At 43.0% G+C, this 271,513-nt stretch overlaps 1 protein-coding gene and 2 pseudogenes across 7 annotated transcripts; 1 reads left to right on the forward strand and 2 right to left on the reverse strand.

Moving 5' to 3' along the window:
• Positions 1 to 63,880: 63,880 nt before the first annotated feature.
• LOC147420408 (uncharacterized) lies at positions 63,881 to 65,185 on the forward strand (annotated as a pseudogene).
• A 61,749-nt stretch (positions 65,186 to 126,934) lies between these two features.
• Positions 126,935 to 233,849, reverse strand: LOC147420409 (phosphate transporter PHO1-like). 7 transcript variants are annotated; one of them, XM_086504171.1, is made up of 17 exons: positions 233,698 to 233,836; positions 233,507 to 233,590; positions 231,997 to 232,332; positions 195,177 to 195,459; positions 194,370 to 194,724; positions 191,977 to 192,025; positions 191,789 to 191,860; positions 191,469 to 191,598; positions 191,098 to 191,233; positions 190,628 to 190,877; positions 188,320 to 188,424; positions 188,069 to 188,113; positions 187,834 to 187,989; positions 128,756 to 129,034; positions 128,487 to 128,623; positions 127,345 to 127,665; positions 126,935 to 127,222 (listed from the first exon to the last, which is right to left on the reverse strand). In XM_086504171.1, the coding sequence occupies exons 3-16, from the start codon at positions 232,243 to 232,245 to the stop codon at positions 127,575 to 127,577; spliced, it is 2,337 nt and encodes a 778-aa protein (XP_086360297.1). In that variant the 5' UTR covers positions 232,246 to 232,332; positions 233,507 to 233,590; positions 233,698 to 233,836; the 3' UTR covers positions 126,935 to 127,222; positions 127,345 to 127,574. The 7 variants fall into 7 exon arrangements, with proteins under 7 accessions (XP_086360297.1, XP_086360294.1, XP_086360295.1 ...); XM_086504168.1 differs by having other exon boundaries at positions 233,414 to 233,590; XM_086504169.1 differs by having other exon boundaries at positions 233,507 to 233,847.
• LOC147420410 (uncharacterized) lies at positions 166,541 to 167,814 on the reverse strand (annotated as a pseudogene).
• Positions 233,850 to 271,513: the final 37,664 nt, after the last annotated feature.

Consider the following 271,513-nt stretch of genomic DNA (forward strand, 5'->3'; position numbering starts at 1 on the left):
ATGGATGATGACGGCAAGAAGGTGATCTCGCGCATGCGTGGTCTTTGCTCTCACCTGTTTAGACACTACATACTAAACAAATGGAGTGAAGTACCAAGTGATTTAAAAAACAGAGTCATCAGCATACTTCATGATGAGTTTCCCGTTCCAACACGGGATCAACGCTTCAATGAAGACCTGATGAAGATTTGAATGCGCGAATACTGCAAACACAAGCGTTCCGAAGTGCAAAAAGCAATCAAGAATGGGTGGAACAGGCCAGATTGGCTAGCCAAAGAAGATTGGAAGAATGCGAAGAAAGCAGCGCGCGAGAATCCCGACAAGTGGAAGCAACAAAAGGATGCAGCCAGAGCGCGAGTAGAGGCAGGGAGCTCGCACCACTTGGGGAGCGGTGGATGGGCATCATTTGAGGCCGATTTTGTAAGTGTTTTCACATTGCTCTTTATGTTCGATAGTTTAGGGTTTATGAGTTTTTTAATTCTAACATAATGAAATCTTTGTATGTTTTGATAGTGGTCGATGACAAGACGTGATCCCACACCGTACGAGCGCGAGTACGCAGGCAGGAAGGGCTTAAACGCCCTGATGGACATTCTCAGTTCTCGCGGCGGCATGGTTTGTATTAGGGTTTACTTTTTTTTATTTTTTGTATTGTTTTATAAATGTCGTTATATGTTTATACTTACTGAAAGCTGTCTTATTGTCTTTTTTTGCAGAATCCGACAGATACGCCGCTTGGACGCGATGAGACGTCTGACTAGACGACGTCAGTTTAGCCGTAGCTAGATAGCATTAGTTTAGGGTTTCTCATAGCTTATGTATCATGAGACGGATTTTATACGTCTTTTTGAACCATGTATATTATTACATTTGTCACCGCAGTTCCTTTTGCCAATCAATTCTTTATGCCTATGATGTTGTACAATTGTCATTATTACATTTGCAAATCAATTCATTTTGCCTATGATGTGTACAATTGTCAATTTTGCAAACAATGCGTCTTGTGGGTGACTATTTTGGGTCTATTATCTACCCTTGCACTTTTTTTAAAAAGTGAATCAAGTACAATATGGTTGATGGGTGGCAGGGCATTCAATGCCCTGCCACCAAAAAAAAATCTCTCTCGGGCGTCGCTATAACCGTCGCTATTTATGGCTCTGTAGCGTCGCTATGAGCGTCGCTATAGTCTTCAGTGTAAATGTCGCTATAACCGTCGCTATGACCATCTCTATAAGCGTCACTATATAGCGACGCTGATAGCGACGCTTATAGCGACACTCTCGTAGTGACACTCGTAGCGACGGTTTTAGCGACGTCGGGGGTTATAAAAACCCAGTGTATTTTCGTCGCTAACAGCGCCACAAGAGCACACAACCTCTTGTAGTGAGCATCCTACCACAACTCCATCATTCTCCTTAATTTGTAGTTGCATCCCTTGTGTCTTTGAGGTTTCCCCTTCAACCTGTGGACGAGAAACTTTAGCAAGGGTTTGCCTCTTCCTCTTGATGATGTCAATGATCTCCTCATGGAATTCACGCTTTGCAATGCCAAGAACTTCTCCCAGGGTAAACTCAGTCTTGCTATTCAAGATCCTTTTCTCCAAGACTTTCTTTAAATTTGTAGCAACCTCTATATCAGATTGTAGTTTATAAGTTGGGCCTTTTGTCTTACCTTTCGTTGGCTCTTTCTTCTTTGCTGTTGTAGACTCCTCCATGAGTACTTCAGGTGGAGATGCTCCTTGTGTGGAGGGTGTTTGAAAAGGCATTGAGTCGCTTCTTCCCCCACTTCTAGAAGCTCTTTTTGATGGTCCTTCATCAACATTCTCACGTCTGCGCTTCTCTTCTACAATTACCTCATTTTGTTGGCATTTTGTAATGTAGGCATGCACTGACAATGAGTCCACTGGATCATTCCAGCCTGTTTCTAGACGTATGCAGTCACCTGCTTCATGTAGAATCTCTTTTCTAAGCTTTCCCTTTTTAGCTAATTGCATGACATTTGGCCAAATTTGACCATGATGGTCACTCACCTCTTCATCACAAAAATGTTCAATTTTTACTCCAAAAGTAGTTGCCTCAACTGAAGAGGTGGCATGCTTAGTTGCCATATCTTCAACTAAGGTTTGTATTCCTCCCTTCCCAAAGTTAGTTCTCAAGGGTAGACCTGTCTCTCTTAAGTGGATTTTACCATCCTTAAAAAAGAAAAAATCTTTTGACAAAGCATCACTAAAATCATCACAATCCCTTCTTACATGGTCTGTACTATCACACCAAATACATCTATTAACAAACCCTTCTTTGGGCTGTTGTCTTTGCCTAGGAAGTGGCCCTGATGGTTGGCCTTTTTCTTCAAGCTTTGCAAACTTCACCTTCAAGTCACGCATTCCCTTCACAAGCTCATCTAGCATGGACTCATCAAACTTAGGAGCGATAAAAGTAGGCTTTACCATTTTGTCAGAAGTTGAGGTGGAAGGACTTGTAGTGTTTACTACCATCTTGTTCCTTCTTCTTTGTCGTTTGGCAAGCAGTGAGACAGTACCTTCAACCTCATTCCAGTCGGTCTTTAGTCCTTGCTCAGCATCTTTATCTTCAAGAAGAAGCTCCAAATTTTCTTGAAACTCTTTACCTGCAGCTTGTAAGAAAAGATCTGTCTTCTCTGCATCTAGTGTGGCCCTTTTTGTCCTGGTGAGTTGTGCATAGCGCCGCTCAAATTCCCAAAGTAGCTCTGTTATTGATAGTGCTTGCTTTGGCTTGACTACCCATTCTAAGAATGTCCTTTTGGTCACTCTCTCAGAGTCCTCCATGAAATATTCCTCCTTTAAAGCTACTTTGAGTTCTTTCGAATTTCTCCCATGCCCATCTTTAATTACCCTAACATGCTCTCTAATTTCGGGAGCAACAACTAGCTCAAAGCTTTGAATCATCTCATCTTCTGACACGCGATGCAGCTCCATCTCCTTCACATACTCGCGTAAGTACTTGGTTACATCTTTGCCATTGAACTGATCCATTCTATTGACGACAGCTTGTATGGCCTTCGTTGCTGCAATCTCCCTTTTTTCAATGGCATGTTGTTGTTGCATGAACATTGCAAATGCTTGAAACATTTGTATTGTTGCTGGGTCAAAATGCATACCCTGTTGCTCAACATGATCACCCATGGTTATCCACAAAATCTCACCCTTGCAATTTCGCGTCGGGTTCACCAAAAATATGTCGAGAAATTTGTGGTCTTGCCAGGAAAGCACCAGGCTTATGGCAGTGAGAGTTTGTGAGAGAACTCAACAAAAACTATATGAAGGAGTTAAACCATAGATGCCATGAAGACTAGGGTTTGGAAAGAAGTGCAATCAAATAAGACTCACTCTTTCTCTCTTGCACTCACACACACAAAGAAAGAACACAAAAGAGAATGTCAAAACAATACGAAAATGAAAACATCAAGGCTATGGTCATATCGTATCATGGGTAATATGAAAGGGTTAATAGATGAGTTAATGGCATTCAATCTTGGTTGACCAAATAGGCTACGAATTGTTCTTTTGAATTGTAGTTTTGTGCTTACCATAATATATATATTTTGTCTAGTGATTGGGATTAATTGTGTGTACAAATCCTCTTGGTTCATAGCAAGATAACTACGCTTACGTCAAAAGAAAAGTTATAGTCTATGAGAGGTAGTATGATGGGATCCGGTGATAGAAGTATTTCATTAAGCCTTTCTGGGCCAAAGAGAAACACTATACGTTGTTGAAAGTGTATTTTACGGCTAATCCATACGTTAATTCTAATAGATCGTACAGAGTGAAAGCGATAGAAATGATCATCATGTGGGTTATTCATCTAGGATAGTATGTGAGAAATGTAGATATGAGAGAAGTGAAGAGATGAGAATTTTCCCTCCCAAGCCCTATTCTTGCCCGTAGGCAATAAGGATACTGCGGGGAGAGATGTACCTGTAGAAAAGAGAACCTAGAATTTGCAGAGAGGATGAATTACTAAGAATGAGAGAGATAGGTTTGCTTAAGGAGATGAGATTAGATACATATATATATGTTGGATTAGAGATGAAAAAGAAAACAACAAGAAATCAAGAAAACATCAATGTAGAACACATCTTACTTGACAAACCCTTCGGCACCATTATTGATGGAGAGAGAAGGAGAGTGGATAATTCCACTTTGATTGATACACCAAGTGCAAGACCTTCTTTGATTAGAGTTGATCTTCCAAGGTTATCTTGTTGCAAGAATGGCTAGTCTCCCTCTAGGAGAAAGTGTAGGCTTGGGCTTATGTTAATGGCTAAGTACAATTAGGCATTACTACTCACTCCCTCAATAATTCCTCTCATCAATTGCTTGAATGCTTGAGTTCCTTTTCAAGGAAGAAGAGGTCCCCTTTTATAGGTGAAGGGAACCCCCAAAGGTTTACACAAGAAGAGAGGAGCCAGTGTGAATAGGAATTGGAAAAGTTGGAAATGAGCTGTCCCTACATGATGTGGGCAGACTAGGGTCCAGTATTTTGATCATATCTCCTTAACCGTAGCTCCAAATAAAAAAGTAAAAATATGGGCAGAAACTTCAGCTCATTAGCTACGATTTTTATTTTAAAATCATTTTCCAATTCAGATTGGAACCTTGTGTAAAAAAATCATCAAAATAGGGTCCATTTCTGGCAGCAAAAGTCTTCCCGTGGTCCCCTTAGCCTAGACTTTCATTTAATTCCAAAGGACACCTCATGCCATATGAAAGCATGACATTGCTCCTTGACAAAGTTTTGTAATCATGCTTGCAATAATGCATTAAAATAAGTGTATGTTTGAAATCATGCCACCTAGTGTCCCACTAGGATTTGATTTCCTGCTATATAGTAGCTATTTAAAAAGAAATATAAGAAAAGTATAAAAAATACATAGAATATATATATATTGGAGTTTACCCTAAATATAGGATCTAGCTAGGGTGTGAGATGATAATGAGATAGTAGAAATAAAGAATCAATGCTTTTTGCCCCAAGTTAAAGAGGCGGAGCTATTGAGCTTTTCCCATAGTATTTTCTGATGGTAAAGTAAGGATAGGTTACCCTTGAGAAAAATAATAGGATGAGATAGAAGGCTTATTATTATACTTAAACATGCATATGTACATTATAGGAAAGATAATTATGTATCTAAAAAGTTACAAGATAGATCTTGTAGCATGCGTTCGCACTATGTACGTGTCACAGCACGACAACGCAGAGAGAGAGAGAGAGAGAGAGAGAGAGAGAGAGAGAGAGAGAGAGAGAGAGAGAGAGAGAGAGAGAGAGAGAGAGAGAGAGAGAGAGAGAGAGAGAGAGAGCCTATTCGATTCCTCTATCTCCTGCTATTCTTGATTCAGGCTATCTCTCCCCGCATTGGCGCCTCCAAGTCTGCAGCATGGCAATAAAAATGCCAATTTCATGTGCAAAAGTCTCCAGCTCATGTACCCTCGAGCTTCCCTTCCGAGTACATAAGTCGGATACCCTAGACTATGCAAGCAGTGCTCACACATTCAAATTCAGACAGTGACATCAAGAGGCTCACCCAGACTGTTCCACAGCTTGATGGAGTGGCATTTCCCTAACATTGGTCTCTCTCTCTCTCTCTCTCTCTCTCTCTCTCTCTCTCTCTCTCTCTCTCTCTCTCTCTCTCTCTACCTTCGTGATCACATCGACATATGTCGCTTCTTCTCTCCCCCCCCTGCACGTGCCATCGTCCCCCTTTTTTCCCTTAAAGCCATAAAAGAATCCATGAGATTCTTTTTAATGAGCACCTCCAAAAAGATTGGCACAACTTACTAGTACATACTCCCTTGATGAATTCCATCAACCATAAAGTAGGCTGTTATCATTCTACGATATTTCCCACATCCCGTACGGGAATTGCTGCGAACCCGGACAAGATGCAAACACATTGAAGATATGCTTCATACACGTATCTCTAATCAATTCGGAGTGAGGGCCACTCCCCAGGCAATGGCCTTGTGTTCAAATTGCTACAAATTGGAAGAAGCATCTCGTACTATAGGTAAATCGTGATTGCAATGTTCCAAATCGCATGCGATGTGTTATTGACATTGTAGAAATTTTTTATACGATGCTTTTGATCTAGCTGTTATGTATAATCTAGCTTTTACGTGGAAAAAAAAAGCGTAAAATAGGGTGGTGGATTGACCGTGTGTAAGTGCCTCTTTTCAAGCTTTACAAACAAACATCATATGCACTCCAAATGAAGCAAGATTGGCATGGGGTCTCTTCAACACTCATATAACTAGCTTGCGCGACCCTTCACACAAATTAAATCAATGACACACATGGTATTCATAGTTGTGCTTATATGATGTTATTTAGTTTTTTTCATGGCCAACACACACACACACACACACACACACACACACACAAGAGCACAACATGGTTTTCATTGCAAATAAGAGCCAATAGTTTTGTTACAAAAAAGAGGCTTCTTGATAAGAGAGTAATCATCAGAAACATAAGGAATCCCAACCTCAAAAAGAGATCACCATCAAACCAAACCCATTGTAGAAGGCATCATTTAGGTTTGAAGTGAAGCTTGCGATAGACATGGGTTTGCACCCGTAACACCCAGGGCCCAATGTATTGCACATTTCGTCCAAGCTGCCTTGGAGTATCAGCAACAACATACATTCTCACTTTCCAATTCTCTGCTTCAAATCCAAAGGAAGGTAGTGCATTTATGGGCCGTTGATACTCTATCTCTCTAAGAGAGACATGACCCAGTCATGCTGCCTCGTCTAGCTCTAAGGCAACATGATATATAGTATCCTATGAGTCCTAAATAGCACGTGGACTCATATAGACCTACCAATAGATGGGTTGTATAATAGTGTTTTCTACAAAACAGAAAGAGTATGTTAAGAAAAATCCAAACCTATTGCAAGACATAAATAATAATAAATCAAAAGCCATACCTTATGACATCAAAGTCTTCTAAGATATGGACAACATCATTTGCAGGTATGGGTCCCCTCCAAAAAAGTAGATCTATGCTTCATACAACATGATCGCTGAGCCCTAGCCCGTGCTATTTCTTGCCTAGCTTTTTGAGAAATGTTGCAGAATCTAGCTCGGTGCGTGTGTCGTGGGGACAAAACCCGTGGTTTGGACACCATCTCTGTTAAATAATTTTTTTACAAGAGTAATCACTAAGGGTGACCGGTTTAACACCAACCAAAAGGTTGTCAATAAATTTGAGTCTTCTAAATAGGACAATTTGCCTCTATCTAATATGAGCTACCAATCTACTTGTCACTGACCATTTGTGTCACATAAGTTTGGCATGAATTACTTTTCATTCCATATCTCATTTCCTCCCCCTTTAGCTACCTCTCCGTTTGTCTTTCTACCCCTCCATATATCTTTTTATGTTTTCCTTTTTGTTTATTCCCTACCCCTAAAACACACACACACACACACACACACACCCACACACACACACACACACACACAACTTTTCATGCATGTGTTTATGGGGGAGAGAGAGAGAGAGAGAGAGAGAGAGAGAGAGAGAGAGAGAGAGAGAGACTACAATGATAAATTGAAGTATTGCTACATCACACACACACACACACACACACACACATAAAGCATTTCATGCATGTGTTCATTGGGGGGGGGGGGGGGGGGGAGAGAGAGAGAGAGAGAGAGAGAGAGAGAGAGAGAGAGATACTACAATGATAATTTGATGTTTTGCAACATCATTGGTTCAAAAACATTACATTTTAGGATAGGATGTAGTAACACTCCCTTGTGAGGTAGGCGTGACAATGATAATTTGAAGTTTTTCTACATCATTAGTTAAAAAAACATTACATTTTAGGATAGGATGTAGTAACACCCCCTTGTGCGTTAGGCATGACAACACGAATAAGTCTCCTATCGATGTCATTCAAGCAATTAATTGAAATTTTTTATGTCTTCATCTTAGAACCTAAATCTGCTACATGCGCTTTTAGAGCTTCAACTTGCTCCTTGTGTTCTTTAAAGGTCCTAATCTCAAACCCCAAACCTAGTACATGTGCTTTCAAGGCTTCAACTTGGTCCTTGTGTTCTTTGAAGCACAAAGACAATTGTTGCACAACCTCATTCTGGAAATTTTCCATGAATGTATAGAGTTCATGTTGATCGATTTCCAAACGTGCAGTTTCATCCTTGATACCGTGCAATGCCAAAATCACCTCCTCTCAAAAGCTAATGTGGTCTTCTTCACCTTGAACTTGTTTGCAAACCTTATGTAAATAGTTTTTGCACTCTTGTTGGACAACTTCGTTGCATTGACAAAGTCTATGAATGATTTGTAAACGCTTTGAAGGACCCTCGCAATTCAATTGCCCCCCTGATCTGGCCAATTGCTTTGCGGCTCGCACGCTGGTGCGCTATGGAGGTGTAGGCATGATGAATTCATTTAGATCATGATCTCCTCGAGAAACGTTCCCAGAGTCAGAAGAAGGGCTATCCATCACTGCAAGAGAATAGATGCATCAATTAATTGTAAGTGATCTTGAAAATGTATGTTGGTAACATGTATGGTTAAGCAAAAACAAATTATGATGAAGTGGAACAACTTAGGTCTAAAAAGCGAGAGACACTTGTCATTGCTTAGTCATGGAGATGCGTATAGCATGAATATATATACAGAGGGAGATAGATAGATAGACAGCTCAGCTATGCTCTCTGGCAACAGTTGCACCTAAAAGAGCTGTGGGAAAGCCCACTATATGGAAAATTATAATTAATTATAAACCTAGTCATGAGATTCATATAACATGGATATATATAGAGAGGGAGATAGAAAGATAGATTGGGGGGGGGGGGGGGGGGGAAGACCACATTCGGCATACATATCGACCAAGGCAGTGCCAAGCAGCACGCTTTCATCTAGAGAGACGTCCTCACTTCACATCCACTAAAAATAGGCCACATCTTTGTGGCCCTAGCCCTATCTATTGTTGGAAATGTGCTTCATTTGCCATGGTTCCACTAAAAAATGACCAAGTTTTTCATATCAATGCATACTCAACCTGATTACGATAATTGTTGGTGAAGGCTTTGACAAACATAACATGTAATTAATGGCTAAGCCTTGCATACTCACCCCTCATCGTTGATTACAATAACCATTGGTAAAGGCTTTGACAAAGATTACATGTAAATGGCCATGAAGTTAGTGTTGCACCTCTTTTCCAGTGTCTTGAAAAAATGTGTGTCAGCTTAATATTGTGGCATTTTTGACAAAAAAAAGTCTGCTGAGGACAAGCACAATGGAAGAAATTCCGCCCCAACATAGAGAAGAATACTGTTATAATTTTAAAAAATAACATAATTTTCACAAATTTCCTCTTGTCAAATTCAAGAAAAGAATTTTTGTATGTTTGAATAAATGGTCCCCAACAATGCTCAATGCATACAATTTTGGCGTGAAAAGCCTCAAAAAAGTAAAACCCTACAAAGTTACTATATATAATATATATATATATATTGTTGAGTGTATAATGCGATTGGAGCAGCCTCTTTTGTTGCTGCCCTTGCTCTCCGTCTCCTGCAGGCAGCAGCTGCCGCACGACAGTTTAGTTGGCAGCTCACGCAGCATCTCAGCTTAATATTGTGGCGTTTTCGATTTTGGCAATGTGCTTCACTTGCCATGGTCCCACTCAATGCATACTCAACCCAATTACAATAACCGTTGGTAACTGCTTCGACAAAGATTACATGTAATTAATGGCTAAGCCTTGCATATTCAATCCCTCATCGTGATTACAATAACCATTGGTTGAGGCTTTGACAAAGATATGCAATTGTCCATGAAGTCAGTGTTGCACCTCTTTTCTAGTGTCTGCAACACTCTTTTCTAGTGTCTGGGAAAAACGTGTCTCAGCTTAATATCATGCCATTTTGCATTTCAAAAATGTCGATTGAGGGCAAGCGCAAGAGAAGAAATTCCGCCCAACATAGAGAAGAATAGTTTTAATTTTTTTTTAAAAATAACATAATTTTCATAAATGCAAGAAAAAAAATTTGTATGTCTGAAAAAATGGGTTTTCCCCAACAATGCTCGGTGCATACAATGTTGGCGTGAATAGTCTCAAAAAAGTAAATCCCTAGAAAAAGTAAAAACCTACTTAAAAAAAAATAAATACTGCTGAGTGCATAATGCGGCTGGCGCAGTGACGCAGCCTCTAATGTTGCTGCCTCGCTCGCCATCTTGCAGGGCACTCGGTACTGGAGGTCACTGGCCAGCGTAGCGACTGCTCAGTTTCTACACAGCCTCACATAGAAGCTCACCATCAGCTCGCCCTCAATTGCTCCAAGCTGGCGTAGCATGACCTTGGGAGAATGTATGATCCGATGGTAGGTCACACATCAGCCAATTGTTGGTGACCCGTTCTCCGATGGCAGCTTACACCTCGGCTATTGTCCACCTAATCTCCTCGACAGTTGTTGCTGCTCTCACCCAGGTTGTTGCTCACTTGCTGCGGACAACTCGGCTGCTATAATCCGTCGACAACTACGGACAGCTCCGCTGCTATCCATCGACACCCGCGACTGCTCACAGCCCGACAAATGTACGACAACCTCTGTTCTTTCCCTTGCTTTGAATGAAGCTTGGCCCTGGTAGCCTAGAGCGCGCAGGCACACTCTCACTCGCTTTTTGTGCGGCCGCAATCTTTCCTCCCCAGCCATGCTTTCCTCCCGCGCATGCGCACAAAGCAGGTAGAGGCAGCCCAGTTGCAGAGACAATTATCGTGTGTGTGTGTGTGTGTGTGTGTGTGTGTGTGTGTGAGTGAGTGAGAGAGAGAGAGAGAGAGAGAGAGAGAGAGAGAGAGAGAGAGTCATCATAGATGAAGTGCAGAGGCAGCTCTGTTGGTAGCCAAGCCGAAAACATAAGCGCAAAGGTTGTGTGTGTGTGAGAGAGAGAGAGAGGGAGAGAGAGAGAGAGTCACCAGATGTGAGCTTGTTAAATCATGGCGAGCAACTGCACTCATGGACACACACCATGGTGAGCAGGGCATGCTGCGCACACCATAGGCCTGGCAGGGCCGGTAGCCTTAGTTGAAAGGTCAGGCAGCAGGAGATGCTGCATGGTTAGCAGCATGCGAATCAAGGACATGAAGCGGCATTAGAATCGCAGAGGCATCATTGGCGCTGTGTGTGTGTATGAGAGAGAGAGAGAGAGAGAGAGAGAGAGAGAGAGAGACCTTCGATGAATGCCAGCCAGCAGCAGCGCAAGTTTTTCTAGGAGCACTTTTAAGGTAGTGAGGTGAAGCGACGTTGATGCCGTTAAAGTGGGGTAAATAAAAATCATTAAATTCTCGGAATAAGCAAGGCCGGACATGGCCATGTGTCAAGTCTTGTCACCGGAATTGCACTCTCGTTCATAGAGAGTATAGATAGACATATAAGGTTATTTTTTATTTGTGCTACTCCGTTGATGAATGCCATCAATCATAAAGTAGGCAGTTGTTATTTTGCGATATTTTTTGCATCCTGCACCGGAATTGCTGTTGCGAACCCGGACAAGATGCAAACAGATTGAAGATCTACTTTATACACGTAATCTACATGGCATAAGGATGTTTACCATCTAACCACTGTGCACAAATCACTATGCACATATGAATTGGTGAAATTACCTTCTTATATAATATTTCAACTCTACAATGCAATCATAAAAGCAACATATTAAAAATTTTAATTGTACAAGCATGTACATCTTTTTTATTTGAATAAAGATTAAGCATTGTAGAGTGAAAGCTCTTTGCATGCATTACATCAGTTGCATATACATGTTACAAGCTAGCTAATTACTATCACAAAATATCTCTCAAGATCCATACCAAAACATTCTTGAAAAACTTACAAAAATATGGAAAAAAACTACACCTTTCAAAGGATAGTTAATGGAGTCTGAACAATTGGGTCGTTTGCTAAGCTTCCAAAAACAAAAGAGAAATCTTCTACAAGAAAACTACATTTCTGGGATACATCTAGGAGATAGCTTGTTTTGCTCTTAGAACTACTCCACATTGGAGATATGTAAGGCTGGATTGGTGGATGAACATGTTATGATTCACATCCATCCCACAAACACGTAAATATATGAGATACATATGCTTGCAAGGAATGAAGGCTTTGCCGTCCCCCACTCGTATCTGAAAGTCCTTGCATGTGCAACCGGGATTCTTAGCTATTGTCACTTTGTACTTTTTGTTGTTGATGTCTGAGTTCTTTGTTGCTATGAAAAACACCTTGTGCTTTTGTTTTTTTATTTCTTCTATCTCATGTATGGTTACATCCATTCTCAATGCCTTCTCTACCGCGCTGCTGCTTGCTTTGAGACCCCTGTTCTGTAGCGTCCAGGTCGCGTACTTCCACTATCTTCGACCAATGTCATTTCTAAGTGAAATCCTAAACTTCTCAAAGCATTGATTTCGTCTCTTGTAAGATTTGTTCCCCTTGCTATGAGCCATTCTAGTGGAGGCCTTGGTGGTCTTGCAATGACTTGGTTGTCTATGTTGTATGTATGCAAAGGAGCTGAATTGCAACACCACACCCCACATCTTCTTTGTCCCTTGCCTATGTCCTTACCCTCCAGATATGCTTGCCTCTTAGATTGTTGTAAAAGATTGTTACCAAGGTCAGATATAGTGGCATCGTAGAGCCCTATTTTTGACTTAAATCCCTCTCCTGCTAACCAACTTGCATGTTTCATCTCTGCCATGTTGGTTTGAGGTGTAAAGGCATTTGTCATCCAAACTTTGCATATCACAGATTACACTTAATGATTTTTACTTGAAACATAATCTAAACAATTATACATTCACTATTACTTACCCCGACAATATGTCGTCTCTAATGAGGATAGCTAACATGCCACCAACTAAGCCAACAATCCATAGCTGGTATATTAGCATCTGCCACCTTTCCACTTGCCCACCATGCCCTGATATAGTAGTACTTTTCTAGTGCTTCCTCCTCGGAGTCTGCACATCTCCATGAGCGACATATGAGTTTATGCTCATCCTTGAAATTATCATATACATACTTTTATGTATGCATTACTAAGCTTTGTTCCCAATTAAATAAGCAAGTCTTTTCCCTTTCGCCCATTTTGTTATGGGGTCCCCCATTATAAACTATTCGGACCGCGCACCAATTTGCTCCAGCCTCATCTGCCACGAATCCAAAAAAATCTGGAAGCTCAAAACCATGTCCCGTAACAACTTCATTTATACTATTCCAAAATATACATTGAGCTTCAGCATCCTCCTTCTTCATTTCGCATGTTGCAATTGTCATAAGGTCTTGTACAGTGCAATGATCCGTCACAAAAGTTGTAACACATATAGTAAGCTTTAGTGAGCTGTCTTGACTACTCTTTGCTATAATGACTACACTTACCTTGGATCATAGACATGAGCAGCCGTTGTAGTCCATTCTCACACTCTTTTAACGTGGACAAAGCAAACCCATGCTCGTCTTGCAAGTCTCCATCCCCACTGTGTCTCATGCGGTTTCCTAGGTCTAAGCTTGATGCTCCCACTGATGGTGGACCTTTTGTGGACATCTTGATCTGATAGAGATAATGATTGACCCGGGAAATGTGAACCATGAATAAACTTGTACGCCAATTGCCGTTTCATGTCAATAATTTGAGATTCATCACCTCTTCCTCTCCCTTCATTCTTTAGTTCTCGTATGATTTTTTTTTTTTTTTTTGGGCAAAACGAGTCACAATTGTGAGTGAATTATATTGATCATCTCAAAAAATTACAAGAACTTGCCATGCTTGTGCCGAGCCATGACACCATCCAGAGACCAAACTTACATCAGCTATCTGAGGAGCCACCCCTAACGACCTGCCCCCATGCACCAGATTCATTATCATGTTCTTCACTAATCTTCTGGTTTCATGATTTTCCCCTTACCTAAGCATTCCGCTGACAACAAGGCACAAGTAACCCTAGACCAATCATCCGAGTTTTGCTTGCACCCAAGCGTCCATATTAGCACTTTGCTTTCTTGTATAATTTTTGCGAAGCTTACCACCTCAGGAACTCCTTCGAACAGACGGCGGTTCCTTGTTTGCCATACATTATGTAAAAAGAGAAAATTGGTAAGAACTTGGGTAGCCCTTCCATCCTCATATCAGTTCTCGTACGATTCTTCTAAAACTAAAACATTTACAAAACATATTGGTGAAGATTGTTTTATCTCTTATAATGTAATTTAAAGTATGTAATACTTACGTTTCACCTTGGATTAGGGGGTACTAGTATGTGACCCGCGCGTTGCCACGGCTACATTTGCGTCAATTGAAGCAACCATTGTTCTCCTTCCCTTCAAAGAGAGGGCAAATGCCCATGATTCTCAAGTGAGATTTTATAGCTCTTTAACACTAGAACGATAACATGACACTTTTATGTCCTTGGACACTTTTGTGTCTTGTTAAGTGACCATTTTGCTTGAATTATTTGAAGAATATGAAAATGAATTTCTAGGTGCTATATATCCAAAAATTTGCCCTATGAGCTGAAAAAAACTTAGCAATTTTTTTGGAGTATCAATCTCACCATTAACCTTACTCTTGCACAACATTTTGAACCTAAACTGTGTGAAAAAACGGGTCCTGTTTTTAGCTTTTTTTTTTTCAATTTTTGGCAACTATACCACTCTAAACTTCATGTTTGTGAGGTTTAGATGGCTAGAGGTTAGGCCTTCATAGTTCTCAACATGTTTTGATGCTTGTAGGGAGAGCTAAGTGTTAAAATTGAAAGTTATGACCAATTTACAACAATTGCATAATCCTGTTCCTGGCCAAAATTAGCACTTTTATGATTTTTTTGGTGGCTTTCTTGATATCCAAATTCAATTTTGATTGTGTAAGTGTAATGTATAACATAAAGATAATCTTACTTGAGTTTTGGGGGACCTAATATGCTATATAGCATAGTATATGACGATGGTTGAGTTTTTTGATTGCTGAAGAATATGATACATTTTAGAGTAGCAAGTATAACTTTCTCAATATTGCTAGTTTCTTAGGCCAATTGTGTGTATTTTGTAGGTAGTAACCATATCTAATCATAGACTATAAACTTGGCTAGATATCGAGTAGTTTCTATGGGTTTCTAGAGGTTATAATGCTAAACCCAGTTTTTTCATGTTTGCTGTATTTAGCACTTTATCATTGTCCCCAAATTTCCAATTGTAAGAGATCCATTGTCCTTCTGACATGCTCCATGGCTCCTTTTGAATCCAAAGTCCCAAAGGGAACTAAGAAAACATGTATATAGTATCTGTATTGAGCGTGACTATAGAAACTTTGATGATAGGTCCTCAGAATGGCAAAAATGCAACTTTTTTGTACCTATTTTTTTGCCCAAAAAAAATTGGTGAGGTAAAAGCAACCATATGTTTTGGTCACCAACCCACTGAAGTTAACGGAGCATTTTATCTCATGTCCTACAAAAATCCCCACTCTTATTTATATGCAATCAACCGTAAGAAATTGCTGTTTTGGGCAAAATGCACCTGTCCATCAACTTTGGAGGCTTGTAGTGACCAAGGGATGAGAAACATTACCAGTTTCTCATTTTTTCCATATGTAGTAGTTATTGAACTATAAGCTCATGAAAGGATTTTTCAAAATGAGCGGATCTACTATGGTTTTGGATTTTTTTCCCAAAACCCGGAAAGGACACTTTTATGTCCTGTTAGGTTACCATTCTAGTGTTAATACACTTGTGCATCAAAAACCACTATAAATACTTCTAGATGACAATGTATGATGACACACAAGGTCTAAGTGCCCTCCACATTCACATCAACCAAGCACAAATCTATCTTTTGGATCAACACTATGTCTACCTTTTCGAGTGTAAGATCGAACAACTAATGAAGTGTGGTTATTCTCTACATTCTTGTGGATTGACCAAGGACAAATCTCCTTCTAGTTGGTCATGCCAAGCTCCAACATACTCCTCCTAATCATGGCAAGTTTGCCCCCCCCCCCTTTCTATATGTGTGTGTGTGTGTTGAGTTCAAGAATTATCAGGTCAATTTGAGGTCTCTTGGGAATGAATTAAGTAATGGGCTCCCTTCGCATGATGTCTTGTCTTAACATCCTATGTTTCTCTCTAAGGAGGCGACGAATTTGCGATTAGGCTAGAGACGTCCCCCTCACACAATTGATATGGGACCCTGATGAGTGGTAGTGGCCCTCTAAATAGACTAATAGAGAGTTGGTATCCTTCTTTGGATATAGTGTTTGCATTGAACGATGAATTCTTTAGATGCATTATTATCCCCTCTTACCATCCTTACCAATCAAGGCAATGGTCATGATAGCAACTCTCCCATGCTTCTCTCCTGTAGTTTTGGTCTTGCATTTAGGGCATCACAGTAAACTAAGTCATCAACTGCTATTTGTTGGCACTTAGGATGCATGTACCAGCCATGACCTAACATGCCAACATTACACCACATAGTAGTAGAAGAAACTTGCCATTAGTATGCACAACTGATTTAGTGAGTAGTGTGTCGTTTGCTTCTCAAAGGCACTATTCCAACTTTGTCTCTATATGTGGGTAATTTGGAATCAATTTTACTTCTCCAAGATTGATTGTGTTATTGGGATTCATAAGTGGAAGATGTGACTCGTATGATTTCTGCCAGTAATGCTCAAGCACCTCAACTGAAGTGTAACCAACCAAATCCCCAACCTACTCCATTCACGCCTTGTGTTTACTCCACAAATGAGGCTAGACCACCGTGTGGGTATTGTTTTGGATGTGGAGAATATGGCCATTATCAGCGAGATTGTCCCAAACTTGTCCAAGCCACATCACCGCCTTCCTTTGTTGTTTTCATGCTTTCATTTGGCATCTGCTGGGAGCCCTCATCCACCCCTTCACTGCTTGCATCCAGCTCAACACCCTTCTCTGTCGAAGGGTTCTCACCCGTATCCAGCTCATCACTCTACTCGATCGAAAGGTCCTCCATTACAACCTTTCCCTTGCCCTTCGAGTCATGCACACTGCCCACATCACGAAGGGACTTCCCCATACTTGCAACAAACAACGTGGATTAAGACTCATATAAGCATGTCATGTATGCTAGAAAATGTTTGATATGCTGTGACTATGTGTGCGGCCTGGCATACATTGGAATCCATTATGCTGACAAGCCCAATATGTTATTTCAAATTGCTGAGTATGCTAACTAGCATATCCAATATGCTAGTTTGCATCTAGAGATGGTAGCTTACTTACTAGATTTGCCATTATGACAAACTTACTCTAGTATGTACACTGAGCACAAGTATGCTAATTAGCATACAAGATATGCTAATTAGCATACTAGATATGCTAATTAGCATACTGGGTATGCTAATGAGCATACTGGATATGCTAATTAGCATACTGGGACTACTAGTAGCTAGCATACAAGGACTGTCTTCAGTATGCTAATTAGCATATCCAGTATGCTAATTAGCATACCTAGTATGCTATTTAGTATTCCCAGTATGCGATTTAGCATATCCAATATGCTAATAAGCATATCCAGTATGCTAATCAACATACTCAGTACATGAATCAGCATACCCAGTATGCTAATGAGAATTCCCACTATGCTAATTAGCATACCCAGTATGCTATTTAGCATATCCAATATGCTAATTAGCATATCCAATATGCTAATAAGCATATCCAGTATGCTAATCAACATACCTAGTACGCTAATCAGCATATCCAGTATGCTAATCAGCATATACAGTTTTCTAGTTAGCATTTGGATATGGTAGTTAACTTACTAGATATGCTAATATGCCAAAATTACTCTAATCTGTACACTGAGCACAGGGTATGCTAGTTAGCATACTGGATATGCTAATTAGCATATCCAGTTAACACACTCAATATTCTCACTGGGTATGCTAATTAGCATATCTTGTGCTCTAATTAGCATATCAAGTATGCTAATTAGCATATCCAGTATGCTAATTAGCATAAGCATATCCAGTATGCTAACTAGCATATCCAGTATGCTAATTAGCATATTTAGTTAACACACTAAATATTCTAATTAACACACTGGGTATGCTAATTAGCACACCCTGTACAATCTTACCAGATGTTGGTGTGATTGGATGTCTTTGCCCTGTGGGTTTCCAACACCATTCTTGTGGTATCCTTTGCTGGTAGGTCACAGCTCTACATTTTGTCGACAAGGAGCATGCAGCTGCAAAGCAGAGAAAGTGGTAGCTATGCCCACAGGGCATCTTGACCGTGGTGGATATTCCCTTTACTTCAAGTGGAAAACTGCATCCATTGCACGGGTTGATCATCGTCCCATCGCATACCCCTTCTATACTTTCTATAAAAGTGCCCATAGCCATATTACACAGGGTAGTGGGAATGGAGGAGCCTTGTAGCATCTTGTTCATGTGCATTAGGAGCTGCAGTTGACCTTCACATGCATTCACTTTTGCTTCCATAACCTCCACATTAATCTGCACACCAAAAAAAAGAGGAGCATGGTAAGTACATAGGTTTGTTGTGCACATATTCCAATCATACGGTAGAAGCATAAAAGTCACGCACTTACACGACGCTGACAAGTTGAGTCAGCAGCAGCAAGAGTGTCCTCACTATCAGGAAATGCCAAACCTTCCAATGTCTCTTTAAATGTCTCTATTTCTACTTTACACTCTATTTCCCTCTTTGCATCCACGTTGTCGCTCTGTAGTAACCTCTGTAATTCATTTTCAGCGTCGTGAAGCTTTTGTCTCATAGCAAGCACAATTGGGGTGACCCTAGCATTGCTTGCTTGGACAACCCTTGCAGCTTCAAAGTCTGATTTTGTAGTTAGAAGATGTTCTTTAACATCTTGTAGTTGTTTGCTGAGAATTTCAAAGGCAGCCTTTATGTGCTGCAAATTCTCAACGCCAAAAAATGACAGGCTTTCAGCCTGCTGGTGAGTGCTGTGGCGAGAGATGGGTGTCTCCTTGGTATCCTCCTTCATTTCAGCTTGCGCCTCCCTGATGTTTTGACATACATTGTGCATCCTCCACTTTTCGACATGGGCCTCGTAGTACCCTTTCTCTTGGAGGTCCTGCAAATGCTGGACAACGAATTTAGGCCAATTGAATTGCATGGCTGAGCTACTTGCAATTGCGGCCGGGCTGAATTCTTTTACAAACCCCTTGGCAAATGCAGAGTTGATCTCCATGTTTGTTGGGGGCTTCTGGTACACCTTGTAATGCAGCTGTATCACCTGGTCGAACATATCAATACGCAAACAACTGCATTTAATGCGATAGCGACCACGATTCTTTGACTCTCTGAAAACACTGAACCACTCCACATCACTGATGTGATCCCACCTCACTAGTTTGGGGTTGGCACCAGCCAGGGAGAGGCCATGAACATCATTGAACTCTTCTGCTGTACTACAGAACTTGCTCTGTATTGGGACTGTAAACTTTGGAGCTTTCCATCGGCCTGCACACCCCCAATGTCACAAGATTAGCAGTAGGAAAGTACAGTATTGATCACTTCCTTCCAATTTCAAGGTTCAAATCAAACACTGGTTTGTGCTTCTTGAGCCAGACTTTGACTTGAGAGATTGTATTTCAAGTGACTATTCACAAGATGTCCTACTGCTAAAGCCAGCATCAAGGGACAACTCTCCAGCCAAGACAACACCAACAACTATCCTCGCAAATCATAATGAGGTAGAGAGAGAGAGAGAGAGAGAGAGAGAGAGAGAGAGAGAGAGAGAGAGAGAGAGAGAGAGAGAGAGAGAGAGAGAGAGAGAGAGAGAGAGAGAGAGAGAGAGAGAGAGAGAGAGAGAGTATGCAAGATCTTTGCCATTGGGGATGTTGGGGAATCAGAGAGCTTCACCCTTTTTCGGGGCGGAGAAGAAGCAGCAGAAAGTTCAGCCCTCGACTTTGTTTTTGGTTCTCTCTTACCTATGGCCCCTGCGGCCCTCTTACCTCTGGCCCCTACGTCCTGCTTCTCTCCATGCATGTTGACTGCCCCACTCCGCTTCTCTCCAAGCATTTTGACTGCCCCACTCCCCTCAGAGTAACACTGCGTAAATGGTCAAGAAAGTGGATTCAGGGTGGTCTCCCTATTTTGAAATATTTGATGGATTCCCACACGTTTGAAAAGTTACACTCTCATTATGCTTACAAGATATGCTTGCTGCCACATGATAACTAGCACAAAAAGCATGACAAGTTAACATGCTTACACCCATAATGGTTACTATCACATAAAGGTAGTACTAGAGAACAAAGCTTAAAAGACCTTAATCTTTGATTGGGGGGCGTTCATGTACCTGGCTATGCCATTCAGTTTATGTAACACTAGAGCCATGTTTCAAAGGTGTATGATGGAGATATTCACAAAATTTCTAAGTTTGACTATTAAGCGTAGAAAAATGGCGGCCGAGGCATGAAGAGGCTTCATACGTATATCACAGGCAGGCCACTGCGCTAGTTAACACAAGAGAGAGAGAGAGAGAGAGAGAGAGAGAGAGAGAGAGAGAGAGAGAGAGAGAGAGAGAGAGAGAGAGAGAGAGAGACGACCTGATATAGGGAATTGTGGACCATGAGGCTTTGTTGTGCAATGGTGGGGAGCTGTAGCAGCCATGCATATGATGCCAAATTCTTCTATCTATACACAGAGCTGCAAGCCGACATTGGTGGTAACCATATGCATGGCTGCTACGGCTCCCAACCATTGCACAACAAAGCCTCATGGTCCACAATTCCCTATATCAGGCGTCTCTCTCTCTCTCTCTCTCTCTCTCTCTCTCTCTCTCTCTCTCTCTCTCTCTCTCTCGTCCTAATATCCCCTCATTGCAAAAAAACCACTCATGCTCGTCATCCCCTTCTATGAAATCGTCTCTCTCTCTCTCTCTCTCTCTCTCTCTCTCTCTAACTCTAATATCCCCTCATTGCACAAAAACTACTCATGCTTGTCATCCCCTTCTATGGAATCGTCTCTCTCTCTCTCTCTCTCTCTCTCTCTCTCTCATGAAAGCCATAAAATAAAAGTCCTAAAAAGTTTTGGCATGGTTGAAAGTACGTCCTTGGATGAAATTTTTTAGGTGCACTGAAGGCAGTAGCTAAGGCAAGCTGTGTCCTTAGGCAATGCAATAGTTGACACTTAGATCACGGGTTGTGGGTGCGAGATCATTAATCCAATGAGCATAGCAAAATTTAAAGCATGAGCAGGTGATGAATGGCTACCAACCAATGCCAATAATAGAAAGAAAATTCTTTTTCATTTTTTCTTTAAAGTATCACTTAGAGGATGTTCTTGCAAACCTCACACCCATAGGGATTCAATTATTGGTTTTTGCAAAACAAGTAAAAACTCCATCAAACCTTTACCAAATTGATTTTCAATTCCAATGACTCTATGAAAACATAAACAGTGGAAACACATCCTTGCCAATACTCCCTCATTTGATGATCGCTACTAGGCAATGCAAAAGATAATTGACAAGAATTAAGCCCATTGTTGGCGACTTTATGCACATGGTTTTTCATGCTCTCATTTGATTTGCTTCAATCACCTACTTATTTGGACACATGCTTCTAATTTGTATCTATGTACACACAACAACTCAAGTTTCAAGTCAAAATTGATGCAAAACGCTAGTCATTTAAGTGCATATGTTCTCTCATTGCTCAATTTGAGTCTAATTAGCAATCATTGCAAAATTAATTGCTAATATCCAATGGCACTAATCAGTCAAATTCAATTGGATTTTTCATTTAGGTTTGCAAAACTACTTACAAGTGAATTTGAAAACAATTATGGGCACAAATGAATGCAGCATTTCCATGTCCATCACATTGACCAATCATTAGCATGGTAACACACAAAAAATCTTCACAAATTGAAAATTAATTGAGCGATCCTTCTTAATATTTGAGCCAATCTTGTGACACACACATCATCTATTTGGCCAATTCATCATCGTAATTGGTAAAAAATACCAATTATTCGTCCACACAGTGCATTGCTCATGCCATTGATTGACATACACACCTAGATTTACGCCGAAATTATATGCAAAAAATTACATCAATTCTACATTGCAATGCTCGAATTTCACACTTGATCAATCGTAAACAAATGCATGCATGATCAACTTCTCAAAAATTCATCCTAATTAGACCTAATGAAGCAATGCACACACTTGAAAATCAGGTACACAAATTCATTTTTGGCTTAGTTAGTAATGAAATTTTCTTGTTCTTCATGCTTGTATGCACATTATTTTTGCACAATTTCTTTGAAAATATTCACACTCAAGATTAGGTGTAGTACACACTTCAATTTTATGGCAGTTTTTTCCCTTTTTGGTGCATTACACACGCATTAATCTTTATGCACACACATAAATTCTTGACGAGTATTAAGAATTGTCTTGTTACAGTACACAAGGTTCATTAGTCAAAATTGACCATCAATTTCATTCCAAGTGAATCAAATGAAGGAGTACGAGCGGAACTGCGACGCGAGAGAGAGTGCGAGAAGAAGAGCACGACGATATGGTGAACTTGCTCTACTGTAATGTGTAGAGCATAGTGAGTTCTTATCAGGTTTTTACAAAAGAATATGTGTACATACCTGGTGGCCCGCCCACTACCTGGGCGACCACATTGGGCTTTATACCCCAACAACCTCCCACTTAAAGTCCAATGTGGTACTTTAAGTGTGAGAGAAGCTACTATACAAGCTAATATACAAGAGATGTAGAGAAGTGATGTACTACCCTACACCTAACTGCTTGCAAAAATGCGCAAAGCTCTCTAAGGGAAGTCCTTTTGTAAGTAGATCAACAGGATTTTCTGTGGTGTGAACTTTGACAAGCTGAAGTTGCTTATCCTCGAGCATTTCCCTGATGAAATGATACTTCACATCCACATGCTTTGTCTTTGAGTGATAAACTGGATTGCCAGCCAATTGTATAGCACTTTGACTATCACAATATAACACAGGCATCTCTTCTTTGATTCCCAAATCTGTAACTAGTTGATTAAGACAAATTGATTCTTTGCATGCCTCTGATGCTGCAACATATTCAGCCTCTGTAGTAGACTGAGTAACACAATCTTGTAATCTAGAACGCCATGATACTGCTCCACCAGCCAATGTAAAGACATACCCTGACGTAGACCTTCGGTTGTCTAAGTCACCTGCATAATCTGAGTCTGTAAAACCCTTTATACTTAGCTCCTGACTCCCATAGCATATACGCATACTCGTTGTAGCTTTCAAGTATCTCAATATTCCTTTCACTGCCTCCCAATGTTTCTCGCCTGGGTTTGACATGTATCGACTTACTACTCCCACTGCAAATGAAATGTCTGGGCGAGTTGCAATCATTGCATACATCAAACTACCCACTGCAGATGCATATGGAATCTTATCCATTTCAGCCTGTTCTTTTTCAGACACAGGACAATCTTGTTTGCTAAGTTTCACATATGGTGACAATGGAACACTCAATGCCTTTCCCTTCTCCATATTGAAACGTTGCAAAACCTTGTCAATATACTCTGTTTGAGATAACCAAATCAACTTCTTTGATCTGTCTCTCTCAATGCGCATACCAAGTATATGACTTGCCTCACCCATGTCTTTCATGTCAAATGATTTTGCCATCTTTGACTTCAAAGCTGAAATTTCTTCCAAGTGCTTGCCAGCAATCAACATGTCATCCACATACAAAATAAGGATCATCCAACTGCCATCCTTAGCCTTCTTTGTATATAGACAGTGATCGAACTCACTACGTTTGTAGCCTTGAGAAAGCATAAACTTGTGGAATTTATGGTACCATGCCCTCGGTGATTGTTTTAAGCCATAAAGACTCTTTAACAACTGGCATACCCAATCTTCCTTGCCTTTCTCAACAAACCCTTCTAGCTGCTGCATGAAAATTTCCACATCTAAATCACCATGCAAGAACGTTGTCGAGAAATTTGCGGTCTTGCCAGGAAAGCACCGGGCTTATGGCTGTGAGAGTTTGTGAGAGAACTCAACAAAAACTATATGAAGGAGTTAAACCATAGATGCCATGAAGACTAGGTTTTGGAAAGAAGTGCAATCAAAGAAGACTCATTCTTTCTCTCTTGCATTAACACACACAAAGAAAGAACGCAAAAGAGAATGTCAAAACAATACGAAGATGAAAACATCAAGGCTATGGTCCTATTGTATCATGGGTAATATGAAAGGGTTAATGGATGATTTAATGGCATTCAATCTTGGCTTACCAAATAGGCTACGAATTGTTCTTTTGAATTGTAGTTTTGTGCTTACCATAATATATATATTTTGTCTAGTGATTGGGATTAATTGTGTGTACAAATCCTCTTGGTTCATAGCAAGATAACTACGCTTACATCAAAAGAAAAATTATAGTCTATGAGAGGTAGTATGATGGGATCCGGTGATAGAAGTATTTCATTGAGCCTTTCAGGGCCGAAGAGAAACACTATACGTTGTTGAAAGTGTATTTTACGGCTAATCCATACGTTAATTCTAATAGATCGTACAGAGTGAAAGCGATAGAAATGATCATCATGTGGGTTATTCATCTAGGATAGTATGTGAGAAATGTAGATATGAGAGAAGTGAAGAGATGAGAAGTTTCCCTCCCAAGCCCTATTCTTGCGCGTAGGCAATAAGGATACTGCGGGGAGAGATGTACCTGTAGCAAGAGAACCTAGAGAGGATGAATTACTAAGAATGAGAGAGATAGGTTTGGTTAAGGAGATGAGATTAGATACATACATATATATATATATATATATATATATATATATATATATATATATAATATTATTGATGGGAGAGAGAAGAAGAGTGGATATATATATATATATATATATATATATATATATATGTTGGATTAGAGATGAAAATGAAAACAACAAGAAATCAAGAAAAAATCAATGTAGAACACATCTTACTTGAAACCCTTCGGCACCATTATTGATGGGAGAGAGAAGAAGAGTGGATAATTCCACTTTGATTGATACACCAAGTGCAAGACCTTCTTTGATTAGAGTTGATCTTCCAAGGTTAGCTTGTTGCAAGAATGGCTAGTCTCCCTCGAGGAGAAAGTGTAGGCTTGGGCTTATGTTAATGGCTAAGTACAATTAGGCATTACTACTCACTCCCTCAAGAATTCCTCTCATCAATGGCTTGAATGCTTGAGTTTTTTCCAAGGAAGAAGAGGTCCCCTTTTATAGGTGAAGGGAACCCACAAGGGTTTACACAAGAAGAGAGGAGCCAGTGTGAACAGGAATTGGAAAAGTTGAAAATGAGCTGTCCCTGCATGATGTGGGCAGACTGGGGTCCAGTATTTTGATCATATCTCCTCAACCGTGGCTTCAAATAAAAAAGTAAAAATATGGGCAAAAACTTCAGCTCATTAGCTACGATTTTGATTTTAAAATTGTTTTCCAATTCAGATTGGAACCTTGTGTAAAAAATTCATCAAAATAGGGTCCATCTATGGCAGCAAAAGTCTTCATGTGGTCTCCTTAGCCTAAACTTTCATTTAATTCCAAAGGACACCTCATGCCATATGAAAGCATGACATTGCTCCTTGACAAAGTTTTGTAATCATGCTTGCAATAATGCATTAAAATAAGTGTATCTTGAAATCATGCCACCTAGTGTCCCACTAGGATTTGATTCCCTCCTAGTAGCTATTTAAAAATAAATATAAGAAAAATACATAGAATATATATATATCGGAGTTTACCTTAGATATAGGATCTATCTAGGGTGTGAGATGATAATGAAATAGTAGAAATAAAGAATCAATGTTTTTTGCCCCAAGTTAAAGAGGCGGAGCTATTGATGCTTTTCCCATAGTATTTTCTGATGGTAAAGTAAGGATAGGTTACCCTTGAGAAAAATAATAGGATGAGATAGAAGGCTTATTATTATACTTAAATATGCATATGTATATTATAGGAAAGATAATTATGTATCTAAAAAGTTACAAGATAGATCTTGTAGCATGATTTCCCACTATGTACGTGTCACAGCACGACATCCACCCCCTGTAAAGCTGCACATCCTCCGGTATGTGCCACATTATTTCTTTGTAAGATCAGCCCTCTTGTACATCTTCCTTTCTTCTTCAGTAGATGATTCCAAAGCTTCATCTTCACTTTGATCTTCACCTGTGTTTTTCTCTTTTTCAACACATCCTATCTCATGTGGCTCAAATGCAAAAGCCTTACCATGCTTTGAAAGCATTTCTTTGAAGCACTTTGTCTCCTCCTGTGTTAGAAACTCCTCGCAACCAATCTGCAACTCTTGAAAAGACTCCTTTGTGAAGGTATGCCCGATCTTTTTAGGATTCCGCAAACTTGGTTGTAAAGAAGCCTGTTCAATCTTTTCCCTGTTGTTGGGTGGTAAGGGTGAATCTACTGGTTTCACCTTCTTTGCTACACTCTTGTATTTAGTTTCAACATGGACTTCTGGGCCAACTGTTTGGCTTTCTTTAAAGGCTTCTATTACTTGATACATTTCCATAGAGCAAACTTCCACAACTTCATTTTCAAGATGCAAACTAGACCTCATTATAGCATCAAGCTCACCCATAGTATCTACAAAAGAAACTTGCTCACACAAACCCAAAACATTTTCAGTAGGCTTTACTGATCCATTCTTTGTTACCAAGGAGCTCATTAAGAAAGTTTCACCTATTTTTGGATCAGGCGAGACCCTTTTTCTTTCTGTACCACTACAATCCCGCTTTACAATGGTACTTGGCAAAAACCCATCATTTCTCTATGATCATGAAACTCTTTGCTTACCTTTGGTAGAGGATGTTCTCTGAGGTTGTCACGATTTCTTTCATGGTTTACACAAACTGTGAGAAATTGGACAACACGTTTACCATCTTTGCTACGTATCCTAGCATATGCTAAACCATCGTCCATTACTTTTGTTTCCATTCAAACTCCCACAATGTAGGGTTGTCCAAGGATGAGATGATATGAAGATGTATCCTGAACAAAGAAGTTTTGGTCAATCTTTACATCACCTATTGTCACCTTCACACCTGGACATGCTGCATACAATTCACCGGATGAATTGTTTGCCACTTTTACCATCCAACCATGATCTGTGTCCATTGGCCATTTGCACTTGTTGTAGAGACTCTTTGACATTATGTTTATTTCTGAACCATGGTCAATCAAGGCAACAAATGGCTCTTCAAGATCACCTACCTTGACCAAAGTTTCTGTAGTAGCCCTTGCCCAATGACTTCGTGAATAGTAACTCCTAGGAATATCTTCAACTTCTTCATCGTCATTTGAGAAATGCACTTGCTTCACTCTCCCACTAGATTGGTAGCATCCTACCATAGCTCCATCATTCTCCTTATTTTGTAGTTGCATCCCTTGTGTCTTCGAGGTTTCCCCTTCAACGTGGGGACGAGAAACTTCAGCAAGGGTTTGCCTCTTCCTCTTGATAATGTCAATGATCTCCTCGTGGAATTCATGCTTTGCAATGCCAAGAACTTCTCCCAGAGTGAACTCAATCTTGCTATTCAAGATCCTTTCCTCCAAGACTTTCTTTAAATCTGTAGCAACCTCAATATCATATTGTAGTTTATAAGATGGGCCTTTTGTCTTACCTTTTGTTGGCTCTTTCTTCTTTCCTGTTGTAGACTCCTCCATGAGTACTTCAGGTGGAGATGCTCCTTTTGTTGAGGGTGTTTGAGAAGGAATTGAGTCACTTCTTCCCCCAGTTCTAGAAGCTCTTTTTGATGGTCCTTCATCAGCATTCTCACTTGCCTCATTTTGTTGGCATTTTGTAATGTAGGCATGCACTGACAATGAGTCCACTGGATCATTCCATCCTGTTTCTAGACGTATGCAATCACCTGCTTCATGTAGAATCTCTTTTGTAAGCTTTCCCTTTTTAGCTAATTGCATGACATTTGGCCAAATTTGACCATGATGGTCACTCACCTCTTCATCACAAAAATGCTCAATTTTTATACCATAATTAGCTGCCTCAACTGAAGAGCTGGCACGGTTAGTTGCCATATCTTCAACTAAGGTTTGCATTCCCCCCTTCCCAAAGTTAGTTATCAAGGGTAGACCTATCTCTCTTAAGTGGATTTTACCATCCTTAAAAAAGACAACATCTTTTGACAAAGCATCACTAAAATCATCACAATCCCTTCTTACATGGTTTGTACTATCACACCAAATACATCTATTAACAAACCCTTCTTTGGGCTGTTGTCTTTGCCTAGGAAGTGGCCCTGATGGTTGGCCTTTTTCTTCAAGCTTTTCAAACTTCACCTTCAAGTCACGCATTCCCTTCACAAGCTCATCTAGCATGGACTCATCAAACTTAGGAGCGATAAAAGTAGGCTTTACCATTTTGTCAGAAGTTGAGGTGGAAGGACTTGTAGTGTTTACTACCATCTTGTCCCTTCTTCTTTGTCGTTTGGCAAGCAATGAGACATCACCTTCAACCTCATTCAGTCGGTCTTTAGTCCTTGCTCAACATTTTTATCTTCAAGAAGAAGCTCCAAATTTTCTTGAAACTCTTAACCTGCAGCTTGTAAGAAAAGATCTGTCTTCTCTGCATCTGGTGTGGCCCTTTCTGTCCTAGTGAGTTGTGCATAGCGCCGCTCAAATTCCCTAAGTAGCTCTGTTATTGATAGTCCTTGCTTTGGCTTGACTACCCATTCTAAGAATGTCCTTTTGGTCACTCTCTCCGAGTCCTCCATGAAATATTCCTCCTTTAAAGCTACTTTGAGTTCTTCCCAATTTCTCCCATGCCCATCTTTAATTGCCCTAACATGTTCCCTAATTTCTGGAGCAACAACTAGCTCAAAGCTTTCAATCATCTCACCTTCTAACACGCGATGCAGCTCCATCTCCTTCACATACTCGCGTAAGTACTTGGTTACATCTTTGCTATTGAACTGATCCATTCTGTTGACGACCGGTTGTATGGCCTTCGTTGCTGAAATCTCCCTTCTTTCAGTAGCATGTTGTTGTTGCATGAACATTGCGCGGTCTTTAAGATATCCTCATCCACTATCCTTATTTGATGATAGCCACTCTTAAGGTCAATCCTACTGAAGTAGGTAGAGCCTTGTAGCTTATCAAACAGATCTTCTACCCGAGGTACGGGAAATCTGTTTTTGATAGTGATATGGTTTAGTGCTCGATAGTCCACACACATACGGTACGTACCATCTTTCTTTTGCACTAAAAGGACTGGAGAACAAAAGGGAGAGGAACTAGGCCTCACCATCCCTTTGTCTACCAGCTCTTGTACTTGCCTCATGATCTCCTCTTGTTGAGCTTGTGAGACTCGATAAGGAGGTTTGTTAGGCGGTGAGCTTCCTGGAAGGAGCTCAATACGATGGTCATCATCCCCTCGTTTTGGAGGTAGGTCCATAGGGATATCATCGATGAACACATCTTGGAATCCTTTTAGAAAAGTAGACAAGTCTAGCTCTTCTTGATTCCTATCATTTTCATTTGATGAAACATTATTAGCTTTTAGAGACTCTTTGACATAAATCATGTACGCCGAAACTGACCTCTTCATTGATTTATCAAAAGAAAGAGGATTTACAAGTGGAATAGTGCGACCACGCTCACTAGCATCTATATACATGTTCTTTCCCCTGTAGGTGAAGTAAATTCTCCTTTCAGGGAACTTCATGTTGGCAGCCATGCGATCAAACCATGGTGCCCCTAGGATAACATCCTGATGTTGGAGGGGAGAGATGAAGAAGTCTTCTTTGTCGACATAGCTTTGGACATGAAGCCTCAACTTCCCAATCAAGGGAGTAACGGAGGCTTGTTGTCCCTTGAAAGCTGCATCAGCTGTTACTATATCTCCCATCTCAAAAGCTTGAATGCCCAACTTGGTGGCCAACTCTATTGATATGAAGTTGAGAGTAGAGCCAGGGTCAAACAAGATGAAGGCATCATGCTCTCTTACCTTTCCCCAAGCATAGGAGAGTGATGATCCTTTGCAATGAGCATCCTCTTTTGGAGCTTCGATGGTGGAAGCCCTAGGAGTCTCATTGCGAGTATTCTTCTTGGGGCAAGAACGATAGCCATGTCCTTGCTCCCCACACTTGAAACACTTATGGTCCTTGCGAAAAGCTTTAAGCTCTTCAGGAGAGAGTTTGTTTTTACCTTTGTAAACTCCCTTCTCCTTGGACCGATCGTTGTTGTTGTTGTTGGAAGTGCCTTGGGAATTATTTTGAGCATTGGATTTCCCCTTTGCATCATTTTTATCTTTGTTTTCCATGGGCTTGACATTACGTCTAGCCCCTTGATGGAAATTGATGCGTGAAGCAACCATGGTGTGGTGGATTACTTCGGTAATAGTACCGGGCCGTTGAGAGTTGATATATTCGGCCATCTCTTCAGGTAATCCCGCACAGAATTGCTGTCTTTGCTCGGCAAAGTCTATCTTTTGAAAGACAGTAGCTTTGAGATGTAAATCCCAAAACTTATCTACATACTTGTTGATAGACTCATGAGATAGGAGCTTCAAGCCGCGCCATTCGATAAGAACTTTATCTTTAGTATCGCTTGGAAGAAATTGCTTCATGATGGAAACTCGTAGAGTTTTCCATGTCTTTGGGGCTTCTCCATTGCCACGAAGGCTAGCCCACCATTGACGAGCTGATTTTTGGAAGTGCATAGCTACATGGCGTAGCTTGGAGGACTCTGTGAAGCCCTCGTCCCCAAAGGCCGCATCAAATTGCTGGATGAAGTACAAAAAGCGCATGCGGAGCCGTGCTCTCTCCAAGTCCATGCACCAAAGTTTCTGTGGTGGCTTTCTCCACACAGATCTCTCTCTCTCTCTCTCTCTCTCTCTCTCTCTCTCTCTCTCTCTCTCTCTCTCTCTCTCTTTGCTCGTCATGCCATTAAAAAATCAAGTCTTGCCTTGCCACCTCGCTCACCGAGAAAAACCACCTTCTTCTTCCTTTTTTTCTTTTTCTTGTTCCTCTCCCTTTCCCTTTCTTTTCCTTCCTTCTATTCTTCTTCTTCCTTTCTTCTCCTTCTTTTTCTTTCTCTCCTCTCCTTGACACAGCGCCTCTCTCTCTCTTCTCTTTACCTTTTCATTAGCCTCTTTTAGAAACTTTTTTTCTCTCTTCTTTACACTCAATGGGCAGTGACGGCGCCATCATTGTTCCCTTTTGTTTCTCTTTTATTTTTTCCTTAAAAGGATTAGGTGGAGGGTCCCACACTCCCTCAACTAATGCACCTCATGGGCCGGCTATCATGCCAACATCTTGCTCGCCTCAATGGCACCGCCCAAAATGAACCCCTGGCAGAGTGTTTTTGCCGCACATGTCATCGACTCTTTGAAACTCAATGATCGGCATATGAATTCCGAAGGGGAAACCCACCGTGACGGTCTCAAACTCCCAGCATCTCGTCCACACTTTGACTATTCCAAGCCCACAAACTTAAATCTGATTGTTGCACCGTCACTTTCGGCTAGCTCCACATAGTGCACACTCGCTCCCAGAACCCTAGCAAGGATAAGAAACCTCTAGATAGTGCACCCGGTGGGACGGTCCAACTATGCCAAAACAGGTCCCCGACAATATCTTTATCGGCCCATAACTTGCAGATCCGGATTTTGATTCACGACCTGTCACTTTCCATCAAATCCACATGCAATGTACCACCCCTAGGAACCTTGGCAAGGCTCCGAAACTTCTAGATGGCACGTTCTTGAATACGACCAAGTGGGCACATAATTGCCCCACTGCAAAACTTCATTGGCTCATAACTTGCCGATGTGAGCTCCGAATGGCAATCCAAAAAGTCTACCATGCTCCACAACTTGAGCTCTTTAATCCTATTTGCCGACATCAATCGTGGCCATCTTTCTTCATCTGCACTACCCACCTAAGATTTTCAAAGCCTTCTAACTTTAAACTGACCTATCTTGCACATCGTGGCTCCGTTTGACAATCTTCTAGAGCATCTCAAGGACTACATTCTAGGGAACATTCCCAGCACTTTGAACACTTTGAGCTTCCATTCCAATTGGCTCTCTCTGGAGTCCGTTTCGCCTACAAAACCACATTAGGCATACATTTATGCCATGACCTACTTGCGCAAGACCTTTAAACCTACTTTATCCCTTCACCATGCATGCACCATCATTGCCCACCCCGTAGTTGAACATTTATGCTCAACCAACACATGTTTATTGCACCTAAAAAAACTGCAACACCAAACTAGAAACCAAAAACACTCCAAAACCACAACCATATGTACAAAATCTATCTTTTTTCACCCTTCTCCTGCTCAAGCGGGTTACCCAACCCCCTGCATTACAATATGGTTACTAGTTGGGTCGAATGCTTGGCTTTGGTGTCACCCATCCATCTGCAACAAACACTCATAAAACTGCATACTAGTGCACAACCAGTCATCCAAATAATTTTTCCTTGTCGTACTTCCATTGCTTCAAGCATCCTACCCACTTCAAACAAAGCATCACCAAACACATCACGATTCCAATTAGACATACCATCACTCAGACTGAACATACCATGCCCTTCCTCCCAACCATGTAAAGCAAGATCTTCTTCAAGCAAATCTTGCACCTGGTCAACAACCCACTTCACAATTGCACTTATCAGCATCCCTTTAAACCATCACACACAAACCTCCTTAAAAAGCTTGGCCCTAACCTGGGAATCTCCACCGCCCGTCGTAGAGCACACTTGTAACACTGGAAGATCTACCTTTGGCTCCCTACACTTATCAACATCCCTTTCAATCACCGCACACAAGCCTCCTTTAAAAATTTGGCCCCAACCTAGGAATCTCCACCGCCTATCATAGAGCACACTTGTAACACTAGAAGATCTACCTTTGGCTCACTGTTCTCCTCTTTACTTGCCATGCACTCAATTTTGACATCCTCAAGCACTTTCGTATCATCTAGTTCATAGGGTTCTACCACCACCTCTTGCAGATCAACCACCTGTACCTGCTTTTCAAACTTTTCCTCATCTAGTGGCAGATAAAGCACAAAGCCACCTTTAACCCGTATTGTGGCCAAAGTCTTCTCAAGAAGCATCTGTGATTCTTTATCCATTTCACCCACCGGCTCATCAAACCCCCAATCAAACCCATCATTTATGAATTCCTACTCAAAAGAACCCTTATCCAAGGCATATCTTATGCAATCCATAGGTAACGAAAATTGTTCTTCCCTTTGATGAGCATCCAATGCCTCTTGCCTGCCATCTTCTTCAACTTGCTCTTCTTCCTTAGCCGCAATAGCTCTCTCCATTTCACCCACCGGCTCATCAAACCCCCAATCAAACCCATCATTTATGAATTCCTACTCAAAAGAACCCTTATCCAAGGCATATCTTATGCAATCCATAGGTAACTACAATTGTTCTTCCCTTTGATGAGCATCCAATGCCTCTTTCCTGCCATCTTCTTCAACCTGCTCTTCTTCCTTAGCCACAATAGCTCTCTTCTTCTTGGGAAACCGTTGTACCTGTTGTACAATCAAAGCACCTTCCACCGCTGCCCGCTCTTCATTCAGAGTTGCAACCAACGCATCTTCATGCATATAACAAGGTAACTTTACCTTTACCAACATGGGCTCCTCAAAATCCGTCTCCTCGCCATAGACTGAGAACCCATCATCGAGGCTACCCTCTTTACTTGTCTCCGAGAAGCTGGAAATTGTACTCTCACCATCATCACCATAGGTGGACTCGGTATCAGCATCATCATCCTCTAGCTGCTCCACAAAGGCTAGACCATCACCGTGGCCAATTTCATCATCCAACCCCAAGCTCTCCGCACCTACAACTTGGACATGATTTGTTACCCTTTCGTACAAGAACTCCACAAGAACGAGCTCCACCTCTTTAAGATGCACTAGGCACTTAGCATCTGCTATTTCCTTTGCATACAAATCTTCTTTAACAAAAGACTCATCTTTGCTGATGAGCTTCTCCACAATCGGCATGGACACCTCACAAATAGGCAATTCCAAAGTAACATAACCAATCAAAGGCCTTACCCTAGCAAGCTCTACACTTTGTATACTTGGCATCATCCACGATTGGTCCATAGAAAATTCTATTGCCGCCATAGACATATAACCTATAGGCTTTAACAAGCCTATAGCTCTAGCTTTCTCTTCACTTTCTTGCTTTTCCTCCTGCCAACACTGCCCTCCTCGATATAGCTTCTCGGCTCCTTATAACCGACCTTCTCTCAAACATACGGGTGCAAGCAAGCTAGGAACTTCTCCCGCTTGAAGAATTTTGCATTGGCCTCTTGGGTGACAACCACTAGAAATCTCCAGCATGCTTCAAATTTATCCATGAAAACGTCAAAATTTTCACCTATATCCTGTCACAGGCCTTTAATTTTCACATCTACTTCACTAGGGGATACCACTTTGTGAAACCTATGTAAAAACTATCCTCAAAAACCAATCCAATACTGCCTATCTACAACTTTTGAACCATCAAACTAGGCTTTCGCTTTACCTTGCAGCACCAATGAAACTGTCTCTAGCTTTTCTTTCTCACTCCACATTCGCAATGACAACATAAATAACTCAAAATCTATCAGCCACTTGTCCACATCTTCATCACCATTGAAAACTGAATCCGAACTCTGTCACATCTTTGATGACAAACTCAACACCATGGATCAATCAGTGTGCTCCTTAGTGGGGGCACTAGAAGATGGAGAGGGGGAACAGGGAACATGCCCAACACACACGCAGAGATGCCTCCTATAGATCAGGGCATACACAACACCCCTGCCCACTTGAAAACCACCTCCAAACAACACATTCACCAAGACCACATGCACACACGCACTCACACAGACTCATCCAAGCCCACACATAGCATAACACAACCCACACCCATAGAAAATACACCACATTTTCCACCCTTCCCACACAACACACCACACTTTCTCTCCCTCTTCTTTGCACACACACTGTCAGAGGGCAACACTGCGTAAACACACCGGAACCCACTTGCAATAGAGTAGAGAAGAAGGGGGAAGGAAAACCTGACACAAAATGACCGTATGCTTCAAAATGGGGGGAATTTCGTCATTCAACAACAAAAGACAAACACAATCATGGTCGTAGGCCGAAGCATACAAAAAACGCATGCGGGGGCGTGCTCTCTCGAGCTCCTCGCACCAAACTTTCCATGGCGGCTTTCTCCACACAAAGTTCTGTAAGATCCCCAAAATTTGGGTCTCTTTTGAAAATAAGAAAAAGAGATTCTAATGTCCTTTTTGTCAAATTTTGATTTAAAATGCTTGATTGACAATATTGTAAGGATCTAAAGTAAAAAGAAATATCATTTCCATGTTCCAATAGGTCAGACGTATGTTTGGTTTAGTTTTGAGAAAATCCACTATTTTTAGCTTTTTCATGCTTTTATGTGCTTTTTCTAAAAAAGCAGGGTCGGATCCTTAACCTACGTGTTCCAGGGAAGCCATGGTTCAATTTTGTGAAAACCTACTTTTCGAGTGCTTTTTACTCTATTTTTAGCTTTTCATGACTTTTAGTGCTTTTAGTGAAAAGGGAGTCCTCCCCTTTTGGCTAGAGGCATTCATGCTTCTAGCTCTGAATCTGATTCTTCTTCCGCTTAGCTATAAGAGCCGATATCGAGTTGCCTTCTGAACTAGCCATTCCATTTGGCCATTGGTGAGATTTTTGGGATATTCATGAATCTGTAATAGGTCCGGGTGATAGCTTGTTCATTGGAATAGTGTCGGTTGATTAAAGGGGAAGCCCATGGCTTCCAGAACTTTGTGCCAGTGTCCTCCTGGATCCCCAGTGAAAAATAGGATCATTGTCTACAGTGTCCGAACAATAAAATTTGCAAGCCAAATTGGACCAAATTTGTAACCACCAGTAGCGAGAGGGGAAATGAGCATCTTGGCTCCTGCAAAGACAGAACTGAAAATTATGATTCCCAAGAGTGTACCAAGAATCCACCATATATGGCCGCCTTGTTGGTGTGGTGAGCTCAAGTTTTCTTCAGAATCCTGCTTACTACCATGACTAGAAAAAACTGCAAGTATATCATGCTTCTTTTGGGTGTGCTCAAACATGTCAGCTTCCTTTACAGATGCTAATAGCAAGCCACCTACCTTGCAGCTCAAATACAAGCGTAATCCACTTACCTTTCTCCAAAGAGAGGATGCACTATTTGTAAAAAATTGTACCACATTGCGAATGAGGTCTTCATTCTTGCATTTTATCACACTTTTGTCTATCCATGGCTCCTTTGCTCTTATCTCCATGCTGATCTTCTCTCTATATGTTAGAGCAGCTAGCCATAGCCATAGGTCTGATGCATCCCATGCAAACACAATGCTATGTTGTGGAGGAGTTTGGAACATCCTTAAAAGGTTGGCAACATATTGATCATCAAACTTACTATGAACACCCTCACATAAACTGGAGGCATTACCCATATCCAAGTTTATAACACCCTTCAGTAGACTAGAGGCATTACCCATCTCCAAGTCTATAACACTACACAATAAAGTCTTGCTCGGCTGCCAAGCCTCTGGAGCAATAGCCAACTCCAAACCTTCAGTCATACTTACCTCTTCGTTATGGTCCTCAAGTGAAACTGCCTTGATGCAAGATTCCTTTAGCTTGCTACACTGTCCTGGGTCCATGCTGGTGCACAGGCTTTCGTTTTCAAAGCCCTCCCCTTTGATTGATATGTTGTCCATCTTCTGCAAAGCCTTGCTAACAGGCTGGTTTTCCTCTTCTCTTGTATCTTTCATGACCTTTGCATTCCTCTTACTCAGACGAGGCCTAATCAACACTTTACACCTTCTTACCCTTACTGCCCAATGTTGTCGATTGATCGCTTTGGTGCCTATTTCATTCAAGGTTAAAGATGTAATCACATTTGTAACACAATTTTCTTGACTTACCTCCCCCACCTGGGTAGCATCTTTTGATTCTTGAACCTCTTGTTCCACTGCTTGAGTTCTTTGAATAGTCTTCTTACTTGATCCTTCTTTTGTTACACTCATCTTGACCTCTTCTGCAAGACCAATGATACTTGGTGTGTGGGTACCAATTGCTGGCGGGCGTAGGATGATTGTAAGTGGTGATTGTGGCGGTGGTTGCATTGGTGACTGGCGTTGAACTGGTGTGGCTAGCTGTGGTTTCACCGCTGGTGGTGGGATTTGAACAGGTGGGATTGGTTGCCTGAGTGGTGGTGGTCTTGCTCTTGGTGGAGAGATCTGATTCTGTCTCCCCCCTCTATTGAAATTCTGCCTCCTTGGGTGTGGGCAGTAGTACATTTCATGGCCATCTTCCTCGTAGTTGTAACAGTGGTACTCTGGGTTCTGCCTTCGTTGTCCTCTTCCTTGTTCTGGGTTCCTACCAGGTGCATGCCCTTGCTACACCAGATGCACGGATAAACTCTCTAGTTGGGTGGTGATGCGACTCAGCAGGTCTTGCTCTTCTGATGCCTCCTGCGGTTGGACTCTATGATTGGCTGTTACAGTCACTGGGGTTGGTCGGGCCGAGCTTGTTTCCTCTGACTCGTTTACTCTTGCTTGCATGCGTAGCTTCTTGTCTTTAAGGCGGGGTACTTCGACTGCCAACTCATATGTTGCAGGAAACCTTCCCTTCACTTTCTCTCTAAGCGGCGACCATAGACCAACAATGAAACGGTCCTTCTTTAGGAAATTAGGCGCTCCTTCACCTTCCTCCAGTGAGGCAACCCATCTCTCCCATAAGTCCACAAATTTGGACTCGTAGGTGGCATACTCCAGCAGGCCTCCCTGGTTTAATTCTGTCAGTAACTGCCATAGCCTCTCCGAGGTTGTGTCTCCACCAAACCTCTTTACAAAAGCAGCCATTAACACATCCCATGCATTCTTGGTGGCTTGGGGCAATGCAATATACCAGGACTTGGCCTCTACTTTCATCAGTAGAGGAAAAATTCTAAGTCGTGAAGCGTCATCATCTTTGTTGGAGACGACACAAGCAATGTCGAAATCATCCAAAAAGTTGGTGGTGAGATCCTCTCCCTTCTTTCCACTGAACGTGGGGAAAGAAACACTTGCCATGGTAGTGACTCAGGAAATTACAAACCTTTTTTTTTCTTTTTTTTTTTACATTACATTAACAATAGTGGCTCATAGTGGCTTTTTACAGGGGTGGGTGGATAGGTTAAAACAAGATAAAGATAGAAACATTAAAGGAATGATGGTAATCTAATATGGGGAGAATGATAGGGTTCGGGGAATTGAGGATTTCTCCTAGTCCCGCCGCACCGAATAGGTGTAAGATCTTCTGTTGGTAGAAGACTTTCCTATCTACATAGATATTCACATGCATATGCTGCAAGAATTCGAATGGGAATTCCGTTGGCCCGTTTTTCATCATGCACAGAGGATGGAATACTTACTTATACTCTTACCGTGCCAGTGTTGATGAGTCGGCACATCCACAAGAGGTCGTCGCCTTTCATGGGCTCTACCTTTCCTTCGTTGCTCAGCATGTACGGGGTGATGGTGACGCGTCTGACCACTCCCAGCCTCTTGGCTAACAGCAATTGCAGGTAATTTCCGTAGTTGGCGTGTTGCATGAATTCTACTCCATTCAGTTGCAACTCATCCCCAGCCCACTGGGTTTCTCCCGTGGTAGAGAGCTTATTTAGGATAAGTTGTACAGGGAGAGGAGGAAGATCCTCCACTCGCTTTCCAAAACAACGAGAGCAGTACACGAACCACTCTTCTCTAGGACATGGGAATCTTCTTACCACTTCTTCTTCCGGATTGTCGAAGTGGATTGGTAGCACTCGCATGCGTCGTGCAAATCGGTAGGCGACCTTTCGCCGCTTAGCTTCGGATGACTTCCTCTTTGGCAAACTGGGTACAACCCGGATTTCTGAGCTTGAAGAACTTTCTTGGCCAGATGCTTCTCCCTTCAGGGTCATGTGTTTCCAGACTGGCTTATCTTCTCCTTGCCTTTGGCTCGAGCAGCCCGTTTAGGCCACTTTGGAGTTATAACTTTGACTGCAGTTTCTTTAGGGAAAAGAGGTCTCACCGTTTGCTTCCCTTCCTTGATGTGAATGACTTCTTTGCGATGAATGTCGATGTAGATGACTTCAGCCCTTTCACTGCCTTCGTTGCTGGCACTCATTGACAGTGTGCCTTGGTTGACAACAGTGATGGCACTTCACCGACCTCCCACCTGATGCTCTCAATTTATAATTAAAACGAGCGACACGATATGGAGAATTTACCTCTTGAATGCTGACGACACTGCAGTCTGGCAGTAGCACCTCAATGAAGGCGGCTAGTGCCTCCGTCTCCTCTTCTTCCGTCCTCCAGTTAGAAAATTCCTTCAGCCATTCGTCCATGATTGATAGTGGGCGTCACTTTCAACATTGTAAACTGAAGAGTTTCATGAAAAGATCCTCAGTGGGGGCACCAAATGACGGGAGCAAAGCGAACCCCGAACCCCCGACGGCCTCTAAAACACCGGCGATCGAATGGCGCCCCTCGAGCCTGTCACAGTAAAGCAAACAGGAGGCACCACCTAGCTTGAGCGGCTAGGACGCAAACAACACACCACCATAACAAAGTTTTCATCCAAGAGAGATGGATGCTTGGGAGTAATGATGAAGAGGAAGGGGAATGAGATCAAGTGAGAGAGAGAGAGAGAGAGAGAGAGAGAGAGAGAGAGAGAGAGAGAGAGTATAGCGGCTTAGTACTTAGGCACCACAGAAGAATGGCGAATCCGCACGACCTTCACATATACACAATCTCACTCCAAACACAAGACTAGCTGGCGATTCCACACACCTCACATGAGAAAAACATTGCAAGAAACATACTCACAAAACCTCAAGCTTTATTCAGAGAATAAGGTGATAAAATGGGAAGCATAGGGTAGGGGAAAGAGAAGGGAGAGAGTAGTAGAGCACATGGCGGATCGATGGGAGCTGATGGCGAAGACTCGTACGAGGGTTATGGCCATCATCCTTCATTTAGTTGCCCTTCATCTTCCATAGCCCAAGGGTGTAGAGGTCATGCTCAAGACGAGCATGGTGATTGCGGTGATGGTGATGGTGTGGGTGTGTGTGTGTGCACTAGGCGCACACAATGCATAGTGTACTCTTTGGTGATATTGTGTGTGTCTAGTGTGATGGTGAACCCTCTTTATATAGGGGAGGAGGTGGGAGAAATTATAGAATTTAGAAATGAAGAAATCATTATCTACACAGGCCATGTGACTGTGGGCCCCACTTGTCTGGCTGTGTGTATATGTGCCAGAACAGCAGTCTCATGAGAGAGACTAAGAGAGAGAGATGGGTGAATGGAAAAAAGGAGAGGTGACATGGAGAATAAAGTAATTAAAAGAGGGGAGAGAGGGGAGTGTGTTCAGAGGTGAATCTGTGTGCAGATGTGTGTGAACACAAGAACAATCAGGTAACCACCTGGTGGGGATGGGTCTGTGGGCACCTTCTTTCAGTGAAACTGAGTGTGTGTGAGTGTGGGGGAGGTTATCTGCCTATAGGACAAGAGACATGGCGCCCTTTAGAGAGAGAGGGGGATATTTGGGTCATGGGATATGATAGGAGAGAGAAAAGGGGGGTGGGGTATGCTGTTTTGGAAGATAGGAGAGGTGGCATGTGAATTAGGGTGCATTATTAGTAAGGAGAGGGGGTGGGGTAGCTTGAGGGGAGAGAAAAAGGAGAAAGGACAAGGGGAAGAGAGAGGGGGTTGACCTTTTGAGTGGAGGAGAGGAAAAGGGACACACGGTGGGGCAACAATGAAGAAAAAGGAGGCAGGGTGGGGATGGGCTGTCTCGCAGGCTCAGGGTGGCCCATTTTACCTTTCTCATATATTTACATAATCATACTTTATTTTTTTTCTTACTTTTCCAATTCATTTTATCACTCCCTCCCTAAGAGGAGGTTTTCATGGGGTGGGGACGAGAGAAGAGGGGTATGGGAGCCTAGCTTGTGAAAAGCCCCCATCAACACACACAAAGAAGAACACAAAAGAGAATGTCAAAACAACACAAAGATAAAAACATCAAGGCTATGGCATTCAATCTTGGCTGACCAAATAGGCTACGAATTGTTCTTTGGAATTGTAGTTTTGTGCTTACCATAATATATATATTTGTCTAGTAATTGGGATTAATTGTGTGTACAAATCCTCTTGGTTCATAGCAAGATAACTACGCTTACATCAAAAGAAAAATTTTAGTCTATGAGAGGTAGTATGATGGGATCTAGTGATAAAAGTATTTCATTGAGCTTTTCTGGGCGAAAGAGAAACACTATACGTTGTTGAAAGTGTATTTTGCGGCTAATCCATACGTTAATTCTAATAGATCGTACAGAGTGAAAGCGATAGAAATTATCATCATGTGGATTATTCATCTAGGATAGTATGTGGGAAATGTAGATATGAGAGAAGTGAAGAGATGAGAAGTTTCCCTCCCAAGCCCTATTCTTGCCCGTAGGCAATAAAGATACTGCGGGGAGAGATGTACCTGTAGCAAAGAGAACCTAGAATTTGTAGAAAGGATGAATTACAAAGAGTGAAAGAGATAGATTTGGTTAAGGATATGAGATTGGATATATATATATGTTGGATTAGAGATGAAAAAGAAAACAACAAGAAATCAAGAAAACATTAATGTAGAACACATCTTACTTGATAAACCCTTCAACACCATTATTGATGGAGAGAGAAGAAGAGGGGAGAATTCAACGTTGATTGATACGCCAAGTCCAAGACCTTTTTCGATTAGATTTGATCTTCCAAGGATAGCGTACAAGAATGGCTAGTCTTCCTCTAGGAGAAAGTGTAGGCTTGGGCTTATGTTGATGGCTAAGTACAATTACGCATTACTACTCACTCCCTCAAGAATTCCTCTTATCAATGGATTGAATGATTGAGTGGTTTTCAAGGAAGAAAAGGTTCCCTTTTATAGGTGAAGCGAACCCCCAAGGGTTTACACAAGAAGAGAGGAGCCAATGTGAACAGGAATTGGAAAAGTTGGAAATGAGCTGTCCCTGCATGATGTGGGCAGACTGAGTCCAGTATTTTGATCATATCTCCTCAACCGTGGCTCTCAATAAAAAAATAAAAATATGAGCAGAAAATTCAGCTCATTAGCTACGATTTTCATTTTAAAATCGTTTTCCAATTCGGATTGGAACCTTGTGTAAAAAATTCATCAAAATAGGGTCCATTTTTGGCAGCAAAAGTCTTCCTGTGGTCCCCTAAGCCTAAACTTTCATTTGATTCCAAAGGACACCTTATGCCATATGAAAGAATGACATTGCTCCTTGACAAAGTTTTGTAATCATGCTTGCAATAAAGCATTAAAATAAGTGTATCTTTGAAATCATGCCACCTAGTGTCCCACTAGGATTTGATTCCCTGCTAATAGCTATTTAAAAAGAAAAATAAGAAAAATATGAAAAATACATAGAATATATATATATTGGAGTTTACCTTAGATATAGGATCTAATTAGGGTATGAGATGATAATGAGATAGTAGAAATAAAGAATCAATGCTTTTTGCCCCAAGTTAAAGAGGCGGAGCTATTGATGCTTTTCCCATAGTATTTTCTGATGGTGGTAAAGTAAGAATAGGTTACCCTTGAGAAAAATAATAGGATGAGATAGAAGGCTTATTATTATACTTAAATATGCATATGTACATTATAGGAAAGATAATTATGTATCTAAAAAATTACAAGATAGATCTTGTAGCATGCGTTCCCACTATGTACGTGTCACAGCATGACATCCACCCCCTCTAAATCTGCACATCCTCCGATATGTGGCACATTATTTCTTTGTAAGATCAGCCCTCTTGTACATCTTCCTTGCTTTCTTTTTCACTGGATGATTCTAAAGCTTCCTCTTCACTTTGATCGTTACCTATGGTTTGCTCTTCTTCCTCATCAACATCTTCTGGATCATTGTCTCCTCTTCTCTTAAACATTTTGATCGTTTTTCCTGCAATGGGAATCTTTACTTCTGTACCATCTAGTTCAGACAAGCTGTAAGTAGCATTTTCATGCACATGCTTTCCAACATACGGTTCAAACGATCTTTTTGAAAACTTATGCATGATTGTCTGCTGGTTATCAAGGCTACTATCTGTTAACCCTCATGGCACACGGACACCCATCACCTACGATGGACGCGTATTATGTATGATTTAGAGTCAGGTACCGGGCTTGTCGGACCAATAGGGAAAGGTAGAGTGATCGTCGATGAGAGGCGCACTTTAACTTGGACATTCAAGGGGTTAGTTGGCTAAGCATGGGCGCCCAAGTGTGAATGGGGTGAGCTCCTATAAAAGCCAACTAAACCTAATTTTTACTCATTCTCTCATTTGTGCAATTGAAGAGTGCTCTTGCTCCATCTCCATCTTCTTCTTCTTCTTCACCTCCTTGTGTGTGTGTGTGTGAGAGAGAGAGAGAGGGAGAGTGTGTGTGCGATCGAGCATTACGAAGGCACGACGGCGGCGAAGCGGTTGAGCGCGGCACGACTGCAGCTTCTTCTTCATCGCGGCGAGGAATCCACCACGAAGGCGAGCGTAGAGCGGTGAGTGACACACCCTTTGTTTTCTTGAGCTTGCTAGTTTAGACTTGTTGTGTGCTTGGAGCCGTTTGTGGCTCGCATACGGTGTATTGGCAAGTCTCTTGCTTCGACAGTGCGGCAAGGAGCGCACATTTTTGGCGCCGTTGCCGGGGATATGCCCTACACTAAGCTCGGTTAGCACTTTACGCTTCCTTGTGGTGCAATCTCTATCATAGGAAAGGCAGGGAAGGAGTGTGTGGAAGGTTTCTGTTTTTTGCGTTTTCTGCAATTGCTGTCAAGTTTCAATTCCTGCTATTGTCTGTGTTTTTTCAATTTCTGCAATTTCTGCATTTTCAAGTTCGGCGTTTTCAATTTCTGCAATTTTCTGCAATTTTTGCGTTTTTGCTGCATTTTCTGCAATTTCTGCGTTTTTTTTGCATTTTCTGTCAATTTCTGCAGTTTTCTGCATTTCTGGAAAAAAAATCGGAAATTAAAAACGCGAGCGAGCGGGCGGCGAAATTTTTTCGAAAATAAAAAACGTGTCTCTTAAAACGGACGGGTTGGTTTGTATAAAAGATAGATCGGGATCGGGATCATTTGCCCAGGCCCAGGCCCAGGCCCAGGCCCAGGCCCAGGCCCAGTCCTCAGTCCTCAGTCTTATGATATATACTAGACTCACTCTTATATATATACCCTACTCCCTCAAGAGAGAATGAGGGCATGTGGGACAAGTCCTCCACTCTCCTCCTTTCTCTTCCCACTTGCACCCTTAGACTTTCTAGTTTGGGCCTAGTTCCCTACTGGAAATTGACAGTTTTAGGGATTCCGAGGGCATAGAGTGACCAAACGGAGGGCTGTAAAGCACGGCACGACCCTCTGACCGATACGCTCGTTTTGAGCTATCACACGGCCCATTCCACGACACGCTCTAAAAAATCTAGCAAAAAAACAAACAAAAAACACGTTAAAAACTAGTCACAAGGCCTCCTAGAGCAGCTTTTTGACACCTTAGGGTATCAAAAGCACATGCACTTACGCTCTGGGCGGGTGCTAGAACACGAGCATATTGAGGGTGCCTCTGTTCATACGGACACCCATTACCCATCCACGATAAGCTCTAGACCCTCAGCGGGGACACAACGTAGCACCACCCAAGACCCTAAAATAGCCGCTAGTGATTCCTCCTCCGACTCAGAAATCATGGAAGCATACCCTAACCAAAACACTGAGAGAGAAGGCCATGCACCTCCCGAAGCTCCACAGCCTAGTACTAGTATGTTTAGCCGTTTCATGGAAACATTAGGTAGAGCTACTCGCTCGGAACCTGAGGCAAATGAAGCACACGAAGGGGGTGGGGAAGTGGACTCTCCTTTCACATCGCACGTGGACCCCACACCCCCAAAGAGTGTCCATGTGGATATCCTACCAACTTCTTACCAAGAAGGCTCTGTTGAGCTGCCTCCTTCAGAAGTTCCCTCTAGAGTACCGTTGGTGACAAGTAAAACCACGGGGAGCAACATTGCTTCTACCTCACAAGAAACCGCTAACACGTCGACTCTAGAAGGATTGTTCATTAATGATCATTGGACATACGACCTCCACACTGAGGTGTTGACGGATCTACACTCTGGCCACGCCTACCATGTAGGATGGATAGAGATTGTACAATCCACCTCTAGTGCCACGAGCATCGAAGATCAACAGAAAATGATCTGTAATGTTATCCATGGCATTATTCAATCAGAAAGGCAAAACCGAGGGGTAAATATACTCTCAACTGGCCCCATGAGATTTCTGGATACGAGCAAGGCTCAACAGCCTACTCTATCACAAATGGAGACTCCTCTAATGAGCCCCATGGACCCATCTTACGTCATTTCACCTGGGGTCTCTATGCAATCTGAGCCTCCGAGCGACAACTTTAGCTTCCCTAACTTGGCTCAACCCTCTATCAAGGAAAACACAGTGCTCACTCCAGGGATAAGCCTAACAGAGAATGTACCGATGACATCTACGGTTAGCGCAGTGCCACTACCTAGTGTCATAGTACCTAATATGGGGCCTCGACCATATGTGCCTCTAGCCCCTTATGCACACATGGCCCCCACACCTCCAATTGTACCACTTGCTTATGCTCCTCGAGTGCCGCTCCCTAGCTCTTATCCGAGTGGACCTATGCCCGGTTATGTTCCATATCCTGCATCATCCACACATATGCCAAGACCGGTACCCGTCCCTCTCCCACATATGATTCCAAGAGTACCTCCACCGGCCCTGCCTCCTCACATAGGTGACTTGGCAGCGTTTGCTCAAACCATAGGTCGATCTATCGCGGAAAATATGCGTCATGCATCTGATAGAGAGCCTAGAAGTAAGGCAGTACAAATTGCCAAACTCACGCAAAAATTCAATGGGGACGAAGATGCTAGGAAACACATTGAAGTGTTTGAACAAGTATGTGATTCCTTAGGGGAACGCAACGAACTACATAAGTGCAATGCCTTAAGCTTGACATTAAGTGGGAAGGCTGGAGATTGGTATAGGACCCTAAGGGTGGATGAGAAAACAATCTACCCTACCCTTCGAAGGTTGTTTCTAAAGGAGTACATACGAGAAGGTGTGCTTTGGGGTGTAGCATCTCAGCTACAGAAGGCCGAACGTAAGGAAGGAGAGTCAGTAAGGGACTTCATTAGTCGTCTAAAGCACTTAAACTCTCGCTGCCCTGTAAATGAGCGCTTCAACAATAACCAACTGCTTGATCGATTCATTCGAGGGTTGAGGAATGAAGGAATCTATAATGGACTAGTGATTAGAGGTATCACAACCTGGGAAGATGTCACTGCCAATGCAATCCAATTAGAGGACAACTTGATGATAGCAGGCATGAGGGTGTCTACTGACACGAGATCCACTAGCTCACAAGCCATTGAGTATGAACCCATGACTGCAAAGCCCATTGCCAATGAGCCAAAGGTATTTGAGACATTCTTGACAGACCTCACCAAGGCAATCCAAGAGTCTCTTAAGGATAATCGACCCCCTCAAAATAGTCACATGTATCCAAGAAGGGAGCAACAATGGTGTTCCATTTGCTTAGGCCCACATAGCACTAGTGAGTGCCCTACGTTTAGAGTAAAATTTAATGGAACTTGCAACGCATGTGGTAGGTATGGTCACCAAGCTAAGGATTGTTTAATGATCAAACGTATGATGGCAAATAGACCACCTGTAGCCTGGACGGATGCACCTCGAGCTCCTGTATTGATGCCTACTCCACCTGTTGAGCAACTACCGCAACACATGGTCCCTAGATCTCAAAATGTTGTACAAGCTACACCGTTACCACCTCCTGTGCTAGGACCGTAGCCCCCGCATCCAAGAGTCGCCCCTATGAACCAAGTGGGTTGCGAGCCATCAAACGCTTATGCAGATGGTTGTGAGGAGGAAATAGACACTAGTATTGCCTACGGACTTGATACATTGGAAGAATGTCCTATATACTACATGGAAGATTGTTGGGGACAAGTCAAGCCGGTTTATCAAGCTGCTGCTCTCGCACCCAGAGGTCAAAATATCAACACCCAGGCTAGGAGGCCACCTCTTCAATGCTACGAGTGTGGTGGACCACATCGAGTAGCGGAGTACCCTATTAGGCTGCAAAAGAATGCTGCACAGATGCAAATGAATCAAGGGAGCACGTCTGCAATGCCAATACTCACATGTAATCGTTGTGGCATAGATCACTTGATTGCCCAATGCCCCTATAACCCAAATGCGCCTAAAATCACACCCCTGAATTTGGTCGAAATTGCTAGTGTGACATCGCCAATACCACCCGTCGCACCCGCTTATGTGATTACACGGTCCATGCTTCAAGGGCCAGGACATATCCTCGAAGAGAGAGATACCGCGTCAATTATCCAAGCAAAGAAAAAGAAGACACGAAGGAAGAAGTCGCAGAATACGGAAAATTCAAAGCCAAGTTCCAAAACAAACATAGGAACAGGAGATGACCCCGTGTATATGAATGACCTCGAGGATGATTCAGATTCAGTCGAGACAATGGAGACTAGAACAAATACCACAAAGGGAAAGACCGACAAAGAAAACCGTAACATGGAACCAAATGAAAACCGAATGAGAGAAAACCATAAAGAGCCTCTGAAAACACCACAAGTGTTTCCAAATCCAATCCAAGACCCCCAAGATAAACCGCAGGGGCAAAAAGGAAAAAATCGTAAAAAGAAGATTGGGACGTATCCAAACCCAGTAGACGAGATTGAGCAGGTGAAACATCTAAGAGGTTTAGTGGAGGAGACTCAAAGGAAACTAGAACCAGAACCCATGCATATCAAAATTCATGACACGGTGTTTCCCACGCAAGTTCATCCACCCCACATGAACCATAGACCGTTAGCCATATCTAGTATCATCCAAGAAGGGAGTGAGGACAGGACATCAGAAAGTGAGCATACACCCTTCTTGTTGGAAAGGATGTTTAACGAAGGAATACCTGATCCCATTGAGGAATATGAGATTCCATCCTCACCAGTTCCTAGTCAGGGACCTACACCCTGCAAAACGCCAATGAATGTTGCCAAACTAGTGGACTTCATGTCTTCTGAGGTCCGAACCACGATCATAGCAAAGCTGTATGGAGATCCTGAATTATTCCTTGCACTTCGAGCATTCCTTAACGGAGAGCTACGAACGGGATTACCGCAGTTTGCTCAACCAAATAGGCCTGACTCGATTATGATTGATGAGGAAAATCATGTGCAATCACTTGACTTAGATGGACACGAGTCTGTGATCGAGGTACCCATTAACGAATTAGGGCAGTATTTTGAAGGCGACGAGTCTAATGCGACCCTACCCATCACTACCAAGGGATTAACTATAAAGGGAATTCTTGATGGTGGTGCGGGAGTTAGCATCGTTACAAAAGATTGTTGGGAATCCATGGGAAAACCCCGCCTCAGTGTTACTAACATTGTGGTAAAGATGGCAAATGGTACCATAGCCAAACCTATGGGGATGCTCAAGGATCTTAAGATCAAAGTTCTAGGACACAAGGTACGACATACGTTCATTGTAATGGATTTCTCTAAACACCTTATGTCATATGAAATGATTTTAGGACGACCATTCATGAGGGAAGCACAAATGGTTCACGATTGGTCTAAAAATCATGTCTATTTGCAATTCCAAGACTCTGTCCTTAGAGTGGATTTGGTGACTGGTAAGGTACACCCCTTAGGGAGTAAAACCATTATTGATCATCGCTCTGACACCACAGTTCACTCGGCCCCACTACAATATTGTTACACTTGTAAGAAGGATACAGACATTGGCCAAGATTCTCCTTACATGGATGTGTTACCGGGTATGACGGAATCAGACAATGTGGATTGGGTCCACCTAGCATCAACCATAGACACTTGGGGAAATAGGGGGACGACCTGGGTAACACCTGAGGGGGATGAAATGCCTATACCCTTAAATATGCTACAAGCAATGCATATCGCTTTCGACAAGACTCATCCTAATGTCACGAAAAAAACATACAAGTGGGTCCCTAAAGCTTCTTTAGTGACCATAGCTAGTGCTAAAAAACGGAAACCTAGTAAGAACCGTACCACTCACTCCAAGAAAAGTAAGAAAATGTTGCGATGGATCCCTAAACGACTATTGGAAGCCCAAGGCTACTATCAAGGAAATGATCAAATCTGGGTGCCAAAACGTAGATTGTGCTCTTACCTATCACCTGACCCAAGTGAGCCCAATCCCGTAGCTCCAAAACGAATCAATGATCGTGGAAAGAAAAAAATCACAGAATGCTACACACCCGCTCCCGAGCTAGTTTGGGTACCAAAGAAAGAACGATTTGTTCCACCTAGCTCAGGAAGGGGGGAGTCCCATGAAGATTCTAGCTCATCATGTAATACATCCATAGAGGTAAAAGCTTCTACACAGTCTCCATCTATAGTAGTGGACCTCAATGAAGCTACAAAAGAATCCACACCTCCCAGTGTTCAAGAATCACCTGATGAACCACTTCAAGTTCGATCCTGGGAGAGTACCTTACCACCGTTGCAACTCGACAAGGCACCTAGGGTAATAACAAACTACTGGCAAAAATCCTCACCTATTACCAACTGGAACAATTGGTTTCAAAGGGTGACAAGCTCATTTCAAACGGTATGATCTACCCAAGGAAGGGGGGAGTGTTTGCTGACAGTCATCATTCATTTGTTTCCCTCTCAACCTTTTTCCCTGACCTCTCAATTCCAATCTTAGGGAATGTACATATAAAGCTTTATACTCACAAAAAAAAAATAAAGAGCAAGAGCAATTAGAAAACGAGTATGCACATTAAAGTCAAAACATTGACTCAGACCTACACATGTCACATCTGGTACAATGAAACAGAAACCTATGCCATAAAACACCTTTGATCCTCATCACTTGAGTGATGGAGGGTAGGTAAGATTAGTATGATAGGAGTGTTTTTGTTTTAGAGTTGAGTGATTAACAAAGTTCTCTTTTCCCACTGATGTGCCTCCTAGAGGTATTGTTTGTGTTTCATAGTGTGTACAGGAGCGTGTTGCTATTGATAGGATTTGGACCTTCATGGAACCTTCAAATCAAGCGCGACCATCAACACAAACAGGTGTTTCTTATCCATTAGCATTGCCCTTATCTTTTTTGCATCCATGTTTGTCTGCTTTGATTGTGATTGGTAGCATAATATTCAGCGCATTGGTTAGTATCAAACATTTAATTCAATGTAGTGTTTTGTCATAATCACTTGTCTAGGTTTAAAAATCAAGCAGTCCGACTAAGCTAGTTTGACCAAGCTAGGTATTAGAAATCTTCTCTTAATACCATGGGGAATGCCTTCCTAATAAGCAATGGTTACTTAGGTTCTTAATCCGATTTAGGCAGCATTGTATGAAATGTACTAGGGCTTTCTAGTGGGCTTAACCCTATTGACCTTTAGCTTAAGTATTATAAAGGGAGTTTACTAATGTGATGAGCCTGGGGAGGGTAACAGTGTTATATGACCCCCCAAAGTTACAAAATTTAAATGCTGAAAATGAACAAGCAAAAAATCAAAGTGCCACAATGTAAAATTTTAAGCTGGAAGAGAAATCTCAGCTTGAATTGGTACTTCACTCACATGTATTGCCTATGGTACTAGAGCCCTAGAGGTTCCCAGTGTGGGCGCTTTTCCTTGAAAAGCAAAAAACCCAAGGCATACAAAATAAGCACACACATCATAATTGAATCACTGTGAAAAGACCTTGGGGGGTCAAAGAAAAAGTAATCAGTCAGGCGATGATTTCATGAGAAATTCCTTTTATGGTAGCTTAACTACAAGGTTTTCTAGATATAGCCTCTAGTCAGCCCTTGAACATGAATACTTGGCTCTCGCGATTAAACAACTTAATTGACCACAGAAAATTAAGAAGCTTACCCATGGTATTAATATTCGATCTCTAGTGCTTTTCGACCGTCAAATTAGCGACCCCAGACTTGTTTAATTTTTTGCCTTTACATCTGTTTATGCATTTGATTACATTGCAATTTAATGTTCATTGCTAACAAATTGTTTGAAATTCTTTTACCAATCAATTTTTCTATCTAAAACTACATATGCTTTTTAAGAGAATGCAATTACTGTGCCAATGTTGTTTGATTTTGCAGTGACTGAAGAAGGCTAAGGACATTCATCTCAAATGCTCTTCCACCTCGACGAACCAGCTTCAACTCAATAGCTTCCGAGGACGGAATCTACATCAGGAAGGGGGGCATGTTAACCCTCATGGCACACGGACACCCATCACCTACGATGGACGCGTATTATGTATGATTTAGAGTCAGGTACCGGGCTTGTCGGACCAATAGGGAAAGGTAGAGTGATCGTCGATGAGAGGCGCACTTTAACTTGGACATTCAAGGGGTTAGTTGGCTAAGCATGGGCGCCCAAGTGTGAATGGGGTGAGCTCCTATAAAAGCCAACTAAACCTAATATTTACTCATTCTCTCATTTGTGCAATTGAAGAGTGCTCTTGCTCCATCTCCATCTTCTTCTTCTTCTTCACCTCCTTGTGTGTGTGTGTGTGAGAGAGAGAGAGAGAGAGAGGGAGAGTGTGTGTGCGATCGAGCATTACGAAGGCACGACGGCGGCGAAGCGGTTGAGCGCGGCACGACTGCAGCTTCTTCTTCATCGCGGCGAGGAATCCACCACGAAGGCGAGCGTAGAGCGGTGAGTGACACACCCTTTGTTTTCTTGAGCTTGCTAGTTTAGACTTGTTGTGTGCTTGGAGCCGTTTGTGGCTCGCATACGGTGTATTGGCAAGTCCCTTGCTTTGACAGTGCGGCAAGGAGCGCACACTATCATACACCAAAACCCAGTCACCTTTGTCAATTGCTTTGCTCCTGAGTCGATGTCGCTTATCAAAGTAGTCCTTGTTTTTCAACGTTGCATTTTTGAGTCGTTCTTTTGCAGCTTCAATGTCTCCAAGTCTTCTCTCTAGCTGCCTTATACGCAGTGCAAGGAGATCTTCCCTACTAAGCCCCTCTTGCCAAGGTAGTGCATTCCATGTGGGAATTGTATCTTCAATCGGCATCACTCGCTCTTGACCATACATTAGCTCCGCAGGCATGTAGCCAGTTACTGAGCTATGTGTTGTACGATCAACCCATAAAGCATATGGTAACAGTTTTGGCCACTCACCAACTCTTCCTTCACAAGCCTTGGCCAAAGCTTTGATGATAGGAGGATGCCCTCTTTCACTCTTTCCATTTCCTTGAAGGTTGTAAGTAGTAGTAAGAGAAAGCTTGATTCCTAATCTAGAAAAGAACTCCCTTGCTTCTTCGGCATCTAGTTCACCTCTATCTGCAGTGATTTTTCCCACACAACCATATCGGCAAATCACCTCATCAAGAAGGAATTTGCACACAGCTTCTATGTTTTAGCTCTTAATGCTCTTCCTTCAACCTGATTAGTTAGGTCTTCTCATGCAAGAACCAAGTATCTCATCTGCCAGAGTCCTAAAGGCATTGTGACTAGATCCACAACCCATTTATAGTGCATGGCTAGTGGATATGTAGGGTGCAATCCATCACAATGTCGAACATTTGAATACATTTGACAAGTTACACATGTCTCTACAAACTGAGATACATCTTTATACATACCCTTCCACCAATATTTTTCTTTTAACTTGGAGAAGGTTGCCCACGCACCCCTGTGCCCAGCCCATAGACTCTCATGAAACTCTTGCATGAGCTTTACTTGAGTCTCTTTTTTACATATAACCCGTTGTGGTGTAGCACCCTTTTGTTTAGGATGCTTCCACTAGTAACCATCCCTCAAAAAGTACCCATATGCTTTCCTGCGTATCCTCTTGAATTCTTGTTTAGACCAATCATCCTGTTTTGTTAGAGTACTCAAGTAGCTTCCAATAAGATGCCAATCACCTTCATACAGCTCTTTCAAAAATGATTCAAATAGATTAGTCATGCAGACATTGTTACCTTTGACAAGAGAGATAGAATAGAACTTTGTGCCTACATCATCTCCCTTGTCAATCATTTGTGACTCATCTTCATACCTTGCCCTTGATAGCATATCTGCCACTGTATTGTCTTTACCTGCAATGTGCTTAAACTCAGGATTTAAGGACTTAATGTAGGCATTCCATCGCAACATAGCAATGTATGTTGTTGAGCAGCTTGTAATCATCCCAAAAAGTGGTAGACAATCTGTTTCTGCAACCACACATGCACCAATTAGGTACTCTTTCCCACTTTTCAAGGCTGTAACCATACCCCATAACTCTCTCTTTATCTGTGGATAGTTTCTGTGGCGAGCACTTAGCACCTTTGCTCCAAATCTTACCACATACCTGTGTCCTTCTTTGTCATCTTGCCCTATTGCCCATCCAGTCCCTGTAGGACTGGTGTCTACTGTCACAATTACTGGCCTTTGACACTCATAGTCTACCTTTCTCAAAGTTGTTGCTGACTGGAGCAACTCCTTTACCTTTTTCATAATTTTTACATGTGCTTCTGTCCATTTAAACTTCTGATTCTTTCTAAGCAGCTGATAAAGAGGATCACCTACATGTGCATAATGTGGAATCCAAATAACATAGAAGACACATGCTCCTAGAAACCTTCTAACCTCAGTGATGCTAGTGCATGTTTCTTTCATTCTTTGGATGGCATCTACCTTTGATGGAGAAGGTTTACTACCATATGGCCCGCACATGTGCCCCACAATAAGCACTTCATTGACACCAAACATAGACTTTTTTCCTGACAATGTAAGATTCACTTCTTCCAACCTAGAAATGTTTTTATCACAATCATTTATGTGATTTATCACAATCCTGCTACATCCCTTGAGATCCAAAGCTTCATCTTTGTCACTTTCTTCACATCCTTTGATAGGCAAATCATCAATGAAAGGCATTGTGATTTGAGGAATAAAGTCACGTAAGACCTTATTCATCCCATTCATCATATGTGCAACCGAGTTGGTTGGTCCCTGTGGCAAGGTACACATCCTTACCAAACCCAAAGGTGTCCTCATGGTTGTCAAGTCTCTGCTTTCGATTGCAAGCTGAAATTGATCATACCCTGAGTAGAGATCCCCCATTGAGTAGATTGCCCTCCTTGCAAATGCCTCTACAAACTCATCCACAATTGGACCTGTACTTACATTTCTAATTATCACCTTGTTCACTGGTTGCATATCTTGGATCAAGCGTAGAGAAGCATTCTTGTTCGGAACTGTGAACCACCTGTTTGAGTATGGAGCACAAGAAGGCTCCAAGATTTCCATTCTGATTTTCTCATTCAGTAGCTCTACTAACCTTGGCAAATGAGCCTTTGGAACCGGAATAGGCCGCAGATTCCAAGGCACATGAGGTATTGTGAAAATTACCATAGGAGCTACAATAGAAGAATCAACACATCCTATCTCATGTGGCTCAAATGCAAAAGCCTTACCATGCTTCGAAAGCATTTCTTTGAAGCACTTTGTCTCCTCTTGTGTTAGAAACTTCTCGCGACCAATCTGCAACTCTTGGAAAGACTCCTTTGTGAAGGTATGCCCAATCTTTTTAGGATTCCTCAAACTTGGTTGTAAATAAGCCTGCTCAATCTTTTTCCTATTGTGAGGTGGTAAGGGTGAAGCTACTGGTTTCACCTTCTTTGCTACACTCTTGTATTTAGTTTCAACATGGACTTCTGGTCCAACTGTTTGGTTTTCTTTAAAGGCTTCTATTACTTGATACATTTCCATAGAGCAAACTTCCACAACTTCATTTTCAAGATGCAAACTAGACCCCATTATAGCATCAAGCTCACCCATAGTATCTACAAAAGAAACTTGTTCACACAAACCCAAAACATTTTCAGTGGGCTCTAGCAACCCACTCATTTTCATGCCTATTTGTACATTATGCACATATTTCCTCTCACATCTCTTCAAATCTTAAAGTTTTGTAAAACATACTGATCCATTCTTTGTTACCAAGGAGCTCGTTGAAAAAGCTTCACCTATTTTTGGATGAGGCGAGACCCTTTTTCTTTATGTACCACTGAAATCCCGCTTTACAATGGTACTTGGCCAAAACCCATCATTTCTCTATGATCATGAAACTCTTTGCTCACCTTTGGTAGAGGATGTTCTCTGAAGTTGTCACGATTTCTTTCATGGTTTAGACAAACTATGAGAAATTGAACAGCTCGTTTACCATATTCGCTACGTATCCTAGCATATGCTGAACCATCATCCATTACCTTTGTTTCCATTCGAACTCCCACAATGTAGGGTTTTCCAAGGATGAGATGATATATAGATGTATCCTGTACAAAGAAGATTTGGTCAATCTTTACATCACCTATTGTTCCCTTCACACCTGGACATGCTGCATACAATTCACCGGATGAATTGTTTGCCACTTTTACCATCCAGCCATGATCTGTGTCCATCGGCCATTTTCACTTGTTGTAGAGACTCTTTGACATTATGTTTATTTCTGAACCATGGTCAATCAAGGCAACAAATGGCTCTTCAAGATCACCTACCTTGACCAAAGTTTCTGTAGTAGCCCTTGCCCAATGACTTCGTGAATAGTAACTCCTAGGAATATCTTCAACTTCTTCATCATCATTTGAGAAATGCACTTGCTTCACTCTCCCACTAGATTGGTAGCATCCTACCATAGCTCCATCATTCTCCTTATTTTGCAGTTGCATCCCTTGTGTCTTCGAGGTTTCCCCTTCAACGTGGGGACGAGAAACTTCAGCAAGGGTTTGCCTCTTCCTCTTGATAATGTCAAAGATCTGCTCGTGGAATTCATCCTTTGCAATGCCAAGAACTTCTCCCAGAGTGAACTCAATCTTGCTATTCAAGATCCTTTCCTCCAAGACTTTCTTTAAATTTGTAGCAACCTCAATATCAGATTGTAGTTTATAAGTTGGGCCTTTTGTCTTACCTTTTTTTGGCTCTTTCTTCTTTCCTATTGTAGACTCCTCCATGAGTACTTCAGGTGGAGATGCTCCTTTTGTTGAGGGTGTTTGAGAAGGAATTGAGTCACTTCTTTCCCCAGTTCTAGAAGCTCTTTTTGATGGTCCTTCATCAGCATTGTCACGTCCGCGCTTCTCTTCTACAATTGCCTCATTTTGTTGGCATTTTGTAATGTAGGCATGCACTGACAATGAGTCCACCGGATCATTCCATCCTGTTTCTAGACGTATGCAATCACCTGCTTCATGTAGAATCTTTTTTATAAGCTTTCCCTTTTTAGCTAATTGCATGACATTTGGCCAAATTTGACTATGATGGTCACTCACCTCTTCATAAAAAAAAGTACAATTTTTACTCCATAAGTAGCTGCCTCAACTGAAGAGGTGGCATGCTTAGTTGCCATATCTTCAACTAAGGTTTGCATTCCTCCCTTCCCAGAGTTAGTTCTCAAGGGTAGACCTGTCTCTCTTAAGTGGATTTTACCATCCTTAAAAAAGACTTTTGACAAAGCATGACTATAATCATCACAATCACTTCTAACATGGTCTGTACTATCACACCAAATACATCTATTAACAAACCCTTCTTTGGGCTGTTGTCTTTGCCTAGGAAGTGGCCCTGATGGTTGGCCTTTTTCTTCATGATTTGGAAGCTTCACCTTCAACTCACGCATTCCCTTCACAAGCTCATTTAGCATGGACTCATCAAACTTAGGAGCGATAAAATTAGGCTTTACCATTTTGTCAGAAGTTGAGGTGGAAGGACTTGTAGTGTTTACTACCATCTTGTCCCTTCTTCTTTGTCGTTTGGCAAGCAGTGAGACAGCACCTTCAACCTCATTCCAGTCGGTCTTTAGTCCCTGCTCAGCATCTTTATCTTCAAGAAGAAGCTCCAAATTTTCTTGAAATTCTTTACCTGCAGCTTGTAAGAAAAGATCTGTCTTCTCTGCATCTATTGTGGCCCTTTCTATCCTTGTGAGTTGTGTATAGCGCCGCTCAAATTCCCTAAGTAGCTCTGTTATTGATAGTCCGTGCCCATTCTAAGAATGTCATTTTGGTCACTCTCTCCGAGTCCTCCATGAAATATTCCTCCTTTAAACCTACTTTGAGTTCTTCCCAATTTCTCCCATGCCCATCTTTAATTGCCCTAACATGCTCCCTAATTTCTGGAGCAACAACTAGCTCAAAGCTTTGAATCATCTCACCTTCTGACACGCGATGTAGCTCCATCTCGTTCACATACTCGTGTAAGTACTTGGTTACATCTTTGCCATTGAATTGATCCACTCTATTGATGACCGCTTGTATGGCTTTTGTTGCTGAAATCTCCCTTCTTTCAGTGGCATGTTGTTGTTGCATGAACATTGCAAATGCTTGAAACATTTGCATTGTTGATGGGTCAAAATGCATACCCTGTTGCTCAACATGATCACCCATGGTTACCTACAAATTCTCACCCTGGCAGTTTCACGTCGGGTTCACCAAAAATATGTTGAGAAATTTGCGGTCTTGCCAGGAAAGCACCGGGCTTATGGCTGTGAGAGTTTGTGAGAGAACTCAACAAAAACTATATGAAGGAGTTAAACCATAGATGCCATGAAGACTAGGGTTTGGAAAAAAGTGCAATCAAAGAAGACCCACTCTTTCTCTCTTGCACTCACACACACAAAAAAAGAACACAAAAGAGAATGTCAAAACAACACAAAGATAAAAACATCAAGACTATGGTCATATCGTATCATGGGTAGTATGAAAGGGTTAATAGATGAGTTAATGGCATTCAATCTTGGCTGACCAAATAGGCTACGAATTGTTCTTTGGAATTGTAGTTTTGTGCTTACCATAATATATATATTTTGTCTAGTGATTGGGATTAATTGTGTGTACAAATCCTCTTGGTTCATAGCAAGATAACTACGCTTACATCAAAATAAAAATTATAGTCCATGATAGGTAGTATGATGGGATCCCGTGATAGAATTATTTCATTCAGCCTTTCTGAACCAAAGAGAAACACTATACGTTGTTGAAAGTGTATTTTACGGCTAATCCATACGTTAATTCTAATAGATCGTACAGAGTGAAAGCGATAGAAATTATCATCATGTGGATTATTCATCTAGGATAGTATGTGGGAAATGTAGATATGAGAGAAGTGAAGAGATGAGAAGTTTCCCTCCCAAGCCCTATTCTTGCCCGTAGGCAATAAGGATACTGCGGGGAGAGATGTACCTCTGGCAAAGAGAACCTAGAATTTGTAGAAAGGATGAATTACTAAAAGTGAAAAAGATAGATTTGGTTAAGGATATGAGATTATATATATATATATATATATGTTGGATTAGAGATGAAAAAGAAAACAACAAAAAATCAAGAAAACATCAATGTGGAACACATCTTACTTGATAAACCCTTCAACACCATTATTGATGGAGAGAGAAGAAGAGGGGAGAATTCAACGTTGATTGATACGCCAAGTCCAAGACCTTCTTTGATTAGAGTTGATCTTCCAAGGATAGCGTACGAGAATGGCTAGTCTCCCTCAAGAATTCCTCTCATCAATGGCTCGAATGCTTGAGTGGTTTTCAAGGAAGAAAAGGTCCCTTTTTATAGGTGAAGGGAACCCCCAAGGGTTTACACAAGAAGAGAGACGCCAATGTGAATAGGAATTGGAAAAGTTGGAAATGAGCTGTCCTTGCATGATGTGGGCAGACTGGGGTCCAATATTTTGATCATATGTCCTTAACCGTGGCTCCCAATAAAAAAGTAAAAATATGGACAAAAAATTCAGCTCATTACCTACGATTTTCATTTTAAAATCGTTTTCCAATTCGGATTGGAACCTTGTGTAAAAAATTCATCAAAATAGGGTCCATTTTTGGCAGCAAAAGTCTTCCTGTGGTCCCCTAAGCCTAAACTTTCATTTGATTCCAAAGGACACCTTATGCCATATGAAAGAATGACATTGCTCCTTGACAAAGTTTTGTAATCATGCTTGCAATAAAGCATTAAAATAAGTGTATCTTTGAAATCATGCCACCTAGTGTCCCACTAGGATTTGATTCCCTGCTAATAGCTATTTAAAAAGAAATATAAGAAAAATATGAAAAATACATAGAATATATATATATTGGAGTTTACCTTAGATATAGGATCTAACTAGGGTGTGAGATGATAATGAGATAGTAGAAATAAAAAATCAATTTTTTGCCCCAAGTTAAAGAGGTGGAGCTATTGATGCTTTTCTCATAGTATTTTCTGATGGTGGTAAAGTAAGAATAGGTTACCCTTGAGAAAAATAATAGGATGAGATAGAAGGCTTACTATTATACTTAAATATGCATATGTACATTATAGGAAAGATAATTATGTATCTAAAAAATTACAAGATAGATCTTGTACCATGCATTCCCACTATGTACGTGTCACAGCTAGACAACGTGCGCTAAATGGAGAGGCACATGAAGTAGCTCAAAGCATGATTTGGGAGCTATTTGTGTTGAGGACCAATTTACCTCTTTATCATGGCCGGGAAAGTTTGGCTGAAGAAGAGGAGTTTTTGCTAATAGGAATCATTCCGAAGGACATTCAGAAGTCTAAGAAGTATGGTTTTGTGCGTAGAGCATACATGTACAAATTGATTGGTGAAGTCTTGTACATGAAAGGGGCTGATCTTGTGTTGAGACGTGTACCTTGGCAGGAGGAGCTTTACAGAGTGTTGGAAGAGAATCATGAAGGCGCATGTGGCGGCCATTTTTCTCTAAAGATCACCTTACATAAGATCTTGCAAGAGGGATATGTATGGCCTAGTTTGCACAAGGATGTTCACCATTGGTGTAGGTCTTGCAATAGGTGTCAAGCATTTGGGAAGAGAGCGTTGAAGCCAGAGCTACAAAAAACCAATTCGGCGTTTGATGTGTTTGAAAAGTGGGGGATTGATGCAATAGGCCCGTTACCTATCACAAGTAGGGGCAAAAGCTATATTTTGACTGCAGTGGACTATCTCTCTAGATGGGCAGAGGCTATAGCGGTAAAACAAATCACTGCAAAGAATGTGGAAAAATTTGTGTATGATGAAATATATTGCAATTTTGGGGTGCCACTGGAGCTACTTTCAGATAAGGGGTCAGGATTCAGAGCTAAACTGCTAGATTTTTTATGTGCAAAGATGAAGATTAGGCCCCAGCATACCACTCCTTATTACCCGCGGTGTAATGGCTTAAATGAAAGATTCAATGGTGAGTTGGTACAAATTCTTTCAAAAGTGGCAGAGCACCAAGGAAAGAATTGGGATTTGGAATTGCCTAATGCATTATGGGCTTACCGTACTTCGGTGAAGACAGGTACAGGGTTTACTCCATTTCATTTGGTATATGGAAAGGAAGCACTATTGCCTGTGGAGGTAGAGTTGTCTACAGTAAAGATGTTAGAGAAGTTGCTTGGACAACCTAGTGATGCATTCAAAGAGAGGCTCTTCCAGTTACAAGAGGTTCAATTTGATAGGATGAGTGCATTAGAACATTATGGGCAGATGCAGGATAAGGCTTTGGCAAAGATAAATAAAAAGGTCAAAAGTAAGGGTATCAAGAAGCATGACTTAGTTTTGCGCTACAATAGTAAACTGGACAATACCTTCCAAAAGAAGTTTCAAATTAAGTGGGAAGGCCCTTTTAAGGTGGTCGAGTGTTTTCCAAATGGTACATATGAGCTGGCTAACCTGGATGGGATTCTACATAAGTCAAGGGTAAATGGGTGGCGTCTTAAATTGTATCATGCTAGATTGATGATGGTGGAGCAAGATGAGGTGTCTGTGGATCAAGCAGTGTTGGGTGAAGGATGAGGAGACTTGTGATGCGGCGAGTCTCATATCTCTTTTTGCTGCTGTGCTGATCATGAATGACTAGGGGATGGGCAAATTATGTCAGGAGTTTTTTGGAGCAAAAGATTGCACATATGTATATACACATGTATGGTGCATCAAATAAAGGATTGCCCATTTTCCAGAGCCAGGTGGTTACGTGGGACCCACATGTGTACAGGTAGGACATGGTGTACATAGTACATCGATTTTTATCGTTACCAGTACCAGTGTGTTTTTTCTATAATAATGAGGAGTTGGTAGCGCGTAAAACTTATCAAGGAAGCTATCCATGGGCCGACAACATGAGGTAAGTAGGTGCGTTAGATGGCATCTAGTGGCGTGAGGATGTCGAATGGGGTCAATACTTGCACGTGGATAAGTACAAACACAACGTGGCTGTTTTCTTGTGAAAATTATGCAAAAAGATCATCATGAGGACTATATTTGGGGGCCACTTCACGTGGTGGCGGTATGCATTATTGGAAAATAGCTGAGTGCCAGGTGTGCGGATGATGCAAAAAGGTGACAACTATGCACTGTGAGATCAGTTTTTGGCTTGTTTGGGGTCCGTTTGAGGTCAACTAAAATGCCAAGGGTGCCCAAGTAATACAGCTAAGTGTGGGAACTGAAAAAGCAGAGAGAAGACCAGAAAAACATGGAGAGAAGAGGAGGAACAGCCGCAACTGTGTTTTTGCCCATTTTGGAGCCTGTTTTGGCCGTAAACTGCTCATCCGAGGTCGGATTTGAGCACTTTGACATTGTAGACTGGGGTTTCGGGCCGTTCCGAATGAGATGGCGCTGTCCATTTTTCCAAATTACTCACTGTTTTTTTGTTGTTTTGGCTGTGTAAGTTTCTCATATGAGCGAATCTTCTGCTCCAATTTGTGATTGTATCTGGTATATTTTACCCATATTGTGTAAGCTATTTTCCCCATTGGTGTTGGCCCAAGCTCATTTGTATCTAAACATCAGAATTTCTCCTCTTTTGATCTGAGTTTTTTGGGTGTATGTGTCTCTGTGTGGAGTGGGTAAGTGGATAGTCTCTCTCCTCTCACTCCGTCGGTGTGTTCCCTGTCTCGGCCAGGTGGGTTGTTTAACTGAGTGGTGCCCCATAGTGTATGTGTGTATTATCCCAAGAGTGTGTGTCGGGTTATGATAGAGGCATTGTGTGTGTTTCCATCCCGCCCACAACATGAAAAGGACAAGTGAAGTTGAGCAAGTTGAGAGGAGCTAGGCTCCGCAGCGGCGCCATCACCAAGAAAAAAGAACAACGTGCTGGGTATACAGGGGGGGTCGCATAGCAAAGGGTGGTGCTAAAGCACAAAAGGGAGCAGCCATAGGTTGGTGGCGGCCATATCTCTTGAAGGCTGTGGTGGCACAAGAAGGGGCCGTTGCAGGTGCCAAAGACAAAGTAAGAGGAGATAGAGCTATCAAAGGGTTAGTGTGTAGGGCCAAAATGAGTAGGAAGCCGCAACAAGGATTATGCAAAGAAAGGGCCGCCAGAGGTTTGGCGGTAAGTAGAGCAAAGAAAGCTCGCCAAAATCAATCGCGGACTCACAGAAGATTACACCAAGGCCATTTTTGAAAAATTCCATCATTGTATACTCTCAAAATTAGTCAAAGTGTTGTGAGACTCTTTATTTCCACTGTCTATGAAAATTTCATCTCATCCTTCTCTCTTTCATGCCTATATGTATATGTCGTGTATGCATGAACTTTGAGTACAAGTATGTGAGTGTTCCCTATGCTCATAGGGGTGTGTGCCAATCGAAAAGCTCTAAGGAAAGTGGGAGCATGCAAGGGACTTGATAGAGTTTTGTGTATTGTTTGTTATGGAACTGCCTATAAGTGGGTATATAGTGCTCTAGAGGAATCTATCATGACGTGATTTGCAACTGGTTTGGTGAGTATGGGTTGGTCGGAACCAGGCTTGGACAATAATCGTTGCTAGATTGTGAGTCTAGGTGTGTGTTTATTAGGGGATAGGGGTGTTGTGAGATCACTGGGTTATAAAGAGGCATTCACTGAGTGTGCTTGTGGTTTTGTCGTTTCCCCCTTTCCATCTTGTGGTGCCCCCACTGAGGATCCACTGATTGCTTCCTAACAAAGTGTTCGTCAGTCGAGCTGAAGCAGGAATTTTGTCCGGTGTTCAAAGGAGATGAAGATGCAGACGACTGGATAACTGATTTTGATCTATTTATGCTAACAGTATTGCAGATGCCAGATGATGAAGCAAAGCTCTAGATTCTACCTTTGGTGATGCGAGGTAAAGCGAAAGCTTGGTTCGATGGTTAGGAAGATGTGCACATGCAGAATTGGATCAAATTTCGAGAGCAATTTCTACAAAGGTATCAAAAGGTGGTGTCAGCCTTGGAAGCAGATGCAAAGATCAAAGGCTTGCAGCACGACGTAAGTGCAAATTTTGATGCTTTTGTTGATAAATTTGAAGCTTACTGGGGGGATTTTGTGGCTGCTACCCAAGCAACCAATGTAGGATACTTTAAGCTGGAAAGGTTTCTATCTTGCTTGCATCCCTATTTTTGTGAAGAGTGAATTATGAAGATCCAAGGACCTTTGATGAATCTGTCCAAGTTGCCAGAGCAAAGAGTCAAAAGATGAAGAAGAAGATGGAGGCAGGATTGCTACAGTTTATACTTGCGACAGCTAGTGGACCTAGGCCCAAACAGATTGATGAGCATCAAGAGGTAAAAGCTCCTTTTTTTTTATTGATATGCATGTAATCAAAGCACATGAAGGTGATGCCATGATAGAAGAAGTAGAACAAGTGCCAACCATGTCTCAAAAGATACAAAGAGGTATATTCAGGATGCCACCTAGCTTGCTTGCTCAAGAGGAAAAAGTGATAAAAGACTTCAAAGGAGAAGTGTTGGTTCCAGAACCAGCAACGAGGAAGGTAGCAGTGGTACGAGAATTGGCAAGCTCAAAAGAGGAGTCCGACATCTCTCATAGCTCTAGCAGTGCTTTGGACACAAATAGCATTTGGGAGACGGAGTCCGTGTCTTCTAGGTATGAAAGTTATGATGTTTTTCATGTAGATGAAGTGGAGCAAGATGTATACGAGTTGCCTGCCAGTCATTTGAAGGTAAAAGAGGAGCATAGTGCAAGTGTGGAGATGCCTTGTGTGAACAGGCCAATCGAGCAACCCTATCTTGTGTCTCGTGATGGTGAGTCCCTATTGGAGGAAGAGGTATGGTTTGATTGTGCACCTGACCTAATTGAAGAGTAGGTTTTCGAGGATGACTTGTAGGAGCTAGAAGCAGAAGCGGAGGTATGTCGAGTTGATTTGTCTATGCAGGGGGTGGGGCAACCTTGCCTTGATGGGCATGTCAAGGTGCACTTTGAAGTTTTGGAGTTGGTTTGTGGTCGTGGAGAGTTAGCTCCAGCAGATGACTCTATGGAAGCTGATACAGGTGCAACCTATGAGAGTGAGGCTCCATGCAAAGAGGAAGGTGCCACCAACCTTGCAGGTGATGAGGTATTTGAAGAACAAGTTAAAGCTTTAGCAGGTCATACTCTTAAGTCTGAAGAGTTGGTTTTGATGCCAATTTTAGAAGATTTGGATACAGGTTTGCAAAGGGATCAGGTTTGCTTGGCTAGGCAGCAAGTGGAGGCAAATGGCAGGGTTTTTCTACTTTATGTGATGCTATGGATACATGTGTTATTGGAGGTTGCTTTATAGGTATCTTTGTATCAGTGGCGAGGCTTTTTTGAAGTGGACTATACCATGGAGGATTCTGTAGCAGATGGCAGGATAACTGCTTATGATTCAAGTTTCTCAAGTGATGGCAAGTGTGCTTATAGCGGACACGAAGAATTATGGATGCAGGGTGATAAAGCTCCATGCTATGAAGAGCAGGCAGGGTGGCCTGTCTATTGGCCTACAAGTGCAAAGGAAGGCTTGGATATACATGCTTTACACGTGGATGGCCACAGCCAATGCTTTATATTTGATCCAAGTGGACTCTATGCCATGCTTGTGGGAGCTTCGAGCTTTCCATTTGACCCTGGAGGGTGATGCAATAGTAGATGCTTTTCTCTCTATCTCTATCCTATTTCTATAGCCACTATCATTTTTCTTCTGCAATCTATGTAGCTATTTTATATCATTCTCTCTCTATAGTCTTAATTTACCTAACTAATGCTATGGTTGAGCATGAATGCTCAACGAGGGGGTGGGCAATGATGGTACACCCAGAATGTGTCGGCTCATGGAATTGTTAACAACAGGCATATAGCAGTTTGCAGGTTGGTAGGAGAGCGATGGTGCATTTGCTAGGTGTAGCCTGGAACAAGTGCGACCATGAATCAATGCTCCAGTTTAATGAGCTCATGCATTTTATATAATTGAAGGCACATATCCAATTGAGAGTCGTGGTAGCAGAGGCTGCTCAACAGTCGTATCAGTCTTCACCTCTTTGGGCAAAGATCTCGTCACCCGGGAACCATTTTTGTGGAGCGGGCCTTGAAGCTTTGTTTTGATGTTGCTAAGGCAAGCTAGTTGAATTTTCTTGGCATTGGTGATCAAAGATATGCATGTAAGACAGTAGACAGTCGGAAGCATGGAGTGCGTGTGATGCGAGGCCAAGATCGAATCTTTTTAAAAATAGGAAGCTGAAATTGAAGACTAAAAAATTAAAAACAATGTTTTTTTGTGGCGGCGCTATGATCTGCAGCAAGGAAAGCAGTAAGGGAAAGGAGAGGAAGGGCCGCCGCATGCAAGACCGGGGAGTGCATGAGAGGAGGCTGCAGTGGGCTGAGAGTGGCACCACAAAGGAAGGCCAGAGCAAGGAAGTATGGCGGGGTGCCATATCCAGTAGCAGGCAGGTGGGAGCGGATAACGGGGCCGGCTGCATAGGGGAGCCCGCCAGATGGTTGCAGAGGGCTGATAGGAGGGAAGGGGCTGTAGATGCTGAGTACGAAAGAGAAGCACAATTTCCATAGCTTTGGGTGTCACCAATGCAAGCAAAGGAGGATGGAGTTTGGTAGCGCAAGGGGATGAACCCGTAAGCAGAAAGAGCCAGATCTTGTCGGGCTTGGTAGCACATGGGCCACGAGCTGCACAGAAGGGAGGGGCCAGCGCTGCAAAGGAGGGGGCTCGCAAATTGCAAGATCGTGGAGGGCTGAAAATGGAACTTAAGGGCTTATTTAAGAGGAGAAGTTGAAAGCGCATGGCGTGAAAAGGCCAGGTGAAGTTGAGCAAGTTGAGAGGAGTCGGGCTCTGCATGCAGAAGGCGGCACCATCACCAGGAAAAAAAACAACGCGTTGGGTATACAGGGGGGGTGGCCATAGCAAAGGGTGGTGCTAAAGCAGAAATGGGAGCAGCCATAGATTGGTTGCGGCCAGATCTCTTGAAGGCTGTGGTGGCACAAGAAGGGGCCGTTGCAGTGCCAAAGACAAAGTAAGAGGAGATAGAGCTATCAAAGGGCTAGTGTGTAGGGCCAAAATGAGTAGGAAGCCGCAACAAGGATTATGCAAAGAGAAGGGCCGCCAGAGGTTTGGTGGTAAGCAGAACAAAGAGAGCTTGCCAAAATCAATCGCGGACTCACAGAAGATTACACCAAGGCCATTTTGAAAAATTCCATCATTGTATACTCTCAAAATTAGTCAAAGTGTTGTGAGCCTCTTTATTTCCACTGCCTGTGAAAATTTCATCTCATCCTTCTCTCTTTCATGCCTATATGTATATGTCGTGTATGCATGAACTTTGAGTACAAGTATGTGAGTGTTTCCTATGCTCGAAAGCTTGAAGGAAAGTGGGAGCATGCAAGGTACTTGATAGAATTTCTTGTATTGTTTGTTATGGAATTGCCTATAAGTGGGTATATAGTGCTCTAGAGGAAGCTATCATGACGTGATTTGCAACTGGTTTGGTATAGTATGGGTTGGTCGGAACCGAGCTTGGACAATAATCGTTGCTAGATTGTGAGTTTAGGTGTGTGTTTATTAGGGGATAGGGGTGCTGTGAGATCACTGGGCTACAGAGAGGCATTCACTGAGTGTGCTGGTGGTTTTCTCGTTTCCCCCTTTCTAGCGTGTCAAAACAACCAACCCAATCTGAGTCCAAAAAAGTATGTAAGTCTGGTGGCAATGATCCCCCCTTGGGATAAAACAAGCCAAGATGCAAAGTGCCACTAAGGTAGCGGAAAATCCTCTTGACAGCCTGCCAATGCTTAGACCCTGGGCTATGGATAAATCTGCTGGCCTGTGAGACTGCAAACTGAATATCTAGCCTCGTGTTGCATACATAAATGAGGCAGTCAATAGCAGTTTGGTAAAGAGTGATATCAGCAGGATCGCCAGTATCATGTAGACTCAACTTCAAACTTGTTTCCATGGGAGTGGCAATAGGATTGCAATCCTCAAGTCCAAACTTACATAGCAATGTCTCTATGTAACTTTTCTGACACAAGGCAATATCACCATCACACTGCTTAAACTGTTTACCCAAGTAATGATGCAACAACCCCAAATCTTTCATCTTGAAAGTAGCATTCAAATCAGCCTTAAATTCAGCAATATGTCTCTCATTTGGTCCAGTGATCAACAAATCATTGACATAAAGAACCACAATGAGAAGTATATCACCCTCACGCTTTACATACAAAGTGATCAGCAAATCATTGACATAAAGAACCACAATGAGAAGTATATCACCCTCACGCTTTACATACAATGTGCTTTCTATTGGACTTTAGAAAGCCTCGGTTAACCAAATGAGTGTCAACTTTCTCAAACCAAGCACGAGGAGATTGCTTCAACCCATACAAAGCCTTCTTACATCTGCACACTTTGTCCTCTTATCCTTTTATGACAAAACAACGAGGCTACGTTACATAAACTTCCTCAAATATGTCACCATTCAAGAAAGCAGTAACAATGTCTGATTGATGTACATCCCAACCAAAATGAGCTGCCAATGCACATAGAAAATGCATAGTAGTCATACGACAAGTGGGAGCAAAAGTCTCTTCATAATCTATGCCTTTTTGCTGTGCATAACCCTTTGCAACAAGGCGAGCCTTATGGCGATTGATTTCACCATCCGGCTTGCATTTCAACTTGTAAACCCACTTCGTACCAATGGCCTTTTTGCCAAGAGGCAAATCACATAAAGTCGTACGAAGTGGCCTTTTTTTCAGGAGGCAAATCACATAAAGTCCATGTGTCATTTTCTATAAGTGCATCATATTCTGATTGCATGGCAGCCATCCAATTTTATGAATTCTGTGCTTCATCAAAAGACAGAGGCTCCTCCACATCATGTAAGCTAGACACATCCAAAGCATAACAATCTGATGCATAAGATCCATGGTGAGAGCTTGAACGAGTACGACTAGACAAAGGTGCATCCAATTTACTGTCACGAAAAGTGTGCATCATCCATTTTGGCATACCTCTAGCATGCTCATTTGCAGCCCTTTCCTCATCAAGTACATCATGTACATCTGCATCAGTCATAGGTTGATCTATAACATTTTTAAAAACCCCCATAGGCTATACATTTGCCTCATTGGAACTTACATTCGTATTTTCACCGTTGAAAAGAGGCAACAAAGTGTCATAAATATTCTGTGAGCTTACATTATTGTCTCTAGTACATGACAGCAAGGGCTGAACAAAATCTTCTACAAACACTATATCCCGTGAAACCATAATATGCTTTGTTTGTGGATGATATAACTTGTAACCTTTGCTTTCAGCACTATAACCAACAAAAATACATTTGACAGCCTTATCATCCAATTTTCTGTGTTGTGTTTGTGGCACCAAAGCATATGCCAAACAGCCAAAAACACGCATGTGCTCAGTAGAAGGCTCTCTATCATGCCATGCTTCATATGGAGTAATAGACTGCAAAGCTTTTGTAGGACACCTGTTAAGTACATAAGTGGCACACATGATGGCCTCAAGCCAAAAAGAATGTGGCAAAGCTTGACTTTTGACCATACATCGTGCCATTTCCGTAAGTGACTTGTTTTTCCTCTCAGCAACACCATTTTGTTGAGGTGTATAAGGCACTGTACACTGGTGTTTTATCCCACGACTAGCAAAAAATGCATTGAACTTATGAGACATATACTCTTTCCCTCGATCGGAACGGAGGGTGCTCATAGTACATTTTCAGACATTTTCAGCCATAGCCAGAAATTGTTTGAAGCACATAAAGACTTCGGACTTTGCTTTAAGCGGAAATACCTATGTATGCCTAGAGTAGTCATCAATGAAAGTCACAAAGTACAGGTAAATGCCCAAGGACGGAGTTTGCATGGGTCCACAAACATCACTATGCACAAGTTGCAACCTGCATGTGGCCCAAACTGAACCATCCTTTGGAAACTTAGAACATTGCATCTTACCTAAAATACAGCCTTCACAAACATGTTTGACAGGTGCTTCAAGAGGCAACAAAGAAGCAACCATATCAGATTTCTGCAAACGCAGCAAGCTGAAAAAATTCAGATGACCAAAACGTGCATGCCAAAGTTTTGCATCTGAAATAGCCCTTGACTCTGCAACAGCATTTACAAAATTTCGTCCACACTTGTCATACAAAGTGAGCTTCTACAGCCCACGACACAAAAGGCCAGATGCAACAATTTCATCACCAAAATCGAGATCATGAACTGTACATCTGTCATCCACAAATTTGACTACAAGTAAAATTCTAGCAAGTGCGGATACAGACAAGAGATTCTTCTTGATCCCAGGTACATAAAGTGCATCAACAAGTGTGAAGGAACTGCCATTTACAGTAGTAAGCACAATCTTTCAACTCCCTGAACTGGATAAGAGGTATTGTTGGCACAAGTGACTGAATTCCCATGAGAGACATACTCGAGAGAGGTAAACAATTCACGATGTGGGGTAATGTGCTTTGTAGCACCACTGTCAAAATACCACACATGTGAATCTGCAACAATTGACAAGCATGCATCATGGACAATAGGATTGTAAGTGCTAAAAGCCCATTCTGCATCAACATCAGCAAGACAGTCTCCTTTCACAGAAGACTCAATAATGGCTGCATTTGTAGTGGAACCAACATTTGCGGCGGAACCACCCTCTTTGTTCTTAGCCTCTTTGGCCTTCAACTTAGGACATGACTTGATCAAGTGATCATTAGCTTTACAATAATGGCAACGCATCTTCTTTTTGCCCTTATCACCAAAATTTCCAGACGAATTGCTGCCAGCGGAAGCATTAAGAACAGAATTTTTGCCACTCGCAACAGAACGATAAGAAGTGGCTGCATTGCTGTTACCACCCTTTATTTGAGAAGCAATAAAAACCTATTCAACTGCATGCTACCTAGTCCTGTTTTTTTTTTTTTAAGTGACTCTTGCAACAGCAATGTGCATAATGCATCAAACTTTACAACTTCAGGATTTCCTTGGGTCATAAGTCTCCAAGTACTAGCAAAATTTTGGTAAGAATCTGGTAAGACATCAATAAAAGCCTTTTCAACTGCACGCTGCCTAGTCCTCTTTTTTTTTGAAAGTGACTCTTGCAACAGCAAGCATCAAACTTTACAACTTCAGGATTTCCTTGGGTCATAAGTGTCCAAGTACTAGCAAAAGTTTGGTAAGAATCTGGTAAGGCATCAAGATTAGTCTGCACAAGGGAACTGTCTTAAATGACTGCACCTGCAGAAATAAGTTGCTCATTGATATCCTTGACACCAGCAAGAAGAGCGTCCATATCATCTTCCTCATGCATAATCTTCGACTCCACCTCTTTACGCTGTCGAGAAATTTGCGGTCTTGTCAGGAAATCACCGGGCTTATGGCTGTGAGAGTTTGTGAGAGAACTCAAAAAAAACTATATGAAGGAGTTAAACCATAGATGCCATAAAGACTAGGGTTTGGAAGGAAGTGCAATCAAAAAAGCCCCACTCTTTCTCTCTTGCACTCACACACACAAAGAAATAACACAAAAGAGAGTGTCAAAACAACACAAAGATGAAAACATCAAGGCTATGGTCATATCATATCATGGGTAGTATGAAAGGGTTAATAGATGAGTTAATGGCATTCAATCTTGGTTGACCAAATACACTACGAATTGTTCTTTGGAATTGTAGTTTTGTGCTTACCATAATATATATATTTTGTCTAATGATTGGGATTAATTATGTGTACAAATCCTCTTGGTTCATAGCAAGATAACTACGCTTACGTCAAAAGTTATAGTCTATGAGAGGTAGTATGATGGGATCCGATGATAGAAGTATTTCATAGAGCCTTTCTTGGTCAAAGAGAAACACTATACGTTGTTGAAAGTGTATTTTACGGCTAATACATACGTTAATTCTTATAGATCATACAGAGTGAAAGCGATAGAAATTATCATCATGTGGATTATTCATCTAGGATAGTATGTGATAAATGTAGATATGAGAGAAGTGAAGAGATGAGAATTTTCCCTCCCAAGCCCTATTCTTTCCCGTAAGCAAGAGAACCTAGAATTTGTAGAGAGGATGAATTACTAAGAGAGAGAGAGATAGGTTTGGTTACGGAGACGAGATTAGATATATATATATATATATATATATATATATATATATATGTTGGATTAGAGATGAAAAAGAAAACAACAAAAAATCAAGAAAACATCAATGTAGAACACATCTTACTTGACAAACCCTTTGGCACCATTATTGATGGAGAGAGAAGAAGAGGGGAGAATTCAACTTTGATTGATATGCCAAGTCCAAGACCTTCTTTGATTAGAGTTGATCTTCCAAGGATAGCATGCAAGAATGGCTAGTCTTCTTCTAGGAGAAAGTGTAGGCTTAGGCTTCTGTTAATGGCTATGGCATTACTACTCACTCCCTCATGAAATCCTCTCATCAATGGCTTGAATGCTTGAGTGGCTTTCAAGGAAGAAGAGGTCCCCTTTTATAGGTGAAGAGAACCCCCAAGGGTTTACACAAGAAGAGAGGAGCCAGTGTGAACAGAAATTGGAAAAGTTGGAAATGAGTTGTCCCTGCATGATGTGGCAGACTGGGGTCCAGTATTTTGATCATATCTCCTTAATCGTGGCTCCAAATAAAAAAGTAAAAATATGGGCAGAAACTTCAGCTCATTACCGACAACTTACGTTTTATATGCATTTTCCAATTCGGATTTGAACCTTGTGTAAAAAAATCATCAAAATAGGGTACAGTTTTGGCAGCAAAAGTCTTCTTGTGGTCCCCTTAGCCTATACGTTTATTTGATTCCAATGGACACCTCATTCCATATGAAAGCATGACATTGCTCTGTGACAAAGTTTTGTAATGATGCTTGCAATAATGCATTAAAATAAGTGTATCTTTGAAATCATGCCACCTAGTGTCCCACTAGGATTTGATTCCCTTCTAGTAGCTATTTAAATAAAAATATAAGAAAAATACATAGAATATATATAGATTAAAAATTACCCTAGATATAGGATCTAGATAGGGTGTGAGATAATAATGAGATTTTAGAAAGAAAGAATCAATTCTTTTGGCCCCAGGTTAAAGAGGCAGAGTTATTGACGCTTTTTCCATAGTACTTTTCTATGGTAAAGTAAGAATACGTTACCCTTTGAGATAAATAATAGGATGAAATAGAAAGCTTATTGTTATACTTACATATGTATATGTACATTATAGGAAATATAATTATGTATCTAAAAAGTTACAAGATAGATCTTGTAGCATGTGTTCCCACTATGTACGTGTCACAACACAACATCCACCCCGTATAAACGTGCACATCCTCTAGTATGTGCCACATTTTCTCTTTGTTGTAAGATCAGTCCTTTTGTACATCTTCCTTGCTTTCTTCTTCATTGGATGATTCCAAAGATTCATCTTCACATGTGTTTTGCTCTTCCTCCTCGTCAACATTTTCTGGATCATTGTCACCTCTTCTCTTAACCATTTTGATCCTTTTTCCTGCAATGGGAATTTTTACTTCTGTACCATCTAGTTTAGACCAGCTATAAGTAGTATTTTCATGCGCATGCTTTACAACATACGGTCCAAACCATCTTTTTGAGAACTTACGCATGACTGTGTGTTGGTTATCAAGGCTACTATCATACACTAAAACCCAGTCACCTTTGTCAATTGCTTTGCTCTAGAGTCGATGTCGCTTATTAAAGTAGTCCTTGTTTGTCAACCTTGCATTTTTGAGTCGTTCTTTTGCAGCTTCAATGTCTCCAGGTGATCTTCTCTCTAGCTGCCTTGTACGCGGTGCAAGGAGATCTTCCCTGCTAAGCCCCTCTTGCCAAGGTAGTACATTCCACGTGGGAATTGTATCTTCAATCGGCATCATTGGCTTTTGACCATACATTAGCTCCGCAGGCATGTAGCCAGTTACTGAGCTATGTGTTGTACGATCAGCCCATAAAGCATCTGGTAACAATTTTGGCCACTCACCAACTCTTCCTTCGCAAGCCTTGGACAAAGCTTTAATGATAGGAGGATGCCCTCTTTCACTCTTTCCATTGCCTTCAGGGTTGTAAGCTGTAGTAAGAGAAAGCTTGATTCCTAATCTAGAAAAGAACTCCCTTGCTTCTTCGGCATCCAGTTCACCTCTATCTGCAGTGATTTTTCCCACACAACCATAACTGAAAATCACCTCATCAAGAAGGAATTTGCACACATCTTCTGTGGTTTTAGCTCTTAATTCTCTTCCTTCAACCTGATTAGTTAGGTCTTCTCATGCAAGAACCAATTATCTCATCTGCCAGAGTCCTAAAGGCATTGTGACTAGATCCACAACCCATTTATAGTGCATGGCTAGTAGATATGTAGGGTGCAATCCATCACGATGTCGGACATTTGAATACATTTGACAAGTTACACATGACTCTACAAATTGAGATACATCTTTATACATACCCTTCCACCAATATTTTTCTTTCAACTTGGAGAAGGTTGCCCACACACCCCTGTGTCCAGCCCATAGACTCTCATGAAACTCTTGCATGAGCTTTACTTGAGTCTCTTTTTTACATATAACCCGTTGTGGTGTAGCACCCTTTTGTTTAGGATGCTTCCACTAGTAACCATCCCTCAAAAAGTACCCATATGCTTTCCTGCGTATCCTCTTGAATTCTTGTTTAGACCAATCATCCTGTTTTGTTAGAGTACTCAAGTAGCTTCCAATAAGATGCCAATCACCTTCATACAGCTCTTTCAAAAATGATTCAAATAGATTAGTCATGCAGACATTGTTACCTTTGACAAGAGAGATAGAATAGAACTTTGTGCCTACATCATCTCCCTCGTCAATCATTTGTGACTCATCTTCATACCTTGCCCTTGATAGCATATCTTCCACTGTATTGTCTTTACCTGCAATGTGCTTAAACTCGGGATTTAAGGACTTAATGTAGGAAATCCACTACAACATAGCAATGTCTAGAGTTGAGCAGCTTGTAATCATCCCAAGAAGTGGTAGACAATGTGTTTCTACAACCACACATGCATCAATTAGGTACTCTTTCCCATTTTTCAAGGCTGTAACCATACCCCATAGCTCTCTCTTTATTTGTGGATAGTTTCTTTGGCGAGCACTTAGTACCTTTGCTCCAAATCTTACCACATACTTGCGTCCTTCTTCGTCATCTTGCCCTATGATAGCGGGAAAAAGAGCAGTGCAATCGGGTGGCCTCTGTACTCGTGCACACTCCACAAACCACGCCTCATGCAAACAAGCAAAGAACAAAAACAAAGGGGGCACCACCCTAAATTAAGAGGTTTAGGGACCTCACACATAGTGCACATAGGCAAGTGAGACTTCTGGCATTATGATGGCATCAAAACATATGGCAAAACACATAGAAACGAAGCTCAGGGACCTTATGTAGCATATATATACACAAGACATCAGCTTAACAATACAACGGCATCTGATCATACATAACAAGGATATAGAGAAGCAAGCCAAGGATGGCATAACCCCTTGTCAAAAACAATCAACCCAGCAAGTAGGTATGATCCTACTAGCAACACATCAATACCTTAGAGAATGATGGCGAGGATGGTGGCCATGGAGCATGAGAGAAGACTCCTTATTTAGGTTTTAGGGCTAGTAATGTAGCATACTAGAGGGAGAGAGAGAGAGGGAGAGAGAGTAGAGCTCCATCCATAGCTCCTCGTTGTGAGCAATGTCGTCATAGCTTCATTGCTTAGTGAAGTGGGTGAAGTGTTGTTTTTGAGTGAGAGAAGGCCTCCTTATATAGGTTTCTGAGAGGGTTTAGGATTAGGGATAAACATGCTTAAATCCGTTGATTGGGGTTACTTTTTGCTTAGGGTGGTCAACAGATTGAGGTCACCTGATATGTCACCATCAAGATATTCTCTAGAGTGATGTGAGAGGGGAGGGTAAATGCTGATTTTTCTGATTGTGACACATGGGGATAAGGCCTTGACCAGCATTTAAGAGCAGGTAAGGTGGTTGTTGAAACTGGAGGTTCTGCACATGTCAGGGGGGGACCTGCGGGGGGGAGGTGGCAGCTGGGTCCTCCTGAATATCAAATTCTCAAAAAATCCTCAACCATGGCTTCTTTTGACATGTGTTCTTTGAAAAAATCAGCATGTCTCTTTTCAACACAAAAGTCTTTATCCCTGTTGACTCACCTTTACCATAAGATTTTCCCCTTTTCTCCTCCTGTAACTGCATTGTTGATGCCCAATCACTGCTTCTAGTGACAGTGAACTGTTACCTACCAAATACTTATGGTGCAGTAAAAAATATTTACCATGGGTAAAAAAAGTTACTGTAGGTAAAAAGTGATTTGTATTTACCATGTAGGTGAAAAATATTTACTGTGGTAAAAAATATTTACTGTCGGTAAAAAAGTGAAAACGGAGTATACTGTGCTGTGAGTCCACACGAACATCCTCGTGTAAATTTCACTAGAAATTCACACCTAGAATGGGCTATTCTGTAAGATATAGGTTGTAGGCATGCATAAGAGCTCGTTCCCACGTATCTTCTGTCCATGGCACTTTTTACTCTATGGTGCTTGTGAAGTAGATTTTTCTTCTCTTTCGAGATCCCTTGGACTAGAGTATCCTCATCTCCCCAACAACTGATTGTGCCTTTATTGCATCTTCAGAAGGGGTCCTAAAAACCATGCATCACCCTATAGGCCGTCCAATCCCTATAAGACTGGTGTCTACTGTCACAATTACTGGCCTTTGACACTCATAGTCTACCTTTCTCAAAGTTGGTGCTAACTGGAGAATCTCCTTTAGTTTTTTCATGGCTTTAACATGTGCTTCTGTCCATTTAAACTTTTGATTCTTTCTAAGCAACTAATAAAGAGGATCAGCTACATGTGCATAATGTGGAATCCAAAAAACATAAAAGATACATGCTCCCAGAAACCTTCTAGCCTCAGTGATGCTAGTGCATGTTTCTTTCATTCTTTGGATGGCATCTACCTTTGCTGGACAAGGTTTCCTACCATATGGCCCGCACATGTGCCCCACAATGAGAACTTCATTGACACCAAACATAGACGTTTTCCTTGACAAAGTAAGATTCACTTCCTCCAACCTAGACAAAATTTTATCACAATCATTTATGTGATTTACCACAAACCTGCAACATCCCCTTAGATCCAAAGCTTCATCTTTGTGACTTTCTTCACATCCTTTGATAGGCAAATCATCAATGAAAGGCCTTGTGATTTGAGAAATAAAGTCACGTAAGACCTTATTCATCCCATTCATCATATGTGCAACCGAGTTGGTTGGTCCCTGTGACAAGGTACACATCCTTACCAAACCCAAAGGTGTCCTCATGGTTGTCAAGTCTCTGCTTTCGATTGCAAGTTGAAATTGATCATACCCTGAGTAGAGATCCCCCATTGAGTAGATTGCCCTCCCTGCAAGCGCCTCTACAAACTCATCCACAATTGGACCTGTACCTACATTTCTAAGTGTCACCTTGTTCACTGGTTGCATATCTTGGATGAAGCGTAGAGAACCATTCTTCTTTGGAACTGTGAACCACCTGTTTGATTATGGAGCACAAGAAGGCTCCAAAATTCCCATTTTGATCTTCTCATTCAGTAGCTCTACTAACTTAGCCTTTGGAACCGGAATAGGCCAGAGATTCCAAGGCACATGAGGTATTGTGAAAATTACCATAGGAGCTACAATAGAAGTATCAACACATCCTATCTCATGTGGCTCAAATGCAAAAGCCTTACCATGCTTTGAAAGCATTTCTTTGAAGCACTTTGTCTCTTCCTTTGTTAGAAACTCCTCGCAACCAATCTGCAACTCTTGAAAATACTCCTTTCTGAAGGTATACCCGATCTTTTTAGGATTCCTTAAACTTGGTTGCAAAGAGGCTTGCTCAATCTTTTCCCTGTTGTTGGGTGGTAAGGGTGAAGCTACTCGTATCACCTTCTTCGCTACACTCTTGTATTTGGTTTCAACATGGACTTCTGGGCCAACTATTTGGCTTTCTTTAAAGGCTTCTATTACTTGATACATTTCCATAGAGAAAACTTCCACAACTTCATTTTCAAGATGCAAACTAGACCACATTATAGCATCAAGCTCACCCATAGTATCTACAAAAGAAAATTGTTCACACAAACCCAAAACATTTTCAGTAGGCTCTAGCAACCCACTCTTTTTCATGCCTATTTGTAAATTATGCACATATTGCCTCTCACATCTCTTCAAATCTTCAAGTTTTGTAAAACATACTGATCCATTCCTTGTTACCAAGGAGATCGTTGAGAAAGTTTCACCTATTTTTGGATCAGGCGAGACTCCTTTTCTTTCTGTACCACTACAATCCCGCTTTGCAATGGTACTTGGCCAAAATCCATCATTTCTCTATGATCATGAAACTCTTTGCTCACCTTTGCTAGAGGATGTTCTCTGAGGTTGTCACGATTTCTTTCATGGTTTACACAAACTGTGAGAAATTGGACAGCTCGTTTACCATCTTTGCTACGTATTCTAGCATATGCTGAACCATCATCCATTACCTTTGTTTCCATTCAAACTCCCACAATGTAGGGTTGTCCAAGGATGAGATGATATGAAGATGTATCCTATACAAAGAAGTTTTGGTCAATCTTTACATCACCTATTGTCACTTTCACACCTAGACATGCTGCATACAATTCACCGGATGAACTGTTTGCCACTTTTACCATCCAGCCATGATCTGTATCCATCGGCCATTTGCACTTGTTGTAGAGACTCTTTGACATTATGTTTATTTCTGAACCATGGTCAATCAAGGCAACAAATGGCTCTTCAAGATCACCTATCTTGACCAAAGTTTTTGTAGTAGCCCTTGCCCAATGACTTCTTGAATAGTAACTCTTAGGAATATCTTCAACTTCTTCATCATCATTTGAGAAATGCACTTGCTTCACTCTCCCACTAGATTGGTAGCATCCTACCACAGCTCCATCATTCTCCTTACTTTGTAGTTGCATCCCTTGTGTCTTCGAGGTTTCCCTTTCAACCTGTGGACGAGAAACTTCAGCAAGGGTTTGCCTCTTCCTCTTGATGATGTCAATGATCTCCTCATGGAATTCACGCTTTCCAATGCCAAGAACTTCTCCCAGAGTAAACTCAATCTTGCTATTCAAGATCCTTTCCTCCAAGACTTTCTTCAAATCTGTAGCAATCTCAATATCAGATTGTAGTTTATAAGTTGGGCCTTTTGTCTTACCTTTTGTTGGCTCTTGCTTCTTTCCTGTTGTAGACTCCTCCATGAGTACTTCAGGTGGAGACGCTCCTTGTGTCAAGGTTGTTTGGGAAGGCATTGAGTCGCTTCTTCCCCCACTTTTAGAAGGTCTTTTTGATGGTCCTTCATCAACATTCTCACGTCTGCGCTTCTCTTCTACAATTGCCTCATTTTGTTGGCATTTTGTAATGTAGGCATGCACTGACAATGAGTCCACTGGATCATTCCATCCTGTTTCTAGACGTATGCAATCACCTGCTTCATGTAGAATCTCTTTTGTAACCTTTCCCTTTTTAGCTAATTGCATGACATTTGGCCAAATTTGACCATGATGGTCACTCACCTCTTCATCATTAAGGTGCTCAATTTTTACTCCATAATTAGCTGCCTCAACTGAAGAGCTGGCACGGTTAGTTGCCATATCTTCAACTAAGGTTTGCATTCCCCCCTTCCCAAAGTTAGTTCTCAAGGGTAGACCTGTCTCTGTTAAGTGGATTTTACCATACTTAAAATAAAAATCATCTTTTGACAAAGCATCACTAAAATCATCACAATCCCTTCTTACAGGGTCTGTACTATCACACCAAATACATCTATTAACAAACCCTTCTTTGGGAGGTTCTCTTTGCCTAGGAAGTGGCCTTATGGTTGGCCTTTTTCTTCAAGCTTTGCAAGCTTCACCTTCAAGTCACGCATTCCCTTCACAAGCTCATCTAGCATGGACTCATCAAACTTAGGAGCGATAAAGGTAGGCTTTATCATTTTGTCAGAAGTTCAGGTGGAAGGACTTGTACTGTTTACTACCATCTTGTCCCTTCTTCTTTGTCGTTTGGAAAGCAGTGAGACAACACCTTCAACCTCATTCCAGTCGGTCTTTAGTCCTTACTCAGCATCTTTATCTTCAAGAAGAATCTCCAAATTTTCTTGAAACTCTTTACCTGCAGCTTGTAAGAAAAGATCTATCTTCTCTGCATCTAGTGTGGCCCTTTCTGTCCTTGTGAGTTGTGCATAGCGTCGCTCAAATTACCTAAGTAGCTCTGTTATTGATAGTCCTTGCTTTGGCTTAACTACCCATTCTAAGAATGTCCTTTTGGTCACTCTCTCTGAGTCCTCCATGAAATATTCCTCCTTTAAAGCTACTTTGAGTTCTTCCCGATTTCTCTCATGCCCATCTTTAATTGCCCTAACATGTTCTCTAATTTCTGGAGCAACAACTAGCTCAAAGCTTTGAATCATCTCACCTTCTAACACGCGATGCAGCTCCATCTCCTTCACATACTCGCGTAGGTACTTGGTTACATCTTTGCCATTGAATTGATCCATTCTATTGATGACTGCTTGTATGGCCTTCGTTGCTGAAATTTCCTTCTTTCAATGGCATGTTGTTGTTGCATGAACATTGCAAATGCTTGAAACATTTGCATTGTTACTGGGTCAAAATGCATACCTTGTTGCTCAACATGATCACCCATGGTTACCCACAAATTCTCACCCTACCAGTTTCACGTCGGGTTCACCAAAAATATATCGAGAAATTTGCGATCTTGCCAGGAAAGCACCGGGCTTATGGCTGTGAGAGTTTGTTAGAGAACTAAAAAGAAACTATATGAAGGAGTTAAACCATAGATGCCATGGAGACTAGGGTTTGGAAGGAAGTGCAATGAAAGAAGTCCCAGTCTTTCTCTATTGCACTCACACACACAAAGAAAGAACACAAAAGAGAGTGCCAAAACAACACAAAGATGAAAACATCAAGGCTATGGTCGTGTATCATGGGTAAAATGAAAGGGTTAATAGATGAGTTAATGGCATTCGATCTTGGCTGACCAAATAGGCTACGAATTGTTCTTTGGAATTGTAGTTTTGTGCTTACCATATATATATATTTTGTCTAGTGATTGGGATTAATTGTGTGTACAAATCCTCTTGGTTCATAGCAAGATAACTACGCTTACGTCAAAAGAAAATTTATAGTCTATGAGAGGTAGTATGATGGGATCCGGTGATAGAAGTATTTCATTGAGCCTTTCTAGGCCAAAGAGAAACACTATACGTTGTTGAAAGTTTATTTTACGGCTAATCCATACGTTAATTCTAATAGATCGTACAGAGTGAAAGCGATAGAAATTATCATCATGTGGATTATTCATCTAGGATAGTATGTGAGAAATGTAGATATGAGAGAAGTGCAGAGATGAGAAGTTTCCCTCCCAAGCCCTATTCTTGCCCGTAAGCAATAAGGATACTGCAGGGAGAGATGTACCTGTAGCAAAGAGAACCTAGAATTTGTAGAGAGGATGAATTACTAAGAGAGAGAGAGAGAGAGAGAGAGATAGATTTGGTTAAGGAGATGATATTAGATATATATATATATATATGTTGGATTAGAGATGAAAAAGAAAACAACAAAAAATCAAGAAAACATCAATGTAGAACACATCGTACTTGACAAACCCTTTGGCACCATTATTGATGGAAAGAGAAAAAGAGGGGAGAATTCAACTTTGATTGATACGCCAAGTCCAAGACCTTCTTTGATTAGAGTTGATCTTCCAAGGATAGTATGCAAGAATGGCTAGTCTTCCTCTAGGAGAAAGTGTAGGCTTAAGCTTCTGTTAATGGCTATGGCATTACTACTCACTTCCTCACGAATTCCTCTCATCAATGGCTTGAATGCTTGAGTGGTTTTCAAGGAAGAAGAGGTCCCCTTTTATAGGTGAAGGGAACCCCCAAGGGTTTACACAAGAAGAGAGGATCCAGTGTGAACAGAAATTGGAAAAGTTGGAAATGAGCTATCTCTGCATGATGTGGGCAGACTGGGGTCGAGTATTTTGATCATATCTCCTCAACCGCGGCTCTAAATAAAAAAGTAAAAATATGGACAGAAACTTCAGCTCATTAGCAACGACTTAATTGTTATATGCATTTTCCAATTCGGATTGAAACCTTGTGTAAAAAAATCATCAAAATAGGGTACAATTTTGGCAGCAAAAGTCTTCTTGTGGTCCCCTTAGCCTAGACTTTTATTTGATTCCAATGGACACCTCATGCCATATGAAATCATGACAGTTCTCCTTGACAAAGTTTTGTACTGATGCTTGCAATAATGCATTAAAATAACTGTATCTTTGAAATCATGCCACCTAGTGTCCCACTAGGATTTGATTCCCTCCTAGTAGCTATTTAAAAACAAATATAAGAAAAATACATAGAATATATATAGATTGAAAATTACCCTAGATATAGGATCTAGATAGGGTGTGAGATAATAATGAGATGGTAGAAGAAAGAATCAATGCTTTTGGCCCAAGGTTAAAGAGGCGGAGCTATTGACGCTTTTCCCATAGTACTTTTTTATGGTAAAGTAAGAATACGTTACCCTTGAGATAAATAATAGGATGAGATAGAAAGCTTATTGTTATACTTACATATGTATATGTACATTATAGGAAATATAATTATGTATCTAAAAAGTTACAAGATAGATCTTGTAGCATGTGTTCCCACTATGTACGTGTCACAGCACGACAACGCAGCAAAGCAATTTTAGCCTCATTGCGGATTGCATAAAGACCTGCTAGAATATCCCAAGCCTGTTTTGTAAATTTTGTTGAGCGAATGTGAGGAACAGTGGCGCGCTTCATAGACAACACAATCAATGCATGAGCCTGCACATCCTTTACATCCCAACGAGCTTGTTCTGCCATAGGGAAAACAACTCTAATAGCAGCAACTTGCAGCAAGACCTGCAACATCGCCTACATCCTTAGAACCAGGACGTACATCAATGCCCTGCACAAGGTCACAAACGCCCTTTGACACAAGAACGTGATGCATCATATAAGCCCAGATAGGGTAATTATCCCCATCCAACCTGTCCTCAGCATCAAACATCTTGAACACATCTGTGTTGTTGTTGTCAGCCATGGTAAATGCTACACCTGATGTGAAAACTGCCCGAAAATAGGAGAAATAGAGTGGGAACAACACGTGCTATATAGCACAAACCGTAGAAGACTATGAGGCACCTGTTATGCAAAAAACGACACTAACAGAAATTCTGCACAAAATGATGAAAGAGCTAGTGTAGTACTGCCTGTAGTGGAAACGGAGGCCAAAATGAGCTCAAAATATTTGTCAACCTGCGAACACTCGCCAAAGCTCACTGAAATCAGAGAAAGTGAGCAGACGTGTGCTGGAGCAGCTGGCGACTAAGTGCGGGAGGACGCAACCTCCTCTGATACCAATTGTTGGAATTAGGGTTGCAGAGAAACACACACGGCTTGGGGGAGACGAAGGAAGCTCAAGGCACACAATAGAGAGTGTTTTACTTAGTGTGCAATTGAAACATAGATAGCCCTAGAGTGATGGACGTATATACGATGCTCGGGGGGAAAAACCTCCTAAAGAGGGAAAAAATGCCTCGGCTGTCCTAGTGTGGTCACACACATCACTACCACATGTATATGGTAACACAGATGGGATAGCGGATTAAGGTGTCCGAAGTGCCAAGTCAGTGCTCTGTAATGTAGTGTTCAGTGTGATCTAGAAGCTGGTCCAGAAAGCTGGTCCAGATAGCAACGTCGCTATCGCTTAGGGGAGGGGTTCCGCAGTGAGAGAGAGGCAACTTGAAAGCTTTCCAAAAAGGCCAGTCCTGCAGGCAGTAAGAGAGAGAGAGAGAGAGAGAGAGAGAGAGAGAGAGAGAGAGAGAGAGAGAGAGAGAGAGAGAGAGAGAGAGAGAGAGAGAGAGAGAGAGAGAGAGAGCCCAAGGGCCACCATGTGTACAAGGCAAGGGCAAGGACCATTCCAAGGCCGGCCGAGCAAGGGCCAGGCGAGGTGAAGGCAAGGCCGAGCCAGGGCAAGTGCAAAGCAAAGGGCCCATTTTAAAGCAAGACCAAACAGAGGTAAAGGCAAGGTGGGAGCCGGATAGAGGTGTTCAAGGGTGAGACCAAAGGGGCAGTGTAAGGTTTGGGTAGCCCAAAGGGGTAAAAAATAAAGGAGAAAATAAAAAATAAAAAATCATAAAAAATGCCTAGGAGGCAATAGGGACATCACTAATGCCTCTCCAAGTGCAAAAGAGAGTAGATAAAAAATGAAGCAGCTACCACCTTCGAAGATGCCAAATGAGAATGCCACATAGGCCAATAAGAGGGCGATTTCCAAAATTGAAGGCCCCCCCCTATAAAAGTCAAATTTTAATCAAACTAAGGGCTTTTTTTGTGCAGTTTGAAGCTTGGAAAGTGGAGTGCAGTGCAAGCCTTTGTACATGCCTTTTGAAGTGAAATCAAGCCGTTGTTGCCCCATCTTGTTGTTGTTTCCCCTTCCCCCCTTCTCTTTCTCCTGCTTTCATGTTTCCCCTTGGTGTCGGCAGTGCGAATGTGCGTGTCCCGCCTGATCGACGATGTTTTGTGTGAGAGAGTGAGATTGAGTGGTTGTGTGCATGTGTAAGGGTGGAGACAAACAGTGGCAGTAGGTGTGATTTGTGTGGTGGATTTATGGAGTGTGTGAGCAATGGAAATTGAGCAGGCGGTGGTCTGCTAGTGTAAAGTGTGTTTTCGAAGGTGTTTTTTGAGAGGATAGGGGTGGTGTGGATACCCTAAGCTATAGAGAGGCCCTTGTGTTTGTGCCGGGTGTGTTCCCCATTCCCCCTCTCCATCTTATGGTGCCCCCACGGAGGAGCACATTGATTGCTCCGAGTAGATCGAAGAGAAGCAGTTTTTCATATTGGAAGTCATAACGGCAAGAAGCTATGGATCAATTTTCACAGGCGAGGAGAGCCCTGATGAGTGGATGTCGGGTTTCGAGCTGTATATGCTATCATTGTGTATGCAGAACAAGGATAGCAAGATGCAGATGTTTCCTTTGGTGATGCGTGGAAAAGCCAAATTATGGTATGAAGTGTTGGAAGGCGAGCCGAGGTAAGCATGGCCGGCTCTACGGGCGAGGTTTCTTCATGACTTTTGCAAGTAGGTGTCCCCAGTCGAGATGGATGAGAAGCTGAAGGCGCTTAAGCAAGATGTAAGTCAAGAGTTCAATCTATTATTGGGTCATTTTGAAGAATGTTGGGCCAAATTAGCGACAACCATGCAACTGGCTAATGGAGAATACTTCAAGTTAGATAAGTTCATGGCGTGTTTGCACCCCAAAGTGAGAGAAAAGGTCAATTTCAAGAGTCCAGAGAATTACAATGGTGAGGTAGCCAATGCAGGATCGAAGAGCAGAAAGATAAAGAAGAAGACAGAGTAAGGTGTGTTGGGCTACGAAACGATGGCCCCTACTCAATCGCAAAGTTCGAGAGAACCTATACACGAAGAAAATCATGGGAATCGAGGTGTAGCTGTTGTGCCGCAAAATTGGGTATGCACAATGCAAGATTTGTCCGAGCAAATGTAGGAGTTGCGGCTAAGCGTAATGGATAGAGGGAAGCCAAGAGGAGGAAGAGGCAGGGCAAGGCCAGTGCCAGGTAGGTGTTACAATTGCGGAGAAGAGGGGCACTATTCACCCAATTGTCCTGAACCACACAGAGAGAGAGGAGGCATATACCCCCTTTTTGGTAGAGGTCAAGGTCAAGGGCAGTTCAATGGTCCAAGAGAGAAAGCGGTGGAGAATCTTGTGCAGCCAGCTCCACCAAACAGAGGCAAAGTCCCAAGAGTGAATATCATCGGGGTGGATAAGTAGGATGTCAAAGTTTTGGCCAATAAGACAGCAAGAGTTGAGAGAGAGACAGAGACAGAGCAGGAAACTAGAGCTCGCAAGGGTAAAGAGAAGGTGTACAAAGTTTAGAGAGCAACCGGAGCCCAGCAAAAGAAGGGGACACCGCAAAATCAAGTAAGTGGATTTCCAATTGGGGCGAGGCTATCCCGAGTACAATCTGGTAAATGATGTTCAAAATCAAAAAGCAAACATTACTTTTGGTCAATTGTTAGATTTAAATCCAAAATTAAGGAGGCAGTGGTCCACAAGTGTTAACACGAGGCTACCAAGAGCTAAGGGAAATGTGCAAGCAGTGTAGAACATGGATTTGAGGGTAGGTAACCCCAGTGACGTTCTTCCACTGGTGGATGCTATTATAGAAAAGAGGATGCAGGTCCAAGCCTATATAGATGGTGGAGCGTAGGTTTGAGTCATGACAGAAGTAGCCATGAAAGAGACGAGAGTCAAGGCAGAGTCAAGTCGAATGTGCGTATGAGGATGACTAACCATACCGAGGCCAGATGTCTGGGTGCAGCTCGGAATGTGAAGGTCAAGGTGATGGGCATAGAGTGCCTGATAGACTTTTTTGTGATGAAAGCAGGGGATAATGCTTATCCAATCATTTTGGGTAGGCCATGGCTTTTGGCGATAGGTGCTAAGCAAGATTGGGAGAGAAAAGTCCTTGCTTGACAAAGAGAAGGGAAGCTGACAAATTGTGCTAGATTTGAAGACCAAGGAGAGCAGCTCTCATCCTATGGTGGCAGTTAAAGATGAAGGCGACATGACGAGATACACATACAAAACAGAGACGGGCTATGAGGAAGGCTACACTAGGACACACAGAGGAAGAGGAGAGCGAGGAGGAAATGCTGAAGATAGATGTAGACTTGTTTGGAGTCACCATAGACAACTCTCCACTTAAAGAAGAAGGTATGCAACCTCAAGCTCATGGTTTAAGCATAGAGGAGGTTTTGAGCATGTTGAGTGAAGATTTGACCAAGGGTGAAAAGGAGGGTTATGCTCAACTGTGTGAGTCTCATCCAAACCTATTTGTGACAGAGTACAAGCATTTTTGTGGTGCAAAAGGGATAGAGCACAAGGTTTTTCTCAAGGAGGGACATACTCCTAAAGCACAGAAGCTAAGAAGACTAGGGGAAATCCAAAAGGAGGCCCTTTGGCAGTAGATCAATAAGTTTCTGGATGTAGGCATTATGTACCCTGTGAAAGAGTCAGAGTAGGTCTCGCTAGTGGTCTTAACCCCTAAGAAGAAGGGGAAATGGAATGTGTGTGTCGATTACAAGCCATTGAATGCCACAACCAAGAGAAACACTATCCATTGCCGTTTCAAGATGAAATCCTAAACCAAGTGGCTGGGCACGAGAGATACTCAATTATGGATGGCTTTTTGGGGTAATTTCAGATAGGGATTGCCGATTTATCAGGGACTTTATGGATGATATAGGCTACTACAGTTGAAGATTAGAGCACCTATCAAAGTTGCAGTTATGCTTTCGGAGGCTTGATGAGGAAGGAGGTCAGCTAAACCCCAAGAAGCTAGCACAAAATCGAGCGCAGCTGTTGGATCATGTGGTGTCGCAAAATGGTATAGAGGCTGATCCCGAGAAGGTGAAGACGTTGGTGTTGATGGAGCCACCATCAGATGCTCAAGGTTTGGCTTCGTTTGTTCATAAGCTGAAGTATCTATCACGTTTCTTTTGGATATTGTCGCAATATGTGCATCCTCTTAAAAACAGAGCTCAACAGGTGCATGGTTATGAGTGGGATGAGGAAGCTCAGGAGGCTTTTGATAGAGTCAAGGAAAATTTGTGTCAGTTACCAATGGTGTGTCCTCCCAATTGAGAGGACGACTTCTATGTGTCTATGACAGTGGGCACAATTGCTATTGGAGCGGTTCTACTACAAAAGGTAGGGAGAAGCTATAAGCCGATATACTTTGAGAGTAGGGTGATTATCCCAAGAGAGGCTACCTACACCACGGCAAAGAAATGGGTGATGGCTATAGTATTCGCTTGTAGGAAAAGGTGCATTTAATTGTGTGCAAGTTTTTCGTGTTAATAGCTAACAATCTATTGCCAGAGGTGGTGCTACATTTGAAGCCAAGAAGGAGGATTATGAAGTCGTGGGTGTTGGAGCTACAATTGAGTTCAAGTTCAAGGTAGCTCACACGAGTGGGTCTCACTTGGCGGACATTATTGTCAGCAATTGAGTCGATTTTCCAGCCTATCCAAGAATGGTGCAAGATGAAGCTAAGGAGGAGCATGATTTGGAGGATTCTTTTACAATGTGGTTCGATGGAGCGTATTGAAGGGTAGTACAGAAAGAAGGAGGAGGTGTGGTGATACATGACCCACAATGCAAAGCTATATTTTTGAAGGCGTACGATCTGGAGGATGTCCACACCAATAACAATGCGGAGTACCTCACTCTACATTTGGGTTTGAAGTAGTATATAGAGTTTGGCATTTCAAGGGTAATGGTGAAGGGAGATATGTTGCTAGTTATCAAGCAACTGCTAGGCCAAATGACAGGTAAAGCGAAATTCTTTGAAGCATTGGTTCTTTCCATCAACAAAATGCTAAAGTATTTTGAAGAAGTCCAATTCAATCATGTGAGAAGAGAGTAGAACCAAGATGCAGATCAGTTACAATAGCTACAGACTCATCCTCTCATAGGACGATTAGTCCTGCACAACCCTGATTATACCACATTACCATATATGGCTCCTATTACAGTTTATAAGCCAGTTGCCTCTGACCCAGCGACAGTCAATGATGGATGCCCAAAACTTATCCAGTCATCCTGGAACACAATTGTCAATGCTTTCGGACAAATGTTCGATGCCGCAGCGTCTAATGATGAAGTGACCAAGTTAAAAGCTGAACTGAGGGACAGTGAGCAGCCGTTAGGAAAATTTTGAACTCATTTTTGGGCCTTTTAAGAGTGCCACATCATCAAAGTTGTACAAAAGAAAGCAACCCGGTAAACCCCTCTAAATATTGCTTAGAACCCCATGATATGACCTATCGTTGGAAAGTTCTTGAAAATAGATTCTAAAGAGCCAAGGTCCGAAAAGTTTGGATGACTTCTATGAAAGTTATGCCATTTTTTTTCAATCAGCCAGGTTTTGTTACCGTTACGGTAATCTAAAATCACCTTTTTCTAGATCTACATGAAGGCAATGTCCGATACATGCATGCTATATATCAATAGATAGCATTTGAAGAGTAGATTCTAAATATCCAACCTCCGACAAGTTTGGATCTTATTTGCAAAAAAATTACCGATATCCACTTTTTGAAAGCTATGCCACATCAACAATTCTTACAAGGCCCATTTTTTAGTCCAAACTTTTCCTAATGAAGCTGAGAAGTTGAAGCAGGATATAGGGGCACTATCCTTGCGGCATAGTATTCTTGAAAATTAGTCAGCCAGGACAATTTAGACATTGGAAAATAAGTTTTCAAAGCTTGAGTTTGAGATGAGACAGTTAAATGAAGAGAAGGAAGAGGCTGAGAGAGCTGCTGAAAGATTTGAAACTATACTGTGAATGAAGAGAGTTGATTTCAACTCATTGCTAACCAGCCACACTGCATTGAAAGCCTCTTTAACTAAAAGATACATATACAATAACTTGGCTGATATTATGAATCCAGAAGACAACGTCGTCTTCAATATGGATAATATGGGGGAGCTCATGGAAATAATGCAAAGTGATTTGCAGGATAAACTTTCTGAATATAACAGTGATTTGGCAAATCAAGATATTCTAGACTATATTGACAAGCATAATAACCTCGATGAGGATTCTAACGAGGCAAAAGAGAAGGAGGAAGAGAGGGAGGATGAACCAATAGATAACATGATGATGATAATGACTCTCCTCCATCTTCGCCTTCAAGATTTGGTGGATCAAGTGCCACAGGGGGCAGTCATCCCAACACAGACCAGCCAGACCAGTATAGGGATCAACAGTTGGGAGATCAATAGGCTGGTGATCAACAACCAGAAAACACTGAAGATTCACCAGTACATCAGTCACAACACAGTTCAGTTGTGAAAGGAAAAGGCAAAGCTGTGACTGAGATTTTGAAAGGCGATGAGCAACACTCATTACAGCTCATCACAGTGAACAAGAGGCTAAGACATTAGCAAGCTCTTATAACTAGGATGTATCTGGAGGATGATGTTCTTATTTCTGATCTGGAACGATTTCAATGACTATATGTCGGCACCAAAGAAATGATCCAGCATTAGAAATCAGCCGCTTTCCATGATCAGGATTTGTGCCAACTACCTGATCATCCTAGCAAAATTCAATTTCTAGAGAGAGTACCTGAACGGGCACTAACCCCTAATGATAAGCTGGTTAATACACACTGGCAGCGGCAGTCTATCGCAGAGACTGTCATTCCCTAGCCATTGAATTAGACCTTTTTGCTTTGGAACGGGCCTACATATAAATGTATGAATGAGGTCAAAATTTAATTGAAAGAAGTCCTAATGCAAATACAATTGTTAGGGGAGTTCTAGGCTAGAGGGTACAAGATATTATTGAAGATCAGACTTCTAGTAGTAAGGGACCACAAACTCAAATGACAGTAGGGGAGCAGGCAACTGCTCTCCGAAGACTTTTTCAACTGGTTCAAGTCACCAAGAAGATGATGCAGCAGGAGAAGCAGGCTGATCTCAAATTTTTAGAGTTTATACGTGATTCCCCAGTTCTCCTCTATGCATTTCCTACAAGAGAGAATGAGCTGTCTAGGTTTTTCCCAGTGCTGTATCCTCAACATCCAGAACCAGTGGATAGGCTCACATACTATAACATTACTAATGATCTTCAGGATTGGTATGAGCGATCCACTGTAGAATGGAAAACCTGGCTAAAACTGATCAATGATGCTCTACAACTAGATGATGTATTGGAATTGCAAGGAGAAATGTAGAGAATCAAGTTATGTATGGGCCAGTGTAAAATCTAGCTTAAAGGTCTCACCAAGATCACAAACAGTTGCTTCAACTTACTGCGGAGTCCTTTAAGATCCCTGAAAAGGATATTACGGCTAAACCTGGTTTGGGGCCATAGTACAGAGAAATGGTTGAGATACTCTTTGAAGCTAGGATTAAAACAAATCAGTCTCTCTCTGAATGATGGATCCACATGGCTTTGCATTGTCATAAATTGGCCGGATGCCGTTTGACAAAGGATAGACGGACGCCGTATGATCTCGACACCAAAACATATAATCCTCTCACGCATTATGAATTGGAGATGTCCACTGCAAGGCGGGATCAGCTTGAGAAGGAGGCCATTTATTGACTTATCGAGAAGGAAAATGCTGGCATTGGAACTTCTGAAGCACCACACAGAATAAGGGCAAGAGAAAGCGGGTTCAGTGGAGGGATACTAGGTAGTTCCATCTCAGAATTAGACAGTGGATTTTCCCAGTAAGACGCTAGAATTTCTTTGGCTTGACACCCTTGGAATTACAATTATAGGGGTGTCAAGCACTCAACAAGCATCAATATGGCATAAAGGTAGCAATATCATGAGAGCTAGCAACTCTAGAGGAGTACTATCATGAGGAACATTGGCCAACTTAGGAGAAACATAGGCCAACTCAGGAGGAACATCGGCCAAATCAACAAACAGACATATGGGTTTAGGGTTTAGGGTTTAGGGTCTGGACCTCAACCACAAATCTAGATGGGTTCCTCAACACCAATTGAGAATCAAGCGGTAGATTTTTCAGAAATTTTGGAGTTATACCAAAATTCAAGAAAGGAGGGAAGGATATAGAAGGTGAAGACAGTTCAGCAGGCGAGAACTGTCTTTTGGAAAGCCGAAAAGTGGATCGGTCAGTAATTACCATGGGAGTTATTACAGTAACTTCTAGAAGGCTATAAATAGGAGCCATTACATTGTAATCGGGCTTCTTGCTTCTTGCTTTGGAGTTCTTTTGGCTTAACTTTTTAGTATTTTCCGAGCTACAATCTCTTCACCTGTAACTTTGTAATCATTTTAAGCTTCAAGCCGTTATACCTTGTACTAATTGTTCTTGAATATGAATCTGAAACTACAAACACTTTTTCAGTTCTCTAGTCTATCTCTCATTTCGGTATACTATTTTAGTTCAGATACTATTACAGTCCAGTCTCTGGTCTCTATCCCAGCTTCACTGACTGAATTGATGACTTACCAATAGCTCTAAATTCTAACACTGGAATCATCTATCTAAAGAGATCATCTCCAATTCCACATACTTGTAACTTGTCCTCTTTTCATACCCATAGTAGCTTTCTCCTTCTTGGGAAACCTCTGTACTAGTTGTATAACCAAAGCATATTCCACAGCTACCTTGATGAGCATTGTCATCAACAGGGTGTCGCATAGCACTCTCACCTGCATATTTTCATTCCCAAACATTGACAGTTTTACCTGCTCTTCATTTGTGGCAGCCACCACCATATCTTTATGCATATAACTAGGTAACCTTACCTTTACCACCACAGCCTCCTCAAAATCCATCTCCTCGCCATAGAATGTGCATCCATCATCAAAGGTACTCTCTTCACTCGTCACCCAAAAGCTGGATTTGGTGCTCTCACCATCATCACCATAAGTGGACTCGATATCAACATCTCTGCCATTTCTTTGCTCTATAAGAGTTGGACCATCATCTGCCGACTTTCATCATCCAATTCCAAGATTTTGGTACCCACAACTTGGCCACAATCTACCACTCTTTCGTACAAGCACTCCACAAGAATGGGTCCTATGTCTTCAAGCTACTTTGGGCATTTAGCATCTGCCAATTCCTTTTCACATAGGTTCTCCTTGACAAAAGGCTCATCTTCATTGGGGAGCTCCTCCACAATCGACACGGGCATCTCACAAACAATGAACTCCCAAGGAGTATAATCGATTAAAGTCCTTACCTCAACAGGCTCCACCCTCTGCATATTTGGTACCATCGTTGGTCGGTCCACCAAACACCTGGCCATCGCCACAAGTACATAATCTGTAGGCTTCAACAAGCCTAACTCCAGTTTTCTCTTCACTTTTTGCTCTTTACCTTGGCAGTTCTCACAGTCTTGGCAAGGCTTCCTGATTCTTTATCATCAATCGTGGGGGGCCTTCAACTTTGCAAACTGCCCTCTTATTGACCCATCTGGCATCCCAAATTGGAAACTTAGGAAGGGGGGAGCCGCTTCATTTCATTTGCTTCCTTTCGTTCTCTTTGGCTTGTTCTTGAGGGGGAGGTGCACTGGCGACATTGCTAGTGCCCCATGGTATCATTTTTTATTTTTCCTTTTTCTTTATTTTTTTACCCTTTGGGTAGGCTTAGGTTGCACTGCCCCTTTGACCTCTCCTTTGACCATCTTTGTCTAGCCGCTTGCTTTATCCACCCTCCACTAGCCTTCTCTCTCTTTCTCTCTCCTCATTCTCCTTTTTGGTCCTAGCCTGCTTTGTGTGGTCTTTCGCACAACCACTGGACTTGCCTTTAAACCCTCTCTCTCTCTCTCTCTCTCTCTCTCTCTCTCTCTCTCTCTCTCTCTCTCTCTCTCTCTCTCTCTCTCTCTCTCTCTCTCTCTCTCTCTCTCTCTCTCTCTCTCTCTCTCTCTCTCTCTCTCTCTCTCTCTCTCTCTCTCTCTCTCTCTCTCTCTCTCTCTCTCTCTCTCTCTCTCTCTCTCTCTCTCTCTCTCTCTCGTTTTCACTTTATGGGACCTTCCTTTGCATTCGACCCGCCTGGACGGCCACACTCTCCCTCTCTCTCTCTCACTTCAACCCCATGGGACTGCCCTCTATCTATGCACAAGACCACTAGTGATATCGCTAGTGGTGCGGAGCCCTTTCCTTCAAAAAGCCTGGTGGCATGTGAACCGGCCCACAACGGGCATTGCCACATCATCAATCGTGAACGGACAATGGCCATCCACAGTGAATCTCCACCTTCCATCGTCAGTGCACCACTATCGGCGCCGTCACCTCCCCTAGCCAAAACGCTTTAGGTTCTACCCAGCGCGGCTACAAGAAAAACCAACGCAGCGATCGCGCATATTCGCCATCACTCAGGCTAAGCTACACATGGAGAGGCCTTTCTCCCTTGCTTCACACTTCATAAGGGCCACGCCCACCATAACTCTGAAAATTTGTAAAAGTGATGGTCAAAGCTGAACCAAACTTAACAAAACCTAGAAAAAGGGGACATACAATCTTGCAGGAGACAAACTGAGTAGTTTTTTCCCAGTTTTCTTGCCCAACATGGATCGCGATCCATGTACCTTTTAGGCCAAATGACTAGAAATTGTCTCCATTGTTTAGAACTGACTCAAAGTCACTAGAATCCTATGTTTGGTCAAAAATAGGGTGCTAAAGAGCATCCAAATCAAGGAATTGGGCTAAGCTGAACAAAACCGTGAAAGTTAAGAAAATTTGGGGAACCTAAACTTTTATTTGTCCAAATTCAAAAAGGGGTGAGAATTGGGTTCAACTAAAGGCAAGGAACCAGAAGGAGAAAAAATCATGAAAAGATGTTACCAAACATGGATCGCGATCCATGTATCAGGTTGACAATTGTATAGGATAATTGACCAGTACACTCCTGATAACTAAGGGAACAACTTTTCCAAAAGGGTCCACGACAAAAAAGTGTAAAAACCGGATCAAAACACCAAAACACAGTTGTTTGCAAAAGACCGCAAGTAGACACAAAATCTTGCTTTCGGCTTGGAAAGTGGGTCAAATCCAAAAAAATTGGGAAAAGTGTCACCATAACCACTATTACAAACTTACCAAATCCCATCCAAAATGATGCGAAACATGGATAGCGATCCATGTTCCTTATGGGGATTTTGAGCTGATAAGTGATAGGTGGACAAGTGATAAAATTTGAAGTACATTTCCCTAAACAACTATTGCAAAAAAAGTTCAAAAAGTCGGTCAAAAGAACATAAACGGCTCAAGGTGAAAACCACTGGAACAGACTAGAGGATTGACTTTTGGTTGACCTAAAAAAGTCCAAATTCTACAAAAAACAAAAGGTTGACATCAGAAAGCCAAGAGGAAGCTGTGTGCTAAGTTTTAGCTCAATCTCCCAACTAGATACATGGATCGCGATCCATGTTCCTCTAACACAGATTGATACAAAATTTGCACCATACCTAGGAAACCTCCAGGGACTCTAGTTATCATTTCAAAACTAAATTGGGATATACAAAATCAAGCCAAAAGCCCAAAACTATCAAGCATTCTGAGCAACTGCCAGAATTGACCTAATTCTAAATCCAGAAATCCATTTTCTAAAATTCTAGTGCCAAAGGACCTACTAATCATGCTGATTTTGTTGGTACCAAGAAAAGTTAGTTTGGCCTCGAGACATGGATCGCGATCCATGTTCCTCTGAGTCAGAATAAGAGCAGGATTTGACCAAAGAGAGAGATAGTCCCCAGGATCCTTGTGGCTTTTTAAAATTTTAAATTAGACCTAAATTGTTGATGTTGTGAGCAAAATTGTGGAGTATTGAAGTATCTGATTAAATTTTGTCGATTGAAAGCTTGAACTAACAAGAGTGACTGTAAACTCATAGCCATCAAGCATTTTTGACAGGCTACAAGTGCTAGAGAGTACGACCCAGCAAGTAAGACCAAATCGGGGAATTCAAGTTAGCCAATGATTTACAAGCTTTGGATTTTGTAAGATCAATTCTTCATGTATTTTCAAGAAAGAAGATTGTGCCAGAATAGGAATCCTGGTGTCATAGACCAAGTGAGCTTAAGAAGTTAAATAAAAGAAATTGGGTGTTGAATTTTATTTTTAATGAGATGGGTGGGAGTGCCGACCTAGGATAGAGAGACCGCCATATGCAGACATTGCTACGGGGTATCGATTGAAGGAGAAAGAAGGGAGCATTTTTGCAAGCCATAGAGGGAGACACCGTCTCATCTCCATGCCAAGAGAGGAGAACTCAGAGGTTAAGGGGGCCACCAAGTAGACAAGCCATGTGTGTGTGAGCAGGAGCTTGAAGGGGATTTTCTTAAATGGAAAATGTGTGTTTTAAGATTTTTTTTTACGAGCCATGGAAGGGTGGCGGGACAGAAGAGCACCCCATGTGTCGATTGGGACAGAGGGCCACTTGCAAGAAAGAGGGGAGCCCCACCGGTTGCAAATAAGGAGGTTGAGAGAGAGCATGGGAGGTATGAAGGAGAAGAGGCTCTTTGTATGTTCTAGAGAGCGAGGAAGGGGGACAGAGCACCCTTTGCAAGCCGAGAAACAGAGAGAGAGAGAGAGAGAGAGAGAGAGAGAGAGAGAGAGAGAGAGAGAGAGAGAGAGAGAGAGAGAGAGAGAGAGAGAGAGAGAGGCGAGGTTAGTGCTTAACACTAGTCTAGTAACCTAACAGGACATAAAAGTGTCCTCACATCTCTAACCATAGTTCATTTTTGGTGGGCTTGGGTTGGGGGTTTGAGTATTATCCTTGCTTGGTTTTTCTTGTATGGGTCTGCTTCATGGCCCAGGCCTAGAAAAATATCCATTAGTGGCACGTTTTGTGGGACCCAACTTCTAGCGTTTTCTCTTGAGTGAAGTACTTGCAATTCTCAGAGATGGAGCTAGTTTTTCCCTTTTGCTTGTATTTGACTATTAGGCTGGTTTCTTTCCTCATGCCCATTTGGGATGCCTCTATATCTAGGCAAGAGGATTCCAAAAAGATGGTCATTTTAACATGTGTTGCCACCTTGACCTTGAGCGTTGATGATGATGTTGGTGAGCCTTTAGGTTTTAAAAGAATTTGGGATGAATTTTTAGCCCATTTGAGCGATGAAGTGGATGAAGACGAGGGCATTTCCCTTCAGGTTATTTCTTGGAGCAAAGTGATGAGAGAGAATACAACTCTTGATGTCTGCATTTGGGATGGAGTTTTAGCCAATTTAGTAGAGGATTCCACTTCTCGCCAATTTATTCTTGAAGAGGAAAATGTTGACCTACCTCTTGTTCTTTCCCAGCCACCCACCCTTGTTCAGGAGGTGTAGTCTAGAGTGGGCTTTACCACTTCTTTTGACCATATTGAATATGAGATGCGGCCTTTAGAAAGGGTGGCATTTGTGCCAACAATTAAGCCATTTGTTGGAGTCACACCTTTTGAAGAAGATCTTGTTCTTATTGAGGATGTGCTTGAGTCTTCTAGTTTTAGCTCTCTTGATGTTTCTAATGATGATATGGCTACCATTGAGAATGTGATTTTTAAAAAAGAACATATTGATTCTCCACCTATTGTTCCCCAAGCTAGGGAGAGACCTATTGATCAATGGATTGTCCAATTGACACCCTATGATGGACTCGGAGCTGATGCAACTTATTCTCATTTATTGAAATTTGTGCAAGCTTGCTGGATTGAGGGTTATGACAAGTGTGGAGACCTAATGCGGTTCTTTCTTTCCTTTTTGATTGGTGTAGCTAGGCAATGGTATCATAGTATGCTATGACATTATCCACATTTGATGCAAAACTTGGTATGGAGTGGATAGAGTGTTTGCTACTAGATTTTCCCCTATTTTACCTTCTAATCTAGCCTTTTGAACCTGTTTGACTTCTTTAAGGGGAGAGTGAGTCCATTGCTGAGTATTTTCATCATTTTCAAACTTTCAAGATGAAGCATGGTGATCCCTATTGTTTTGATGAAAGGGTTGTGTTGGAATGTTTTCTTAAGGGTATCTTAAGGGATATTCAACTCCATGTGAGGTTGTCAGATCCAAAGACACTCTTATGGAGGGTAATCTTGGAAGCTGAACGATACCAAGGAGAGGCTTCTTTGAATTCTATGGCGAGTGCTCCCCTGGTTCCTATTCCACCATCCCTCACCTGAACACCTTTGCCAGCTAATGAGTCACCTTCTTCTGGAGTTACCAATTTACCTACTCCACATTGGGTACCACATGTGCCAAAGAGTGAGTTTGTTTCCCATCCAACACGATTATGGCAAGATAAAGGGAAGAGAGAAATTAATAGAAAAAGGGTGAGATTTAAATGGAAGGAGAAAGACAAACCCAATGGATAAGGCACCGTTCTAACCGGAAATTTTGGGTTCACACTAGCAAGCTAATTTTCCCCGTAGGACGCCACTGTTGGAGTTTTTTTTGGCCCCGAGGAGAGATAGAGAAAGGGTGTTTAACCCCTTCTTTACAAGGCTACCATGTAGAGAGAGAGTGACAAGAGGCATTGCATTGGGTGGGTGTATCGATTGGAGGGACGGCTGTGTGTGAGAGAGAAGAGAGGCACCACTGCTTGTGAGAGTTGGAGAAGGCCATGAAAGGAGAAGCCACTGTTAGCAAAGGGGAGAGGGAGCCTAGGAGGGCTACTCTCCATGTGACTATGTGTGTGTGTGCTCCCATGAGGAGTCTCACACGCCAAGCCTCCTCTGCAGTTAATGGTTGCTCTCCTTCCTCCTGTGTCTGTAGTTGTTCTTCTAGGTGTTGTAGATATTTTGCACCTTCAGAAACCTCCAAGGGATCATCTCTTGTGTTAATCCCAAGGCTATTGGGCCCTCATTCTGTTTCATGTGTCCTTGCTCCACCTATTTCCTTTTGTAGTTGTTTTATCTGTTGTTGAGCAAGTCTATCTTTTTTTGTAGCTTCTTCTGCTTGATACCAACAGCTCTTGCAAAGTAGCTAATTGTAGTTGGACCTCTTCATGTTCTTTGTGAACTTCTTGGTGTTGAGCCTTCATTCTTTCCTCTGTGGCTAGGGACCCTTATGCCATATGCATTCTTTGTCTTTGTTCTAGCCGTAATTCCTTTTGTAGCTAGGGAAGTGATTTGTGCTTCAAAATCTTGTATAGCTTGGCTATCTACTCCTGCAATTGCCTATGTAGCTCTTGAGGTTGCTCTGAGTCTCTTGATTGTCATGTTTTGAAGCTCTAATTTGGCTTGCAGCTCCAACACTTCATCTTTTGCTGCTTCCAGCTCATCCTCCACTCTTTGCTTTTGTTCCTAGAGATTCTTTACTTCACACGTAACCTCTGCCATTTGTAGTGTCAGATTGTCTCTTTCGCTTTTGGCCTCTCTCAGTGTTGTAGTGAGAGTCTCAAGCTCTCTTTCTACTTTCTGAGCTTTTTGGTTTGTAATGTGGATCATTCTTGAGAGGTAATCATTTTCTATGTGCATATTGTCTTCCCTGGTATGCACCATTTTGTTCTCTTCCGCCATTGTTTTGATTCTATCAAGTACTTGATATGCGGCTCTCACATCCTCTTCATTTGTTGCAACCAGGCTTCTTGTTGATGGTTTGGGGATCAGACCAAAATAGGGAACTTGGTGTCCCATACTCAACATTACTCCTGTTGACGGTGCTCTCCACGGGCTGGCCAACGGTCTCCATTGTGGTGCATGTGGGATTTGGACCAACCATGGTACTCCAGGCTGTAAGGATTGCCTTTCTTGTTCTCTTCTTTCCATTTCTTGGTATAGCTTTGGTCCTTTTAATCTATCATCTCTCATTTGTTTCTTAGGAATCTCCTTTCTCTCTTGCTCTTGTCTGCGGTGGGGTTCAAGTGCCATAGACCACCATAGAAGCCTCTACTGATGTGTATCCTACTTGAAGGAGGTCTTCATAAGTGTTCCTTATTTATCTTTCCTTGTGTATTGGTGAAGGTACTACCTTTTCTAGATTTTCTAATGAGTATTGTGGCTGGAATGTAGAGGATATTGGATTTGGAGGAGCAGTAGAGGAGCCTGGTGGTGAAGGTGGTGGGGTTGCATTTTTTGTCTGGTCACCTTCTTGGCCTTTCTCGACTGGATCCTCTGGCATTTCTTCCACCTTTCTCTTGATATCTTGTACCTCCTCCATTGTGAAGGGCTCTAAATTCCGCTGTTTGATCACCTTTTTAGTTTCTTCATAGGCTGAGATGTAATTATCAAATTGATCCTCTAGAGGTTTTGAGGAGTTTCCTCCGATTCTTGCTGAGTCTAGTACCCAATACTCCTCAATAGTCTCCTTTGAGTGCCCGTTCTGCCCTAAACTACTCAATTAACCTCTTGATTCGAGCGTCTTTTTGGCTGTGTGTCTCTTTAGACCTTGATTCTTTTGTCGACATCATCTTACCCTTCTTCTTTGGGGGCTCCTCAAACTCTTCCTGTGGTACAGTCTCTAGCCTTCTCCAAAGCCGTGTGGTGACTGGTGGTGCTACTGTTATCGGCAGTTCATCTTTTGTATCTTTCTTTAACTTGATCCACTCATTGTGGGTTGGCGGACGAGGCCATTGTCCTCTTGCACCAATAGCTTCATATGCAAGCTTTGTCAGTGTTTCTCCACCTCCAATGTACTTGGGCTTTTCTATACCCATGCCAACCACTTGCTCATGCAGATACTAGGTGTAATTCACCTCTTTGGGCATGCTGCTTTTCAATGCCCAAGTTATTGTAGTAGCCACTGCATGGGGAGGTGCTGTATACTTTTGTGGCCGCTTGCTGCAAACATGGAAATATTGGTGGTAAAGCTTGTAGATCTTTGCAGCTCTCGGGTCTACCAGGTCTTTGAATGTTAGATTGGGTTTCTTTTGAGAGTAGACCTTTATTTCATATCTGATTTCTCTAATGGAGCTACCCTTACTATGGAACCCGATTTCATCTGCTATTGTTTGAGGTGTAAGCACCATCTATGTCTTCTGTCCTTCCAAAGCAGTAATCACTACCTTGCCATCTTTGTGGATTGAGCTAAATAGCTCGTAGACTCTTTGCACATCTACACCCGCTGGTGGTGCTGTGAAGAAGTTGTACAAATCTGCTCTTTCCAGCTAGGTGAGTCTTTCTTCTTTATTTTCATATTCCAACATTTCGTGTGGATTCATTGGGATATTCATTGTATTTCCTTGTGGGTCTCTGAATGTACCTTGGTACAATGCCAATCCTCCCTTTCCAATGTGGCTCCATCTACCCAAGCCTTGGCTAGGTTCAGTGTCTCTTCAGGTATTGTGTATGGTTGAGTGGCTGCAATGATATCCTTCAAGGTCAGCCTCTTCTTCTTAGCTAATGATTTGCTGGCTTCCATTGATCCTATGGGCATTCCAAGTACAAAAGTTAGCGTTCTTTACAAAATCTGGCATTTTCTCAATAGCTAGCTATCCAAGTGACTTGAAATTTGAAACACAAGTTAATTAGGACCTAAGGGTGTTATGCATGTGGTCAAAAATGCATTTTGGGTGCATTCATGCTATGAGACATCATACGCGTATGATGTCTAGGTGCTCAAAACTAAGTGATGTCTCATATGTGCATAGCTCATAGCATATAGATCATGGATATGTGCTTGGATTTCAATTGGGATGTCATTTGGACAAGCTGTGACCATTAAAACTCCTTTTAGGAATTGAAGTTGGATTCTAGCTTAGTTTTGAGCAAATGAGGTTCAAATGGGGTGAAACTTGGTAGATGCTCTCATAATCATGTGGTAAAGGCTTAGAAGGGGTCCATCATACGTGTATGATGTCTACTTTGTTTAAAGTGGTTCAAACTTGTACTATAGCTAGAGATTAGCATGGTATATTCTCTTGTGATGTGAGACTTTGATTTGGGTTTCTATGGTAAAAAAATATGGTATCATTGATGACCATAGCTCAAGTGGATTCGCAAATACCACTTCGTATTACAACTGGATTAATTGAGTAATTGTTATATATCAATTACTAGTTGGAAGGCTATACAAAAGAAATCAAGATGGAATATTTCTTTTGTGTATTGATCGAGAAGAGAAACCCAATATCTAAGTCAAGCACATATCACCATAGTGGGACTTCACTTTACGGAAGACCAAACTATGCAACGGATCTTGAGACTTGGAGTATTTTGGCCAACCATGAGGAGAGACGTTCACTTATTTGTAAAAAATTGTCCTCAATGCTAGAAACAAGCACACATACCTCATGTGACATTGTTCCAAATATCACTCGTTCCTAAGTGGAGTAACTATCTAGTTACTTATCAAGCCAAACATTTTCTCAGGATATGAGTAAACGCCGCCAAAGAGCAATTGAAACTGAAGCAAGAGACTATGCTCTTACTGGAAAACAATTGTATCGAAGAGAGAAGGACAACATATGCACCTTTGTGCAAATGAAGACGAATGTATGCACGTGCTGGATTAGTTAGAGGTCACTTTTCTAGTGAAACCATCGCAAGAGCAATCTTGATGGCAGTCATATGGTGGCCAACAATTTTGCAGATGCCAAAGAATACATTCAAAGGTGTGATGCATGTCAACGAGAAAAAATGCCAACCCGTGTAGATAGCATGCTTTTAAGACCAATGATGGAGGCTAGAGCTTTTACAAAATGAAGCATGGATTTTGTCGGGCCAATACAACTACCGGCTTATAGAACTCAAGCTCAATGTATCATTACAGCTATGGACTATTTAACCAAGTGGGCAGAGGCTAAGGCAACCCAAAAGAATGATGCCAGAACCATAGCCGCATTCTTGTATGAGAATGTGTTCACAAGATATGGACTGTCAATGGAAATTGTCAGTGATAGGGGAACTCATTTCTTCAATGAGGTAATTGAGTATCTACCTAATGAAATTATGGTCATCCATAACAAATTGGCTCCCTATCATTCACAAGCAAATGGACAAGTTGAGCACACAAATAAAATTCTTAGCTCAGTATTGACTAAAGTGGTTAGTTCAGGATGAACTCATTGGGAAATGAATCTCCGTGCCGCTCTACGGGCTTATAGAGTTTCCTAGGACTCCCAAAACCCCCAAAAATGTTTTGTGAAGGAAACTTTTGTAAATAGCAAAGCACTACATATTCTACTTGACATACTCTCTACATGAGAATGTAATCTCTATTTGAGAACGTTACATACTTTTTAGTTGAGGGAGTTTTGTAAAGAGAAAACCTTGCATACTCATATTTTTTTAATAGAGAACATTACAAATTCTCTCCTTGAGAGTATGATGTAAATTTTACAACTTTCACTAGCTCCATCTCGCGTGTAGCTCCCAATACAGTCTTTCAATTTTTGTTGCAATTGTGGCAACCCTTGCATTTGTCTTTGCATGTTTTTCATAGTCCAAGTGTGTTCACAGCAACATGTCAAGGCCCAATCCATAATCCATGCCATCCTCCAACCCTACCCTAGAAGGTCCTAGGAAATCTACCAACCATGGTGGGAGTTCTTTCAAGTAAGTGGAGATAGTGAAAACTATCTCAAGGTCTTCCACATCTTCCTTCTCCTATTCATGGGATTTTCTCCCTTTTCTCTTTTCCTTCTTGGTCATAGGAAATGAGCAAGAGGATCCAGAATCCGTACCCATATCTCTTCACCTATTTCTCACAGAATGAGGAAGAGGAGAAAGGGTGAAAACCCTAAATTAGCTTGGCCTATTTATCGTGTTTTGAAGGCATACAATATCGATGACATTGACATCAAACCAGATAAGACATCTAAAAAATTCAAAGCAAATAATAAAACAAGACATCTGAACAATAAATCAAACAAGACAAGACATCTGAATCAAACCATCATTGATGTGGAAATGTACAAATTGTCAGTCTACAGACAATCATCATTTGTTCAAAATGCTAGTTTGATACAATTTGCATAGGCTTTAGTAGGCTTTAGCTTGGAAGAAGATGTACTATTCCTTTTGGCACTTTTGGCATAAGACTTTCTTCTCAATCCTCCTTGGGACCTGCAATCCATCTTGAAAAGTAGGAAAAGTAAGAATAGGTCACCAAAAATGTCTCCATCAGAAAAGAAACTATTATCTACATACCTCATTTCCAGCTATTTGAAAAGCAGAAGTTGAAGGTAAATCTATCTCCTTATTGTGTCAGTCGTACCTCACTTGGTACAATGAGCACTTGGTTCTTATCTTCAATGCTACCAAGTTCATTGTACATCCATACATCAATGTTCTGAATGGGGTTCTCATTGAAATCATCCATGTTTTGATCTAAAGAAACCAAGTAAACCCCCCCACACACACACACACGATGCCATCAACTATAAAAAAATGAAATAATGCAGTTTTGTGTATGGATCATGTATTTACAAGTAATGGAGCCAGATTTCACTTCGCAAAGGACCCCAATCACTATTTTTTTACTCCAACCCTCATCCATAAGTTCTAACACATTCTCATTGTCTAAGCACTTAACTGGCATCAATGTTCTAGAAACTTTCACATCAAGCTTTGCAAAGAGATCCACAAAGACAATGATGGGCATAAACATTGAAACTTTGCTCAACTTGCTTGCAATGTTGGCCTTTAGACATTTCTAGATCTCATAAAAGATCTTGCACCTATAGCTTTCACTTGTTATTGAGCTTGGCAATGACCACTCTCTACTTCTGAAACTAGGTAGTGCAACCTTGGTGACAGTGTCACAATCCTTCATAGGTTTTGGTGGGACATAGACATGATCATAAAAGATTATCCCTTTATTTTCCAGAGAGCTACGTGTTCCTCCTTTGTAAATATCTTCACCAATGGATGCATCCCAGACATCGAAAATATCTATAATACACTCCACCGATTTCCATTCCTCTATGCTTGAGGGATACAAGTCTATAATGAGCATAGTAGAGAACCCCAAACCAAAATTATAAAAATCATGTAGAGAATCACAAACATAGTAGATAACCACAAACCAAAATTATAACACTCAAGTACAGAAGATAATCTATTGTGTACATTTGAACAACAAATAAGAAGAGAACCATCCACAAGCAAGAAGAGAAGTGTGAAACACTTATACTTAGCTCTATGTAGAGGAAGATTTGAGCTTTCAGATTGTAGGTGAAGCTCCTTGTGCATGTAAACATGCTGCACCAAAACCTCTTCCACTGTCTTCTTGTCTCCAACAAGTTGGAGTTCTCTCACTCTTCCGCTCTATTCTTGGATAAGGCTTTTCTTCTTTTTCTCTATTGCATTATAATCCAACTACCCTTGGTTATAGATATTGGGATCCATTGATTGTACTCAACAAATGTGGCATAAGTGGTGATGGATTCAATGGATGTGCTAGGGCATTTTCATCGGGTGGATTCCATTACTTAAGGAGAATAGGATGCAAAGCAGATGAGGGTGAAGAGAGGACAGCATAGAGGAGGAAAGAGGAGAGAAGGGGATGTGAGACAAAGAGGGGTGGGAAAAGTAGGAAAAAGAAGGCCGTGAGAAGATTCAAAAAACCTTTGGGTCGATGAAAGAGACCTTTTTGAGGTAAAAGGAACATGTACTTGAAAATTACCTCAGATTGTGGCTCAAAGAAAATTCATTTTAGAAAATCAAATGCAATTTCCAAAAAGAAGATTCCATAACGAAAGCCATTATAAAATTTCAGAGGTTATTTGGAGGGCCTTCTAAGAAATTCTATTTCTCTCTCTACAAAATCTTCTTAAAGTGCCTTTGCACTTATTGAGTACATCCAAAAGGACAACTAGGTATTCTAAAAAGTAAACCTAACTTTCTAGCGTTTTTCAAAAACGATCACCTTTTCACTAAATGTGATTGTCTTTTTCATGAGGTCGGCGACTCTCATTCAATACGGCTTTCGACATCACTAATTTTTATTTTTATTTTTTAAATTTGTCAACTACTGTCAGAAATTGATGATTTTGACACCGCCAATGCGTCTGGAAGTAGACATTTGATTTTTAAGTTTTTGGACGTTTCGAACGCTTTGGCAGTGTCAAAAAACATCAATTTGTGACACTCGTTATCAATTTCTGACACTGCAGGTTTGTGATTTTTTTAGAATGTCAATGATGTCAAAAACCGTATTGAATGAGCGGCGCCAACCTCAGGAAAAAGACAATTTCATTTAATGAAAAGGTGATCGTTTTTGAAGATCGTTGTCTCATTGAATGAGTAGGTGATACCTTTTTCATATTTTTGTTAGTATCAACCATTTTTTCTAGGTAACGTTGGTACAGCCAAATGCTGTCGATGGTAGAAATGGGCCCAAGCGGGGCTATGTGATCGAGAAGGTGTGCAGGCTCAAGTGATAATGCAATTCTGAAGAGCGGCTACAGCTAGGTGGAAGTGGAGATGTATGCTTGATGCGGTTTTTTAGGCCAACGGTATGCTGCAGATGGCCAAACAGGGAGATGGCCCTATATACCCAAAGTGGTGGTTTAGTGTACCAAAATGTGGTGCTCGGTGTGCTTTTCGAGCAGGTCCAGACGGCTCGTCAAACGAAGCCCTAGAAAGCAAGTTATGGGGTTTTTTGTGCAAGAGTGGCTTCCAGATCCTCGGCGGATGGGCCAAGAGTAGGTGGTTGGAAAAGGGTGAGGTGAATGCATACACATGTAGTGCTCACAATATAGAGCATGCCGGTCTTCTCGGATCATCCATTGGAGGCTAAAGTTATGGCCAGTTGAAAGTTTCACGGGGGCCAGTTCTGGAAGGTTTTGGCCGCGTCGGCCGGCGGGCCATCTGGAATTTTCTAGAGCTCTCCAAAGCTTGCAAGTGCAAAGTACAATATGGGAAGCTATCCGGAAGTGACGGCGCTCCAATGGGAGCTTCGAGCACCAAGATAGAGCAGTTTGAGGCCGGATGTTCGATCCGACCACGATGGCTTCGAAGTTTTTTTTTTCCGTTTTGGCGGCTCCCGCACAAGGCCATTGAAGACCCGGAATGTGGATCAAGTTGGTTGTGTTGAAGCTTGAGATACGAAGCTTTGGCCGGGCTTGAGACAGTGATCATCTGATCATCGAGTAGAGAGTAGCATCAAAGCCAAGCCAAGGGGAAAAAATGTGTTCCAATTGAGTCTTTTTTGGAGAACTTTTGAAGCTCCGAGGTGGTCACTCTATGTGGAGCCGCCACGTGGCAGGCAGGGATATCCCACATGCGGGCACGCGCCTGTTAGGAGCGGGGTATGTGGAGCAGGGCGTGAGCCCTTTTGTGATGTGTGAAGGGACTGGGAGCTCCTAGCTCGTTGACTATGGCAACGGGTGGCGGCTGCCCTTACGGGCTCTGTGTGGCGTTCGGCGGCACTGCGCGCGGCACACGGGAGCAATCCACGGCGATTTTGACCAAGGCTGGCAACGCTGGCATCCCATCAGATGATGACATGGCAGTGCTAGGCATTCCCGCCGTTGTCTTCGGGGCCTAACACTTTTGAGGAGCACTTTCCCCCTAGGAGCAACGGCGGCGCCGTCATTGCTCCCTAGGGGCTCATATGAGATAGAGAGGGTCTTCGGATAGTCAAAGTGGGGGACTTCGAAATGCCAAGTGTCGATGAGAAGAGAAAAATGCTAAAATCAAGAGGAGGCCCTCACAAAAACGTTTTGCAAGCCAAAAGAGGCCTTTTTTGAGCTTTTTGTCTGCTCGCTCGTTTGGAGCCATGGAGAGCTCATGAGGAGCAGGAAAACTATGGAAATTTTCACGTCGGTTGCGACAATGAGGATTGTACAGTTTTTTTGGTGTGCCTATGAAAGAGAAATCCCCCATTGCAGTGATTTTTGTGCGTCGTCTCGCCCCCCTTTCCCCCTTCTCTTCTGCTCTCGTGTGTGTGTGTGCGTGCGTGCGGGCGTGTCGGCAAGTGTGTGCCACTCCGACGAATTGTTGCAGAGAGAGAGAGAGAGAGAGTGTGTGTGTGTGTGTGTGTGTGTGTGTGTGCGATGATTTAAGCATATGGGAGAGCGCAAAGTGGCTGCAGTGAAGTGTCTATGTCGTGTGGTGCTCCGCGCGGGTGTGCGCGCGTTGTAGCGGTGTGATTTTGGATCGGTTGGTCGACGGTGTGTCGATCGAAGTTGGGTTTTCAATGGATTGGGGTGCAGTGTGTGCCCTGGGCTATAGGAGGCAACCGTGTTGGCGCACTGGGCGTGCTCCCCATTCCCCCTCTCCAATGTTGGCCCTACTCTCATTGGAGGAACTCTTTTTTTTCTCTCTACTAAAAGGCCCTTCAAAAGACCTTGAAAATTTTCTAATGCCTCCCCTCATTGGCTTAGAGAACTCTCTCTCTAAACGTTAAAAGGAAACAAAGAGACCTCAAACTTCCCCTGATGCTCAACAGGCTGCTTAGGTGGAGAATAGCTTGCACACCAGACATCCACCTCCAATGACTCTCTTGACATTCCGCCAGAAGGAATGCGAGGGCCAAAGCTTCTACTGCTTCTCCTCCACCCCGTAAAAGGGTGAAGTTGTTTGATTCCCAAGGATCCCCAATACCAAAGAACATGCATGCAAGGAAAGGTAAGCATGACTCATGTAATTGCTCTCTCTCTCTCTCTCTCTCTCTCTCTCTCTCTCTCTCTCTCTCTCTCTCTCTCTCTCTCTCTCTCTCTCTCTCTCTCTCTCTCTCTCTGTGTGTGTGTGTGTGTGTGTGTGTGTGTGTGTGTGTGTGTGTGTGTGTGTGTGTGTGTGTGTGTGTGTGTGTGTGTGTGTGTGTGTGTGTGTGTGTGTGCGTGCGTGCGTGCACGCGTGCGCACGTGCCACCACATGACACTGACTACTTCTCACATTACACCATGCCTTTGTGTGAGGTCTGTGTGGGTGTGGGTGTGGGTGTGTGTCAATTGAGCAGTTTCACAACTTGTGTTGCAAATATGATTCAAGCATGTGCACAAATTACTTGAGAGTTATTTTCTAGCGGGGATGCTTAAAGAAGTTTTGATTGTTTCTATGTGTTTCAGTATCTCCTATGTGCATGAAATGTGAGATACATACCATTTTCCAATAAATAGAAAATTTACCCTTTGCATGGATAGCCTTGCATCATATTATGTTGTGAAATTGGGAGTGTGCATCCCAATGGAAATCTCCCAAGCTCAACATCCCAATGCAAAAAGAAAAAATAGATATTATAGTCAATGTTGTCCATGGCCTCTCCATGGATGGTTCCGACCCTAAACTGGTGGTGAAATGGGATGAGATCAGATGTGGAATGGTTCAGTGTATTTAAAGAGTCGAAGGGTCGCAAACAATATTGCATTAAATGTAATTTCAGACATAGCAATATGTATAACCAGGTGATGCAACTGCACTACACGTTGTACCAAAAGGCCCCAACCAACATGGATATCAACTCTGTATTTGCAAAGGGGTTTGTAGAAGAATTCAGTCCAACGACAATTGCAAGCGATTCAGCCATGCCATGCAGTTGAATTGGGATGAGTTCATTGTCTAGCATTTGCAAGACCTTTGAAGAGAAAAAATACTATGAGGCCCATGTCAAAAAGTGGAGGATTCATAATTCCCATCATTTAAGGAGAGGTATGTTGAAATGAGGAAAGACTACTTGGGCTGCGTAGTTAGGAATATTTCCAAAGCTAGCAAGGCAAGACCCTCTCTCATCAAAGCACTCACTAGGCACCAGAAATCCTATCATATTTTGACCTTGAGGATTTGTAGCACATAAAGGTTGTTGGTGACATCTCAAAAAACAACTTTAGGATGCTAAACAACATCTTGTGAATGCAAGATAGGAGTTCAAAGATGCAAGGGTTTTGGAAGCAAGAAATAATACGGTTAGCCCAATTGTAGTTGCTATGAGATAAAAGATTCATGATGCTGAAAATGAATTGCAGAGTTTAGTATAGAGCCACAATGTGTATGTAAAGAGGGAAATAGAGTCTTCTCTCTTTCTCGTAGATATGGTATGGTGTGTACACATATATTCACCCTCCACCTGGTCATTTTTGGAGTACTATTTCACTCATACACATTCAAGGGTAGCACTAGTCACAAGTACCTCTAGGTGTAGTCTGACTCATGACTTAAACTCCATGCTAAGTTAGGTTCAAGAATTCCCTCCCCTTGTTGTTGCTTATGTACTCTAATGTAAATATAAATTGTTATATTGATGGAAAATGTAAATTGTATATTTCTTGCATAGAACTCTTGGGAGGGGATCTCTTACCACTTCAAACTTGCATGCAGTTTCAGTTCGGTATGGTGTGCACATTGTGACAGCTAGTATTTCTATTTAATTTTTGATATCTAAAATGGGTAAGAAGAAAAAGAAGAAGTGGTCTATTTTCTTGGAGAATGACCATAGCACAAGGAAATGTCTATATCTTTGTGATGATGGCTGCACAGGGGATAAATGAAAGTGTTATTGCATGCTTGATTTATGCAAGAGGTTGCATAAAGTTATCAAAAATTTACATAAAGAAGCACCATATGGAGAGATGAAGAAAGCTTGAGAAAAGTTAGATCATTTGAGGAGTTCCTTGAAGAAACATATATGTGGCATGATGATTGTAAGGGGAGAAGCGTTCCTCGTGTTCCAAGAAGAAGGGAGAAAGAATGTTGTTGAGATTTTTTAAGAGGCTATATAGAAAGTACGAAAGAATTTTTTAACATGACTTAAGGGATGATGAATGGAGTGTGCCTACTTGGATGCTAACAATTGAGGTTAAGGAGGTTAGAGAGGTGGAGAGTCAAAATCCATCCTTGAGTGCCCCTAATCCAGCATTAAGTCTCCTGTGGGATCACAAAATTTAACAAAAAGGTGAAGAAAACCTAACAAATCAGGAAAACCTAAAAAGTTAAGAAAAGCTAACAGTAGACAAGTTCAAAGAATCTCAAATTGAAGGAAGATGTGTCTTTCTAAAGAATTTGATGATGTGATTGATGAATTTTTTCTTCATCTTAATTATGAGGACTATATTTACACAAAGGGGACTGCCGATGATTCCAAAAAAGGGACTAGAAATATGGCATGCATTTTTTAGTCATCTAGATTCTACTAGTTTATTGCAATTATTGGCTGCTTTGTCCAGACGTTGTTAGGCAAAAGAAAAATTGGGACACCTCTATAGCTATATGTTCCAAGAGCGCTCAAACTCCAACCTCAGCACCAAAAATTATACCCCAACCACTCTTAGTAAACCCTAATCAAAAGGACTATGCTTCCTTGGGAATTTACCAACACACACCCACCCAAAGGACCACATCACATTGTCAAAGCACAAGGGCTTCATCTTTCACAATTGAACATCAAAGACCCAAAATTTCAACATCAACTCCACAATTCATAGATACATACCCTCCCAATCTATCTGCACACAATTTGCTACTAGGTTGCCATAATCGTAACCCTGTAGAGAACTAGTTGTAACCTGAAGAGCACAAATCCAATTGGGGCACTTTAAAGCTTGAGATAAATCTTGAAAAATAACTAGCAAGAAATCTGAAGATGACCAAAATTGAATCTACACGCCGCTACATGCAAAATTGACACAAACAAAGAGCTGTCCCGACATGATTACATGTAGAGCAGGCAAGGCGAGGCAAAAAATTGCATCGAAAACCATCAAGGAGGCACAAGATGCTAAAACCTAAAATTTTCTAGAGTTTGACTGAACGTTTTTAAGTTTGTACATGAGTTTTAGTTATATACAAGTCTCACTTAACCAAATTTACTCACGGATACTTACAATAGCTCGACAACTCTATACTAGTATCTTCCCCTGCATGTATATGTGCTTGCTAAAGCAAGCAAAAAAACCCACGAAAAGAAAGCCCGCACACCCTTTTGACATGAGGCATCATGTCCATATGTACAAATTTACAAAAAACAGGGTGTCAAAAATGCGCCCAACATAGTTTGCCCCACCCCAGCCTGCTAGATCATTCATGATCAGCAGCACAAAAGAAATCATGTAAACCACATGAGGGATTCTTAATTTCGTCTTCATCCTTAGCCACATGAACAAAAAATTCTTCAAAAGAAGGCTCATCCTCAATTACAGTCATCAACCTTGCAATATACTTCTTCAACATGTACCCATTCACACGTGCTTTATGTGGGATACCATCCAAGTCAACAAGCTGATATGTGCCACTTGGAAACCTTTTCAAGACCAAGAAAGGACCTTCCACTTGATTTGAAACTTCTTTTGAAAAGTGATATCAAGATTACTATTGTAATGAAGCACCATGTCACCCTTGTTAATGCCTTTGTTCTTCACCTTTTCATTCGATTTTTCTTGATTGTCCTTCAAGACCTACTCATAATGCTCAAAATCCATCAAGCTATCCAATTGTACACATTGCAAATATATAAGCCTCTTTTTGAGTGCATCATTGGGCTCTTCTTCAAGCTTTAGCATCAGCTTCAAAGCTGGTATCACGTAAAGTCTCTTTGCCAAAAACTAGGTGGAAGGGAGAGAAACCAGTACCTGATTTGATAGCAGTCTTGTAAGCCCATAGAGCACAAGGTAGCTCTAAATCCCAATTCTTCACATTGTTTCTTGTCATTTTTGTAAGTGTCTTTATGAGATCACCATTAAATCTCTCATTCATGCCATTGCATTAGGGATAATATGGAGTAGTAAACTTGTGATGCACATGATGCTTCCCACATAGATAATTCACTAGGTCTCCCCTAAAACCTAGACCCTTGTCAGAAAGTAGCTCCAATGGCATGCCAAATTTGCAGAAAATATCTTCATATAAAAATTGGGAAACATCTTTGCTCATGATTTTCTTAATCGCTTTGGCTTTGGCCCTTGGCTTTGGCCCACCTAGATAGATAGTCAACAGCAGTAAGTATGTAACACTTGCCTCCAGCTGTCATAGGTAGAGGACCTTTTGCATCAATACCCCACTGCTCAAACAGATCATAAGCCACAATGGTGCCTCTAATTTTTTATTTGAGAACCGTATTTACCATGCTTTGACACTCTTTACAAGACCTGCACCAATGATGAACATCACGTTGAATGCTTGGCCACACATACCCCTCCTGCAAGACTTTATGCAAAGTGGTCTTTGAAGCAAAGTGACCACCACAAAAATCCTCATGATTTTCCTCCAAAATTTTGTAAATTTACTCTTTACAAGGAACTTTTCTCATCACAAGATCAACCCCTTTCATATACAAGGCATCACCAAGCAACACATACATTTTGGCACAACGAAGGAAGGCATACTTCTTTGATTTCTCCAACTTTGATGGAAGCACACCTGTTTATAGAAACTCTTCCTCCCTCTCCAATGATTCCCTTCGCAAATAAAGAGGATAATCAGCCCTTATCACATACAACTGTCCAATTGAAACTTATGCTACACCATATGCTTCTTCATTTTGTGACCTATCCACATGCCTTAAACTCCAAGCTTCAAAATGCATGTTCTTCACTTGAAAACACATATTTTTCAGCCTTGGGTTCTTACTTTGCTACACCCCAAGTACTTGCTTAACCACCAAAAGAGCATCACCTCTTACCGTCACACAATGGATGCCAAGCTCAAGGCAAATGTTGAGCCCTTTCTCTAAAGTAGCATACTCGGCTTCATTGTTGCTTTGTGCCATAAACTTCAAACTCCTTTTAGTTACCAAATCACCTTGAGGATCATAAATTACAACACCTCTTGAAGCTTCACCATGCAATTTCCTCTAAGACCCATAAAAAAAACAATAGATAGGCATTTTCTATGTCAAGAGCTTCCATGTGTTGCTTCTTCACCTCGTCCTCCTTAAGAAGAAGAGGGATTTCCTTATAAGTAAGAAAATCATCCAATGTAGCCCTTGTACTCTCCTTATCAAGAAAAGAGAATTGAAATTCTTATAGCTCCACAATCCACTTCATGAGCCTCTTTGACAAAGTAGGGCTATTCACCAATTGAGGTAGAAGAGTGTAGCTAGTGAGAAATGTGAAGGGTTTGGGAAGAACGTAGTGCATAAACCTTCTACATGCATAAATCACACTCACCATGATGAGCTCCACCTCAGTATAGCCTCTTTCTACCTCTAGCTTCACCCTGCTAGCACAATAGATAGGCTTCATGTAGTGGAAGTTGTTACCTCTTTGAAGAAGCATAGCTCCAATAACATCATCACCTATTGATGGATTCACATAAAACTCCTTATCCCAATTAGGACCTTGTATAGCAGGAAGAGAACCAAGAACCTCTTTAATACCTTGAAAAACCTCTTCACATTCATTTGTCCAGTGTAGAGGATCCAACCTTGCTATTTGTTGTAGAGGATAAAGAAGTTGAGAGGGCAAAGGAATGAACCTTGACATGTACTTCACCTTTTGAATAAAAGTAGCAAGTTGCTTTGTATCCTTAGGTGATGGGAGGAGCACCAAAGCCTTCACTTTGTCAGGATCCACTTCAATCCCATTCTCTGAGATCATATGCCCCAAAAACTTCACTCTTGGTTGAGCAAGATGACACTTCTTTGGGTTGAGTTGACCTCCACTTTCATCATATTGCTTCAATTCCATCCCAAGCTTTTCACAATGATCCTTTTTAGAACTATAAACACAAAAGTCATCAATAAGATACTTCACAAACTTGCCAAGAAAGGGAGAGAATACCTTATTGACGCTCTTTTGGTACCACGCACAGCCATTCATAAGACCAAAAGGAAGCACACAATAAAAAATGTATCCCCATGATGTGATAAATGTGGTCTTATTTTGATCTTCCAAAGCCAAGGTGAGTTGAAAATATCCAGAGAATCCATCACATACATTATATCTCTCATGCCCTACAATTGAAGCAAGTATGTCATCTGTGAAAGGAAGAGGGTATGGATCTCTCTTCATGGATGCATTTAGAGGCTTAAAATCAAATCATATCCTCCACTTTCCATCCTTCTTGGGTGTGACAACAATAGGACTCACCCATTCTGCAGTACTCATAGGACATATGAAACCTGCTTTGAGAAGCTTGTCTACCCCTTCCTTTAAAGCATTAAGTTGTACATGTCCCATTCTCATTAGCTTTTGGCGTACAAGCTGAGCTCCTTCCTTGATTGGAATGTGGATTTCCTCTCCTTTAAATACTCTAATTTTCTCATAAGCAGTGATGAATAAAGTGGAAAATTGTTATATTATATGTAGATATTCACCCTTCTCATGACTAGTCAAGTTGGGAGATACCATGCCTTGTATCAGCTCCTGTTTAACGTTAGGTTGAACTTTGGGTTGCATTAGCTCTTCAATTTTCTCATAAGGACCAGAGATATCCTCATTCTCCATAAGGCCAAGAATCTTTGTTTCTCATCATGCTCTTCTTCAAGAAATAAGGAGGAAAATATCTAGATCACTATTGTTGTTATCTTCCACCTCAGTGCCCATCATCCCCATTGTCATCTTCTTCACTTGAGTACTCTTCTTCATCACTTTTTTCATCAAAATAAATGTCCAAATATTGATTTCTAGCCATGTCAAACCTCTTCTTATCACCCCTTCTTTTGTAGAGAGTGATGGTACCATGCCCCCAATCTTGTATAGCATCAATACCCGTGGGCATAACTGGAAGTTGACCAGCACTTTAACATCAAATACATCCACCTCCAAGTCCTTTATAACTCCCAAGCACTTCACCCTTGATTGGTTGGCAAGCTTTATGGAAAAACGTGAATTCTTCACCATGTTGAGTACCAACTTTGATACACAAGCTTGAGTAATAACACAAACCTTTGCACCGCCATCAATATACGCTTCTCCAATGGACTTCCTCTTATTCTGTGCATCCATATTAGGGTATATATTAGGTAGCTCATGCAAAAACAGGACTCTCACTGATCCCCTTGCAGGCTCCTTCTTCATGGGGTTGACCACATACTTCCATTGCCTCTTTAACTTAGGACACATCTCCATGAGTTGCCCAAAAGTGACATCAGTCTTTCTACTCACCAAATCAGCCCTTAGACTATAATTTGGTTGCCCTTCTCCCAAAGTAATTTCCAATGCATTGTAATGTTGCTTGGGTTTTCTCTTCTTCTTCTTTTTTCTTGTACATGTTTCAACATGTTTCCCTCTTTTATCGTTGGGACTTGCATCACTCATGTCATGATCTCTTGTAACCCTTTTACCTACAGGCATGACCATAGCTCCCAAATCGTCCTCTTTATTCTCCAAACGGATAATGCTTACCACCTTTGTTTTGCCCTTCTCTTCAGTTGTCAAACCGCTTGGCCCTATTTCTCCTTTAATCTCAATACCATAATCTTGGGCTCGAGAAGGAATTTGTGAAGGAAGAGGAAACATATCACCACCCATTCTCCTTGGCTTGTCACATTGAGGGCTTTTATAAGCCCATTGACCACAATTATAACATTGAAACATATCTCGTCTTCCAGCCATGCCTCTTCTTCTACCACCTGTAAACCCCTCATTTCTCCATAGCCACGTCCATATCCATAGCTTTGACCTCTTCCACCTACCATAATATGCACACTAAGATTATTCATAAGAACTACAACCTCTTGCATCTCCTTCCAAAAAGCATTCACACCATGAAAAGCTTGTTGATCATAGCCTTGCTCCCTGATGAGGACCCTTGGTTTCTCTACAGCTTTCACTTCAACCTTTGACTCGACATTGATTCCAAGTTGATGAAGATGCTCCACTTTCCACACTTTATTCTTTGCAATTTCAACAGCCTCCTCAAAGATCCTTGGTTGCTTAAGCTCCACCTTCAAGTGTAGACTACTCCTCAAGCTTGCAAGAAACCTATCCTTCTTCAACATGGATGGAGGAATTTCAGCCCCCAAATATGTACACCACTTTGTTCATAACTCATTGAATGCCTTCACAAAATCTTCTATGGTTTGGCCTTCACCCTGTATCAAGCCTTGAATAGACTTCCATACCTTTTGGGGGTCTTCCACCTGGAAAGTGTGTAAGAAAATCATGTATTACCATTTTATAAGTCATAACTTGAGGAGGTTTGGGTGATTGTAGCTACTTTTCATAGCCTTCCAACTCTTCCCTATCATCTCCCCTCAAACAAAAGTAGAAGATTCGAAGCACCAACATTGGGTCTTGCTTGTCAACAAGAAGGCAAGCAAACTCCATTCGCTCAATGAGACCTTTGGCACTTTCATTTTATTTCCCACTAAGTTCCAGAAAACTAAGCGCCATGTCTTTCAAAACCTGCAAATTGAAGGTAACTTGAAGCGATTCCTCGGTGGTGGGCACCAAAACACTGTTAGGAAAAAGAAAAAGCGGGACACCTCTATAGCTTTATGACCCAAGAGCTCTCAAGCTCTAACCTCAACACCAAAAATTATACCCCAACAACTCTTAGTAAACCCCAATCAAAAGGCCTATGCTCCCTTGGGAATTTACCAGCACATGCCCACCGAAAGGACCACAACACCTAGGAGAAAAACTGAAAAACCATGTCAAAGCACGGATTTTTAGCACACGTCGACCAATTTATATGAATACAAGGGCTTCCCCTTTCACAATTGAACATCACAAACCCACAATTTAACATCAACTTCACAATTCATAGATACATGCCCTCCCAATCTATATGCACACAATTTGCCACTAGGCTGCCATAGCCATAACCCTGCAGAGAACTAGTCGTAACCTGAAGAGCACAACTCCAATTGCAGAACTTTAAAGCTTGCGATAAATCTTGAAAAATGAATATCAAGAAAGTTGAAGATGACTAAAATTGAATCTACACGCCGCTACATGCAAAATTAATGTGAGAGCTATTCTGACACGACTACACATAGAGCAGGCAAGGTGAGGCAAAAAACTCCATCAGAAACCATCAAGGAGGCACAACGAGCTAAAGCCTGTAAATTTTTTGAGTTTGGCTGAACTTTTTTAAGTTTGTACATGAGTTTTAGTTATATACAAGTCTCACTTAACAAAACTCACTCACAGGCACTTACAGTAGCCCGACAACTGGCTCTATACTAGTGACTTGTCCTACATGTACATGTGTTTACCAAAGCAAGCTAAAAAACCCACAAAAAAAAATCCCACACATCCTTTTGACATTAGGATTCATGTCCATATTTACAAATCTACAAAAAACAGGATGTCAAAAATGCGCCCAACAACGTATATGTGAAGGATATATATTTGGGAAGAATGCAGCATTCTAAGTTTCCAAAGAAAGGTTATATATATGGCTACTTGCAAATTGAACATTGTGTATATTGAAATTTGTAGTCTAATGCATAGTACCTCTTTGGTAACCATTTGAAAACTTTGACTTCGTTGATGATTATGCAAGGCATGCAGCACATCTTCTTAAGGCAAAGTCCAAATTATTTATGTGCGTTAAGAAATTTCTATTTATAGCTAGAAATGTGTTGTGCTAACATGGGCACCCTCAATCTTGATTGAGGATGTGAGTATATATGTCAAACAATTTTTAACGCATTTTTGGCTAGTTGTCAAATAAAACACCCATGTACAATGACATGTGCCCTTTGACAAAATAGTAATGATAAGTGCAAAGATAGGCAAATAATGGATATGTCACAATGCATGGTCAAAAAGTCAAGATTTTTTATATGTGATGTAGAGTTAGAGGCTATCATGCATGCCGCATGTAATTAATAAAGGTCCCAAAAATGTCTTGTTGTCTATCACCTCGTATCGAGTTGGGCATACAAAGCATCTTTTGGTCACTTGTGTGTTTTTGGTAGCTTGACCTATGCTTTAGTGTCTAAGAAATAATGAAAATATCGGATGATAAGGCTATGGAATGCATTTTTGTCGAGTATAAATTAAGAAGCAAGGGCTACATATAGTATCATCCATAGTGAAAGCATAAGTTGACTAATCAAGATTCTGTTTTTGTGGAAGATGTTATGCATTCTTGATTGTCATGTACTAAAGGGGAAGATGATCACTCACACAATGTATATGCTTTATTGTGCCCTTTTGTTACTGATGATGAAACCGGGCATGTTCACCTATCAACAATATCTATAGCATGTGAAATTATATAGTCCCTTTATGCACACTTCACCATGAATGACACAACCCCTTCTATTTCATAAGCTTATAGCTTTTGTTTCGAATTTTCATTTTTTAATCCTGTTGTAAATGTAATTTTGTAACCCTCCGGATGAACTTAGGTGCTACTCTTACATATTTTGAGGTGGAACCCCAGGTGATGGAAATTCACATGCAAAGCATTATGACACACAAAATCAGCCAATTACTGAAGCAAACGCATAGAATATATTGAACGATTTTACAAATCGCGCTATTACTAATGCAGATGTATGAAATGTAGTTGATGACAAAAGAGTTGAGAATGAGTTGAGAATGAGCATCCTAAAAGTATGCCCAATTGGCTACTGTAGGCTTCATGTGCTAGTAACTTGGATGCATCGGTGTCTCTTTGTGAATGTTTAAGTTATGAGCATGTCCCTAATGCATCAAAATACTTTTCTTTGACTACTTAAAATATATGTGAGAGGAGGAACATTGTTTCAATCCATGATGCATAAAATTCAAAAAACCTATTGATAACCTAGTGGAATTATCACTTCTACACTTATTGCCTTAGCCCATGAATTGACAATTCTTCAACACCACTTTTATGAATAATTTTAGAAGTTCTTAGCAAGTTGAGTCTAGTCATGGATACAAAGTCTAATTTTGAACCCTAAACATTCTCAAGTACATGGATTCGACATAGTTTGATCAACACTACAAATTGTTAGTTCAATAAGGTAGAGAGCTAGTTTTTATAGGTTATAGTTTTGTGGTCTCAAGAAAACACAAACTCTTGGGTTGATTAAGGTGTTTGCAAGTCAAGCAACAATAATCACAAGGACTAGTTTGAAAAACACAACAATGACTACAATGTCTCCGTACTGTACCTTTGCACACAAGTAAGACAATATGCATAAACTGAGACAATTTACTCCTTTGACATCATTCCTTTTCCTACCGCTATCTATTCTTAGTTCTAAGTGGGTAGAATCACCTTTGCACACAAGCAACACAATATGCTTAAAATTAGTTAATTTTGTAATGGAGTTGATATTTTACTATTTATTGCAGTAGTTGACAGTGAAAAAAGAATTAGCAGCTAATGGACTATGTGAAAAGATATGGCATTTTATTACTCAAGTGCTCTTTATGAGCTTTGGCCATTTATGACCGACCGATCAGTTTGTACTCATTTTCAACATTCAAGAAATCTATAAATAAATACGTGCAAAAGAAAAATACTCACTCTTGCACGGGGGAGATTGCACCCAGTGTCTGCGTTATTCTTCTCCCCTCTCCCCTCTTCTCTCTCATCGTGCCGGCGTAGCACTCCGCTCTAGGAGGTGCGCATGTACATGCTCTCTCGCTCTATCTCGTTCTTTGTCTCTCTCTGTTTGAGTACATAGGCGATTATGTGCTACGGGATTTGCGAGGTATGCATATTTATCGATTTTATGATTTGGAACACATTCCTTTTGGTATTTTGCATGGCCACCGCGTTCCCGTTTGTAGCAGTGGTATCAAAGCCACGTTATGCTCTTGGGATTACAATGATCATGTCTATGGAGGTTTTCACTATTAGAGATGAGTTGTGCTTTCCTTGAGCTTGATTTTGTTATTTATAATTGCAAGTAGACGATTAATACTAATTTCATGAGGATCATAAGAGTAATTGTATTGTCTAAGACTTGTGAAATCATTATTTAGTGAATATAATTGATCACATGATAAGTTTAATTAGAAACCTAACTGCAATGCACTTGATTGCAATGATCAATTGGGTCAAATACACACACTGTACCTTATACGTCATGGCTAGTAATATATGTATATGTGAGACATATACGCATATGTGTGTAGAAAGAAGCACTAGATAAAGCATCTTAGAAGAATAAGAAGAAGAAAGAGAAGAGACATTTTTACTCCCTTAAGCTAGAACTACCCCCCGACATGTTGTCATTAATTACCAAGAGTTTTTAAATTTCGGACATTGGATTTCGAGGGAAGCTGTATATGATGAAGAAGAAGAATAAAATAAAACTTTCATGTAGTAGAGACTTTGGTTATTTTGCATGGACAAAGAAAAAAAAGGGGAGGCTTGCAAAAGAAGGGGACGATGCCCCGACCCAAAATTTAGCATGGGATCTAATGCGTCCTTCGCCAAGCTTGGTGACTTAGTCACTCGCGGCAGAAACTCAAACATCATCAACTGCGACACATTAGATCCATTGGTGCCCATGGCCTTGACTGCAAGTAGCGGATCCATGGTAGCCGCGCTTTCAAGCTACAATTATAGCCAGCATGCTCACCACAAGATCTGCATGCCTCCACGGCATGATTAGCAGCTCCCAACACGGTTGCGTTGGAGTTCTTTTTCTCCCAACCACTCACCATCCTTGCATGCACGCAGAGGCCAGTGTCACCCTTTCTCTTGACTGCTACCTTTCTCTCTCTGATCTTAATCACACAGTGCTTTTCGCACTCTATCAGCCAATTGAAGGCTCTTTCTCTCACTCTCAAGTCACCTACTCGGCCAGCCACCATGCAGACTTGTGGGCGCCGCTTGTCTATGCGTCTCCTCACATTTTAGGCGTTTGCAACCAGCAGATTTCTTTTATTTTTTTGAACAAGACCAAGCCATCCGATTATTTCTCTCTTTTTCCATATCTCTCTCTCTCTCTCGACCAACCACCCATGCAGTGGTTTTCCCAATATCGCTCTCTCTTTCTCTCGTAGTTTCCCAGCCGCCCTCTCCGTCAAGCCGCCATGCAGTTTCACGTCGTTTTTCTTTCAACCATCAACTCATAGCTCTCTATGCACACTACATGCTAGTGCCAGTGCAAGAACACACACTCTCTTTCTACCTATTTGTTCTTCTCTCCCTCTCGACTCTCTGTGAGGCAACTGGCTTCCAAGAACAAGCTCACTAGCCATAGCAAACAATCTCTCTCTCTCTCTCTCTCTCTCTCTCTCTCACACACACACAGTACGGCTACTTGTAGAAACGGACATTGACGCAGCGCTTCACTCACTGGAGCCTCTCTTTGTTTCTCTCCCCCAAAACAATTGAGTACAACAGTGGAGATTCACGAAGTATTGCAGCAACCGTTGCAATACTTTCTCAGATGACGCCGCTACAGGGCATTGACAACGCTGATGATAATTTCTGTAGTCTTCCACTTTACTTCATTTTATTTTGTACCCAAACATTCTATTAAATCCATAAGGATTGGATCAGTTTGGTTCCATAGGCCTTGGAAGACGAGTAATATTCATTTCGCTCTCTCTCTTTCCCCTCCCAGTACAGCTACTTATAGCGGCAGACATTGATGAAGTTCTTCAGCGAGCGACGATCAGTACAATCCTTTCTCCGACAACGTCGGGTAGTGAATGATGATGATGGTTTACTCTGACCATTTTCGTCAGTCTTTCACTTTACTTCATTTTAATTTTTGTACCCAAGCATTGGTTTACATCTACAAGGATTGTATTAGTTTGGTTTCATAGCCTTTTGTAGACAGTTAATTTAACATTTTATCTCCTTTCCCTGCTCAACTTTGCACCAAAACACCCTCCCACTCACAATGCGGCTATCAATAGGCTGCGGTGAAGTCTATGCTACAGCAGTCTTGTGTAACTATTGCTCAGTGCAACACTTATTCATCAGAGTCAGACATAAGCGACAATATCTAGTGTATTCTTCTTGTACTTTTGTGAGGAACCGTTTTTTCTTAGGTGCTTCTGATATCCCCGGTAGTTTGTCTAAAATATGCGGTGGATCTCCATTTGGCTTCAGCTATAGAAATTCCTCAAGTTCTCGCTTCCAAGTAGCTCATAGATATGGTGGTAGCAATTAAAGAAAGTTTAGTCACGTTTAAACACACTTTTAGATATGCATAGCGACCGTTTGGGAAAAGCTCTATACTTCGTCAATGAGTCCTTCAATCTTACTGACTTGAATAGTGTAACTACCTCTATCAAAACATGATTGATGTGAGAATATGTTCCTCAATTTAGCAACCTCATCATTCATATCAGTAAAGATTGATAACTCTTAAAAATTATGCTAAGTTTTAAAATTCTATCTGAACAAATACCCAAGCTTTCCTGCTATTGAACACCCCTACTGTAAACTTGGGATGTGCTCGCTTTTTGCAACTTGTATGATGATGACACTACATGGCCTTTCTGTGATTTATTTCATCAATTGACGTTATAAAAAGTCACGACCTAATCCGTAGGGCTTAAAATTTGTTGCACTTATAAAATTGTGAAGGTTTTCTTGATTTTGTCCTCTTCAAACAGCTCATTGTTATCTTTTATTAGGTGTAATTAGTTACAGTAGTACTAGTCAAAACCACTACCTTTATTAGGTCTACCACAAGTTTAAGGCAATTCTAGTCTCCATCTTGATTACACTTAACCAAATGATTTCGATAATGCTCTTCATTTATTTAATTTTAAATTCTAACTTGTTTATTGTCTAAGATTCCCAAAAATCGATGCATACCATAATGTGATGCAATCAAATAAGTCATCTCCTTGTTTTACTTTGCAAAATCGTTTTAAAAGCTTGAGTGATCATATATTAGCGATGTTCTACCAGATTCTATGATACTTTCTTTGCTTCTTACAATCAAATATCTAAACTAAACTATACCTTACTACTTAGTCATGAATATACTAACTCTCTCATACAAGATTGTGTCGCACTCCCAGGTGTGTCTACTAATACCATTCAAAGAGACAACGCAACTCTCTCTATACGCATGCACCAGTACATGTGTTTTCAAATAGTGTATATCCTCTAGGTATGTACATCCAATACATCACTACTCTTTTTCATATTCTGTTTTTCTGTATTATCTTATACGCTATGAAATCAAACACTTCTCACATGTTGGCTCCTACTTATATTGAATGACATTTTCGTGGAAATGATTTGTCATTAAGCTCTGTAGCTACTCACATCAGCTAAGGTATTTTGGATTCATGAACAGCAGTTTGTAAGTAATTTGTTATACTCCAAAGTGGTGTCAAACAAATAGTAAATATTTTTTTCTTTTATGTCTTGTCTGGTCCATTGGTCACATGCACACAGATTTGCCAATTTAGGCAAGACCACTTGTCAGTGTAGATCCGTCGATTTAGGCATCACAACTACAAACTACAGATTCACGATTTTTAAACAATACCAAATGCAGATTCGCCGATTTAAACAGCGTTAGTGTAGATTTGTCAATTTAGGTAGCACGTCTTATTGGTGTAGATTCGCCGATTTAAACAACACCAGTTACAAGATCACGCTGCAGTGGCTGGCCAACACTGTCCTTAGTATAATTCTGTTACCCGGATATATGTTGGCAAATATTTGGATTTGGAATGGGTATATGATAATTTTCTCACGACAGTGTTTATGGAATTGAATCTGAGATTCATGAGATTGACTTACTATATGATGAGTGTGACCAATGATACCTTGGTTCATTCGGGTATGACTTATATTGCTTATTCTAGTGGTATGGGACACTAGGATAGGTAGGATAGTTAGTATATGGATGACGACAGGCATAAATAACAGAGCGGTATGTAATAAAATTGATATTCTACTATTAGGTCTCCACAATCTCAAAAAAATAAAAATTCTCTCAAAACATATTAAGTTCATAAGTGAAGGGTGAGTTTAGGAAATGAAAAGTCAGCTGAAGGTCGAAAGTCAACAGACATATGAAGGTAGAAAGTCAAAAGATCTCTTGTGTCCATACAAAGAGGTGTTTCTCTTCTCTTTTATTTTCTCCTTCGCGTTTCTTCTCTTCAAAGTGCTCTCTCTCTCTCTCTCTCTCTCTCTCTCTCTCTCTCTCTCTCTCGTGTGCACAATGTTGCATCCTTCTTTTATAGCTAACACTGTTACAGATCTACATGCTTCGCCATTGCCCGTGTCTACGTGCTATAGACTAGTGCAAACATTCTTTTTTTGTTGAGGGAATCTTTGAGTTAAAAATACCTTTTATTTTTTTTGAAGCCATTAGGAATACGTTTTATGTTGCAGCTGACAAATGGAAAAAGAATTAGCAACTAATGGACTATGTAAAAGGATATAGCATTTTATGTATATTTTATTATTCAAGTGCTCTTTATGAGCTTTGGCTCTTTTTTATGAGCTTTGTTCATTTATGACCGACCTACCATTTTGTACTTATTTTGAGCACTCAAGAAACCTATAAGTAAATACGTGCAAGAGAAAAATGCTCACTCTTGCACGGGGGAGATTACACCCAATGTCTATGTTATGCTTCTCCCCTCTCCACTCTTCTCTCTCGCCGTGCCGGCGTAGCACTCCGTCTAGGAGGTGCGCATGCACGTACTCTCTCGCTCTATCTCATTCTTTGCTTCTCTTTGCTCGTGTACATCGTAGATTATGTGCTACGGGATTTGTGAGGTATGCATATTTATTGGTTTTATGGTTTGGAACACATTCCTTTTGGTATTTTGCAAGGCCACCCCATTCCCGTTTGTAGTAAATCCTTTATAATTGGCCCATATTTTGCAAATTACAACCTCGATAAACAAAGATGACAAAATAGTATTAGCCATCACTCCCCATGTTCTCCAAGTTTTTATATATGTAGTTTGCACTCTTCCGTGGACATACTTGTAGTCACTCGTGATGCTGCTCGTGTGTTGTTTGACATCAACCTAGATGATATTGCACAAGTTTTAACCCATTTCTAGCTAATCAAATAAAACAACAATTAACAATCTTGCTAGGAAAAAAGATACATAATTATGAATATGGCACAATGTATGGTCAAAAGCCAAGCTTTGCCATAGGCGTTCTAGACGAGAGGCTATCACGCTACTTAAATAAGGGTCCTACAAAATTCTTGTTGTCTATCATGATTCACATCATATGAAGCTCAACATAAAAAACCTTTTGTTGGTCACTCGCGTATTTTTGGTTGACTGACCAATACCTTAGTGCCTAAGCAACAATGTAAAATAGCAATAGTGATGAAAGGGAACCCAGGCTGTTCACCTTCCAACAATACCTATAGCATGTGAAATTATGAAGATGAATGACACCACCCCTTTTACTTCATAAACTTGTAATTTTTGTTTCAAATTTCCATTTTTTAACACTCTTGTACATGTAATTCTGCAACTTCTATGAAATTGAAAAAACCCCTTCGGATGAATTGAGATGCTACTCTTACATATTTTGAGGTGGACACCCCAGGTGATGGAAATTCACGTGCAAAGCATTATGAGGCACAAAATCAATCTATTACTAATGCAAATGCATGAGATATTTTGGACGATTTTACAAATTGGCCTACTATTGATGCAGATGTATGAAATGTACTTGATGAGAAAAGAGCTGAGCATGAGCATCCTAAAAGTACGCCCAAATGGTTACAATGGCTACACGTGCTAGTAACTTGGATGCACCAATGTTTCTTTGTGCATGTTTAAGTTATGAGCATGCCTCTTATGCATAAAAATGCTTTTCTTTGGCTACTTAAAGTATATGTGATGAGGACCATTGTTTCAATTCATGATGCATGGAATTAAAAAAAACATATTGATAAAGTCAATGGAGTTATCACTTTTACACTTACTGCCTTAGCCCATGAATTGACAATTCTTCAACACCACTTTTATGAATAATTTTAGAAGTTCTTAGCAAGTTGAGTCTAGTCATGGATACAAAACCTTATTTTGACCCCTAAACATTCTCAAGCCCATGGATAAATAGTTTGATCAACACTACAAATTGTTAATTCAATAAGGTAGAGAGTCGGTTTTTATAGATTCTAGCTATATGCTCTCAAGAAAACGCAAACTCTTGGGCTGACACAGCTGTTGGCAAGTCAAGCAACAATAATCAAACGGACTAGTTAAAGCAACAATGACTACAAGTTCTTCATAATGCACCTTTGCACACCAGTAAGACAACATACATCAACTTAGTTAATTTAATCCTTTGACATCAATCCTTTTCCTACCTCCATCTATTCTTAGTTCTTAGTAGGAAGAATCTGCCACGAAGGCAAAATATGGAAGGTTCGATAGTTCTTGCAACTTTTTTGCCCTTCCTAACAATCTCTTTACGCCACTAAAACTCGTATAGGTCCACCAATTTTGCAACCAATAAACCATAAATTCAAGATACCACCTTTACACTTGGCCCATATTTTGCAAATTACAACCCCGATAAACAAAGATGACAAAATGGTTTTAACCATCACTTGTTGTATATGTAGTTTTTGTTCTTCCATGGACATACTTGTAGTCACTTACGATGCTCCTCATGTGTTGTTTGACATCAACCTAGATAATACTCCACAAGTTTTAACCCATTTCTAGCTAATCAATTAAAACATCAATTAACAATGCCATGTACCCCTCAACAATATAATTGTGCTGAGAGAAAAGATAGGTGATTTACAGGTATGGCACAATGTATGGTCAAAAGCCAAGCTTTGACATAGGCATTCTAGAGCGAGAGACTATCATGTTTGCTACATATGTACTTAAATGAGTGTCCGATAAATGTCTCGTTTAACATAAAATGCCTTTTGTTGGTCACTTGGCGTATTTTTGGTTGTCTCGTTGTTCATCACATCATTTGAAGCTCAAGATGTGCATCCGTTGTCGTCTTGAATTAAAAAAAGGAGATGATCACCATAAGATGTGTATGCAATAATGTTGGGGATTTTCATGAGTTATCATAATTCCCCCCAAAAAAGTCATAACTCACTTTAAAAACCCAACAGCGTGGAAAAACTACAAATTTCCTCACAATTTAGTCATAAAAATTTGTAAATATACGAGCTAAATATTGATTAGAAAAAATCTAGGCAAGTCTAACTTTGTGCGAGTCTGAATCGAGATATACAACAATGGTCCAGCAAAGAATCTTCGTTGTCCAAAACAATATTTTCCCCCTCCCGGACACCAGCAAACCTGTAACGAGGACCATATGAAATGAGGCTTTGAAATGAAAGGACCCATTTACAAACTAGAATACCACAGAAGATTTCTATCATTCAATGCTTCTAAACTATGAGAATCAAATAGCTATTCACCTTCTTCAAGCTAAAACAGGGCAAATATGCAGCAGAGAGTTTCTAGTGTTTTGTTGATGCTATAAAGGTTTTACATCTTAGGTCTGTGAGAGAGATGATACACCCAAGGGCCATGGGATCCTTGAGACGGAGATAAGCAGAACCTGAAAGGCCATTGACTCCTTGAGCAGAAAGGTTTGTATGCTCATGACCACATTCCTGTCTGATCTTGTGTTGCTCGAACATCTGCTTCATTCGTCATCGTCTGCATTCACAAATGGTAAGGGAATTGCTTTGGTTGCTCTGAAATGCCCCACATTGTTCAGATGTTCGTTCTCCAGCCTGTGTCACACACAACTTATTTCTTTTTAATTTGTTGAATCATGTCTCTCTCGAAACCATCTCAGTGAGAATTGGGCGCTATCTACAAACAAAGATGCAGAACTATGTGCAGAGAAGGTTCCCAAAAAAGCGACGTAACTTCAGTTGAAATGGGTTTGGTTATATAAGCTTGAATTTCAGTCCCATCAATCAAGTAGTCATTACTGTCAGATCATGGGCACTGCCTAAGCAGTTTCTTGCTACAAGGTAAGTGACTAGGTCACTAGAATAGCCACCATGAACCGTGTTTCGGCAGGTTTTAATGTTTTTTCGCTCATCTAGTGAAATACATGCCGTTTCACCAACAACAAGCTACCATAGTATTACGTGCTAGGGCCTTTCAAACCCATCTATGAATGTTTGGGTCCCCATGCTTCGCTGTGCACAAAGACTGTATTATGCTCTAAGATTATTTGAAACATTTTGTTCGTTTCGAGGTTGAAATGTATCGGCCTTGAATAGGTTTGCGGTGATGCTGGCATGACTGATTATCACCAAAGGTTTATAGTTGGCCCCATAATGATCGGTAGTGACTGAGAGATGCATATGAGTTACTCTTACATATTACAATATTAAGCTTTTAGGAGGAGCATGTGGCCTTAAAGGCTTCTAGGACTTGTTCAATTTCCCTTCTATCCTTTCTTTTGAAACAAGCAATTTTCATTTTTCTGGAACTCCTTCGGACTTAGACATACCGATGAACACATTAGATCATCACTAAGGAAACATCTCTTGGCAAGCATCTGGATATGGCATGGCAAAGAGAAGAAGAAAAGAAGTACCTGTAGAAGTTCCAATGCACCCGCCTTATAACTTCAAGAGAGGCAAAGAGCCAGTCTGTAAATTGCCGATTGATTCCGAAAAACTCAATCTGGGTAACTGATTGCAACCATGCAAATCTGAGAATGGTGTTTAAAACCTGCAAAATAATTGCCAGTGAACTTAAAAAGCACTATTTAACACCTTTTTATTCTTTTGAAACTGGGGTAATCGGGTAATGTCTGTGAGTGAGCATGCATGTACCCATTCTGCGTCATAAGATTTTGCTTACCATTGAAGCATAGTACAAGTTCTTTGTTTTAAGAATGAGCTGGTCCCTCAGCAGATAGTTCTTTGAATCAGAGCGCAAAAGTCCCCAATCCTTGTAAAGATCCCAATACAACTGGTACCCTGCTACCAAGGTTGAGACCACAATAAAAATTGCCAACCATGTTGTTGTTTTATGGTAATGGTATGTCAAAGCAATGCCAGCAGCAACTAGTGCAGAGAAATATTTGGCCCCATTTTTAAGATGTTCTGGATCACGTTCGTCGATCCACCTCCTGATACACTGCTTGCAGGTGCAAATCAATCAAAATAAGTCCATGCATCTTGGTTTATGTGCATGCTCTAGTCTCTGTTAAGGAACACATTTACCAAGTTCATGAGAATGACAGAAAGAAAGAAACAAAGACTATATCTCAATAAAACACATTGCTACTATGAACATAAGTAGTGATGAATAGAACAGGCTCTACATCACAACACAATAATTGACAACAATTGCAAGAACACTTGCACAAGATGCAACAGAAGTGGAGTTCCCCTTTGAGAGATGCTCGCCCCTAAATAGGCACCCCTGGCTGTATTATTGCATGTTAAAGAGAAAGACTATACACAATCCGGTTAATCTGCCAAGCAGAAAGTGGAATTGCTCCTCTATTCGACAGACCTTCCATCAGACTCAACCTTTGAAACTGTTTGTGCCCTTGGAATGGCAGGCTCCAAAAATAAAGCCTTGAGGTAAAAGATCCAAGAGACAACCTTCGAACCTGCTTGTGCCCTGGAAATGGTAGGCTTCAAACCAAACGCCTCATGGTAAATAACAAACATTTGACCATGATATGCCAGGCCTCCCTCCCTCCTCTAACCACTTGGCATCCAAAGGCGGATAATTCCTGAGGTATCTCCGCACCATCGTGCCCTTCACTTTTCTTGTTTTGTGTGCCAACAACTTATGTGGGTGAACATTTTGCAATAGACTCATTAACATGTCAATGCACTAGTATAATCAGTGATGCAATGTTCCAAACATTCATCTCACAAAATCAATCAATATAAGTCTATTGAGACCAACACTTTGAGGAATTCAGAGCATTGCCAAATTCCTTTATGTATGTACATAGAAGTCCCAAGAGAGTGGAGTTTCTTTTCTTTATGCAACACACACCGTGGCAGACCCAATCGCTAAAATTGCCTATGCCCTTGAATTGGTAGGCTTCAGACCAAAACATAAAAATGTAGATCCAACAATTGACGTTGACCTACCAGACCCCATATAAATGAAGCGCTTCTCATTTGGCAATGCATAATGAGATTCAGGGACTTTCCTTACTTTGGGACAATAACTTGTAGGTGATGCATTGACTGATGGCTCTTTTATGTTCTTGAGAGTAGACAAAGAACACCTAGACGACTGATCTAGCAGATGTCTTGATGAACTAAATCTCCTCATTTCAAGATCATATCACCTCACTAGTGACTTAATTTAAGATGTTGCATACATTTTATCTTACACATATACTCAAACAAACGCACATTTGCAAGAGTACATGAATCAAGCAGCTTTAAGGAATTTCAAACATACCATTCTCATATCATGGAAATCAGTCTATGTACATAAGTCAAAGTCACTCGGTAGTGTACAGTCAGTCTATCAATAGCCCCCAAATGTCAAAGGCAAATTGGTAGACTCTATCTCATTCTAGGAAATTTGTGACAAAGGAGTGGAGTAGCTCCCCTCTTGTCAAACATGCACTACACCAGATTCAACCTATTGATTTGGTGGGCACTTTAGGAATAGGTGCTGCTAAACCAAATGCCTCAAGCTAAAGCTCTAGTGTATCTACGAAAACCTCCTCTTCCATCTCCTAAGCATCAACAGCACGGTGGTTCCTAAACTTGACCAAGTTTTCCCGGACCAACATTCCTTTCCTTGTGTGCTAGGACCTGCTCTAGTGTAAGAATCTCCTCAGTTTCTTCTACCTTTGGTTGCTCCTCTGGCTCCCTGTCCTCTAGCACTTCACCTTTAAAAGTTTACATGAAATGCATTGTGGGTCTTCCAATTACCCGGCAACTTCAATCAGAAGGCATCGTGATCTTTTATGAAATCTTGAAGGGCCTATAATATCGGATACTTGGATTTTGAAAAAGCCTCTCCTTATCTTCTTCTTTCTAAGACATGCCTTCTCAAACCTAAGAAGCACCTAATCATCTTTCTTCAACTATAAGTCACGGCAATGCTTTTCTGCTACCCTCTTATGAAGTTCTTGAGACTTCTGCAAAGCCTCATTAGCCTTGGCACAAGCAGCCTCCAAATCCTGTACAATATGATCTGCCTAGAATATCTTGTCCTTGGGAGCACAAGATAGGCAGAACCTTCTTGCCACCCACAAGGTACCTTCCCCATAGAAGTGTGAGCAATGTTGTCATAAGCAAACACTAGCAATGGCAACTACTTCTCCCATTGAAACTTATTTCAAGAGGTGTAGCAACACCACAAGTCTAATGCCACAAAGCTTGTAATCTCTGACTACCGATCAATCCACGGATGAAACGACGAAGGGAATTGAAGTACCACATTCTCACACATTTTCTTCAAAACAAGGTCGTAAATCTGGTATCTCTATCCGAAACAATAGATCCAAGCATCCCATGTAACCGAAATATGTGCGAGAGAAATAACTTTGCCAAATGATTGGCCTTCATTGTCTTCTTCACCAAATACAAAGTGTGCCTACTTGCTGAATCTATAAGCAATAGTCCAAATACTCTCATGCCCACCCTGAGTCTTCAGAAGATCCAAGATGAAATCCATAGCTATACTCTGCAATGGGTAAACGCTCTAAGAGTCTTGTCAATTTGTGTCTGTCACACTTAACTTTTTGACACAGTATACAAGTGCGCACAAACTCATCCACCTTCTTCTTGAGCTGAGGCCAATAGAAGTAATGCTCAATACCCTTGAGTGTCATTTCTTGTCCAAATGCCCAAGAAAATAAGGATTGTGACAACATTTTGCCTCAAACCACGTGTCACACACACAAGGTCTTTCGTTGGTCTTGGGTTCACAATTGGAAGACACACTTGACTAGTGGACTAGATTGTGTCGGTGGTCTAGGGGACCAAAGGCGCTTGGTAAGACATTGACGAGTGGTAGTCGAGTGGACATCATGGCCAATCTACCACCACCGCTACAGTCCACAGATGTGTAGGTACCTACTCAAGATATTTTGCTACAATTATGGGTGATGTATAGCCATTGTATATATGATGAGTTTGGCATGAGTTGGGTGCGAGTCTTTGGTCTTGAGCTTACTTTTGCACACACAACACTCTCCCTACACAATCTCAGCCTCAACACCCCATTGTACCCTGTGAGCACTTGGTCTAAAGCCGTGTGTGCTGCCAGCCAAAGCTCTAGTTGATATCTTGACAGTAGTCAATGCTTACATTGGGCTTGGAGTTTATCTATCTAATGTTTTGAGTACATTTCTATTCAATGTGCCACTTCAATTCTCTATTCCATTTCAGTTATCTAGAGCATGCATGGAGTGAGGTTTCTTGCATATTGCACTGAGGAGCACCCACAATAGAGAGGACGGCATTGTTTTCCTGCTACAAGTGCTCACATTTTTCGCACGCCCGGAGGAATCTCAACTGAAGTCTCACTCAGTTGCTCATTTTAGACAATGAAACAACTAGCCAAGGTAGAAAAGTTGAGTTGGCTAGCTGGACTAGTACAAGCCAGGCGAGCTGGTCAAGCAAGTTGTACTCCATGGACCCGAGATTGGCGAGACACCTTAAGAATTACCTGATCAATAAGATTTACTCAAGGTGGTGTGTGTCCATTGCTTCTCCTCTCAGGTCGGGAGGAAAGCCGAAAGGATAGACAAGTGCAGAAAAGCGAAACGTGTACTCACAAAAAGAGATGGACAAGAACTCTTGAAAAGAAGATGAACCAAAGGACCACCAAAAGATAAACTTGAGAGTTATAGAGCAACAGTCGAGTACGAAAGAAAAAGGAAAGATGAAAGCAGAACTGGTACCACATTGCGTGGGGACTGACCCGAATCAACTGAACGAAAGCACAAAACTTTGCCACACATGGGGCAAAGTGAAAGATCAAGAAGCCCTCATTTGTCTTTGATGGAAGATCCAAGGCCAACTTCTTTTCACTTGAATTGGCAGCTCGACTTGGAATTACGCCCGATAGGCTGAGACCACAAGCGGAGGGAGCTCTAGCGGCACCCGGACGGGATGTTTCCATTACACCGATCATTGGCAAACTTTGTTTGCAATGTCAGGGGTATTTAGGACACAAGGACTTTTATATCATGCCTTTGGAAGGGTGTGATGTCCTCCGAGGAATCCTTTGGTACCACAAGAACAACGCCGAGGTTGACTATCGAGCTAAGAAAGCGACTTTGTACAAATGATAAGGGCAAAGAGATTGTACTTGATGTAATCCAGTTTTCTTACTCGATTTTCTTGAAAGAATTGAATGATGATTGAAGGTCGAATATGTTTGACCTCAAAAAGGAACGACAAAACTTTCTGCAATAGAGGCTGACTGTTTCTCTAAAGGCGTACAAAGCGAGTTGCCTCCTTCATGTCCTAAAGATCACATGATTGATTCCTGGTAGTACACCACCGAACCGGCCATCTTATAGAGTTAGTCGAGGCCAAAATAAAGAAACAAAGAACCAGAATAGATTTGCACATTACGAGGATCGATGATATACTCGACAGACTTTAGAATTCTACTTGCCAATTTGATATGAAGAGTGGTTATTATCAGATCTAAATTGCTCCTAGAGACCTCTACAAGACAGCTTTTAGGACGGCTTTTGGGATTTTCAAAGATTTTTACGACAGGAGTATAGATGGACCTGGCCAAAATTAAGACTATCCGTGATTGGCTTGACTTGAAGAATGTTCATGAAATTAGAAGCTTTTTGGGCTTGTGTTCTTACCACCGGTGGTTCATTCAAAAGTTTGCAGAGATAGCTTCGCCTTTGCACTTATTGACTCAGAAAGGAGTCCCTTTCTCGTGGGGACCGACAGGGATGATTGCTTTTCAGACACTTGAGGAATAAATTGACTACTGGACTAGTGTTGGCTTTGCCAGACTTGAAAAAGCCATTCAAAGTTTATTGTGATGCTTGTGGTCGTCATAGTTACATGGGACGGCGGGTCGGGGTCGGGGTCGGGAACGGGGTCGGGACGGCAAAAGTCGGGAAACGGGGACGGGGGTCGGAACGGCAAAAAAAAAGAGAGTTTTTTTGGCATTTTTTGACCTACACACATAGAGCATCACTTTGACCATAAATTTACACTAAATAGACCAAAGAACACGAGTCATATAGGCTGAAATGTGCTAATAAAACATCGATGATCGATGGATACAAAATGAGAAGTGCATGCCACAAGGGCTCAAGAGTCGAAAAGCCTAAAGGACTTAGGACAAGCCTGAGGCCTCAAGGATAACAAAAAGTACAAAGGGCTATGTAGTAGGTAGAGTCGTAGACTCAAGAGTCTAAACTCGAGAGTCGAGTGATCAATGATCATCAAACTCAAGAAGTGCTCGCCTGTTGAATCTCCACATCGTCGTCGTAGTCGAGGTCGTCAGCGACGTATGAGGGCTCGGGAGGCTCGCATTAAGGCTCGAAATCCTCCTCTAGCTCCTCCATAAGAGTATCGGCCATAGATGGATTCTCTTGTGCCATCTCCCACTCAGTGAAAGGATCTGCCTTGTGTGTGACGCTCTTGGCAAGAATGCGCAAGTTAGCGCTCACAACCACCAAATTATTGGCCCTCTGAACCCCAAGGCGATTCCTCTTCTTAGAGGCAATGTGGCTGTACACACTCCATAGTTGCTCCAAGCAACTAGTGGTACATGCTTGGCTAAGGACACGAACAGCCAAGCGCTGCAAATGTGGGCCATCTCCTCCATAGTCCTCCCACCACAAAACCGAGCCAATCTTGTTGCGATCAAGCTGTGCATCTACACATCCATAGGAGCCCTTCTTTTGCTTGTAGTTGAGTAGCTCGTCTCTAATCTTGCGCCTAATGTCACTGCTAGGCTCAAGGCGCTCCAATGCAAGCCGCCATCCTTTGCTCACCTCCTTGTCGGTCTCTTGACGCCTTCCTTGAAACTCAGGGTCAAGCACATAAGCTGCCGCATGAAGTGGAGAGTAGTATCCATTCCACCTCAACTCACACAAGCCATGAATCTCCGCATACTGAACAGGGTCAGACACAAGCTTCTCAAGTGCCTCTATCATCCGATCCATGGCTTCGTAGACTTTGCCAATGCATGGTTGCAAGCCATCCACCACTCGAAGTAGGTGTAGAATAGGCTCTTGAAGGTTCGAGAGATGTCGTCAAGGTTGGCTTCCCTTTGCTCTCGCGGTGTCGCCGTGGCGGAGGGATCAACGGCAACAAAACGGCCCCTCTTGGCCGCTTCCGCAACCTCATACACCGTGAGCTTCTCAAGAAGATCCAACCTCTTCTCGGGAGCTACATGAGGGCAAAACTTCACCTCGTGACCGGGTTCATGAAGAAGATGGGCTCGCACTTTGTTTGAACCACCCGATCTCTTGTATGGACATAGCTTGCACGTCCATGGTCTTGCACCGCCACCTTTGCCACGCAAGCTAAAGTCGACATCATCCCACCACGACCACGTTTGCACGGTGGGCCTCCTTCGAGAAGAAGCGGCTTGAGAAGTGGAGTTGGCTTGAGATGACATGATGGTGGAGAGACTCGAGAGAGTAGAGCTTAGAAGTTAGAAGAGTTAGAGGAGAGCTTGTGTGGAGAGAGAGTAAAGGAGAGCTTCAAAGTGGGTAGAAGAGGGAGAGGAGAGCTTCAAAGTTCAAACTTCAAAGTGGGTAGAAGAGGGAGAGACTTGAGAGTGGAGACTAGAGTGTAGAGTAGTCAATGGTCATGCTTCAAGCTTGAGCCTTGAGCTTGAGGGAAATGGAATGAGCATTGAGACTATGAGTATAAAGAGGCCCAAGGGAGCCTTTTATAGCCTCCCAAGGGCCAAGGCTCCAAAAATATGGCAGTTGGGGCTGCACGGATCCGTTAAAAACGGTCAAAAACGGGCAAATTTTTGAATGGACCCCGTCCGACCCCGGCCTGTACCCGGTCCGTCCCCCCTGCGACCCGCCCGTCCGGCCCGATTTCCGTCCGTCCCTCGACGTTCCCTGCCCGGTTACGGCCGTCCCCCGGCCCTAGGGCCCGTCCCCCTCGTCCCTTGTAACTATGGTGGTCGTAGTCTGGGAGCGGTCTTGATGCAAGAAGGCCATATGATTGCTTATGAAAGCAGAATGTTTTCAAGGCCAGAATTGGTAGCACAGATTTATGAGAAAGAGCTATTGGCAGTGATCCATGCTTTTACCCAATGGCGACATTATCTACTCGGAGCCAATTTCACGCTCTTTACTGATCATCAAAGTCGACGCTACTTGTCATAGAAGCAACTTTCGGAAAAGCAAATGCGGTGGGCTAACATCTTGTCACACTTTCACTTTCAGATTGTCCATATTCAGGGACGGATGCATTGTCTCAGAAGCCCCTCGTCTTGGCTATTTCCGCGATCCATCATAGAAGCTTCGAGGATATGGTTGACCAGTATGCCACCGATCCGGGTTTTTTTGTTCATGTATTTACATCAGATACAGAATGGGGAGATAGTGCTAGGATATTCCATACGCGATGGCAACTTGATGAAGAAAACGATGTTGTGTTACACAACCGTGGAGGGAAAAAGTTTTAACAGAGTGCCATTGTCCACCATTTACGGGTCACCTCGGCATCGGCACCACCTTCAAGCCGGTGGAGAGTTATTTCTTTTGGCCGAGACTCAAGAAGGATGTGGACGACTTTGTTCGCAGTTGTTTAGTATGCCAAAGGTCAAGTTTGACAGGCATAAGGCACAAGGATTACTACAACCTTTTACCCATTCCCACCCAAGCATTGCGATGGATTTCATCTTTGATCTCCCAAGGACTCAAAGTGGGCATGATGGCATTTGGACGGACATCGACAGATTCAGTAAACAGGTCCACTTCATTCCGGTGAAGAGACAATTTTTTTTTTCCCGAGAAAAAGATCCTTCTATTAGTTAATGAAACTGCCCATAGGGCTACAACAATCATGATAGGGATACTCTCCCAATGAAAAAACAGCATATGTACAATGAGGCTAAATCAAGAGATGGGAGGAGGGAAAAGCCACACAGGTGGACGGTAGTGCCATTTGAGCACACCCTGAACCATGGTGAAAAGAGGCCCAAGACGCCACAGTCGAAGGAAAGCCTCTCTACGCTCCCGCATGCGATCGGAGCTGCCCTGAAGTCTCTCGAACTGTCCTCTCAGAGTATGGGTCAACTCTAGCCAAAGATCCCAAACAGTCTCTGCCGGTGGTACAGGGCGAGCCTCGAACATACGAAAGCAGCGGGCCCGCCAGATGAACCAGAGTGTCAAGCCGCAGATGAGCTCCCAACACTCCTCTCTCACTATGCCACTTCTATGGAGTAAGCTCTGTATAGCAGGCTGGAGTGTAGGTCGACCCCCTTGCATCACTATCATCCTGCTGGTGGAGGATAGCTCAAATTGAAGTGCCGGGCCCATGAGAGTGGACCAAGCAGCTGCCCCCCAATTGTACTGCCGAGCTGTGGAAAGAGCTGGCATCAACCGAAGAACACAAAGTCAAACCTGATGTGCCAAAGGACAATCCCAAAGACAATGACGCTGACTCTCCACAAGATGGTCACAAGCTGCACATGCGGCCAAGAGACCACTATGTACAAGCCAGCTCTCAACTGTTGTAGCTCGGTGTGCAACCAACCACTGGAACAAAGTGATTAGCCTCGGCTGTCTGGAGTCCCACAACCTCTCCCAAAAAGCTGCCGAGAACTCAGTTGTGAGACCCTCCTCCTGCCAATGAGGTGCTACAGCAGGACGAGCCTCTCTCTGCGGTGCTAGTATGTGATGTCCCAATCGAATAGTGTACTGAAAGAAAGGGACACCTGGATGATTTGCTGAGAAGAAAGGGTCCCTCCAAAGCCACTCTCTAGGATCCCACTGTACTCGTGCCAGTGGACAGCTCTCCCAAGCCCACAATCTCCAGTGGCCAGTCTCAAGAGCTGCTAGGTCAGGATGTATGACACAAGTCCTCTCACAGATACCCACCACTCTGCACTCTGATCCTCTGAAAATAGCACTCTGCCACCTGTGGGGCCTCTACCGCAACTCGGTGTAAGCGTCTCTCACCCTATAGCTCGAAAAACAAGGAGGGTACAGTCTCTGAGCAAGCCCGAACTGACATGAGAACCTCCGGTCGCGTGAAGGCTCCCATCCATCTGGGCGTTGCTGACTCGAGAGGTGTGAGCCACTCAGTTGGTACTGCCTCTGAGAAGTCCTGACACATGCTCTGCACCCCTCTCATGTCCTGTAGCTGGATGCCCTAAAGCTCCTCTGACAAGCCTAAAAATTGTATCCAATCACCTAAAGTGCGTGCTGGATCCTCTACCATGGGACCGTAGGAAACATGAGGCCGACTACCAACCAAGTGGCCTCTCTGAGTGCTAACCATGGGGTTCCAAACAAGGGGCTATTTCAGGCGCTCCTCCGTGCAAGTAGGATGAAGCTGCTCTAGGCCTCTCCACAGTTGCTCCCAAGAACGGAGCAGACTCACAGCGAAGCGGTCCTCCAGTCTCCTGCTCAAGCCAACTCTACGCATCTCTGTGAAAATCCATCTGGTCGAAGGTCGCTAGGGGCCTCCAGCCTGAGGCACCCTAGCACTATGCCGCTGAAGCAAGAACTCTTTTCAGGGCTCGTCTCCTGGAAGAAGTCCTCTGACTATAAACTTCCCTAGAAGGACTCTGCTTTGCTGTGCTGGGTCTATGATCCCCAACCCTCCCTGAGAACAAGGAAGAATGATGACCTGCCATGCCACTTTGGCCGGGCTATTTGAGTGTCACGCCCTGACCAAAGGAAGTTCCTGATGAGCCTCTCTACCTGGCTGATGCAAGAACTCGAAAAGATTCAACAAGAAGTAATGTTCTACATAGTAGCCAACAACACCTGGTTGGCCACTACAACTCTGCCTGCTAGAGAAAGTCGTGCGGAGATCCAATGTAACAACTTCCTCCTGATGTATAGGAGGAGGGGACCAATCTGCTACTCAGGGAGACGAGTCCAAGCCAACCTGGCAGCCGAAGTATCGAACTGCAGTCTTTGGGGGAATCCACTTGAAACCCTCACTTGGTATCCGATCAAGCGTAGGAGCACTACCAGCCGAGAAAGCCACTGTCTTTCTCCAGTTGATCAATGCGCCTGATGCACAACAAAAAGTCTCAAGAGCCTGCTCACACCTGTGAAGGTTGGCCTCCTGGCCATCCAAGTACAAGGCTGAGTCGTGTGCAAACTCAGCATCCAGTAGCTCATCTCCCCAAATAGGGAGCGCTAAGCCACGTAAACCAACCTGCTGTGAAACCAAAAACCTGCTCATTGCCTCAGCATAGAACAAAAAGAGGAAGGGGACAAGAGGACAATCCTGTCTGACCGAACGTGTGAGCATGAAACGATCACCTCTACCCCCTGACAAAAGTGCCTGATTGTGTGCCCGTCTGTAAAGAGCTGACACACCTTTGATCCAAGCATCTGAGAAGCCCATCCTACGTAGAGTGCCCTCCAAAAAGTCCCACTCAACTCTATCGTAGGCCTTCTCAAAATCAAGAAAAAGAATCACCAAATCCTCACCCACGGAGCCGCACGAAGACAGAAGCCTCCCAAAAAAGTAAAGATGTTGTCAAGGATACTACGCTCCTTGACAAAACCTGTCTGTGTCCCATGTATAATGCTCTCTAGAAGTGGCTGAATCCTCAAACTCAAAGCCTTGGCAAGAATTTTGTAGGATGAGTTGAGGATGGTGATGAGGCCCCACTGTCAAATCTCATCCAAGGAGCCACCCTCCTTGGGAATGAGGTAAATCAAGCCCTCACTCATGCTGTCAGGCATCTCTCTTGTGTGCAGGATGTACTGGAAAGAGTTGCAAAGATCTGAGCCATGCAAGTCCCAGTACTCCAAGAAAAAGCTGGGTGTCAAACCATCCTCACCTGGACAGCTACCACGGGGGAATGCTCTAAGAGCCGCGTGAAGCTCCTCCAGCTGAATAGGTAGCGCAAGCCTCTGGTGCATCTCCTCAATCACAAGACAAGGCATCTGTGCCCATATGCTCTCTGCATGCATCCTGCCACTCTGACTGAGGCTTTGCAGACAGTAGATCATGGTAGAAGTCAATAGCAACTGCACGCATGTCCTCCGGCTCTAAAGCAACTGACCCATCAAGCCTCCTCAACTAACTGACATTGACATGAGTATGCCTAGATCCCACTGCCTCAAAGAAAGCGCATGTCACTCTGTCACCCACCTGGATCCACTGAGATGCCTGTCGATGGAAAGCAAACTCATGGCGCCTCTCCTTTGTGCTAACGAGCTCCTCGCGAGCCTACTGCAACTGCTCCTCCAACCAAGGACTGTCTGGATGTTGCTCCTGCATCCTCTGCAGGAAAGCAACGCCCCGTCGGAGATGCTGCTCCTCTCTCTCTGTGCAGCCAGGAGAGCCGAAGACTCAAGAAGAAAGAGTCGACTAAGCTAAGCGAGTCCTGAGGCCACTCTGTCAGCAGGAGAATCCTGTATGTCTAAGATCTCTGTCCAAAGAGACCCCACTCGCTCTCTGAGCGCAGAGTCTAACAAGACCCTCTCAAGGATATGTAGCATCTTGCTCCCCCTCCTCTGCCTATCAGTCACTGTGAGGATCACTGGTGCATGGTCTGAAAAGGAAGTCCCAGCTAGAATGCCAACTGACCCACCCAAGTCACAGAAATGGTCACTAGTGTAGAAGCGATCTATCCAAGATAGATTCACGCCTCCCACTTTGCGGTCCGAACGAGAGAAGGCCAAGCTGTCTGGGAGCCTCATAAAGCTAGAATGCTGCCACACATCTGACACCCGCAGAGTCATACAAAACCTCTCCCAAGCTGCCAACTCAACTCTATGCACAATAGTATGGCTACCACCAATCCTGTCAGAGGGGTCTTCCAACATGTTGAAGTCACCCCCTATGCACCATTGCTCTGGCTGTGACAGAGACTGAACAATCTGAGACCAAAACTCAACACGTGCACTCGCCAAGTTGGGCGCATAGATGTTCAAGAACCCCACGAGGCAACCCTGAACCTGCGTAGTGATCCGTTGAGCCCTGCCTGGCACAATAATCCCTCTGCCCACAATGGTCTGCTGCAAAGAGTCCGCAATAGTCATACATACCCCACCCTGGATGCCTCCAGGTCCAAATGCAGCTAACCAAAAAGTCTCATATCGTTCATCCAAAAGCTGACCACAACGTCTAATGCGGCTCTCACACAGATGATGCTCCTGTAGCATAAGAAGGTCAATCTCTCCTCCCACAAGACATCACTGAAGCTCCTAACGCAGTCGGCCCCTCTGACGTTGAAACTGGGGACCACCTAATCCCTGTACGTTCCATGAGACGATCCTCATGGGGAGCGAGAGAGAACTGATGCTGCAACAGCAGCTAACCGTGCTATCTTCAAGGCAGGCTTGGATGGAGAGTAATCCGCATCCGAACGTCCTCGAGATAGGCGTGACTGCAAAGAGTGTCTAGCCCAAGCCCAAGTAGACTGAGCCGTGCGCAAAGCAACCTCCTCTGTCCAAGAGACCTCATGTATGTGTACATAACATGGCGAGTTCTCGCTTGCTTGCTGCTGCTGTACACTCCCGCGCCCCCCCCCCTCGCGTGCTCCCTCAGCCCCCCGCTCGCCTGTCCCCTCCCGCCTGCCCTCAGCCCCCGCAGCCCCCCCTCGCGCTGCCCTGTTCCAGCCACTCCGCCTGCCCTTAGCCCCTGCTGCTGCTGCACGCCCTCAGCCTCAGCCTCAGCCTCAGCCCCTGCTGCCGCCGCATGCCCTCAGCCCTCAGTCCCAACCCGCTTTATCCCCCCCCCCTCCCCCCCCGACTCAGTCCATTCACCCATCAGTTTGGGCCCTCCGCCTCAGTTGCTCCCTGCAGATTCGGCACTTTCGACATCTCTGCCCTGTTCCAGCCAGTCCGCCCGCCCTCAGCCCCTGCTGCTGCCGCACGCCCTCAGCCTCAGCCCTTGCTGCCGCCGCATGCCCTCAGCCCCAACCCGCTTTATCCCCCCCCCCCCCCCCCCGACTCGGCCCCTTCACCCATCAGTTTGGGCCCTCCGCCTCGGTTGCTCCTTGCAGATTCGGCACTTTCGGCATCTGTTCCAACTCCTTGGAGCAGTGTTGGCGCACCCTTTTGCAGTACCCTCCCGTCGTCCTCTTCTTACGCCACAGCAGTAGACACAGATGGAGGCTCCAGCTTCGCCACAGAGGGACTCGCCAGAAGCCCCCTCGCCTGACCCCACTGAGCCGACCATTCGACTTGCTCTCTCGCCTACAGAGCAAGCGAGCCTTGCCGCCAAGCTAGAGCGATTGCAGGCGACCTCGGTCATCTGCAAGATTCTCGGCACCCGACCTAGCAGAGGAGAGCTGCGAGACCTTCTCCAGGCCTGCCTTCTCGCAGAGGTGGGAAAGATTTTGGATGTCCAGATTCTCAGACGGGGTTACTACCAGATCGAGTTTGAGTCCTCCGAGATGGCGTCCAAGGTCATAGCTATGAGTCCACTGGCCATCCGAGCCTCACGTGCCCACTTTCGACAGTGGCGACATGGTTTTGACCCAGCTTCGGATGTTCTAGTAGAGGAGACAGACATCCCCATCTCAGTCTGCTTTCCGGGTTTACGGAGGGAGTACGTACCACTTCTTTCCAGGATCGGTTCCGCCATTGGGACTGTCCTGGAGACACCTCGGACGGCAGCATCAGTGCTGCCAAGGCGGCTGGCATTCCCTCAGTCGAGTTTTGGTCAAAGATACCCACACGCTCCCGAAGGTTATCCTTCTACCTCGGGTGAGTGGGGGTTGGTTTCGACAGAGTGTGGAGTACTCGGGCCTCCCGAACCAGTGCTTCATTTGCCGCCAAATGGGCCATCTAGCGAAGGCCTGTCCACGGAGGAGGCCGCGACCTGCACCACAGCCTCAAACCTAGCCTGCCAGGGCTGGCCCGCAGCCACAGCCAGCGGCACAGTGTACAAATGCAGAGCCACCCTCCAAGCCTGGGGCTCCAACAGCGGAGGGGTGGCAGTAGGCCCGTGGCCGCCAATGCCAGGGGCCACAGCGTCAACCTGCCACTCAGAGTGGTCCTCAGGTGCCTACTCACCAGCAGTGGGTTCCCACGGGGAACCGTTTTGGTCCTCTTGAGCAGGAGGAGATCCCTACGCCAGCCTCCACCTCCGCTTCTCCCTTGACAGCCGCTCCCCCCCCCCCCCCAGAGTTCCCTCCCTCTGCCTCATCCTCCTCACCTTCTGCTCCCGTCGCCTCTCCACCCCGCCGCTCTACCTCTGTCGCCCCATCTCGACCCTCTTCTCCTCCACTCTCCCTAGCACCCTCTCCTCCTCCTGCTCCAGTTCCTCAGTCAGCTCAGGCGACTGGTCCCACTCCGGCCGCTAGGAGATCTCTTGGCAATGCCTTTGCCACGAGTCGCCTAGCGCGAGAGGGTCAGCCCTTCTTGCGGCCCCCTCTGCAGATTCAGACATCCTCCCTTGCAGCCATCCCTCGTGGGCTGACGAGCATTGACATCAAACGCCGCTGGGACTTCTTCGACTACGGGTTCACTCGTTTTCTCGGTGACTCCGCAACAGACCATGAGGCAGCCTGTTTCAGGGTCCATGTTTTGTTCCTCGCCGCTAGGGGGACAGAGGCCCTGGACTCAGCAATTGGTTTCTCCTTCCCCTTCTGTGGTAGGACCGAGACAGAGTGGTCCCTTGACTCAGTGGTGGGATGGTTGCATGAACAGGTCTTAGAGTTCTCTCACCACATTGGAGAACTTGGAGTTACAGATATGCTGCAGACTCTGTGGCCATTGGCCAAGTTTGCGGTGACACCCCTAGACTCAGCAGGATGTAGGCACATTGTTGTGTACTTCTTTGCTGATACGCAGTGTTTGCCTTGCTATGTATACATTCGTGAGGACTCCTGGACAGAGGAGCTTGCGTTACGTACGGCTCGCTTTGCTTGGGCTTGGGCTAGGCACTCACTGCAGTCACACCTATCTAGAGGACGCTCGAATGCGGATTACTCCCCATCCAAGTCTGCCTCGAAGATAGCCCGTCTTGCTGCTGTGGCAGTATCTGTTCTCTCTCGCTCCCCATGAGGATGGTCTCATGGAACGTGCAGGGACTAGGTGGGCCCCAGTTTCAGCGACAGCGGGACCGATTGCGTTAGGAGCTTCAGCGTTGTCTTGTGGGAGGAGAGATTGATCTCCTTATGCTTCAGGAGCACCATCTGTGTGAGAGCCGCATTCGGCGTTGTGGTCAGATTTTGCATGGACGGTATGATACCTTTTGGTCAGCTGCTTTTGGACCTGGAGGCATCCAGGGAGAGGTATGTATGACTATTGCGGACTCATTGCAGCAGGCCATTGTAGGCAGAGGGATTATTGTGCCAGGCAGGGCTCAGAGGATTACTATGCAGGTTCAGGGTGGCCTTGTGGGCTTCCTGAACATCTATGCGCCCAATGTGGCGAGTGCTCGTGCAGAGTTTTGGTCACAGATTGTTCAGTCTTTGCCGCAGGCCGATCATTGCTGTATAGGAGGGGACTTCAACATGTTGGAGGACCCTTCTGACAGGATTGGTGGCAGCCATGCTATTGTGCATGGAGTCGAGTTGGCAGCTTGGGAGAGGTTTTGTATGACTTTGAGGGTCTCGGATACATGGTAGCACTCAGGTTTTGTGAGGCCCCCAGACAGTCTTGCCTTCTCTAGATCGGACCGCAGAGTGGGAGGAGTGAATCTATCGCGGATAGATCGCTTCTACACTAGTGACCACTTCAGTGACTTGGGGGGTTCAGTGGGCATCCTGGCAGGGACTTCCTTCTCGGACCATGCACCAGTGATCCTCACAGTGGCAGACAGGCAAAGGAGTGGGAGCACGATGCTCCGCATCCCAAAGAGGGTCTTGTTGGACTCAGCACTCAGAGAGAGGGTAGAGGCTCTCTGGACAGAGGGTATGGACAAACAGGATTCACATGCAGACAGAGTGGCCTCAGGCCTAGCTCAGCTTAGCCACTTTTTTTTTCAGGAGTCTCTGGCTCGCCGGGCTGCAGTGAGAGACGGAGCAACGTCTCAGACGGGGCATTGCTTCACTGCAGAGGATGCAGGAGCAACATCCAGAGAGTCCATGGTTGGAGGAGCAGTTACAGCAAGCTCGACAGGAGCTTGCTAGCACAGAGGAGAGGCGTCATGAGTTTGCCTTCCACCGACAGGCATCTCAGTGGACTCAGGTGGGTGACAGAGTGACTGGTGCTTTTTTTGAGACAGTGGGGCCTCGGCATTCGCATGCCAAGGTCAGTCAGTTGAGGAGGCCCGATGGGTCAGTTGCTTGTGAGCCCGAGGATATGCATGCAATCGCTACTGACTTTTACCGTGAGTTACTGTCAGTTGAGCCTCAGTCAGAGCGGCAGGATGCATGCAGGGAGTAGGTTTGGGCACAGATGCCATGTCTTGTGACAGAGGAGATACACCAGAGGCTAGAGATGCCACTTCAGCTTGAGGAGCTACACACAGCTCTGAGGGCCCTCCCTTGTGGTAGCTGTCCAGGTGAGGATGGGTTGACTCCCAGCTTTTTCTTGGAGTACTGGGACCTGCTTGGCCTAGATCTTTGTAGTGCTTTTCAATACATTTTGCACACAGAAGTGATGCCTGACAGCATGAGTGAGGGCCTGATCTTCCTCATTCCCAAGGAGGGTGGCTCCTTGGATGAGATTCAACAGTGGCGCCCCATCACCATCCTCAACTCAGTCTACAAAATTATTTCCAAGGCTCTGAGTTTGAGGATTCAACCACTTTTAGAGAGCCTTATACATTGGACTCAGACAGGTTTTGTCAAGGGACGCAGTATCCTTGACAACATCTTCACTTTTTGGGAGGCTTCTGCCCTAGCACGGCTCCGTGGTGAGGACCTTGTGATTCTTCTTCTCGATTTTGAGAAGGCCTACGACCGAGTTGACTGGGACTTTCTAGAGGGCACTCTTCGCAGGATGGGCTTCTCAGATGCTTGGATCAGAGGGGTGTCAGCTTTGTACGGGCAGGCTCACAGTCAAGTGCTTTTGGCAAGGGGGAGAGGTGAGCGCTTCATGCTCACACGCTCAGTCAGACAGGGCTGTCCTCTTGCCCCCTTTCTCTTTCTGTTCTATGCGGAGGCGATGAGCAGATTTTTGGTGTCACAGCAGGTTGGTCTTCGGGGCTTAGCACTCCCTATTCGGGGAGAGGAGCTACTGGACGCTGAGTTTGCCGATGACTCAGCCTTGTACTTAGATGGCCAGGAGGCCAATTTTCACAGATATGAGCAGGCTCTGGAGACCTTCTATTGTGCATCGGGCGCACTGATCAACTGGAGAAAGACAGTGGCTTTCTCGGTTGGTAGTGCTCCTATGCCAGATTGGATGCCAGGAGAGGGTTTCAGGTGGATTCCCCCAGGGACTGCAGTTCGATACTTGGGTTATCAGGTTGGTTTGGACTTCTCTCCCGAGCAACAGATTGCTCCTCTTCTCCTGTCCATCAGGAGAAAGCTGTTACATTGGAGCTTAGAACGTCTGTCGCTGGCTAGTAGAGTAGTAGTTGCCAACCAGGTGTTGTTGGCGACTATGTGGTACATCACCTCCTGTTGGATCTTCTCGAGTTCTTGTATCAGCCAGGTAGAGAGGCTGATTAGGAACTTCCTCTCGTCAGGACGTGACACTCAGATGGCCCGAGCCAAGGTGGCTTGGTCGGTCATCACACTTCCTTGTTCTCAGGGAGGGCTTGGGATCATTGATCCAGCACAGCAGAGCAGAGCCCTTCTAGGGAAGTTCATAGTCAGAGGACTTCTTCCAGGTGAGGAGCCCTGAAAGGAGTTCTTGTTGCAGAGGCTTCGTGCCAGGGTGCCTCAATCAAGAGGCCCTTGGCAACCTTCGACCAGATGGATCTTTACAGAGATGCGCCGAGTTGGTTTGAGCAGGAGACTGGAGGACCGTTTCGCTGTGAGTTTGCTTCGTTCTTGGGAGCTCCTACGGCGTGGCCTGGAGCAGCGACAGCCGATGTGCACGGAGGAGCGCCTACGACAGCCCCTCGTCTGAAACCCCATGGTTAGCACTCAGAGAGGCCACTTGGTTGGTAGTCGACCTCATGTTTCCTGGGGTCCCATGGCAGCAGGTCCAACGCGCTCTCTAGGTGACTGGCTAGAGTTCACAGGTTTGTCAGAGGAGGTACAGGGTTTCCAGCTGCATGGCATGAGAGGGGTGCAGAGCATGTGTCAGGACATCTCAGAGTCAGTTCCAGCTGAGTGGCTCACGCCTCTCGAACCAGTAGCACCCCGGTGGATGGGAGCCTTCACACAACTGGAGGTTCTCATTTCAGTCAAGGCCTGCTCAGAGACTGTCCCAGCCCTGTTCTTTGAGCTTCAGGGTAGGGGACGATTACAGCGAGTTGCAGTAGAGGCCCCGCAGGTAGCAGAGCGCTGTTTTCAGAGGATCCGAGTTGTGGGCATCTGTGGGAGGACTTGCGTCATAGACCCTGACCCAGCGGCTCTTGAGACTGGACACTGGAGGCTTTGGGCTTGGGAGTGCTGTCCACTGGCACAAGTATAGTGGGATCCTGGGGAGTGGCTATGGAGGGACCCCTTCTCTTTTGCAGACCACCCAGGAGTCCCCTTCTTTCAGTACACTGTTCGGCTTGGACGGCATATACTAGCAGCACAGAGAGAGGCCCTCCCCGCTGCAGCACGTCATTGGAAGGAGGAGGGTCTCACAATCGAGTTCTTGGCAAACTTTTGGGAGAGGTTGTGGGACTCCAGACAGCAGAGGCGAGTCACCTTGTTTCGGTGGCTGGTCGCACATAGAGCCACAGCAGTAGGGAGCTGGCTAGTGCATAGTGGTCTCTCGGCCACATGTGCAGCTTGTGACCATTTGGTGGAGAGTCAGCGTCACTGTCTTTGGGACTGTCCCTCGGTCCAGCAGGTGTGGCTACGAGTTCTTTGGCTGATGCCTGCTCTCTCGACAGCTAGACAGTACACTTGGGGAGCAGCGGCTTGGTCCACCCTCACGGGCCCGGCACTTCAAATTGAGCTATCTTCCACCAACAAATGATAGTGATGCAAGGGGGACGTCCTACACTCCAGCCTGCTACTACAGAGCTTACTCCACAAGTGTGGTGCAGTGAGAGAGAGGAGTGTTGGGAGCTCATCAATGGCCTTTGGTTCATCTGGCGAGCCCGCTGTTTCCGCATCTTTGAGGCTCGCCCTGTGCCACCAGCAGAGACTGTTCGTGACTTTTGGCTAGAGCTGATCCATACTCTCAGAGGACAGCTTGAGGGACTACAAGGCAGCTCCGACCGCATGCGGGAGCGCCGCGAGGCTTTCCTTCGACTCTGGCGCCCTGGGCCTTTCTACACCATAGTCCAGGGGGTGCTCAGATGGCACTACTGCCCACCTGTGTGGCTCTTCCCTCCTCCCATCTCTTGATTTAGCCTCATTGTATATATGCTGTTTTTTCATTGGGAGAGTCTCCCCATCATGCTTGTTGTAGCCCTCTCTTGCAGAGGTGGTTGTAGCCCTTTGGGCAGTTTTCATTAACAAATAGAATAATCTTTTTCTCGGAAAAAAAAAAACATGGCGAGTTCTGCGTGCCAGCAAAGAAGTGAACTACAATGTGTCTACATCCTACTGCGTCTGGAGGTGTCACAGAAAACTTGGCCAACGGCCATAGAGTCTGAAACATGTGTGTAACCCCTAGGTCTCCCATGTGATGAGAGAACTCTAGGGCCTGTGTCTACAGCCACTGCAACACTGAGTCTATAGTCCAATCAGCCTGGTCCTTGCCGCATAGGAGAAAAGAGAAGCCAACCGCCGAGTCCAAGGTCTCTATCCCCCTAGCTGCAAGGAACAGTACATGAACTCTAAGGTAGGTTGCATCAAGGTCTGGTGAGGGGTTGCCAAGAAACCGTGTAAAGTCGTAGGCATACAAATCCCAAAGACAACGAATGTCGAAGCTCGTCAGACCATGAGGAACTGCTGCAAAGGGAGATGTCTGCACTAGAAGAGGCGGTCGCAAGAAAGGCTGTCCCTCTCTCTCCAAGTGACTCGTGGCAAAGTGCTGCCAAGAGATCTCCTAGCAGCCGAGAAAGGCCCTGCCCCCTGGGACGGCTGCGGGACTAGTGCGGGAGGAGATGAGGAAGCAGGGGGGGAAGGGGGGTGAGGGGGATCGGCAAAGGTAGGAGGGCGATATGGAGAGGCAGAGGGAACAGGAGGGAGGGGGGGGGGGGGGGGGGGGGGGGGGGGGGGGGGGGGGGGGGGGGGGGGGGGGGTGGTGGGGTGGGGGTGGGGGGGGCTGAAGAGAGAGGGAACTCGGAGGGAGGAGGGGTTGTCGAGGGTGAGGCTGAGATGGAGGCTAGAGCAAGGACCTCGTCCTGCTGAAGAGAGTCGAAATGGTTCCTCGTGGGACCCACTACTGCTGGGCAGGAGCCTGGGGACCACTCTGAGTGCCAGACTGGCGTGGTGGCCCACACCGACGTCGACCACGAACCTGCTGCCAGCCCTCCTTTGCTTGAGCCCTAGGCTCGAAGGGTGGCTCTGTTTGCGTACTCTGTGACTCTGCCTGCTCCTGCTGGCCAGCTCTTGAGGGTTGGGGCTGGGCCTGTGGTGTAGGTTGGGGTCTCCTCCGTGGACAGGCCTTCGCAAGATAGCCCATCTGTCGACAAATGAAACACTGATTCGGGAGGCCCGAATACTCCATGCTCCGCTGGAACCAATTACCGCTCAGCCGAGGTAGTAGGATGACCTTCGGGAGAGTGTAGGTGTCCCGAACCAGAACACGTACTGTGGGGATGCTGGCCGCCTTGGCAGCTACGGAGGCTGTCGTGCTTGGTGTCTCAAGGACAATCCCAATCACTAAGCCTATCCTGGAAAGGAGCGGAAGGTACTCCCACCTCGGGCCAGGGAAGCAGACTGAGATGGGTAGGTCTGCCTCCTCGACAAGAACGTCGGTAGCTAGGTCGAGACCGTGGCGCTACTATCGAAAATGTGCTCGAACTGCACAAATGGCCAGGGGGCTCATCGCAATGACCTTGGACGCCATCTTGGGAGTCTCAAACTCTATCTAGTAGTAGCCACTTCCGAGAAGCTGAACATTGAGAATCTTGCCCACCTCTGCGAGAAGGTGGACCTGAAGGAGATCGCGCACTTTCCCTCTGCTAGGTTTGGTACCGAGAATCTTGCAAATAACAGAGGTGGCCTGGAGGCGCGCCACCTCTACCTCTGAAGCCTTTTACCCATTCCCACCCACCCCTTGGAAAGCATTGCGATGAATTTCATCTTTGATCCCCCAAGGACTCAAATCGGGCATGATGGCATTTGGACATTCATTGACAGATTAAGTAAACAGGTCCACTTCATTCCGGTAAAGAAGACAGCTAAGTCCGATCATTTCGCAAAACTGTTTTGTCTCACAGATTTTCCGAGTTTATGGCATGCCTGAGTCCATTGCTTTGGAAAGAGTTCCCCGGTTTTCTAGGTTGTTTTGGAGGGCAATCAAGGAGAACATTGGCACATGGTTGTAGTGCTCTTCCTCGTTCCACTCGCAAACAAATGGGCAATGTAAGAGAGATTGGTTAAAGTCTTATATTTTGGATCACAAGACTTAATGGAAAAAGTATTTTCCCTTGGTGGAGTTTTTCTACAAGAACACACACGGAAGGCGCCATTTTAAGTATTCGACGGTGCTAAGAAGGTTCCTAAATTTCTAAGCACCAAAGACAAGATTTGTTTGGAGCAGATTTTTGAAAAAGTCTAGAAGGCATGGAAGGCCATCTAGCAGTTCAGAGGAGAGCTCGTCCTCTTTTGACAATGACCAAACCAACAAGAAAACCAAGGAGTTCAAGGAAGGGAGTCAAGACGTCACGTTTGAGACGTTTTTACACTACCAAGACACCCATCGAGCCCTTGAGTTTGTACAACAGATTGACGTCGCCTTCTCTGGAGGGCGGTCCTTAGAACAATCTAAGGTGTGAAAGGCGACATCTTACTTGAAAGGAACTGTATCGACATGGTGGTCCACTTTGTTGTTACGCAGAGAAGCGACTGCGACGTGATTAAAATTCTTTTTTTCACATAACTTGGATATTAGATGAATATGCAAGAAATGACATCACGACTTGGCATCACTTGAAAATGACTCAGAAAGATACATAGGATGACTACTACCAGAGGTTTTGGGATACTTGTTTGCCAGTGTCTTTGTTTCGGAAGATTACTTTGAAAGACTAGATTGAGCGGTTTTGCTATGGTTTTCTAAAGAGATTCAAGACTATGCTTTAAACCAGAAGTCTGACTCCATTCAGAGATTTATGGGACATGACTAAGCAACGATTTGAAATGCATGCCAGCTCATTGACTTATGCGACGAGCAGGATAGTATCCACCTCAAAAAGGCAAGAGTCTGCCCGCCGTGAAGAGAATGAATCAAAGAAACCAGATGACAGCTCATCACCGGATTCTGGAGAATCAGAGGGTTGCGACGAACTAAGGGAACTAGATGCAAGTTCATCAAAGGATTCCAGAGAAAGAGGAATCAGATGATAGTGCGTCTTAGAATTCGATGATTGACTCTGACGTGCCAATGGATAGGGGAAGCGAAAGACGCTACCCGCAGGTCCCAAGGCACAAGGAAAGAAAGGAAAAAGGGAATCGGCTAGTACATCAGAAAACTCCCCAAACTAGGAAAAGATTTTTGAAGCCGACTAGTACACGGACGACTTGGACACTACTTTTGCCAAGGTCCACGAGGCTTTAGAGAAATCTCAAGAGCGACATAAGAAGGCAGCAGATCGACATTAACGAGACTTGAAATTAAAGGAAGACGATTGGGTGCTCTTACGTTTTGAGAAGGCACGCCTAAGGAAACGAAAGGGAAAGGAGCGGCTTTTTTCAAAGCTTAGCATGAGGTATTATGGCCCTTTCCAGATTAAAGAAAAGATAAATGATGTCTCCTTCTCGATTCAAGCTGCCCGATACTTGGAAGATTCACAATGCATTCCATGTGAGTCTCTTAAAACCTTATAAAGGTGATGTGCCAGTTGATGGGGAGCATGATGAGCAACTTGAAGTGGAAGAGAGCGAGGAGATACTCATTCCTGAACAGATTTTGGCACACAAGGAAAGAAAGATGAAAGGTAAATTGATTCGACGGTTCTTGGTTAAATCCAAGATCTATCCGGCATTAGATGCGAAGTGGATGGAGAAGGAGGACCTAGCAAATACTCCTCAGATTTTGGAACTTTACCTTGAAGCATTCGGTTTAGCATCGTCTATTCTGATAGATCCCCAAAATCAACAAGGTTGAATCTGGTGCAGAGGGATTGCACAAGAGGGGAGTCACTCCGCTCCTTTGTCAACAGATTACCTCGATTGAATAAGGTCATTGATGTCCCCTTTGGGTTTCAGGGATAATGTTGGGCTAACAATATTCTCTTGTATGACTTTATGAGACGGAATTTCCGAAATTGAATATCATTCATTTGTACTCACTCATTTGACGTGTTTGAGTGCAAAAACTGAAAGACGAAATGACTGCAGCATTTCAGTCTCATAAATCTCTATGGACAAGGATTACTTAATCCGGCATCAATGAGGTCCAGGATGGATCTAGATGGGGTTACTAAATACGTTGTTGGCAGTCGTGGTCTGAGATTTGGAATGAATTTTTTTGTGATTGATTTGTCATGTGATGTCGTGTGATGTCCTGTGATGTGATTGTTGTCTTTGTACAAGTGCTAGATGTGTTGTGTCTAGTGCGTCAGTACTTAGAGTCAGTGTCTACTGAGTTGGTTTATGGCCTCTATTTGTTTTGCAAGCGTAATCGAGGGCGATTACAATTCTTTCAAGAGGGGGGTTTGTCACAAACTGATGACTTGGCATCACCCTGCAGACAGCCCTTGCTGACATAGACAGAACTATACGGACAGGCTAACGTGGCAGAGTGCCACATGGCAGCAATACAGAATTCCGCAGTTCGTGCTGACTTGCTGACGTGGTTCCTCTTTTCGCACTGACATGCTGATGTGACAGCTGTACGGATTTCCGCAATTTGCGTTGCTGCTTTTATTGGCAGATTTTTGACCAGTTTGGGACTTTATTGCTTTTGAGTTTGAAGCTTTTGGGGCTCGGCTTTTGGCATCCCTTATAATGTTTATAAGTGACCCAAGGGGGCTCACTTCTCAGAGCATCTGGACGCAGTGTCTGAGAGCGATCACCCGCGGGAGTTGTACTTTCCTCAAAGATTAATATAAAAAGAAATATCGAAAGGGACGCCAGTCTTTGGAGCCAATACCTCTAGGCACAAAACTCCGTCGGGCTGTGTTGACTCACTCTTTCTTTCTATTAAAGTTTAGTGATTATGAAGTTTCTCTTCGTGTAATGCTATTGATTTCTCGCTTGGAGTGTCCAAGCCGGTTACACAAGGGGCTTTGCAGGTGAGCTAGTAACATGCGCAGTGAGTGAGCCTGAGATAGGGAGAGATCACGAGGTAACTGTAGGTGGTGTGTGGGAAATAGTCGATGTGGCAAGAGTGAAGACGAGAGAAGTAGGTAGGGAGCATGTGAGGGAGATGCCGCAGGTGTAACATGAAGAACTGGATCAAGAGTGGCAGAACTGAACACTGGCACAGTAGAACTAGGAGCACCTGTAGAAGGAGAGCATCACGGAATATTCGTCATTCTAGTCTCGCTCTTTTAAGAACTCTGTCATGTCTTTCACCACTTTGGCCATGTTCTTCTTCTTCTTCTTTAGTGGTTTATCTACAGTACTTCCAAGAGATTTTCTCTTCGTGTTTGAATTCACCCATTGCATATCCTCATCCATGTCTACAAGGACAACATGGATATTGTTGCCCCACGCCAACACGGGGGCTACAAAACGTTGAAAGCTCAATTGATCGGATTGCACCTATGCTCTAAATCTTTTTTCCCTCGATTATAGTGATGTATAAAATATCCGATAAAACCCACAAGGTAAGTGTGTATCAGGCAATAGAGGCCATCTTCCTTGGACTCTTTGGCATCCCTGAAAAGAAAGTAATATTTGAAGACTGTCAAAGGCGTTTTATTCCTCGCATAGTCGGAGTGATCAGCTTGAAACAATTCTTGACATGCTTGAATGATAGCATCTTTACAAAACCCGGAGTATATCTGTATAGCCAGCTTCAAAGATGGAAAGTCGTCCCCAACACATGACCAATCCGTGTCGCAGTAAGCCTCTGACCCCATACCTTTGGAGAAAGATTTAAAAGCTCACGAATCATAGTGATAGGGACATCAGACGTTGAATCTGTATCAACCAATGCTGCTAGACCAAGTCTTTGCAACTGATCATGAGAAAGTATGTCGCGAAGAGACGGATTAGGTGACTGCCACAAGTGAAAATTTAAAGAGAGTTTTCCCTGACTTTTGGTTTTTGCAAACCTATAGATCTCATGGATAAACAACTAATTATTGCTCTTCTTTTTACCTTTGGGATCTTCTTCTTGGGCGTTGGAAGAGCCTGATTCTGAGCTCAATCCGAATCCGAATCGTGTGCAAACGCTCTGTAACATTCGTCAGTAGGTGCACTCGAAGTCATATATGTGTGCCATGGCTACTATGGTTGGATTCTTTTTCATCAGCATAACTAATATGCCTTTCAATAAGGGTAGGCCTCTTCCTGAAGGCTTCCCTACAAGACTGTCTGCTTCTACCTACCATAGTGACACAGTGACAAATCCGCTACAGCTCTGGTATGCTAGACACACTAGCAGATCAATGTACAGGAGACGACATAGACCACAAAAGCTTAGACAAAGCACACTCACAGATACTGTCCAAATTCCACAACACCATACATAGAAAGCTTTGTAGCAGTAGATGTCAAAATCCAACAATAGTATAGATAGGGAGCTTTTGAGATCCTGTACAAGTGCTCTTGAGAAGAATAGAGGAGAACGCTAATAATCTGAAGATGCCAAAGAAGTTATACCCTGAAGACGCTAGAGAACTGGTACCGATCGAGAGGGTGATGCATTGAAGACGTTGACTCTGGAGAACTTGGCGAGGGGGGGGAGGGGTGGGTAGGGGCAACGGGGTGTGGGTAGGGGAGAGGGGTAGAGACGGTAGAGACGAGGGTGAGAGGGGGTGGGTAGAGAGAAGAGGTAGAGAAGGTAGGGACAAGGGTGGGTAGGGGCAAGAGGGGAGTAAGTAGGGGCGAGGGTGTGAGAGGGATGGTGGGTAGGCGCGAGAGGTAGAGAAGGGAACGAGAGGTGAGAGGGGTGGTAGGGGCCAGGGGTGTGAGATGGTGGGCATGGGTGAGAGGTAGAGAGGGTAGTGGCAAGGGATGAGAGCGATGGGTAGGATAATAATAAATCTTGCTTGTTTTTTTCTTCTCTTTTTTCTTTCTTAAAGGAGAAAAACAAAGAAACGCTCAAGTGATCCATAGTTATCAAAAATTGTGCAAACAAAGCCTCCCTGTGTGATGAAGCCTATGTTAACCACTTCAAGACTTCAAGACTTCAAATAAATAAGCTTTCTTGCCCTTGCAAGAAATTCCTCATGCAGATTTGCAATAGGAGGATTTGCATTCGTTAATTATTGGTTTACCAGGAGCAAACTTTTGCAAAATCTATGCTCGACTCTGCCCGCTGACTCTTCGAAATGGGCTCTTGTTATCTCGTGTGAGAGGGTAGACTGAGCTAGAAAGCATATGAATATTCAAAACATTCAGCCACATATGCACAATGAGCAATCTTTCACAATCATGTCATCTTATTGATTGTAATCTAGTAGCCCACACTCCAAGGCATCAACCCTTTCTGTGTGCAAGTATGTCACAAGCGTCATTTCAAATTATCTCGTGGGAGTGTGCATTACCAATGTTCTAACCCACTGTGTGGGTCCACCTTAACTTGTGCCTACTCATCGATGATGATACTAAGGTGTACTATTCTATCCATCTTCGTTTACAAAAAGGAAAACACATTTGTAATATTTAAGACTAATAGAAAAAGGATACAGGTTATTTTGTATTGGGTTGTGACAGCCCACCGTCTCTTATTCAGTTGTTGTCAGTCGAAAAGCTTCTTCATATCGTTTAGGATCTCAAGGTAAGCCTGCATGAATTTTCCATCCACCCACTTGGCGTCGACTATGGGTAAATCTTTGAACTTCAATAGAAATTTTTGTGCCACAAAGCCGCTTCCTGTAGTTCGATCCTTATGAAAGAGGATTTGTTCGGGCTCAATGATTTGCTTTGTGTCTTCAGCTTCTAGGGGATCCTTTGTAATGGGCTCCTTTGGTATCAGTCTCATGTAAGGCTTTAATAATCTTGCATGAAATGCATTATGTATCTTTCAATGACTTGGGAGTTCTAGCTTTTAGCATACTTCATTGATTCTCTTGATGACCTTGAAAGGTCCAAAATACCTTTTTGACAGCTTTGGAAAAGACTTTGTTTGCCTTAAACTTTGCTTTAACATGTTCTTATCAAACTTTAGTAAGACATGTTGTCCTCCTTTGAAAACCAAACGCCTTCGTCGCTTATCTGTTTGCTTCCTTTGTCGTTCTTAGGCGGCTTTGATAGTGGCTCGGGCTGTCTTCCGCAAAAATTGTCTTTGGTACGGATAATAGGTGGAGGTATTATTCTTCCCTGCATTATTTCGTTTGGAGCCTTCCTTGTGGAGGAGTGACTAGTGTTGTTGTGGGCAAACTCCAATAGAGGTAGATACTTTTCCCACTGTGACTTTTGCTCGCTAATATAAGCTTTCAACATATGTGCTCCAACTCCCATGTCTGAGCATGGTCTATAAGTTCCCTAAGATTAGAGCAAGAGTAATGATTTAGAGCACTACGAAGTTCAAAATGCAAACCTCCCTAAAACTTTCTTAATTTTTTGCATTGCCAGTCTTCTTGAAATGTTGAGACTTTCAAAAGTAGTTCCCAAAATCTCTTGGTGTACTCTCCCAAAGATTCATTCTTCCTTTGCCACAAGCGCTCCCACTCCATCTTCACATCCCTCTTGAAATGGATAGGAAGAAATTGGGTGTCACAAGACGAGCACGGCACCACGTGCCAATAGAAAAGAACAGACTGAACAAACTTTTAGCACTTCAATAACAATTGAACTGAAAGAGAGAGACAGCACGCAACACGGAGTGGCGGGATTCCACCCAAGAGAGTATTGGCCCCAAACCTTGGCGCCCCTTTCGGTATTTCTTTATATTGCATCAACACAGTACAAGCCGGTACTCCAGACTTTGCACCTTCTCCAGAAAGCATGCTAGAGAATGAGCCCTTAGGACATATTTAAAGGCCCTTGGCCTATGAAAAGCAGTTACAGTGAAAAGCCTTCAAAACTCAAAAGCTTCTGGTCCAAAAGCAATGCCAAAAAGCTGCCAACGTAATTTACGGAAACCCGTACAACCTGCCACATCATCAGCCAGCGCAAAATGCGAAAATCCGTACAACCTACCACGTCATCAACAAGCGTTATTTAAGAAAATCTGCCACGTCATCAGCAGCTACACAATATTCTTATGTGTGTGTGTGTGTGTGGGTCCTGCTTTATTTCCTTTATGTCACTCCGATGGGGCCCCATAAGTTGGTAGGACTTCTTCTTCTGTTACTTGTTCTTCTTAGGGTTTAGGCCCCTCGGCCGGCATCTGTTAGTTGGCTCCACTCTTTAGGCTTTGACATGCAGCAATTTGTGACATCTCCCCTTCTTGAGAGAGAGTAATCGTCCGCTATTACAGCATATCTGCAAAACAACTCCAGTTAGCTCAAAAATTTCCAAGGGACATTCAGTTTGCTCTTTTTTGTTAAGGAGTTAGCTTCTCCTTTCGTCCAAATTGAAACTCTTGATATTCCGGCGTAGTAAAATTAGCCATCACACCCAAACCGTACTGATCTTCCACGGGTATCTTGATGCACTAAAATTACATACCCAGGCAATCTCATCCAATTAGGAATAATCAGTAGTTGGCACATCACAATGCAACACAAATGCTTCCATATGCATGTTACAAGACATATAAACATAAAGCCGTCGATGAACACTCCCCCTGCAAATAACCATCCAGGTCCAAGCCATGAGTTGTTCAACGACTCCCTCATCACTCCTCCCGCACATAACCTAAAAAGGTCCGCCCATGAGATATATAGGCCTTTTACAACCAAACCCCCCCCAGACCACAGCCTGCGTCGTTTGGAGGTGTTGAGTGTAGCCACTGCTCAGACTTCTTAATACTCCCCCGTAAATAACCATGCAGGTCCAGGCCATGAGTACACTTTTCAATCATTCAATACTTCCCCTACAAATGAACACAAGGGTTCGGGCCATGAGTAAGAACAAGCTTTCTCTAACATCATTTCTCACCCTCCACCCAGGAGTAAAATCACCAATCATTGAAACCAGTATTTCAAATCGGCACCAAGACAGGTTCAGAACATATACCATCCAATTCAAACAAATTTCAAACAAAGTTTCAAACAATACTTTCTCAAACAAAGTTCAAAAGTATCTAACTATAAAACAACTAGAGAGTTCATTCAGGGTTTTGTTCTGACAACCGTACTTTGAGGACGACTGGCTTGCCCTTCTGCATCACGATGATGGTTCGGTTCCAAACCTGGAGAGTCGCATCATTCTTGTCATGCCAAGGCATGCCTAATAGAACGTCACAGGTCATCTCGGCCACCGTTCGGCTTCGACAAAGGTTTGCGCAGGCCATTTTCGACTACGTGGTCTCGACGGGTGCAGATCCGACTGCAAATTTGGGGTTTTCGGCCTACGACTGCAGGTGCTGAGGATATCGACACTCCCGGAGTGTTGATTTGTGGCTGTCTACACATCGAAGGACGGCTCACAGTTCTTGGAGGCATGTCACATACGACACGGGCGCATCTACACACAGACTGTAGGCGACATCCACTAGTTCATCAGGTAGCTTGTGTTTGCTGCTTGATATTCCAGATTTCATCCTGACTTTGCAGGTACTTCCACATGGGATGTATTGTCAGAGATGATGTATGTCTGTTGAGGGTTTGCTGGCTGTGAGTCACGCAGCAAACAACCGCAGCAGCGGTTACAGCATACAGTGGGAAATTTGTGGATGTATGACTTTGTGGGAAGTCTATGTACTATCAGATTTACTACAGCCTTTGTTGAGGGTCGAGTGAGGTTTTATTGAGCTGGGGGATTCTCGAATGTTGAGATCCTTTCAGTGATACAGGTCTTGGAGCGATCCCTCGAGCACCCTTAGATAGGTAGCTAGGATGTATTGACTGTGAGTTAGACAGTTGGGATTGCATCTTTGCTTTACTGCCGTTGAGGCATTGTCGCAATCTATGCTTATAGGACAGTGACAGGACTGTTAGGAAATAAGACGTAGCTAAATAGATAATTGAGTAGATTACTTAATGGAGAGAGACAGATTTATATACACGAGATTATAGAGTAGAGAGAGAGAGAGAGTACACACGATATACGTGGTTCACCCAATGTGGGCTACGTCCACGGGAAAGCAGCCACTCAATGGCTTTAGTACTTCAAAACAAGAAGTAGTTTACAAAGGGATTATACCCTTAATGGAGCTCCCGCCTTGCTTCACTCTCACCACCTCACACTCACCTTGTTGCATCAACTTCACACTATGAAATGTGTGTAGAAATGGCCTCCTTTTATAGGCCAAAAGGGCTGCCCTCTCTTATGAGAGACAGCCATGTGTAGCCGCCCTTGTGCGAATAAGTCCAAATCAGACCCTCCAATCCGCCCATGTGTGGCCGCCCTTGAGAAGACAAGTCCGCTTTTGAATTCGGCCACCGGCCATTGACTTCCGACCACCGGCCGTCGGCCATTGACTACCGGCCACCGGCCAACCGATCGGTTGTTTTCCGACCACTTTCCGGCCACCGGCCGGCCATAATATTCCGGCGAAAAAGTTACCCCTGATTCTTGTCCGTGAAAATTTTGGTTTCCGGTGAGTGATTTTCCTTCACGCACGATGGCTTCTCCTCATAATGGGGGCCTTACAAATGTGCGCTTTTACCACAAAAAATTACAAGGGTAAATCAGGCTCCATACTTAACAAGGACAGTGAGAGACAGTACAGGTGCAAGACAGGTTTACTCGCAGCTTACAGTGTCAGAGAGACAGTGTTTTTTGAGCTGTTTTTTGAGCTGTTTTTTGTACACCAGAGTCATTTTACAAAGGAGACTCTGCCAAAAATTCTGCAGAATCTGAAGCTTTCTTGGTTCATTTGACAGGTTGATATTGGTTCAGAGGTCAGTTTACAGGGGAAACTCTGCCGAATTTTTCCCAGAAAAGTAAACTACTATGAAGCGTAGCTATGGCTGGATCACAGGACACTGCTCTTTACAATATCAAGAAGCTCGATGGAACCAATTTCCCATTGTGGAAGAAGCAGATTTGGCACGTGTTGGTACAAAAGAAGTAGATAAAACCTATAAAGCTCAAGGGGATAAAACCAGAAGATATGGACGAAGATGAATGGAGCGAAATGGATGAATTGACACTTTCTACCATTATGCTGACTTTGGCAGAAAGCGTTTACTTCAATGTAGCAGACGAGATGTCGGCTTATCAAGCATGGTTAAAGCTGAGTGATCTTTATGAGAAGCAGAGTGCAGCTTCACAGGTATACTGGCTTAAGAAGCTTGTTGACTTGAAGATGAAAGAAGGGACACCTATGTCCAATCATCTGAATGAATTCAACACAATCTACAGTCAGTTGTCAGCTCAAGGTGTCAAGTTTGATGAACCTGTTAGAGCTATGTTCCTGTTGATCACATTGCCGGAAAGTTGGGACACTTTTCGCACAGCTTTGAGTAATTCTGCACCTCCACATGGTTTGAACATAGCAGGTGTAGAAGGAAGTCTGCTTACTGAAGAAACCAATAGAAAGACAATGGACAAAGGCAAAGGAACAGCCTTAGTTGTCAGGGGAAGGACCAAAGAAAAGTACAAAGGTGGAAAGAGGAATCAGTCTCGTAGCAAGTCCCGCAGTGCTAAAGGCAAGAGTGACATAGAATGCTACCATTGTGGCAAGAAGGGTCACATGAAAAGAGACTGCAGAGAATGGAAAGCAGAAAAAGGCAAAGAGAAAGCTGAAGACCATGGTGAGAAGAACAAGTCCTCAGTGAAGATTCAAGAAATAAATGTGACAAACACTGTTGCAGAGGATGACAGTCTAGTGTCAGGAGACATCTACTTCTTGAAGAATACAATGGACTCAGCTCTTCTTACAGCATCTGATGGAAATGCACTGAGTGACTGGATTATAAACTCAAGGGCATCACTTCATGTGTCTCCAAACAAGGAGTGGTTTACCTCTTATGTGACCACTAAAGATCATGTTCGGCTAGGCAATGGGCAGACATGTGAGATCTTAGGTGTTGGAGATGTTCAATTGAAGTTTCAGAATGGCTCTTCTTTCACGTTGAAGAATGTGAGACATGTTCCCGCAATTACAAAGAGCTTGATCAGCACAGGTTTACTTGATGATGCTGGCTACACTTTTGGACTAAACATGTGGAAGATATCCAAGGGTTCTATGACAGTAGCACATGGAGTAAAGTCTGGAGGACTTTACATGATTTATGTATCAAATGTCTCTAAAAATGTAATCAATGTAACCGAGCAGCCGAACGTTTCTTTGTGGCATAGCTGGTTAGGACATATGTCCAAGAAGGGAATGGAAATCTTGTCTCGTTCTGGTTATTTGCCTGGCTTTTCATTTAATGATTTTGAATTCTGTGAACATTGTCTATATGGTAAGCAAACACAGTAGCCACATAAGCATAGAAGCAGTAGAAGAGATACACAGTTGGCACTTGTTCATAGTGATTTGTGTGGACCTATGCCTAACCTATCTCTAGGGGGAGCTTCTTACTTTATGACATTTATAGATGATTACTCGAGGAAAGTATGGGTTTACTTTCTCAAGCACAAGGATGAAGCGTTTAGTGTTTTCACAACGTTTGTGACACTTGTGGAGAATCAGAGTGACAAGAAGCTTAAATGCTTACGCACTAACAATGGTGGAGAGTATGTTTCAAAGGCCTTTCAGGACTTTTGTGAGTCAAAAGGTATAAAACGTGAACTTATTGCTCCTTACAATCCTCCTCAAAATGGTGTTGCTGAGAGGATGAATAGGACCATACAAGAGAAGGTCAGAAGTATGTTGTCTAATGCACAGCTGCCAAATGGGTTTTGGGCTGAAGCTGTATCAACAGCTGTTCATCTTGTAAATAGATCTCCTAGCAAGGTTTTGCAGAAGGATTCAGTGCCAGAGATGGTATGGTCAGGCAAAATGCCCTCATACAAGCATCTCAGAGTCTTTGGCTGTGAGGCATATACTCACGTTCCATAGGAATTTAGGAACAAACTTGAGCCAAAGAGTAGAAAGTGCATCTTTCTAGGCTATGGTAATTCTGGTGAGATGGGGTACAGACTTTGGGATCCCGAATCCAGAAAGGTTGTCCGCAGCAATGATGTTCACTTTAATGAATCCAAATATCATTCTAAACCAGAGAGGGTTGAGGAGATTAGAAGAGTTGTCTTCCAAGAAGATGGACCTGCACGTGCAAGACAAAATGTCTGGGCTCAAGAGGAGCAAGGACAGGATAGAGTGGAACCACAGGTTGTGGCAGAGCCTGAGCCACCTATTGTGCGTAGATCTGGACGTGTCACGCGACCTCCTGATAGGTTTGTTCCATCTATGAACTATGTCATGTTGACTGATTGCAATGAGCCTTCATGTTACAAGGAAGCAGTGCAAATGAAGGACTCCGGGAATTGGCAATTGGCCATGCAGTCAGAGATGACAGCTCTGCATAAAAACCAGACATGGAAGCTAGTTAAATTACCACAGGGCAAAAAGGCTCTACCTTGTAAATGGGTTTACAGGTATAAGATCACCGCTCATGATAATCAGCCAAAGTACAAAGCAAGGCTTGTTGCCAAGGGCTTTAAGCAAGAACAAGGCATTGACTTTGATGAAGTCTTCTCTCCGGTGGTCAAGATGACTACATTGAGATGCTTTCTTGCAATGGTTGCCATATTAGATTTGGTGTTGCACCAAATGGATGTCAAGACAGCGTTCTTGCATGGTGATTTAGATGTGGAAATTTACATGCAGCAGCCAGAAGGGTTTGTTGAGAAAGGCAAGGAAGATTGGGTATGCCAGCTGTTAAAGAGTCTTTATGGCTTAAAACAATCACCGAGGGCATGGTACCATAAATTCCACAAGTTTATGCTTTCTCAAGGCTACAAACGTAGTGAGTTCGATCACTGTCTATATACAAAGAAGGCTAAGGATGGTAGTTGGCTGATCCTTATTTTGTATGTCGATGACATGTTGATTGCTGGCAAGCACTTGGAAGAAATTTCAGCTTTGAAGTCAAAGATGGCAAAATCGTTTGACATGAAAGACATGGGTGAGGCAAGTCATATACTTGGTATGCGAATTGAGAGAGACAGATCAAAGAAGTTGATTTGGTTATCTCAAACAGAGTATATTGACAAGGTTTTGCAACGTTTCAATATGGAGAAGGGAAAGGCATTGAGTGTTCCATTGCCACCATATGTGAAACTTAGCAAACAAGATTGTCCTGTGTCTAAGGAAGAACAGGCTGAAATGGATAAGATTCCATATGCGTCTGCAGTGGGTAGTTTGATGTATGCAATGATTGCTACTCGCCCAGACATTGCATTTGCAATGGGAGTAGTAAGTCGATACATGTCAAACCCAGGCAAGAAACATTGGGAGGCAGTGAAAGGAATATTGAGATACCTGAAAGCTACAAAGAGTATGCGTATATGCTATGGGAGTCAGGAGCTAAGTGTAAAGGGTTTTACAGACTCAGATTATGCAGGTGACTTAGACAACCGAAGGTCTACGTCAAGGTATGTCTTTACATTGGCTGGTGGCACAGTATCATGGCGTTCTAGATTACAAGATTGTGTTACTCAGTCTACTACAGAGGCTGAATATGTTGCAACATCAGAGGCATGCAAAGAATCAATTTGGCTTAATCGACTAGTAACAGATTTGGGAATCAAAGAAGAGATGCCTGTGTTATATTGTGATAGTCAAAGTGCTATACAATTGGCCCGCAATCCAGTTTATCACTCAAAGACAAAGCATGTGGATGTGAAGTATCATTTCATCAGGGAAATGCTCGAGGATAAGCAACTTCATCTTGTCAAAGTTCACACCACAGAAAATCCTGCTGATCTACTTACAAAAGGACTTTCCTCAGAGAGCTTTGTGCATTTTCGCAAGCAGTTAGGTGTAGGGTAGTACATCACTTCTCTACATCTCTTGTATATTAGCTTGTATAGTAGCTTCTCTCACACTTAAAACACATTGGACTTTAAGTGGGAGGTTGTTGGGGTATAAAGCCCAATGTGGTCGCCCAGGTAAGTGGGCGGGCCGCCAGGTATGTACACATATTCTTTTGTAAAAACCTAATAAGAACTCACTATGCTCTACACATTACAGTAGAGCGAGTTCACCATATCGTCGTGCTCTTCTTCTCGCACTCTCTCTCGCGTCGCACTTCTGCTCGTACTCCTTCACACTTTGCATGTCATTGGCTTCTTCCTTTGACTTGGGACAATCATCCTTGGAGATTTTAACATATGGCTGTAATGGCACACCAAGAGGCTTTGCTTCAGCCATGTTAAATCTGTCCAGGACCTTTTCAATGTACTTTTCTTGGGACAAATACAATAGGCGCTTGTCTCTTTGCCGTGTAACACGCACTCCAAGTATTGCCCCAAGATCTTTCATTGAAAACGCAAATTTCAGCTGCCCTTTAAGAGAATCAACAGTGCTTCTTTTCTTTGCAACTATCAACATATCGTCTACATAGAGCACATTTACGAAAATCCATACGACCTGCCACATCATTAGCCAGCTCAAAACGCGGAAATCCATACAGCCTGCCATGTCATCAACCAGCGCAATTTACGAAAATCTGCCACATCATCATCAGCTACGCAATTTTCTTATGTGTGTGTGTGTGGGTCCTGCTTTATTTCCTTCATGTCACTTGGGGCCCCATCGGACGGGGTCCCCATAAGTTGGTAGGACTTCTTCTTCTGTTACTTGTTCTTCTTAGGGTTTAGGTCCCTCGGCCGGCATCTGTTAGTTGGCTCCATGCTTTAGGCTTTGACACGTCAGCAGTTTGTAACATTGGGGGACAAAATTTCTCCACGATCTTGGAGCAACACTATCATACTCTAATCCCATCCACCAAGTGTGGGCTAGATTGGTCAAATGTAAAGCTGCAACTTAATCTTCTCCTTCTCTTTATACTTCTAATATTTGAAATTGACGAACAAATTTTCAAAGAAGATCAGGATTTTGTGAACCATTATATGTGCTAAACTTGATCTTCTTCTCAAGTTGGGAGAGTGACTTGGCCGCTCCTTGTGTCTTTTTCCATGCCTGGACCTCGAAGTAGAGGAGGATGAACTTGTAACCGAAGAAGAGGGTGAAGAGCATCGACATCTTTTCCTTGGATGAGATTTTCTGTATGTGTCTCCTTGTTGCTTGATGATGACCCATCCGAAGAGGTACTAGATGAATTTGACGAAGAGGATATACTTCGGCTTCGATGGCTTCTCTTCTTTGAGTTAGAGCCTCCACTTTTGCTTCTTCCATTCTCCTTCTTCACGGCTGACAGACTTCGTGATCGGCTCCTTCCCTTAGAATTGTGTTGCTTTGTTGGACGATCTTCCTTTGCTTCGTTAGGCTTGTCGAGTTTGAGAAGTTGTTCTCAAATAGAAGGGTTCTCCTCTTACAATCTTTGAAGAGCTTGTAAGATAGTAGCATTTGTTTCTTCCATTAGTGAACAAAAAGATACTCAAGAAAATGTACACACAAGCAATTATAAGCACTAGTAGCATAGGGGTGACTAAAGCTCTAGTATCAATGTAAGCGCCCCATGCAACGAACAGTGCTTATTCGCGGTTCAATACTTCTCAAACTCGAGAAGTGCAAGAAGCCTAACCTACAATATATGAATCACAACACAACAAAGAGACAAGAGACAGAATGAGGGTTGAAGATCGGCAACCCCCCCCCCGAAGGAAATATGCTCAATCTAAGTACCTTAGGATTGAGCTCGGCTACAATCAACCCGAGAGTTAACTAGTTAAGTAGACTTCCACTCCTAGATCATGCAAGATGTCATGTACACATACATAAAAGCAAACTTGAAGATAAGTACACTTCTCAAATATATGTATAAAGAGAAAATTTAGATGCTACATATGATAGAGAAGAGATCCAACGCCTTGGTTGCTTGTAGGGTTAATAGAAGAGCGCAAAATTGAAGGAGAAAAGCTGAATTCTCAAATTTATAGTTTGGCTGCCTAGAAATAAGCCCACTAGAGAGAGAGAGAGAGAGAGAGAGAGAGAAAAATGAAATGAAATGTTATATTAACGTCTTTAAAAGGCCAATATGACCTATGAGACCAAATTGTTACAAAATTGTGAATCTGATACCATGTCTGGGTACAAAAAGACTAGAACAAAAATACCACTACTACTACTAGAATCCATCCTCATCTGCACTCTGGATGTTGAGAGAGTATGGTTCGAATCCTCTGTTGTAGTCTCCGTCGATGCTGTGTAGCCCCTCTCCTCAATCGTGGCCGTCTGGATCTCTGTAGCTCCAATGCTCGATCGATGAGAGTGCCGGTAGTGGTCGAATGAGTGTGGTCAGAGCTCTGCAGTGATGGCTGCTCCTCTGACTGTCCCATATCTAGTGAAAAGAAATCTGTAATTCGTCTCTGGGATTGTCTCTCTCTAGCTCTCCCAAGTAAAGAGAGAGAGAGAGAGAGAGAGAGAGAGAGAGAGAGAGAGGGAAGGTATCTTTTTGCTTACAAGAATGGTGAGGGAAAAATCTTGGAAATTCAAGATGAAAGCTGAAATTTCAAAATTTACAAGTGTGTTTCCCTAAAAACAAGCGCGCGCGCGCGCGCGCGAGAGAGAGAGAGAGAGAGAGAGAGAGAGAGAGAGAGAGAGAGAGAAATGAAATGAAATGAAATGATATATTAACGTCTTCAAAAGGCCAAAATGACCTATGGGACTAAGCCGTTACAACATAGTGAATCTGTTACCATGTCCGGGATCAAAAACTGACAAAATACAATGTGTAGTACAATGAAAGAAGGGGGAAGATATGGTGGAGATCCATCCTCATCTGCACTCTGGACGTCGAGAGAGTATGGCTCGAATCCTCTTTTGTAGTCTCTGTCGACATTGTGTAGCTTCTCTCCTCAATCACGGGCGTCTAGATCTCCCTAGCTCCAATGCTCGGTCTATGAGAATGCCAGTAGCAATAGTATGAGTGCAGGCAGAGCTCTGCAATGGTGTCTGCTCCTCTGGGGGTCCAATATCTAGTCTAAAGAAATCTGTAATCTGTCTCTGGGACTGTCTCTCTCCAGCTCTCCTCAATAAAGTGTCTCTGTGCCTGTGTAACTCAAGTAGATACAGTCCAAGACATCTCTAATCCTCATAGCTCATGACCCTAGAAAGAGGCCCAAAACCCTCTCTGAATAGACAATGAAAACGGCCTCGTATCTCATAGTACATTGTGCAATGACATATGTAATGTAACTATGTCTCTGGCTCTAGATGACATAAGCGGCATATTCTGCTATCTGCTGATATCCCTTTGAATCTGCCAGTCTCATATCTCGAGATGATGTGAGGATGTGCGTATCTGGCCAATGGCACAACGTAAGCCATGAGAAAGATGTGTGTCCATATAGCTAGGTCGAATCACAAACCCATCTCCTGTGAGGTGGAGAAGATGCTCTCTATAGACAGCCATCTTCATGCCCAACTCTTGTACCGGCTCTATCCATGTCCTCCTCGAGTCCAGCTAGATCAGATCCTGGCGAATGACTCTAGTAATCTCCACCCATGTCAGAGACATCAAGGGTGCCTGTAGAGAGTACTGAAAAGGAGGCAGCCTGCCCATGGTGAAGCGATGTGTCTGAAACCATGATGTCGTCTGTGCATACCAGCATGATGTATCCCCTTGAAGAGCTAGCTGTCTAGAGGACTCTAGGGCCAGCCTGGCATATCTGTCTCTTGTAGTATCCCAAAGGCTGTGTACAAAGGAGACTGATCAAGTAAGCGTCTCAATCTCCATGGGGGGAGCAGCTAACTCCGCTCGAATGATATCATGTGGTACGGACGCATTGGCTCTAATCAGCCAAGAGATCATAGATACCAAGGGCCTCTCCATACGTCTCCAACCATCTGGCCTACAAAAGGTCCCCAAACCTACACCCCATATAGCATAGTAGATGCAACCAAAGTATCAAAGAGCCATAGCTTTGTCCTAGGTTCCTGAAACTGAACCTGCGAACACATCCTCTCTAGTCCTCCCAAAGCCGCATAAGCTCTAGTCAGTCTAGTCTCTATTGCTCTTCTCAAAGAAAATCTCGGCCCAGTGAAGACTGCCCCCAGGTAAGTGTTCGCATATGTATACTCCACAATCTCCTGACCATATATGAAAGTAGGTGCTGATTTCCCGATCCACTGTGGTGTGGTGTTAAACACCATAACCTTGGTTTTACCAAGGTTTACACAATCCACTATCCTCTGAAAAACTGTGCAGTGCATCCAAATGTCGCTGCATACCCTCTGGTGAGTCAGATATCAACACAATATCATCAGCATATAGCAACAATGGGATCCACATCCCTGCCAGCTGGGCACCTATGTCACCCTCATTGTCAATGTAATCAGACACCTCATCAACATACATACCAAATAGAGTAGGAGACAGTGGGCAGCCCTGTTTCACCCCAATAGTAGAGTGAACTAAATCAGATACCCCTTTCGGAGTGCGTACATGTCCCATCACTCATCTGTACAAATCCATAATCCCCCATATCAACTCTATGGGCACCCCCATCTCCTGTAGTTTGCGCATCAATCAAGCTCTCGATACCATGTCAAATGCTTTGCAAAACTCCACAAAGCTACAATAAATCCGTCTCCCATGTGACCTGCCATCCTCAATGATGGCTCTAAGTGTCAAAATATAATCAACAGTGGAGAAACCCCTCCTGAAACCGGCCTGACCCTTTGCCCGTACCCCCTCATTCTCTGCCCAAATACTCAAGCGCTGCTCAAGAATGGATGCAGACAACCGTGCCAATGTGAGTCCAACCATAATAGTGCCTTCCCAGGCTCTGTAGGATCCCCTGCATTGAAGATAGGCACAATAGTAGACAACCTCCAAGTCTCAGGTAACCCCTCACACATGGCACAATTGAACAACACTGCAAGAACCTCCATCAGCATATCCCTAGCATGTATAAAGTGCTCCGCTACTAGACCGTCATGATCATATGCCCTCCCGGTTCTCATCCTGTCAATGGCCCTCTGTACCATCCCAATGGTAAAGAAGGTGCTTGTAGCTGGGCATGGCTCTGTAGGGTCTGGAAGGGGTTCCTGTCTAGGAACCATATATAACAATGTCGCATATTGGCCCCACACATCAAGTAAAGTAATCACTGGGTGAGAGGAGTGCTCATGAAAGAGTCGCCATGCCTCTCCTGAATCCCTACTCAAGAACATCTAATATAATTCTTGTTCCATCTGAGCCAGGTAAGCTCGCTTCTTCCGTCGCACAAGGCGCAGGGAAGCAATCCAAGACTGTCTATAAGTGATGACTCCTAAAAGAAGATCCCTCTGAAGCTGGGCTCTCATCTCTCTGCACTCCTCATCGGACCAACTATTCTGGGGCATGCTCCGAGAATGTGGTCTCCTGCCCGGCTGGGTGTGTGGGTATGCCACTGATGCAGCACCATGCAGTGTCTCAGTCAGTAAAGTGGTGCACTCCTCCACTGAGAGGCCTGTGCTAGCTGTGCCTTTCCATAGACGGTGCTGCCAGACCTCCTTTGTATAAACAGAATCAGTCTCTGGTGTAAATGTATAACGAGTGTGTCGTGACTCTTGATGTCTGGGCTGTACTATACTAGAATGAAACAGATAGTGTCAAGAGAGCATGATCTACTGCTATGCCCACTGGCCTTGCTCCCACTGTGAAATCTTGAATGCAAGGGATAAAGCCCATGTCTGTGTGGAAAACATGTGAAGCTAGCTGCTCCAGGAAATCGTTGTAAGCCGTTATGTATGGCTAACCCATCTGTAGTCATCATCTCTGTGAGGTATCTCCCATACTCCATCTGCTCTCTGTCATGTGAGCGTCTGTCAAGCCCCAACTCCCCCACATCCAGCTCTCTAAGCATCTCATCTGAAGTGTCGTAGAAGAATTTCTGAGTTCCCGTTCAGGCGTTGAAGTCCCCTAGGAGGATGATATCACCATCCCTAGAAAACTCCCATATATCATCGTCTAGTATAGAGAAAGGTGACTGCCCTTTGGATGCAACGTATACTTACGTACTGGGAGGGAAGTAACATATGGCAATGTATAGAAATCGACCCATTGTCATGGATGCTTGAGAGTCAGTCGTTGCCTACATCATCGCTAGAAGGCTCTAGAAGAATCTAGAAGGATCTAGAAGACTCTAGAAGTATTAAGGAGATTCTAGAAGTTTCTAGAAGCATGGCTCAAGAAGAACCTAGAAAGTCCTAACCTACTCAAATAACCTCCTCAAGCACTAGTATAAATAGGGGTCTTGGGCCACAAGCCCCTCAGTCTTGCCAACGCCAGTTGTGAGGCTCCTATGAGGAAAGCCCTCTTCTAGTTCTGGTTCTTATGTTCAGATCTTGTCCTTGCAAAGCCTTGCCTTGTACTCAAGTCATGTAATCAAAGTCTTGTATCTAGCTCTCTTAATAAAGTATTAAGTCTTGTAATCAAGATTAAGCTTATCATCAAGTCCCAAGTTCTTGTACATTGTGAGCGCCTCCACTTGCTCTCTTCTAGCTCTATACGCGCTGATAACAGTTTGACACGACTACCATCTCTTAATCTTCTCAAGCCATCATGGAGCCAACGATGGAAGGTGTCATCAACGCATTGCAAAGCATCCAAGCTCAGTTACAAGAACTTCGCGAGAGTAACGCTCAACTTCAAGCAAGGCAACCCTTAATCTTGGGACCGGCGTTGCAAAATCTTCAACGTCAAATTCAAGAGCTTCAAGAGACAAGCACACATCAAGCACAAGCTGCAAGATCTAGCTATTCTCAACAACATAAGAAAGAGCCGAAGGTCACGCATGCCTGAAAAATTTGATGGGACTAGATCAAAGTTTAGAGGTTTTCTCCAACAAGTGCGTCTCTTCATTCAAATGCAACGAAAGCGTTATCCAGATGATGCCTCTCAAGTAGGCCTTATTGGGACCCTCCTCTCGAGTACGGCTCTCTCTTGGTTTGCTCCCTTACTTGAAAAAGAATCTCCTCTTCTTCATGACTTTGAAGCTTTTGTGCGAAAGTTCTCTGCAACCTTTGGAGATACTGATAGAGCAAGGGTTGCTGAAACCAAACTTAGAAATCTCCGCCAAGGATCAAGGCCTGCATCCGTCTATGCATCCGAATTTCAACAACTCACTTGTGATCTGACTTGGCATGAGGAATATTTCATTAGCCAATTTCAGTGGGGATTAAAGGATGACATAAAAGATCTTTTATTGACTATGCCAAAGGTTCACACACTAAGCGAGTTCATCTCTCAAGCAATAGAATGTGATAATCGACTATTTGAGAGGAGACAAGAGAGGCGTCTTGGGGCACCATTGCGACCCCAAACAGAAGTGACACATAATGGCTACACACCTCAACAGGGCCATGAATCAAGCATTGCGCCCATGCAAATTGATTCAGCACGGTTTCAACCCCTCTCAGCCCAGGAGAAGCAAAGGTGACGCATGAATGGCTTATGTATGTATTGTGGAGAGCAGGGGCACATAGTTCAACAGTGTCCAAGGAAGAGAAGGATGAAGGTTCATGGTGCATTGGCCTCAATGTGTTCGGAAAACATGAACGTCCAACCCCAATAGAGACCGACTGATTGGACAAAAGACAAGCAAAAAAAGGTCTCTTTCTTCTTGCTGATTCCACTTCAAGTTTTATGCTACCAATCAAGATCCATATGCAGGGTAGGCACATGGATTGTGAAGCATTACTAGATTCAGGCGCAACGGCGTGCTTCATGGACAAAGAATTTGCAAAAGAACAAGGCATACCACTTGTGGAGAAGTCTAATCCAGCAATTGTAGAAGTCATTGATGGTCGTCCCCTCGCTTCAGGGGATGTCAGGTATGAAACTCGCCCCATAGAAGTAACATTGCAGGAGCATCTTTCAAGAATAGCGTTCAATATTATACAAAGCCCAAGCAGTCCAATTGTTATTGGGCTACCGTGGCTTGAATTACATAATCCTGACATCGATTGGAGGGCTCGGAGAATTGAACCACGAAAAGTCCAAAAGAAGAAGGGAAGGCATAATAGGCCTGTATATCTTGGAGCCAAGGTCTTCATGCGTGCAGCCAAAAAGTATCCAGCTTTCCTGATATTTGCAACCAACCTACACGTCGACAACAAAGATCATGGAGGCATTGCCACGTCAATATCAAGATTACATTGATGTTTTTGAGAAGAAGAATGCAGACCTCTTATCGGAGCATCGACCCTATGATTGTGCTATAGAGCTTCAGGAGGGAACCCAACCCCCGTTTGGCCTAATATACAAGCTATCTCAAGATGAATTGGAAGAATTACGAAAAATTATTGATGAGAATCTTGCTAAGGGGTTCATACGGCATTCAAAGTCCCCAGTAGGAGCTCCAATACTCTTTGTAAAAAAGAAGGATGGAACTCTCCAGATGTGCGTGGATTATAGGAGCCTAAACAAGATCACCGTCACGAATCGCTATCCCCTTCCCTTGATTCAAGAGCTTCTTGAGCGCCTTGGCAAGACAAGAATATTTACAAAAATAGATCTTCGTGGTGCTTACAACCTAGTCAGAATCAAAGAAGGTGATGAATGGAAGACAGCCTTTCGGACAAGGTATGGCCACTTTGAATATACCGTCATGCCATTTGGTCTCACAAATGCCCCAGCTGATTTTCAATATTTAATGAACGATATCTTTCGGGAGTATTTGGATTATTTTGTGGTAATATATTTGGATGATATCTTGATATTTCCCAAGGATCAAGAAGAGCATGAGCACCATGTACGATTAGTGCTTGAAAAGCTTCGTGCATCAGGGTTATATGCAAAGTTGGAGAAGTACTCTTTTCATCAATCTAAGGTGGAATTTCTTGGTTACGTAATTTCTGAAAAGGGAATCTCCATGGATCCAAAGAAGGTTCAAACCATCCTTGATTGGGAGACACCCACCTCGGTAAGAGATGTTCAATGTTTCCTCGGATTTGCAAATTTTTATCGTATCTTTATACAGGGATATTCCAAGGTGGTTACAGCACTCACAAGGTTGACAGGCCATAATAAGTTTGTCTGGGACTCATAGGCCGCGAAAGCATTTCAGACTCTCAAGCAAGCTTTCACGATCGCACCCATTCTAATTCACACAGATCCTACAAAGCCTTTCATCCTAGAAACAGACGCTTCAGATTTTGCCCTTGGCGCTATTCTATCCCAAGTAGGAGAGGATGGTCGAGTACATCCAGTGGCTTTTCATACTCGCAAGTTCTCAGCTGCAGAAATCAATTATGAAATCCATGACAAAGAGCTCTTAGCAATCATCAACTCCTTCGACACTTGGCGCCACCCAAATCACAAGAATTTGGAATACTTCAAGACATCCCACGTCTTGAATCGTCGCCAAGCCAGGTGGAGTGGTATCCTATCAAGGTTTGATTTTCTTATCTCATATATAGACCTGGCCGTCAACAAGCTAAGCTAGATGCCTTATCAAGAAGAACCTACCATGCACCTAGAGAAGGCGACGCAGCATTTGATCAACAAGAGTCAGTGATTTTGAAACCAGAGCAGCTTAAGCTAAACGCCACCATAAGCCAAGCTCCTGAAGATTCTACTTTTCTTTCTAAGGTGAAGACGCAACTTGCCAAAGATGTAACAGACTTGGACACTCCAAGTCAAGAATCAATCACCACAGCACCAAATAACCACTTCAAACAATTCACAGATCACAATAGATTTGCACTGGCCCAGCAAAGTTCCGTGCCTAGAGATATTGGCCCCATAGACTGGCGCTCCTTTCGGTATTTCTTTTTATATTAATCAATCATCAAAGTACAAGAGAGCGGTTAGGGTTTCACTCTCAGACTCTGCGTCCAAATGCTCTGAGAAGTGAAGCCCTCACCACTTATTTAAAGGTAACAAGGGATGCCCAAAAGCAGAGCCCCAAAAGCTTCCAAATCAAAAGCCCTGAAAGCAAAAGCTCTTTTCCCTCTCTCACAGAGAGTTTCTGAAAGCAAAAGCACATTCTCTCTCTCTCTCTCTCTCTCTCTCTCTCTCTCTCTCTCTTTCTCTCTCTCTCTCTCAATGAGAGAAATAAAAAGAATTATGCTTTTTTTTTGCCAAAAGCTGAGATTTGCGTCGCTCAAAAATATCCCAAAAAAAAAATTTTAATAATAAATATATATATAGACCTCCGCGATTTCTAGAAATTAGGGTTTGCAGGTTTTTTTAAGGGTTTCTGGCAGAAATTAGGGTTTCTGCTGTCCGCCACGTCATCACTTTCTAACATACCCCCCTCTTGAAAGCATTGTAATCAACCGCGATTACGCCTGCAAAACCGACGAAATCTGTAAACCGTCTTAGCAGACATTGACTATTAGTACCTACATACTAGGAACACACATCTAGCACATGTACAAAATCGACAGTCACATCACACGACATCACAGGACATCACCAGAGATCACAGGACATCACATGACATTCAACATTCATTCGGATCTTAAAGCATGATTTATCGGCAATGTAGCTAGCAATCACATCTAGGTCCAATCGGGACCTCATCGATGTCCGATTGACTAACCCCTATTGCAACCATGTCTATTCGAGATCAAGTAGACCAAAATGCTGCAGTCATTTCGTCTATCAGTTCCTGCACTCAAAAGAAGTGAAGAAACAAATCAGTATCATTATCAAGAATTCCATTTCATAAAGTCATCCAGCAGAATATTGTCAGCTCTCAGTATCCCTGAAGCTCAAAGAGACATCAGTGAGTTTAGTATCAAAATCAAGGCATCTGTTGACAAGGGAGCGGAGTGACTCCCCTCTTGTGCATCCCACTGCACCAGATCTCCGACCAAGCTGAATCCTAGGTTCCGTTTGGAGTAGACTATGCTAAACCAAAACATCGAGGTAAAGTTTCACAATCCGAGGAGTATCTGCTAGGTCCTCCTTCTCCATCCACTTCGCATCAAATGCAGGAAAGTTCTTGAACTTAACCAAGAACCGCCTTCGGACTTTACCTTTCTTCGTATCGTTATGTGCCAAAATCTATTCAGGAACAAGGATCTCCTCGTTTTCCTCCACTTCGCATTGCTCATCAGGCACATCACCCTTAACAGGTTTCAAGAGACTCACATGCAATGCATTGTGAATCCTCCAAGTATCTGGCAGTTTCAATCAGAAGCAGACATCATTTATCTTGTCAGTGATCTGGAAAGGTCCGTAGTATCGCATACTAAGCTTTGGAAAATGCCTCTCCTTTCCCTTTTTCTTTCGTAGGCGTGCCTTCTCAAAACGTAAGAGCACCCAATCATCCTCCTTCAATTTCAAGTCGCGACGACGGCGATCCGCTGCCTTTTTCTTTCGTTCTTGAGACTCCTGGAAAGTCTGGCAAACCTTGGCAAAAGCTGTATCCAAATCTCGCAAATATTCATCCGCTTCAAATATCTAATCTTTCGTGCTCAGGAAGGATGGAACCTTCGCAGCACTTTCAACAATCTCACATGGCGTCTTCCCCGTCGAAGAGTGTATCGTGTTATTGTAGGCAAATTCCACCAAAGGTAAGTTCTTTTCCCATTGAGTCTTCTGATCCGAGATACAAGACTTCAATAAATCTAAAATCACTGAATTGGCAATCTCAAATTGCCCGTCAGTCTGCAAGTGGAACGATGACGAGAACTGCAACTGCGTGCCAATGTTCTCCCAAATTGCCTTCCAAAACAAACTCATAAATCTGGGGTCTCTGTCGGAGACAATCGTCTCAAACGGGCCATGTAATCGGAAAATCATCGTGATCATTCTGTGTTCTCGAGAGATCAAAAATGAAATCCATTTCAATACTTTTCCAGGGGCGGGTGGGTATAGGTAAAGGCTTGAACAATCCCTGTGCCTTATGCCTGTCAAAATTGACCTTCTGGCATACTAAGCAACTATGCACAAACTCTTCCACGTCCTTTTTGAGTCTCGGCCCAAAGAAGTATCTCTCTACCCCCTTCATGGTGGTAGCAATGCCGCGGTGACTCGTAAAAGGTGGACAGTGGCATTCAGTCATAACCTTTTCCCTCAACGGTTGTGTAACGCACAACATAGTCTTTTCATCAAGTAGCCTTCCCGAAGGGAGTATCCAGCTACTGTCTCCCCATCCCGTATCCGTGTGAAACTATCTGCAAAATCTGTATCTGTGGCATACTGATCGACCATATCCTCGAAGCTCCTATGATGTATCGCGGAAATAGCCAAAACCAACAGCTTCTGAGACGAAGCATCTGCCACCACATTCTTCTGTCCCTGCTCATGGACAATCTGGAAGTGAAACTGTGACAAGATGTTCGCCCACCACATCTGCTTTTCCGAAAGCTGCTTCTGTGACAAGAAGTAGCGCAAACTCTGATGGTTTGTAAAGACAGTAAAATCCGCTCCGAGTAGGTAGTGCCGCCACTGAGTAAGAGCATGGATCACTGCCAAAAGCTCTTTCTCATATATCTGTGCTGTCATCTCCGGCCTAGAGAACAATCGGCTCTCGTAAGCAATGACATGGCCTTCTTGCATCAAGACCGCACCCAGACTACGACCACAAGCATCACAATATACTTCAAATGACTTTTGCAAGTCCGGCAAAGTCAAAACTAGTCCCGTAGTCAATTTCTCTTTCAATGTCTGAAAGGCAGTCACTTTTTTGGATCCCCACGAGAAAGGGACTCCTTTCTGTGTCAAGATATGCAAAGGGGAAGCAACCTCTGCAAACTTTCGTATGAACCGCCTGTAGTACGAACACAGTCCCAAGAAGCTTCCAACTTCATGGCCATTCTTCCAATCGGGCCAATCACGTATAGTCTCTATCTTGGCCGAATCCACTTGCACTCCTGCTGCTGAGACAAAGTGTCCCAAAAAGTGTATCTCTGAAGCAGATGATCTGTGTGTTCTGCCTCATTCTTGGAGAAAACAATGATATCATCAAAGAAAGTGCCACCAAATAGCCTGTACTCTCGAAAAATCCTGTCCATCATCCGGTTAAATGTCGCAGGAGCATTGGTTAAATCAAAAGGCATCACCAAAAAACTCAAATAACCCAAAAGTCGTCCGAAAAGCTGTCTTGTAGACGTCTTCCGACGCGATTCGGATCTGATGATATCCACTTTTCAAGTCAATCCTACTAAAGCACGAGGATCCCTGTAACCTATCGAGTATATCATCGATCCTAGCAATCGGAAATCTGTTCTTGATGGTGATTTTGTTGAGAGCTCTATAATCAATGCACATTCTCCAAGATCCGTCTTTCTTCAAATCCAACAACAGTGGAGAGCAGTACGGTGAAGTACCAAGCTGGACAAGACTCTTTTCCAAGAGGTCTTTCACTTGGTTCATAATCTTTTCAATCTGTACTCGGCTCACACGGTAGGTGGCTGGTTCGGGGACGTGCTTCCAGGTATCAGGTCAATGGTCTAATCTTCAGGCCCTCTGAAAAGCAATAAGCATGAGTGTGGAGAAAAATCTTGGCGTTCTTTTGATCAGGTCAAAACATATTCAACCTTTATCCATCGTTCAGTTCTCTCCCAAAAGAATGAGTAAAGAAACTGAATTTCATCATGTACAATCTCTGAGCCCTTCATTTGTTAAAGTCGCTTTCTCGGCCCGGTAGTCAACCACGGCATAGTTCTGGTGGTACCAAGGGATTCCGAGTAGAACGTCACTCGCGTGCCCTAAACACCCCTATCATTGCATACGAAGTTTGCCAATGCTCGGTGTAATCGCAACATCCCATGGTGCCAGTCGAACTACCTCCGCTTGTGGCGTCAGTCTGTCGGGCGTAATTCCAAATCGAGCCGCCAATTCCAAGTGAAAAGAAGTTGGACTTGGCTCTTTCAAAAGAGCTTCTTGATCCTTCACTTTGCCCCAAAAGCAGCAAAGTTTGTACTTTCATTCATTAGATTCAATGCAGGTCCCATGCCATGTGGTACCAGTCTGGTTTTCTATCTGCCTTTTCTACCACGTTCCTCAGCTGCTCTCGAACTCTCAGGCCTGTCATCGTCTTTATCATTTTGTTCTTTCTGTGCCTTTTTAGGGCACTTCGCAGAGATATGTCCATGTTCCCCGCATCCAAAGCACTTCCCCTCTCTGATGAAGCGAGCTTTCTCCTGAGGAGTAAGCTTGGGTCGTGCATCCTTCTTCTCTGGGTTGCTCTTTTTCCTTCTACTTTCATTCCCAGAAGTCTGTTCAGCTCGTTGTGTTATGGCCTCATCTGTGAGGTAGGTCAGACTGCCAGAGTGAATGGCAAAGCCCCGCTTCGCATGACTCATCAACTCCTAAATAGAAGCTGACTTCTGTTCCAAGCAGTAATCTCGGATCTCTGTAGGTAGACCCAAGGCAAACCGCTCAATTTGTTCTCTGAATGAGATCTCCTTGAATGAAGAGGCGGGTAGAAAAGAGCTCCAGAATCTTTCACAATAAGCATTGATTGTATCTTTCTTGGTCATCCGAAGATGGTTCCAAGCAGCTCGTACATCTCGTTCATATTCTTGCGTCAACCAAGAAGAAATAAAAGCTTCTTAAATTTCAGCCATTTAACTGGCGCAGTCTTGTTTAAAAGAAGAGTGGACCACCAAGTATGAGCATTCCCCTTAAAGTAAGAGGCAGCTCTCCGAATCTTGGAGTGCTTTGAATAGCGTCCTCCCGCGAAAGCGATGTCAAACTGCTGTATAAAAGACAAAGCCTTCGAAGCATCTGAGTATCCTGAAAAAGTATCAAACTTGATCAAGTGCCCACCTTCCTTAAACTCTCGGACTTTCTTGCTTTTATCTTCGAGAAAGTCATACTGGTTGGATTTGTAAAAAATTCTTCGTGTTCACATAAAAGTTTCCGTCATCGGAATCTGAGCTGTCTGTAGACAAGTCCTCAGTAGAACTGTCAGTCTCTGGGCGAGATTTAGCCTTCTTTGTCTTTCTCTTGCCCTTTCCGAAGCGTTGCTTCTTGCTTCGCTGTTTACCTTTTCTGTCTTCTTGGCTCGAATCTGAAGAGCTAGAAGAAGAACTGGGTACTCCTTCAAATCGAACATGCTTCTTCTGTTTCTTTGCCTTGTCAAAAGTCGACTAACGACCCAAATATCACGGGAAGTCAGTGCTTTTCTTCTGCTTTTTGTCGTGCTTTTTGGCTTTCTTTTGCGCATCAAAAAGTTAAGCAATCCGTGCATCAACCACCTCTTGTAATTCCTTCTCTATATATTGTTTGTGATCAGAAGGTTTCTTGAGATCGGATTTCAATGGTGGTGTAGTGGTTTTCTGCCACTGTGCATGCACTTCCTGAAAAGAAGTCTCGCTCATATATTTTGCCAATTTCGGATCCTTCGCAAAACTGAGCATCATCTTTGTTGCATCGCCGATCAATTTACGACGCTTCATCTCTTTTTGCTCCGCCTGAGTAGGCCGAGGCGGGCCATACTCTCTGTCTGAATCTTCGTTGTGATCCCAGCCCGCATCTCCAGATGCAGAGGGAGTCGGCTGATCCTTGCGTGAAGCCATAGGTGCCGCGGGAAAAAAAAATTGGGATCAGATTTCCCGTAGAAGAGAAATCGGCCGTGCTCTGATACCAATGTAACACACTTGGACACTCCAAGTCAAGAATCAATCACCACAGCACCAAATAACCACTTCAAACAATTCACAGATCACAATAGATTTGCACTGGCCCGGTAGAGTTCCATGCCTAGAGATATTGACCCCAAAGAGTGGCACCCCTTTCGGTATTTCTTTTTGTATTAATCAATCATCAAAGTACAAGAGAGCGGTTAGGGTTTCACTCTCAGACTCTGCGTCCAGATGCTCTGAGAAGTGAAGCCCTCACCACTTATTTAAAGGTTACAAGGGATGCCCAAAAGCAGAGCCCCAAAAGCTTCAAAATCAACAGCCCTGAAAGCAAAAGCTCTTTTCCCTCTCTCACAGAGAGTTTTTGAAAGCAAAAGCTCTCTCTCTCTCTCTCTCTCTCTCTCTCTCTCTCTCTCTCTCACAATGAGAGCAATAAAAAGCAATTATGCTTTTTTTTGGCCAAAAGCTGTGATTTGCGTCGCTCAAAAATATCCCCAAAAAAAAAAGGACCTTCGCGATTTTTGGAAATTAGGGTTTGTGGCAGAAATTAGGGTTTGCAGGTTTTTTTAAGGGTTTCTAGCAGAAATTAGGGTTTTTGTTGTCCGCCACGTCATCACTTTGTGACAAAAGACCCACTTGCTCAGAATATTAGTCAACAACTACAAGGACAAGAGGTTAATGAGGACTTTCAAGAAATTGATGGACTAATTTACTATAAGGGTCTTCTCTATATTCCGCCAGGACCAACACGCTTGGAGGTACTTCAGCAACGACATGATCTTCCATCAGCAGGGCATTTTGGGATTAATAAGACAATTGAGCTTCTCTCCCGTGACTTTTGGTGGCCTCAAATGTGAAAGCTTGCCAAGGAGTATGTAGGCACTTGTGACACTTGGAATAGATCAAAGGCCCCTCGTCATCGTCCTCATGGGTTACTCCATCCCTTGCCCATTCCAACCAAACCATGGTCATCCATCTCCATAGATTTCATTGTAGAGCTACCCTTGTCATAAGGATTTGACTTCATTTTAGTAGTCGTGGATTGGTTTACAAAAATGGCACACTTCATTCCAACCACTAAAACCATCACCAGCGAAGGTACAGCCAAACTCTTTCTACAGCATATCTGTCATTATCATGGATTACCGGATGACATAGTTTCTAATGGAGGCCCACAATTCATCTCTTGCTTTCTAATGGAGGCCCACAATTCATCATTATCTATCATTATCACGGATTACCGGATGACATAGTTTCTAATGGAGGCCCACAATTCATCTCTTGCTTTTGGAAAAGCTTATTCAAGCTACTCGGAGTACAAATCAACCTCTCCTCAGCCAATCACCCACAAAGTGATGGACAAACACACAGAGTAAATCAAGTTTTGGAACAGTATCTCCGTTGTACTATCAATTATCACCAAGATAATTGGGTTGAGCTCCTACCGCTAGCAGAATTCTCCTATAATAACAGTTTTCATGCCTCCACCCGTCACATTCCATTCTTTGCTAATTATGGTGAACATCCCAAACAAGATATCCACAGACACTATCAAGTCAAGAATCCAGCTGCTTTTCATCTTACACAACAGTTATCTGCAATTCACAAAGAACTTACAATTCATATCAAACAAGCTCAATCCAAGTATAAGGAAAGTGCAGATCTCCATCGCATGCAGCATCCAAAATACAAAGAAGGGAATAAAGTGTGGCTCCTCCGACGTGATTTGCGTTCATCTCGTCCCTGTCAAAAGCTTGATTATCGAAGGCTTGGCCCGTTTAAAATTATCCATCAAGTCAATCCAGTCACCTATCGACTCCGATTGCCCTCATCCATGGAAATCCATCCGTTCTTTCATGTCTCGGTCCTAGAACCTTGTCACACATCTAAGATCCCAAGAAGAGCCCTACAACCACCTCCTCCGGTTGAGATTCAAGGACATGACGAATATGAGGTCGAGAAAGTCCTAGATTCTCGAGTTTCGCGTGGCAGGTTACAGTACTTGGTGCATTGAAAAGGCTATGATGTTAGTGAATGAACCTGGAACCAACACACAATCTACAGAATGCATCTCTCAAAGTCCAAGAGTTCCATCAACAATATCCATGGAAGCCCAACTCAAGGAACACCACTGCTCCTCGTGGAACTCGTCGCTAGAGGAGGGGGTAATGTCATGGATGCTTGAGAGTCAGGCGATGATGCACAATGTCATGGATGCTTGAGAGTCAATCGCTGCCTGCATCATTGCCTACATCATCGCTAGAAGGCTCTAGAAGAATCTAGAAGGATCTAGAAGATTCTAGAAGTATCAAGGAGATTCTAGAAGTTTCTAGAAGCATGGCTCAAGAAGAACCTAGAAAGTCCTAACCTCCTCAAGTAACCTCCTCAAGCACTAGTATAAATAGGGATCTTGGGCCACAAGCCCCTCAGTCTTGCCAACACCAGTTGTGAGGCTCCTATGAGGAAAGCCCTCTTCTAGTTCTAGTTCTTATGTTCAAGTCTTGTCCTTACAATCAAGCCTTGCCTTGTACTCAAGTCATGTAATCAAAGTCTTGTATCTAGCTCTCTTAATAAAGTATTAAGTCTTGTAATCAAGATTAAGCTTATCATCAAGTCCCAAGTTCTTGTACATTGTGAGCGCCTCCACTTGCTCTCTTCTAGCTCTATACGCGCTCATAACACCTGTGTCTACTCTCAACCTCACCCACATGTATCTAGCATGCTCATCTCTCCGTTCAATATGTAGTAGTGGTTGTAGCTCCTCTCTAAATAGCACTGCTACTCCTGAACCTCTACTCCCATGCTCAGATCTCGTGACTGTCCTGTGGGCTATCTCCCATCTATATCCACCCAGATGTGGCATCACTTGTCCTGGCACCTGTTGAGTCTCCGAGAAGAATACAATGTCCCTGTCTCTGAACCTGTCCTCAAAGGCCCCAACATCCAACCTCATAAACCCCTTACAATTCCAAGTAGCCATCTTCAATGTGATCCCATAGGTCTCGCACCGACATGTAGAGCGTCTCTCCATAATGACCACTCTTCCTTCTCTGTAAAAACCTGTCTTCCCTTTTTCTCTTGCGGCCCTAGTCTCTGGCATGACTTCCTGCATGTGGGCAAGTTGTGAGAGGGTGAGATCGTCACCAAGGAAGATACTAGTCTTTTTAAGAGTGCGCCTCCTTCTCAAAAAGTCCTCCTCAATAGAGGGGAAGCGCGATGTGAGAGCTCTTTCTCTTGATGTTTCCCCCGTGCCTCCACTTTTCTTACCAACTCTCCATGCTCTTGTGTGTGTCTCTTTTTGCATCCCCATTAGTACCATGAGCTCCTGTACTTCCTCATCAGTTTTATCCCGATTGTTGAGGCCGGTAACCTTACATGCAAAGCCCTCATACGTCTTCATTGTTCCTCCTCAAGTGTCATGTTGATGATGGTGGGAGTGGGGATTGATACCTCCTTGCCTTTGCCCTTCTTTGCGACCGAAATCCACTTCTCCGCTTCCTCCACTTTCTTATGGGTTTTGGTAATCATATTTGTCCATGAAGACGTTTTTGCTTCCTCTTTCTTAATAGCTTGTATTTGCTCTTTAATTACCTTAAGTTCTTCTATCTCTGAGGGTTGGATTTCTCTCTCTTCTAGTTCACCATTGGCTCTTGCCTCGGCTAGGTCTCTCTTGAGGGCTGAAAATCTGATTCCTGAGGTCTTCAATTTCGGCCCAATGCTCCATTTTCTCCATAGTTCGAAGCTCGGCCTCGCTGATTTTCCACTGAAGAAAGACCGCCTTCTCCATCTTCCACTCTTCCATCTTTGTCTTGTACGCCTCCATCTCCTTTTCCATGTTTGCTAACCTCTTGTTGGTAGCCATAAAAGTTCATTTCTTCATTTTTGGTGATGCCATTGCATGCAAACCACTCAAGGGGGAGGGGCTAGAGCTCTCAGGAAGTGTTGGGTTTGACACACAGCTGTTTCCAAAACTTTCCACACTTATGCATACATTTTCTCCCGCATCAAGCATACATTTCACATACAAATCCCCCCCCCCCTGCAATTTCTGTGAATTTTTTAATCTTTGAATTTTCTAAATTTCAAAAATTCTCTGCTCTGAATTTTATATTTTCTTAATGCTCTGAAAAACCAGGTCTGCAGGTTCTGAAATAGAGAGAGAGAGAGAGAGAGAGAGAGAGAGAGAGAGAGAGAGAGAGAGAGAGAGAGAGAGAACCTGCTGCTGCTATTTGAGGGCTACGACCTTATCCTTGCTGTCCCTTGTGCTTTATTGTGGGTTCCGCCTCCCTGCCGTTTGTTGCTACGCAAGTCCACATACTGGTGTAATTTATCGCGTAAGCTTTACTGCTTTAATGTTTTACGTAAGCCTTTTTTTCTTACGAACTGCAGCAGCGTGGGTTAAAAGGGGGGCTGCGTAAGCCTTTTTACTTACGAATTTCAGCAGCATGGGCGGGAGGGGAGCTGCGTAAGCCTTGCAGCAGCGTGGGCAGGAGGGGGGACTGCGTAAGCCTTTTACTTACGAATTGCAGCAGCGTGGGCAGAGAGAGCGCGAGGGGTGGGGCTACGTGAGCTGAGGCAGCGAGAGAGAGAGAGAGAGAGAGAGAGAGAGAGAGAGAGAGAGAGGGAGGAAAATTTAGCAACTAGAGATGGTGCAATGAGAAGGGAAGAGGCTTTTATTTATAGGTGGAGTGGTCTCCTTTGAAAGTCAAGGTCTCCTTTGAAATTCAAGGCTTCCTTTGAAATTTGAGGCATCCTTTGAAAGTCGAGGCCTCCATTGAAATTCAAGGTCTTATTTGAAATTCAAAGCTTCCTCTTGGAATCTTCCAGAACCTTCTAGAATTTCTAGAATCTTCTAGAGGCTTCTAGAACCTTCTTTCTTTGGAAAATTATTTGCAAAAAGAAATAACAATATCGGTATCAAATGAAAGCTCTTGTCGTGTAGATCACAATTCTAGCTTCAGAACATAAATCCAAGATGCTTGTAAAAACATATAAGTATTCAAAACATTCATCCCACATATGGACAATGAGCAATCTTTCAGGATCATGCCATCTTATTGAATGTAACTGTCATTTCTGGCGGATTTAGCCTCCACTCCAAGGCATCAATCCTTTTTGTGTGCAAGTATGACCCCAATATGCATGACCTACATGTCACAAGAGTCATTTCAAGTTATCTCGGTGGGAGTGTGCATTATCAATGTTCCACTACATGGTCCACCTTAACTTGTGACTACTAATCGGTGATCATACTAAGGTGCACTATTCTAGCTATCTTGTATAAAAAGGAAAACACAAAGAATTTGGGTTGTGACAATGTTCTATGGTTGGGTGTGTGCAATCCGGATTGTTGGGTACGAGCACAAGCATGGACAGCAGCGACTTGCAGATTGGGTGTCTATGTGTGTGTTAACGAGGGGATAGGGTGTTGTGGAAACCCTGGGCTATAGAGAGGCAACAGTTTATGTGATGGGTGTGTTGCTCGTTCCCCCTCTCCAATGATACAAAAACGAACCTACTTCGGAGATCATTGGATCTCTCCTTCCTTGGTCTCCACCTCGTATAATGTGCTCTATCAGTGCATTATCGCATAGCCTAGACGGCTGCCCTGAGGAGAAAACCGCAAGGAAAGAGGCCCTTCTCCCCACCATCTGACAAGGGATTGCACTTACGGATGGATTTCCATGCTGCCCCCGCCTACCATAGAAAATGCCAAAGAGACTTCCCACCAAAATCACTAGGGAGGGGCCTGAAAAAACACGGATCGCCAAACCCCGCTCCCCGTCCCCCCCCCATTGTATGGGTGGCTGCATGTGCAAGGAGCGGGCTCCCTGCTGGGCTGCTCGTTATATGCTTAAGGTGACCCCCACTGCCCTGTGCATAGCTATGGCGGACAGCCCCACCTGGCATCAAGTGAAGCGAACTAAACAAGCTGGGAAACCAAACCATAGTGTCTCTAGCTTATGTTGCTTATGCTGCGATGTGGTACAACATTATGTTATTTTAGTTGGGTTACCTAGGTAGACTATGTCATAAAATCTAATATCTAACCAATCCAAATGATTTTCTCATATTAAATTGATTATTTAATATGGGAGAATAAACGGGAACAAGGTTAAGATATAGACATGTGCTTATAGATCTATTTCAACACGAGGCCAATGGTAAAAGGGTCCAAATGAGAGATGGTCTATCAAAGAGCAAGGCTCACCAATGGAGCATAAGGCCTTAGGTTAGCTTCATTAAAAACCTCCAATAATTAGTGTAAAAGTCCTTTGACCTTAGGTAAGCTAGGGTTGAGCTTGAGGTTGGAACCCGGCCCAAGCTTAAGGTGCTTGAGGTGCTTGTTGTGCTTGATGACTAAGGTGCTTCAGGAGCTTGAGGTGCCTAATGACTGAGATTCTTGAGATGCTTGATGATTGAGATGCTTTAGGCCCAAAGTGAGGGGCTTGAGGTGGCACAAAAGTCAAAGCTAATCTCTACAAGGAGGGGGCGAGCCCTACAAGAGGGGGGGATGAGAGAGAGCACACACACTCACACAAGGCATGCTTGGTACAAAGAAAGCAAAAGGGACACTTGTCAAGCCCCTAGCTAGGTTACCCTCATGGTGTGCCTAAAGCTTATTGGTTAGCCTTTCAAGGGATCCAATGATAATTTAGCACAATTAATTAGCATTTATCAAGCCCTCTCTCTCAAAGGGGAAAGGGGGACACTTGTCTCAAGGCTACCCTTGTTACTTGGTATGACTCTTGCTTGTGATTGGCTAGGCATGGAGGGGTCCAATGAGCTTCAAGCATGAGCTACAAGGGGGGATCGACCAAAGCAAGTAGGGAGCCTGCTTAGGGGGTATACTCTCCCACACACACTCACACACTCTGATTGTGCATTGTGCAAAGTGCAAGAGCTCCCTCTCCTTCTCCAAGCAAGTAGAGAGGTTGAGAGCCTACACCAACACTCTTGGCTATGGAGTGCAAATCCAACCAAGAGACATGCTTCAATGCTTAAGCTTGTCATCTTCTCCATCTTCATTACTATGCTATTATGTATGCTAGCAAGAAGAGTGATGATAAGTGAGGAACTAGTTCTTTCTCCTATGAAATGTTTCTTCTTTCTCTTCCCTACCCTCATTCCCTGCTAGCTCTCTCCACCTTCGAAGGTGTTTGAGGTCTTGGGACTGAGGCTTGGGATAGTTGATGCTTTCCACAAAGTTTATATTATGCTTGTGATGCATGAAGCTTTCCATCTTCATTGCATCACCTAGGTCATAAGGAACACAAAGATTGTATTGTAACAAGTCTCTCTTGATGGGAGAAATTATAATACAAATGCATATTGAAGGAAGGACCGGCTCCACATAAATCCGGTCCTCAATTGTTGTCATGTTCTCTAAATTCTCTCTTTTGCAAAAGTATTGTTCATGCCAAGTTAACTAAATGCTATGTTTATGTTGGTAACCTCAATTATGTTCACCCGCTATGCTCACAAAGTAATTTCTCAAAAGTGCTCTCTTATTTCCACTACTTTCAAGTTAATAGGCCAATTCTATTTACAGACTATGGACAGAGATGGAACACCAACATGATTCTTCCCTATATTTCATAAACAGACAGCAACGCCAAGAGACCTTTGTAGGTTCATTCAATCTATGCCAAAAGGTAATGCAACACTCTTAAGGGGTAGGGTACTCTCAAATTGAATTCATGAAGGAGTGATGCATTTGGCATAACTACACATGGATCTGCAACCTATTCACCTATTCAGCCTTGTGCAGGGCTCCATTTCAGTTTCTCAATTATGCTTTTACATGATGGCATGAAATATATAGAACTATCTTGAGTCTTAAATCTCCTGAAGACCTGGTGACTGTTTCATAGATGAATTGCTGACAACTTTCTTGACCTACCTGGGCAAACCGCCACCAGTAGGGTACCATAGAGACCACATACGCAACTATTACAAAATGCAGGTTGTCAGATGTGCAGCGATCAATGTTCTCCTCTTTGAAATGACCGAAAATACTGTAACATAAAACATATTCTACATTCCTGAACATGTACACCTGCTCAAAAAAAGGCCTTTCATTTAGAATGGTCTCTTGTAAATAAGAGAATAAACATTGTAAAAGACTACACATCTACCTGACTCGACAATTGATCAGCAAGAAAAAAGTCTACCATTACAACCTGATGCCGTTAGCAAATAAAAAAATCTGTTAGCTTGGCGTATGCACTTGCTCAGCAATGACGTGATGAAAGAAACAATGTGGGTCCGGGTGGTTAATCTTCATTTAAGTCTCTGCTGTGGTATTTGGGCATAGTTGCACAGAACACTATGTCCTCATGCATGTTAAGATGTTTATTCCCCTTGTAAAAGCTACATGTTTATTTACCTTGTAAAAGGGAGCCATAACAATATGCCAGAGACATGTTAGGACAAAGAAGCGAGTTGATCGATAGCATATGTTGAGAGGACAAATAAGCAACAGCAGGAAGACCTGTATATAGTCACACATCTTATTAGAAAGCATTTCAAACTTTGAACGAAAGAACGGAAAGAGCAGCTGAAAGCAATGGCCTTGAATCTTTGAATAGCTGATAGATCATAAACATGTGAGGCCACATTCTCAAATCAATAGAAACCAAGTAGCTTTATCATTCACCTCAAAGGCTCCATAACCATTTCAGGATGGTGGTTCCACAGTCAAATTCTTTACTTTTTCTGGCATCCAAGGTTTCCAGAATGCTCTCAAGTTCCTTCAGAAATTTGATGTAATATTTCGCACCCACAGCTTTACTGGGAGCCTATACCTTTCCAAGTTACATCCTTTCTCAAGGACAAAACTATGCAATATTGGCCCACACTCTCTGCCAGCCTAGATTTCAACTTCTATTAGAACTCCTTGAATGACATTTTGAGTTATATTTAGTGTCTGCATGCTCCAATCTTTGGACATTCCACATTGATACACTCTGTCACATACAACCAAAGATTTTGGGATGTCTATTTATCAGTCTCTACTTTCCAAGAATAGTTTGGTGGCCCAGATTGAGTGTCACATAGTTGGGTGACCTTTTATTTTTGAGGGACGATTGTGCTGGCAAGGTGGTTGCCAATGAACAGGAATGTAATTTCTCATGCATGCATTAAATAGCATACGATGAAGAGAGATTTGGTTTTTGCGAATCGACACACTACCCATTAGAGAAGACATACTAATCGTGGTGCCCACATGACAATTCTTTATCAGTCAAAAAATTCTCGTCCCCCCATAAATTCCCCCGAGGTGACCTCACTTGTCCCGTCAATAGGTCGCCAAGTGTCATGCTCAAAAAAGATGCTTTGATTGTGGTCTCACTAGCCATACTTCTTGACATTGCTGAACTGATGGAAACGGCTCGTAGATACTTGGTGAAGCTTGAAGATTATCTTGCTATGGATGCTCAGTGGATGAATCCTGCAGACTTGACAGATCATGTCGATCTTATACAGTTGTACAAGAATGCTTTTACATGTACACAAATGATCTGTATTTGATCTTTTCCATAGTATGACTGTTGGCATATTTCCCGTCTACTATGAGAGAAGCTCGCAACAGTGACTCCTATTTGCCTTCGGATGAGTGATCAGAGGAGCGTCAATTTGGAATCTCTGATCAGTGAGATTGTAAAGTGTACACTTTCTATGCCCCATTTCTTGATGGGCATAGAGCATTTCACCATACTTTCAAAGAAGGGCATGAGACACTAGCAAAAGACAGATTGTCAAAAGCACATGGATCTGTACCTAGCTAAATTCATGATTGACATTGCCACAGCACACAACATAAGATTGCATGTGAGCATACAATGTACATTTCGTTGATGTGTGTATGTTATTTTACTTTTATTCATATTTTTTGTTTTCGTTCTCTTTATTAATACCAGCAATCGAGGACGATTGCTTTGGTTTTCGAGGGTGGTATGTGATAGGTCTTAGGGTTATAGTTTCTGCCTCGAAACCGAAGAGACAATTGATCAATGTGCTTGTCCGAGCAATCACAAACTCTCTCTTCCTAGAGAAGTGGCCCATGCCAATCTCCAAGTCATAGCAAGAATCCTCCTAGCCACACAATGAATTACTCTCTCTAGATTCTTCCTTCCCTCTCTAGAGACTGCTGATTTTCTGTAAACCAGATTTTCACTGTTCTCTCTAATATAATTTTCTCCCTTTCTCTCTCTAGTATCTGACAAGTCTGGCAGATTTCTCTATTTTACCTGCCTAGCAGCTTCGTTACCTTTCATACAGGGATTTTTAGGATCTAGGATGTTTCCTTTTATGCATTATCTCAGATGATTGTATGTCATCTGCTCCGGTTGTAACTTAGATCATTTTAGCCTTTTGAAGACCGTAATATAACATTTTATTTCTTTTCTTTTCTTTTGGCCACATAAATAAGCGACAGATGGCTGAAGGCCGCAATCCGACATTGAAAGCACACATGGCTGAAGTCCACAGTCCTACATTGCCTGGCATAAAGCCAGGAAAAGAGAGAGTAGATGAACATAATTCTGGGTAGATCAAGGGCAGAGAAACCTACTAAATAATTTGGACCCTTCAGGTCTTCCGAATAGAATGATTTTTTCTTTATTTGTTCGAAGAAATCTTACATAACAATGAGCAAGTCCAAGGGTATGAGTGCCCATTGATGTGTGACATACCATCAAAGTTGAAAAAGGCATGATAGCTGTCCGAAAAGACGATGTCACAATGGTGTAAATCATGAAATGACCAAGCAGAGTTGCTGTGACCAATATTGCAAGACCCATCGCTAACAAAAGGAGTTCTCTATATTTTATCTCCGTTCCAGGTGGAAGCCCAAAAATGAAGGCATAATTAATTTGTTTTTTACGCCATGAGTACAGATTCCAGCCATATAAGCATAAGTGTAGCAGCACCAAGGCCAATATGCTGTAAAAAAAAGCACAAGTTGGAAGTTAGTACAAGAAAGATTCCCCGTGTGGCATGCTTCTCAAGGTCAGCAGATGTATTCTTTGAGCTTTTTCACTGCAAATGTAAAATGCCTTGATGATTGTATGCTGGGTCCATGTAATTTTCTGCACTGAAAAGATGTGTTCTTTGTGCTGTTCATAAGGACGTCAGATCCTTTAGCATGCCCATGATGAGTAACCTGAATAAAGGATATATTGCACGCAGGTACAGATTCTTTGCATTTTCTGATGTGTCATCATTATTCCGAATCCATTTAAAATCAAGCAGCATGAAGAAAGCCACCAGACAAGAGAACGAGCATCCTGTGAATAGACCTGCATTTATCAAAGAATGACAACATGGTAAGGTGCACACACATAATTATTAAGGTTTATTATGTCATGGAACTGCACTGGTGCACTAGTTATAGTTTCAAAAAGAGAGCATGAACGTTAAGCAGCCAAGAGAGATGATGACAGCTTACTTCAGCACCTTATTAGTCTGATTTAAGGATAGTATCAAAAAATCACAACAATAGGGCCAAAACTAGCACATGTACAGACACCTTACCAAGAAAAAAGGTCACTTTGTGTGAAGCTGTTTTTGGTACAGGCTTCAACAAGGCCATGGTTTTCTTGTGGTTGCCGCTAGTGAATACTTCAGTGAACTTCTTTTCCAAACCATCCATCATTTTCAAGACCTAGCTCCAATGTTCAGAAAAGTTTGAATACAAATTTGTTGATCAGAAAAGCTCCAAAGATAATAAAGAAGAGCACAGAAGTTTGTATAATAGACAGAAACCTATGAGCCCTCGTCAAATTAGAGCAAAATGTAGATTACCTTGTAGAAAAGTGAAAACCTAAGAGCCCTCATTTGATACTATAGATTACCTTGTCAGAAGAGTGAAAATATGCATTTTCCACCACTTTCATGTACACAATCGAAGCATCTTTGCCGGTTTTCTGCGTGGCACATGACAAACTAATTAGCTAAATTTAAAGCCATCACAAAGTGGATATATAGAAGGTTGTGATTAACTTTACGTCTGCCTCATTATGCAGGCCCCCAAAAGAATTACCTTGTCGTACTTTTTTAGGATCTTAGCAAAACCAGTCGCATTTAGGGTACTGCAAAACAAGGACAAAATACTCGGTTCACCCCCTTGATTTCAAAAATACAAAAACAGACGAGCGTATTCGCATGCAAGGAAAACTGTTGCATAGTCTTGTAATGCGGTACTCGCTACAACATGTTGGTATGCTCTGATATTCAGGCAATAGATACTTTTTTTTTTGGTAAAGCAGGGAGCATTTGACCAATGGAATCATACCTTTCTTTTTAACCAGGGAAAGAGCAATTGTAAACATCTTTAGGCACATACCCCAAGATTAAAGTACAAAAGTCATCAGAGGAAATATACCAAATTGACATGAATGATGAGAAAACAAGGCTACTCCTTGTTTTCAGCCTCTCACATCACCTAACATAAACAACTCTATCAGATGCAAGAGGTGCAAAACCCTTCGCATATTGTGTCCTCAACACAACAAGAACTCTGTCAGAACTATTTAAAGGGGAGGTGACAGGTAACAATCCACCAAGCTCCATAAGGGAAGGAGGGTGTACAACATCCAAAGAAGAGAGTGCCTGAGGAGGTGGAATCCCATTAGTATGTAAACCATAGTAATTGGGGGCATCTCTGACTGCCTCTATCTCCTGCATCTCCTTTTTTTTTCTCCTCTTCTTCTGAATTTCTCAGCCTACATCAGAAGGCACCCTCGGAGCCTCCTGTCTCTCCTACACCTCTGTCTGTTCTCCATGTTCATGTACTCTCCTGTGACGCATGCTGCTGCCATATGACCAGGTCTCCCACAAACAGAAAAATGACCAGGAAGCCCAGTGAAGAAGACTGTCTCCCATATCACCCCCCATGGATAGTAGGAAGAGAGATGAACCGTGGCAGATCCTTCACGAGAGAGGGGTGAAGGATATCTCTGATAGTGGGGTGATCTAACCCTCACCACGTAAGACACACAGGCTCCTCCCGATCTCTGAAATGTATGGCCAAAACTCTAGAAGAAAACCTGGTAATCTAACTGTCATAGCAACACCCAACCCAGATAGGGGCATGGGGCCAAAACTCTAGAAGAAGACCTGGTAATCTAACTTTCATAGCAACACCCGACCCAGATAGGTCCATGCCCTATTTCTATTTGTAGAAATAGCAAAATGCTCTGGTCCCATCCAAGGGGCTTTATGTACCAATACGTCATCTGCCTGATCTTATATCTCAAAACAAGCATTGAAGCAACCTCTCCTTAGCTCTAAGTTAAGAGCCCAATCCCAATCACATAGCAGACCAAACAATCATAGTTACCCGGAACAGGAAATCGGAACGGGCATGAAATGCCATTCCCAGTCACGGATACTCACGTCTGAAACATGGAACGAGGATTTGGAAGGGGAAATTGGAACGGAGACCTGAAAATGGTCGTTCCCTGTAACTATGCAAACATTAAGCCTCCAATGATGTCACCGAATCGTGGATCGCACGAAGAGTATCTGACCCCAACAACACAGCCACGATAATCCATCATATCATATTTCAGAGACACAGGACTGATGGTGAGGGGAAGATACGATAAAGCCTCCTATGCCGCTAAGTAATCCCTGAGTAAACACCAATGGCTCTCCAGCACCACATAACCCAGAGTCTGAAACTGAAATCGTCATGTGTGCAACAGAACTCCAAGAGTGAGAAAAACCTGCTGCCCTAGCTGTCAACCTTGTCCACCCACAACTGCAGCAAATGTGTTAGTGAGCTGTGTGTATGTGCACGTACGCATGCATTTGCGTGTGCAATGGAAATATACCTATAGCTATTTACAAACAATTTGCACACAGACCATTGTCAGCCAATGCCTCAGTCAATAAGATTTTATTGGGTAGTATCTAGCACAAAATCATTTGAAGAGAGCCCACTATTAAGCTCTCATGAAGCACTTTTGGCTAGTTTAAAACTTGATAGATTGTGACAGCTGCATAAATATCATGTACATCATGACTCATCAAGATTCAAAAAATGCGACAGAATAGGACAATGAGATTCATTGTCCTATTTTCACTGGTGAAGTGTGCAGCATGACTCATCGTGATTCGAAAAATGCAGCATCCACAAGCAGTGCTTGCAACTTCAAATTTAATCCTACCTTTAACTGAGAGCCCCTCACTCTGTTTCAGTTTAGATATTTCAATCACTAGAACCTACATTCGCAAAGAGTGGCCTTAAAGATGGTATGATGTGAAGAAAATGAATTGCAGAAGAGGGACTCTTGCTCATAGTCAAGGCTAGAGAAGATGCTACTGCTGAAACCCATAGAGGAATGACAAACTTAGAAAGTGTTCAACTGTTACCATGACGTATTAGAGAGAAGCCTAATTTGGCACCATCATAGTGTGAGAAAACCCAACCTGAATCTTCTTAAATACCCAAGCCCTCGATACAACTCCTGGCATGCATCTCGCAAGGTTCTTTCTGCATACTGTATCCTCTTTCGATCAAATCTGTTGAAAGTATTAGTTGGCAGTTCCTCGCCTGCTGTCGGTTGGCCTGAATGACTGGATAAGTCGTCCATAACCCTCTGCTTGAGTGCTCCAAAGAGTAAGGAAGGGGTGACTTGAGGTATCGTAAGCCCAAAATCGAGTGCAGTAGAGGGTGCATATGTATTGGTCTCTCGAGTGGAGTCATCCAGAGATGCATCGTTCTCTGATATTGAACTCAACTCTATGTCCACCATTGCTGAATCAGGCTTATCATTCTCTGAACCTGTATGAATCCCAGGTTTTTGCCTCCATGAGAACAGAGAAATGTAAATTTTCAAGTTAAATCAACGACACAATCTTGAATCAAATTTTGAGTTGTTCAAAAAATTAAAAACCAAATAAAGGCAAAAAAATGCAATCCCATGGCAATCAAAACAGAAATTATGCTTAGCCAGACACCATATAAAAGTAAAACAAAAATTAAAAACTCTGTTACAGTAATGTTAAGACGAAAACTAATTTCAATGTGCATGACCAAGGTTTATCTAGTAGTTATAAGACCATCTAAAGTGGGGTGGTGTCTAATTTGCATATATCTGAGATGGGAAGCTTAAGCCTCTGCTATACAAAGATGTCGTAAATTGGAATTTGAAATTGAAATGTATACCATTCTTTTGTGGTGCAATGCGGCCTTGGTTAAGTTTATACTGAGAACCACCACCATGAAACACAAACCTTTCTCAAATGAGGACTCAGAAACAGAATAATTTTGCTGCTCTTTTAACTTCTCCCTCACAGCAACAAGTTTTTCCAGCTGTTCTTTTATTTCTTCTGCCTTCTCATAAAACTCTTGCTCCTTTTTCCTGTAGAATTGATTCACCTTGTTAAGCTGCCCGTCAAGCCTGGCGAAGAAGATCTTTTCATTTTCCACCTCAACATGGGAGTGATTCATAAGCAATTCTGTCTCATACAACTCTTCATGATCATCATCATCAGCATGAGGATGCCGTAAATTCACCTAAGTCACAATCATATGCAAAAGATTTAATTTCATCTTCACAAGATTGCGGACAAAAGAACCCTCGTGTATTTCAAGCAAGAATTAGGGCATGCAGTAAAGAAGCTATATAATCAGACAGTACACAAACCCTCCCTCGCTTGTGCGTTAGCCTAAGCACCTTATATTGATCCTCCCTGCCTAGTGCTTGCTGCCTCACCTCTTTCCCATTTTTCAATGAATGCTAACCTGTCTTTTGCGCAGGCAGCCGCCTTCACCTGCATTGTTAGGCCTCAATTTCAATAGTCTCCCATGCAATTGTTTTAAAATTTCTGATAACAATGGAGATGGCAACTCCAGGGTGGCTATTCCCACTGAATTGGGTGCCAAAAGAATCCCTCCATATCTCAGGGGTTGTTTCTCATATAGAATGGAACACATGCACTGGCAAACAAACAAAAAGTTTTGGAGACTGTCCTGCTCAAACTCATCAATCAATGGTCAGTTTGAACTTTGAAGTCTCATTCTTTGGTCTACCGAGCAGATGGTCCAGGATAATTCTTAAAAAAGGATGTTGATGATCTAACATAGTACTCAAAGATATTAGTAGCCAAAGAATCCAACCTATTCGAAGGTCTTTCATACTTTGGCCAATGTCAATGTGTATATTTTGTGTACAAATTGCCAAAGCGATTTGGAAAAGATAATAAATCAATGTCAATGCATCAAGGGGAGTTATATATATGCTTGCTTGGTTTTATGAGTTAGGGACATCTTATGAGTCAATGAATCTAGAGTCTTGAGTTCGGTCCAGCACTTGCACATTTGCACTCTCCCTGCAGAGTTGGAGCCTCGACACCCCCATTGTACTCGTGAGTCCTTGGCTTGGAGCTGAGTGTGCTGCCAACGAGTCTGTATTGGTCTACGAGTATAGCTTCCATTGGGTTTGGAGTCGGTTGTTGTGTCATTTGAGTACATTTTTTATTTCTTTCGTTGCTATGTAGTGTTGTTCTATTTTGGAGTGAGATTTCTTGCATATTGCACTGTGAAGCACTCATAGTAGAGAGCACAACATCAAGTTTCTGCTACAAGTGCTCTCATTTTTGGCACGCCCGATGGGACCTCAACTAAAGTCTCATTCTGTTGAGTACACATGGTCGAGGAGCTAGCTGGTTTAGTCTCTTGCCTCGCCTAGTTTGTTGGTCTAGACGAGTCTAGTCCGCCTTCGCCTTTGTCTAGCTTGGTCTAGCTGGTCTTTGCCTCGTCCAATGGTCTAGCTGGTCTAGTCTCTCGCCATGGTCTAGCTGGAGCCCACATATTTTCCCTGCTTTCGCTAGTTCAATCATTCCAGCACTTGCAACCCAATAACAACTAAACTGAGAGAGAGAGAGAGAGAGAGAGAGAGAGAGAGAGAGAGAGAGAGAAATGAAATGAAATGTTATATTAACGTCTTCAAAAGGCCAAAGTGACCTATGAGACCAAACTGATACAAAAGTGGTGAATCTGTTACAATGTCTGAAAAGTGTGAAAGTGTGAAAATAAATGCGAAAAAACCAAATACAAAGTATTAGATAAACTTCTTAGGAGCACTCTAGATGTCTGGCTAGAATACTTCTAATCCTTTGTTGTAGTCTCCTCCGATGAAGTGTGCTTCTGCATCTCGGTCGTGGTCGTCTCGATTTCCTAAGCTCAATCGCCCTGTCAATGAGGGTGCCTTTGGTATGCGTGCTGCTGGCCTCTTGCTTCTCCTTCCATTCCTCCTTCTCTCGATCCGAAGAAATCTGTGATCTGCCTCTGAGGCTGTAGTGCTCTTTGTCTTCTCATTAGATTATCCCTGTGCCGATGTAGTTCCAGTAGGTACAGGCCTAAGCACCTTTGATCTTGGTATTGCATGACTCTATCTAGAGGTCCAAAGCCTTCTTTAAATAGGCAATGAAAACACCCACGTATCTCATAGTATACAGTGCAATGGCATATGTAGTGTAATTCTGTCTCCGGCTCCATTCCGCATAACTTGCAAATTCTGCTATCAGCTCGGATTCCCTTAAATCTGCCAAATTCGATTTCCAGTTGGTGTGAGGATGTACGAATCTGACCAATAGCACATCTCAAACCATGAGACAGGTGGGTATCCATGTAGCTCGGGCGAATCACAAAACCATCTTCAGATAGCTGTAGGAAGTTTTCTTTGTAGTCGGCCATCTTCGTGCCCAATTCTTGTGTAGGGTCTACCCATGTCCTCTTAGTGTCCAACTGTATAAGATCCTGGCGGATGATTTTATTAATATCCGTTCATGTGATTACCAGTGATGGAGCCTCAAGAGAGTATTGGAAGGGGGGTAATCTTTCCATACTGAACCCGTGTCTCTGAAACCACGAGGACAGTTGCGCATACCAGCATGATGTATCTCCTTTCATTGCTAATTGTCGAGAGGATTCGAGGGCCAATCTAGTATATCGGCAATTATTTGTATCCCATAAACCATGTATGAAGGACACTGATCTGGTAAGAGCTTCAATTTCTATCGGAGGGGCAGCTAGTTCCGCTCGAATAATCGCGTGTGGTACGGAGGCCTTGGCTCTAATTATTCGGGAAATCATAGATACCAAAGGTCTCTCCATTAACTTCCAATTATCCTGATCCACAAATGGCCCCCAAATCTGGACCCCATAAAGCATAGCCGAAGACACCACAGTATCAAAGAGCCAAAGTGGTTCCTGAAACTGCACTTGTGAACACATCCTCTCCAACCCTCCCAAGGCCGCAGAGGCTCTGGACAATCTAGCATCCGCTGCTTTCTTAAGAGTAAACTTCGGTCCTGTAAATACCACACCAAGGTATGTGTATGCATCTGTGTACTCTACTGTATCCTGGCCATATGCAAATGTAGGTGCCGATCTCCTAACCCACTGCGGTGTGGTGTTAAACACCATAACTTTGGTTTTACCCAAATTTACCGACAGTTCGCTATCCTCCGCGAATTTATGTAATGCATCTAACTGCCTCTACATTCCATCTGGTGATTCTGCTATCAATACAATATCATCTGCATACAACAACAAAGGGATCCATGACCCTACAAGTTGGGCACCTCTGTCACCCTCTCTATCAATGTAATCTGATACCTCATCTATATACATACCAAATAAAGTAGGGGACAGTGGGCATCCCTGCTTTACTCCAACGGTGGAATGAACAATGTCGGAATCCCCTTCTGGAGTACATACATAACCAGTTACTGACCCGTATAAGGCCATGATCCCCCAAATAATCTGTTTGGGGACCCCTAACTCTTGCATTCTGCGCATCAATCTGGCCCTTGGTACTGTATCAAAAGCTTTCCGAAAAGCCACAAAGCAACAATACATCCTTCTCCCGCTTGCTCTTCCTTCCTCAATAATGGCTATGAGCGTAAGAATATGATCTAAAGTGGAATAACCCCTCCTGAATCCAGCTTGTCCTGTTGCCCTTATGCCCTCATTCTCTGTCCATCTACTCAGTTTTTGTTCCAGAATAGATGCGTAAAGTCGGGTCAATGTGTGACCCACCATAATGGTACGGTAGTTCCCAGGTATCATAGGATCCCCTGACTTGAAAATAGGTACGATAGTAGATAATTTCCAAGATTCAGGTAATCCTTCACACATGACCCGATTAAACAGAAGAGCAAGGACTTCTGAAAGTAGATCCCTTGCATGGATCAGATGTTCTGCTACTAAACCCTCATGATCATATTCTCTTCTTGTCTTCATCTTATCAATAGCTTTTTCCACCATTTTCGTAGTAAAGAAAGTACTAGTAGCAGGGCATGGCTCTAGCGGATCTGGTAATGGAGGCTGTCCAGATACCGTATATAATGATGTTACATATTGACCCCAAATCTCAAGAGAAGTAATTGTCGGAGGCGATGAGTGCTCGTGAAATAAATGCCAAGCCTCATGTGAGTCCTGACTCAAGAAGAGCTGATATAAATCCTTCTCCAGTTTAGCTAAAAATCCCCTTTTCTTGCGACGTACTATACGCCGAAGAGCAATCCGAGACTGCTTATATGTGATGATCCCAAGTGTAAGCTCTTTCTGGACCTCGGTTCTCGTCTCTCTGCATTCCTCGTCGTATCAACTGTTTTGAGGCATGTTCCCAGATCCTCTCTTCTGATCAGGCTGAGTATGTGGGTATGCCTCTTGTGCCGCTCCATGTAGTATCTCTGTTAGCTGAGAAGTAATCTCCTCTACAGTATATACTGGCTCGGCTGCCCACATCCTATTATAGATCTTTTCCACATAGACTGGATCAGTCTCTGGCGTGAAAGTATATCTTGTGTGTGTCTTCTTCCTTTGTACTTGAGAGGTATTGTATTGGAAGGAGATTGATAAGGTCAAGAGAGCATGATCCACTGCAATCCCAACCGGTCTGGGTCCCACCTTAAAGTCCTCGATACTAGAAAGAAAGCTTGGTGAAGTCATGACATAATCCACTATACTGGCCCCATGCCTGTGCGGGAAGCATGTGAATCCCCCAAATAAAGGGAAATTCTCTAGACCATTAAGTATGGCCAAACCATGTGTAGTTGCCATTTCCATGAGATGTCTCCCATATTTAGTGTGTTCTTTATCCTGTGAGTTTCTAGTAAGCCCCTCCTGTGATAAATCCACTTCTCTGAGCATTTCTTCAGAAGTATCATAGAATACTGCTTGAGAGTTGGCCATTCTGGCATTAAAGTCTCCTAAGAGAACAATGTCTCCATCTCTAGAGAACTCCCATATGTCATTATTCAGTATGGAGAAAGGAGATTGTCCTTTAGGTGAGGAGTAGATTGATGTACTTGGAGGGAAGTAGCATATAGCGATATATAGAAATCTACCTGTCTCGGCTCTCATTCTCACCCACATATACCTTGCTTGTTCATCCTTCCTGATAATCTGTAGTAGTGGTTTCAGCTCCTCTTTAAATAAGACTGCTACTCCTCCTGAGCCCCGGCTACCTCGCAGAGATCTCTTGTCTGGTCGACCAGCTGTTTCCCATAAATACCCCTTCACATGTGGCATAAGTTGTCCCGGTATCTGGTGTGTCTCTGAGTAGAAAACTATGTCTCTGTCCCTAAAGCTGTCTTCAGAGAGAGAGAGAGAGAGAGAGAGAGAAATGAAATGAAATGATATATTAACGTCTACAAAAGGCCAAAATGACCTGAGACCAGACTGATTACAATGGTGAGTCTAGTACCAAGTCTGGGTACAAACAAAGAAAACTACAAACTAGAAACTGAGATAGGAGTGCTACCGACTCCTATGGGTGGCTGGTAAGCTGAGCAATGGTATAATGCCACAAAGGTACAAAATGGGGATAAGTGTCACCATGATACAATATAGCAGTAGCGGAAGTCAGCGCATCGATCTGGCCCTCGGTATTGTGTCAAAAGCTTTGCGGAAGTCCACAAAGCTGCAATATATCTGTTTACCATGTGCTCGACCCTCCTCAATGATAGCTTTGAGTGTAAAGACATGATCCAGTGTGGAGAAACCCCTCCTAAAACCAGCCTATCCAAGTCCCTGTATGCCCATAGTCTCTACCCAACTGCTCAGCCTATGCTCAAGGATGGATGCATACAAACGTGCCAATGTGTGTCCTACCCTGATAGTACGGTAATTCCCCGGCACTGTGACGTCTCCTATCTTGAAGATAGGTACAATAGTAGACAATCTCCAAGACTCAGGAAAGCCCTCACACATGACACGGTTGAACAACCGTGCAAGCATCTCTGCCAACAAGTCCCCAGCATGTATAATGTGCTCCGCTACCAAACCCTCATGATCGTGTGCCCGTTTGGTCTTCATCCTGTCAATGGCCTCCTTTACCATCTCAGTGGTAAAGAAGGTGCTTGTAGCCGGACATAGCTGTGATGGATCCGGTAGTGGTGGTTGTCCAGGTACACTGTATAATGATGCTGTATACTGCCCCCAAATCTCTATAGAAGTAATCATTGGTGGGGGAGATTGCTCATGGAATAGACGCCAAGCCTCTCCTGAATCTCTACTAAGGAAGAGCTGATATAGATCCTGCTCCATCTGGACCAAGAAAGCTCGCTTCTTCCGTCGTACTAGTCGTCGTGTAGCGATACGAGTTTGTCTATAGGTGATCACTCCCAATGTAAGCTCCCGCTGGATCTGAGCTCTCCTCTGTCGCCACTCCTCATCATACCAGCTATTCTGAGGCATGTGCCCAGAACGACGTCTCTGACCAGGCTCAGTGTGTGGGTATGCCTTTGTCTCCGCCCCATGTAAACGTTACTGTCAGCATAGACATGATCTCCTCCACTGTGTACACTAGCTCTGATGTGCATAAAAGTCTATATCTCCTCTGCATAGATTGAGTCAGCCTCTGCTGTAAAAGTATAGCGTGGATGTCTACCACCCCGTGAGGCGTGAGATGTATTGTACTCAAAGGAGACTGATAATGTCAAAAGTGCATGATCTACTGCTATCCCAACAAGCCTGGGCCCCACTGTAAATTCCTATATGTGAGATATAAAGCTCGGATGTGTCAGAACATAATCTACAGTACTCGTCCCATGTCTGTGTGGAAAACAAGTAAAACCTGTAGATGATGGGAAGGTCGGTAAGCCATTCAATATGGCTAAACTGTGAGTAGTCGTCAGCTCCCTGAGGTATCTTCCATACTCTGTATGCACTCTGTTGTGTGAGCATCTCTCAAGCCCCATCTCCTTTGGCTCTAGCTCTCTGAGCATCTCCTCTGAAGTGTCATAGAAACTCGTTTGTGAACTGCCTGTACGGGCATTAAAATCCCCCAAATAGTATGATGTCTCCATCCCTAGAGAACTCCCAAATATCATCATCAAGTACAGAGTAAGGAGAATGTCCTCTGGGTAAAGCATATACTGAAGTCCTGGGAGGAAAATAGCATATGGCGATGCACAAGAAACGTCAAGTCTCTACGCTCAGCCTCACCCACATGTATCTAGGTTGATCATTTCTCCGAACCATGTGCAGTAGTGGTTGAAGCTCCTCTCTGAAAATAACTGCTACACCTCTTGATCCTCTAGTCCCATGCTCAGATCTGGTGCATGTCCGGCAAGCTATCTCCCATCTGTATCCTTTGCGGCATCAACTGTCCTGGAGCCTGATGAGTCTCTAAGTAGAAAACAATGTCTCTGTCTCTGAAGCTGCCCTCAAAGGCCCCCACATCAAGTCTATACGAACCATTACAGTTCCAAACCGCCATCCTGAGAGTGGTCCCATAGGTCTCGCACCGTCATGTAGAGCGGCGCTCTGTAATCACTACTCGCCCATCTCTACAAAAGGCTAACTTTCCCTTCTCCCTTGCTGCTCTAATCTCCGGCATGACCTCTCTCATATGTGCAAGCTGTGAGAGGGTAAGGTCATCTCCTAAAAAGATACCTGTTTTCTTCAGAGAGAGAGAGCACACGCAACACGAAGTGGAGGAATTCCACCCCAAGGAGTATTGGCCCCAAACCTTGGCACCCCTGTCGGTATTTCTTTATCACTTGAACTCAGTACAATGCAGGTACTCGCACCCTACACCTTCACCCAGAAGAGTGCCAGAGACTGAGCCCTTTGCACATATTGAAAGGCCCCTGGCCTCAAAAGCACTTACATAAAAAGCAATAAACTCAAAAGCATCTGGTCCAAAAGCTACCGCCGCAAACGCAGGAAACCCGTACAATTGCCACATCAACAACGTAATTCGCGAAGATCCATACAGGCTGCCAGGTCAGCAAGGCAACACCTCTCTCTCATCACTCCTCCCACATAACCTAAAAAGATCTGGGCCGGAAGATATAGAGGCCTTTTACAACCAAACGCCCCCCAAACCGTAGCCTGCGTCATTTGGAGGTGCTGAGAGTAACCACTACTCAGACTTCTTAATACTCCTCCCGCATAACCATCCAGGTCTGGACCGGGACTAACGACAACAGCATTTTTTTCAAGCATTCAATACTCCCCCCGCAAATAACCACAAGGGTCTGGGCCATGAGTATGTGCAAGCATTCTCAAACACCATTTCTTACTACTCCACCTGGGAGTAAATATACCTTCATAAGTTCAGAATAGTCTGAACTCACGAATTATAAGAGGGAATAAAGCACTCATAAAACTATAAAAGCAAGGGACACAAGAAAAGAAAAGAAAAACAAAAACAAACAACTAAACAAACTAAATCACTTTGTTTGCTATGAAACAAAACTAGATAAAACAAAGCATTATTAACTTAAAAATGTTTTTAGAAAAGGCATGTGTAAAATAAGTTGACGCAACTTACTTGGCTTAAAACAAGTACTCAACTTTAAGCACAAAAAAAAAAGGATAAGACATCTTAAAAACTTAATCCTAGAAATCAAACTTCACACAACAACACATTCTTAAGTCCTCAGGTAAGCTAAATATGAAATCGAAAAATGAATACTACTACAAACCTACGAAGAGCACAGAACCAAACTTGACAATATGTGATCTCAACTTCACTGCTTGTCCAAAAAGGAAGAATAAGATTATCACCTTTATCATGCATAGCTTGGACAACAGCTATGACATCCCTACTCACGTCGTCAGTGCCCAAGAGTAGGTGCAGGTTTATATAGAGGTCATTCATGCTTTGAACGTACTCTACAAAACCAACGAGCTGAGTTTCTATCACCCTCCGGAGGTGATGGGCATACTCAGTCATGATAAAGGCTAGCAATTGTCAAGCTATAGTGAAAATACTAGAAGCGCTAAAGATCAAAACAACAACATAAGGTGTTATTAAGTCAAACAGTAAGTGGGCTTTTTAGCTCCCCACTTCTATTGAATTTACTATTGATTATCTTGAACATTCCAAAGGAAGAAACACTAAAAATAAACTTACTACGATGCAAAAATGAACGAACTTTTCTCATGATTCTTTTGAATGAGTATCGTTTTTCAACTAGTAAAGAAATAAGATGGCAAGATTGAACAACAAAAGTAGATTTACTAGAACAAAGACGAGAAAATCTAAATAGTTGAGAGCAAATGACACCGTACTTAGCTAAAAGAGAAATGTTCGAAGAAATGTGAGGCATACGGATGATTTTTAGATTGGCATATTCTGGTTCAAGGCGCTTATCATAGATATGTACTTCTAATCCCAAGGGAATCTGAAAAATCTTAAGGTCTAAAACGGCACAACAATCACTATTTGTGGTACAGTTAAGTTCGCAAAACTCCTTGGATAAATTCCTCCGCCCACAGAACTCGAATTCAAGTACATAAAATCTTGGAAAGAAGGAACGCCAAGGACAAAAAGATCATCTACAAAGCGTCTTACATTGCATAACTTGTGCAAAAATATTGGGCAAGTGTTAGCAAGGACAAGACGCTCCATAAAATCAAACTCATAAGTAAAAAGATAGAAATTAGCAAGAAAAACAGCACAATTGGTGCCCATAGGGATACCAATTGTTTGCTTGAAAAGAGAGTCGCCGATGGTTATATATAAATTGTCCAAAAGAAAATCTAACCAAGATATGATGTCAATGTCATCTACAATCCTGGTGAATCTCTTTCTTCCTTTGTCTACATCTACATTCTTATTTTTCAGCCATAAGAAGTCAAAGTTCAAGGATGACTTTTCTACTAGCAATGCCTTGTACCTATCCTTCGCAAGCTTGTACGCAAAAACTTTTGAAATAAGAGACTTGACTCTAAATTTAAGGTCCTCCAAATTTAGCTTCGTGTATAGCGTTGTAAAGTCAAAAGTTTGGAGACATAAAGGAGAAGATTTCTCCTTAAGACTTCTAGAAGAGTTCAAAAACTTTAAAACAGGACTCACACCTACTGAATCATTTAAAATCCAACATGAATCGGTAGGTACGTCTGCTTCCTTTAGCATATTATTCCACAATTCATTTACGCTAGGTAAAATGGCTTTGAAACAATAACTAAGCCATTTGGAAACCTCGGTCAAAGAGGTGTTACAAGAAGCAGCTATAAATCTAGGCTTTATAGGGTTCTTGTGGAACTTCCAAACGGTATATAAAAAAGGTAATTTAGGCTGGCACTTAAAACCAAAAGACTTACAAAAGTCTTGATGTTTCAAGATAACCTCTTGCATTGGAAGATCACAATCACTGTAAGTCTGAGAGTAAATCACCAAGCATTGAAACCAATATTCAAACCAGAGTCAAACAGTTCAAATCGGCACCAAGATAGCTTCAAAACAAGTACCATCCATTTCAAACAAATTCCAAACAGGATCATCAAAAAAGTTCTCAAACAGATTCTCAAACAAAATTCAAACTTAAAAAGCAATCTCCACATCAATCGAGCTCGAAAAGTCGATTGACTTTCCATCCTGAAACCTGCACCAAAAATTAGGGTTAGATTCCATCCATAAGGTCGTAGCCGACCACAGCATGGTCCATCAGCTCTTGGACAGACAGTGTTCCCTTGATGGTAGTCCCAAGACATAGCAATCACACTGGACCTCCAAGGTTATCAACAAGAGACCTACTGAGAGACGTCTAAAGACTGTGTAACGTGCACACCTAACCCTATGTGCATGTGGACAAGCTATCTAAGGTCTAGGAATCAGGTCAGCCTAGGAAGTGTTTTGGCACCTTTGTGAGCATGTGAGCAGGTTGTGCATGTCCAGGCACTTAGAGTAGTCGCATATCCTCTGATTGCACACCCAGTATCACCCAGCATATGCATTGTCCAAGCAAAAGGTCCAAATCTTGACCAGTTCTGGGACAAAACATTTTATAGAGAATTGGACATTTTTATTATTTAATTTTGTCAATTTCCAGGTTCGTGGGTTGTAGGAGTGACTGCTCGACCCAATTCTCAGCAGCTATATAAGCAGATAGGGGGCGCCCATTTCCAGCAGACGAAGCAACAGAAGGAGCTCAGGCGACTTGCAGTGCAACTTCTCAGCAAGACCAGCAGAAGACCCTTTAGCATTTTCAACCAACAGAAGCAGCCAGCGTTTTTGGTTTCTAGATTCACAAGCATTTTCTGTAGCAGAATCTCCAGCGTTTTCAGTTAAAGATCAGTCCTAGCGTTTTCCTAATTCCCGACGCTAGATCAGCCAAGACCATTAGCGTTTTCAGTTTTCAGCACTTAGCCTTTGCAGATTTAGCCCCTAGCCTCGCAGATCTCACCTACCCGCAGCAAATCCTGGCCAAACCGCCGAGTCAGCTAGCATTTACAGTTTCAACCCGCTATTTTCAGATTTAAGCATCTTCGTTTTCAGTGAATCGTTGTCGAATCGTCGTCATCGCCATCCTCGCCGACACCGTGTCAATATCTAGCAGGAAGTGAGTGTTTTGGCAGATTTCAGCATTTCAGCCCTACCGTTTTCAGTTTTCAGCCTGTCCTTGTCGTCGTCATCATTGTCGTCGACATCGTCAGCAAGTCCATTGCATCCAGACCATTGTGCCAGATTTGTGCAATCTATAGCATAGACCTCTCTCGCCATAAAGGAGGGGGAGGAGGGTTTGAGAACCGCCTGGAGTCGTATTCTTCTCTCTCTCTTTCTCTCAGTCTCAGCACCTTCATTCACATTAGCATTCACTTTGTTTGTGATCATTGCATTCTCTCTCTAAAGAAAACGGAAGGCTCTCCCTACGTAAGTAAAAGGAACCCTTGAGCACAGTTCGGAGCACTCATCTTGAGCAATATCAACATTCACTTCCGCTGCACCTTACATTGGTATCAGAGCTTTTGGCAGTGTTATGTATCACTCAAGGAAAGAACCACAAGAAATTGTTTTCTTGTTGCGTCGCACGTAACCCAAGTCCACTCGGGGGTGTCGATTCCTAATCGTGTTTTTGAAGAGTGACAAGTAACCCAAGAAAGAAGGGCTTGTCCAACCTCCCGTTGTTCCTCTTTTCACTCATTAAGAACAGACCGTTCACTTAGCGGCCGGCCAATCGACGTGAGGTGGAAAAAAGCAACTTTGGTGTGAGCGCAAGGCCGCCAAGGGAGGAAGAGTCAAGCTCGGGTAAGAGAAAAGCCTTCTCAAACACCGATTGCAAGCTAAAGAACTCAAGAACCTCAAGAACCCAAGAACCTCAAGAATCCAAGTTCTTGAGGAACTTAAGTACCCAAGATCTCAGTGTGTGGTCATCACCCGAAGCGGAATGAATACTTTGCATGAAGGTGATGAGAGTGGAGTTGGTGATGAAGAAGTTTCCTCACCATGGGATTTTTTCCTGATCCTCCCCCATCCCCATCTACGCCATGGGATGCACCAAATCCTATGGAGGCTTTGGTCAAGTCGATGATGGGCATGATGCTACAACAAGAGATGCAACGAATAGCGGCTGAAGAAAGGCGAGCGGCTATGGAGTTAGAGCATGAGGCGCAAAGAGACCAACGCATGCAAGAGTTGGTCCTACAGATACTCACCTCGAAATCCAAGCCAGTCAAAGATGTGGACAGTTCATCAGGGGATACAAGTAGAGATGCGGACTCCAACAATCCAGTCATTGAGAAGTTGACGTTCAGTAAGTATGACGGTAAGATGGATGCTAATGTTATTCATTCTTGGTGCATCAATTTAATGCTTACTTTGCGACAACTAAGAAAACAAGAAATAGCAAGGTTTTGACATCAGCTATGTATCTTGCCGTGATGCCATTAATTGGTATCAAGCGTGGCAAGAGGCACAGTTGGCTGCGCACCTAGAAGAAGCCGAAGAAGGCGTGCCCCTTTCTTCCAATTGGGCCGACTTCCAAGACAAGCTCAAGGAGCGGTTTATGCCACCTAGCGCAGCTAAAGACGATTGGCACAGTCTCAAGCAAAATGGTTTGCCCATTCTGTCTTTCTCTAACTGTGTTTTGCATCTCGGCACCCAATTACGCAAATCGGATGATGAGCGCAAAGAGGCATTCCTTTTAAGGTTGGATGAGTATATCAAGTTTGATGTCAAAGTACTCGACCCCGTAGATCTCAACAAGGCGGTAGCGATTGCTCTCGCACAAGAGATGAAGCACAACAAAGGAAAGCCTAAGGAGCTTAGAACCCACAGAACAATAAGAACGGTAAGAATGGTAAGAACGGTAACTCTTCTAGCCCATCTTCCTCTAATCCTTCGGAAAAGAACTCTGAAAATGAATCTAAGAGCAAAGCTAAAACACTTGCTAAACCTAAGCTAACCCCAGATGAAAAAGCTGCACAAGGAATTATAGGAGGATACATAACGCCATAAGAACAAGTCATTTATGCTAAGGAAGGTCGATGTTATCAATGTCACGTCAAGGGTCATATAAAGAAGGCTTGTCCTAAGATAGCACCACCTAGAGAACCCAAAGCACCGACAGCTACCACAGGCGCTTTAGTAAACCAATCTGATTCTCCATATGTTTCTGGCACACACATTGATGAGTCTCTCTTTAAATGTTATGGGCATGTGAAGGGTCAGCGTTTTGTCATATTGTTTGATTCAGGTAGTATGCATGATGTGATTGGTGACTCTCTTGTAGAGAGAGCCCGCCTGGAGGTTAGCCAAACAACTCTTCTCGAAGTGTCAAGCTTTTCTCCCGGTATGGACTCTCTCATTACGCAAGAGTGCCTTGATATGTTATTCACTGTTCAGCAAGCTTCCTTCCGTAGAAAATTTATCGTGTCTCCTCTCTTAGGATGTGATATGAATTTGGGCATTAGATGGTTTTGTGAGCATAACCCTCTCATTGATTGGACAGACAATACGCTCATTCTAAATGCCAAAAGTGACTCTCCCATCATCATTTGTAGTGAGGAGGGTCTACATTCTCTACCTCTCATTTCTCGTGTGCAGGCGAAGCGTGAATTACGAAGAGGAGCACAAGCGGCTTTCATCTATGCCTCTCCAATTACCCAGAGCATTAAGGCTCTTGACATGGTATTTAGCTTTGTTTACCAAGTATGAGCACCTCTTTCTGTAGGATGATCTTCCACCCCATCTCCCTCCCGAGCGGCCGGAGGACCATCACATCGAACTCACAGAGGGGGCATAGCCAGTCAGTAAGACTCCCTACCGTTTGAACAAGACTCAAGAAGAAGAGTTAAAGCGGCAACTCACGGAGTTGGTGGCCGGAGGATTCATACGTCCTAGTGTAAGTCCTTTTGCTGCTCTTATCTTATTTGTCCGCCAGAAGGATGGTTCGTCTTGTTTGTGTGTTGATTACAGGGCTTTGAACAAGATGACCGTCAAGAACAAGTTTCCGATGCCTCGCATTGAGTATGTCCTCGATAGGTTCAATGGGACAAAGGTTTTCAATAAGGTCCATCTCAAAGTTGAATACCATCACGTAAGGGTATTCAAAGGAAACATCTACAAGACCGCCTTTCGCACAGAGCAAGCGCAATGGGAGTATGTGATTATGCCTTTTGGATTGACACGTGCCATGGGTACATTTAATTGTCTTATGGTAGGCCGTTTTGGCGATATGATTGACGTGTGTGTGTTTATCTTTCTTGATGATATTCTCATTTTTTCTACATCGTAGGAACACCATGAAAAGGATGTAGAAAGGGTTTTAGCCCGTTTGGATGAGTGTCAGTTGTACATTGCAGCTAAGAAATCTGAGTTTTTTCTCAATGAAGTTACTTATCTGGGTTATATCATTTCTACAGAAGGTGTCAAGCTCGATCCCGCGAAGGTAGAACGGGTTCATAATTGAGATTTACTCAAAACTGCATATGATGTGCGTTCTTTTCTTGGGTTATGTCCAGCATATAGTTCACACATAGAGAATTTTGCACGCATTGCTGCACCCATGACAGATGTTTTGAAAGGGGTAAAAAATCGCCGACAGCACGCGGTTTTGCCCGAGGCAACCATTGAGGCTTACGCAACTCTCAAGATTGTGATGACAAAAGCGATGTATCTCATCCTTGCCTCTTGGGATGACCCCTTTGAGGTATGGACGGATGCGAGCAATGTCGCCATAGGTGTTGTGCTTCAGCAGCATGGCCATCCAGTTGCATTTCTCAGTCGGAAGTTAAATAGTGCAGAAAAGAATTATTCCATTTATGACAAAGAACTTCTGTCTGTCATTCACTCTCTCAAGCATTGGAAGCATTTTCTGTATGGTAGAGAGTTCACAGTTCGCACAGATCACCAAGCTCTCAAGTGGCTCCAATCTATGCCTAGTGCACATTGGAGTGACCGCCAAGCACCGTGGTCACAATTTTTTGAGCAATTTGGTAAAGCTAACCCTGCTGCAGATGTGTTAAGTCGCAAAGGACAGATCCTGGCTCTTGAGTCAAGATCCACAGTTTCTATTCAAATTGTATCTTTTGACAGCATGAAGAACCAGTATGCAGATTCTAAGTTTGGTAAGCAATGGTTGCAAGCTCTTGCTTCCCAAGGGCCCAGCAACTGTCTCATTCGTGAAGATTTGTTTGTATTTTCGTCACCGTCTGTGTGTGTTGCCCTCTCTTAGGACAGCCATATACGATGCTCATGACTCTCTCACGAATGGGCACAGGGGAATGAACACCACTTTGGAAAAAATAGAAAGATTCTTTTATTGGCCTAAAATGCGAAAGGTGTGTTTCGTTATATCACACAGTGGACTATTTGCCAAAAGGTAAAAGCTCCTCTGGGTAAGCAGCAAGGCCTCTTGCTACCGCTGCCTATTCCTGATGGGCCTTTTCAGGATAAGTCTTATGGATTTTGTGACTAACCTTTTACCATCTAGTTTGCATTCAAGGAACACTCAATGTTTGACAATTGTTAACAAAAGCAAATTTTGCATGTTGATTCCTTGTAAGGCCGCAGTCACCGCACAAGATGTAGCACGGTTGTTGATTAAGCATCGGTACCCCCTCTGTGGTTTGCCAAAGTCAATCGTTTCAGATAGGGATATTAAGTTCATGTCCAATTTTTGGCGCGCTCTCTTTTGAAAATTTTGACACTAAGTTGAATTTTTCATCAGCTTTTCATCCATAGTCAAATGGTCAAACAAAAATTTACATCATTTGGCTTTTGATGTTCATATGCGCATGATCAATAGTCTCATTGGGAGCTCCATCTTCCATTGGTCCAAGCAATTTTGAACAACTCTTATTCCTCTGCCATTGATAGAACTCTGTATGAGGCAGCTTTTGGCCGTCCGTTCCAATCACTTTTGACTCGCTCGGTCACTCAAATGCTTGATGCCAATGCTGAAAGTCAGTGGATGACATCCAAAGAAGAAGAGTCCGAGACCATCGATGAAGCTGAAGTCATGGAGCCGGAGCAAGTGTTGTTGCATCGGTTTCGCCATGGCTCAAATAAGCAAGTCAGACAGTACTTTTTGAAGATCAAGGATCGAGGAACCCACGAGGCAGTGTGGATTGATGACGAATTTTTCAGAGATTCTCCAAAGTTGTTGGCCGACTATAAGAAAGCCATGTAGCTCGGTACCAATACCTCACTTTGAAAACGAGGGGATGTCACGTGCACATCTAACCCAATGTGCATGTGGACAAGCTATCTCAAGTCTAGAGTTTAGGTCATCCTAGGAAGTGTTCTGGCACCTTTGTGAGCCTGTGAGTGGGCCGTGCATATCCAAGCACTTAGAGTAGTTGCATATCCTTTGATTGCACAACATATGCATTGTCCAAGCAGAAGGCCCAAATCCCCGGCAATTTTGGGACAAAACATTTTACAAAGAATTGGACATTTTTATTATTTAATTTTGCCAATTTCCAGGGTCATGGGCTGTAGGAGTGACTGCTCGACCCAGTTCTCAGCAGCTATATAAGCAGATAGGGGGCGCCCATTATTACGAGAAGCAGTAGAAGAAGCTCAGGCGACTTGTAGTGCAACTTCTCAGCAAGACCGGCAGAAGACCCTTTAGCATTTTCAGCCAATCGAAGCAATCAATGTTTTTGGTTTCTAGATCCACTAGCGTTTTCTACAGCAGAATCTCCCTAGCGTTTCCTCCAGCAAACAACAACTCAGCCTGGCATTTTCAGTTACAGATCAGTCCTAGCATTTTCCAGATTCCCGACACGAGATCAACCAAGACCATTAGCGTTTTCAATTTTCAGCACTTAGCCTTTGCAGATTTAGCCCCTAGCCTCGCAGATCTCACCTACCCGCAATAGATCCTTGCCGAACCGTCGAGTCAGCCAGCATTTACAGTTTCAGCCCGCTGTTTTCAGATTTCAGCATCTGCGTTTTCAGCGAATCGTCGTCGAGTCGTCGTCGTCGCCATCCTCGCCGACAGAGTGTCAGTATCCAGCAAGAAGTCAGCGTTTTGACAGATTTCAGCATTTCAGCCCTAGCGTTTTCAGTTTTCAGCCCGTCCTCGTCCTCGTCATCATTGTCATCGACATCGTCGGCAAGTCCATTGCATCAAGACCATTGTACCAGATTTGTGCACTCTATAGCATAGACCTCTCTCGCCATAGAGAGGGGGGCCCTTGGAGGAGGGTTTGAGAACCGTCTGGTATTGTATTCTTGTCTCTCTCTCTCTCTTTCTCTCAGTCTCAACACCTTCATTTACATTAGCATTCACTTTGTTTGTGATCATTGCATTCTCTCTCTAAAGAAAACGGAAGGCTCTCCCTTCCGTAAGTAAACGGAACCCTTGACCACAGTTCGGAGCACTCATCTTGAGCAATATCGACTTTCACTTCCGCTGCACCTTACAGATCGCAAGTTGTAATCTACTAGGGTTTCTGGGGCAAGCATTTCAGATACCCCACTCTCCCAGAAGCTACAATCCGGAGGAAGATGTCTGAAGGCATGTAGCTTCGGGCAAAAACTTTCTTGAAAGCTTGCCATGTCCTTGGAGTGTGCGGCTTGGTAGCTATAAACATCCACCACTACATGGCACTGCCTCAATTGAAGTCTCACTCTCTATTGAGGTACAAATCCAGGAGCTAGCTGGGTTTACCTAGCCTCGCCTACTTTGCCTTGCCCAGTGCAGCCTGTTGGTCTGGTCCAGTTTCACCCTGGACAGCTTACTCTAGCTGATCTATCTCTCGCCCTACTGGACTGGTCCTCTCTTGCCCTGGTCCAACCAAGCTCTCGTCCCGGTCTAGTCCTTCCTCGTCCCTGCTCTAGTCCTTCGTCGTCCTTGGTCCACCCAGGTGGTCTAGTCACTTGGCCTAGTCTAGTAGAGTCTAGACCTGTGTTCAGCCAATTAAAGGTCTTCTTGCCCAAAGCTTGGTTGGGTTTGTCGTCATTGCATGACACATACAAGGCGGTTATTAGAGCGTCAAAGCGCACTACTGAGTCCTCTGAAGTACTACAACAGAAGACGTCAACCCTTGGTACCTAGTAGAAGTCCACCAATCTCATCGCCCATACCTCCATTCGGTTCTACATCTTCCCGGTCACCTTCCCCAGTAAAACTCTCTCCAATTTTGTTACAGCAAGCTATTCAGCAACGGGCTCCTGAGCAAGAGGCCATGGAGGCGTTGACGAGTGTTTTGGTCAAGGTAAACATCAAGTTTCCTACTTTCAAGGGACTCTCCTCAGAGGATGCAGACGACCATGCAAGGAGGTTTGTATGTCTCTGTAGAGGTCGTGGTCTTAATATAGAAGATGCTTATTTGGTACTCTTTCCATCTACCTTGGATGGCTTAGCAGATAAGTGGTACAGTCAGTTTGCAGAGAACCATTTTGCAACTTGGGCAGCTTTAAGACAACCGTTCTGTGCAACATTCAGGCCAGGTGACTACCAGGAAAAGGTTTTGGATGAGTTGGCCAACATGGTGCTCCAGCCGGAGGAGACTTTTGTAGAACTCGTGACTAAAACCAAGTCTCTGGTTGCCAAGCTTCCTCAGCAACCTGGGTGAATTTATGGTTAAGGAGTGGGTGGAGAAGGCTCTTCCCAAAAATTCTCAACAAAAACTCCAAGAGAGTCTCCGACCTGATACCACTCTGGAGGAGTTTGTCGCAGCTACTACTAGGATAGAGGGAGCTAAGAAGCTGTTCACCAACTCCTCTCAGATAGAGACCCCCTCAGTGTTTTTGGAAAGTCCTTCTGATCCGTTAACTTCTTTACGCAGGGAACTAGAAGCCCTAAAGTTATAGCGAGCTCTTCAAGAGGAGAGGTCCTTCTCTCTTAGACAAGAGAAGCCTCCACATCAAGAGGCATTGGAACAGATCAAGCACGAGCTAGAAGAGCTCAAGTCTCAGCAGGAGACTAAGAATATGGTTTGGTGTAGCTCATGCCGCTCTCCAAGGCACCCTCCACATGAATGCCCCCTTCGGATTTACTACCACTTCTGTGAAAAGTCTGGACATGAGGACAAGGACTGCTACTACCTCAAGGGATTGCGAAAAATACAGCAAAGTCTTGGTCCTACTCTTCAACAAGGGCCAGCAACTGCATCCAACATGGTTTCTCCCTGTGGCCATCCACACCATATGCCACCTTTGCTGACAGCCCCTCCTATGCAAGGTATGCAAAGTACTTTTCCGTCTCAGAGCTTTTTTCATACCCATGCTCCCTCGTCACCTCAAAGCTTCTATGCCTCCACCTCCAACTTCATGCACCAGGAGCAAGGCCACCTCGTCCCTCGACTCGCCCATTGAATCGGCCCATTTTGTGCTACAAATGCGGGGAATATGGTCATTACCAAAGCAAATGCCCTCTGCCCGAAAGGTCCCCTTCCTGTCGTCATTGCCCTGAAATGAAGGATCACTACAGTAAGGATTGCCCTAAACTTCGTGCATCCACGGCTTCGAACCCAAGTCAAAGCCAGAATGAGTTTACCTTTCCCGAGCTCAATCTGATAGCAGTTAGCACCGTTCCTTAACCGCCCCCTTCTACCCACGTAGTTACCCCACAAAATAAGCTATTGCTGGTAGAGGAGCCATCGGGTGTCCTCACTCGGGCCCAAAGAGCCACTCTCGGTCTTAGCATTCCAGCAAGTTCAACTTCCCCACACATTCTCATAACCGTGGATACTCTGCCTTCAGCTGGCGCCAAGCCCTCAGTCAGTGACAAGCAAGAATCCAAATCTTTGCTCTCCGATCTTGATGAAGCTTTCTTGGAAGCAGTTTCCGATCTACACAAGTGTTACCATATACATGTGGTAGTGATGTGTGTGAACACACTAGGACCGCCGGGGCATTTTTTCCCTCTTTTGGAGGTTTTTTCCCCTGAGCATTATATATATGCCCATCACTCTAGGGCTATCTATCTTTCCATTGCACACTAAGTAACACACTCTCTATTGTGTGCCTTGAGCTTCCTTCGTCTTCTCCAAGCTGTGTGTGTTTCTCTGCAACCCTAATTTCAACAATTGGTATCAGAGCAGGTTGCGTCCTCCCGGGCTTAGTCGCCAGCTGCTCCAGCACACGCCTGCTCACTTTCTCCGATTACAGTGAAGTTTGGCGAGCGTTCGCAGGTCGACAAATATTTCGAAAGAACTCGTAGAGCTCAGTCTGCTCGGATTTTGTATTCGGGCTCATTTCGGCCTCTGTTTCCACTACAGGTAGGTCTGCACAGGCAATTTCGTCATTTTGTGCAAAATTTCTGTCAGTGTCGTTTTCTGCATAACAGATGCCTTACAATCTTCTACGGTTTGTGCTATGTTCCCGCTGCGTTTCTCCTATTTTCGGGTAGTTTTCACATCAGGTGCAGCATTTACCATGGCTGACAACAACACAAATGTCTTCAAGATGTTTGTTGTTGAGGACAGGTTGGATAGGGACAATTACCCTATGTGGGCTTATATGATGCAACACGTTCTTGTGTCAAAGGGTGTCTGGAATATTGTGCAGGGCATTGATGTACGTCCTGGTTCTGAGGATGTAGACGATGTTGAGGATGCTGCAGGTCTTGCTGCAAGGATTGTTGCTATTAGAGTTGTTTTGCCTACGGCAGAACAAGCTCGTTGGGATGTAAAGGATATACAAGCTCATGCATTGATTGCGTTGTCTGTGAAGGGCACCATTGTTCCTCACATCCGTTCAGCAAAATCTGCAAAACAGGCTTCGGATATTCTAGCAGGTCTTTATGCAAGCCGCAATGAGGCTAAAATTGCTTTGCTGCGTAAAGAGCTGGAGTCGAAGATTATGCATGAGGACACTTTTCTTGCTGTGTAGCTCGTTGGGATGTAAAGGATACGCAAGCTCATGCATTGATTGCGTTGTCTGTGAAGGGCACCATTGTTCCTCACATCCGTTCAGCAAAATCTGCAAAACAGGCTTCGGATATTCTAGCAGGTCTTTATGCAAGCCGCAATGAGGCTAAAATTGCTTTGCTGCGTAAAGAGCTGGAGTCGAAGATCATGCATGAGGACACTTTTCTTGCTGGTGTCAAGGATATCAATGAGCAACTTATTTCTGCAGGTGAAGTCATTTCAGACAGTTCCCTTGTGCAGACTGTTCTTGATGCTAGATTCTTACCAAACTTTTGCTAGTACTTGGAGACTTATGACCCAAGGAAATCCAGAAGTTGTCAAGTTTGATGCATTATGCACAAGAGTCACTTTCAAGAAAAACCAAGACTAAACAATGTGCAGTTGAACAGGCTTTTATTGCTTCTCAAAGAAAGGGTGGTAACAACAATGCAGCCACTTCTTATGGTTCTACTGCGAGTGCCAAAACTTTTGTTCCTAATGCTTCCGCTGGCAGCACTTCGTCTGGCAATTCTGGTGATAAGTGCAAAAAGAAAATGCGTTGCCATTATTGTAAAGCTAATGATCACTTCATCAAGTCGTGTCCTAAGTTGAAGGCCAAAGAGACTAAGAAGAAAGAGGGTGGTTCCACTGCAAATGCTGGTTCCACTACAAATGCAACCATTGTTGAGTCTTCTATGAAAGGAGACTGTGTTGCTGATGTTGATGCAGAATGGGCTTTTAGCGCAGAGTGCACTTACAATCTTGTTGTCCATGATGCATGCTTGTCAGTTGCTGCAGATTCACATGTGTGGTATTTCGACAGTGGTGCTACAAAGCACATTACCTAACATCGTGAATTGTTCACCTCTCGAGGCTGTCTCTCATGGGAATTCAGTCACTTGTGCCAACAATGCCTCTTATCCGGTTCAGGGAGTTGGAAAAATTGTACTTACTGCTGCAAATGGCAGTTCGTTCACACTTGTTGATGCACTTTATGTACCTGGGATCGAGAAGAATCTCTTGTCTGTATCCGCACTTGCTAGACTTGGACTTGTAGTCAAATTTGTGGATGACAGATGTACAGTTCATGATCTCAGTTTTGGTGATGAAATTGTTGTATCTGGCCTTTTGTGCCATGGGCTGTATAAGCTCACTTTGTATGACAATTGTGGACAAAACTTTGCAAATGCTGTTGCAGATTCAAGGGCTATTTCAGATGCAAAACTTTGGCATGCATGTTTTGGTCATCTGAATTTTGCCAGTTTGCTGCGTGTGCAGAACTCTGATATGGTTGCTTCTTTGCCACCTCTTGAAGCACCTGTCAAACATGTTTGTGAAGGCTGTATTTTGGGTAAGATGCAGCGTTCTAAGTTTCCAAAGGATGGTTCAGTTCGGGTCACATGCAGGTTGCAGCTTGTGCATAGTGATGTTTGTGGACCCATGCAAATTCCGTCCTTGGGCAATTACCTTTACTTCGTGACTTTCATTGATGATTACTCCAGGCATGCATTGGTATTTCCGCTTAAAGCGAAGTCCGAAGTTTTTATGTGCTTCAAACAATTTCTGGCTATGGCTGAAAATGTCTCGAAATGCACTATGGGCACCCTCCGTTCCGATCGAGGGGGAGAGTATATGTCTCATGAATTCAATGCATTTCTGGCTAGTCGTGGGATAAAACACCAATGTACAGTGCCTTATACGCCTCAGTAAAATGGTGTTGCTGAGAGGAAAAACAGGTCACTTACGGAAATGGCACGATGTATGGTCAAAAGTCAAGCTTTGCCGCATTCTTTTGGCTTGAGGCCATCATGTGTGCCACTTATTTACTAAACAGGTGTCCTACGAAAGCTTTGCAGTCTATTACTCCATATGAAGCATGGCATGATAGAAAGCCTTCTATTAAGCACATGCGTGTTTTTGGCTCTTTGGCATATGCTTTGGTGCCACAAACACAGCGCAGAAAATTGGATGATAAGGCTGTCAAATGTATTTTTGTTGGTTATAGTGCTAAAAGCAAAGGTTACAGGTTGTATCATCCACAAACAAGACGTATTCTGGTTTCACGAGATGTAGTGTTCTGTTCAGCCCTTGCTATCATGTACTAGAGACAGTAATGAAAGCTCACAGGACATTTATGACACTTTGTTGCCTCTTTTCGGTGGTGGAAATACGTATGTAAGTTCCAATGAGGCAAATGTACAGCCTATGGGGGTTTTTGAAAATGTTACAGATCAGCCTATTACTGATGCAGATGTACATGATGTACTTGTTGAGGAAAGGGCTGAAAATGAGCAAGCTAGAGGTATGCCAAAATGGATGGTGCACACTTTGCGTCACAGTAAATTAGATGCACCTTTGTCTAGTCGTACTCGTTCAGGCTCTCGCCATGCATCTTATGCATCAGATTGTTATGCTTTGATTGTGTCTAGCTTACATGATGTTGAGGAGCCTCTGTCTTTTGATGAAGCACAAAATTCAAAAAATTGGATGGCTGCCATGCAATCAGAATATGATGCACGTATAGAAAATGACACATGGACTTTATGTGATTTGCCTCTTGGCAAAAAGGCCATTGGTACAAAGGGGATTTACAAGTTGAAACACAAGCCGGATGGTAAGATCAATCGCCATAAGGCTCGACTTGTTGCAAAGGGTTATGCAGAGCAAAAACGCATAGATTATGAAGAGACCTTTGCTCCCACTTGTCGTATGACTACTGTGCGTTTTCTATGTGCATTGGCAGCTCATTTTGGTTGGGATGTACATCAATCAGACATTGCTATGTAAGTTTGGACTTGAGGTTTGCAAACCTATTGCCACTCCCATGGAAACAGGTTTGAAGTTGAGTCTACATGATGCCGGCGATCCTGCTGATGTCACTCTTTACAAACTGTTGTTGGCTGCCTCATTTATGTATGCAACACGAGGCCGGATATTCAGTTTGCAGTCTCACAGGTCAGCACATTTATGCATAGCCCAGGGTCTAAGCATTGGCAGGCTGTCAAGAGGATTTTTCGCTACCTTAGTGGCACTTTATATCTTGGCTTGTTTTATCCCAAGGGGGAATCATTGCCGCCAGACTTACATGCTTTTTCGGACTCAGATTGGGCTGGGTGTTTTGACACGCGAGTGTCCACAAGTGGTTTTTGTTTCATGCTTGGCAGTTCATGTATATCATGGTTGAGCAAGAAGCAACCTATTGTGGCCACTTCGAGTTGTGAAGCTGAGTACAGGGCAGTCTTCACAGCTACAGTTGAGTGTGTATGGCTCAGATGCCTTATGGCTGATTTGGGTGTTGGACAAGACACTATCTACACTGACAGTCAGAGCGCATTGGCAATTGTGAGGAACCCAGTTTTTCATGCTCGCACAAAGCACATTGAGGTGCATTACCACTATGTCAGGGAGAGGCTCTCAGCAGGAGAGATCAGCTTGGCTTATGTGCCAATATAGGACAACCTTGCAGATCTTTTCACAAAGGCATTGTCTCGTGAGAATCTTGAAGCTTTCCGCAAAGCTTTGGGCTTACTCCCCTTTGTGGACTGATCATGTCCTCAGGGCATGGCACTTCCCTTTACTCATGTGCCAGCTCTCGTTCACCACATCACGCCAGGGGGATTTGTTACCATATACATGTGGTAGTGATGTGTGTGAACACACTAGGACCACCGGGGCAATTTTTCCCTCTTTAGGAGGTTTTTTCCCTCGAGCATTGTATATACGCCCATCACTCTAGGGCTATCTATCTTTCCATTGCACACTAAGTAATACACTCTCTATTGTGTGCCTTGAGCTTCCTTAGTCTTCTCCAAGCTGTGTGTGTTTCTCTGCAACCCTAATTCCAACAACAAGATCAATGAACCAGAGAAACAACTGGTGGAAAAAGAGGAGCTTACAGCAGAGACAATCTTAAAGAACACCTTCCAACAAGTGTCCCTCTGACATGCTGCGACTAGATGCGAGTTTTAGAAGTGACACCCTTGCGGTTATTCAGTCACTTTACCCTGGAGCAAGTCCTAGTGGCGGGCACCTCCCAGTGCGACCATCAGAGTCCTATATGATATCCAATCCCGCTGCTCCCCTCACTGATTATAGAAGCCCGCACATGACAGTGTCCGTTTTGGGTCGGCAATTCTCAGGAGTGATAGTGGATGGTGGATCTGGCATCAACCTGATGCCCGAGTTCACTATGATAGCTCTAGGTCTACATCCTACTCGCCTTGCTCCCTTCACAGTTAGTTTGGCCGACCAGCGAACAGTCTACCCAATGGGCATAGTGGACAATGTGCCTCTGCAGGTACAAGAATTCACTTTTAACTTGGATTTTATGGTTGTTCGTCTTCCCCAGGTTGAGGGCGGATTTCCCTTGCTCATTGGAAGACCATGGCTGCGACACACTAAAGCACTTCATGATTGGGGAAACGATGCCATGTGGATACATACTTCTGGCTCCCCCATGCAACTCATTCTCTTAGAAGGAGGTATGGATCCACTGGTGCAGCAAGTTTCTTTTGTCAATGGAAACCAACCCTGAACAAGAACAACCTACTACATCTAAAGGGTCAAACGAAGATCTGCTAGAGTGGTTGGAAGCGACCAAGTCTATGCCTTGTTATGGACTATCTAATATCTATTCAACCTTTGCCTAAGGTCACACCCTTTTGTTGTGTTCCTACCATAGCTGAGCCCAATGAACCACTTAAGCCAACAACTAGCATAGAAGTCACAAAAGTTGATTGCTCAGTCGACCCTTACTAAAAGCATTCACACTGGGTAAGCTCGCAAAGGAGCGCAGTAGGAGGACCGTTGCCAGTATAACTCAGTTGGTATCGACTAGGTTAGCATTGTATCTATATCTGCTTTTGATCTGCTCTTTCCTACCCATCCCTTATCCACCCACCCTATACACTTGTCCCTTTCCCTCGCCCTACCCACCCCCTCGCCCCTGCCCACTCACCCTCGCCCCCTACCCAGGCCTCGCCCTACCCCCTCACCAACTTGCCTCTTCCTCTCTCGCCCCCCCCCTCTCTCCCAACTCATCCTCCCTCTCTCCCAACTCGCCCTTCCCACCCAACTCGTCCCTACCCTCTCCCAACTCGCCCCTCCCCCCTCTCCCAACTCGCCCTACCCCCTCGCCCCTAGTCCCCACCTCACCCACCCCTCGCCCCCCTACCCACCCCTCACAACCCACCCCTCGCCCCTAGTCCTCCCTTTCTCCCCCTCGCCCCCCTCACACCCCTCGCCCCTAATTCCCCCTCTCTCTCCATCGTCCCCCTACCCACCCCTCACCCCTACCCACTCACCCTCACCCTCACCCTCACCCACCCCCTCTCTCTCCCTCGCCTCCCTACCCACCCCTCGCCCCCCTCACCAGCCCTCATCCCTGCCCACCCCTCGCCCCCTTCACCAGCCCTCGTCCCTACCCATCCACCCACCCACCTCCTCTCTCTCCCCATCCCTCGCCCCTACCCACCCACCCCCCCACTCTCCCTCGCCCCCTACCCAAGCCGCACCACCCCTCCCAGCCTCAACCTCAGCCTGATACGCCCTTTAACAAGCTTCATAATCATACACGGAGATGGCCAGCAGCACAAAGGTGGAGAGAAAATTTTTTTGTAGACAAGCAAGCTGCAGAGCCTTTTGGCTGTTTCCTTGTGGCTTTCAAGCATTCACATGGTTGCCATCCTGTTGCTGTTAATGCTTTTCGTTATGTTGTTGTTAATGCTTTTCATTCTTCCATCACGATGAGCTTAACTTTATTTACAGCGTTACTCGAGCTTATGGCCATCCCTCTTTTCGAGAGGAGTACTGTTGCAAAAAGTGTTGCAAGGTTCCTCTACAAGCATGGACCAAGTCATTTTCCTCTCACTATGGTTATGGAGGATACAGATGCCCTGGATCCAAACCGAGCATATCTTTTTGCTATGGAACCTCATTCTGTCTTGCCAATTGGGATTCTTGGACTATGCAATCATACTGGTTTCCTGCCTATTCAAAGGCTTAAGGCGTTTGCAAGCAGTGCAGTGTTTTTAACTCCACTTTTGAGTTTTCAATATTCCTCTCACCGAGACGGTGAGCGGTCTTGTGGCAGGCAACCTGTAGCAAGCTACAGTGTCACTTTCACAATTGGTCTGGTATGGTTCAGTTTGGACGGACTCTCTAGACTGGGTAGTGACACGTGGCAGGGATAGGGACGATGGTCTAGTGGACATCGTGGCCAGGTCACCACCCTCAGTTTGGAGAGAGACATAGATGGCTGACATTTATGAGCCGTTGGTGGCTCTTTATGGTGGGACATATGAGTAGTAGCTGTTGGGTCATCTTTATCATCTTCTTCATATATGGTCCATGAAGTCTATACACACAGCACGTCGGCACCATCCCTGCACATCTAAGCCTCGACATCCCCATTGTACCCGTGAGTTCTGGGATGGAACTGAGTGTGCTGCCATGGCAGTGTTTGTATCGGTTCTTTGAGATAGTCGAGTCCATATGTTCTGTCTGTTGTTGTGTCTCTGTGTTGATCAGCTATTATTCATTGTTTCCTTTGTTTTCATTCTCTTTTGAGTGAGATGTCACGCACATTGCACTGAGGAGCACCCACCGTAGAGAGCACGACACACTATCCGCACTACACAACGCATCAGAGTGGGCCGGCGAAGAGTCCTTTCCAGGATTCCAAACGCTGTTGGCGATATCCCTCGACGCCATACAGTCCGGTACCAATATCTCACTTTGAAAAGGAGGGGATGTCACGTGCACATCTTCCCCTATGTGTACGTGGACAAGCTACTTCATGACATGGGTTCAGTTCAGTTAGCTTAGGAAGTGTTCTGGCACTTTTGTGAGTCTCTTCGCAGACCGTGCATGTCCAAAAACTTAGAGTAGATGCATATCCTCAGGTTGCACACAGCATGATCATCAGATTATCGTCAGAACCCATCAAGAGCATTTTTACAGTGCATAGACCTATTTTCCCTATTAGCCAATTTTCACTTATTATTTTTAAGTGACTTTTGTTGGGAAACTGGGTAGGGCAATTTAGCCAAGTAAGTATATAAGAAACCCTAACGCTAGCACTTTCTGGCAGAAGAGGTAATAGGGACCTGACATTCAACAGTGCACCTTCTCAGCAAGACCCCCCCCCCCCCGAGCGGATGACTTAGTGTTTTCAGCCAAGAACAACCGGCGTTTTCTTCAATTTGCAGATCAGCCCAGCGTTTTGCATTTGCAACAACCTGGCGACAGCAGATCACTAACGTTTTTGCAACAGGAGAGGAATCAGCCCTAGCATTTTTGCATTTGCAGAACATCCTAGAGTTTTGCAGATTTGCGGCGACAGATTCAGCCATAGCCTCAATGTTTTCAGTTTTCAGCACATAGACACCGCAGTAGGAGTCCCAAACCTCGCAGATCTCACGTTCCTGAAGCAGATCCTCACCGCACGGTCAGATCCACCGAAGCTTGCAAATTAAGCCTGGAAAACGCAGATTTCAGCATCTGCGTTTTCAGCACGTTGTCGTTGCATCGTCGTCATCACCGTCGTCACCGACATTGAGTCAGAATTCAGCAGATACCAGACTTGCGGATTTCAGCCAGTAGCGTTTTCAGATTTCAGCCTGTCTCGTCATCGTCCTCATCGTTGTCGACATCATCAGCAAGTCCAAAGCATTGTAGAGATTTGTGCAATCAATAGTAGACCGATTTCGCCATAGAGAGTGGGGCCTTTGGAGGAGGGTTTGACAACATTCTGGTGTCGTATTCTTCTCTCTCTATCTCTCAGTCTCAGCACCTTCATTCACAGTGTTTATCCACTTTGTTTGTGATCATTTGCACTCTCTCACTAAAGGAGCGGAAGGCTCTCCCTTCTGTAAGTTAAAGGAAACCCTTGAGCACAGTTTCGGAGCACTCATCTTGAGCAAAGTTCAACATTCTCATCCGTTGCACCTTACACCCTAGTACTTTTGGCATGTGTTATCAATGCAGAGATCCAACGTTTGGGCACACTCTCTCTAGCATTTTGCACTTGCTAGCGTTTTGGTGTGCGGTGACTTCCTCTCTCTAACGTTGTTCTCTCGCCACATCAATCTCTCCTTGGCACTCTCTCAACGATCCTCCTCTCTCTAGCTAGCACTCCCTCTCCTCTGTCGTGTGCACACCCTCTCGGTGTGACATTGCCAACGGAAGTTCTCGCGCCCGTTCGGTGGGTGATATGCGTTAGGAGCACAACGACGAGGAGATCCATCGCAGTAGATTCGAGATCTATCCGCTGCCCGATACGGAGAGGTGGTTTGCTCGCAATTGCAAACAAATTCATCACCGGATTCACCATTTTCCACTTCACCTTTGACATGGTATCACAGCCACGGCGTGCTCTTGAATCGGATCGGTGATTAGTGCGAGTTTTGTGGTGCTAATTTTTCGCCACGAAAAGAGACGGTTTGCTGTTTTTTCTGCATTTTTCATTCTTTTGGAACTAATTTTGGCTGTAGTGGGCAAATCTGCAGATTTTATCTTCTATCTCGGCCTAGCCTTATCATACGCCTAAATTCTCCAACACCATGGAGAAGAGTGATGATTCTGAAACAAGTTCAACCCGTGATGACGAAGTAAATCATGAGGAGGAGACCGGCGGCGGTGAACCCACCGTCAACGAGGAGTGGGGAGATTGGTCCCAATTCTACTCAGGTGCAAGTGATCAACCGATCAAGATACCCACCCTCCCTACCTTTCCCTCGGATCGGCACTTAAATGGAGACAACTATGCCATTTGGAAAGCTACCATGATGGCAGTCTTTGACTCTTACGAGCTTGGAAGTTTTGTCCCGAGCAACTTTCAAAAGCCCAAGAACCCTGTTGGAGCGAAGATATGGGAGCGTGTCAATGCTTGTATCCGGTCATATATTATTCTCAACAGTACACCATCAATTATTAGCCACATACGGTTGATGAAAGATGCGAGGCTGATTTGGGATTGGCTTTCTTCACTTTATGATTGAGTTTCTCCAATGAATCGAATAGCCCTCGAGGTGCAATTGAGGACCTTAGATGCGAAGAACTCTTCCATGCAGAATCACATTGACAATATGCAGAAGCTTCAACAAGAGATACTTCATATGGGAAAGCTTATCAGTTCAGAGGATATAGCCATCCAGCCTTTGGCCCAATTGCCTCCTCGGTACACCAAATTCTATTTTTTTCCTTTATTACAAGTGGCCGGCTGAATACTATCTCTTGGGACGAGATTGTTCCAATGGTATTAGACCAGGAGGAGCTGTTCAATATGGGGAAGAAGTCAAGCTCCGAAGCCTTGACCGGTTCTTCCAGCAACAACAAGAAGCAGAAGAGTAAGAAGAAAAGCAACAACATCAAAGACAAGAGAAGTGATGCCAAGCGGGAAGCCCTGCAGGCAGAACGGCATTGCAACAGTTGCGGTGAGAAGGGACATTATTGGAGGAAGTGTCCAAAGCGACTTGGAGATGCTTCCACTTCTTTGGCGCCAGTGGTGCACTCACCGGCCTTAGTTCATTTGAAGATTCTCCCCACAAAGGACTCTCCAGGGACATCGGAGTTTGAGTTGACTCTTACGGGGAGATGATCGTGATTGGATTCTACATAGTGGTGCCTCACGGCACATGACACCTTCCAAGGATCTTTTGTTCGACATGCGACAACATTGTGGTACTGTCTTATTCGCGAAAAATCTGAAATTCCTATTCATAGCGAGGGATCTATGGAGCTCATTCTCGACGGCAAAGGGGGTATGCATATCTCCAAGGTACTTTATGATACAAAGCTTGGATTTCATCTTATGTCTTCACATGAGGTGTGCAAGCTTGGCATGGAGGTGATCTCTTTACAGAGGATGCGGTATCTATTCGGAATCGGCAATCCAATAAGGAGGTCAGAGGGGCCCCATTAGAGAATGGACTCTATAGGCTCCATGCTCTTTCTTCATCGACACACATACCCAAAGGTGATCTTTGGCATTACAGATTTGGTCATTTGAACAATGATGCTCTTCGGCTTGCTTTTTGTGAGCAGATGCTTACAGGCTTACCAGATGTTGAGAGTAAGCATGGAGAATACATTACTTGCATTCATGGGAAGCAACATCGAGAATCTATTCAAAGGCTTGCTACACGCTGAGCCATTGCCGTTTTGGAGTTGGTTCACACCGACCTTTGTGGACCTATGCAGACCCCTTCCCTTGGCAAGGCTTTTATTTCATGTTATTGGTGGATGATTTCAGCCGCTTTACTTGGGTATACTTTCTACAACACAAGCACAAGGCATTTGGCCTCTTTAAGAATTGGCGTTCTGTTGTGGAGAAGGAAAGCAATCAAGTGTTGAAGACTATTCGATCGAACAAAGGCGGGGAGTTTACCTCCAATTCTTTCATTCAGTTTTATGCAAACCATGGCATCAAGTGAGAGCTTGCGAATACCGGATCACCTTCAAAGAATGGAGTTGTGGAGCGGAACAAGAGGACAGTGGTAGAAATGGCACGAACCCTGCTTGAGTATCGAGACTTGCCTAAGTCTTTATGGGCAGAGGCAGGTGCAATGGCAGGTCATGCCATAAACCGATCTCCAACCTCTTTAGTTCCTAAGAAGACCCCATTTTAAGCCTGTTTTGATAAGAAGCTCGACGTCTCCCACTTTCATATTTTTGGGAGCGATGCCTATGTCCATGTACCGAAGAAGAAAAGGGGAAGTTTGACCCCAAGTCCCGGAGAATGATTTTTGTCAGCTACAACTCTCTTTCCGAGGGATATCAACTTTATGATCCACAAAAGAAGGATGTTGCACTCAGCCGTGATGTTATCTTCAACGAGATTTTACCTTCAGAGGGGGATTTCGCTCCCAAGTCTTCCACAACCACATCCGATTGGCCAAAAATACTTGGGAGACCCGAATTTTGATTTGCCTCTTGATGAGCCCTCTTCTCCTACCTCTGTTCTTCAAGCCCCGGAGGAGAATGCACCCATTCCCGATGATGCAAATGAAAGTGTTTCTCATCATAGTGTAGAGTTAGAGCCAGATATACCACTAGCTCCTCCCTCGAGGAGGACGGACAAGTTGCCGAAGTGGCTATTGGAGACTTTGCGAGATTCAACAACTTTCGATTTTCCACCCGATTGGCGTGAAACTGGTACTACACAACGATCTCAATGACTTCATGTTGCTGAGGTGGATGGGACTTTATTACAGGTGAAGTATGCATTGATGTCTACCATAATCAAGGACAGAGATCCTCTTACAGTTGAGGAGACACTTTCACAACCAAAGTGGAAGTTGGCCATGCAAAAGAAACTTGATTTCATCGAGAAGAACAGCACTTAAGTGTTGGTGCCGCATCTGCCAAGCAGAAAGGGATTGGTGTCAAATGGGTTTACAGGACCAAGTACAAATTTGATGGTTCTTTGGACAAGCACAAGGCAAGACAAGTTGCCAAAGGCTTTTCTCACAAAACCTGGTGTAGACTATGACAAGACCTTTGCACTTGAACTCATTTGGTGAGAAGAGTTCATGCCAACTCCCTTAAACTCGTTTCCCATCCAGGAGCTAAGAGGGGGTGTTAGAATTCAGATTCATGTCCAGTGGTGGCTCCAGTATCTTCCAAGAGCAGTTTAGGGAGTGTCGGCTGTTTTGTGGCTGTGCCCAACCATACTTGAGGTAGACGTACCTCTTCACGGCGGTACACTTCACTGTGTTTCTCACCTAGTAGGCTAGCATGAGGTGGGCTCCCCATTCCTAGGTTTTCTCGGGGTGAGAGTCTCGAGACTTCTGCAGTTCTGCTACTAAATATGTATGTCAAGTCACTTTTAGTGAGTTTGCATAATTATTAGTATTATTATGCCATTTATGGGATCGTGGGGTTTTGTTGGAGGTAGGGCAAATATGTGATTTGTCTATATATGCATCCATCCCCCCTCCTTTGTACTTCTGGCATGTGTTATCAATGCAGAGATCCAACGTTTGGGCTCTCTCTCTCTCTCTCTCTCTCTCTCTCTCTCTCTCTCTCTCTCTCTCTCTCTCTCTCTTTTTTCTCACTTGCCAACATTTTGGTGTGCAAGGACTTCCTCTCTCTCGCGTTTTTCTCTCTCCCTAGCGTTTTCTCTCAGCGATCTCTCTCTCTCTCTCTCTCTCTCTCTCTCTCTCTCTCTCTCTCTCTCTCTCTCTCTCTCTCTCTCTCTCTCTCTCTCGTTTCGCACTTGCCAACATTTTGGTGTGCAAGGACTTCCTCTCTCTCGCGTTTTTCTCTCTCCCTAGCGTTTTCTCTCAACGATCCTCCTCTCTCTAGCAAGCGCTCCCTCTCCTCCGCCGTGTACACCCTCTTGGTATGACATTGCCTATGAAGAGTTCTCGTGCCTGTTCGGTGGGCGGTATGTGCTAGGAGCACGATGACGAGGAGATCCATCACGGTAGATCCGAGATCTATTGGGCTGCCGGATACGGAGAGGTGGTTTGCTCGCAGTTGCAAACAAGTTCATCACTTGATTCGCCCTTTTTCGTTGCACCTTTGACAGTCCAGTGGGTCAAGAATGTCCAGCAAGTTCAAGGGTCTTCTTGTCCAAAGGTTGGATGGGTTTGTCGTTGCTACATGACACATACAAGGCAATCTAAAGATCAACCAAGCTCCTACGGAGTCCTCTGTAGTACTACCACAGAAAGCGTCATCCTTTTTTACCGAGTAGAAACTCTCCACTCTCACTTCCACTAACCTCTTTTGCATCTACCTTTGCTCCTCACCACCCTTATCACCTCTCCCAGTACAATTTCCACCAACTGTGTTACAACCAGCTCCTAAGCAGGCCGCAATGGAGGAGGTGACAAGCATTCTGGCCAAGGTGAACATAAAGTTTCTGACTCTCCACATAGGGATCGTTGAAGAGTCGTTTCCCTGGTTTTTTAACCGAGGATATTACTAAGGACAACAATTAAACAAAAGAGGGAAGTGTACCCTCCCCAGACATCAGGATGGGCGCTTGAGCTATGTCCAACCAAGTGTGAACATGGCCCTTTGGTTAGGGTTAAGGAATCCTAAAAATAGGCCAAGTGTGAATATGGCCCTATGGTTAGGGTTAAGAAATCCTATAAATAGGACCTTGGGCTCATTTGTGAGCCATCTTGTGTGATCACCATGCTTGGACTCTAAGCCCTTGGCAACTCTACCCACACCCGGTTGGTGTGGGCTTGGTGGTATGGGACACTAGCGCTTGTGGTAGAGGCTGGGCCGTCAATTGCAAGCTCCCAAAATCGAGGGTGAGCCCGTATTGGCTCTATGGCTGGGAGGTGAGCCTGACGTCCGCTCTCTACGCTTGTTATGCGTTAGTATAGCTTGTGTTATATCATGTGAGCAAGATGGATCCGACAAGGAACTAACATTCATGTCTATACCACCAAGCCCACACCAAGCGGGCATGTGGGTAGAGTTTCCAAGGGCCTGGAGATCATAGTTATACACAATGGCCATTTTCAAGTCCCCGTTCCCATCCCAATTTCCCGTTCCGGATCCCCGTTCCGTGTTTCAAACGTGAGTATCCGAAACAAGGAATGGCATTTCATGCATGTTGCCCTTCCCTGTTCTCCGTTCCGGGTAACTATGTTGGAGATGGCTCACAAATTAGCCCAAGGTCCTATTTATAGGATTCCTTAAACACCCTAACCATAGGGCCATGTTCACACTTGGTCGGTCGGACATAGCTCAAGTGCCCATCTTGATGTCTAGGGATGTAGCATGATGCATCGCTGGTGTTCCATTTGGGCACAAAGGGCAGCCCTCAACCTCGGTCTTCCATTACTAGTTTCACCAATGAATACACCCCCTCCAGCAACTCACAAGTCATCCACTAGTGCCAAGGGCAGACCTACCTCTTTGCTCTTCGATATTGATGAGTAGCTGACCTACAGCAAATCAAGGTACCAGAGCAGGCGTTGTTACAAAGAGAAAAGCCTACAACAGAGGATATCTTGAAGAATACCTTCCAGTAAGTGTTACTCTATGACGTGCTTAGGCTAGATGTAGCTTTTCAAGGTGACGCACTTGCACTTATACAATCTTTGTACCCAGGTGCAGATCCTAGTGGCGGGTACCACCCTGTGCAGCCATCAAAGTTTAACATGATCTCCTATCCCGTTGCTCCCCTCACTGATTACAAGAGCCCTCGTCTCTCTGTGTCTATTCTTGGGTGCCATTTCTCAAGTGTGATAGTTAATGGTGGATATGCATCAACGCGATGCTTGAGTTCACTATGCTGGTATTAAGTCTCTAGCCTACCTAATGTTACATTCTCGTACAATCCAAGCGAGAAATCAATAGCAACACATGAATAGAAACTACAAATAACTGAACTTTAATAGAAAAAGAAAAGGAAAGTCAACACGAAACAACGGAGTTCCATTCCCAGTGCATTGGCCCCAAAGATTGGTGGCCCTTCCAGTATTTCTTCATTATTGCTTCGCAAAGGTACAACTCCCCGAGGGTCCAGCTCTCTCCGAGACTCTCCATCCAGATACTCTCTGAAGAGCGGCCCTCAGGAGTCTTTAAACTGTGTAAGGGATGCCTAAAGCAGAGCCCCAAAAGCACTGGTCCCATGGGCTGCCCTTGTGGTGAACCCTATCTCGCGGCCCTCTCATTAGCACCCTCTGCATATTGCTTATCATATCATTCATGCACTTGAGCATGTCTTCTATGCCATCCATAGGAGCTGCCATAGTAGGTTCTACTTGTGTCGGTACGGTAGATGTGGTTTTGCTCACTTTGTGTGTCCTTAATAGTGCTTTCTTCATTGATGATCTCTCAGTTATCCCCCACTTCTATAGCATCTAGAATGCATGCTTCTAGGGTGGTATGCTTCTTTACCTACTTTAGAGGCACCTACCCTAGATCAGTGGGATATAGTTGATGATAGCCACCTAGAATCACTATTTCAATGTTGTATATAAACCACTTGTATTGCATCTTTCATTATCAATAGTAAATTCAGTCCTGGAGTATTCTCTCCTGCCCTTTGTCTCTAGCTTTGCCATTAGAGTCATGTCTCTCTTTTAGTTAGTGTTAATGTTAAGTTGATTAGTTTCGACACAATAGTGGGTGAAGTATTACTAGTCCACTGACCTTGACTGTAGAGAGAAGAGAAGAGAAGAGAGTTTAATGGACTGTAGTAGAGTATATCCCAATGCTTATATGCATGCAATCTGCACCATCTACCACGCAGATAAGAACCAGCCAATACATGGGTGACGTGTGTGTGTCCGAGTATTGCTTGGGAAGAAACAATGGTTGACCTCCCACCCCATGAGTATTCTCACTACCCTTAAAATGGATAATTCATCACCTTGCAAATGAGAGAGCAAGACAATACCTCTGCTTTAATGTATGTTCAACTGGGTGAATGTAAGAATCCAAATGCATCACATAAACCTCAAGCCTTTTCCAATTATGGTTGAAGAAAAACAAGACAATGAATACATGAAAGAGGAGAGAAAACATGCACACCTTAACTGCTGCATTTCTTAAACGGCCACTCATCCGTCTGGCAATACTGCCCAGCTGTCGAAATGAGGGTGCCTGAAATGATTGTTGACGAGGACTCTTACGAGGACTTTTATGAGGACTCAGTATGGTGAATCTGTGGGGTTGAGCCTCTATGTTCTCAAGGTCCCTCTTCAGCTGATTATAATCACAAAATGCATGCTTCCACTCTGGCACTAGCTGGCTCTCCATTCTCTCAGCGAAGTTCACCATGTTTTGCCACTGAATAAATGCTAGCTAGGAATCCTGGTTCTTGTCCAGTTGTCCTGTTGAGACGGTGATCTCTTTCCTTTCAAAACTCTGCCAGTCATATTGAGGAAATAGTCAGCACTATGCTTATTGTTACTGTCAATCAACATCAATCAATAACCCTTTTGACAAGTTGCATGTTAGTGTAGTATCAGATTTTCCGACTGTGTAGCATAAAGATTTAGTTATTGACAGGAGCACGAAGGTTGACCTCTTCACACACATTTACAGGCATCATGCACGTCACATTTGCAGGCATCATAAAGATTCAGTTATTGGCAGGAGCACGAAGGTCTGCCTTTTTACATGCATTTTCAGGCACCATGCACACATTTGGTATTGCATGTTAACATATATGTGAGATTTTTGGCATCAAATTGAAGGTTTAATTCACATGACACAGGAAAAAAAAATTGTGTCTCGACGAAAACCTATGTTGCATGCTAGCCATATTGATCTTGTTTACTAGGGATTGAAGCAGGACCTACAAAGCATTCCTACCAGACAATCCTAGGGTTTCACAGGAATGCAACATTCACTGGAAGCCTCCTGTTGTGAGGCTTCGGGTTAATGTCATGGCACTTTGCATATAGTTACAATTTTTGGGATGATGATAAGCATTTGTAAAGTTAAGACTTTGCTTGCCATGCATGACCATGGCATCTGTAGCTTGTTCAGGATGGGCTTTGACATGATGGCCTAAGCTTGCATTACCACCTGCTTTGCTATGTAATTGTGTCAAGTTTTCAACCCGGTGCCACATTCAAGCTCTGAAACAGGTTGATTGTTAGCTTTGTTCTTGCATTTTCTGTACTTTGTCGGGCAGCAAAATAGAGTTCTGGTAGTCTTGACTCTTGGATGGGCAATTCGTAAATCCCTTCCTGTTTAGACCTCTGTTCAGACATGTGGGTCTTCTGGATGGCAAAATAGACAAGTTATGTGTGTGTGTGTGTGTGGTTTTTTTTTTTTGGGGGGCGGGGGGGGGGGGGGGGGCCTCAAAGAGAGGAAAACCCACCAAAAAGATACCCAAATTGATTTATTTATTTTTAAGTGTCTCGGAGGTTTTAGATATATGACTGCTATAGACACAGACAGACACACACACCGGCTAGTTATACAGAAACACTCACACCTCTCTCGCGTGTATAGGTGCTTTGGAGAGGCCGTCCTTCAAGATCACAGGAGAGGAGAAATGAGTTACACGCATGAAATAGAATGGTCTTGCCTCTTCAGCTTCACAAGTCACCGAAGAGGACCGTCGACGTCAGTAACGTCGTCGTCCCTGTTGTTGGAGATGTGTGCAAGGCAGCTGCATGCAGAGAAAGCAGGAACAAAGGAATATGAGCAAATGAAGAGCTTAATGGCAGAAAAAAAGGCAAGTAATTCTGCACGTTAGGCGGCTCTTGGGTTCTTAACTTCTTTGTTGTTTGAAGGGCGGGGAAGTAGTGAAGACAGCTGCGGCTGTGTGTGAGAGAGGGAGAGAGAGAGAGAGAGAGCCCTCTACTAGCTGTGCAAGACAGAAGTTTTCGCACGTGCGCACAAGCCCAGAGGCCAAGGAGTCGGAGTCAGGACTAGGCTACGTTGGCTGCGCTGCTGGAACCTTGAGGAAAATATTCAAAATTATTTTCAAAGTTCAGGTGGAGACACGTTGGTTGAACAGTCCGACAGTTTACGGACCTGTAAATTTTCCCCCTTTATGGCCTGCACTGGGGTTTCTCTAGGCTTTTGAGTTTAGCCTTTATGTAGCAGATTTTGACAAGTGTAAAGAGCTCCTTCCCTCATATTATGTTAGTTTAGACATTGTGTTAGTTTACATATGTTAGTTTAGATTAGACACTTTAAATAGTCAATTTACTTGTAATTTTTTTAAGGGCCTATTTACATGCTATCAAAAATGGTTCATTTCTGACCTCCAGTGGCAAAGTGGTGTGGCCACACGCAGGGACATTATTTTGAAGTTGTGATGTGAAGTAGTGGCATTTATGCTACTTTTTGAGCTCCCATATGGTATTCCCTAAGTTTGAGGTGGTATTAAACACCTAAAATGTGTTTTTCATAATATCGAAGTTGGTATTTAATTTTCCAAGCATGACCACCATTATCGAGGCGTGACCACCATTATAGAGGGCCACTACCAACCATTCAAAGCCACTAAACTTCATAGAAATGGGCCATTTTTGGCAGCGTGTAAACATGTCCTAAAAAGAGGAACTCCACAAAGGAGGGGGTAAGAGGTAAAAAGTGATTGACAAGACATTTGATGTGACTGCAATCCACACACACACGTAAAATGGAAAGGGGCTAACTTTTGCAAATAGTGGAGGGAGGACGGGTAAACTCGAAAACTGCTACCCCTCTTCATGTATTGCTCCTCTAAGGCTTACGGTGGATTCCTACGGGAGGGGGTGAAACCTCAGCCCGCTGTTGTCATCAAACGAAGATTGAAAGGCGCAACTCTATCGAAATCAGAAGAGTTAGAAAACAAATTGGCTACCCTCTTCTCGTCTCGTTAAAGAACTCCTTCGCACTGATAGGAGTTTGTGTACGCAATAAAAGAGATGACAATTGGCAAGGGTTCTACCCCCATCGTGCGGATGCGCCCTTATACAGCTTTACATTCCGTAGAGTAAAAGCTAAAGGTGACTAACTTGGGCAAGTTGGATATTTGTCAATTTTGCTTAACACAAATTTTCGCAAAGATTATTGTGGGCAAGAAGATTATTGTGGGCAACAGAGCTGACGCGAAGCTCCTTCTACAACGAACACCTATTCAGGAAAATAAACTGATGCAACCATCGTGATGCATTTTTTGAATACTGCATGTAACAAAATCAAAGTATTTAGTGAGGACCCAACCAAGGAGTAACTTAGAGAAGTCACTACTAACAATGGCTCAATCTCTATCCTACTAAATGGGAATTAGATGCGTCACGACACACGATTTTGCTGGCCAATACTTGTGCACGTTTTCATTTATTATAGTTTGAAGACTCCTTTTTACAAACTCCATTACCTTAAAATGTACACAAAAGTTTACACATCGAGGGGGATAAAAAAACTCTACACGACCACCATTATCTCCCATAGGTTCTTTAATGAAGCCCTTGTGGTGGGATCCAAGAGGAGGGGGGACTCTGACACGAAACACAAGGTAATCATAGCCCCCCAATAAACTCGAGCATCGAAAGGAATTTGAGCAAGGGTGTAGTTTACTTATGTTTTCAACAAACATGAACCGGGTGTGATTGTTAGGGTGTTAGACTCCCAGCGGCGGACAAATTGGCGTGTTTTTTGCAGTGCTTTGGTCAAAGCTTTGTGTTGTTTTCCACCAGATGCAAAGGAAAGACAAGATGTTGACTTAATTCGCAAGGAGTTTGCTAGTCAAGGTCTATTGGAGAAAGGTGTCGTTCTTGGCGATGATTTGATTGATGTGTGTGTGTGTGTCTGTGTGTGTGTGTGTGTGTGTGTGTGTGTGAGAGAGAGAGAGAGAGAGAGAATAATTGTTATGATACCTCATAACAATTACCTACCTCGTACCAATTAGAAAGGTTAACATGCCACTTCTCCAATTGAGACAAGGTCTTTGAGGAGGGATCTATGATCAAAATTAAGCATTGTGAATCGAGGCCAACCATGACTATCAGATCATGTTCGTAAATAGAGGACGAATTGAGGGGTAGTTCTCACCCTCAGTTTTCCTTCACCATCAAGCAATCCAGGTTGAGCGCGATCCACCCTCGTTACCTTTCTCTCATATGATTACCACTTTTATATAAGGGTACCCCCACACAAAGAGGGGATATCCCTCTTAAAACAATTACCTCCTCTCTCTCCTCTCGAATAACTTTACTCCAAAGAGATAAAGTTAACAAAACCACACACCCCCCCCCCCCCCTTCTTGCGTGTGTGAGAGATTTTCAATTACATCAATCAACTCATGCATTGTATTACAATTGCCCCTCTCGTGTGGGGGACGCCTAAATTTGTCTAGCATGACTAAAAAATCCAAAATTAATCTTCACTTTAGAGAATGAAAATCCACCAAAATAATGTAACAACAGCAGCAAGCAGCAAACAAGAAGATGTTTGCGTTATTGCCAATAAAAAAGGGTTCTCTTTAGCCACACATAGTCATCCAAGAAAGAATGTGTGGGAGACTTGTCACAACATCACCACTCTTTAGACAAATTTAAACAAAGGATATAATAATTGAAGAAGAGTTGAAATCTTGGACTTTTAAAAAAGGAAACTCGAAGACTTCAGCAGTTATGAGGCTATGCTTAGAATTTCATTTCACCCTTATGAGTCACTAGCTCGAGTGACCCGCTATCGACAGGTCTCGTTTACTCTTATCATCATTACATGTGTGTGTGTGTGTATCTTTATACATCTCTCCATGACACACATACACACACGATAAACACTTTCATTAATAACCTACGGATACTTGTTTATCCATGCTCAAATTTTGGTTAGTCTCACTCCATCTTCGATGCGTGAGAGAGAGAGAGAGAGAGAGAGAGAGAGAGTTAATGGGTAAATCTTCTCTTTTGGTTATTTGTGTCAATACAAACATTTGATTCAAATTATCTTTTGCTCCTTACATAGATCTTTGAGGTTCCTTAGCATTACTTCTACTACATTAAACCTTTTTTTGCTTCTTTTTTTTCTCCTTCCCTCTTTTGTCTTTAGAGAGAGAGAGAGAGATTACACAAAAACACATCACTAAAAAAAAATATGTCAATCAAAACAAGTAAAAGGGTCGAAGTGGCTTTTTAAAAAATAAGAAAGTGTTAAAGTCATTAAGGTTGAGTATAACTGGAATTGGTGTTTGGCAAAGGATTGCCTCAGCTTAGACTTGAGTTGGTTGAAATCGAGACTAGCCGATTGCAAACCATGGTAAAGGGAAGAAAAACGATGAAATATGTGAAAAAATATTGTAAATTTATGCTAATATTTTGGTTCTCTTCTTTCTGATGAGGAGGACATTCGATCGACAGCTACTTAATAAAAGAGACTTTCTCGAATATTGATTAGAATTAATTTATAGAATATAAGAAAAGTTAAGCCACGTGAGGCTGTGAAATGTCAAATAAAAAGAAATAATCAGAGTGTGTGTGTGTGTGTGTGTGTGTGTGTGTGTGTGTGTGTGTGTAGAATTTACTAGAATTATGCAAGGTGAGGCTTCACTTTAACATTCTAACCTGTCAGGATGTGAAATGGATGGTGAAATAAAAAGATCCTTGTACTATTTTAAAGGTGAAATAAATGGTAAAATAAAAAGATTCATGTATTATTTTAAAGTTGAAATAACATTTAAGGTATGTCTTAATCATCACTGGAAACATTGAAAGTATGCCTTACCCAACACTCCTTAAGGCTTCTTTTAGAAAGCCAAAAAGTTTTCGTTCTAGGTCTTGAAAATTTCAAAGTTACACTATTGCCAAAAAGGGGGGAGAGAGAGAGAGAGAGAGAGAGAGAGAGAGAGAGATTACAGAAAAACACATCCCTAAAGAGAGATATTTTGAACAAAAAAAGTTTTTGTTCTAAATCTTGAAAATTTCAAAGTTATAGTATTGTCAAAAAGGCTCTGGAATATATCTACATAACACTCTTAGTCGTGTTATTTTAACAGGATCAAGATATTTAGTTGAAGCTTGACACACTTCTCTTAAATCTATCTTTTGAACCCAACTCAAGTAAATCTTGTAATGACAAATCAGCTTAAGCTCTTGCTTTAAGAGCATGAGCCTAAGATTGGGAAAGAAATAAGGATCAAACAACCTAATGTAAATTGTGTCCAACTTTATTTCAAGGCTCATCAGAGTGCTTCATAACTGATGGCACTTACATCCTTGGGGTCTTTTGAAACTATTCATGGCATAAAGAACCATACCTTCTCATGTTCGAATGAGTGTGTATGTATGGTAGATTGGTTATGTTAATTGTCACCCGAATAGCATATCTAGAGTTCGAGCCCTATCTTTAGATAGATCTTTCCTAAAACGCTCAACACCTCTTTCTTTTTGGTGGATAAGGAGATCTTTTAAGATCCTTATTAGGGAAAAAACTATACTCATGTAAACCATAAAAGACTGGTAGCTTGGATATTTGAGTACCCTTTTGAAGAAAATATTGAGTTTAAGGCCCGTAGGATAGATGCGCAAGGTCTCTTGGGATTGCTTTTGAGTATCATGCCTTGATTTTCAAGACTCATCAAAGATCTTTAAAGTCTAATGAAACTGCTTTAGGCATTTACATCAAGTGTGAGGCCTCTGAACACCATTTCTATGACATTGAAATCTACTCTTCTTATACTTTTTCGTAAATACTGATCGAGCACATCTTTTGAGATGCTTATCTATGTGTATAGAATCTGGAATTGTGTGTGCTATGGGTTTGCTCTTATTGGCCATTTCGCCCTTTTAAGGATTAAGGAAGTAAATATATCATTTGAATTTATTTTCATTTCTCTCTCTCTCTCTCTCTCTCTCTCTCTCTCTCTCTCTCTCTCTCTTTTTCTTTGTGCTCACAAATGGTTATAACCTCATGGCCTCATAGGTCAAATTCATTCTCTCTCTCTCTCTCTCTCTCTCTCTCTCTCTCTCTCTCTCTCTCTCTCTTTGTGCTCACAAATGATTATAACCTCATGGCCTCATAGGTCAAATTCAATTTATTTCTCTCTCTACCTCTCTCTCTCTCTCTCTCTCTCTCTCTCTCTCTCTCTCTCTCCTTCCTCTTTTTTGGTCTCATAGGTAATTTTAGCCTTGGAAGACTTTAATACAACATTTCATCTCTCTCTCTCTCTCTCTCTCTCTCTCTCTCTCTCTCTCTCTCTCTCTCTCATTTTTTTAATTTCTTTGGTTTTTTTTGTTTTTTCACACACTTTATCTCTATATTTTTTGAATTAGTTTTTAATAATTGAAACATTAAAATTCAAATTTAAATTTATCTCTCTCTATTAGCGGGTTGTCGCGACGGACGTCTGCAGCATAGCTTTCTGCCACTAACATAATGTCAATACTTAGAGAAAGTGACTCGGATGGGGCACGGAGACTCTATGAGATCGTCAATCTCACGAAGTGAACCTTAATAAGCAAACACAACAACTCTACAAGCAAACCAACACTCAATGATCAAGGAAATTTGCATATGTCCTTTTTCGAAGCTCTAGGTCATCACGCCATTTCGGCACTCGAACGGACTCAAAATGCAAGGAAACTTTAGGAGGAGGTCTAGGACACCTAGGGGCACTATCCTAGCAAGTCTGATCGCAATCCAACAAGGTACCAAAATCACGATCCATCATGAAAAAGGTCGTAAAAGCTGCAATAGAACTATCCAGAACTGTCGTTCTAAGGTCAAAGAACACTCTCCTATGGTCAAAACGACCAAAACAGCGATTTAAGCACTCAAATCTGCAATTATAGCTCACAGACACGTAGTCGCAAACCACAGCAAAACTGACAATGCTTACACTTAAATTAAAGAGCAAAGAGAGAGGAACACAATGCAACTTTCGGATTTGAAAACTGATTACCTATTCATTAGTTGCGTCAATTACAAGGTTGGAGCAGCTCGTAGCTTGAGCGTACGTTTTTTGAGCTCCCTTCTTCTTCTAAAGATAAGCCTCTTTCACATTAAGGTTATTGACCTTTATACCTAGGGCATTCTAAATGGCCAGTGGCCGGCTCATACGGACCTTTACAAATGTCATGACATAATTACAACTGAGGGAATTGATCCACTACTCTCGAATCAGGATTTACACGGAGTATTACTACACTAGCTCAGAAAACTAATAGAGTACAAATGTGGTGTCCGGCTACGTGTCCGACCAATTAGGTGCCCATTTGATCCGTCCTCAAACATTCGCCCCTTCCTAATTCGTGTCGTCCCTTGACACGACCTTGTGCAGTCTTGTCATAGAGTTGTCTTCAGCTTTGTCATCAAGTTTGGTCTTCAGCTTAGGAAGTGCGTTGTCGTTGATGACGCTCCCCCCTTCCTTGAGTGATGTATATCTGCCGTGAAGAGTTCTTTTGATGTTTCTGTCTTTGTCATTGACTTGCAATACTTCACTAGCTTCAGCACTATGGAACTCCGTATGTTTTGTTGTTGCGAGCTTTTGTGATGAAGTTACCATTGTTTGTCTGTTATCTTTGTATGACATTCTTTGTCTTTCCATTGATCGTTGAATCTTTTTCTTCAAGGTTGGTCTTTAGCTTTGGAAGAGCTTTGGTGTTTCCCCCCTTCCTTGAGTGATTCATATCTGCCATGTTGATACGTGACTTGATCTTTGATTATCGAGGCAACTTTTCTTCTTGTTGTTCATTCGCCTCTTTGTTGCCAATCGTAACCGCCGTAAAGGTGGATGTTGATGTATCTAAGCTTGTAGAACTGATCCTCTTTGTTGCATGGACTTTATGATGGATTTTCTTTCAAGGTCCACTGCAATTTGAGTTTTCCACAATAGGTAGCCAATGTTGAAGCACTGTGTGAGCTACGTATGGTTGTTGTGGATAGCTCGCTTGCTGAAATTTTCATCGATTGTCGTTGTAGGCCATTCTTTGACTTTCCATTGTTGGATGGATCTTTGTTGTCGCCCTTGAATATAAAAGATGCTCTTGATAAGCATATGGAGACCTATTGTTTTTTTCTCCAAGTCGTTGTCAATTGATTTGGGTAGCCATTTCCGTATTGTTGATGTAGAAGAAATATATACAAGAAGGCGATGATGAGGGTTTCTAGATTAGGGTCTTAAAACGTGGATGACCAAAAGAAAAAACCCAGAAAAAAAGTACCTTTGGTATACGATCTTATTGGAGTTGAGCATTTGGATTTGAAGTACTTGTCATGCAAGGTGAGTGCTTGGAAGAACAAAGGAAGAGTGCCTAATGCAAGTGCCAATTATGAGACATTCTATATGCTTATGAGAATTTTTCAAACAAAAGCATGTAGTGTAAGAGATGGAGTTGATGGGTGCTTTAAGGAACAAATGTAGCACATGTGACATCAAAGGACGTCTCAATAGCTTCCATGTTTCCAAGAAGGGTTTTCGATGTAGAAGCTTCTCCACTCATACCTCACTGTGTTGAATGCGTGAGTGTCTTTTGGATCTCCTTCTGCACTTCCACTATACTACAATGACTTTGACTCTTATGCTCACCTATACCAGCATGAGCGACACAACGTAATTATACTCAACTCTTCCAGCTTGAGCAGTACCTAGAATAACTAAGACGCTTAGACCACAAAGAATATTACATGAAGGTTTGGGACTAACGCCTTGCTCATTTAGTGGCTTAGTTGCCCGACTTTGACTTTTATGCCATGTATTTTTAATGGCGACTTAGACTTACCTGTTCAAGGCCAGAAACCCAATTCCATAAGTTCTGGAAATTTAGGTCTCTTCCATTGTGTTGGTCTTTGGATGCCACCATTTTTTTGAGTAGGTTGGCATGCTTTGGCTCCTCTTGACTTGCTTGTCGAGTGACTGATGTAGCCATTGCTTTATCTTGCATGAGAAGCGATTGAATCTGTATGTGGGTTCTTTGAGACTGAGTTTCGACAAGCAATTTTGGAACCCATCTTGTCTTTGGTCCTTGTGTGACCGTCTTTTGTATTGTATCTTCTTTTATAATTTGATGGACACTAGGCTTCGGCATCCATATTTGATGATTTCCTTTGTAGAAGCCTTGACTTTGGAGTTGATGACGAGGTATCCATCTAGAGATTGTAGCAGCCTTGGTTGCAATTGGCTTCTGTTGGCTGTTGGTTATCATTGTTTGCCTTTGGGTAGAACCTTGTGCTGCATGATTTCTCTTAGCTGTCCCAGATTGAGCTACACTAGTTGGTAACCATATTTGTGTGTTACCTTCATAAAATCCTTGTGCTTCGAGTAGATTAACTGGAATCATTCGTTGATTCGCCTGTTTGTGTTGGGTATCTTCGTTGAAGCTTGATTTCGGTACCCAAATTTTTTGTGTTGCCCGCTTGGAAGGTCTTTTCGTTCGCCTTTTGTTGGTGTTCTTTCGCTTGCCTGAGTATTTTGTATTCCGTTGATAGCACGTCTTGTTCCTTGTAGAAATTGTTGGTTGAGGTGGATAGGTCCAGGCTGTTACTTTAGGCTTTTTGGTCCAGACATTAGTGTTTCCTTGCAAGTAGCCCTGAGCAGTGATTGACTCATTTGATGCTACCCACCCTATCACCTTTTGTTGATGTTGAACTTGTGCTTCATGTATCCAAACTGGGTCTTTGACTTTGATGTTATCTTTGGATACCAACACTTGGTTGACATTATTTGGCTTCTTCCTAATGCTTTGATGTGATGGAAACTTTGTCTTGGTTTCCATTGCATTGTCGATGGTTTGGCTCTTGATGTAGAGGCTTCGCGGGAAGTTTGATGGAATCTCGTTGAAGGTAAAGTCGTCTTGCGAGGTTGATATACTTCAGTGTTTACTTTTCAAAATTGGACTTGGGGATATGTTTTCGTGTGTAAGCACTACTAATCTGGAAAGATTCAGGTCAAGTTGTCACTATGGGTACATGGATCACGATCCATGTTTGGAGCCCAAATTAACTTTTTTTGGTACCATCAAATTTAGCATGATTAGGAGGTCCTATGGTATCAAAGTTTTTGAAAATGGACCTCTGGATTGAAAGTTAGGTCAGTTCTGGCACTTGCACAGAGTACTTTGCTGTTCAGGACTTTTGACTTGGTTTTTGGTATCTAAATTCACTTTTGAAAAGACCACTAGACTCCTTGTGATGGGCTCTAGCTATGGTGCAAATATGATATCAGTCCGTGACAAAGGAACATGGATCGCGATCCATGTACCTATGTGTCAGATTGCACTGAAACTTGGCACACAGCTTGTCCTTGGTCTTCTGATTCATGCTATATGGTTTTTGTATGATTTGGACTTGTTTAGGTCAGGCAAAAGTCAATTCACAGATCTGTTTTAGAGTTTTCACCTTGAACAATTTATGGAACTTTTGATGACTTTTTTGGAATTTTTTGACAAAACTCCTTTGGAGACTTTTGTTCACAATGGTCTCTGGTACAGGCTTGAAAATATTTTTGTCCAAAAATTTCTCAGAGGTACATGGATCGCGATCCATGTTCCACCACTTTTGGATCTGAATTTTTTGTGTGGTGATAGCTTGTGATGTTTGTAGCCTGCTCCACAAATCTTTTTGAATTGAATCAGTTCTGCCCAACCAAAACTAACTTCTATAGTCTGTTATGGCAGTTTAGAGAATGTTTCGTTTTTGGCTCTTTGGACCACTTTTCACAATTTTTTTGCATTTGGTCCTTTTGGGAAAATTGTTTGTCTATGTGTCAGCTATCCACTGCTCAAATCTCACCCAAAAAAAAAATTCAAAAATTTTTCATGAGGTACATGGATCGCGATCCAGGTTTGACCACATTTTGACATGAAACTTGGTCAGCTTGTAGTCCATCTTATGGTGACACTATTCCCCAAATCTTTTTGAATTTGGATAACTTTTTCCTAGTCAAAAGTGAGTTTTTGTGTTTGCCCTACGGTTTTTGACTAGTTTCTGTATTTGGCTATATTGACCAACTTTTTTCAATTTTTTGACATGGTCCCTTTTGGCAAAGTTGTTTCAAATGATATCAGGAATGTACTTGTAAAATATTAGCCCCAAATGCCAAAAAGGTACATGGATCGCGATCCATGTTTGACATCATTTTTTAAAGAATTTTGTTTTGTTGGTTCTTTATGCCCTGTAGAATCCAAATCTCACCTCTTTTTGACTTTGGATCCCAAAATCTCAAGATTTACTTAATTTTGTGCATGTAATGCCTGTTTTACTATTTTTTCCCTATCAGCCAATTCTGAAGTGATTTTGAGTTTTTCTTTCAAGCAAACTTGATCAGAGCAGTTTTCCACTGATGCTCACTGTAACTGGTCACTTTTCATCAAAAATGGTTTTTTGGGGTACATGGATCGCGATTCATGTTCCTCCACAGATTTCTTGCCAAACTTTCCAGATTGATTCTAGAGAGTATGTTGATGAACTTGATCCACAAATTTTTGAATTTGGATCACTTTTGAGGTCTCTACCATCAAATTTTCAGAATTTCAAAGTTATGGTCATTTTGGCCAAAATATGGTTTTCACCCTTTTTACCCTCAATCTTTTAGCCCAAATTTGATGGTGGTAGTTTCTACTTACCCTACTCCTAAGTAGTGAAATGAAACATGAAACAAAAACAAACGAAACGGTACAAAATAAAGTCGTAACGGAAAATGCTACAGCACTTTGAAAGCATAGAGAAAATTGAACAATGAAATACTTTTGGCTATCTCACTCACAACCCTCTTTACTTCTCAAGAATAGATCTAGCAAGTCCTCGACTTCTAAACTCTACCAAGCACTAAACCCCGTGTCTAGGTGCTTCACTACTAAAGTGTAAATAGAATGGAGAGACAAATATTTAGAAAAAGAATGCTCTAAATACGCACTAGGTCAATCACCATCTAAGGATCATATCCCCGACAGCGGCGCCAATGTTAGCGAGTCATCGCGACGAACGTCTGCAGCATAGCTTTCTAGCACTAACATAATGTCAATACTGAGGGAAAGTGACTCGGATGGGGCACGGAGACTCTATGAGATCGTCAATCTCACGAAGTGAACCTTAACAAGAAAACATACTAGCTCAACAAGCAAACCAACACTCAATGATTAGGGAAATTTGCATGTGTCCTTTCTCACAGCTCTAGGTCATCACGCCATTTCGGCACTCGAACGGACTCGAAATGCAATGAAACTTTAGGAGGAGGTCTAGGACACCTAGGGACACTATCCTAGAAAGTCTGGTCGCAATCCAACAAGGTACCAAAATCACGATCCATCATGAAAAAGGTCTTGATAACTGCAAAGAACTATCCAGAATTGTCGTCCTACGGTCTAAGAATGTTCTCCTATGGTCAAAACGATTAAAAATAACAATTTAAGCACTCAGATCTGCAATTATAGCTCACACACGTTCGCGTAGTCGCGAACCACAGCAAAACTGACAATGCTTACACTTAAATTAAAGAGCAAAGAGAGAGGAACACAATGCAACTTTTGGATTTGAAAACGGATTACCCATTCATTAGTTGCGTCGATTACAAATTGGAGCAGCTCGTAGCTTGAGCGTACGTTTTGAGCTCCCACTTCTTCTAAAGATAAGCCTCTTCCACATTAAGGTAATTGACCTTTATACCTAGGGCATTCTAAATGGCCAGTGGCTGGCTCATACGGACCTTTACAAATGTCATGACATAATTACAACTCAGGGAATTGATCCACTACTCTAGAATCAGGATATACACAGAGTATTACTACACTAGCTTGGAAAACTAATAGAGTACAAATGTGCTGTCCGGCTACGTGTCGGACCAATTGGGTGCCCGTTTGATCCGTCCTCAAACAAACTCTCTCTCTCTCTCTCATAATTTTTTTAATTTTCTTTGGTGTGATTTGTGCGAGCATGAAAAACTAGGTTTCTCACAACTGCCAATGCGCTCTGACTGTCAGTGTAGATAGTGTTGGCAGTGTCCTGTCCAACACCCAAATCAGCCATAAGTGCGTCTGAGCCATACACACTCAATCGTAGATGTGAAGACTGCCCTGTACTCAGCCTCACAACTCGAAGTGGCCACAATAGGTTGCATCTTGCTCAACCATGATATACATGAACTGCTAAGCATGAAACAAAAACCACTTGTGGACACTCCCGTGTCAAAATAACCAGCCCAATCTGAGTCCGAAAAAGCATGTAAGTCTAGCGGCAATGATCCCCCCTTGGGATAAAACAAGCCAAGATGTAAAGTGCCACTAAGGTAGCGGAAAATCCTCTTGATAGCCTGCCAATGCTTAGACCCTGGGCTATGCATAAATATGATGATCTGTGAGACTGCAAACTGAATATCTGGCCTCGTGTTGCATACATAAATGAGGCAGCCAACAACAGTTTGGTAAAGAGTGACATCAGCAGGATCGCCAGCATCATGTAGACTCAACTTCAAACCTGTTTCCATGGGAGTGGCAATAGGTTTGCAATCCTCAAGTCCAAACTTACATAGCAAGGTCTCTATGTAACTTTTCTGACACAATGCAATACCACCATCACACTGCTTAAACTGTATGCCCAAATAATGATGCAAAAACCCCAAATCTTTCATCTTGAAAGTAGCATTCAAATCAGCCTTAAATTCAGCAATATGTCTCTCATTTGTGCCAGTGATCAACAAATCATCGACATAAAGAACCACAATGAGAAGTACATCACCCTCATGCTTTACATACAATGTGCTTTCTGTTGGACTGTTACGAAAGCCTCGTTTGACCAAATGAGTGTCAACTTTCTCATACCAAGCACGAGGAGATTGCTTCAACCCATACAAAGCCTTCTTACATCTGCACACTTTGTCCTCTTGTCCTTTTACGACAAAACCGCGAGGTTGCGTTACATAAACTTCCACAAATATGTCACCATTCAAGAAAGCAATAACAATGTCTGATTGATGTACATCCCAACCAAAATGAGTTGCCAATGCACATAGAAAACGCACAGTAGTCATACGAGAAGTGGGAGCAGAGCAAAAGTCTCTTCATAATCTATGCCTTTTTGCTGTGCATAACCCTTTGCAACAAGTCGAGCCTTATGGCAATTGATCTCACCATCCGGCTTGCGTTTCAACTTGTAAACCAACTTCGTACCAATGGCCTTTTTTCCAGGAGGCAAATCACATAAAGTCCATGTGTCATTTTCTATAAGTGCATCATATTCTAATTGCATGGCAACCATCCAATTTTTTGAATTCTGTGCTTCATCAAAAGACAGAGGCTCCTCAACATCATGTCAGCTAGATACAGCCAAAGCATAACAATCTGATGCATAAGATGCATGGCAAGAGCCTGAACGAGTACGGCTAGACAAAGGTGCATCCAATTTACTGTCACGCAAAGTGTGCACCAGTCATTTTGGCATACCTCTAGCCTGCTCATTTTCAGCCCTTTCCTCATCAAGTACATCATGTACATCTGCATCAGTAATAGGCTAATCTGTAACATTTTCAGAAACCTCCATACGCTGTACATTTGCCTCATTGGAACTTACATTCGTATTTCCACCACTAAAAAGAGGCAACAAAGTGTCATAAATGTCTTGTGAACTTACATTACTGTCTCTAGTACATGACAGTAAGGGCTGAACAGAATCTTCCACAAACACTACAAGAGGCTATTCATATTAGCGACGCTCACATAGCGACGCTCAAAAAAAAAATTCCCGGCGTCACTATGAGCGTCGCAAATTTACAAAGAAATTTGCGACGCTCATAGCGACGCCGGCTGGGCTAAAAAAATAACCGAGCGCGCCCAAAAACTCAGATCTCAGATCTGAGTTTTTCGGCGCCCTCAAGCAAGGAGCAGGTAACGCTCTCCCTCACTCTCTCTCTCTCTCTCTCTCTCTCTCTCTCTCTCTCTCTTTTTCTTCTCCACACACACACACACACATACACACACGAGGAGAGGAAGGAGAGCCAGGTATGCTCCTTCCCTCTCCTCATTCTCATGTTCCCTTCCCCTCTTTCTCTCTCCCTCTCTCTCTCTCTCACACACACACATAGTGTTTTTGAGAGAGAGAGAGAGAGAGAGAGAGAGAGAGTACAAACAAAAAAAAAAACGCACACACACATACATAAACAAAGAATGCACACACACATTGAGAGAGGAAAAGAGAGAGAGAGCATGCATAAACAAAAAACGCACGCATTGAGAGAGGAAAAGAGAGAGAGAACATGCATAAACAAAAAACTCACACATTGAGAGAGGAAAAGAGAGAGAAAACATGCATACGATCCAAAAAAACGCACACACATTGAGAGAGAAAGAGAGAGAAACTAATTTAACGTCGTAGGAAACTAATTAAAATTAAAAGACCTAAAGATCTAGCCGATGAGGAGTTGAACTCAAGACCTATTATTCAAGAGGGAAATGGCATAATCAATCTATCATACTTGGCATGGGTGATAGAAAGGTTATACCATTTATCTCTTTTTATTGGCACACACATCCACACACGCGCACACACACAAGAAGAAGAGAGTTATAACGTCGTAGGAAACTATCTTAAAAGACGTTAAAGATTAGGTTATATGTAGACTTACATTAAATTAGATTTAGGTTTATTTTTAACTAGATTTACGTTATATTAGATTAGATTTAGGTCTCCATAGACTGCGATGCCTGCATGAAGCGGGTGAAGAAAGCCCTAAATGAAATATAGGGTATTGCTGCCTTCACTCATGGTGGGCTCCGTCGATCCAAAAGTACTGGTGAAATGTCTTCAGAAGATAGGGAAGAAGGTGGATCTTCAGGGCGGCAAGAGTCACTACATCCCCGACACAATGACCATCTAGACAACCTCTAGTCATTCAACAACAACTTCAAAGTTAGTAACAAGAGCAAGAACGGTCGAAAGGGCCAATTGCTGTCGTCAAATGTGGATGGAAATGAGGCAGCGTCACCGCCGGAAGTTAACTCTCACATCTTTAGTGATGAGAATGCCAACTCTTGCCGAGTTATGTGAAAAATTATGTGTTAAATCAATTTTAAGGTTCTTATAATCCCTGTTAGTTTAGTTCTTTGTTTTTAATATAACATAATTTACGTTAGATTTAGATTTATGTTATATTAGATTAGACTTAGGTTTATTTAGGTTTACCCACACACACACACACACACACACACAAGAAGAAGAGAGTTTTAACGTCGTAGGAAACTATCCCAAAAGACGTTAAAGATTAGGTTAGATGTAGACTTACGTTAAATTAGATTTAGGTTTATTTTTAGTTAGATTTACGTTTATTTAGATTTACGCTTATTTACGTTAGATCGAGTCCACGCAAGAATTACTTACGGTTTAGGGTTTAGAGTTAGACGAACAGTGAAAAGATCTACTGTGAAAAGATGTTAAGATGCTGTGAAGTGCTACAGCTAGAGAAGAGGCAAAGGGGTTTTGTCCACTACATGCAGTATCATGTAGACGTGGGTGTGTAGATTTTTTGTACCCACAAATATAGGTATTGACCAATAAAGACGATATTATAACCCGGTGGTTCTGATCTCCGTGCACCTCTAGACCGAGGTGTGCGGGGATTGGACATGACTAGAGAATGTGAGGTAGCGAGAGAGAGAGAGAGAGAGAGAGAGAGAGAGAGAGAGAGAGAGAGAGAGAGAGAGAGAGAGAGAGAGAGAGAGAGAGAGAGAGATAAGACGAAGAATGCCAATAGAATATTAAATTTGTTGTCCAGGTTATAAGTTTTTTATCCTCATTATGAGTAGTGACGAGGATGTGGGACCGTCCAACCGAAACACCTATCTCTCAACGAGGGTCTTATGTCCTTGTAATCAATGCAAGCATGCTGTGCGACGGACAAAACGTGTTTCTTTGCAGCACGTTCGCGAATTTGGCGAGTTCGATCCATCTATTATAGATCGAGTTGTTGCCAATTATAACTCGTCGGACTCTGACGCTGGCCAACAAGCAGCAATCTTGCAACCCAATAGACGTGTTCACAGGCGCTTTGGTCAAGCAGCATATGTGAGGCCACAAGATGTAGCCTCTGACAGCTCGGGGGATGATCATGCAGAGCACAATCCCAACGAGGCAATGTTTGAGCCCGATTTTTACACGACTGTATCATATTTTTATGTTGTGTAGATTGTTGTAAGAGCACATACTACCAGCTGACAATGTGATGCCAGATTCCCGAGATGAAGCAAGAAAGATTTTGCGAAACTTGGGGATGGATTACAATTCTATCCACGCTTGTCCTAATGACTGCATTCTTTTCAGAGGGGAATACATAGACATGGAGAAGTGTCCGAAATGTGATTCCGAAAGATATCGAGTAGATCTCCACGGGACAAAAATTCCACAAAAGGTTTTGCGACATTTCCCTCTGCTTCCTCGCATCAAGCATTTCTTCGAATGTAAGTCCATGGCCGCCCTAGCATCATGGCATGAGGAGAATAAATCTTCGGATGGTGTGCTACGAATTCCTGCAGATTGCGTAGCGTGGAAACATATAGATGGAACATGGTCGGATTTTGCTAGGGAAGCTCGAAATTTGCGCTTAGGCCTGGCTATGGATGGCGTAAATCCATTTGGTCAAAGATCAACATCTTACAGTGTATGGCCCGTTGTCATCGCCAACTACAACATTCCCCCGTGGTTGACTACGAAGAAGGGGCACCTATGGCTAAGCTTGATTGTGCCAGGGCGATATAAAGTGGGGAATATGGATGTGTATCTTCGTCCACTATTGGAAGAGCTACAACAATTGTGGATTGGCATAGAGGTGGTGGATATGAGCCGACACACAGAACGACGGAATGCTTTGATCAGAGGCATTCTAATGTGGACCATGCATGACTATCCCGGGCTAACAGAATGCTCAGGTGATCTATTGACACTCCTCACTCAGACACTGTAAATCTTGTTTTTTCCCATAGTTGATCTATTATCATGTGTATACATGCAGGGCTTCAAACAAGCGGATACAGAGCATGTGTCACATGTGGAACTAGATTGAATGCACGTAGGGCACCCTCACTGAAGAAGCAAATCTACGAAGGTCATCAAGCGTATCTTCCAGAGAATCATGTGTTACGCGACGGCTTTTTGGGAAGAGAGCCACCAAGGATGTCTGCACAAGCATGGTTAGAGCAGAAGGAGATGTGCGATGACGGATTGCCTCCAGTGATGAAGAGACTATCTCTATGGTACGAGTTACCATACTGGCCCCGACTCATGATCAATCACTTGCTCGATCCAATGCACATATTCAAGAATGTGGGTAATCTACTATGGGACCATCTGACCGGCAAGAAAGATACTTCCGTCATGTGCAATCTCGGTGTTGAGAAGAAGATGACGGAAGATCTAGAGGCTAAAATCAACCGATTTTGCATGCTTCACAATCCAGTGATGCAAAAGTGGATTTCACAATATGAGGATGCAAAGCAAGAGCGACAAAGGGCACGAATCGAGTGGAGACGGGGAAGACGACCACCGATGCACTATCCAGCGGTTCTGGAGAGCCTACCAACCTTCATGAGCTTAAGATGGTTGCACAACCAATTGAAAAGCGCACAACAATGCGGTGACGAAGTGACTGAGGAAGAGTGGGAGTACTCTCGGGGTTGCGCGACCAAGGTAAGTTTGCAATGTACGACTAGCAAGTGACTTTATTTATAACGTTTGAACGGCCACTCATAATCTTTGTTCGTTGTAGTATAAGTCATACACAGCAGCATGGTGTAAAGGTCGACATTTTAGGGTGGAACGAATTGACAAAAAGCGTTTTACTCAAGATTGTGGAATCATGGCAAAATTTGAACAGTCTAGTTGATGACGTTCCTCTGATGCAGATCCTGTGGTGGCGGAACTCACTTACTTCGGCACGTTGCAAGAGATTTTGAGGATCGATTACAGAGGATTTTTTGTCGACTTGTTCGACGTGCAATGGTTCAAGATAATCATGGAGGGTCGCAACGCTACTGTGCGTAGAGGAGAGTCTGGTTTTCTTGAGGTGGATTCTACTAAGAAATGGACTGACCTAAGAGACACTTTCGTACTACCCGAGCATTGTGAACAAGTAAGTATGTAAATAGTTAACATCCCCCTTTTACAAGTTATGTGCTTGAAAGCTCTCATGTAAGTTATGTGGCTCTGGCAGGTAATATTTCATCCTACAAAGTCTACATCAAACTGGTGGTACGTCATAGAGGTAACCCCTCGTAGTGCAAGGACGTATGAAGGCTACCATGTGCCAATCACAACGACATCAATGGAGGAGATCAGAGAAGATGCTCAATCAGAAGCCGCTGCGGTGGTGCCAGACGAGCATCAAGATGCTAGTACTCTATATGGGGTGCATGCAGAGGAGCTACAAAATGAAACAGAGGATATGTGTTTAAACGGAGAGCTCTATATAGATATAGGAAGTTATGCTGAGTTATGCGAGGATGAGAGAGAGATCTCTTAAAGCCACAAATATTGTATTTGAACAATTTTTCTCCGTGTTGTAAAAGCTCTGGCTCTCTAAGTACCTTCCATGGTGTATAACGCTCTTTTCTACTCGCGCTCACATCTTTTGATTGAAAATTCTGAGTTTTCGACTTGCCTCTTCTATCACTCAATTCATTGCGTCATTGTATTTATATGTGTCATTACGTCATTGTATTTAATGGTCTTTGCGTCATTGTCTACTCTATTCATTCAATATTAAGTTTAAATATTCGTGTGTTTAATGCAGGTATGGATGATGACGAGTTTCTTTCTTCTTTGTCACCGCAGCAGAGACAGTGGTACGTGGAGCGTCATCGCTCTGGCGCATCATCGCGCGTTCCTACTCCATCCACATCTCCCTCTCTTTCGGAGCATTCGGCGCGCTCCGAAGCTTCGGCGTCGACGAGACGAGCTTCACACTCGTCTAGACACCGGCGCTCTAGTGGTGGCGGTGGCGGTTGTTGTGGGGATTCCGCCACCGATGCCTCCACACCGCCTCGTGTTCGACGAGGCTCTTTACCCTCCCCTTCTTTGCCCGCCCCCATACGAGCCACAACATCGCCATCTACACCAGGTTTTGCACGGCTGACTGTTCCTAGAAGCTACACACCTCTACCTACTCCGCCAGGAGCCACCCCACTCGACACTCCTCGCTTCGGGGCCCAGACGCCGGTGGAGACACCTGACGTCCGTACCCCCATCGACACGCCGCTAGAGACCCCTACCGGGACACCCAGGTTCATGCGTCACCGGCCAGAGGGCTTGTCTTACTCCATCGACTTCAGCGGCGGCATCATCATGGATGATGACGGCAAGAAGGTGATCTCGCGCATGCGTGGTCTTTGCTCTCAGCTGTTTAGACACTACATACTAAACAAATGGAGTGAAGTACCAAGTGATTTAAAAAACAGAGTCATCAGCATACTTCATGATGAGTTTCCCGTTCCAACACGGGATCAGCGCTTCAATGAAGACCTGATGAAGATTCGAATGCGCGAATCCTGCAAACACAAGCGTTCCAAAGTGCAAAAAGCAATCAAGAATGGGTGGAACAGGCCAGATTGGCTGGCCAAAGAAGATTGGAAGAATGCAAAGAAAGCAGCGCGCGAGAATCCCGACAAGTGGAAGCAACAAAAGGATGCAGCCAGAGCGCGAGTAGAGGCAGGGAGCTCGCACCACTTGGGGAGCGGTGGATGGACATCATTTGAGGCCGATTTTGTAAGTGTTTTCACATTGCTCTTTATGTTCGATAGTTTAGGGTTTATGAGTTTTTTAATTCTAACATAATGAAATCTTTGTATGTTTTGACAGTGGTCGATGACAGGACGTGATCCCACACCGTACGAGCGCGAGTACGAAGGCAGGAAGGGCTTAAACGCCCTGATGGACATTCTCAGTTCTCGCGGCGGCATGGTTAGTATTAGGGTTTACTCTTTTTTATTTTTTGTATTGTTTTATAAATGTCGTTATATGTTTATACTTACTGAAAGCTGTCTTATTGTATTTTTTTGCAGAATCCGACAGATACGCCGCTTGGACGCGATGAGACGTCTGACTAGACGACGTCAGTTTAGCCGTAGCTAGATAGCATTAGTTTAGGGTTTCTCATAGCTTATGTATCATGAGATGGATTTTATACGTCTTTTTGAACCATGTATATTATTACATTTGTCACCGCAGTTCCTTTTCCCAATCAATTCTTTATGCCTATGATGTTGTACAATTGTCATTATTACATTTGCCAATCAATTCATTTTGCCTATGATGTGTACAATTGTCAATTTTGCAAACAATGCGTCTTTTGGGTGACTATTTTGGGTCTATTATCTACCCTTGCACTTTTTTTAAAAATTGAATCAAGTACAATATGGTTGATGGGTGGCAGGGCATCACCAAAAAAAAATTCTCTCGGGCGTCGCTATAACCGTCGCTATTTATGGCTCTGTAGCGTCGCTATGAGCGTCGCTATAGTTTTCAGTGTAAACGTCGCTATAACGGTCGCTATGAGCGTCTCTATATTGCGACGCATATAGCGACGCTCTCGTAGCGACGGTTTTAGCGACACTGGGGGTTATAAAAACCCAGTGTATTTCCGTCGCTAACAGCGTCACAAGAGCACACAACCTCTTGTAGTGAAACACTACATCCCGTGAAACCAGAATACGCTTTGTTTGCGGATGATATAGTCTGTAACCTTTGCTTTCAGTACTATAACCAACAAAAATACATTTGACAGCCTTATCATCCAATTTTCTGCGCTGTGTTTGTGGCACCAAAGCATATGCCAAACAACCAAAAACACGCATGTGCTCAATAGAAGGCTTTCTATCATGCCATGCCAACAGACTGCAAAGCTTTTGTAGGACACCTGTTAAGTACATAAGTGGCACACATGATGGCCTCAAGCCAAAAAGAATGCGTCAAAGCTTGACTTTTGACCATACATCGTGCCATTTCCGTCAGTGACCTGTTTTTCCTCTTAGCAACACCATTTTGCTGAGGTGTATAAGGAACTGTACATTGGTGTTTTATCCCACGACTAGCCAGAAATTCATTGAATTCATGAGATATATACTCCCCCCCTCGATTGGAACGAAGGGTGCCCATAGTACATTTCGAGACATTTTCAGCCATAGCTAGAAATTGTTTGAAGCACATAAAAACTTCGGACTTTGCTTTAAGCGGAAATACCCATGCATGCCTGGAGTAATCATCAATGAAAGTCATAAAGTAAAGGTAATTGCCCAAGGACGAAGTTTGCATGGGCCCACAAACATCACTATGCACAAGCTACAACTTGCATGTGGCCCGAACTGAACCATCCTTTGGAAACTTAGAACGCTGCATCTTACCCAAAATACAACCTTCACAAACATGTTTGATAGGTGCTTCACGAGGCGGCCAAGAAGCAACCATATCAAACTTCTGCAAACCGCTGCAAACTGGCAAAATTCAGATAACCAAAACGTGCATGCCACAATTTTGCATCTGAAATAGCCCTTGAATCTGCAACTGCATTTGAAAAATTTTGTCCACACTTGTTATACAAAGTGAGCTTATACATCCCACGACACAAAAGGCCAGATGCAACAATTTCATCACCAAAACCGAGATCATGAACTGTACATCTGTCATCCACAAATTTGACTACCAGTCCAAGTCTAGCAAGTTGAGGATACAGACAAGAGATTCTTCTTGATCCCAGGTACATAAAGTGCATCAACAAGTGTGAAGAAACTGCCATTTGCAGCAATCTTTCCAACTCCCTGCACCGGATAAGAGGCATTGTTGGCACAAGTGACTCAATTCTCATGAGGGACAGACTCGAGAGAGGTAAACAATTCACGATGTGAGGTAATGTGCTTTGTAGCACCACTGTCAAAATACCACACATGTGAATCTACAGCAACCGACAAGCATGCATCATGGACAACAGGATTGTAAGTGCACTCTGCGCTAAAAGCCCATTCTGCATCAACATCAGCAACACAGTCTCGTTTCGCAGAAGACTCAACAATGGTTGCATTTGTAGTGGAACCAGCATTTGCAGTGGAACCACCCTCTTTCTTCTTAGTCTGTATGGCCTTCAACTTAGGACATGACTTGATCAAGTGATCATTAGCTTTACAATCATGGCAACGCATCTTCTTTTTTTCCTTGTCACCAGAATTGCCCGACGAATTGCTACCAGCAGCAGAAGCATTAGGAACAGAAGTTTTGGCACTCGCAGCAGAACCATAAGAAGTGGCTGCATTGCTGTAACCACCCTTTCTTTGAGAAGCAATAAAAGCCTGTCCAACTGCACGCTGTCTAGTCCTGGTTTTTCTGGAAAGTGACTCTTGCAACAACAATGTGCATAATGCATGAAACTTGACAACTTCTGGATTTTCTTGGGTCATAAGTCTCCAAGTACTAGCAAAAGCTTGGTAAGAATCTGGTAGGGCATCAAGAACAGTCTGCACAAGGGACTGTCTAAAATGACTCCACCTCCAGAAATAAGCTGCTCATTGATATCCTTGACACTAGCAAGGAAAGTGACCATATCATCTTCCTCATGCATAATCTTCGACTCCAGCTCTTTACGCAGTCGTGCTGTGACACGTACATAGTGGGAACGCATGCTACAAGAGTTATCTTGTAACTTTTTAGATATATAGTTATATTTTCTATAATGTACATATGCATATTTAAGTATAATAATATGCTTTCTATCTCATCCTATTATTTATCTCAAGGGTAACCTATTCTTACTTTACCATCAGAAAATACTATGGGAAAAGCGTCAATAGCTCCGCCTCTTTAACTTGGGGCAAAATGCATTGATTATTTATTTCTACTATCTCATTATCATCTCACACCCTAGCTAGATCCTATATCTAGGGTAAACTCCAATATATATATATTCTATGTATTTTTCATATTTTTCTTATATTTCTTTTTAAATAGCTACTAGGGGGGAATCAAATCCTAGTGGGACATTAGGTGGCATGATTTCAAAGATACACTTATTTAAATGCATTATTGCAAGCATGATTACAAAGCTTTGTCAAGGAGCAATGTCATGCTTTCATATGGCATGAGGTGTCCTTTGGAATCAAATGAAAGTCTAGGCTAAGGGGACCACAGGAAGACTTTTGCTGCCAGAAATGGACCCTATTTTGATGATTTTTTTGCACAAGGTTCCAATCTGAATTGGAAAATGCATATAAAAAGGAAGTCGTAGGTAATGAGCTGAAGTTTTTTCCCATATTTTTACTTTTTCATTTGGAGCCACGGTTGAGGAGATATGATCAAAATATTGGACCCCCGTCTGCCCATATCATGCAGGGACAACTCATTTCCAACTTTTCCAGTTTCTGTTCACACTGGCTCTTCTCGTCTTGTGTAAACCCTTGGGGGTTCCCTTCACCTATAAAAGGGTACCTCTTCTTCCTTAAAAAGTACTCAAGCATTCAAGCCATTGATGAGAGGAATTCTTGAGGGAGTGAGTAGTAATGCCTAATTGTACTTAGCCATTAACATAAGCCCAAGCCTACACTTTCTCCTAGAGGAAGACTAGCCATTCTTGTATGCTATCCTTGGAAGATCAACTCTAATCAAAGAAGGTCTTGGACTTGGCATATCAATCAACGTTGAATTCTCCCCTCTTCTTCTCTCTCCATCAATAATGGTGTTGAAGGGTTTGTCAAGTAAGATGTATTCTACATTGATGTTTTCTTGATTTCTTGTTGTTTTCTTTTTCATCTCTAATCCAACATATATATATATCTAATCTCATCTCCTTAACCAAATCTATCTCTCTCACTCTTAGTAATTCATCCTCTCTACAAATTTTAGGTTCTCCTTGCTACTACAGGTACATCTCTCCCCACAGTATCCTTATTGCCTACGGGCAAGAATAGGGCTTGGGAGGGAAACTCTCTTCTCTTCTCTTCCCTTCTCTTCTCTCATATCTACATTTTACACATACTAGAGTTATCCTAGATGAATAATCCACATGATGATAATTTCTATCGCTTTCACTCTGTACGATCTGTTAGAATTAACGTATGGATTAGCTGTAAAATACACTTTCAACAACGTATAGTGTTTCTCTTTGGCCCAGAAAGGCTCAATGAAATACTTCTATCATCGGATCCCATTATACTACCTCTCATAGACTATAATTTTTCTTTTGACGTAAGCGTAGTTATCTTGCTATGAACCAAGAGGATTTGTATACACAATTAATCCCAATCACTAGACAAAATATATATATTATGGTAAGCACACAACTACAATTCCAAAGAGCAATTCGTAGCCTATTTGGTCAGCCAAGATTGAATGCCATTAACTCATCTACTAACCCTTTCATATTACCTATGATACGATATGACCATAGCCTTGATGTTTTCATCTTTGTGTTCTTTTGACATTCTCTTTTGTGTTCTTTCTTTGTGCGTGTGAGTGCAAGAGAGAAAAAGTGAGACTTCTTTGATTGCACTTCCTTCCAAACCCTAGTCTTCATGGCATCTATGGTTTAACTCCTTCATATAGTTTTTTGGAGTTCTCTCACAAACTCTCACAGCCATAAGCCCGGTGTTTTCCTGGCGAGACCGTAAATTTCTCGACATATTTTTGGTGAACCCGACGCGAACCTGCCAGGGTGAGAATTTGTGGATAACCATGGGTGATCCTGTTGAGCAACACGGTATGCATTTTGACCCATCAACAATGCAAATGTTTCAAGCATTTGCAATGTTTATGCAACAACAACATGCCACTGAAAGAAGGGAGATTTCAGCAACGAAGGCCATACAAGCGGTCGTCAACAGAATGGATCAATTTAATGGCAAAGATGTAACCAAGTACTTATGCGAGTATGTGAAGGAGATGGAGCTGCATCGCGTGTCAGAAGGTGAGATGATTCAAAGCTTTGAGCTAGTTGTTGCTCCAGAAATTAGGGAGCATGTTAGGGCAATTAAAGATGGGCATGGGAGAAATTGGGAAGAACTCAAAGTAGCTTTAAAGGAGGAATATTTCATGGAGGACTCGGAGAGAGTGAACAAAAGGACATTCTTAGAATGGGTAGTCAAGCCAAAGCAAGGACTATCAATAACAGAGCTACTTAGGGAATTTGAGCGGCGCTATGCACAACTCACAAGGACAGAAAGGGCCACACTAGATGCAGAGAAGACAGATCTTTTCTTACAAGCTGCAGGTAAAGAGTTTCAAGAAAATTTGGAGCTTCTTCTTGAAGATAAAGATGCTGAGCAAGAACTAAAGACCGGCTGGAATGAGGTTGAAGGTGCTGTCTCACTGCTTGCCAAACGACAAAGAAGAAGGGACAAGATGGTAGTAAACACTACAAGTCCTTCCACCTCAAATTCTGACAAAATGATAAAGCCTACTTTTATCGCTCCTAAGTTTGATGAGTCCATGCTAGATGAGCTTGTGAAGGGAATGCGTGACTTGAAGGTGAAGCTTGCAAAGCTTGAAGAAAAAGGCCAACCATAAGGCCACTTCCTAGGCAAAGAGAACCTCCCAAAGAAGGGTTTGTTAATAGATGTATTTGGTGTGATAGTACAGACCATGTAAGAAGGGATTGTGATGATTTTAGTGATGCTTTGTCAAAAGATGTTGTCTTTTTTAAGGATGGTAAAATCCACTTAAGAGAGACAGGTCTACCCTTGAGAACTAACTTTGGGAAGGAGGGAATGCAAACCTTAGTTGAAGATATGGCAACTAACCGTGCCAGCTCTTCAGTTGAGTCAGCTACTTATGGAGTAAAAATTGAGCACCTTAATGATGAAGAGGTGAGTGACCATCATGGTCAAATTTGGCCAAATGTCATGCAATTAGCTAAAAAGGGAAAGCTTACAAAAGAGATTCTACATGAAGCAGGTGATTGCATACGTCTAGAAGCAGGATGGAATGATCCAATGGACTCATTGTCAGTGCATGCCTACATTACAAAATGCCAACAAAATGAGGCGATTGTAGAAGAGAAGCGCAGACGTGAGAATGCTGATGAAGGACCATCAAAAAGAGCTTCCAAAAGTGGGGGAAGAAGCGACTCAATGCCTTCCCAAACACCCTCAACACAAGGAGCGTCTCCACCTGAAGTACTCATGGAGGAGTCTACAACAGGAAAGAAGAAAGAGCCAACAAAAGGTAAGACAAAAGGCCCAACTTATAAACTACAATCTGATATTGATGTTGCTACAGATTTAAAGAAAGTCTTGGAAGAAAAGATCTTGAATAGCAAGATTGAGTTTACTCTGGGAGAAGTTCTTGGCATTGCAAAGCGTGAATTCCATGAGGAGATCATTGACATCATCAAGAGGAAGAGGCAAACCCTTGCTGAAGTTTCTCGTCCACAGGTTGAAGGGGAAAACTCGAAGACACAAGGGATGCAGCTGCAAAATAAGGAGGATGATGGAGCTATGGTAGGATGCTACCAATCTAGTGGGAGAGTGAAGCAAGTGCATTTCTCAAATGATGATGAAGAAGTTGAAGATATTCCTAGGAGTTACTATTCACGAAGTCATTGGGCAAGGGCTACTACAGAAACTTTGGTCAAGATAGGTGATCTTGAAGAGCCATTTGTTGCCTTGATTGACCATGGTTCAGAAACAAACATAATGTCAAAGAGTCTCTACAACAAGTGCAAATGGCCGATGGACACAGATCATGGCTGGATGGTAAAAGTGGCAAACAATTCATCCGGTGAATTATATGCAACATGTCCAGGTGTGAAGGTAACAATAGGTGATGTAAAGATTGAGCAAAACTTCTTTGTATAGGATACATCTTCATATCATCTCATCCTTGGACAACCCTACATTGTGGGAGTTCGAATGGAAACAAAGGTAATGGATGATGGTTCAGCATATGCTAGGATACGTAGCAAAGATGGTAAACGAGCTGTCCAATTTCTCACAGTTTGTGTAAACCATGAAAGAAATCATGACAACCTCAGAGAACATCCTCTACCAACGGTGAGCAAAGAGTTTCATGATCATAGAGAAATGATGGGTTTTGGCCAAGTACCATTGTAAAGCGAGATTGCAGTGGTACAGAAAGAAAAAGGCTCTCGCCTGATCCAAAAATAGGTGAAACTTTTTCAACGGGCTCCTTGGTAACAAGGAATGGATCAGTATGTTTTACAAAACTTGAAGATTTGAAGAGATGTGAGAAGCAATATGTGCATAATGTACAAATAGGCATGAAAAAGAGTGGGTTGCTAGAGCCTACTGAAAATGTTTTGGGTTTGTGTGAACAAGTTTCTTTTGTAGATACTATGGGTGATCTTGATGCTATAATGGGGTCTAATTTGCATCTTGAAAATGAATTTGTGGAAGTTTGCTCTATGGAAATGTATCAAGTAATAGAAGCCTTTAAAGAAAGCCAAACAGTTGGCCCAGAAGTCCATGTTGAAACTAAATACAAGAGTGTAGCAAAGAAGGTGAAACCAATAGCTTCACCCTTACCACCCAACAACAGGGAAAATATTGAGCAGGCTTCTTTACAACCAAGTTTGAGGAATCCTAAAAAGATTGGGCATACCTTCACAAAGGAGTCTTTTCAAGAGTTGCAAATTGGTTGCGAGGAGTTTCTAACACAGGAGGAGACAAAGTGCTTCAAAGAAATGCTTTCAAAGCATGGTAAGGTTTTTGCATTTGAGCCACATGAGATAGGATGTGTTGATCCTTCTATTGTAGCTCCAATGGTAATTTTCACAATACCTCATGTGCCTTGGAATCTGCGGCCTATTCCGGTTCCAAAGGCTCATTTGCCAAAGTTAGTAGAGCTACTGAATGAGAAAATCAAAATGGGAATCTTGGAGCCTTCTTGTGCTCCATACTCAAACAGGTGGTTCATAGTTCCAAAGAAGAATGGTTCTCTAGGCTTCATCCAAGATATGCAACCAGTGAACAAGGTGACAATTAGAAATGTAAGTACAGGTCCAATTGTGGATGAGTTTGCAGAGGCATTTGCAGGGAGGGCAATCTACTCAATGGGGGATCTCTACTCAGGGTATGATCAATTTCAGCTTGCAATCGAAAGCAGAGACTTGACAACCATAAGGACACCTTTGGGTTTCGTAAGGATGTGTACCTTGCCAGAAGGAGCAACCAACTCGGTTGCACATATGATGAATGGGATGAATAAGGTCTTACGTGACTTTATTCCTCAAATCACAATGCCTTTCATTGATGATTTTCCTATCAAAGGATGTGAAGAAAGTAACAAAGATCAAGCTTTGGATCTCAAGGGATGTCGCAGGTTTGTGTAAATCACATAAATGATTGTGATAAAGTTTTGTCTAGGCTGGAAGAAGTGAATCTTACATTGTCAGGGAAAAAGTCTATGTTTGGTGTCAATGAAGTGCTTATTGTGGGGCACATGTGCGGGCCATATGGTAGGAAACCTTGTCCAACAAAGGTAGATGCCATCCAAAGAATGAAAGAAATATGCACTAGCATCACTGAGGTTAGAAGGTTTCTGGGAGCATGTGTCTTCTATGTTATTTGTATTCCACATATGCACATGTAGCTGATCCTCTTTATCAGCTGCTTAGAAAGAATCAAAAGTTTAAATGGACAGAAGCACATATAAAATCCATGAAAAAGCTAAAGGAGTTGCTCCAGTCAGCAACGACTTTGATAAAGGTAGACTATGAGTGTTAAAGGCCAGTAATTGTGACAATAGACACAAGTCCTACAGGGATTGGATGGGCAATAGGGCAAGGTGACAAAGAAGGACATGGGTATGTGGTAAGATTTGGAGCAAAGGTACTAAGTGCTCGCCAAAGAAACTATCCACTTATAAAGAGAGAGTTATGGGGTATGGTTACAGCCTTGAATAGTGGGAAAGAGTACCTAATTGGTGTATGTGTGGTTGTAGAAACAGATTGTCTACCACTTCTTGGGATGATTACAAGCTGATCAATGCCAGACATTGCTATGTTGTGGTGGATTGCCTACATTAAGTCCTTAAATCCCGAGTTCAAGCACATTGCAGGTAAAGACAATACAGTGGCAGATATGCTATCAAGGGCAAGGTATGAAGATGAGTCACAGATGATTGCTGAGGGAGATGATGTGGGCACAAAGTTCTATTCCATCTCTCATGTCAAAGGTAACTATGTCTGCATGTAAAAGATAATGAGGCTGTCCGGGGCGGCAACAAGAAGAGCGGCCTCTAAACACCCTTCGAGGCTCCCGTGCTTCTCAATTGGGGCTGGGGCAAGCACAATCAAAGACAACAACAACCCACAGCCAGAAACCAAACAAGAAAAGGGGCACCACCTAGTTGTAGATGCGAACTAGGACGCATGTGATATCTCCTTATACTCAAACGCACAAAGAGAGGGGAATGCAAGATAGCCACACATACCAAACACAAACATTCACACGTCAGAGAGAGGTAAGAGCACAAATCAACTTGAGCAACTCAGTCTTAGCCTTAAAGGCTAGATACACACAAAGCTTGATGAGAAATAGAGAGACAACACAAAACTTGACCTTGTTGCCAATACACAAATTGTCTTAGGATCACGGGAGCCCTCTCACCAAGCACCGTCTTACAATTGACTTTTTAGGCAAACAATTTAACAAGCCCTCAAACCATCAAGCATGAAATAGCACAATAGACTTCAAGGACAATATACCTTCAACCACCTGATGAGCCAACTTATCAAGTCAATTTGGAGAGAAGAGTCGTAGTTGCAGCATACAATTGCACCCAAAACTATGAATCTTATTTATGGACAAGAGTAGGCTACAAGTGTGATGCAGATTATGGTATCACTCCACTCCTCTAGATGACATAACTAACTTCAAGCTTCTCCATGCACCTATGTGTAGTGATGGAATAGAGCACTCACAATGCACACACTCTACACAACTAGGCTTGAAGAGTGGTGTGTTATGTGTTGAGAATGGTGTGGTGTGATCATGTGATGATTTACAAGGAGAGAAGGGCTCTATTTATAGGTTTTAGAAGCCCCGATTAGGATTAGACCTAATCAAGTTTATTTGAAGAAATCAAAGATTATGCATATTTTAGTTTTTTTAAATGAGGGTGGGTCTCTCTTATCCTTTGAGTCACATGGATGTGGGCTCAAGGGAAGAGAATTATTGAGGATGAAAGGAGAGAGGATTGAGTGAATAATTTGGGAGTGCCTACTCTAATAGAGGGTGCATTTTACAATAAGGTTAGTGCTTAGTAGTTAGTAATAATCACTAAAAAATATTTACAAAATCATTCACCAAATGGTGATATATATGATGGGAAAAGTTAGAGAAGGGATGAGCTTGTAAAGAGAGGTTGAAGCTTTGGAGAAGTTGACATTCACCTCTTTACAGCACCAGAAGAAGAAGCGGTCAGCATGACGAAGTAGCGCGTGTTGATGAAGCTATGTCACCCTCAAATCTTGGAAATTTCATGATAAAAGCCTTTATTTGCAGAGGTTAACCTTGGATTTTTGCTGATTTTTTGAAGTTCTTTACAAAGATGAAGAGGGTATGGTAATATGGACATATATGTAGAGAGAAAGGGGAGCACCTAGGGGTGTAGAAATGGAGGATGAAGGCTATGGAGGTGTGAGAGAAGTGGTAATGGTGAAGAGAGTGAATTAGGACATGGAGTTGCAGGTTTGGAAGTGGGAAGGAGGGGGAGGAGTGTGTGTGTGTGTGTGTAGAAGTGTGGAAAGAGGTGAGAGAAGACTAAGGGCTACTTGTGAGAAAAGTGGGCAGATTGGGGTCCACTCAAAAAATCATAGCTCACCGATGGTTGCTCCAAAATCCCCAAAATTTTTGAGGTGATTATTCAGATTTTGTTCCACATTTTCTCTTTTGACCACCGCTCCAAATTCGGAGTGGAGATGGGTGCCGCAAATCTCACCAAAAAGCCTGTTTTTTATGCCTGCAAAAGTCTTTTAGTGGCCCCCTCCTTTGTTGAATTTGTACAATGCATCCAAGAGTGAGCCCCTCCTTTGTCATATCATAATACAAAGCATCCAAGTTGCCCTTTACACATGCATGGAGGAGGATTATTGGTGAATAAAGCAATATATACATAGTGGGACTAGTGTATGGACTATTCATGGAATTTAGCTCAATGAGTACATGGTGTTAGAATAATGAGTATAAATAATAATAAAATATGGAGAAATTATGGATATGAAAAGATATTGGAATCATATGATATGGTACCTCTTTGTATTATTTTGGGTGAAAGAGGAAAAGGTATGCAAGTAAATAATATAATAAACGTGACCAAGAGAGTAGAAATCAATTTTTGTTTTCACGAGGGTGAGGGTGAAAATGTGGGGGTGATTTGTATAAAAGAAAAATATGAGGTCAGAATATGTACACATTGGCAAAATACTTATGGTGTAAGAGAATGAACGAAGGCATATACAGGTTTAATAAAACACACACCTAATTATAAATATTTAAATTAAATACCAAAATAATTATAAAAAATCCCTATATTTAGGCCATATATACAATGCAATATTTACACACAAATGGGCCATAATATATATATATATATTTTTTTTTGGCTCAACTAGCCCAGTGACTAGCTAGCTGAGGGTTTTTAAGAAAATATGGAGAAAGTCTCCTAACTCACACACGCCTATGTACAGTGAAATGGTAGGGATAGCCATAGTGTTTGAGTGATTTGATAGGGTGAGATATCTTACTATGGCAATTATGGAAAGCCGAAAAATGGCTATCAGTAACTATGTCTGCATGTGGGCACAAAGTTCTATTCCATCTCTCATGTCAAAGGTAACTATGTCTGCATGACTAATACACTTGGATTGTTCTTGAAAGATCTTTATGAAGGTGATTGGCTTCTTATTGGAAGCTATTTGAGTTCTCTAGAAAAACAGGATGATTGGTCTGAACAAGAATTCAGGAGGATACGCAGGAAATCATATGGGTACTTTTTGAGGGATGGTTACTTATGGAAGCATCCTAAACAAAAGGGTGCGACACCAGCTCATGCAAGAGTTTCATGAGAGTCTATGGACTGGACACAGGGGTGTGTGGGCAACCTTCTCCAAGTTGAAAGAAAAATAATGGTGGAAGGGTATGTATAAAGATGTATCTCAATTTGTAGAGTCATGTGTAACTTGTCAAATGTATTCAAATGTCCGACATCGTGATTGATTGCACCCTACATATCCACTAGACTTGCACTATAAATGGGTTGTGGATCTAGTCACAATGTCTTTAGGACTCTGGCAGATGAGATACTTGGTTCTTGCACGAGAGGACCTAACTAATCAGGTTGAAGGAAGAGCATTAAGATCTAAAACCACAGAAGCTGTGTGCAAATTCCTTCTTGATGAGGTGATTTGCCGTTATGGTTGTGTGGGAAAGATCACTGCAGATAGAGGTGAGCTGGATGCTGAGGAAGCAAGGGAGTTCTTTACCAGATTAGTAATCAAGCTTTCTCTTACCACAACTTACAACCCTGAAGGCAATGGAAAGAGTGAAAGAGGGCATCCTCCTATCATTAAAGCTTTGGCCAAGGCTTGCAAAGAAAGAGTTGGTGAGTGGCTAAAATTGTTACCATATGCTTTATGGGATGATCGTACAACACATAGCTCAGTAGCTGGCTACATGCCTGCAGAGCTAATGTATGGTCAAAAGCCAGTGATGCCGATTGAAGATACAATTCCCACATGGAATGTACTACCTTGGCAAGAGGCGCTTAGCAGGGAAGATCTCCTTGCACTGCGTATAAGGCAGCTAGAGAGAAGACCTGGAGACATTGAAGCTGCAAAAGAACGACTCAAAAATGCAAGGTTGAAAAACAAGGACTACTTTGATAAGCGACATCCACTCAGGAGCAAAGCAATTGACAAAGGTGACTGGGTTTTGGTGTATGATAGTAGCCTTGATAACTAGCACAAGTCATGCGTAAGTTTTCAAAAAGATGGTTTGGACCGTATGTTGTAAAGCATGTGCATGAAAATGCTACTTACAGCTTGTCTGAACTAGATGGTACAGAAGTAAAGATTCCCATTGCAGGAAAAAGGATCAAAATGTTTAAGAGAAGAGGAGACAATGATCCAGAAGATGTTGATGAGGAAGAAGAGAAAACCACAGGTAAAGATCAAAGTGAAGATGAAGCTTTGGAATCATCCAGTGAAGAAGAAAGCAAGGAAGATGTACAAGAGGGCTGATCTTACAAAGAAATAATGTGGCACATACCGGAGGATGTGCAAGTTTAGAGGGGGTGGATGTCGTGCTGTGACACGTACATAGTGGGAACGCATGCTACAAGAGTTATCTTGTAACTTTTTAGATACATAGTTATATTTTCTATAATGTATATATGCATATTTAAGTATAATAATATGCTTTCTATCTCATCCTATTATTTATCTCAAGGGTAACCTATTCTTACTTTACCATCAAAAAATACTATGGGAAAAGCGTTAATAGCTCTGCCTCTTTAACTTGGGGCAAAATGCATTGATTCTTTATTTCTACTATCTCATTATCATCTCACACCCTAGCTAGATTATATATCTAGGGTAAACTCCAATATATATATATTCTATGTATTTTTCTTATATTTCTTTTTAAATAGCTACTAGGGGGGAATCAAATCCTAGTGGGACACTAGGTGGCATGATTTCAAAGATACACTTATTTTAATGCATTATTGCAAGCATGATTACAAAGCTTTGTCAAGGAGCAATGTCATGCTTTCATATGACATGAGGTGTCCTTTGGAATCAAATGAAAGTCTAGGCTAAGGGGACCACAGGAAGACTTTTGCTGCCAGAAATGGACCCTATTTTGATGTTTTTTTTTGCACAAGGTTCCAATCCGAATTGGAAAATGCATATAAAAAGGAAGTCGTAGGTAATAAGCTGAAGTTTTTGCCCATATTTTTACTTTTTTATTTGGAGCCAGGGTTGAGGAGATATGATCAAAATACTGGACCCCCGTTTGCCCACATCATGCAGGGACAGCTCATTTCCAACTTTTCCAGTTTCTGTTTCACACTGGCTCTTCTCTTCTTGTGTAAACCCTTGGGGGTTCCCTTCACTTATAAAAGGGTACCTCTTCTTCCTTGAAAAGTACTCAAGCATTCAAGCCATTGATGAGAGGAATTCTTGAGGGAGTGAGTAGTAATGCCTAATTGTACTTAGCCATTAACATAAGCCCAAGCCTACACTTTCTCCTAGAGGAAGACTAGCCATTCTTGTACGCTATCCTTGGAAGATCAACTCTAATCAAAGAAGGTCTTGGACTTGGCGTATCAATCAACGTTGAATTCTCCCCTCTTGTTCTCTCTCCATCAATAATGGTGTCGAAGGGTTTGTCAAGTAAGATGTGTTCTACATTGATGTTTTCTTGATTTCTTGTTGTTTTCTTTTTTATCTCTAATCCAATATATATATATATATATATATATATATATATATATATATATATATATATATATATCTAATCTCATTTCCGTAACCAAATCTATCTCTCTCTCACTCTTAGTAATTCGTCCTCTATACAAATTTTAGGTTCTCCTTGCTACTACAGGTACATCTCTCCCCACAGTATCCTTATTGCCTACGGGCAAGAATAGGCTTGGGAGGGAAACTCTCTTCTCTTCTCTTCCCTTCTCTTCTCTCATATCTACATTTTACACATACTAGAGTTATCCTAGATGAATAATCCACATGATGATAATTTTTATCGCTTTCACTCTGTACGATCTATTAGAATTAACGTATGGATTAGCCGTAAAATACACTTTCAACAAGGTATAGTGTTTCTCTTTGGCCGAGAAAGGCTCAATGAAATACTTCTATCACCGGATCCTATTATACTACCTCTCATAGACTATAACTTTTCTTTTGACGTAAGCGTAGTTATCTTGCTATGAACCAAGAGGATTTGTATACACAATTAATCCCAATCACTAGACGAAATATATATATTATGGTAAGCACAAAACTACAATTCCAAAGAACAATTCGTAGCCTATTTGGTTAGCCAAGATTCAATGCCATTAACTCATCTATTAACCCTTTCATATTACCCATGATACGATATGACTATAGCCTTGATGTTTTCATCTTTGTGTTATTTTGACATTCTCTTTTGTGTTCTTTCTTTGTGCATGTGAGTCCAAGAGAGAAAAAGTGAGACTTCTTTGATTCCACTTCCTTCCAAACCCTAGTCTTCATGGCATCTATGGTTTAACTCCTTCATATAGTTTTTTGGAGTTCTCTCACAAACTCTCACAGCCATAAGCCCGGTGCTTTCCTGGCAAGACCGCAAATTTCTCGACAACGCAGCAAAGCAATTTTAGCCTCATTGCGGCTTGCATAAAGACCAGCCAAAATATCCCAAGCCTGTTTTACAGATTTTGCTGAACGGATGTGAGGAACGATGGTGCGCTTCATAGACAACGCAATCAATGCATGAGCCTACGTATCCTTAACAGCCCAATGAGCTTGTTCTGCCGTAGGCAAAACAACTCTAACAGCAGCAATCCTTGCAGCAGGACCTGCAAAATCCTCAACATCACCTACATCCTCAGAACCAAAACGTACATCAATGCCCTGCACAATATTCCAGACGCCCTTTGACACAAGAACGTGTTGCATCATATAAGCCCACATAGGGTAATTGTCCCCATCCAACCTATTCTCAGCAGCAAACATCTTGAACACATCTGTGTTGTTGTTGTCATCCATGGTAAATGCTGCACCTGATGTGAAAACTGCCTGAAAATAGGAGAAACGGAGCGGGAACAACACGTGCTATATAGCACAAACCGTAGAGGACTGTAAGGCACCTGTTATGCAGAAAACGACACTGACAGAAACTGCAGATGGAAACAGAGGCCGAAATGAGCCCAAATCAAAATCTGAGCAGACCGAGCTCTACGAGCATACCCTAAATATTTGTTGACCTGCGAACGCTCGCCAAAGCTCACTGAAATCAGAGAAAGTGAGCAGGCGTGTGCTGGAGCAGCTGGCGACTGAGCCCGAGAGGACACAATCTACTCTGATACCAATTGTTGGAATTAGGGTTACAGAGAAACACACACAACTTGGAGAAGACAAAGGAAGCTCAAGGCACACAATAGAGAGTGTGTTACTTAGTGTGCAATGGAAAGATAGATAGCCCTAGAGTGATGGGCGTATATACAATGCAGGGAGGAAAAAACCTCCTAAAGAGGGAAAAAATGCCCCGGCGGTCCTAGTGTGTTCACACACATCACTACCACATGTATATGGTAGCATGTATCACAGCTTGGGAGAAATCCAGAGGTTCTTGCTTCAACCATTACACCACACACATTGCCCCAAACTACAAATCTCTCTTCTTCTCCAAGCGCGGTAACCAAACCCATCCCTACATCCTTGAGCCCATCCTATTGAGTGCGATCCGCACCATTGCCTCCATTCGTCTTAGCTCATGTTCTCTACGCTGCGAGATAGGACGTTGGGGCACTGACGAGGAGTCTCATCGACCTTGCACCTTATGCCCTCGTCAAGTGCGAGAGAGTGAGTACCACACACTACTTGAGTGCTTAGCTTTTGACCACATTAGGTCCTCTTTTCCCCATAAATTCAGCCATGAGCTCTCCCTACATACCTTCCTCTCCCAACCACGATGTGGACTCTCTATTGCGACGCTCATTTCAATCATTTTTGAGCATCGAGAGTCACTTATCACACAATGTGCCATGTTCATTTGGTCCCATAGGTCATATTTGACCTCGAGGACGATAATAGAACTTCTCTCTCTCTCTCTCTCTCTCTCTCTCTCTCTCTCTCTCTCTCTCTCTCTCTCTCTTCAACATGCATGTCACAAACTGAGAAGCACATGCAAGCATCATAGCTTTATAGTGTTAGAAAAACCCTGGGTCTTAAATTAAAAAATTTGCACAACGTTTAGTGTAAATATCGACAAAATATTCAAAATACCGGTAGAATTTATAGTTTGCCCTTATTTTCTTCGGTTAATGATGGCAAACTCAAACGTGCAATAGGTGGAAAAAATTGCATTGTTGGACTTTGGCTTCCAATTGATTGATTGATTGATTGAGAGAGAGAGAGAGAGAGAGAGAGAGAGAGAGAGAGAGAGAGAGAGAGAGAGAGAGAAGGCTTGAATAAGAAGAAGAAGAAGTGAGGGTCCACACTTAGAATGACGAGAGGATGGAGTCTTTGAATACTAATATGCCCTCCCTTGTAATTTAAATACTAATTTGCCATCCCTTCCTTGTGACTTATGCGTCCTTGAAGTGAGTAATAATGTAGTGAAAACAATCAAACAATATAACCGGCACCAATTTTCCTCACTACAGACCAAACAAAACTCAGAACGCGCAAGGAGGAAAGCAAAGGCACACAGGTCTTCCTGTTGGAACACTCAAATCGAGCTACACGCACGCACACAGACACACACACATCCATGATTCCATATCTGCAATGCCATGAGCTATGAGCAATTCACACGTTCTTGTTTTGCTTTTTCGCATGAAAAACGTTTTTTTTTTTAAGCTCAGACTAGTGATGGAACTCGAGGGAGTAGGATTAAAATTGAAGTTGCAAGCACTGCTTGTGGATGCTGCATTTTTCGAATCACGATGAGTCATGCTGCAC

The sequence above is a fragment of the Adiantum capillus-veneris genome, chromosome 28 (assembly GCF_014529385.1).
Source record: "Adiantum capillus-veneris isolate H3 chromosome 28, ASM1452938v2, whole genome shotgun sequence".
Classification (NCBI taxonomy): domain Eukaryota; kingdom Viridiplantae; phylum Streptophyta; class Polypodiopsida; order Polypodiales; family Pteridaceae; genus Adiantum; species Adiantum capillus-veneris.

Bases quoted from the DNA above. Each gene is read 5' to 3' on its own strand.
- LOC147420409 (XM_086504169.1), bottom strand. From the start codon at position 232,245: ATGGTGAACTTCGCTGAGAGAATGGAGAGCCAGCTAGTGCCAGAGTGG. The intron at 195,460-231,996 runs GTGTGCATGTTT...ATTGTGACTTAG, and splicing joins TAAGAAATGCAGCAGTTAAG to GTGAATTTACGGCATCCTCA. The intron at 188,114-188,319 runs GTAAATAAACAT...TAACGGCATCAG, and splicing joins TTATGGCTCCCTTTTACAAG to GTTGTAATGGTAGACTTTTT.